The 276056-nt window shown below is 56.0% G+C and overlaps 9 protein-coding genes and 3 long non-coding RNA genes across 15 annotated transcripts; 4 read left to right on the top strand and 8 right to left on the bottom strand.

The window, feature by feature from the left end:
- Window positions 1-12600: 12600 nt before the first annotated feature.
- Window positions 12601-32490, bottom strand: BCL7A (BAF chromatin remodeling complex subunit BCL7A). Of its 2 annotated transcripts, none has more exons than XM_037511236.2 (6): window positions 32336-32490; window positions 27631-27712; window positions 24822-24918; window positions 21206-21373; window positions 15964-16085; window positions 12601-15459 (listed from the first exon to the last, which is right to left on the bottom strand). In XM_037511236.2, exons 1-6 carry the CDS (start codon window positions 32425-32427, stop codon window positions 15388-15390), a joined length of 633 nt encoding a protein of 210 aa, XP_037367133.1. In that variant the 5' UTR covers window positions 32428-32490; the 3' UTR covers window positions 12601-15387. The 2 variants fall into 2 exon arrangements, with proteins under 2 accessions (XP_037367133.1, XP_037367132.1); XM_037511235.2 differs by lacking the exon at window positions 32336-32490 and adding an exon at window positions 28144-31329.
- Window positions 32491-43560: 11070 nt separating this feature from the next.
- Window positions 43561-90270, bottom strand: CFAP251 (cilia and flagella associated protein 251; the record flags this gene model as incomplete). The annotated part of the gene is made up of 21 exons (XM_037509866.2): window positions 43561-43857; window positions 44743-44844; window positions 45317-45545; window positions 57257-57400; window positions 57611-57701; window positions 61965-62128; window positions 62670-62784; window positions 65168-65352; window positions 68800-68973; window positions 69746-69897; window positions 70178-70428; window positions 71136-71330; window positions 73403-73617; window positions 75587-75637; window positions 76603-76680; window positions 79287-79367; window positions 79569-79680; window positions 82905-83014; window positions 84808-84948; window positions 89022-89399; window positions 90160-90270. Coding segments are annotated over 21 exons (3216 nt in total), but the record flags the coding sequence as incomplete, so codon positions are not given.
- A 1782-nt stretch (window positions 90271-92052) lies between these two features.
- Window positions 92053-108380, bottom strand: PSMD9 (proteasome 26S subunit, non-ATPase 9). 2 transcript variants are annotated; one of them, XM_037511233.2, is made up of 6 exons: window positions 108165-108377; window positions 104506-104608; window positions 101058-101269; window positions 98732-98833; window positions 93710-93798; window positions 92056-93409 (listed from the first exon to the last, which is right to left on the bottom strand). In XM_037511233.2, exons 1-6 carry the CDS (start codon window positions 108300-108302, stop codon window positions 93382-93384), a joined length of 672 nt encoding a protein of 223 aa, XP_037367130.1. In that variant the 5' UTR covers window positions 108303-108377; the 3' UTR covers window positions 92056-93381. The 2 variants fall into 2 exon arrangements, with proteins under 2 accessions (XP_037367131.1, XP_037367130.1); XM_037511234.2 differs by lacking the exon at window positions 98732-98833 and having other exon boundaries at window positions 92053-93409; window positions 108165-108380.
- A 13724-nt stretch (window positions 108381-122104) lies between these two features.
- LOC119245023 (uncharacterized) lies at window positions 122105-133295 on the bottom strand. The gene is made up of 3 exons (XR_005125177.2): window positions 133139-133295; window positions 129518-129680; window positions 122105-122397 (listed from the first exon to the last, which is right to left on the bottom strand). It is a non-coding gene; the product is annotated as an uncharacterized LOC119245023 (long non-coding RNA).
- Window positions 124728-133300, top strand: HPD (4-hydroxyphenylpyruvate dioxygenase). Its single transcript, XM_037511232.2, has 14 exons — window positions 124728-124809; window positions 124912-124938; window positions 125399-125461; window positions 125762-125866; window positions 126335-126377; window positions 126573-126655; window positions 127454-127543; window positions 128382-128485; window positions 128805-128882; window positions 129514-129676; window positions 129767-129838; window positions 131153-131275; window positions 132956-133072; window positions 133157-133300. Exons 1-14 carry the CDS (start codon window positions 124807-124809, stop codon window positions 133265-133267), a joined length of 1182 nt encoding a protein of 393 aa, XP_037367129.1. The 5' UTR covers window positions 124728-124806; the 3' UTR covers window positions 133268-133300.
- A 4813-nt stretch (window positions 133301-138113) lies between these two features.
- Window positions 138114-157574, bottom strand: SETD1B (SET domain containing 1B, histone lysine methyltransferase). Its single transcript, XM_037511231.2, is given in 18 exon segments — window positions 138114-139222; window positions 140857-140994; window positions 141107-141226; window positions 141310-141441; window positions 142518-142684; window positions 143281-144540; window positions 145661-146149; window positions 146608-146710; window positions 146791-147116; window positions 147192-147453; window positions 147860-148684; window positions 151779-152311; window positions 152314-153016; window positions 153900-154012; window positions 155954-156224; window positions 156792-156890; window positions 157032-157213; window positions 157562-157574. Coding segments are annotated over 17 exon segments (5883 nt in total). The 5' UTR covers window positions 157200-157213; window positions 157562-157574; the 3' UTR covers window positions 138114-139048.
- Window positions 157575-158623: 1049 nt separating this feature from the next.
- LOC119245020 (uncharacterized) lies at window positions 158624-166147 on the top strand. 2 transcript variants are annotated; one of them, XR_005125176.2, is made up of 4 exons: window positions 158624-159078; window positions 159893-159998; window positions 161814-161910; window positions 164862-166147. It is a non-coding gene; the product is annotated as an uncharacterized LOC119245020 (long non-coding RNA). The 2 variants fall into 2 exon arrangements; XR_008551894.1 differs by lacking the exon at window positions 164862-166147 and having other exon boundaries at window positions 161814-161999.
- LOC119245019 (uncharacterized) lies at window positions 164827-175015 on the bottom strand. Its single transcript, XR_005125175.2, has 4 exons — window positions 174629-175015; window positions 168120-168418; window positions 166054-166208; window positions 164827-165408 (listed from the first exon to the last, which is right to left on the bottom strand). It is a non-coding gene; the product is annotated as an uncharacterized LOC119245019 (long non-coding RNA).
- On the top strand, window positions 167319-177909 carry RHOF (ras homolog family member F, filopodia associated). The gene is made up of 5 exons (XM_037511229.1): window positions 167319-167462; window positions 167693-167780; window positions 175013-175122; window positions 175200-175334; window positions 176236-177909. The coding sequence occupies exons 1-5, from the start codon at window positions 167319-167321 to the stop codon at window positions 176395-176397; spliced, it is 639 nt and encodes a 212-aa protein (XP_037367126.1). The 3' UTR covers window positions 176398-177909.
- Window positions 177910-178548: 639 nt separating this feature from the next.
- Window positions 178549-216983, bottom strand: TMEM120B (transmembrane protein 120B). Its single transcript, XM_037511228.2, has 12 exons — window positions 216905-216983; window positions 200637-200755; window positions 198612-198728; window positions 195433-195492; window positions 194721-194816; window positions 190090-190179; window positions 183580-183645; window positions 182821-182882; window positions 181674-181766; window positions 179771-179835; window positions 179378-179446; window positions 178549-178936 (listed from the first exon to the last, which is right to left on the bottom strand). The coding sequence occupies exons 1-12, from the start codon at window positions 216971-216973 to the stop codon at window positions 178823-178825; spliced, it is 1020 nt and encodes a 339-aa protein (XP_037367125.1). The 5' UTR covers window positions 216974-216983; the 3' UTR covers window positions 178549-178822.
- A 20793-nt stretch (window positions 216984-237776) lies between these two features.
- MORN3 (MORN repeat containing 3) lies at window positions 237777-248581 on the top strand. The gene is made up of 5 exons (XM_037511227.2): window positions 237777-238122; window positions 241940-242097; window positions 243514-243673; window positions 247445-247629; window positions 247873-248581. Exons 1-5 carry the CDS (start codon window positions 237978-237980, stop codon window positions 247948-247950), a joined length of 726 nt encoding a protein of 241 aa, XP_037367124.1. The 5' UTR covers window positions 237777-237977; the 3' UTR covers window positions 247951-248581.
- A 6972-nt stretch (window positions 248582-255553) lies between these two features.
- Window positions 255554-268413, bottom strand: ORAI1 (ORAI calcium release-activated calcium modulator 1). Its single transcript, XM_037511226.2, is given in 3 exon segments — window positions 255554-256552; window positions 268124-268302; window positions 268305-268413. Coding segments are annotated over 3 exon segments (900 nt in total). The 3' UTR covers window positions 255554-255940.
- Window positions 268414-276056: the final 7643 nt, after the last annotated feature.

Genomic DNA, 276056 nt, shown 5'->3' with positions numbered 1-276056 from the left:
CCAGCCCCCATAAACCCTCCCCGGCTTACTACCTGACCAGATGTAGCTATATATCCTAGCCACCTCATTCCCAGAGGTACCACTTACAAACTTTTCAGTTATTATATCTAGCATTTATTGCCAATTATTGCCAATTAAAAAATACTCATATAATGATACATATATAATCTAGAATTACCAGCTTCAGACATCTATTGACATTATGTTAGAAGGATTTTATTTTACGTTCTTACCCATTTCTTCCTTCCCTTTTACAAAAATAATTAAATTATATTTTGTTAAATTCATAGTCAATATTTTTATTTCCACCACAAATATAATGTGTGTTCTTCAGCCAAGTTGGGCACTCCGGTTTATTTTCCTTTATAGTTCACATTTTTTGTTTTCCCCATTTGCTTAGTTTTCTTTGAAACTATGGTTTAAGTCTTTGCACACCATCCAATGGTTTTGTGAAATTTTCACAGGGAGGCCCTCCCTTGTCTTTCTTGATGTACTTCCTTGTTTTACAGGAGCACAGCCGCCTGTAGTCTCTTCAAAAAGATCATGGGAAGCAGGATTTTTGAGATTTTGCACATCTAAAGAAATTTTATCTCTTCTTTAAGAAAAGAGTGTTATAGAGGCCTCCTTGGTGGCACAAGGGGTTAAGACGCAACCTATGAAGCAATCCGCAGCCAGTGCTGCACGAGTTCAATCCCCGGCCAGGGAGCAACCCACATGGCGCAGCAGACCTCACCTGACTCGCCTGCTGCTCCCCTCAGCAGTGTATTTCAGTCAGTCTGCTTGTTCTGTTCCCCACTCTGTCTCTGGTGAATCCTCTCACCCCCACACCTCTGGCCTGTACCCCAGTTCTTGTACGCACAAATAAATAAATCTTAAAAAAAAAAGAAAGAAAGAAAAAAGTGTCACAGGTCAACCCCACAGGAAATAAGGGTGACTCGGGTTATAAATCCCCACCCACATGCTTCTGAACTCAGGACAAGACCCAAAAGCAGACATGCAGCAGAAATTTACTCAAAAAACGAGGAAGGGGAGAAAGAGATAGAAGGGGAGAGAGAGAAGCTATTCAGCCCCTTGTCTGAATGGAGATGAGGGTACAAACCTAAACCAGACAAGCAAGGCACAGGGTACACACAAGTGTTCAGCCTTTCAAGGCCAACATGGCCACTCAGCTCTGCCCCTAGTCCCAGCAGCCCCGATTCAGCAAGTCAAGTTCAGAGCATGCTGGGAATTTTAGTCCTTGGCACCTGAGAACTCATCTGTGTGGAGGTGGGGGCAGAATCCAGAAAGATGTCAGGGTAGAATCCATTCAGGACATCATCCACTGGCTCAAAGTTTTTCATCATGGTTCCTAGAACAAAAGTAATTGTATTCATCTGCACGCTTTGTTGATCATTTAGCTGGGTAGAGAATTTAGTTTAAAAATCACTTTTATCTGAATATGAAAGTAAAGGAGTTTGAGAACCAGCTTCAAAGCAGGGGAAGGTTTCCTCCACATATCCACCAAGTTCAATTCAGTTCAGTTCTGACACTCTTTACCTGGAGATAACATCAGCTTCCACAGGTTAAGGGTTCAGTCCTGTAAGAATGTTCCCCTCATTTTAGATGCCAGTTGAAGCCCAGGGTATCACCTGTACTCCCCATCAGCCGCGACCCGGTAGGACTCCCAAGCTCCTTCCTTCTACTTCAGACATCAGCCACAAGGCCAGGTGACTTCTGACCAATGGACTATGAATCAGAGGTTCCCAAGACCCCCTCCATAGGTGTGATTACTTTGCTAGAGCAGGCCTCAAAACTCAGAGAACAGGGCCTCCCTGGTGGCACAGGGGTTAAAGTCTCAGGGCTATTAAGCTATCGCCAGCCACTGCGGCCTGAGTTCGATCCCCAGCCAGGGAGCTGACTCACATAGCACAGCAGACCTCTCCTGTCTCCCCGCTGCTCCCCTCAGCACTAAAATACTTCAGTGGATCTGCCTGTTCTGCTCCCCACTCTGTCTCTGGTGAATCCCCTCACCCCCCGCACCTCTGGCCTGTATCCCTGTTCTTGCATGCATAAATAAAATTTTAAAAAATCTTAAAAAAAAAAAACCAAACTCAAATATTTTACTCACCAGATCGCTGGTTTATTATGAAAGGGTATAACTCAGGAACAGTAGTCAGGAGATGCCCAAGGCAAGCTGTGGGGGAAGGGCACCGGCTGCCTCCTCATCTCCAGGCGTGCCCCTCTTCCTCAGCCCCTCACCTTTGGCAACCTGGAAGCTCTCTGAACCCTGCTCTTCTGGATTTTTATGAGGCATCATCACATAGGCATGGCTGATTAAATCACTGGCCATTGGCAATGGATTCAACCGCCACACCCTGTCCCCTCCCTGCAGGCCAGGGGGTGAGACTGAAAGGTCTAATTCCCTAATCACTTAGTTGGTTCTCCCGGCAACTAGTGCCCCCCAGCCCCGTAGGTGCTTGCCAGAAGCCACCTCATTAACATAAAAAAAAGTGCCTTGGTGTCTTCCTTCAAGGGTTTCAGGAGCTCCGTGCCAGGAAGAGATGAAGACCAAACACATATTTCTGTATAGGACAAATCGTACGTTATAAATACAAATAAATCAGACAGTGTAAGTCACAATCTCACGGAGACGTGCGGCCACACCAGCTTTAGTTTCTGATGTTGCTTTTGCAATACTCAATGTCACTCTATGGATTCTTTGTCCGGGACCTGTCAGACTCCTCTCTGTCACTGGTGTTTATTTTCTGGGTGTTACGGCTCCATGTAGAGAACACCCCATCCTTGTTTTATGGGTGCAATGTTGTCTTCTGTCTCTCCAGGATTCTTCTCTGAGTTCATCTGGAGTTCTCTCTTGCCCCCTGCGTTGTTTCTCCTCCCCTCTCCCACCCCGCTTTCTCCTTTCCCATTAGTTGTTTTTTTTTTCAAAAATATTTTTTAAAGATGTATTTATTTATACAAAAACTGGGGTACAGGCCAGAGGCGCAGGAAGGTGTGAGGATTCACCAGAGACAGAGCGGGAGCAGAACAGGCAGACGGACTGAAAGCACTGCTGAGGGGCGCAGTGAGCGAGACAGGAAAGGTCCGCTGCGTCATGTGGGTATCTCCCCGGCCCACGGGAATCGAACCCATGCTGCTGCGGACAGCTTCATAGTGCTGTGCTCAATCTGCTGCGCCACCGAGGAGGCCCTCATTACTTGGTTTTGAACGCTGTCTAAGGGAAGATTTCCCCAGGTCTGGATGCCCCTTAGGGTGACTGCTGGATCCAGGTGCAAGGCGGGAGCCTGGTATGAGTCATGAGTCACCTGGCAGATTTTAGCTTGAAGATTCCTAAGTGTCAGAGCCTGGGGAGGGTATCGGCCTGTCTGCGGCACCTCTGGAGCCAGGCCAGGGAAAGGCAGGGGTCTTGTTGCACCTTGTACAGTTCGTGTCCCATTTCTCCACCCTTTTATTATATCTACAATATACTTTTTGTATATTGTGGCTCAGGGCTCAGCAATTGTCTTATTTTATTAACTATGGATTTTCTGCTTCTGCCTCCTGTTTTCTCCTATTTTAGGGATGAATCCAGAAGGGAAAAAAGGGGTGAATATGTCTTTATAGCAGAAAAGCCAATATCAAAACAGTTTTTAAATTTTTTTTTTTAAAGATTTATTTATTTATTTATTTATTTAATTAATTAATTTATTTATTTATATAAGCACTGGGTACAGTCAGAATCGCGGGAGGGTGAGAGAATTCACCAGAGCCAGAGCGGGGAGCAGAGCAGGCAGAAGGACCGAGGTACACTGCTGAGGGGAGCAGAGGGCGGCAGGAGAGGTCTGCTGTGCCATGTGGGACCCTCGCCCGGTGGCCGGGGATTGAACCATTGCTGCAGAGGCTGCGCGCAGCTTCACAGCCCAGCGCTCAACCGCTGCGCCACCAGGGAGGCCCAGTTTTTAAATTTTTTGACATATTTGCTAACATTTTAAAAAGATGACATTTTCTACAACCTTGAGAATGTAAGTATTTTTGAGGGGGTTTGTCCACTGAGGCACTTCATTTGCACAGAAGTATTACATCTCTAGAAAGGAATCCTAGGATTTTCCCTCCTGGGTGTTATCATCTGAGTCTTCATGGTCCAAGACGCCAGCTGAGGTTGTCAGGAACATGATGCCAAACTGTCAGAACGGGGGCAGGTTACCTGGCCATTTTTCTAGATCTTCGAATTGCATGTAAGGTCTGGTCTGATCACCTCACACTTGTTAAACCTGCCTGCGAGGTTCCCAACAATTTCCCCAGCTCTGTGATCATCACTGGTTTCAAATTCACCCATGCAACCAGTTACAAATGGGACAGTGACTTGGGAGCACAGCCTAATTAGAACTTGGCATTTGCCTCTCTTTCGGCATTGTTGGTGCTCATGAGCAGTAGCCAGACATCTGTGCATCTTGTTGCGGCATAAAAGCAGGATGTTCTTGAGGTATCAGGAGACCTGACAATACTGGGCCCTTAATACTTCCCCATGGTAGACACTGGAGCTAAGGTGAGAGTGACTAGCGCCTTTAGACACAGCACGCACTCCCCAGCTTTCCATAGTCCCCACCACTCCCTATTGTTTCAGCACATTTTTCTTTATTCTTAAGCATTTATTTATTCATGCATACAAGAACCTGAGTATAGGCCAGATGTGCGGGAGGGTGAGAGGACTCACCAGAGACAGAGCGGGGAAGAGAACAGGCAGACTGACAGAAATACACTGCTGAGGGGAGCAGTGGGCAAAACAGGGGAGGTCTGGCACACCATGTGGGTATCTCGCCGGCTGGCTGGGATCGAACCCAAGCTGCAGAGGCTGTGGACCGCTTCACAGACCCATATTTTTCTTATTTACATTACCTGCCTGGTTCCTTTGAGTTTTTTTGTTTGTTTGCTTTTAAGATTTATTTATTTATTTATACAAGAACCAGGGTACAGGCAAGATGTGGGGGAGGACGCTCACCAGAGACAGAGCAGGGAACAGAACAGGCAGACTTACTGAAATACACTGCTGAGGGGAGCAGCAGGCAAGACAGGAGAGGTCTGCCATGCCATGTGGGACCCTCGCCAGCTGGCCGGGATCAAGCTGGCACAGTGGAGGCTGCGGACAGCTTCACAGCGCGGCGTTCAACTGCCTGCGTCACCAGGGGAGACCCTGATTCCTTTGAGTCTGAAAGCTTGTCTAAGTCTTATACTTAATCGTGTCCTTCTCAGTGGAGCAAGTCAGGGAATCTCTTCCTACTGAGGATGTGAGAGCAAGAAGATGGCCACAGGAGAGCTGAGGGTGATGGCAGGAAGAAAGCACTGGGGATCAGGTCGAGGAGGAGGAAGTTGAAGAAGGTGAGTTTAGCCCTGGGGCTAAACTTTCACAACTTAGGGCCAATTAATACCTACTTGGTAGGGTTGTCATGAGAACCAAGTTCATATCTGTAAAGTACTTTAAGTTGCTGGCACCTAGCATTATTTTTGTCTTATTGGAATATAATTTACATACAGTAATTGTGTCTTTTTCATGTACAGTTCCATGAGCTTCCACAAACATACATATACTCACTACAGTCAAGGCATGGGATAGTTCAGCAAACACACACACACACACACACACACATCCCTCATTCTTTGCATCCACCCCTGCCCCTCCACCTGTCTATTTCTGCTCCAACTGTTTTTGCCTTTTCCAGAAGGTTCTAATGGGTTCATTTGTTACAGAGCAACCCTGATATAAAACGGGTTGCCTGATTGGGTCCTCACCCACGTGCTTAAAGGGGACTTATTAATGCTAAACTGCAGACACACACAAAAGGTTGATTAAAGGTTTATTTACAAGGGAAGGGGAAAATGGGGAAATGAATAACTCAGTGAGAAAAAGAGGGAGATAAGTTCGTAAATGCGTCCTACCCATTCTGCTGACCTGGAATCCCAATGATCCACCAAACTGGCGAAAAACCAAGTGTGCTGCGTGGCCAAGAGAGCGACCCCTGGCCACATGGCTGGTTAAATACTCAAACAGAGAACATAGTTGCTTAACTCTGCCCTTAGGTCCTCACAACCTCCCTCTGAGGATCATGGGACTTGTAGTTCTTGATGGAGTGGGGGTGGAGTCCACAAAGCCTGTATGGAGTTTGCTCAGGACATCCTTTCCCCCTAACACATTCAGTAAATAGCTTTGAGTTGGCCTCTTTCCATTTAGCATAAGACAGCTGGGGTTCTTCCCTACTGCTGGATCTGTAGTATATTCCTTTTCATTGCTGAGTAGGATTCTATCTTAGGAATGTACCACAGCGCGTACCCATTCAAAATTGAAGGCATTTTCGCTAGTTTCCAGGTTTGGGTGATTATGAACAACCCATCAAGAACCACATAAAGGCTTTCGTACATTTCCTCTTTGCTGGGATTGCCAGCTTGTATGGTAAGTTTATGTTTCTAAGAATCTGTTAAGCTGAGGGTCTCCCTGGTGGCACAAGGGGTTAAGTTTTGGCACTATGACGCTATCCACAGCCACTGCAGCACAAATTCAATCCCTGGTCGGCCAGAGAGCAACCCACATGGCGCAGGAGACCTTTCTGTCTGCCCGCTGCTCCCCTCAGCAGTGTGTTTCAATAGATCTGCCTGTTCTGCTCCCCACTCTGTCTCTGGTGAATCTCACACCCCCCCAACACCTCTGGCTTACACCCCAATAATAAAAAACAAAGGAAATCTGTCAAGTTGTTTCCTAAGTGGCCACACCATTTTGCCTCCCCCGCACTGGGTGTGGCCTGTCTTTTTAGCAGTTCTAGTTGGCAAGCAGTGGCATCTAATCACGACCTCTAATTTGCATTTCCATACTAATGAACTTCAACTTCTGTTATGTTCTTTGGTGACATGTCTATGCAAGTATTTTGCTAGTTTTGGGGGGTGGGGTATTTTCCTTCTTTCTTTTTTAATGTTTAAAAGTACAGGTTTATTATGAAAAGGAGAAAGAAAAAGAGGCACCTGCACAGTCACAGGTGAGCAGGAGTGTTTCTGGGTGTTTTCTTCTTCTTCTTCTTCTTCTTTTTTTTTTTTCGTGGGACCCTTGCCGGCGGCTGGGGAACAAACCAGCACTGCAGAGGCTGCAGAAAGCCTCGCAGCCCAGCGCTCAACCGCTGCGCCACCAGGGAAGGCCCTCTTCTTTTTTTTTTAATAGATATATTTATTTGTGCATATAGGAACTGGGGTACAGGCCAGAGCTGTGGGGGGTGAGAGGATTCATCAGAGACAGAGTGGGAAACAGAATAGGTGGACTGACTGAAATACGCTGCTGAAGGGAATAGCATGGAGACAGGAGAGGTCTGCTGCGCCATGTGGGTAGCTCCCTGGCTAGGGACTGAACTTGTGCTGCAGGAGTTGTGGCCAGCTCCATAGGTTACATCTTAACCCCTTGCACCACCAGGGAGGCCCTGGGTGTTTTCTTCTTATTGAGTTTTGTTTCTTTACATATTCGAGATACAAGTCCTTTATCAGACAGGTGTTTTGCAGTGACTGGCTCCCAGTCTTACATTCCTTTTTTTTCTTGCAGTTTTACTGAGAAATAATCGACCTGCACCACAGTATAAGTTGCATTGATTTACATATCATGTGACCACACCAGGTTCAGTGAACATCCACCTACTTATCTAGATGCAATAAGAAGGGAAAATATTTCTCCTTGTGCTGAGAATTCACTCTCTTAACAGTGTCCTTAGCGGTTTTTTGTTTTGTTTTGTTTTCTTTTTTAAAGATTTATTTATTTTTTTACAAAAGCACCGGGTAGGTCAGAAGCGCAGGGGGGTGAGAGAATTCACCAGAGCCAGAGCGGGGAACAGAACAGGCAGAATGACGAAGTACACTGCTGAGGGGAGCAGTGGGTGCGGCCGGAGAGGTCTGCGTGCCATGTGGGACCCTGGCCGGCCGCCGGGGATCGAACCGGTGCTGTAGAGGCTGCGGGCAGCTTCGCAGCCCAGCGCTCAACCGCTGCGCCACCAGGGAGGCCCAGCAGAAGTTTTTCATTTTGATGAAGTCCAATTTATCAATGTCTCTTTATCCCTAATGCTGTGATGCCAGTTCTAAAAATTCTGCCAAGCCCAAGATTCCTGTTTTCCTTTAGTATTTTTGGCGGTACCTTTTGATCCGTAACCCCTTCTAAGTGAGTTCTGCTATAAGGCGCACACTGTGGGCTGCAGCTCCCACATCTTGCTCCTGGACGCTCCATCTTTCCAGGGTCAGCTGCTGACTATCTGCCATGATCATTGAGGCTGTCAGGACCCAGTTCTGGCGCTGGGATCGATGGGGTCACAGGGGCGTGGCCGGGCCCCACGTATCTCATGTCTCGCCAGGCCCAAGGCACTTCTTTGCTGGCAGAGGAACTGGCTGCAGGTTGCTTTCCCTCCTCTCTCTCTTTTCCTGAAATTTCTCGCATAAAACAAACCATGAAAGGCCAAGGGTGGCTGAGCAGTCTGGCAACATCCCTTTGAAAATAAACAAGCCCAGAAACTGAAAGGCGGCAGCCATCTCTGGGGACTACTTGGGCGCGCTGCTCTGGCCGGTGCATCCGCTGCGCGTGGCTCTCCTGCCCCCGCCCGAAGGCAGGTCAGCTGCAGTGAAGCCAACCAGGATCCTGAGTGCTTCAGATGTCACCTCTGGCCAGGGAGACCCCGAGGCCTCTGCAGGGAGAAGCCCCAGGGTTGGAAGCATCTAATGATGCAGGGAGACAGAAGAGTCCTGTGGCTGGACAGTCTGGGGCCTTTTGCCCAGCTGCCTGCCCCAACCAAGGCAGATGACCCTTCTTTCAAAACTGGGGACATAAGGGGTCTCCCTGGTGGTGCAAGGGGTTAAGTTGCAGTATTATGAAGCTATCCTCAGCCACTGCAGCACAAGTTCAATCCCCAGGCAGGGAGCTGAACCACATGGCCCAGCAGACCTCTCCTGTCTCCCCGCTGCTTCCCTCAGCAGTGTATTTCAGTAGATCTGCCTGTTCTGCTCCCCACTCTGTCTCTGGTGAGTCCTCTCATCCCCACACCTCCGGCCTACAACCCAGCTCTTATATGCATAAATAAGTCTTAAAAAAATTTCAGAAAAGTCTTGCAGGGTTTCTGGCACAGCAGCTAATAATAATAATAGCACTAATTTCAACTACACAGTGTTTCAACAGGAAAGCGTGGTCTGGTGCAAAGTTTGACAAATCTTTTTCTATAAAGGGCAATATTTCAACTTCCCAAGTCACACAGTCTCTGGAGCAACTACTCAACTCCTCCACTGTTTTATTTCTAAAGCAGCCAGGGATGTCTGTCCAGGAATGGTGTGGCTGTTCTAATACTTTATTTACAAAAACAGGCCGCACTGGCTGACCTGATCCCAAGCCTCCATCCCTGAGGCCCCACAGGACCCAGGCCTCTACTTTCCTCTCTGTGCAATGGGGCGCTGATCCCCACCATAAACCACCATTCAGGGCTGCAAACAGGTCAGAGAAGAGGGTAACAGAGGGAGCACCGAGGGAGAAAAGAGCAGGACCAAGAGTCTCATAAGATTCTTTGATACAAAGCAGATTGTTATTTCAGCCAAAGCCTAAAGAGAGAAAGTCACTGACCCCAAGTCATGCGGGGTATCCACGGGTGTCCCAGGACTGCCCCCGGGGGAGACAGCCCACAGCAGAGCACGGGATCCTGGTCCTTGCTTCCCACAGGCTTCCCCCCACAAGCCTGTGGAGGGAGAACAATGCTGAAGAAAAGAGGCTGGAAAAATGAGTCCTTGATGGGCTGTCCCCAGAGACAGGGCCCTGAAGCTCCCTGAGTGGCCTGCCTCACTGAGCAGCCAGGGCCTGCAGTGGGGATACGTCATCAACTCTCTAGTGCCGTGCTCAAGCTCTTCCCTCCGTTGGCTTTCCCCTCCGCCTGCGTCCTGATGGCCTCAATCAGACTGTGGATCACCTGGGGTTCCTGGGTGGAAACCTCCAGTGTCAATCATTCAGGAAGAGGCAGGTCTTCAGAGAGAAAGTAAGTGAGCGGACAAGCCCAAAACAGAGGGTGGGGGTGTGGGGGTAGAGTGAGGGGGGCGATTTTTCCCTTCCCAGCGCTTTGTTTTCTAGGAACTGGACTTCCAGAGTCCAGACATGCTTTAGGATAAAAGCCATCATAGTAAATACAATAGCAGCTAACTACTACCATTTACTATGTGCCAGAATCTTTCCCCACCTCTTCACGTGTATCAATGCATGTCATGCTCACAACAGCCCCAGTAGCACTATCATGCTCTCCGTAATAGTAGGACTCAGAAGAAGTTAAGACACAGCGTTATGAAGCTATCAGCAGCCACCGCAGCACGAGTTCGATCCCTGGCCAGGGAGCTGTCCACAGGGCGCAGCAGACCTCTCCTGCCGCCCGCTGTTCCCCTCAGCAGTGCATTTCGTCAGTCTGCCTGTTCTGCTCCCCACTCTGCCTCTGGTGAAGCCTCTCTCCTCCCACATTTCTGGCCTGTACCCCAGCTCTTCTATGCATCAATAAATAAATCTTAAAAAGAAAAAAAAGGTACTGGCCTGAGGTCACACAGCTCTGAAGTGCCAGAGTGCGGGGATTCTAGAAGAGGCTGCTTCAGAAGCCCAGAGTGGGTCTGGGTTACCGCTCGCGAGACGTCCAAGTCCCTGCAGTGTGGAGGGGACAGCGGCACTCCCGCCAGGGCGCGCCTCCCAGCCAGGGGCCCGGGCTCGGCGTCAGGAGAAACTCCAAGCCCTGGGGTGGCGGGTGGCGGGTCACGAGGCGGAACCGGGCCCGGACCACCAGGACATCTCACGGGCTCCAGGGCTGCGCTCAGGAGGCCCACGCCGGCCCCGTCTCACCTCTCCCGCGAGGGCCGCGGGCTCAGCCAGGCTCCGCCGGCTCCCGCGCAGCAACGCCACGAACCGGCCCACAGAACCTTCCCAACAGTTCCCACGGAAATCCCAGGGCTGACTCTCATTGGGCGCCTTGGGTCACGTGATCATCCCCGACCCAATTGCTGCGGCCCAGGGGCGGGACTTGCCGGTGCTCGGGCCCGGGTCGCGTGCCGCGCCAGCCTGGACTGAGGCGCCCCCCGCTGGACGACCAGGGGAATGCAGCGAGCGGGCGGCCGGCGTCTGTTCCGGGGCCCCGGGGCGCGGGTGGAGGCTTGGCCCGAGGGTCTGTAGGGCCTCGTCGGCCCCTCAAGGGACTCCAGGACCTGAGTTGGCCTGGAACCTGGCTGGACCAGAGTGTTCGATTTCTCCGCCCGCCTCCCCAGCCCCGGCCCCGCCCACCCGCCGGAGGGCCTGTGGCCTCTCCCCACCTGGAGGCACGTGGCCTCTGCCCACTGCCCGGCCCTGCTGGGTCCGCTGTCCTAGTTCCCGGCTGCTTTGCCCCCACCTTCCAACCTTCCGGCCCCTGCCATTCACTGAGAACACGGCCCCCAGATTGGGAAACCCCCGGCCAGTCGGCGTCGACAGGGAAAGCCGGCTCCAGCCACATGCCCGGGGCTCCTCACCGTCCTGGGGGCCTTGCTTACCTCCCCCCACCATCAGAGGGCACCTCTGCCTTAATTCCGAGCTATGTTGGGCCTCCTGGTGGCCGGGCTGACGTCTCAGCCTGGAGGGTCATCGCTGCACAGGGTTCCTGCATACAGAAGGTGCTCAATGAATGCCTGTCAGGCTTACGTTTATAGCTCCGGTCAGCGACGGCCAGGGGCGAAGGGGGATGGGAGATGTGGTGAGCTCCACGAGGACGGAAGCCAAGAGCCACACTGAGCAATGAAGCAGGGTCCAGGGCAGGGGTGGGGGTGGGGGACAAGAGTGTCAGAAATGGGGGGCAGTTTGGAGGGTCTCCAGAAAGGAGTCTGGAGGGGGCCTTCATCCCGAGACCTGGAACAGACACACAGGAGGCCAGGGAGGCCAGGGAAGGAAAGAGCTAGCGCCGTGCCAGCCCAGGCACTTTTGTTTGTTTTTGTTAAGCAAACAAAGCCCCTGTGATGTGTTTTGTTAAACTGAACTTTCCGTATCAGGAGTTTATTTAGCTGGCAGCCGATCTGGGTAGAAGTACTGGAAGCTGTTAAAAAGGAAAGGGACGGAGTGGGGAGAGTCAGGAGAAATCAGGAGAGAACATTTTCTCCAGGGCCTCCAGGCCTGTCAGCAATTGAGACTTGGCCGAGGCTTGTCAACTGATACTCCCCCCAGGGCTGGCTTCAGGTGGGACAGGAGGTGAGAAGGAACGGAAGAAAAGTCAGCTGGGGGGAGTCCGAGCGGAGGGAGAGAAGTACCCGGTTGCTGAGCGGGGAGGCCCTGGAAGGTGCGGGCTTCCGCCGGCCCACAGGTCACTGATGTCAAGATACCACCTTCAGGCTGACTCCGGAGTCCACACCCCCCCGCCATTGTCGCCAAAATCAGGGGGGCCACAAACGGGCGTCTTCAGCCGGGCTACCAGGCATTTAAACTGGGCCGCTGGCTGTGGGACCCGGACAAGGGGCAGCCATGCGGTGACCAGAGCCAGGTGGCCGGCGGAGCTGAAGGGGGTGGCTGGCGGCAGCGCCCCATGAGCCGGAACCATGTCCTCACCAGGAAGTGGGTTCTAATCGTTTTCAGAATGCCACAAAATCCCGGGGTGCACGATTTAATTTTTTTTTTTTATTTTCTGAAATGGAACCATTGTACATTGTACAAACCATATCTACTGATGGAATAAATAAGTGAAAAATCATACTGCTGTACAACACACAAAAAAAAAAAAAAATCGTAAGAGGAAAAAAAACCATTAGGTCAGGGTAAATAAAGGTCTTTATACCTCTAACCAGGTCCTTGGCCATCATGGACATTCCAAACCATGACATCATTTGTGACGGGAGGTCACCACCCTAGATGAATCGGTCACTGCCTTCCGGGGACGGTGTTAAGTGCCAGCACTTTGTGGAATGTGTAGCCGCAGCGTCCCCCACTTCAAGTCGTGTGGGGAGTAAGTTTGCCCTGGGAGCCCTTTAGGCCGCGGGTGGGGCCTGGTGTCCTCGGAAGGCATTCGCTGGGGACCCCCGCGCCTGGCTCGGCCGGCTGAAAGGTCTTAGATTCGTGGTGGGAGGAGGGCGAGGGGCGCGGGCGGGGTGGGGGACAGCGGCTCCGAGGAGCAGACTGCGTCGGGGAAGGAAGCACATCTGGATTTTTGCAGTCAGATTGGTCTGCGTGGAAGGCCCTCCTGGCCAGCGCTGAGTGCAGGGCCGGGGGCCTGTGCCTGGCGTGGCGCTGGCGGGGCCTCTGGTCCCGACCACAGGCCCATTCCTACCTTCAGGCACTTCAGAAAAAAACTAACGACAGCATCGCGGGTGCCGTCTCCATCCTCACCTCAACCGCGTCGACTCCCCTTGCCTGTCCGGGGAGGCCGCCAGGGGCGCCGGGCGCCCCAGGCTGACTTGCGTGTCCGTGGAGGCCTGTGTGTGAGTCTCCTTCAGCTGTCTCGGTGTGACCTCTCGTTTCCCAAGAAGGAAAGGAAATCAGTATCCAAATGCATCTGCTGTCAACATGGAGTTTTGCTGCAAAGAAACGTTTCTCTAACTACGGGGTCTGGAGGTAAAGCCGCCGTGAGATCCGCTGAGAGGAGAGCAGAGCCGCCCGCCCCGGACCCGCCTGCCGAGGGGCAAATTGATAAGCATTATTTTTTTTTAAGACAGAAACCTTTCGGTATCACTAAACTTCAACATTAAGATTTTCAAAGTTTGTTTTTTTTTCCCTTATTTCAGGAGATATTTTTGCATGAGGTATTTGAAATTCAGGAACATTTTGATTCTTCTTGAAGTGCAGGAAATAGATTGGCTCCCTTCAAAAAAATAAGAGCCTCGCTCTCAGAAACTCTTAGAAAATGGAATCTGGCAGACGCTTCCCTGGGTGGTGAGGAGGAAGATCCACACATCGAAGGTGGTACCTGAATATGCACCGATTAGCAAAAAAACAGAAACAAAAACAAAAATAAAACGAAAACCAACAAAACCCCACCCCGCCCCTCCCCCAGCAGCGGGGGAGCTGGAACTCCAGTGCAGTGAAGAAAGCTCGGGAAGAGGTTCGAGGTCTGAGGAGTCGTATCCAAATGAAGAGCGAACCAGGCCTCAGACCAGTCAGGCGTGTCAGAAGGGGCGTCTCCATGTGGCGAGGGGCAGTCCCGGACACGCGGGGTGGAGGCGGGAGGGGTCTGACCACCCCTTTCCGGAGGTCGGAGGAGTGCAAAGCTTTCCAATTCCTCTGAGCCTGGCTTCTGGCCTTCGAGGCCCGGCCACCCAGGCCCGCGTGCCGTGCCAGGACCACGGCGCGTCCTGGGAACGAGACCCCATCAAGGGTCGGCTCTGAGAGTCATGAAGGTTAGGCAGAAGCTGCCTTCCTGGGGGGGGCCTCGGGAGGTGGGGGGCAGAGGGCGGCGGGTCACGGTGGATTTGAAATCCAAGCGAGGTCCTGTGAGGGTTCAGCACCAGCCCTGCCATCCGCTCCCGGCCTCCACAGCCCTTTTATCTCGAGAGGAGACAGGCCGGCAGTCAGCCACAGGAGCCGCTTCTTCTTCGGAGGGGATGGGAGAGAGCGGGGCGGTGGGGGCAGCAGGTGGAAGTTCCAGAACAATCTAAGGGCTCGGCTTCTCAGTTGGGCTACGGTGAGCTTGGAGACACCAGCCTTGGTGACCCGAAAAAGGGAGGGTGTATAGTGGCCAGCCCTTGGGGACAGCACCCCGACATCTGAGATTCCCCAGCCCCATGAGGCTGGTGCTGCCCCCAACCCTGGCTCGGGTGGCCAAGCCCCCTGTTCCTAGGAACAGGTGTCGGGCGGGGTGGTCCTGCTCTTTCACAGCCTCAGGCCGCCCCTCTGTGCCCGCTGGGCCCCCACTGAAGTCCGGGGCCGCTGGGGGCTGGAGGGAGGTGCGCACGGAAGAGGGAAACTGAGGGCACTTGGCAAAGGGAGATGCAACACAACCAGGAAAACATGCCAGAGGTCACCTCAAGGGCACAAGGCACAAAAAAAGAAAGCGGAAGGAATCAGGTGAACAGGGAGAACCCCGACGAACAGCGGGTTCCTGATCGGGGGCTCCCTCCAATAGCTTATATCGTCAAAAGAGAGAAGTGGGGGGATACAGCAGCAACACAAATGTGATCTTGGCTTCAGGGACTGTGCAGGCGCTCCCGCGCGGCCGCCCACCTGCCCCGGGACGGCCGCCGGCTCCGGGGCTGCGCTTCACAGCAGAGTCCTGCAGTGTCTGGGAAGCGACGCCGCTCCAGCTGGTCTTGGGTGCGCACTTGGTAAACTTGAGAGTTAGTAGTTCTGTTCGCGGCCCTGGGGAGCCGCTCGGGTCAGAGTTGTTCTGGAATTAAGCCTGCGGACGCAGCCCCGCCGATGGGCCGGGGGGTCAAGCCTGGCATCTACATCTCCTCGGAGTTTGGCTGCGAAGTCTCCAGTTTCATTTTTTTAGAGGGCGGCCCTCCTTCCAGATCCTTGGGGGGAACAGAGGAAGAAAAGAGAAATGGGGGTCAACATGCCGGGAGACCAGACCAGACACGAGGTTTGTGAGGTTCATGGCCGATCCAGGAAGGAACTGGGGGCGCCATCATGGCAGCTGGAGACCTGAGGCTCAGCGCCTGCTTGGGGTGACCAAGCCACCTGCTCCTGGCCTCTCTGATTCACCCCCAAGTCTGACAAACAGGGATGACCCCAAAGGACTTCCAGCCAGGACAGTGTGGTCAGCAGGAAAATCCCACAGGAATTTGCTCCCAGCATTTAGGGTTCAGGTCCCTCCCCACCTCCACCCGCCCCAGGCCAGGTCCCCACGGCCTCGGCTGCAGCCCCAACGCCCAGCTGGACACAGAAGGACCCTCAGCGGACCCATGGAGGTCCTGACCGTCCACACAGAAGTCCGCAGAACGGGAGACCTCGCTGCGTGCCCTGACAAGCCACAGGCTCCAGGCCCACATGGCGGCCCTGTGAGCCTCAAGGGGTACCTGAGAGATTGCCGGCGTCTCGGCGGGCAGGGCCGCGTCTCCAGACGGCTGCCGTTCTACTTTCTCTGAACTGTTCATCGAGTTTTCCATCGAAGACTGTGAGTTCTGCTCGTCAGAAGCATCTGAGGGAAAAGCAAGAGAGACAGAAGCTGTTTGCAGACACGTGAAATGTGGAGCCAGATGGACTAATTACTAAAAATACCTGGACTGGGTAGCTCTGCAGGCGGCGGGCTGTCAGGGCTGCAAGAGCAGGGGGGCGCATGGGCCCTCGTTTGTCTTTCTGGGATGTGGCTTTAAGCAGCCAGGCTCTGCGCTGGCCCTGGGGCCTCCCGCCTTCCTTCCCTGCACATCTGCTGCCTGCCGGGAGGAAGACGGGGTGCGCTGCCTCGGGCCGCGAGCTCCGGCGCCCTCTGGTGGACACAACATGCTCCAACCACGATGGCTGCCGGCCCCGCCCTCTTGGAGGACGGAGCCTGCATTTTTACCTGGGCCCCAGCAGAGGTGACTGCTTCTTAGTCATGTGGGCACGTTCCTCATCAGGGCAGTGATTGACCATTGCAAGAAACAGGAAAAAAATAAAATTGAAGTCACTGCCCATCTTAGGCCACCCCCACACGCCACCCCTCGAACTGTAGGGGATTTATGACCACCTTCCAGTACGCCTTTGCCCCCCACACACATCGTCCTCTGCTCTCCCTGAACAGGGATCACATAGTCATTTGGAAGAATTTTTCACATCTTTGTAAAAATGGCCCAAATACAGCAGGAGACAAGATGGCCGCCAGCGAGCATTTCCTGAGGAGCCCCGTTCCCTGTGAGCGGTGGGGAGACTCTTCCCACGCTGTCTCCCTGCTCCCCCAACTGTGCCCTGAGCAGGAGGCAGCAGCAGCCCCAGCAGGGCTGAGCCTGTGCCGCTTTGGAGGGAGCGGAGCGGTGCCCCTACCCCAGGCTGACTCAGGCACAGAGCAGAGCAGAGAGCCCACCCAGGGGAGCAACACCCTCCTGCTTGCCCCAAGACCCCAACACCAGGTCCCCCCAATTGTTTTTTATTTATTTATTTATTTTTAAAAAGATTTATTGATTCATGCATACAAGAACCGGGGTACATGCCAGATGTGCAGGAGGATGAGAGGGTTCACCAGAGACAGAGTGGGGAGCAGAACAAGCAGATGTACCGAAATACACTGCTGAGGGGAGCAGCGGGCGAGACAGGAGAGGTCTGCTGCGCCATGTGGGTAGCTCCCTGGCCGGCCATAATCGAATGCGCGCTGCAGAGGCTGTGGGTAGACAGCCTCACAGCGCCGCTCTCAACCACTTGCGCCACCAGGGAGGCCCCAATTCTTTCTTAAAAAGCACATGAAGATATTCAACAATGCCTTACTCCTGTGGTTTCTGAGTTTAAAGTAGAAACTCCAGAGAGGCCTCCCCGGTGGCGCAGCGGTTGAGCGCTGGGTTGCGAGGCTGCCTGCAGCCTCTGCAGCGCCGGTTCAATCCCCGGCTGCCGGGCGAGGGTCCCACATGGCGCGCAGACCTCTCCTGCCGCCCGCTGCTCCCCCCAGCAGTGTACTTTGGTCCTTCTGCCTGCTCTGCTCCCCGCTCTGGCTCTGGTGAATTCTCTCACCCTCCCGCACTTCTGACTGTACCCAGTGCTTGTAGAAATAAATAAATAAATCTTAAAAAAAAAAAAAAAAAAAAAAAAAAACACAGAGAGTGATGGGTAGGTGGGAAGAATCAGCAGTACTCCAGGGCCTGGGGGAGGGAGGAACTGGGGAGCAGGGCAGGGGGCAGCAAGACCCCCACCTCAGCAGACTGACCTTTCACCCCCGAACCAGAGCCCTGGCCTCTTGCACCTGATACCCGCCAGGGTCTGCGTGGGACCGGCCTGCCACCACAGGGAGGGTCCAGGACCACATGCCCACAGCTGGTGTCCTGGAGGACATGGGTTTAGAGGCTGATCTGAGATCTCACACAACTGCCTCCTGTCCCCTGTGGGCTCTGGGGCCCTGCCTCAGCTCCCCCCCGTCCCGCCTGATGTCTGCTGCTCCGATAAGGGACCATGAGGTGAATGGAATGACAGCGTGCCCGAGCCACCCAGGATAAGTGAGGAATTTTCTAGGGCACAGAACTGATCTCCCCATAAGCCTGACATTTCTTTGGTATTTTTAGTTTTACCCTTAAAATCCAGGTTCAGTGTGATTGCTCAAAAAGTGAAAACACCAAATTGCCACATGAGCCAGCAATCTCACCCCTGGCACAGGCCCTGGAGAGCCCCAGTGGGTCCTGGGGCTCGGATCCTGGTTCATTAGCCAGCCGCTGGGGACAGCCTAGGCGCAATGAACAGAAAAGGACAAACACAATGTGCTCTATGCAGACAATGGAATATTACTCAGTCATGAACAGAAGCAGAGTCCTGACACCTGCCACAGCCTCGGAAACATTTCACTGAACGGAAGAAGCAGGATGCCAGGGCCATACAGTGTGAGACTCCACCTACAGCTGGGCCAGGTGCAGAATAGGTAAGTCCCTGGGTGCAGGGAACAGACCGGGGACTTTGGGGAAGCAACAGCACGTGGCTATTTCATGGGTAAAGAGGTTTTGGGGGGTGAGGACGAGGCTATGGAATTAGAGGGGGTAGCAGCTCAATGCTGCAATGTACTAAACACTGCTGAATTGTAGCCTATAAGTGGCTACTCTCGGATCTCCCTGGTGGCCCAGGGGTTAAAGACCGTGCTGTCAAGCTATCTCCAGCCTCTGCAGCACAAGTTTGATCCCCAGTCAGGGAGCTACCCACATGGCGCAGCAAACCGCTCCTGTCTCCCTGCTGCTCCCCTCAGCGGTGCATTTCAGTAGATCTGCCTGTTCTGCTCCCCACTCTGTCTCTGGTGAATCTTCTCACCCCCTCACCTCTGGCCTACATCCCAGCTCTTGTGTGCATAAATAAATAAATCTTCCAAAAGCAAATAAACAAATAAAATGGCTACTCTCATGTGATTGACTCTCATCTCAAATCAAACCCCACATGAACGATGTATTCTATTTCTTAGCACGTGTTGGCTCGTGCCCTCCCTCTCTGCCCAGTTTCTCTGTGCCCCAGAGTGACTGGAGAGGACAGGGAGCCGGGGGCCTGGATGCAGGCTCAGCGGTCACCCAGGAGGCCTGCTGACCCCTGCCCAGCTGGGCAGCTCGGCGGGAAGCAGCCTGGCGGTGCATCGCCTAGCTCCCTGCGCACCACAGCGCTGGAGCTCACCCAGGGGAAATTATTTTCCTGGGGCCTAAATTTAGTGCAGGGAGTCTGGATATTATGTCACCCCTGAACTCACTCGGCAGTAAACAAGTTCAAAGCAAAGTCAGAGGCTGGAGGGTGGCGGGCAGTGCACCCCCAGACGCACAGGGGCCTATGCTGGTCCTGGGCAGTGGGCCGCAGGCCTGCCGGAGCAGTGCAACCAGGGCATGCAGCGGCCGGAAGAGGGCCTGCAGGGCCCTACCCGGGGCAGGAAAAGTTTTGGGGGTGAGGGGTGGGGCAGTTATGGAAACATTAACCCAGGATGGAATTCCTGCTGAGCTGGCCCTTCAGGGTAAAGGAGACAGACCCCCAAACACAGGAGAAACCGGCGTGGCCGGAACGCAAGCAGGCAGGCCTGGGCTCGTCTGGTCCTGCATGGCCCCCACCATGCAAGGGCCGCCACGGCAGCTCCCGGCTCCCGCAGCCCTCCCTGGAGCCGCCGCCTGCCGCCTTGCTCGCTGCCTCACTCACAGGCTGCCTGAGCAGGGAGGCGACTTTCCTGTGTCTTGATTTATAAATCAGGAGACAGGAAGGCACAGGGGGTGACCGTCCCTAGGCCATGCAGCTGGCAAGTGCTGGCCACATATGGCCAGACCACCCCAGCCCTGTCCCACTGTCTTCTGCCTGCAGCGACCCCTTACCAGTAAGGCACCGGAGACTGGGGGCCTCGGGGTGGGGGGCAAGCGGGGATGCCCACATCAGAGCTCTCTACCCAGGCTGAGTGTGCCCCCTTCACCCCAGGGGACCCTGGGCAGTGTCTGCAAACATTTTTGGTGTCGCTGCTGGGGCTGCTCCTGGCAACCAGTAGGGAGAGGGGAGCAGCAGGGAGGTGTCCCAACTTCTCCCCACGCCTGGGATGGCCCCGCAGCACAGAACCACCCAGGCCAGATGCTGCCCACCCGCTGCAGTGGAAACCCCGCACTGTTGCCGACACGGTAAGTGCCCACGGCACACACACACCCCTTGACGCATCTCCCCGCGAGGGCCATGCCTCAGGCTGCACCCCCAGAGCTGGTCACACCATGCCCTGCAGGGCTGGCTATGCAGAGACGTCAGGGCCAGCCAAGGCCAGCATTGCAACAATAACCACAGCAACCCCCAGAATCAAATGACGAGCCAGTAAAGCGAGGGTCCTGATGTGGACCGGTCTCCATGGTGATCAGAAGCAAGAGTGCTCTGAAAAAGGGCGCTGCCACCTGACACCCACGGCTGAGGTCCCCAGCGCCCTTCCCGGGAGGAGGCCTAGGGTGGGGGGCCTGCTCTCAGTCCATGTCCTAGTGCCCAGTTTCCCCCTAGGGTTACCTGCACGCCCCTCCCCCGCCCAGAGTCCAGAGACCTCAAAATGAACAACTATATATGAACACACCTGTCCATGCCATCAATCACTTCTTACCTCCCCCCGCACCCCCACAAAGGCAGCAGTCCCCTCATTGGTCTTCCTGCCTTCACCCGGCTCCCCACTGCCTGTTCTTCGTCACCACAGCCAGACTGACCCTTTGTATCACAGCCCTAAGACTCTTGTGGGCCTCAGCCTAGAAGCCAGGCAGTGAGGTGGCCTTACGAGCCCCCCAATCAAGGGCCTACCTCATTCTGACCTCACCTCACTTTCCCAGCCCCCCCACTGACGCGTCTAGTCACACTGGGCCACTCCTGCCACAGGGCCTTTGCACAGCCGCTCCCGGACCCCACGGCGCTCGCCTCCCAGTTTCCCATGTGGCTTGCCCTCTTGCCTAACTTCAGCCTCATTTGCGTGGTCACCCCAGTGAGGCCTTTCCTGAGCACTCTGTTTAAAATTGTGGACCCTCCCCTCAAGAATCTAGCAAGAGGCCCCACTCTCCTCTCTTACCCCCGTCTCTAAATCCACGATTTCTGAATGGAGCCCGAGGCAGGCCTCCTTAAAGACCTGCTGTGACTGCCTGAGGCTGGAGAGGGCCTTGAGCCCAGCGCGAGGATGCCTACCTTCAGCTCCGGGCAGCTCCTTCCCATCGGCCTGGGCCTCATCTGCCTTGGCCTCACCGCCGTCCCCAGGCACGGTGGAGGGGGGCTCTGGAGCTGGGCTCGAGTTGCTGCTGTTCTCCTGCTTGATGGGGGAGGCGTCAGCGATGGAGCTCTGGTTACTGTTATCATCTGTGTGGGGACGGAAGCACAGCGTGAATCCCGCAGCTGAGGGGGTCTGGCTCACAGCCCGCTTTCCCCGAGGGGACCCTCCAGTGCCCACAGCGGGCCAGGGCTGGACAGCAGGCCCGACCTTGCCGCTGGCTCACTGAGCACAGGCAGCAGCCATGGGTGAGCGTTCACTCCGGGGGCCGCGGAGCCCTCGCTTCAGGCACGGAAATCAGACCCGACGTGGGCCTGGCTCAGGAGCAGAACTGAGGCCCAAAGACGGCTCACCCGAGACATCTCCCACCAAGCTGCACTTGGTAAGAACAGCAGGAGAGCAGTGAGGCCAGAGGGGCACGTGGTGCATCCCACAGGGCTCAGCAGCCCACTCCTCAGCCAGTCAAGACCACCCAAAAAAAGAGCAGGGGGGCTGTGGATTAGGGAGACTTCAGGGATCTGATGACTGCACAGCGTGGGAGCCGGGACACTGATCCCAACACGCCAGCTGGACGAGACGTTTCGGAAGAATCGGGGAACTTGAACACAGTCTGGGGCTTTAAGGATATTAAGAAACGATCAGTTCTGTGAGGAGTGGCCGCGGTGCAGCGGTGCAGAAATGGCATCTGTTAGCGACACCCACTGACTTAGGTACCAACTTAAATCTCGCAACAGGGAGACGCTGACTCAAAGACGTGCCAGCGCACGGTTGAGCGCTGGGTTGCGAAGCTGCCCGCGGCCTCTGCGGCGCCGGTTCGATCCCCGGCTGCTCCCCGGCCACCGGAGGAGGGTCCCACATGGCGCGCAGACCTCTCCTGCCGCCCGCTGCTCCCCTCAGCAGTGTCCTTCGGTCCTTCTGCCTGCTCTGCTCCCCGCTCTGGCTCTGGTGAATTCTCTCACCCTCCCGCGCTTCTGACTGTACCCAGTGCATGTGTAAACAAAACAAACAAACAAACAAATAAATAAATAAATAAAACATGCCTCTATTTAAAAAAAAAAAAAGACGTGCCAGCGCAGGCTGCGTGCAATCGTGCAATTGTCAGAATTCCCTGGATTCTATACTCAAGGGCTGTGCGTTACCGAGTATGTAAATTACAACTCAATAAAAAAAGATTCTGAAGCCGCTGAATAAATGGAAGAGGCCAGTGTGGTCCGGAGCGACAAGGGGCTGGCCGCGCTGTGCCCTCGCGCCCTCTGCCAAGCAACTTTTTGGAGTAAGAACGCAAGCAGCTCAGAGCGCGGAGGCCGGGCCACGGTGTCAGGGGGCTGAGCCCCAGACCCTCCCGTCGCTGGTGACGCGTGACCCCCGGACACAGGCTGACCTGCGAGTAGGTGCTGCTCCCTGCATCCCCGGCGCCCTCCGCCTTCGACCTTCCGGACAAGCCCGAGCTCTGTCCACACCTGGGCCTGGCCCTGGCTGCACACTCAAGTGGAGGTGACACCGAGGAGGTGACACCTCGCACAGCTGGGCGAGGCCCGGAGGGCTGACTGCAGCCCAGAGGTCCCACCCTCTGCTCCTCCGTCACTGACCCAGGCCACGTCCAGTCAAACGTGGGGTCATCTTGGTTCTCAGAGGGGATGTGGACGCTCAGCAAGGGATGCGGCTACTGCTCACTCAGATGTCTGTTTCTGAGAATGAATGGCAGGCCCGCTACTGTTGCAGCCTGAAGGCCTCTCGGAGGGCTTTCCGACATATGACCTGCCGGCACCCGCTCGGGCTTCTCTGCAGCCAGTTCAGCAGCAGCGAAACTCCCTCAGGCTGGAGGCGGTTGTTGGGCAAATGGCCTTCCTTCTCCAGAACAAGCCGGCCCTGGGTCTGGAGGGCCAGACACCCACCACCCCAGCGCTCCCGTGATTCACTACCTCTGTGCCACCGCCTTGTTGTCCAAAAGGCTCAGGGTGGTCACAGGCACAAAGTCTCGGACTTGAGCTGGAGCTGAGGAAAGGGGGGGAACTGCAAGTTCTTATATGGCCGCCAGACAGGGGAGCCAGACAGGAGAGCCAGGTGTGGGCGGGGCCGCCGGGGAGGCCACACCCTCCCCGTAAGGGACAGCTGCTCCGGCTTCAGCCCCCAGGGGTCAGGGCCAGGACTGGCAGATCTGATTTCCTCAGGGGATGGTGGGAATGCAAACAGCAGAAAGTCATTTTTTTTTGAAATTTGGGTTTGAACCTTTGAGGCCAGAAGTCAGGGGCTGGGTTTTCTGGGCAGGGTGGGGAAGACAGCGAGAGGATTATGGGAGTGCCGAGCATCTGCTGCCTTGATCTGGACTGGTTACCTGGGCGTGTGCAGTTGACAAACATTTCACAGTCACACACGTTATCATTCATGCTTTTCCTTCCTCATAAAAAGAAATAAACACCAACAATGTTGAAACAACAGTTGTAGTGTGTGGCCAGCCTGGGTTTGGTCGGTGGGACAAATAAAACAGCCGAGGAGGATAAGGCTGTCAAAACAGAAGGGCAGGTCCCAGAGTGATAAACATGAAGTCAGAAATCCAGCTTGGAGCTTCCCAGCAGCCAAAGCAAAATAAGAAATGGGACACGTGGCTATATTTCCTAGGAGAATATATTTCCCCCTCAAAAAAACACTTCCCTGGGCACACAGGGCTGCCAAATGTCTCCTGGGAGACTTATTCAATGGATGAAGAGGTCTCACTGATGTCTCTGGCTTATTTTCTACTACTTTTTTTTTTTTTTTAAGATTTATTTACTGGGCCTCCCCGGTGGCACAGCAGTGGAGCGCTAGGTTGCGAAGCTGCCCGCGGCCTCTGCGACGCCGGTTTGATCCCCGGCTGCTCCCCGGCCACCAGAGGAGGGTCCCACATGGCGCGCAGACCTCTCCTGCCGCCCGCTGCTCCCCTCAGCAGTGTCTTTGGTCTGTCTACCTGCTCTGCTCCCTGCTCTGGCTCTGGTGGGTTCTCTCACCCTCCCGTGCTCTGTCTGTACCCAGTGCATGTATAAACAAAAACAAACAAATAAATAAAAACATGCCTCTGAAAAAAAAAAGCTAAAAAAAAAAAAAAAGATTTATTTACTAATGCATACAAGAACTGGGGTATAGACCAGAGGTGCAGGGGGTGAGAGGATCCCACCAGGGGAACAGAACAGGCAGAGCTACTGAAATACACTGCTGGGGGGAGCAGCGGGTGAGACAGGAGAGGTCTGCTGCACCATGTGGTAGCTCCCTGGGAGGCCAGGGATCGAAACCGGTGCTGCAGCAGCTGCGGATAGCTTCACAGTGCTGCGTCTTAACCCCTTTTTGCCACTAGGGAGGCCTCTATTTTCTGCTTCTTGGCTCCCCGCAAAGGGAAAGGATGTTTCTTCTCCTCTGCTGAGCCTTCTCCTTGCAGAGGCCTCCAGCGCTGCCCAGCCCTCCTACCCCTTGTCTGGAATGTGAACCAACCTGCTGCGGAAACGCAGGCACAACCCAGCACAACCCAGCAGGCCCCACGGGGCGGCAGGAGGGGGTGGGGCTCACCGTGCATGTCCATCATCCCCGGAGAGGAGCTGTTCTCCGGGGTTGTCACCTCCGAGCCGCACTTCTCATCTTTGCCCTTTTTCTTGTTCTTGTTTTTCTGGAGAAGACAGAGCAGAAGCCAAGTCACCAAACTGCACGCAGATGCCGGGTCCCAGGGGAGTGGTGGTTTATTCTGCCAACTTGCCTTGGGGCCCCAGTCTCTGGGGGTGCCTGTCTTTGAACCTGTGTCACTAGGGGGCTCACCTGCCTTGCAGTCAAAGAGCAAGAGCGGAGGGGAAGCTGGGGGGCTAGAATGAGCGAGCACCAGCAAACACCCTGGTGGCAGGAAGCTGCTGCTTTGGGCAGGTATCTGGGAAGAGGTCGTGGCTACACTGACCAGGTACAACGCGATGCCAGGTGAGGGGGGAAAGGAGCCGCACACCTTCCCACCACCTTCAGGCCCCAGGGCAGTGGCTCCAGGGGTCGGCTGACTCCCAGTCACAGGGGAGAGCAGTTCAGAGGGGAGTCCCAGGGAGGACGCAGGTGAAGGAGGTGCTTTTTGTTTGCGCTTCTGTATTTTCCCGAGGGGATCGGGTCATGCTGGGAACCACCTGTTCTCATCAGCTAAGAGGCTCATTAAATCAGGGCACACTCATTTGCTGTGACACCATGAGACGATGACAGAGAATAGGACAGCTCTTCGTGACTAATGTGGAGTGATCTAGAGAAATCAAAAATATTTCCATATCCCCAAGACACAGAAGGTGCAGAAGATGTGAACAGAATTCTGTTCCTCAGGCGTGCAGGCCCGGGTTCTCCGGAAGGACAGACACGGGGACAGCGCTGGGCTGGGCGAGGGTGCACAGGCACAGGGAGCAGCTTTATAGGAAGATACATAGTCCAAAAAGAAAGAAAAAAAGAAACAAGTGACATTTGAAGAACATGTAAACTGGCAGGGAAAGTAGACTGGTGGTTCTCAGGATCGGGAAATGAGGGTGACTCCGAACAGGGATGGATTTTCTTGGGGGCAGGGGGTTAGAATGTTCTGGAATCACAGGTCTGAACATACCAACACCAAGCTGTACTCTTCAAAGAGGGCATCTTAGCCCACGTGGAGTGTCTTCACTGTTTATAATGGACAGTGAATTTGGTAACATGTTTTACGTACTTAAGAGAATAAAATCTACGAGTTCTGAAAAGAAATCTAGGGTGCCGCCAAGGCTGAGCTGGGTGGAGAGGCTGTCCCTCTATGGTGCAGACACCCAGACGCGGCCGGGAGAGACGGACTCAGCCATGCGGGCAGGGCCCAGGGACCTCCATTTCGAGGCATGCCTTCCAGGGGGTGGGGGTGGGGGGCTCCGCCAGGCTGGGCACCATTGCCCCAGAGCAGGAAGCGGCTCAGAGACCACCGCCCCTCAGCACTGGCGCTTCCTTGCGCATCTGAACAGCTGGGCTGAGTGCCCGCGGGTGGCATATGGCCTTTGCGAGGTTGCAGAGCCAGGAGGTGGGTGCCGCTGCTCCCCTGAGAGGGCATAAAGACACTGCCAGGCAGGGCCATGGCAGGCTGATCTGGGGTGGCCTGTCAGGCTCCCCACCCACTGCCTCCAGCGTGGAGCTGCCCTGTCCTCCCGGAGAGCCCAAGCTTCTCGCTTTCTCCTTGATCACAATCCATTTTGCACTTCCCTGATGTCTGTTTTGTGCTATTCTATAATTATCTTCCCCCAACGAGATTCTAAATTCCTGGAGAGAAGGGACCCGTCTTCGTGAACGCACAGCGCGTATCCAACACCTAATGAAGTGCAAGGCGCAGGCGTAAGCCAGGGGCTGCCTTCCAGGGCCGGCCGTGCTCTGTGCTCCCTCCGGACGGGCCGGTGTCAAATGCCACGACGTCCTGGTCCTGGGCCAGGCCCAGAAGGGCCCCAGCGCCCCATCTAGTGCCCTCCCGCCCTGGGGTGAGCTGCCTGGAGACCCAGATCCACAGAGCAAGTAAAGACGGCAGAGGGAGACTTAATCCATAGTCACGGGCCGCCAAAGCCCCTGCACACGGACCAGTCATAACCGCCCCTCCAAGAGCCGCGGGCGTGAGTGTGAGCACATCTTCCCGGACCAAAGGGCTCTGTGCGTGAATAGGAAGGCAGCCCGGGCAGGAGGACCAGCTCAGGCAAAGGCCTGTGGACGGGACTGTTCTGGATTCTGTGTGGAAATGAGAGGAGCTGACCTGCAGTCTTTGGGGGTAACTGGTCTGGGACCCCGGCTGTGATGGGCCAGCTGCCTGCTCTCCTGCCAGCAGAGATCCCGCATGGCCCCTGGAGCGCCCTCTAGTGGTCACCAGCAGCCCCCGCCAAGAGCAGACAATGTGCTTTGGACTCAGATATTTGCTGTGTGATTCTGGGGACTGGCTTCACCCCTCTGAGCCTATGTCCAAATTTTTGTACAGAGAGGATACAAAGATCTACTCCACAGACTGCGGGAAAAAAGAGGGAATGCCAAGCAGAGGCCAGGTGCTCAGGAGTGGCGGTACGAGGTGGGGGGTCTACCCTCAAACCATGGCCTGGGCCAGGGTGCAGGGGGATGGCTCCTCTGCACCATGGGGAGCAGCCAGAGCTTCCAGCTCCGAAGTGACACCTTGCAGGGGACACTCCCCACCTTTGAGAGCCAAACTTGGGCTGGGCTTGGGGGAGAACACATCCAACAGCCTCTTTGGCCTCTGCTTGGATCCCAGTGCCCAGGCGGCACTGGACAGCTCCTCTTCCAGGCAGAAACGGGCAGTGGCGGGGGGGGGGGGGCATGGATGGACAGCCCTGCCCCAGGACCCGGCCCCCATACTCACATCATCAACCTTGGGCTCCGTCACGGGGACCCACTTGTAGATTCGAAGGGATGTGTCACCCACAGTCACCCACTTCTTCTCCCTGCGAAGGAAGAAGAGGAGCCCGTTACCGGGGCCTCTGGAGCAGGACCCCACTCGGCCCTTGGGGGCATGTCCTGGGAGCAGCTGTGACAGAGCAGCAGCTCAGCATGGGGGCCTGGAGCAGGAGCCCATGTCACACAGGCCAGGGCTGGAACCCCCTGCCAGCCATGTGGCAGCTGGGAATGCTGGCAGAGTCCCTTCACCAGCCCCGGCCTCAGTTTCCCCATCCGTTAGACCAATGGGGTCCTCGATCTCTCCCACAGCCACGAGGACCAGTAAGATTGGTGACACTGGCGCGAGAGGGACAAGCCTCAAGCCAGCCCTCCCCTGGTGGACAGGGCCCTCCCGTGGGGTGGGGCTCACCCTGTGCACTAGGCAATGCCAGAGGTGGGGGGGGGAGCAGGGAGAGACAGTGGGGATGCCCACACCAACCTTCGGGTCGATGCTGCAGGGAGCACCAAGGGTGCGAGGGCACAGGGCAAAGTTGAGGCTGTGGCTGCAACCCAGTGCCCACCCCAGGTGTTGGTACAGAGAGGCTGTGGCTGAGAAACATGGCCTGGACCGTGGCAGCAGTCAGTGACCTCCGCCCCGTTGGCCATCTGCTCTGATGCCCACGTGTGCCTGGGCACCCTCATGAGACCCCAGCCACTAGAGGCAGTTTGTGAATGAGAAGAAGAAAGTCACAGCACTGCGAAGGTGATGGAACAACTGGCTTCCAGGAAGGAGTAATCACCGCCCTCCCCTGCAAGCCACCATGCTCGGGAGCATGGCCACAGCTGCAAACCGAGTCTTTGACCCCCTGCCTGCGGCCAGGCCACTTCCTGCCCTGAAGCTGGAGTGAAAGCCCAAGGTCCTACACCCCAGGGCGCGGAAGAGGAGAGCGCCCCAGGCAGGCAGCAGGGAGCAGTTCTGACTCTCCTAGACACCCCAGGAAAAGGTCAGCTGATTCAGAGGCCCACAATGGGCACCAGGGCCAGACGCACACCTGGTACAGGTGGTCCTGCCATGCTGGTGGGACACCTAAGAGCCACCAGTGCCCCTCACCATAAGGGGTCCTGGGCCCTTAGCACACTCAACGCCAGAGAACCAAACCGAGCACATCTCTGCTCCCCAAACTGTGTGTGCGGGGGTCTGTGCCTTCCCTGGGGGGGGCCAGACCCACTTTCCATGACATACACCGGGGCTCTCATCTTCTCAGTTGTGCACGTGTCGCACCCGGGACAGGCGGGAACTGTCACCTTCCCTGTCGGACTGAAACTGGGGGAGGTCAAGTCCCCCCCAGCCAGTGTGCAAACTTTAGCTGGCATCCTGGATGCCAAATGAGCAGCCAGAAGCCACAAGGTGCTTTAAAAAATCTGAGCCAACTGCTGAACTTGAAGAAAAAGCATCAAGGCGCCACATAAACTCCAGATCCCCAGCTACTACCACAAACACCACCTGGTTACGGGGCCCGCAGGGCTTCCCCCAGAGGGTACTGTGGTACTTGCACCCCCCGGACAGATGGACTGAATGAGGTCCCCGCTAGAGGCTCAGCCCCAAACGCTCGGCCCCAGCCCTGGCTCCTGCACAGGACCCCAGAGTCCCCAGGCCGTCAGTGTTCTCCTGGCCCAGGGCTACACGTGGTGACACAACAGTCCTGGCCCCCCAGAGAGCTCTAAGCCCCCCACCTTGTATTCACTCCCCAAGGCTAGTTCTTGACACCTTCGGAGGCCTGGCCGATGGCCAGCCTCATGTCCACTAGGCCAGGCCCACTCAGGCTTCGTGTCTGATGAAAGCTACAGAGGTGACATTCCCCGGGGACAGCCTCTTAGTCCTCACGCGTCCCCGAGGACCCTGGCCTAGGCCTGCTTCTCCACCCACGACTCTGACCCCCACTCCGGGACACCGGCCCCTGCCTCCCACCTCTGGCCCAGTTTCCCAAAAGCGGGCCCACCATTTTGTTTCTCCTTCAGCCATCTTCTGGCTGCCTCACACCACCCGCCTGCCCCGTCGGGAGACAGAAGGGAGGACAGGACTTGGGCCCCAGCTGCTGGATTTTCCTGGGGCCCAGGGAAGGGCATGACTGGCAGAGGGGGGGTTTTTAGGGGTCACGGGCTGAGAAGAAATACCACCCCAGGCTCACAGGCTGAGTGGCGGTCAGACACCTCTGTTCTCTGCATAAAAGACAGGCTACAGAATGAAGGAAGAATTTCAGGGACGTGTGCAAGTCTTTAAGTGTAAGTATATGCCAAGTATCGCATGGGATATACTTACACTTAAAAGGGTATTTTTAAAAACGCCCTTTATTTATTATTTCGTTGTTGAAAATTCAAATGCACCTGGGTGTCTTCGTAATTTGATTTGCTAAATCTAGCAACCCGGCCACATCCCAGCCAGTGGTTAAAGGCCTGGTCCATGGCCACACAGTTAATAAACAACCCAAAGCCCCGAGGACTTGCTGGAACACCCATCTGGAGAAGCCGTGAAGGTGAGATTTGGCTTTTCAGGGGGCCGGGACGCCTAGGAAACTGGGTGAGGCCTTTTTTTGCTGGGGGGAGAGTGGGGAATCAGCAAAGCCAAGCTTCTGCGGAGTCCGCCTTCAGGTAGGGATGTTTCAGGAGCGGCCCTGTCTGCAGGAATAAGGGGTCTGCCAGGCACCGTCTGATTCGTCCTCCACAACCCCAGGAGGGGCAGCGCACAGGACCCTGGCCCCAAGGGGGAGACGTTACATGATCTGCCCAAGGTCACAGCAAGGGAGTTAACTGGGCGCGCAAGCAGGAGCCCTCGGAGCCTGAGGTCCTCAGAGGACATGACGCGTTTCCCAAAACACAAGGAGGGAGACACATTCTCTGCCCTCACCTGTGGGGCCCGGACCCGCGGTGGCCCCGGCAGGACGGGAGGTCTCCAGGAAGGCTGCTCTGGAGTCAGGCAGGGTGGCCCAGCTCCTAACCTCCAGCTGTCCTCCCTGCAGAGCAGCTGGGAGGGTGCCAAAGCCTCTGGGACCCCAGGGAGCAGGCACCCCACCTCGCCGTGGGGAGCAGAGGGTGGGAGCTGGCCCTTGCCCTGCCTCTCCTCCCAGGCAGGGCCAGGAGGCCTCAGGGCTAGGAGGACCCAGGTCCAGGCCCCAAGGCAGGGGACAGCTCCAGCCCTCCCACTGGGAACCCTGCAGGGCGGGCGGTTTTCCTGCCTGTGGGATGCGGCCTGCAGCCCTTTCTGCCATTTTTAAATGGCTCCAGTTGGGCAGGGGGTGCGCCCCACGCTGGGGTCTCCCACAGCACCCAGAACTTGGGTCTCAACTTTGGAAGGCCTCTCCTCCTCACGGTTCTGAAAATTCTTTGTCCCACTGGAGCCAAACCCAGCGGCGGCCGGGCGCGCCGCCATCTGCACGCAGCCCCTGCCCAGGAGGCCCGCGCACGCGGAGGGGCTGATGTTCCTCCTGCCTTTTTTGTTGGGGTTGACTCAGAAAGGACGGCCGACTTGGGACGGGGCCAGACCGGGGGCTCCCCCCCGGCGGCTTTCACAGACCGAGGCGTTACTCAAGAAATGACACCCCCAAACATACACACACCCCACCCCGCGGCTTGCTTCAGGCTTCGAGTCCCGGGTCAGGGGCGCCCTCTGGGCACCCACCCCCGGGAGGGCGTCGTGGGGGCGCCGCTCCCGCCCTGACCCCCGGGAGGCCGTGGGAAAAAAAATAATAAAGTTGAAATCAGGGCGCGGGGAGTTTTCAACAAGTCCGCCCAGCCGGGCGGGCCGGCGCCTCGGGCCTGGCCCGCGGCCGTCGGGAGGGAGCCGGGGCGGGCGGGGAGCCGCCGCCGTGGCGGTCGCCGCGAGCAGGCCGGGGCCGGGGCCCGAGCCCGGGGGCGCGCAGGGGCGCAGGGGGCGCCCCCTCCCCGGCGCCGAGAACAAAACAACGGCTCCCCCGCCACGCGCGCGGCGGCCCCGGGAGGCAGCGCGGCCGGGACCGGCTTTCCGGCCCCCGCAACGCCGCGGCCGGGCCCGGCGCCTCCTCCCCGCGCGGCCCGTCTCGCCTCCCCGCCGCGAGCCCTCGCTCCAGGCAGCCGCAGCGCTAAATTTGAACGGCTCGCGCTCCGCGCACTCCGCGGCGGCGCCGGCCCGAGGAGGAGCGGCCGCGGGCCGCGCGCGGAGGCCGGAGCAGGCCGGGCCGGGGGCCGCGCGGCGCCGCCGGGGCGCGCGGGGGCGGCGGGCGGCGCCTGCACAATGGAGCCCGCGCGCCCCGCCGCCGCCGGCCTCGCGGCCCCGGGCGCGGGAAGCCGCTTTCATGTGACTTGCACAAAACGAAATGGCTTCTGGGGCCGGCCCGAGCCCCCTCCCGCGCGCCGGCCGCCGCGCCGGGGCCGCCCCGCCGCGCGCCCCCCGCGCCCCGCCGGCCCCGCCGCGCGCCAGGTGGGCGACGGGCGCGAGCGCACCTGGGCAGCGGCCGCGGCCCCCGCCCCGCGCAGGTGACCCGCTCCGCCCGCCCCCGCCCCGCCGCCCGCCGCCCGCGGCCCGCGCGCAGCGCCGCCGGCTCCCGGGCTCCCGGGCTCTCGGGCTCGCGGGCTCCCGGCTCTCCGGCGCGCGGGCGCGGGCGCGGGCGGGGGGCCGGGGCCCGCGGGCCGGCGGGCGCGCCGAAGCCTCCGCTCACCATTTGCGCACTTTCTCGATAGCCGCCATGACCCTCTTGATATCATCTTTGGCCCGGCTCCGGGTCTCGGCTCGAACCGACCTGCCCGACATGGTGCTGCGGAGAGGGAGCTGGGAGCGCCCGCCGGGTCCTGCTCGCGCTCCGCGGCGGCCACACTCGCGCCGCCCGCCCGCCGCCCGCTCACTCACTCGCGCACACACGCGCACACACGCGCACACACACACGCACACACACACACAAAGCCCGGCCGCCGCGCGCCCGGGGCCCAGTGCGCAAGCGCCGGGCGGCAGCTGCTCCGAGCAGGGGGAGCCGCGCGGCCTCCGGGCGCCGCCGCCGGCCTCCCCCGCCCCCGGCTCCCGGGGGGCGCCCGCGCCCCGACTCGCCGGGGAGGCGGCCCGGGGGGACCCCGCTGCGGCGCGCGCGGGGGGGGCGGACACTCACGCGGAGGCCGCAGGTGCCGGGGCCCGCGGGCGGCCGGCCGGGGAGGGGGCGCGGGGCCGCGGGCCGGGAGGCCAGCTCCGCGGGGTCCTCGCCTTCTCAGAGTTGAGGGCGCGGTCCGGGACGCGAGGTGCCGGTGGGGAGAGTCGAGCCGCGGGGATCCCCGCTGCTGGCCCTCTGCCCAGGGGAAGTCCACGCGCCGGGACGCCGCCTCCCGGTCCTTGGTCCCTTTGGGAAACCCGGGTCGGAGGACAGGTGCCTGGGGCGGGGCGGGCGGGGAGAGACGTTCGACCTCGCTTATCAAATAGCTTTCGGCGCAGGAAAAGCTGGCTGATTATCAGCATTTTAACTGGGGCTCTTCCTCTGCCCCTGGAGATAAGGCGCTCGCCATCCATCAGGTGAGGGCTCTCTGTCCCAGAACTGCCTTGGAAACTTAAGCCTTTGCAGTGGAAGTCCCAGACTCAGCCCCCGGGCTGCTGCTGCCCAAATGACCCGCCGGGCACGCGGACCGGCCTGCCTGCAGGGAGGAGTTTTGCGTTGGGTCTTGCCCATCAGGCCCAGGACACAGCTCTGTGGAGGATCCACAACTACAGGGACAACCCAGGTGCCCGGGCAGCTTTGCCTTCAGCTGTGCTGCGCCAGCCTGACCACGGCCAAGCTTGGCCTGATGGGTCAGGCGCTGCAGGGCCACCCTGTTAGGGAGCCCATGGCTTGGAGATGTGTGGGTCATTTACAGGTGGAGAAGTGACCCAGTGCCAGACAGGTTCAATGTCACAGCCATAAGCAAGATCTCCACTCACACTCCTTCTAGAGCCAGCAGTTTCCCTTGAGGTTTTGGTTTTGGGTGAAAGGCTCCAGGAATGAGGAGACTGAACACAGGCCTTTTCCAGGCCTGCTGTCCAAAATGCACATTCCCTATGAACCACACGGAGGCTGGCAGGGAAAGCAGGGAAAGTATATAGCCGGCCATCACACACAGTCGCCCTCTGAGGGTGTCTGGTCAGCAGATACGTGCCTAGGGCCTCAGAACCTCGAATGGGAAGATATCCTATCATAAACCCAGATATCACGGATGCGTGTGTGCATGAGCCATTAAAAAGGCCCCACGCCGATCGAGCCATGACATGGAGGGGTCTGGACAGCAGGGAAGACAGACACCAAAGGCCACAGCGTAGATGAAACACCCATTTCATCCCAATGTTCCATTTACGGGACTATCTAGAAGTGGCAAAGCTGTGGAGCCAGACAGCAGATGGGTGGCGGCCTGGGGCTGGGGAGTCACTGCTAAGGGGTGTGGGGTTTCCTTTCAGGGAGAGACAAAGCTCTGGGCGTAGGTAAGGGTGATGTCTGCGCCACATTGTGGATGGCCTCGAGGCCGCTGTGCACTTTAAAAGTTATAAGGGTCAGTTTTCTGTGATAGGCATTTTGCCACAATAAAAAGAAATCCTAATATTCAGCTTCTCTAGAAATAGCAGATCTGCTCGATACGGGACCCCGTGCCAGCGGGCGGAGAGCCCCAGGTCACCGACCTGTCACCTGTCACTCCGCTTGTTTGTGTGAACAGATGGCCCCGGAATGCCTTTGTGTTTTTGATCTCTGATTAAACTATAAAGCTTTCTACAAATGTTCCTTATAAATCGAGTATGTCACTTTTTATAGTCGCCTGTTCCCGGTGGATATTTTTATACTTGTTTCCTTCTACAGAGCCCTCGGTGTCTGACAATTCTCATATGTGAAGTATCTGAGGGTCCGTTTCTACTACTTCTGGCTCATGGTGTCCTATTTCCTTGTGCTCCACGTGGCTCACATTGACCACGCTGGACGATGTATGGTTACATTTTATTATAGGGAGCATTCGAGGCCCTGGATGAGGTTACTCTCGAGATGATTTACATTCGTGGCTGCCAGGCTCCCAGGGGCTCCGCCAGTCCAGGACGGTGTCTGTCCCAGCTCAGGCCCTGTGCGCCCCTGCACCATCCAGATGATGCCAATATGGAGGACCAGCTGGACGGGGCTGGTTTGCTGATTGCGGCTGGGGGCGGCTCAGAGATGCCGGGATAGTTTGCAATCAGCCACAGCTGGAGAGTTTACACCCCGGAAGTTGGTAAATCGTCTCTACATCATCGGGGGCCCCAAGCCCAGCCTGAGCGGGGTGGGAAACATGTTGGACCCCACGGGGCCCCAAAGCATGGAGGGCAAGGACTCAGCCCCACCTCATACATTCCCTCAACAAGCCATTCACACTGGAGCGCCCAGTGCTGGGCCTGGCAGGAAAGTGGCTTCCTGGCTAGGTTACTTCCCAGGCTTCTCTTTTTCCTTCCATTTCTGCTGATCCTGACTATCTTAGCAGCAGGTGGTGATTTTAGGATGTTTTGAAATACTCTTCAGCGCTTTTAGTAGCTTTCAGCTCAAGACTTCGTCTGAATAACCAGTTACCCCAAATTGTAAGTCAGGCTCTGTCTCAGTGTTGGCGGCTCTCTGGACATGTTACTAGGGTCAAGGAAGCAGGTTATTTAGGCAAGGCTTTGGTCTCCACCTCGCTGTGCTCATCTGTAAAATAGGGAGGCGGTGAGCAACACAGACTCGTTCTGGAATCAAAGAGAATATCTGTCCAGCACTTAGGATCCTGCTTGGCAAGTAACAAGTGCTAGACGGGAAGGACCTGTAGCATCTCTGCGTCATTAGGACCCACCTTGCAGACTGGAGTCAAGCCGCGCTTCCTGTCCAGGCTGCCAAATTCAGCTCATTCTACATCTCCCGTTAAATGCTCCTCCGAAAGCTCATTCACCAGGGAGTGGAGGAGGTTTCCATCTCTGGCCGGGAGATGGGAGATGCGTAATGCGGAGGAAAATAAACCCAGGCCCGGCTCCCGTGTTTCCCAGCAGCTTCGGTCCTCACCTAGCAACTCGCAGCTGCAGCAGCAGCCGCTTGCAGAGACGTTTTGGTTTTGGGGAGCAGGACATAAACGAGACCCAACCAAGGGGGAAGCTTTGGAGATGACACTCCAACCTAGGAGGACACGACAGACCCTTCCTCAGAGACAGGGAGAGACAGAAACCCCTTGCACAGACCAGGGCCCCCTGGAGCAGGAGCCGCAGGCAGTTAGCCATGCCCTGGCCGAGACCCAGCTCTCCTGAGTGGTCTCTGGACTCCGCATCAGCCGTGACACTGACAGGTTGAAAGCGGCCTTGGCAGGAGCATTTACACTATGGAAATTGGCAAGTGACACACAGACCCTGCGCCTCACCATACCCAGAGCTGGCTGGCAGACATTCCCAGCCTACCATTATTGGGGGGAACAAATTATTGTGGGGAAGGTCCCCCCGAGTGTGGGCCTTGATGAGTTTCTTACTGACCGGGGAGAACTCTAAAAGAAATTTTTGTTTGATAAGCCAAAGGATGCCCACTGCCTCTCTGCTTACTTTTTCTTGCTTATAGCCACAACTATAAGCCGCCCACTCAAATACTAATAAATTGGCAAGTTGCATCTCCATCCATGCCGTGCCGGCTGGCCAAAAAGTGGGACGGCTCGAGGCCATCTAAAAATAGGCAGAAGATATGAAGGGCCTGGAAGGACTAGTGTGTTAAAGGTGAGGCGCTGCCGTGCAGCCGTCCTGCCCATAGCGATCAAATGCATTTTGTGTGTCTGCTCGTAGGCCAGCCGGGGCGAGGTTGGGCTCCCTCCGCAGATGCGTTTGGTGATTCTTAGGCCAGGAATCTAGAAAGCTTCCAAGTCTTCTCCCTGAGTCCCACATGGGCAGTCATTTGGGCTGCCCAGCAGCTGAATGCCCTTCCCAGTTCTGGGTGAGGCTTCGGGGGAGGAGGCCACACCCCCTTCCACTACAGAAGCTAGAGCAGCCTCTCTTCACCCAGTTAGGTCCTGGGCATGGGTCCCACCGCAACTAGCTGGAGGATGGTCTATCCTGTGGATTTTTTTTATTTTTATTTAAAGATTTATTTATTTATGTATACAAGAATGGGGGTACGGGTCATGGGTGCGGGGGTGAGAGGATTCAGAGGATTCACCTGAGACAGAGTGGGCAACAGGCAGACTGACTGAAATCCACTGCTGAGGGGAGCAGCGGGGAGTCAGGAGAGGTCTGCTGCGCCCTGTGGGCTGCTCCCTGGCTGGCCAGGGATCAAACTCGGTGCTGCAGAGGCTGCGGATAACTTTACAGCACTGTGCTCAACCCCTTGCGCCACCAGGGAGGCGCAATCCTGTTGATTTTTTAAAATAATAGCTTTATTCAAATGTAATCAACCCACCATAAAATTCACCCTTTTAAAGTGGTTTTTAGTATATTCGCAGGTGTGAAACCATCACCACAGTCTATTTTAGAATATTTTGGTCAACTGAAAAAGTCTCCCCGTTAGTAAACATTCTCCCCCTCCCTCCCTGCAGCCCTTGTCAACCACCGATTTACCTCCTGTCTCGACGGATTTGCCTGTGCTGGGCATGTCACGCAATTGGAATCTTACACCAAATGTCTGAGTCTGACTTCTTTCACTTATCATATTTTCCTTTTTTTAAAGATTTACTTATTTATGCATACAAGAGCTGGGGTACAGGCCAGAGATGCAGGGGGTGAGAGGACTCACCAGAGACAGAGTGGGGAGCAGGACGGGCAGACTGGCCGAGGTACACTGCTGAGGGGAGCAGCGGGGAGGCAGGAGAGGTCTGCTGCGCCATGTGGGTTGCTCCCTGGCTGGCCGGGAATCGAACTCGTGCTGCAGAGGCTGCAGATTGCTTCATACTGCAGTGCTTAACCCCTTGCGCCACCAGGGAGGCCCACACTTATCATAGTTTCAAGGTTCATGGATGTCATGACAATTATTAATACCGCATTCCTTTTTTATGGCGGAATAATATTCTATTATATGATGAGACCATATTTTGTTTATCCATTAACAGACATTGGGTTGTTTCTACTTTTGGGCTCTGCCAGTTACTGACGTACAGGTTTTATATATTTTCATTTCTCTTGGCTGTGCACCTAGGAGGGGACTTACCAGGTCGAGCTCTTCTCCACCAGAGGTGTATGAAGTTTCCAGCTCCTCTGCATCCTCGCCAACTCCTGTTACTGTCTTTTTATTTAGCCATCCCAGCAGAGGTGAAGTGATATCTTATTGTGGGTTCTTTGTGTTCATTAAGGTAATGTCCGCTGTAAATGATTTAGGGGAACAGATTCACACGTCCTCAGCTGTATGTCACCCCACCCACCCCAGAGCACCGCAGGCCGTTCCCCTAGACCATCGGGCCCCTTCCTACGTTGCCCCCAGCTCCATCCTTCCCTTCTAGTTGGCTTGATTCTGCAGTCATATTTCTGGGTTTGTTCTGGCCTAATTCTATCAATTCCTTTGCCTCTCTGTAGTCTACCTGTGAGTGAAATCATCTGGTATTTGTCTTTCTCCATCTACTTATTTTACTTAGCATCGTCCCCGCCAGTTCCATCCATGGCAAGAGTTGATTTATTTTTAGTGCTGAGTAGTATTCCATTGTGTGTATGTACCACATCGCCTTAATTCACTCATATCTCGTTGGGCACTAAGGTTGTTCCCACAACCTGGCTTTTGTAATGGTTCTGGTTTTCAAGGCAGCGGCAGGCAGTGGAGAATGACTTAGAGCAGAAGTGGGCATGAGGAGCCCTACAGGTGGCTCCAGGCCTCCTGCTTGTTTTCAGAGCTTGCTTCTCCAGTCTCTTGACTGAGTCTGTGAGTTACCTGAGAATAATCTCCAAATAAAGTCCCTTTCTATTTAAGCTAGCCAGAACTAATTCCTATTGCTGCAAACCAAAGATCACGGTTGATACCTCCACAAGCTGCCCCATTAGTCTTTATGCTCATACTTCCTGAATCTGCTTCTCTTGCTGCAATCCTTTGCTTCACCCGATAACACTATAAAAATCTCATGGTTGTCCTTTCCCCAGCCACCCCCACCTGCCCCGCACCCAGTGTCATGCCTCTAAGATGCAAATTAGATCCTACTTCTTCACCTTCACTTTATCAATTTTTACCTCCATAATTTTACACACAAGGTCATCTGTAATGTGACCATTACCTTTTCTGGGTTCTTCTCCTGCCACCGCCCTAAGGCACCCCTCAGCTTAGTTCAGAGCTCCTCAAATGTCTCATGCTGTCTCCCACCCTCTCACACGGTGGTCACGCTGTGGGGCTGTCTTTCTTCACGCAGTTTCTCCTCTACTTACCCCCTCCTTCTCCACCACGCTTCTGGATGCCCCATATGGCAAGATGCTGTCATTTTTCCGTGTCTGTCTCCCTCACTACAATGTAACCTTCTTCAGCAGGGAGGCCGTGCTTTGTGCCACATTGTGCCTCAGGCCTAGCCTTGGCACTGAGGTCACCCTCAGTGAGAGGACCCAGGGGCCATTCCGTCATTTACCTTAGAGAAGTGGGAAGGGCGGGTGACAACAGGACCCTGAGGAAGGGGGAGTGGCGGCCGCGGGTTGCCTTCTGGCAATCGGCAAAGGCTCTCCAGAGCAAAGGGCAGTCAACCGTGCTTGCGCACAAAGGGACGAGACCTCTGAGAAAACTGTGGTTACTAATTTTTAAAATGTTGACATCCCTGGAAAACTAAGAAAGCTGCAGAGAGGCCAAGTCAGGAATTCGGGGAGCTGGTGTCCCAGGAGAGAGCACCCCACGTCAGGGCTGGCCCCACACACGACTTAGGCGTGGTCTCTCTGGGGTTTCTGCGTGACGCCTCGCACACACCGGGACTCCGGGGTAGAGGAGCGAGCATGGCCGGATCTTCCGCTCAGGAGACGTGGCTTGCCCTTGCTCCTGCCCCTGCCCCTGCCCCTGCCCTGGCCCCGGGAAAACGTTCCGGTCCAGCAGCGTGGGGGAGCCCTACCACGCTAGGTGGAGGGAGGCCAGAGAGCATTCTAGAAGCCCTCAGACTTCGTCTTGAGCCTACACCTACCTATGGTCTGGCTGCACAAGCTCGGGGCCGCCTGAAGGTGTGTGGCTGTGGAGCTCCCCAGCCCGGAGAACGCGGACCAGGGCAGCCGAGCACACAGCTCAGGGCGCAGACTGTGCTGTCGGAAAAGTTCTCACTTCGAGGTTACTTTGAGCTCCAGGAGCGCTGCAGCCCCTTCGCCCTGCTTCTAGGGTGTGGACACCTTCAACGTATGGAGACTTTGCAAAAACGTTATCAAAACGAAGACATGAGCACTGGCGCAACACTGTTAACTACACCACAGGCTTCCTCTGGGCTTCGCGGCCACTTCCTGTGTCCCTCTTCTGTCCCAGAAGTCGCCGGCCCCGCGATGCCTGCAGCCACCTGGGACCGCTGCTCAGCCTGTCCTTGTGTAGGGGCAGGAATGGACACAGGGCAGGTTTTCTGATCCAGCAGACCTGGTAAAGGAGGCGTCCTGGAGCCCCCAGTGGCTTTTGCAGGTTTTTATTGGGATTTACCGGGTGCATGGCAGGTAGGGATGCGGGGGGGCCGGGAGGCTGGCAGGCCTCCCAGCCCCCAGCAAGTCTTCACTCTGGGCTCTCCGGCCTTCTCTCACGTTCGCTCTGCTTCTCTCTCGGTTCTGCTCCTCCATTCGTTCTGCTTCTCTCGGCTGCTGCTGGCGTCCCTGCGCTGCCACCCTAAAAGCCCAGGCTCAGCCCAGGTGAATCCCATCGACCTGTGCCCACACCCTGCTCCAGGTGCCGCCATCAGGCATGCATTCAGGACAAGGATCCACCATCTATCCTGATGGCGGGAGGGCAGAAAAGCCTGATGCTTTTTACCTCACCCTACACCTTGTCACTACACCGCTGGCTTTTGAAGGGTGTGGGCCGCGAGTTTCGTGCAAATCCACTGTATTTGTCAAGGTCTGTTGGGATGAGCGGCGCCGGCCCGCCCCCCACACCGGCCGAGGAGAGTCACGGGGCGGCTTTCGTGCCATGTGAAACTTATCCTGCAATCAGTGTCCACAAGCTGCGCCTGAGCTGAGCACAGCCGCGGCCATTCTCTGGGCCCTCTGGGCCGGCCGTGCTGTGTGCGGGGGTGTGGGGTGAGGGGGTGCCGGGAGGGCTGGCGTCCGCTTTTATTAAATCCGTTGAGCAGGGCCTCCCAGATGGCGCAGCGGTTGAGCGCTGGGTTGCGAAGCTGCCCGCGGCTGCAGCGCCGGTTCGATCCCCGGCTGCTCCCCGGCCACCGGAGGAGGGTCCCACATGGCGCGCAGACCTCTCCTGCCGCCCGCTGCTCCCCTCAGCAGTGTCCTTCGGTCCTTCTGCCTGCTCTGCTCCCCGCTCTGGCTCTGGTGAATCCTCTCACCCTCCCGCGCTTCTGACTGTACCCAGTGCATGTATAAACAAAACAAACAAACTAAATAAATAAAAAAACATGCCTCTATTAAAAAAAAAAAAAAAAACTAAAAATAAATAAATAAATAAATCCGTTGATCAAAGAGCACTGAAGCGTCTAGCTCATTCCTTCGATCATTCCACAAATATTTATTGAGGGCCACTGTTGGAACCAGCAAGTGTTAGGTGATGCAAAAACTCTGGAATGAGGAGAGGTTCGTTCTGAGGGTCTCCCAAGCCTCAGGCACATTCTGTCCGTCCCGATGGCAGCTGCTGCCCTATTTCCAGCACTCGCTGTGCCAGGACCGCTGCACCTGTGTGGGCTCCTCTTGTGCCTGCAGCCGCCCAGGCGTAGCTCCAGAAGGAAGTGGGTTCCAGGGTCCGTCACACCCCAGGCCCACAGGGAGCCACAATTAGCAGAAGCAGAAAAGGGTCCAGCCAAGTCCAAGGGCTTCCCGAGCAGGCGCTGAGCAAGCAGGACACTGACCTGCACGGGTGCGGTCTGGGATCTGCAGTGGAGAGCGGGGGTCAGCGGGGAGCTCTCGGAAGACCACACGGGTCTACATATTCCTAAATTCTAGAAGCAACAGGCCAGGAGGTCTAGGTTGGTAGCCAGAGCCTCATCTGGAGTTGGGTTCTTTTTTTCCAAGGAAAGGGACAGTGGGCCCTTCGGGGTGTGCGTCCTAAGTCTTCCTGCAGGAACCCAAGCACCCGGCTCCGCGTCCCCTCCCCTTTCTCTGCTGTCACCACTCTGCCCCCCGCTTGGCTGGAGTCTGAGCTCTCTGCTTACTGGCCAGGAAGGCCACCCTCCACCTCCCCGCTGGCACTGGACGGGGTGCCCCCATGTCCTGCCTCTCACTCCAGGTGTGGCCTGTGGCTGGACTGGCCCAGAATGGAGGTAAAAGGCACATATTTGCCACCTTTGTTCAAATTGAGTATCACCCAAACAAAACTCGCTGCACCAAGAGGTCCCCTGGGCGAGAAGGGGCCCTACGGGCTGTGCTTGGGGGGGGGGGAGCCACTGACATGGAGCCTGCAGGCCCTTCTTGGCTGAACATCGGGACCAGGGCCTCACCGCCCCAAACCGACTTCAAGGGAGACGCCAGTGTGCCTCAGCCCGACAGTGCTTCCAGCCCGGCTCCCAGCCCGTCCGAGCGGGTCCACTTGGTCACCGGCCAGCCCTGCCCAAGACAACTGTTCCGATAGACGCAGTGAACAGAGCAAACCGGAGGGTGCCGGATCCCGCGCCAGAAGCCCCGGTGGGCGTCCAGGCTGGATCCACGGCTCAGCTATTTTTTGAAGAGAACAACAGGTCATTTGAGAATTTCCTGTTCCCTAAAATGTCCCCAGGAACTTTTTAACTGGCTTGGTAACATACCTCCTGAGTCTTTAGCCGTTGCAAAATTGATTCATAAAACTTGTTTTCCTTTTTGTGTTTTTAAAAAGAACAAAATGCAAACTAGTTTTGCAAGGCCCTGGAGACGTGACTGAGGACGCTACAGGGGACCCAAGGAACTGCACCTGCAGAGCCCTGGGCGGCGCCCAGTCCAGGGCCTCCATGACCCCCACAGGTCGGGGGCTCGGTGCCTAAATGGGGTTGTGGCTGCTTCTGTAGTTCCCTTACATCGACCTTGGCGCTACTAAAGGAGAAAGTCATCTTGAGGGCATCAGAACTGTGTGCTCTGATGTGAGTTTCTCTGGGCAGGGCTAGTTCTGGGGAGGGGCCGTGTTGGACTGAGCATGCGTGGAGAGGGACCATTGGCCTGAAGGAGGCGACCCCGTACCTGAAGAGACAATCAAAATCAGGCCTTGGCTTCCATCTCTTTACAGCGACGTCAGATGACCACTGAGGGCTTAGTCATGATCCCTGAACTCCGTGAGCCGGGGGACTAGGCCCTGGTTTTGCCTGCGATGTGTTTTGAAGGCCAGTGGAGTGTGAGGTGGAGAATCAACCACGTTGGTTTGCATGGGGGGCTGTGAGGGGTGGGGGGTACGGGGGTGGGGGTTGCTGGGGCAGGATCTCTGGCTTCAGTAGGCGAGCGCTGCCTGGCGGGGTGGGTCGACTGGCTTTTGGTCCAGGTGCAGCCTACACGGGCCCAGCGGGTTTCGCCTTCTCTCCGGCAGCTGCCACCTGGCTGGGCATGGCCAGCGATGCTCTTCCTAACGGTCACACACAAGTGCTTGGGGGTTTTGCTGATAAGAAACCACAATCAGGGACTCTCAGGAGCCCAGAGCACCCAGCACCCCCACCTGACTGCAGGCAAGGGTGACTCGAATGAAGCCACATTTGACGGGGGTCCAGGGGACACCGAGGGGGAGGGAGCAAGGCCCTGACCTGCTGCCGGCTGAGGCCCTCTGTGCCCCTAGGGACCAGGCTGCCCCAGGACTGGGCCTGGTGCCTTAGACTCAGCATGAAGTCAGGCCTGGCTGGCTTGCAGCTGCAAGGCTTTTCTCGCCTCCACCCCTTTTCTATTTCAGAAACAGTGGAATGTCCGACTCTGTGAATTCCACTCCTTAACAGAAATTTGCTTTTAATGCCTCAACGTTCTGAAGATTAGCGTGGGGGAGGGGAAACACAGGAAAAGCAGCGCCTCTTGGGAAAGAAAAGCCCCCGCACACACAGTCCTTTGTGCTTCACACATTCCTGCCGGCTTCGCTGACCGGAGCATCCTCGCCCAGATCTTGCGAAATGGTTAAGCCAAGGATCTCCGTGGTGAATATTTCTGCCGAGATCTCGTCTGGAAGCTCTTTTTCAAGGCAGATTTCTGAACCTAGCCAAACGAGCAAAGGAAACAAATGTCTTCGCCACGAGTTGATGTCTAACTCAGACGCAATTCCCCTAAACACAAGGAAACCACGGCAGAAAAAGTGCGAGGTGCGTCGGGCTGGGTTTGGCTTTGACTCCTTGGAACCTCCGGGTGGAAGCAGGCGCAGGTCCTCCTTCAGGGACTAGAGCCGTTCCCCAAACCTAACCCTTAACTACACGGCTGCACTGGGTCACCCTTTCGAGACATGTAGGAACACAACGCAAGGGCCCGACCACGGGGGACGCGACCTTCTGGGCCCCGACGGACGCCAGGATGGGCGGGCTGGGGCCCGGTGGGGAGAGGACACGGCCCGCCGGACACTGGCGTGCAGAATGCGCCGAGCGTGGGAGCGCTGCCGAGCCCACGCTGGGGCTGGACAGAGAAAGGAGGCGTGGGGAGCCGGGCCAGGTGTCCCGCCTCCAGACCTGGGTGTCCAGCGCCCGCGTTCCCACACGCCAGCCTGGAGCCGCGTTCGGATGGATTCCTCTGGGTTTCCATTCCCAGCCCTAACTTCAGGGCCATTTTCCTGCCTCCCGTGAACCAGCCCAGGCCGGGGACGCCCTCAGGCAGGAGGGAGGGCAGATGATCCTCAGATGTCGAGTCGCCCCCCTCCTCATCCTGGGCTCTCTGGCCAATGCCTCTCCTGGAACAGCTTCCCAGCTGTATCCTCCGCGAGGGCCACATCCACCCACCCCGGAGGAAGGAGCAACGCAGTGGGGAGCAGCCCGACAGCTTGGGGGCGCACGGCTCTTCCACCTTCGCCACCAGCCAGTCTTTTCATAACACGTCCATGTCGTCGTGAGCCCACAGACTTGCTGCGCGGTGCGCGCCCTGGGAGGTGGCCCATACCTTTGAAGGAGGAGGCGGAAGGCTCGGATTTCCACCCCTCGGGGTTCAGGCCAAACAGCGTAGCAAAGCAGTCGGACAGCTCCTCCTCGGTCATGTGCTCACCTGGGTCACAGGGGAGGGGGGTGCTCAGCCGGGCCCCGCGCCACGTGGGGGCTTAGTGGTGCGTGCTGAGGGGTGAAGAGAATGGGTGCACTGTTCCTTTCCTCGAGACCCCAGAGTAGCCTTCGAGCCCCAGGGCACTGGCACCCGACTTCCCTGTGGGTGCCAGGAACGGGGCCCCAACCAGGGAACGGGAGGGGGCTGGGCGGAGAAACCACCGGCAAGCTATACGGCACTTCTGCCCTATGTCACACGTGGGGCGGACCCTGAGCCATGCGTGGGGGGAAGTTGGGATGTGATGTGCACCCCCATCATCCCTCCCTCGGCCCCCGTCGAGCCGGGGCAGGGCGCGGCTTCCTCACGGATCCGGTCCGGCCCAGTTCTGGGACCCAGGGGTCTGTCTCCCCAAACGTAACTCCTGCAGGGGCCATGGCTCGGGATGTTCTAAAACATCTGTATTAACAAACGTGTTCACCTCTGGTTAGAAGCAGTCTCAGGAAGTCCTCTCTTCGAATGACCTTCTTCCCCTTGGAGTTGGTGAAGCCGAGGACGTTGAAGCTTTCCTGGACACCGGACATGGTGTTGCCGAAAGGTGGCCTGTGGTTCACGTAAACCTTGAGGAAATCTGGCAAGTTGATTTTGTCAATTATCTTTCCAGTGTCCACATACTCACTGAATCTGATTTCATTGAACATATCTTCAATCTAGGGAAGAGTTAAAAAATAAAAAAGATGGTAAACAGAGAAGCCACTTGGAATCACAGCTGACCTTGAACAACACAGGCCGAGGGCACCGACCCTGCCCCATCACGTTCCCTAACTTTGACTTCCCCAAAATGTAACTGCTAATAGGTTTCTGTTCACTAGGCGCTTGCTGATTACACAGCGGATGAAATGTACTTTGCATGTTAGAGGTATGATGCGGCGTATGACAATGAAGCAAGCTAGGGCAGGGAAACGTTATTGTGAAATCATAAGGAAGAGAAAATACAGGCTCAGCCTTGTGTTTCTTGATGCTGTGGGTTTATGTCATGTCTGTAAGAAAATCCCACAGAAGTGGGCCTGGACCTCACAGTTCAGATCTGTGCTCCTCAGAGGGGCACCTACAAGCCTGACAATTGCAGTGAATCAGACGAATATTCACAGCTGGGATGGGTTGACTGTGGCCCCAAGAAAAGATTAGTGGAAACCAGCCCTTAGGTGTAGTGCCAACTACTTCCTCACCTGAGAAGTAGATTTTTTTATCTACAAGAAAAAATCCTCGGGAATGTAGAAATCAGTTTATGCAAATAACTCAAGAACAGGACCTATGGCCCCCCGTGCATTTCGTCGCCACGCCCCACAGCTAACTCACCATGCTTCCCTGTCCCCTTTCGTTAGTTTCCATTTCTGCCTGTAATGTTTTATATATATATATATATATATATATATATATATGATGGCATGTTGTGTGCATGCTCTTTATGTGGTATAATTTTTAAAACGAACACCTAAAAAGTCATTGTTCTGGAAAAGATACACAAAATTGACAAATCTTTACCTAACTAATTGTGAAAAAGAGAGAAGGCTTAAATTACTAAAATAGGGAAATAAAACAGAAATAACAATGAATATAAATTGTACGAACAGGGGCCTCCCTGGTGGCGCAAGGGGTTAAGACGAAACCTATGAAGCTGTCCGCAGCCACCGCAGCACAAATTTGATTACCCGGCCGGTCAGGAAGCTGACCCACATGGCGCAGCAGACCTCTCCTGTCTCACCCGCTGCTCCCCTCAGCAGTGTATTTCAGTCAGTCTGCCTGCTCTGCTCCCCACTCTGGCTCTGGTGAATTCTCTCACCCTCCCGCGCTTCTGACTGTACCCAGTGCTTGTATAAATAAATAAATAAATCTTAAAAAAAAATACATATTAAAAAAAAATAGTGCAGCATTGCACGAGGTCCAGCAAATATCCGCACATGAGCCACGTCAGTTGTCACCAAGGGAGAAGCACGAACATCACACCCAGAGATTTCCGTCCCGCCCTCTCCCAGGAGGCCTCCAGCTTAGCGGTGTGACTGTGCACACGTGATCTTAGGTGGGGTTGGGGCTCAAACCCCAGCCCTACCACTGTGCATGTGACCTTGGCTGAGTGACTTAGGGGTCCCTCACCTCAGTTTCCTCATCTTGAAAGTGGGGTGATTTGGTAACACACATGCCCAGACTCTTTTGAAGTTTATCTTGACAACGTGCACAGTGGCTGACGTACAGCCTGGCACACTGAACACACGCAGGAGGTAGGAGTTACTCTTGTAATTACCAGGCCTTGCCGATTATAATATGTGGAATTATAACATCATGTAATTTATCACTACATAAATGACAACATAAATGATCTCTGTGTTTTGTTGTTGTAATACATGCTCTAACTCAATTCAGAAATAGGAGACTTATGCAAAGGTGACTGGAGGACACACAGGTGCGGGGGTCACTCGTTCCCAGAGCCTCCCCAAGATCCCCGGGAGCACACTCAGCACACACCTTCCGGGAGGGACTCACCCCCGACCCTTCCCCACACGACTGACCAAGACTTCTGCTCGGCAAGCAGCTTCGGCGCCACCGCTATTTCTTTCCCAGGCTGCTTTGCAAGTGTTGGGTAAAAAGGCAGATTCTGCTACACGTCTAGGCAACGATCAGGCCTCGAGAGGTGCTTGGGCTGCAAAGGCCCCAGCGTGAAGCTGCCTCGGGAGCAGTGAAAGGCCCTGGCGCGGCCCCGGCAGGCTTCCCCAGGGCGGCTGGCGACAGTCTGCAGGGTGGTGGCTCCTCAACTCACAGGGTGGGGGGCTCGTAATGTTCTGAGCACCGAGTGCCATTCCCAGAGGGCCCGGCTTAATGGACCTGGGGCAGATCTGAGGGGCCCCGGACCACAAAGCCCCCAGGGCCACCTGAACGTGCGGCCGGTGGACAGGCCCCGCTGCCCCAACCTTGTCAGGCACCAAGACGACCAGGAGGGCTGCTCACATCCCTGCACGCTGGTCCCAACCTGAGCTCCCGCGGCGGGGCCATTGTTTGCATCTCCTGCAAGCCCCAGATGGAGGGCACCTCTTCGACTGGACTCGGGGGGGCCACAACTTTGAGACCAGTGCTGTCAGGACCCGAGCGTCATGGAGGTGAGATGTGGGTGATAAAGACTCAGCATGGTGGCGGCTGTGGGGCCCACTCCGGTCCTGGGGGCCCTGTCTGCCTCCCTGCTGGGTTGTGGAGGTGCCTTCACCTCTAGTTCCCGGGATGATGGAGGGGCCCAGTGACCAGCTCATGAATGAGTGAACGAGGCAAATAAGCAGAGCCGGCACCAGGAGCCACGGAAAAATTTCTCACAGGACTCAGAAAGGCCCCTTTATGTGGCACCGCTGACTGCTCTGGTTAACACAGCTCGATTGACCAGAAGCTACTGAGTATCTGGAGCCAGGGCTGGGAGGAGCAGGGAGTCGCCAGCCGGGCTCTCCCCAGGTGGCCCATACTCCGAGGCTCACTCGGAACCCTAAACGTGAGCAGGCTCTGGGGCCGGCAGGCCAGGAGGTGGGGTATCTGTCCCCACCTGACTGAGAAGCTCGTCATCCAGACCTGCGGCCTCACCTGTTAGTGCTGCCTGGGCCCTGAGGGCTGGCTTGCGCTGCAGCCCTTCGTCCAGCATCATTTTCCTTCTGCCTCTGACACCCACCCCACAGGCCTGTTAGCCTTGGGAAGCCGTTGCTGGCCTTAGAATGTTTTATAGTTAAGTTTTATAACCTCCCTGGTAAATGGAGAGGAACAGGATACATTTGCACAGAAGCTCTGGCCTGGGTCAGAGTCTCCTGTGATCATTGCATAGACCTGCAGGCTCCCCAGCCCCCAGCTCCTCCTCCACTGCACAGGGCTCTCCAAAACGTTCTCCATAGATGCAGCCTCGGTTTTTGGTCCAAGCACAGTGCCTGGGGTGGGGCAGGAGGCTCGGGACTAGGCGGCCTCACCTCGGTCGGGGCTGGAGATGCCGCCATTTTGTGCCTCCCAGTGCCCGGGCCTCTGCTTGGAACTGTCTGGAGGCAGCAGCTGCTCTCTCCAGGCCCGGACCCATCACGGCGGGATCCTGCGCCCGACACCACTGTGGGCAAGGCCGGCCCCCTGTGCTGGGCCTCGGGCGGGTTCCTGCTGTCTGTGGTGGGGTGACGCAGACGTGACCTTCACCCAGTCCCCCCTCAGAGTCAAGGTGTCAAACACCTCCTAGGACTTTTCCCCATCTGTGTGAGTGCTTTTAAAGGTTTTAGGCTCCATCACAAGTCCTTCCTTTGTCCCAAACCCACCATCAAGGTCTCACAGTAGTCAAGGGCCCACAGTTCCACAAAACGCTGATGGCGCCCATGGATGCACCCAAGGCGCCCGGCGGATCCTGGGCCAAACCCAGAGCCAGCACAGAAGGACGACAGCCTGCAGCTACCTCGAGCCACCAACCCGCCAGGTATCTGTGTGCAAGACAGACCTGTGAGACACACCTCACAGCTGTGGGACAGTGAGCAGCCCCAGGCCCGTCAGGTGATGGATAGAAAACCAGAACATGTCACATGAGCAAACAGAAGACTATCCCGCTGTAGAGGGGCTGAGGCACAGGCCACAGGCCATGACACGGACGCCTTAGAAAGCGGACGCCTTAGAAACATTCAGCGACAGGAGCTTCTGTCTGGACGATGAAGCTGCCCTGGGCATAGACGGAGGTGGCGGGCGCACAACCCTGCCAATACAGTGAAAACCACGGAATCGGATGCTTTAAAGGGGTGGACTGTGCACCACGTGCTCCATCTCGAGGTGGTTGAAAAAATAAAATGAAAAGGCAGGAATGGGACTGCGGAGCCCCGGCGAGAGCAAGCAGCCCCGCCAGTCCCGTCTGCAGTTCTAAAAATATATTCTTCCTCATGACTACCAGCCACCCTTTCATCACCACAAAATCAGTAAAGGTTAATGCATGCCTGGTGTAGGGAACTCGGAGAATAGAGCCATGAGGGAGAGAATGTAAATGCCCGGTCCCCACCCATCAGCCTGGACCAGCCGCCCGTGTCCCAACTGTTTGGACAAAGAGCCTGAACACGGGTCTGGGGCCAGCCCGCTGGGCAGCCGCGCGACTGTGTGAGGGGCCGCGTCTCCCCAGGCCTCCCTCGCCCCAGCTGCGAGCTGGAGGTGGGAAAAGTATGGCCTTGTCGTGGAAACGACCCAGAGGCCTTAGCTGGAGCCTGGAGAAGAGCAGCCCCTTTGTTGCTGCCAGCGGGGGAGGCCTGGGTCTCGTCACCCGCCTGCCTGCCCAGAGGCGGCCAGCATTTTAGGATTTGTTCGACGAAATGCTCCAAGCACCGTGGAAAACAGAAATTGCTCTTCCTGCTCTTTTTTTGGGGGGTGCGGGGGTCAGCTTCATGGGTGTAGGGGCCCTGGCCCCAGCTCTCCGTCAGCTGGGAAGGCCTCCCCAAGAGCAGGGGCCACTTCTCTTACCTCGGGGATGGAAATACCTCCTGATATTCGTGTTTCGGAGCCAAGCCCGCATCCCGAGGGCCTCCCTTCAAAGCACAAGATTCCAGCCCGCGGGGCCTTGGTCAGCGCAGAGGCTGTGCTGAGGCGGGGGGTTCAGGTTTCTCCTCACCTGGGAGCCGGCGGCCCTTGGCAGAGGCCCCGCCATCCCAGCCGGGACCCTGGTTTAGCCACCGGGATTAGCACTCAAGACTGCGGGAGGATCGGGATTTTCTCTTTCTGGGGTTTGTTCTGAGCACTAAAGCCGCGCGAGTTATGTGCTTGTAGTGCCGAAGAGCTAACCTCTGCAGAGACGGGCGCGCTGCCAGCTGTCCTCCGAGGCCAGCGGAGCGGGGTGGACGCCCTCAGGGAAGGTTTTCATTTACGGCCCCTCCCGCTGGGCGGCTCCGCAGGTTCGGAGTCAGAAGGGAAGGCGGCGTCACACTGCCGAGAGCAGCAGCAGGAGAAGGCTGTGGGCCCTGAGGTGCTGCTCGGGCTGAAAGCCGGCTCGGCAGCTGGTGGGGTGCTAGCGGGACGGGGAAGAAGGTAAATCGCCAAGAGAGGCAGCTATGGGCGACGCTTTCTAGTGATTCTCGAATTTCCAGGGTTGTCTTGTGTGAGTGGGCTGGGCTCGGCTGTGCCGCTGTGATCTCCCTCCCACACACACCGGCGCACGCCGGCGGGAGTTCTCTGTGGGGCCCATGCCTTTGGGGCCCATGCCCAAAGGCTCGTTTGCGCCATCCAAAGAGACACGTGATTAAAAAGGTAAACCCTCTTGGACGATGGCGATGCTCCTGAGAACACCAGTGACCTCAGGACTACGAGTGGCTCCTCTGAGATCAAACGATCAGGTCTCGACTCCATTTCCTCTTGTGCTTGCAGTCAGATATGACCAATGACCACCACTCATTCATTCATGCATTCATTCATTCTCTCGCTCGGTCTACCAGCAGGGCCCTCTCTGTGGGCACTGGCCGGGCACACTCTTCTCTGACCCGGCTGGCCTTGCACTGATAGGACTAAGCGGCTGCGCGACTGCAAATTCACTGCAGAGCCCTGTCACGATGGCTCCGTGCCCTGCGGGCTCACTAGGCACTCAGCCTCAGGTGAGCAGGGATGCACGCGGCACGTGGCCTGCCCCAGCGGGACGCTCCAGTCTGGGAGGGGAGGGTGCATTTACAGCGAGAAGACACATCAGCCTTAGAAACCAAGACACCTGAGTCCAGGCTCTGTCTCTAGCCTTATAAACACAGCAAACCTTTCTCTGGAAAAACAGGCAGGCTCTGGGGGAGGGCGCGACTGCGCGGCGGATCACGTGAGCTGGACTTTCAGTGGTCACCTCAATGCCGTGCACAGAGGGGTTGGATTTAAGCGCCACATGCCCGGAATCTACGTGCTAGAAACCCGCACTGCTTCAATAAAAAAAAGTAAATAAGAAACACACTAAAACTTTCTTAAAATAATGAAAACAGAGACGCAGATCTGCAAGAGCAGCCCACCTCTGGCCTCCTGCCGGCTGTGCCCTGCCTCGGAGCTCCACGCTACAAAAGATGGGAGGGTCAGGAATTCCCTGGGGAGCGTTCTGTTCTTGTAGAATTTGGCTTCGGTTTGCCACACTGCCTAGATTCAAATCCCCAAGGCAGTTAAAATGATGTAAGAAAATAGAAACAATGTACGACCTTGGGGGCTGGTTTGAACCTCTGGGCCCCCCCCTTTCCTGGAAGCCACGACCTCGCTGCACCAGGCGTGCTTCTTCATGCACCTTCTGGGGAGGGCAACAGCTGCATCTTCAGAGGAAATGTTTCATTAACCACCACAAAACCTGCACTTAAAAGTTCCAAAGCCCTGAAAACATTTTTTATTAAAATCACTATAAATCCAACATAAAAACAAGAGATCAAAAAGCTCTCCCTGTGCAGCTTCAGATACAGACTAATTCATTAAGGAACAGCATCTGTGCACTGATGTGGCCACATCTGGATGAGGAAAAACATCTCCAAAGGGCAAACGTATTTTAAAAGTGGATTAAAGAGTCCCAGCGTCTGAGGGACTCGCTGAGTGGGGACAGAAACTCCTGGTTTCTGCAGGAGAGGGAGGGATGAAGACAATGGCTCGTGAAGATCTTACAACAGCCCTTTTTTTCCTTGCTTTTGTTGGTAAGTGACGCTGAGTGTCGCTGATAACATCTGATACCCATCAGTAAGATTTTGACAGGCTCTATTATGTTTTATCACCAAGCAGCCACGTGAGCAAGCCTTCCGCTCCTGACTTCCACCCGAGGCAGGGGAAGACTGGGTGCTGGGCACCCACTTACCTCAGCCCATGGTTGGGGCAGGTGGTGATCGCAAAGGCTGGACACCCAGCTATTTCCCTTTCCAACGAAGCAGGCACATTGGTAAGAGCCAAGGGCGTGAAACCAAGAACCCTGAAGGATTCGACTGCCATCGATTTAGTGACGTCCAGTCATTTGCACGAAGCACCTTTACCAGATGAGTTGAGAAACATCCCCAGGAGGCAAGGATACGGTAAAAGTGATGGTGCCAGATATTTTTCAAACTTTTGCCATGTGCCACCTACTATTCTAATAGATCCTCATTTAGTCCTCACAATAACTCCAGGAGTGGGTACCCCCCTCCCCGTTTTATAGATGAGGAGACCGAGCTGGAGGGCTTCAGAAAGCTGACCGAGTGTCATTGTTGGTGGCAGCAGCAGGCAGGACTCACACCCAGCCCCACCCAGCACTGCCCCGCAGCCCCCTAGTGCTGGGATCTGTCCCCACCCTACAGATGATGAGAGGCTGGCCCCATGACAGCGTCCTGGTGACTTCCATGTGGACATGAGCATGAGGCACTGCAGGCAGCTGAGGCTCATGGCTCTCATGGCTCCACGGAGCATGGCGTCCTCTCCACCCTAGATGACCCAGCACGGGGCCCTCGCCCCAAGCTCCAGACTTGAAGATTCCTCTGATGGGCTGGATCTGGGATGGGGCCCAGGAATCTGACTTTTGAGCACACGCTCCAGGTTTGCCCCGAGGGTGGGGGTGGGGGTGCTGCTTTCGTGTGGGTTACAAAAACTTTCTTGGTAGTTGCTTCCATTTTTTGCCCAGCAGCGTCCCTGCATAAGAGGCAAAGCCCTGCACAGAGTGGGACTGGGCAGCCTTGGGTTATGTGCCAGCTTGGAGCACTTTTACAAAGTGCTCACAGGTTGCAAGCCCTCTGGAGGAGCATGAGAGGGCCCCTGGGGTTTTTAAGGTACTCAGTCAAGCCTTACCATGATTCGGGGGCTCCAATAGCTTATTTTGCCAGATGCTATTTAGAGAATAAGTCACCTTCCAGTCATACTTGGGGTGTGCAAAAACTGGTGATTTGAAAAGGCTGCTGAAGCCAAGAGAAAAGCCTGGGACCAAAATACAAGTAATGTCAAATCAGTACTGTGAACAGCCTATGAGCTAGGCTTGGGGGTTAGGTACACCTGCCAGTAGGCAGGTAAAATAATACATTTTTTTTAAGATTTTATTTATTTATTTATTTATGTCTACAAGGACTGGGGTGTAGGCCAAAGGTGTGGGGGTGGGGGACGAGAGGATTCACCAAAGACAGAGTGGGGAGCAGAACAGGCAGATCTACTGAAATACACTGCTGAGGGGAGCAGTGGGGAGACAGGAGAGGTCTGCTGCGCCAATGGGTAGATCCCTGGTGGGGGATAGAACTCAGGCTGCAGTGGCTGGCGATAGCATCATAGTGCTGAGACTTAACCCCTTGCTCACTAGAGAGGCCACCAAAATTGCTACATTTTTGGGAAGCCGTTTGACAATGGACCTCAAAGTTCATGTTCTCTGACCCGGCAGCTCCAGCTCTAGCACTCTGGCTCAGGAAAACCACCAGGGAAGCATGCCAGAGCCAAACACGCTCACCCCATCTCTCACAGCCAAAGTACTGCGGACAACCTCTGTGGCCATCCCCTGGGACATGGGCTGATTAATGCATAGCCTAAAGAGAGGGAGAAAATTACTGCAACCCGCACATCTGATAAGGCATGAACAGCCAAAATATATGAGGCGCCCATAAACTCAACAAGCCAAGCAACCCCCACCAAATAATCCAATGAAAGGCAGGCAGAAGACCTGAAGATATTTTTCCAAAGAAAACATTTAGGTGACCAACAGGTGCATGAACACATGCTCGACATCCCTTGTCATCAGGGAAATGCAAACAAAACCACAGTGAGATACGCCGCACTCCAGCGAGAAGGGCTGCTGTCAACAAGACAAGAGATAACCGGGGCAGGCGGGTGGTGGAGGGAAAGGAAGCCTGCGCACTGGGGGGGAATGTGAATTGTGGCAGCCAGTGTAGGAAACAGCAAGGAGGGGCCTCCGAAGATTAAAACCACAAGGATCCAGCAATCCCGCGTCTGGGTATGTCCCCGAAGGAAGTGAAATCACTATCTCAAAGGGATGTCTGCACCCCATCATCACTGCAGCGTGACCTACAACAGCCTGGATAGGGAAACATGGACAGATGAGTGGACGGAGAAAACAGTATACACCGTTGTGTGTCGCTGAGGGGCAGGGGCACATTCTGAGAACTTTGTTGCCAGGTGGTGGCTGGTGTGTGACGTCAGAGAGTGAACATACCGTAGAGTGTGCCCGGGCAGGAGAGCTGACTCTGCAGCTGGGGCTGTACAGGGGCCACCATCTACGCTCGGTCCATCACGGACCAAAGTGTTGCTATCTATCCAGTGCATGACATATATACAGTGGAATATTATTCAGCCTTAAAAAAGAAGGAAATCCTGCCGTTTGCAACAACTCATGGACACAGAAAACAGACTGGTGGTTGCCCATGGTAGGGAGTTGGAGGGGGTAGGGGGAGTGGCAGAAACAGACCAAAGGATATAAACTCTCACTTGTTACATGAGTCAATCCCGGGGATATGGGTGCCCCGCGGTGACTATACTTAACAAACCATATGGTGTATTGAAAGTTGCTGAGAGAGACAGTTTTGAAAGTTTTCTCCACAGGCAGAAATTATAACCAGAGAGGTGAAGGAGGAGTCAACTAACCTTACTGTGATCGTCGTTGTTCAGTAAACAGAAAGACACAACAAGCACGTGAGCTTACATACCTCATGCTTACCCGGTGTTTTATGTCAACTACATCTCAATAAAACTGGAGTGGGAGGGCCTCCCTGGTGGCGCAGCGGTTGAGCGCTGGGTTGCGAAGCTGCCCACAGCCTCTGCAGCGCCAGTTCCATCCCCGGCTGCTCCCCGGCCACCGGAGGAGGGTCCCACATGGCGCGCAGACCTCTCCTGCCGCCCGCTGCTGCCCTCAGCAGTGTACTTCGTCAGTCTGCCTGTTTTACTCTCCGCTCTGGCTCTGGTGAATTCTCTCACCCTCCCGCGCTTCTGACTGTACCCAGTGCATGTATAAATAAATAAATAAATCTTAAAAAAAAAAAGTGCCTCTTTAGAAAACAAAACACCGGGAAAACAGACATAAAGGCAAAAATATTAAAAAAAAAAAAAAAAAAACTAGGGGGGGAGTATGTTGTCCAGGAATTTTTACCACGAGGCTCACAAAGCAGTAGCTGCTGGGGATATTGCTAAGCATCCATATCTCTCTCTGCACAGACAGACATATATTTACACACATGGACAGGTATGTTTGGGTGTACATACACACCCAAACATACACACAAACACGTATGTCAGTGTAGATCTGGATGTAAGTGCCTTCACACTGCGCCGTGACTGTTCTGTGTTTAAAAAGCCGTATCTGTTTCTAAAACAACAGAAGGCCCATCAAAGCATGAATGGCCATGACCTCTGAGTAATTCGTTGTTTTCTTTATAGTTCTATTTTCTAAACCCAGAAATGGTATAAAATTAAGATATAAACTTTAAAATCACATTTTCAGGAAATCGCTAATAAAATGGAAAATGATCATGACATAATATTAAGTGAAAATAGGGATCAAAAAATGTATGCAATAGCGTTACCAATTGGTTTTTACAAATTTGTATCTGCACACAAACAATCCAGGAAATGCAATAATGAGTAGACTGGGTGGGGGGTTCGAAGTCATTATTCCCTTCTTTCCACCCATGCATCTTTTCCAGACTTTCTACAAGGAGAATGTGTCAACATTTTCGGTCAGAAACTGACTGAAAGCCCAGTAACTTGCATTTTTTTTAACTTTTTTTAAAATTAATTAATTAATTTATACAAGCACTGGGTACAGTCAGAAGCGCAGGAGGGTGAGAGAATTCACCAGAGCCAGAGCGGGGAGCAGAACAGGCAGACTGACAAAGTACACTGCTGAGGGGAGCAGCCGGCGGCAGGAGAGGTCTGCGCACCATGCGGGACCCTCCTCCAGTGGCTGGGGAGCAGCCGGGGATCGAACGGGCGCTTCAGAGGCTGCGGGCAGCTTCGCAACCCAGCGCTCAACCGCTGCGCCACCGCCACCGGGGAGGCCCAGTAACTTGCATTTTAAAGAAGGTTCTCCAAGGAAGATTTTCCCTGGCCTGCCGCTGTGGGGGGTCCCTGCAGCTGGGGGAGTTTGGTGAGGGCAGGAGGAGGGACTGAGTGCCTCTCCAGATCTGCCAGCCCAGATAAGCGCCACCTCCTCCAGGCAGCCCACCATGCTAAGCAGGTTGATGGCAACCAGCTGGTGCTGAGTTCTGCCTGTGTGTCAGGGCTTCGCAGGCCTGGCCTTCCTGAATTCCCAAGGGCTGGTCCTTAGCATCGAGGGCCAGGGTGTCCAATGCCAAAAGCCACGCTTTACCTACCTCCAGCCCGGCTGAGCAGGATGTCTTGATGCTAAGTCAGCTTCTGTTTTGACCTATAATGATCGTTCCCAGAGGTCGTTTTTTAAAAATAACAAATCCCCTGGCTGTTCATCCCTGCTCCCTACCTTCTCTTCCGAGGGGTAAAAGCCAATGGCCCTCATGACGAAAGGAAGCTCCGACAGGCAAATGTGCTCTGACACCTCCCTGGTCTCCATCGTGTCGATGCCTTGACTACGGAGCTGAGAGTAGTAAAAATAGTCCTCCAGCTCCTGCGTGGAAATCAAGTGGAAACATATCTCGGCTTACCGCCGAAGCACCCGCTGAAACTGCAAGGATATAATCTAGAAAGTATGCGTTGGGGGGGGGGGGAGGAGAAGACAGCCGTGGGGGAGGGGTGGAGCAAGGGGGCTGACCCTGGGCACCTTAGTTCTTAGCGGTGACTAGATGTCACCACCAGTGTTGACTCTGAGGACAGTTACCCGGTAGAATTTTCCTTCCCTGCCACCAGACACCAGACCGTAGAAGGGGGTCAAGTCTTCGCCCCCCAGGGACACGGCTGCCTCCAGGGCACTGGAACAGTAAGAGAGGCAGTGGGGTTAGAAAGACCCAGGCGACTCGCCGCCGGCAGCGACGACGCAGGCCCAGCGGCCGCTGAAGGCGCCAATGGCACAGAGGCAATTAGGGCCGCTGCAAACTTGTTGAGAACCGCCCCCCACCCCCACCAACGAAGCTGAATAGTGTGGAGCCGGCGGGACAGAGCGCCGCCCGTGTGACCGCAGGGCCGTCTGTCTGCACTGGTGAGGGGAGCTGCACTCGCTCCTTGGGGGCGAGGGGCCTGGGCGCCCACACCACACTCTTCCCCAGCAGGGCGGCTTTCCGGTAACTTCAGATCCGAGGTGACCAGAGCCAAAGGACGGGCATGTGCAGGCACGCTGCCAGCCCTCACTGCTTCCACAGAGCCCTGGAGGCCGCTAGGGACCCAAGCCAGTCAGATAAAAATAACCCTCTGCTCCACCACGGGTCAGGTTTTCCAGAAATAGGCCCTTTGAATGTAAGAAAACCTACTTCTGTAGGAGACCAAGTCTGCCTCACACAACATGCTAATACTATGAAGTCACTATAATAATCCCCGAACTGGGTTTCTGCTAACCAGGCCATTTAGCCTCTCTGTGGGGTAATTCAAACACACCCTGGCGTAGGCCAAGCCGACACGCAGGTGGGTATCCAGAATCTGGGGTGCAGGTGCTGGCTCTCCCGCTTGCGAGAGATGGCAGGCGAGGAACTCAGCCTCCCTGGGTCTGGGCCTCAGCCTCCTGGTGTGTAAAGTGGAAAGAGTCCCAGGCCTGCAGCTCGGGGCTGCTGTGAGAACTGGAAAACTGAGAGCACATGCAGGACACGGCACAAGCCCTCCGTGTCTCCCCGTCATGTCTACCGAGGTGTGGGGTGGACTCAGAGAGACCCTAGGTGAACCCCAGCCCCCCCACTTGCCCCAGTCTCCGGATGGGAAGAGGGGGCGCCACATCCTGGCCTCACAGGTGTGTGGTGGGTCCGGCTTCCGGCCAAGCAGAGAGCCCTGGCGCCGGCTGGCAGGGAGGCCCGCGTGAGGGGGCAGGGCGGTCCCCAGGGGGGTGCTGGGGCTGATACCCGCGACACCTCTCTTAGAAGAGCCAGCCTTGTAACCACCTTTGGTCCTCCTTTCTTCCATTTTTCCTTCAACAATTTTATTTCTACATCGCAGCCGAAAAATACACAGAAATGTAACTATCGTAACAGTTAACACTTACTTGTTAAGCCAGCACTGGAATCATTAAGCACTTTTATAGACATTCCCTCTAGTGCTCAAAATACTTTGCCAGGGAGGCACGATCTGTATGACTCCCATTTTACAGAGGAGCGAAATGAGACTGTAGAGCTCTCCAAGCTCAAGCAGCCAGCAAGAGGCAGGGCCGTACCAGAAACTGGTTCTCTATTCTTTTTTTTTTTTTTTTTAGAGATTTATTTATTTATTTATGCAAGAACTGGGGTACAGGCCAGAGGTGCGGGGGGTGAGAGGATTCACCAGAGACAGAGCGGGGAACAGAACAGGCAGATGGACTGAAACACACTGCTGAGGGGAGCAGCGGGCGAGTCAGGAGAGGTCTGCCGCGCCTGTGGGTAGCTCCCTGGCCGGGGATCAAACTCGTGCTGCAGTGGCTGTGGATTGCTTCATAGGTTGCATCTTAACCCCTTGTGCCACCAGGGAGGCCCTGGTTCTTGATTCTAAAAGCCACATCTCCCCTCCATACCAGACTGTTTGACCTCAGTCCTCCTGCTGAGGCCTGCACATCCCACCAGCAGCCGGGGGACAGTCTGTAGGATCGGGGGCACCTATGGTCTTGGCTGCCACATCAGGCCATCCAGGCAGGTGTCCCCCCGAGCCCGTGCCCTTCCTGTGTCCTGTGTCCCTGGCCCAGGCCCAGGCCCTGCAGCTACTGGGGAGTGAGGCCACGCTTAGCACAGATCTCTGGAGCAGGGCCAGGTAAAGGCCAGGGGTGACAAGGAGGAGTCTGTCACCCCAGGAATGCCCGGGGGAGGGGGCTGCAGGAGCTGGGGTTCAAGGGGCCAGGGCTCCAAGTCAGGACTGTATCCCGTCCCTGCTTCCTGTCCACTGTCTGTTGAGCCCAGAGGAGCCAGAGGGACTGGGTCAGGGTTTGTCAGCCAGAGCTGGGCAGAGACCACTCTCTGGTGAGAACAACAGTCAGTGAGTTTTGGGGACCATCGGCGGCCGTGATCCCATGGAGGGAAGAAGCCCCGTTCTACAGAGGAGGGAGCCACGGGCAGAGGCCAGCAGAGCGCAGGCCGGGGCGTGGCTGGAGTGGACCCTGGGCCCACTCCAGGGTGGACCCAGCCCCGGGGCCTTCTCGCCCGCTCCCCTGTTTACCTAAGTCAGGCTTCTAATATTTGCAACAGCAACAAAAAACAAGGTCAGTGGCAGCACGGAGAAGGGAGGCGCGTTCAGGGCAGCTACTCTGTGCCCACAAAAACACACAGAACCCCAGGTTCTGTGAGTGAGCCAAAGCAGAGAAGCAGCGGGCGCCCAGGGCCCTGCCGGGGAGGGCGGGGGAGGGCTGCCCTGCCTTCGGGATGACTCTGAGCTGGGTGGTGACACCCACTTATCAGATGGAGAAACTGATAGTGGGGGCAAGCGGGTGGGAAGGTGGGGTTTGAATCCGGGTCTTTCTGCTCTTATGTGAGCAGAGTGGCAGGACAGGAAAGCAATGGGGTGCCAGACAAGGAGAGGAAACGCGGGGGGAGGCGAGGACACGAGGACACGCTGGAGACTCTGGGGTAAAGGTGAGGGCGGGCTTCCCGGGAAAGCAGCAGCCTGGGGATGCGGTGTTCCGGCGGGGGGTGGGGGGGCACAGATTAAAATAATTGGGCCGTGAGAGGGTTTATCACCCTTATTCCACCCAACAACTCTCCGTCAGTAGCTCTACTAGGAATTTTGTTTGTGTGCTTATTTAGGGTTTTGCATTTCTTTCCATTAGCGAAGTGCCGAACATATTAAGACACCAGAAGCAGCAATGAAGTGCTAATGAGCTTATAATGATCCTTTGTCCCCACAACAGATTAAATTGAAATTCTCGGAAGCCTGGACTCTGGCCAGGCACAGGCGAGCCACTGGAAAGCAGGCACATTTGTCTTTTCCATCTCTCCCGGTCCAGATCCCGAGATAAGAAGAGGACCAGAACGTCAAAGGGAGGACCGGTCTCCCGCCGGGGTGTCCCCGCCCCTCGGCTCCAGGGGACAGGCTAAGTGTCAAGGAATCCAGCAGCTCCTTCCAAGGACATGCTCTGGGACCACTCACCTCCAGATTCCGAACCCCCAGAGGCCCCCCTCTGCTCTCGCCGGTGAAGGCACAGGCGCCCACGCAGGTGACCTGGCTGTCGTGGTTTCCCCGGGTCAGGGGGAGAAGCTTCCACAACTGCCTCAAAGAAACACGAACAGCCGGCAGGCAGAGGGGGCGCCATCACCAGGAGCGACAACAGTGGTGGCCCTTAGTATAGAAGGGCCTGGAGTCCCACATCTCCTCTCCGGCCCTCGGGGGTCCATCTGAGAGGCGGGGGCTGGCCCCGGCCAGGGGTGGAACTGGCTCTGCCTAGGGCAGCTGACGAGATGGGGAAGACAAGAGGGTTTCCAGGCCCCAGCGTCACTAAGAAAAATCCTGAGCTCATAAGCAAAGGACTTTATATGGCGGAAAAGGAAACTGTTAACTTACTGAGTCCTTAGCTCCGGGCTGGGCAATTTACACCCACTAACCTGCCTGGTCCTTACAAGGACCCCGTGAAAGTCCCGAGTCTCACCCCTGTGCCCTCATTTCACAGATGAGGAACGTAAAGGCCAGAGATGCAGGGTTTTAACGGAGGCCCCACAGCCGGCAGACAGGAGGTCGCAGGCTTGAGCCCATGTCTCCTTGACCTCCAAGTCCATGTTCTGTGTGCCGCTCGACCACGGGGTTCCCCGGCTTCACCGCAGTGGGGGAGCTCACCTGGGGGCAGGCGTGGGAGGCGTCGAGAATTGCAGACTGAAAATACGTATTTCAAATAAAACTCTCACTGTTGTTGTGACACGCACTGCGGAGAGCTGGGCTTGCCCCTTTGAGCAGATGGCAGAGTGAGAGGTGGTCTAAGGAGCCAAGGCGGGCCGGCAGGGCCCTGGGACTGAAAAGGAATCTTTATCTGCCCGGGAATGTGCATGGCCTGGCAGGACGCAGCAGGGACCCTGGACGCGTCCCTTGTACCCGCCCGCGGCCGAGCACAGGCCAGCAGCCGCGGCGGGGTGAGCCCCTCCTACCTTAAGTTGATCACCCACTGGACCACCGAGTGGTCCTGGCCGCCTGCGGTGAAAGCGCAGCTGCCGTCGTAGGACAGGGCCATCCCAGACACCCCGCTCGGGTGACAAATAATCGCAGTTGTCTTGTGTGGGTTCCCGTCCACGGGTAGGATCTGGAGTCCGACCTGAAAGGAACATGAAATCGAATATTTAGACTCCGACGATGGGCCCCAGGAGGGTGGCCCACCCCCGCGCCTGGGCTGACCCCAGGACTGTTCGCTGGAAGGGCCTCTGTGTCTGGAACGTTCCCCGTGCGCCAAGGCCGCCTTCCCCGTGGCTGGGGTTGGCGCGGGCAGGGTGGCCCCTGGGGAGAGACACACCGGGTGTCTAGCAGGGACACAGAAGGGAAGTGTTCCTCCATCTGTGGACGGGGGCCCAAGGCTTTCCAGAAAATTCTGCTATCCTAAGATTTCGCGCTTTCCGACAGAAGTTACTCACTACATGTACGACTAAGGGTAACTGACTTGAGCGTCTTTGGAGGGCTGTCCCGTGCGACCACATCGGGAAGGAAAAGCCCGGAGGGGCTGTACAGGAAGGAGCGGCCGGGCAGCGCCTCCGGGAGTCCGCTCGCCCTCGTCAGGACCTGAGCAGAAAAGCTGACAGGTGGGAGCGCTGGCCTGACCGGGAGGCCTCCGCCCTGGCCTCTCCCCGTGGGGCCGCCCCTACCTTGTCTCGGTTGATGAACACCAGGTAGCGTTTCTGCAGCTCGAGGGTGCTTCTCACCGGGAGGACCTGCATCTGCTCCATGGGAGAACCAAAAACTGGCCCAAGAAGTGTCTTTCTGCACAAGAGGAAAAAATAAAAGAAACAACTTTCAAAGCCCACACATTCCAGCTCAGGGCTCAGGACCAGCTGCCCTTCCCCTACCCAAGGGGTTTGAATTCTGAACCTCCTGTGGGGGAACTATCTCCAGCGCGCTCGGCTCACGGCATCTGGGGGCAGCCCCTGCACCAGGTGCCCCGGGAACTGACTGGGAGAGCGAGCGCCCCCAGGCCCCGGCTCTGCCACTCGCGCTGGACAGCCGGCGGAGGGGGATGTGCCCCAACGTGTGTGTGTGCACCCCAACCTGGGGCAAGAAAGATGCTGCAGGGAAAGTGACACATGTTGGCAGGATGTAAGAAAACACCCCAAACCCAATGGTGGGCCAAGAACTAGACGAGTCTTTTGGATTCCAGGCAAAGTACAGGCTGACGTCCCCAGAACGCTCTGGGAACCAGGGTCACGGGCCCGTGCCTGTGGGGTCAGGCTTCTTGGACTCACTCTGCGGTGCTGATGAGGAATCTGATGGGTGGGGGAGGAGGGGAGGGGAGCAGACGTGACCGGAAGGCCAGAGCCGGGTCTCCCAGGAGAGTCGGGGCCTCTGACTGCAGGGCCCTCGCCACTTTGTGTTCTTATTTCACATGAAGCAGAAAGCCCACCCATAGTGCTATGGGGTGGCGCCTTCATCCTCAGTCACCAGGAGTAGGGATATGACTGGAGAATCCCTTTGCATATACTCTAATCTATATGCAATGGCTTCAGGTGAAAACATAAGTTATGTGAATATAATTTTATTTTTTCTTTGAGGTTGGCTGCTGGAGGCCTCCACCTTCAGAGACCCACAACAGCTTTCTTCTTCTTTTTTTTTTATTAAAGATTTATTTATTTTTTATTTATACAAGATTAATTAAAGATTTATTTATTTATTTATACATATTTGCGGGAGGGTGAGAGGATTCACCGGAGACAGAGTGGGGAGCAGAACAGGCAGACTGAAGAAATACACTGCTGAGGGGAGCAGCGGGCGAGACAGGAGAGGTCTGCTAGCCATGTGGGACCCTCGCTGGCCAGCCCGGATCGAACTGGCGCTGCATAGGCTGTGGACCGCTTCACAGCGCGGTGCTCAACCGCCTGTGCCACCAGGGGAGGCCCTGAATATAATTTTATATGAAAATATATTTGCGCTTATTGGGCAATGTACATGATCTCATATTCTGTCTTGGCGATGTTCCACATCCACGCAGATATACATGAAATATCTCCATGCAGGGGGTCAGCTGCTCTCTTTTCTTTCCTAAAATCTGCACTGGCTTTCAGAGTCCGGATGAGCCATCATTTCGCTAATCCCCTATTAACGGGCCCTTGGCTTGTTTCCATTTTTGAAAAATATTTTCAAACCAGCTATCCTTTTACTTAGGCCTGGCATACTGTGTGGGCACATCTGGGGGCTGCATGGTAAGTGCAAGAGAGGGTGACAAAGCACTCTTCCTGCAAGTTGCCCACACATCGCCGTCCAGGGGAAGGTGCCTGTCCCCTCACACGCCTGCCAGTGCCGGGTGACCCATCACCGTTATCTCTGCTCCTCTCTGCGTCTCTGCTCTACTGTGAGCCTCTGCTCAGAGGTTTACAGGCCTTCTCCTGTGAGTTGTCCCTTCATGTTATTTTCAATGCTTTTAATGAGCCCATTTCAAAATCCTTTTGGATTTGTCATGAAGAAACTGTACCTTCCCGGTTAAATTGTGGTTTCAATGCTTTGTTATTCCTATAACTTAAAAATGCTTCATGGGGGCTCCCCTGGTGCAGGAGTTAAAGTCTCAACGCTATGGAGCTGTATCACCAGCTGCTGCTGCCTGAGTTCGATCCCCAGCCAGGGAGATACCCACATGGCGCAGCAGACCTCTCCTGTCTCTCCGCTGCTCCCCTCAGCAGTGGGTTTCAGTAGATCTGCCTGTTCTGCTCCCCACTCAGTCTCTGGTGAATCCTCTCACCCTCCACATCTCTGGCCTGTACCCCAGCTCTTTTATGCATAAATAAATAAAAATAAATCTTAAAAAAAAATAAACAATTGTGCAGAATTTCTCTCCCGTGCCTGTCAGATAACACAACATTTCTCAGTCATTTTTCCTGGTGCCCTTCTGGGAAGAACTGTTTAAAAAAAAAAATCTGCTCTTTTGTTTTTTGTACCTAGTTTACAGTTCCCAAAATTGATCTTCCTCAAGCCCCGAGCCAGTTCTACTGAAGGTTCTGCTTTCCCTGTCCCAGGCGGGGTTGAGGAAGCGCTCATTTCCTGTTCCTCACTGCTCTTTCCAGCCACACCAGCCTGATAGCAAGGTCCTCACAGGCCCTTCAGTTGGACTTGATTCACACGCCCAGCTCCAAGTTCGTGGGAATGTCCGGGTGCTTACCTGCACATTTTGGTGGTAGAGTTGAAAAGTTTCACTTTGTAGCCGCTGTTGCAAATGAGCAGGAAGAGTTCCTTGGTGAGCGGAGGGTACCAGGTCATGCAGGTGGGGTAGTTGCCCTGGTCGGTTCGGTGGATGTCCAGGACTTCCAGGTGGTCTTTGCAGCTCTTGGAAAGGTTATACTCGATCTGCAGGAGAGCCCAGATGGACACGAGTGAGGATGGAGCTGAATGACGTCAGTCAGCAGCTATTCTTGGGACAACACCCAGCCTTCGAAGAAAAGACTTGTCTGGGCCCTAACCCTAATAAACCACCATCACGGAGTTCTCATTATGAGCAAGGCAAGGAGCCCAGGGCTCAAAAATCCTCGCACCATTTAAGGCCATGTGTGCCAGATCGACAGCTAACGGGAGTCAATGGTGGAAAACCAAAAGCTTCTCCTCGAAGATCAGGAATAAGACAACATTGTCCTCTCTCACCACTGTCATTCAACACAGTATTAGAAGTGCTAGCCAGAGCAATTAGGCAAGGCAAGGAAATCAAAGGAATCCAGATTAGAAAAGAAGTAAAATCATTACTATTTGCAGATGACATAATAGACACAGAAAACCCAAAGACTCCACTAAAAAGCTATTTCATTACTGAGAAAAAATTCTAACAGCACAGTATAAGGTTATAGGGATAAACCCAAATGTATTGGGAGAAAAAACTTTTAGTCATTCAGCACAGGAAAGTGGCAGCCTACAAAATCAATATACAAAAAGTCTGTTGCATTTAACATACAAACAATAAAATAGAAGACAAAGAGGGGCCTCCCTGGCGGCCTAAGGGTTGAGTATCAGCCTGTCACCGCTAAGGCCTGAGTTCTATGCCCAACCAGGGACCTGACCCACATATGGCACCGCAGACCTCTCCTGTCTCACCTGCTGCTCCCCTCAGCAGTGGATTTCAGTAAATCTGCCTGTTCTGCTCCCTACTCTGCCTCTGGTGAATCATCTCAACCCCCTGCACCTATGGTCCATACCCCAGTTCTTCTATGCAAAAATTTTTTTTAAAAAGGAGGGGGGGAAGTACCTAGAAATAAACTTAACAACTTTCTGTGGCACAGAAAAACCTGTACAATAAAAACTGTAAGACACTGTTAAAAGAAATAGTAGACACACATGGAAATATATTCCCTGCCTCTGGATTGGAAGAATTAACATTGTTAAAATGGCCACCCTACCCAACACAATATACAAATTTAATTCAATCTCTATCAAAATTCCTACAGCATACTACTGGAAATCAACATTACTGAAATTTGTACGGAATCACAAAAAACCCTGAACAGTCAAAGCAATCCTGAGAAAAAAGAATAAAGGAAATAGTACATGCCCTGATTTCAAACTATACTACAAAGCTACAGTAATCATAACTGTATGGTATTAGAATAAAAAGAGATGGACAAATCAATGGACTAGAACTGAGAGCCCAGAAGTAAACCCACACTTAGTGAAAGTTAACGTACAACAAAGGAGCCAAGAGCATACAAAGGAGAAAGAAAAGTCTCTCTAGCAAATGGTGTTGGGAAAATTGGACAGCCAAAAAGAAAGAAACTAAGCTATCATCTCCCATTGCATACAAAAACTAATTCAAAATGGATTAAAGACTTGGATGTAAGACATGAAACCATAAAATACATTGAAGAAAATATAGGCAATACACTCCATGACACGGATCTCAGGGATGTTTGGGGGGACTGGGGTACCACTGCAAGGGGAGCAAAGGCAAAAAGAGACAGCGAACTCAAAGGCCATTACATGCTGAAAGAAACTATCATCAAACAAAAAGATATCCTCCTGAGTGGGGGAAACTATTTGCACATCATCCAGCTGACAAGGGACTAATAACCAAGGAATAGAAAAAAATTCATACAACTCAACAACAAGAAAACAAAAACCCAATTAAAGATCTGATTGGACATTTCACCAAAGAAGACGCATGGATGACCAGCAGGCACATGAAAAAACCATCACATATTACCAGGGAAATGCAAATCAAAACCGCAGTGAGATACCACCTCCCGCCTCTGAGAACGGCCTACCATGAAAAGACCAGAAACAACAAGTGTTGATGTGGGTGGGAGAAATTGAGCTCTTGTGCACGGCCGGTGGGAACGTAAGTGCCCCCCACCGCCCCCCACCCCCGAGAACAGTAGGAGGCTTCTCAAAACATTAAGAGTGGATCTACCGTACAAGACAGCAATTCCACTCCTAAATGTCTATAGAAGAATATAGAAACACCATACGGAAGGATATATACACGCCTGCCTTTCACCGTAGTACTGTTTACAATAGTCAAGTCATGGAAGCAACTGAAGTGGCGAACTACAGACGAGCGGGTGAAGATGCGGTATTCACACACATGCAGTGGAATACTACCCAGCAATTAACAAAGAGGATGAAATTTTACTATTTGCAATAATATGGATGGAACTGGAGGGGATTATGCTAAGCTAATAAGTCAGAAGGAGAAAGATAAATGCCAGATGATGTCACGCATGGGCGGAGTGTAAGAGAAAGCAAGGGAAATAAAACCAAACAAAACAATTCGTTGGATTCTGACTGCAGAACTGAAGCTTCCAGAGAGGGCGGGAGGGTGGGAGGAAACGTAGAGGGGCCCAGCGGGCTGTGGTGTTGGACTGTTGGTACGTCAGTGGTGGACTTGTACTCCCAAAACATACACAGCTTTGTAAACCACTGTTACTTCAAATAAACAAACACACACCCCATTTAATCTTCATGAGTCACCTGAAAATTGCGTTGCTGCACCTATTTTATAGACGAGGAGACAGATGCTCAGAGAGTTTCACCGGTTTGCTCAAGGTCACACAGCTAAGAAGAGGCTGAGTGGGAATTCCAGTGTGGGGCCAACTGACTCCAGACCCTGAACTCTTGCAGTTATGGTCCTGGCTTCACTTACCCGCTTGCTGGGAACGCTTCAAGGGGAGCACGCACTCATGTCAAAAGCTCAGCACTTGACCGTCATAATTTAGCAGCCTGCTGAGTTTCACCCCCAGGTAGGTTTTGCTGACAGACCAGGGTGGGTGGATGGATGGACGGGTAGATGGGCGGACGGATGGAGCAAGGAAGCGGAGGGGAGGGAGGAGGTTTGGGTGGACAGGGAACCCAGACCGGGCTGTACCACCCCACTGGCCACTGTCTCTCCCTCGCCTGCCCTCACACCCTCGGAAGCAGCCTGGCCCTGACCCCAAACACAAAGACAGGGTCCGTGAGGCCCACCTCTCTAAAGGCGAGGGCGGCCGAGTTTTCTGTGCTGACGGGAACACCTCCCCTTGCTGTTTCTGCCGCCCCCCAGAACCTTCCTCATTCCGGGTGTGAGTCCCTGTGCGGCGTCACAGCCACGTTAAAGCAAAATGCCCATTCAGGGAGATTTATGTGATTTCATTTTTTCCAACACACACATACACACACACTCTCACACACTCACACACACACTCACACACCGTGGGTCCAGTTCCAAGCCAGAGGCCCGGGATTTAACAAGAATGGGACAGATGCGGTCCGGGTGACCAGGCGGGGGTGGGGGTGGGGAGCAGGGGGCAGTGGGGGGGCTGCCGCGGGGCAGCTTACCAACAGTCTGTCCCTCCCCAGGCTCAGCAGCCTGGAGTCGTTGCTGTCCAGGTGAACCCCAAACAGGAGGCTGCGGATGCTTTTGCGATGAGAACAAAGTCTTGCCAGATACTCCCAGACTCTCTGCCCCTTTTTGACCACCACCTTGTAAACGGCCACAGTGAAACTTACATCCTGAATAGGAGCCAAAGAGCAGCAGTTGTTCCTTTTAAAGTTCTGTGACTTAAGACTCATCATGATGCAATTTTGCTTTTAGAATATTTACCCAAAAAGAAATCTCAGTCTACCAAGGCGGTAAAATGCACCCATTTTACAGATGAGAAAATGAAGGTTAGAAGCAGACAGCACTCAAAGGTGCGGGGTCGGGGGAAAGTATTTCTTATTCTCCTGTCCCCGTCTCGCCCCTGCTCTGCTGACGCCCTAAACCCTGCCTCTGCTGACCTTCATCCTCCTCCTGTCTCTTTGTCTTGCTACATAAAATTTAAAAAGTGTGAGGTTTTTTCCTCCATAAAAGCAAGAGGGCTGAGAGCAGAACAGGTGGGAGAGCAGGTGAGACCAGCCTGAGTCTGCGGAGAGACAGGAAGCGGCAGGGAGGACAGAACGAGCCCCCGCGGAGACAGGAGCCGCCAGAGGGACAGCTCAGCCCAGAACTGGCAGGCAGGAGAGGGGAGGCGTCTAAGGACATCATTTGCCTGGAGCCTTTCACCTCCTGGTCCTTCCTCCTTTTAGCACGGCTTTCTTGGCCTTTATCCACATGCCGCACAACCCGCCCAGCTAATTACAATTCAGCGGCTCTTAGTAGGGCCACAGAGTCGCACACCCCTCAGCACAACATCAGAGCATTTTCTTCATCCCCTTTCTCTGCGGAAGGCCCGTGTCCAGAGCAGGCCTCCCCCCAGGGCTGACCAGGTCACTGAGCCTGGACATCCATCCGCGGGACACTTACAGCCGTCGCCATGTACTGGGAGTCATGGGAGAAGCTGATGTGGGTCACGCTGGTTCTGGAATATTTGAAAGGCTCTGGAATGCTGTTTTCTAAGGACATTGCATCGAGAATGGAAACAGTCCCCTCTGTGAAGCCAACCCCGAGAAGGGCGCCTGCAATCACAAGCCAAGAACAAGGCTGGAAAGGACTGCTATCTTTCGAGAAACTTCCACTGTCTGCCCGGCCTTGTTCTAGGTCTGTGGACACGGCCACAACCACGACAAGATGGGAGAAGAAATGGCACTGAGAGCAAGCCCCCCTGGCTGCTGGTGCTGGCCCAGAGGGCACGGCAGGGAAGGGAAACTTCCGGGAGCCTCAGGGACAGCCAAGACCACGGCGCCTGCTGGTCGGCTTCCCTCTTGGCACCAAGATGGGCCCATCAAATGGAAATACCTTCAGGGTTGTAGGTCAGGCTCTGGACGCCAAGCCTCCTCTCAAACACCCTGCTGAAAAGGTACTTTTTCTTTTCATAATCCCACACTTTGATCATGCCACAGAAACTCCCAACGGCGAGGAAGGGTTGATACGGGTGGCAGGAGATGGCACAAATGGCATCCTTGGGCTCGACAAACAGCTTCTCCAGCTTGGACCCATCTGCTGTTAAGTGGTACACGGTCGCATCCGTCGTCCCAATGATCAGGTTCCTGGAGCCGAGGGGAGACCCGGCGGTGTCAGCGTCTGCAGGGAAGGGGGCGAGCCAGCTACTCTGCTGGCAATCGCGCACGAACCGCCTCTGTCTTCTGTCATTTACTGACACTATTAACCCAATGTCTCCGAAAATATACCACCCATACCCCACAGCCTCCATTTGCAAGTGAAAAAGCCCACATTTCTACATGTAAATTGAGTCATTAAGTATGCAGATGGACAGTCAGTTGTACAATTAGCTAATCTGTGCATGCAAATATTCATTTGTGTATGCAAATATGGAGTTTGGTGCACACATACAGATGTGCCTGCAAAGACTGCAAGGGTAATTAAGCAGGCTCACAGATAATTCAGTCTCGAAATGTTATGGCTATTAATTATCGAATGCCTTTAACCACAGTGGCTGGGACAGACTGGGCCAGGGAGAAAGAGCCCCAGCTACCTAGGGAGGATTCTGCTGCAGCAGAGGGGAGAGCTCAGGGCTCAGCTGTCTCCTGCCCCTCCAGATTCTTAACGTGGAAATAATGTTTCATTTAAACCAAATCATTAAATAGCCATTATGAACAGCCAAGGAGTTCCATGCAAAACCAGGTACAGGGCTGGCTAGGGAGCCAGCGCTGCCTGTTCCATGCCCCAGGCGCGGGCTGAAAGAAGACATCAGCCCCTCTCAACCGCGCAGGGGCCAGGTCCACTAACCACTTACCTGATGATGAAACGGTCACCTTTCAAAGTGCAGTCTGGAGGATAGTTGGACTTTTCAGTGGGGGGCTTGGCAGGCCTCTTTGAAAAGGACAGGGTTTTGATGGGGCTCAGCTTGAACTGGCTGTACCAGTTAACGATGGACAGGGTGTGGTCGTAGAACTTAATGGTACCCTTGATGTCGCCCGTGACAATGTAGCTGCAATGGACAATAGCACCCGCTTGTTAGGTAATAGTGAAAGTCCTACCGAAGCCAAGCCTCAGAGGAGATAAGAAATTCGCCCAAGGGGTTGGGTTTGCCAGATTTAGCAAATGAAAATCCACTTAATTTCGAATTTCAGATAAGGAATGAGTAATCGCTTCGTGTAAGTACATCCCAAGTCTTGCATGGGATACACTTATCCCAAGCCACCGTCTCAGGGCCACAGGGCAGGACCATGCAGGGGATCCAGGGCGTGGACACAAGGCCCAGGCTCTCTGCCCTCCTTGACACTGCCCTCCAGGGTCAGCCACCTGCAGTGGCCTTGGGCAGTGATCGACATCCTTGCTGCAGATGACAGCTCAGTCCCGAAAACCCCCGGGCTGGCAGTGGGGGACAAGTCACTCTACAGGAAGGCGGTGCTGTTAGAGGATCATAAAACCCTGCTGGTCATCACAGCCAAAGGCAGAACCACGTGACAAAATGGCTTTTATTTCCAGTCGCCTGATACATCCCAAATTGGCATTAAAAAAAAAAAAAGACCCTGACATAATTCCAATCCTGGGGGAGGTGGTGGATGAATCCTCTCTCTAATTAACCAGCCAGGCAGGCGGGCAGTCCTGGCTAGACCATCTCCCACCGCCCTCTGCTGGACAGAAACGGCAAAGCCGGCCAAATGTTTTCAGAGACCTTGGTCTTGGGCTCCCTGGTCTGGGAGGGTTTTACTTAACCTGAAGAGAGAAGAACCAGGTCCTCACCGGGTCCTAAGCACCAACTAATTAAAACTTGATGTCATCATCAATGCATCAATGGCTACTCTACTGCTGTCTCTTCCACCCCTGAGTGAGGATGACAATTTGCATTTCTTCTGCAAGCACATTCGAGGGCCGCACTGCTCCCTGCACTTCTAGGAGCAGGAAAGCAACCGGCACAGCACAGTCAACCAACGTCTCGTCCTGAGGCAAGTTCTCTGCTGCTTTCCCAAACTTCCCTCACACGCTAGTAAGGACTGCTACTTCCCTAGAACCATGCTGAGAGTGTCATATGGCACAGAGGAAACGTGGGCACCAGGGCTAACAAGAAGCAGGTCTAACGCACCGGTGCTGACTCAGCGGATTCACATCCCAAGGCAGAGTCTGTAGGAAGTCGGGGCCTACATACACTCTTAGTTTCTACAAGGTTCCGGGTGGGTTTGCACCGGCAGCTGTACATGGTCAGATGTCACGTGGCTACATACCGAGAGGTGAGGCGTGTAGTTGCATGCCAAGGAGTAAGAAAGGATCAGTAGCCATGGGCCCCCCCAGGTCCAGTCTGCCTCAGGGTGGCACATGATCTAACATGAACCAAGATTCATACCGGGGACTAAGTTGCATCCCAGGAACTGAGCAAAAAGCTGTTACTAAGACCCCCAGGCTGCTCGTCTCGGGTCACCATGTTTCGGGAGTTTCACAAGCCCTGTTTCACTAAATCCTCATCTACTCACTCCGGGGTGGAGAGCGCTGTTAGGCCCGTTTTACGTGAGGAAAAATGGACTTCCAGAAAGTTAAGTAAGGCCCTCTCCCAGCATCGCTCAAAAGAAGGGGTGCATCTGGAACCTGAGTTTCTTTCTACCCGAGGCTTTGAAGGATCCCCTCTCCACATCCAACAAGAGTTCGTGGACTTGCCAAAGCTTTGCTGGACCTCACCTTTTCACAGCAGGTAAATGTTATTTGCAATCGAGAAAACACCATAGGTCTTCATGCCATTTTCTAAAATTTAGCGTATATACAATTTAGGATGAAAAATAAGTCTCATTAGCACAGAAGGAAAATACCAGTGACTGTTTCACCAACACAAAGGGATTTTTTTAAGTCACACAAGCAAATGATGAAAAACAAACCACACCCGAGCCATTCAGTACAAATCAGAACGTAAACAGAAGCACCCCCACCCCTAGCTCTGAGCTCTTTTCCTCAGAGGCGTCTCCAGCTCGCTAGAAACAGCCTGTGCGCTTACAAAACACCTGTGTGCGCCCAGAGGCGCTACGGCACTTTCATCGTCATCTGCAGCTACACTTTATTCGCGTTAATTACCTATCGACTGTGGTCAGCACGGTGATACCTTCTTTCTGCAAATGGACCAGCTTACACGGTTTGATGCTGGGGGTGCCTGCGGCGGGGGTGGCCGAGGGCGGGGGGCGGTAGATGGCCCAGACAACCAGCTTCCCTTCCATGGTGGCCGAGAGTATTTGTGTTTGATTCAAATGAAAGACCGATTGGCTGAATCTTCCCACGAGCTTGTTGAAGGTCTGTTTCAAAAGACAGGTGATGAGTTGCCATTGGTGATATTTACAAAACAAAAACATTTATCAACATGGCGTCTCATGACATCACACTGAAATACAGTAGGAAAAAAGATCAAGTTTTTTTTAAAAAAAAAAAAGTCACTATAAAACCCTGCCCTGTGGATTGCCTTGGTCCGGGCAGCTCCGAACCCCTGAAGGTTCGCTGAGGGCGCGTGGAGAGAGGCCCTGCGCTGCGTTAGTCAAGTGCTCGGCTTAAAGGAGATGCCATGGGCAGTGGCTGCTCGCACCTGCTCCCCTTCTCCTACTGAGGTTTCAGGGGCTGGCCAAGGAGCTGGTGTCTGTCGTGAGCAAAAGCGTGCTCCGGTCGCCTTTGGAGCATAAATTATTTTCCATCAGTAGAAGTTAAGCGCTGTCCCTCGAAATGCCTGAGGCTCTCATCAAACCTGCGCTATGTGAAGCACAGCGTGAGACCGTCCTTAGACACAGTCTCAGGGATGATGTAGAGAACGCAGCCGGAACAGTGAGTGAAGCCGTCCAGCGGATGTTTGTTGAATGACTAGGTGGGGGTTAAAAGCCCCCTGGCATATGATCCAGGGGATCTGCTGCCTGGTTCACCAGGTAGGCAGAGGAGCTCCCTGGGTCTACCTGCCTCTTCTGAGTTGAAGGCAGAGAGGCCAGCAAAATTGCAGCATCAAGTTGGCACCATTACACTCTCAAACTGCAGCCCATGCTCATCATCTGAGATTCTGAGTTTGTGGATCTGCCCACTCGCAAAATTTACGTGCAGCCCACAGCAGTCCTCAGGACACTCACACCCTCTGGAGACGTGAGCAGGTCGTGCAGAGAGGTAGAAGGCCGACCTGCCTGACTGCCCGTCCCAGCGAGGTCAGAGGGAGCCACCCTCCATGTCAGCCCTGGCATCCTGAACAAGCCACCTGCTCGTGGGCTGTTGAGTGCCATGTCATTTGCCCGTTGGGGGTGCTTTTTGTTGGTGGTTTTGGCATTTACATTGGCTCCCAAATGCGGCACTGAAATGTTGCCTAGTGTTCCTTGGCAGGGAGAGCCATGAGGCGCCCCACAGAGGGGACCCCAAGTATCTGCAGGCCTTGCTCCCACACTGTGGTCTCCAGACCTCAGCACAGCACGTTCTGCAGCAAGCATCCGGGTCACAATCGCGCACGGAGAAGGGGTGGCAGGAACCTCCTCTGCTCTCCAGGAGCAAGGAGCTGGGCCGGCTGCTTCAGCCGCAGCCACGCGTGACAGGACTGACCACATTTATTCCTTAGTACTTTGAATTACGGAAAACAGTCTGTAGACGGAACAATCTTGCCTTGTGTACAGTCCATGGGTCTCATCTTTTTGTTCCTCCCCCTTTGATCAAGTGCTCTTAAAGCATAAACCCCTATAAATCGCACCAACAGGGAAGAAAGCCAGCAGAAAACCCATCCTAGGGCGCTTGGCCTGGGCAGGCGACCCGTGAGTCACTCGCATAAAGGTAATGAGGCAGGAGAGAAAACTGGCTCCACTTCAGACACCATGGGCGAGGCGAGGTGGCCCCCACGGGGCCGTGCACCCACTTTTCTCCTGGCTCCTTACCATCAAAATCCCCAATATCGCTTGTTGTGACCCTGAAAACCAAGCAGCTTAAAAGGGACCCCCTCGTGTTCAAACACTCCCTCACGCCACTCCAGAGTCACGTTCACGCTGTCATTGGCACTCATACGTTCCAACAGTCACCTTCTTGCCTGTTTTTCTCCTGGTGGTCAACTTTCTTTTCCATGATTTGATTTTTAACAGCACGTCCGTTATTTTCAACTGACAGTTCAATGGGGCAAAGGACCTAAGTCAAATTTCTAATTATTTCCCAAGAGCTGAGCATCTTGACCTGTACAGCGACTCCAGGCCCCCAGGCCGCACGCACACAGCTCTTCCCCATGAAGCTGACATGTAACCTCACACCGGCCATACTCACTTTTTCTGTTAAAACTGGGGCGCTGTGGAAAAGTATGCCTTTCTTTTCGTTCTGGTAAGTACAGGAAAACATAATCACAGTTAAAGAAAAGACCTGGTTTGCCAAAAAGCTACATAACAACAAAATAAAAACAAATGCACATGAGGGCGAGGGCTTTGCCACCCCCACTGGTAAGAGAACCTACTGCTCCAGGAGTGTCTAGAACATTTGGAAAGAAAAGCAACCCCTGGGGGCCTCCCTGGTGGCACAAGGGATTAAGTTTCAGCACTATCAGGCTATCGCCAGCCACTGCAGCATGAGTTCGATCTTCAGCCAGGGAGCTACCCACATGGCAAGGCAGACCTCTCCTGTCTCCCCGCTGCTCCCTCAGCAGTGTATTTCATTCATTCTGCCTGTTCTGTTCCCCACTCTGACTCTGGTGTATCCTCTCACCACCCCTCCCCGCATCTCATGCCTACACCCCAGTTCTTGTATGCATAAATAAATACAAATAAATCTTTAAAAAAATAAAAAATTAAAAATGAATGAAACTTAAAATATCTGCCTCTGATTTAATAGGCTAATTTTCAGTGGGACTAAATAAACAGGACACTTAAATAAAAATATTTCAATATGTTGTTATTGCTTCCTAGCGGGTACTTTCATTGTTATATGACTAAAACATCTGTGCTCAGAGAAACAACGCGCACTTGAACCCACGTTAAAAAGAAACAAAATAGGACCTCCCGGGTGGCACAAGGGTTAAGACGCAACTTATAAAGCTGTCCGTGGCCTCTGCAGCACGAGTTTGATTCCCAGCCAGACAGGGAGCTACCCACATAGGGCAGCAGACCTCTCCTGTCTCTCCCGCTGCTCCCCTCAGCAGTGGATTTCAGTCAGTCTGCCTGTTCTGCTCCCCACTCTGTCTCTGGTGGATCCTCTCCCACCCTGCACCCCTGGCCTGTACCCCAGCTCTTGTATGCATAAATTAAATCTTTTAAAAAAATAAAATAAAACAAACAAATAGTTCTACTTACCCACATGTAATATATCGCCTGTGTTTTACTATTGCTCACCAATTCTTTGTTATTTGCTGGATTAAAAGTGAGATAGTTCTGCAATATAAAGTATGGAAAGTATTGTGATAAATTTACTGCTTCTCTCTGGCTGAATAATATTTTTAACTGATAAAAATATCTGAGTGGGAATATAAAATAACAAAGACATGGCATTTGCCAAACAATAGGAACGGAGCTGAAACCCTGAGTGCTGAAATTACTCGCAGCATTCCCCTCCCAGTCTCATCGATTATAACTCCTCGTCTGCGAAACTGGAGCAAGCGCGAGGAGCCCAGCAGTCCCCCATAACCTCTTCTTTGTCCTTTTCAACAAAGGCCGCTGTGTGCGCTGCTCTAAATCTGACAGGGCCGGGGACAGCCTGGCAGGAGCCAGAGCCTGGAAGAGCCTGTGCTCCCCGCCAAGGTGAGCGGCCGGAGCGCCCAGTTCCCGTCCCAAAAAATCAGCCCTGTGGACAGGAGAGAAATGAGAGCAAGTGAAGTGCAGAGACGAAGCGATGACAACGAACGTCGGGGCGTCCGGGGGAGACGCGGCCTGCAGCAGGAGGGGTAGCGTCTCCCCCTCACGCCATGGGCAGTGGGAGCTACCCCCAAGAGCCTGAGGAGGAGGAAGAAGCGCCAGGAGCCTGAGGAGGGGGGGGGGGCGCCAGCCCAGGGCGGATGACAGGGCCTCAGCCTCAAGCTGAGTCCAAACAAGGCAAAGCCACGTGGGGCAGAGTCCAGGAGCGAATTCCAGCTCGAGACCCGCCACCAGTGGCGCTCAAGCGAGGCGACCAGCCGCTTCCAGACAGGCCGAACCAAGAAAAACGAAGAAAACGAAGGGAGACAGTGTGGAGGGAGATGTGTGTCTCCAGAGGAGACAGAAAGAAAAGCGAGGGGTGCATGGCACGAAATTGGGGGCAGCAGCTAACTCTAGGCAGCAAGGGAGGGGCTGGGGCTGGGGCAGGACGGCGAGGGGGGCTGCTGGGGCGCAGATGACGTCCTGTTTCCCGACCCCGCAGTAAGTCCACAGGCGACTCTGTTCCCTTCTTTAAAATGTACTTTCTGCCTGGCTGCCTTATTTAACAATAAAAATATAAACAGATCAACTATCTCTTCCAAAAAAAAAATAAAAAGCCAGCGAGACATGAGGCAGGGAGGCAGGCATGGCTGGCTCCTGCAGAAGTCCCCGCGAAGGGCGGCAGACAGCCAGGGCGAGGGAGTCGCGGGGTCAGAGATTGCTGAAGGCCCTGGGGCCCGTGGCCGCCGCGGGAGCAGCGACTGCTGGAGGGCGGGCAGCCGCGCGCGGCGGGGAGGGGAGGCTGGGCCTCTGCCCGGGCCTCCCGGTGCTGAGCGGAGGTGGTGCAGCCAAAAGCCGGCTGTGGGCCTGGAGTGTGGCAGGACGGCTTCCTTCTCTCAATGAAACCCGAGAGAGGTCATCGGCAGAGAGCCGGAGGAAGGGCCGTGGGAGGTGTGAGGAGAAAGTGAGAAACCATCCTCTCCAGAAATGAAGCAGACAGCCGGGGAGAGCAGAGCCGGTGCTCTCTGGAAGCCTCCGACTGGATTCCAAGTGAAATGAGTCAGTTCAGCGGTGGTTCTCCCTGCATGTCCCCTGCTCGGGCAGGGGGGCAGGGGGCGGAGGTCATCGGAGTGGGGGTGCTCCTGAGCGCCAACCAACGGCCCCGTTTCTGTGAGGATGGAAAGAATGCCCTAGGGCCCAAGCTGTGGAAAAAGGTTGCAGGGCCACGTGACATCCTAAGACATGCTCTGTGGCTGATGAAACGAAGATCCTAAATTTGTAAGTTAATTTTAATCACTTTAAATGTAAGCAGCCGCTGTTTCCTGCAGTGTTGCAGGATACGAAACCAGCACACAAAAATCAGCTCCTGTTCTCTACACTGGCCATGAAAAATCTAGAAAGGAAGCTAGGGGAGAAATTCCACTTCCGAGAGCAGCCTCCAGAATACACTGCAGAATTAATTTACCCCCAGGGCGAAGAGACCTGTACACGGAGAAAATAGGAAGCTCTGCTCAGAGAAATGAACAAAGACAAACTTACATGAACACTGTGAGGGGGACGGCGCCACACGGGCACTCTCTCCAGTCACCCGCCACCAGCATCCCAGAGGGGCTTTTTGGCCACAATTGAAGGCGCCCCACACCCCCCCACGGCTGGAGGCTACTGTGTTGACGCAGCTCTGAGAGCTGCTGTACGGAGCTGTTCTTGGGGAACAGGAGGCGTGTTGGGGGGAGAAGAGAGAGGGTGTGTTCTGATGCGGCCCTGTGCTGGGGCGCTGGCCCCTGTCCAGGTGTGTGCTTTCCACCGTGCCTGGCACATAGTAGGGACTCGATCAATGTGTGACAGATGAAGGTGCGAGGACGAATGAGAGCCGCAGAGTATTCCTCGGCGATGACAATTTAATCGCATCCCTTTCCCAGTGGGTTGGCAGAGATTATGTGAGAGACTGTGAGAAACGCAGCAGAATCTGGCACGTAATAGGTGGTGGGGGGTGCGGAACGAGCTGTTATCATCCAAAGGAACAGGAGACCGTGTAAATGGAAGTGTTTTCAAACCGTTCTATTGCTCCACACAAAACCCTCACTGGGTCACGCAGGCCTGTTGGCCCGGCTTCTCCGGCCGACCATTCAGGCTGAAACTGAACTCACCTGGAGACCATACTCTTCTGGAAGCTCCAGGGTGCATGACGGCGTGTCCACAGCTAAAGTCCACTTCCAGATGCACAGTTTCTGTGAGGGACAGAGCCAGAAGGTGAGGCTGCGCAGGAGCCTGCGTGCCGTGGCCACGCTGTCACCTGGAGGCCCAGCAAAGCCCCGTGAGCTGCGCCACGGCTGGCACCCTGGGCCCATCGTGGGCACTGCGGCCTGAGCGGAGCCGCTCATGGGGACGGACGGATGGCCAACCCGCCCGGGCCACCCCAGGACTCGCACCTGGATCGTAGCGTCCGAGATGGTTGCCAGGTACTTGGCGTCGTACGTGATGGCGATCGCCCTGATGCCATTACCATCGGGGCAGCTGTCGAATATCGTATGCACTGGGATGCTGTGGACACGATGGGCGTGCGTTTGCCGGGCTGCCGACTTCCTGGCCCCACCTCAAACACCCAGCAACCATGGGTAACAAAACGTGGCCCCTTCATACGATGGAGTGTTCGTCAGCCACAAAAAGCGATGAAGGGTGGGCCTCCCCAGTGGCACAGCGATTGAGCGCTGGGTTGCGAAGCTGCCCGTAGCCTCTGCAGCGCCAGTTCGATCCCCGGCCACCGGCGAGGGTCCCACATGGCACGCAGACCTCTCCTGCCACGCCTGCTGCTCCCCTCAGCAACGTACTTTGCTCTTTCTGCCTGTTCTGCTCCCCGCTCTGGTTCTGGTGAATTCTCTCACCCTCCCATGCTTCTGACTGTACCCAGTGCTTGTATAAATAAATAAATAAATCTTAAAAAAAACAAAAAAAAGCGATGAAGGGCTGAAACCTGTTCTGCGAGGGCAGAAGCAGGACAGGAAAGTCCCCATAGCCATGGGTTCCATTTCCAGGAAACATCCAGAGCAGGTAAATCCAGCCATTCAGAAGGCAGATTGGTGTTTTCTGGGCCAGCAAAAGGGCTGGGGAGTGACTGCCAGAGGGGACAGGGTTTCCACTCGGGGTGATAATAATATTCTAGAACTAGATGGAAGTGGTGGTCACACAGCATCGTGAGTGTGCTAGCTGCCGCTGAGTCGTACCCTTTAAAATGGCTGATTTTGCACTGTGTGAATTTTGCCTCGATAAAAACGACCTAGCTCAAGCACACTGCTGTTTGTTGTCCTCCAGGCCCTGAGCTCTCGTCCACTATTCAGTGTGGACTCTGGGCCAGGCCTGGGCCGGGTGTGAAGGATGGAAATAGGGAGACGACAGCAGGACAGGACCCTGGTCATGGGCCACCTCAGCCAGCTACTCAGGCGCATCAGTTAACATTTGAAATGCACTCTGGCCCAACAATCCATGCTGACCACTTTTTCCTAGACAAAGAATAACCTAATGAGGAAACAGATAAAATGCTCCTGCACTCATTGTGGCTCAGCTTTCACCACATAAAACCTGGAAACGACACAAATATTAACATGGGACTTGCTAAAAAGAACAGGATGACATCACCGCCTCATGAAACATACCTCCAGAAAGGATACGGCAGGTCTGGGAAAATCACCCAAATTTTTGTGGGAAAAAAGCGAATTGTGGGCCTCCCCTGGTGGCGCAGCAGTTGAGCGCTGGGCTGCGAAGCTACCCGCAGTCTCTGCAACGCCAGTTTGATCCCCGGCCACCGGCGAGGGTCCCACATGGCGTGCAGACCTCTCCTGCCGCGCCCGCTGCTCCCCTCAGCAGTGTATTTCGTCAGTCTGCCTGTTCTGTTCCCTGCTCTGGCTCTGGTGAATCCTCTCACCCTCCTGCGCTTCTGACTGTACCCAGTGCTTGTATAAATAAATAAATAAATCTTTTTTTAAAAAAAAGCGAATTGTGAAGCAGCTCTGTGCCCCTTCCCCATTGCCATGTTGACCCCCTCCCCCTCCCCAGGATGAGGGTATTAGAAGTGGGACCCCTGTGAGGTGAGAGGATGAGAGGAGGTGGTGAGGGTGGAGGCCCCACGGAGGGACTGGTGCCCTGGGAGTCGGAGCAAGCTGGCTTCCTCTGCTCTTCACCCTTTGAGGGTGTGGCCTCTGACTTCCAACCACAGAAAGTGAGAAATAAGTTTCCGTTGTTTCTGAGCCACCGAGTGTCTGGCACTTTGTTACGGCAGCCAGACTGACGAGGACGCGCACCTGTGGACCTGCCAGCCCGGCCCTTGTTAAACAATACTTGGTCAAGGACTTGGCAGTTCGATTTGATCCACTATAGGCCAATATGTTTCTAAAATAAAAATCTCACAGCAAAGTGAACCGGCTGCACAGGCCCCCACCCCCACCCAGTCACTGCCTCTCACTTCCTGTGTCACCTATGTTGGGGGCCCGGCAGTCAGCGTGGGCTGGGGGCGCCCCCTGAATTAGCACTTCTCTGGCCCACAGAGGCCCTGAGCTCCTTGCCTGATGTGCTGTCAGAAGAGGCCGGCAGAGCCGGACTTGAGGATAAGAGAGGCAATGAGGAGTGAGGCCCCTTCTGTCCGGGGACTCCCTGCCCAGCCTGACTGTAGAGGAGGGCGGTGGGTGGAGTCAGTCAGCAGGCACGGGGGAGCCCCCAGGCTCCCAGCTGCCCTGCGCTGGGCTCGGGGTGTGTGGCTAGAACCGCCTGCCAGGAAGGTGCCCAGGACAGTGAGAGCCGAGGCTTACGATGGCCTTTCCACAAGAAAAACATCCTGGGGCAGGGCACCCTGCAAAATGCCTGGGCAGCCACCCTCAGATCTGTCAAGGGCATCAAAAACAAGAAACTGAAAATCAGCTGCAGCCCAGAGGAGCTCGTAGGGAAACAGCATCTAAATTTTACATGGAAAAACGATGGGAACGTGAAGGAACCGTGGTCTTGGCTCATGTGCCGGCTCACCAGCGCAGCGAAGGACCGCCCCAGGGCCAGCTGGAAATAACAGGGAAACAGGCGGGAATGTGGGAACCCTCTGGGCCAGCTCCACGGTCTTGTTTTGTTCTTATTTCTTATTATTTTTTTTTTTTATAAACCTAAAACCGTTCTTAAAAATAAAAATCTATTAATAATTTTATTAAAAGAGGTTGTGTTGGGCTCTGAGCAGAGGGGAGGGCTTGGAGGAAGGGGGTGGCTGTGGAGAAACAACAGCTTTGGAAAGTGTCCTGTCCTCAGCCACCGCGGGGAAACCAGCAGCAGAAGGGGGAGCATGGGTGGCCTGAAACAGGCCTGGAGAGTGGGGGGCAGGAGGGACACGTGGGGGTGCCCATCAGTCGGCCTAGAAAGAGGCGGCCTGGCCAGAGACGGGAAAGCCTCTCTCTGTGAGAGCGACTCGTCTCCTGACAGCACCGGATTTGGCCTTTGGCTTATCCTTTGAGCATCTGCGAGCGCATGAGTTGGCCTTCCTCAGCCCCATCCACTCTGGCACGCTGACCAACCAAGCTTCTGGTTCAAAGAGCCAAGAATAGTAAGTGGAAAATCCACAAGGTGATGTCACCCCATCGGGCCCTGAGGCGACAGGACAACCTCCCTGGCAGCCTGGCCCCTCCCCCTGCACACTTCTCTGGCTCCAGCCTCCCCAGGCCTGCAGGCTGCACCTTCTGCTGGCAGGCGGCCACTCATGAGCCGGGAGGAGGGAGTTGGGAGACGGCGGGGCCTACCCGGTGTAGGAGTCCCACACGATGACCAGGCATCCAGGCCCCTTGTCCGCCGTGGCTATCCACCGCCGGTCTTCACTGATGCACAGGCAGGAGATCACGTTGGGGTGGCCCTGCAGAAACGGGGCAAAGGTGCTCTGAAACATCTAGGGGGGAGCCGGCCTAGCACCGGCAGGAACAGCAGCCCCCACACCCCAGAGGACGCAGCTCCCTTTCAAGGCTCCGCTGAACGGGAAATTCCCTCCCCTGCCCCCCAGCCTTGCCCGTTGTTGCTCTAGGCCAGCGGTTTCCAGCTTTCTCCCCCTGAGGGCCAAGCCGCTTTCCCCACAGGAAAAGTACTTTCCGGGGGTCTAGGCACGTGCGCGACCCCTGACCCGGGTGGACAACAAATGTCCAGGGCCTCCCCACCCCCAGCCTCACCTCCCTGAAAGTGTCCGCATCAAGCAAGGCTCTGACATAAAGGTCTCCACACAGGTCTCTGCTTTCACTCCTAACCTCCCACAAACTTTTCCTCACAAGAGAGCGGAATCTTCTGGAAACACGAGTGAGACGGGGTAGGACCCCTGCCAGGACAGTGGGCTAGTCCCGGCTCCCTCCTAGCTTGCCCCTGGCTCACTCTGCTCGGACACACCCTCCTTTTGGGCCTGGCACGAGGCCTGCACTCAGGCTCCCACTGTCGAACGCGCTCCCCCAGACGGTGCCTCACCTTCGCCCTTCAGGCCACCCCGTCTAGAGCAAGTCTCCCCTCACTTCGGCCGGTGTCTCAAAGACCAGACTATAAAGTCCACGAGGGGGACTAGATCTGTGTGTTCGGGACCACAGATCTGAAACGCAGTGTTAGGATAAATATTCGCGGCAGGAGGGAAGGAGCGAGCAGTGGAGGCCTTCCCAGCCGGCCCGCCTGCTCCCATGGGGCGGCCCGACACTCCTGCCCCACGCCTGCTCAGGAAAGCTCTTCCCCTGGGCGGTGTGGCTAAGCACCCAGAGGCACTGCTGGCTGGGAAGGGATAGGAGGGGCCTTTCTGGACTTCTAGAAAGCAAACTCCTTCAGTTGCACCGATCTTGGGTCCCTGGCACAGTGCTGAGCGCTGACTGAGCTCTTGGGGGTACTTTGCGGTGTTTTCCGGCGAGCCATCGACTAGGGGGACGTACTGGAGTACGCAGGGGTAGCAAGGAGCCGCTGACCAGGCTAATGGAAAGTGGGACGCCAGGAAAGTATGACTTGGATAAGTTACAGGAAGGAGGTGAGAGGCTGGGGCGACAGGATCGCGGGGAGCCAGTGGTGGGGGCAGGCGAGTAGGTCTTGGAGGAGGTGACGGGGGGGGGGGGGGGGGGGGGGGGTGGAAGTTGGGAACGGCGCTGGGGGGAGGAGGTCCGGGGCAACTTCCAAGGCAGGACACCTGGGTCTAAAGCCCGGGCTCCCCATTTTCTGAGGCAGGCTGGGGCAGGTCAACAAAACTACGCTGAGCCTCACTTCCTTCTGTGTAACGGGGTGATCAACACCCGCGGCGCAGCGCAGTCAGGAGGGCCGCGCCCTCTGCCAGCTGGAAAGGGGCCTAAACGTCGATTCAGTCAGCATCTCCGCTGAACAGCCACCCCGGGGCTTGACCAGCGTTCGGTGGAGACAACGCTGTCTAGACGGGGTACATTTTTACAGAAAATAAAGAAAACCAAACAGCTGCGTTCACTTCCTGTTGCTATTAAATTAATATCCACTGTCATTGGGAAGCCGATTCTGAGTAGCAGAGAGACCAGGGGCAGCCGGTTGTGTTTCTGAAGACAGGATCTGCCCGCCTCAAGGAGAGGGGGGAAAGCCGGCAGGGGCGGGGTGCAGCCTTTGGCATCCAAACAGAGCCCCACCTTCAAGTCAAAGATGCCTCTCGCTGGCGGGAGGGGACCCCAGTACCTGCAGGTGGTGCTGGCTGTTCCTGAGGGCGTTGTAGATGACGGCGGTGTGGCCGCAGGCGTACAGAATCACCCTCTCGGTTTGGTTCCGAATGTAGTAAACAGGCAGGGAGCTGTTCCAGCCGTAGCACCAGGTCATGGTCTGGAAGGCAGAGGGGGGCCGGATGACCCCGCGGTGCCAGAGTTCAGGGCTGGAACGCCAGGGCCCGGAGGAGGGCTTCACACGCGCCGACCCAAGGGAGAAAGCACATCGGGAAAGTCCTGGGAGCCTGCGGACAGATCACGGATGACCCCGAAAGCGTCCGCTCAGAGGCAGAGGCCGGAGTTTGGGCCCGTCTTCATGACCTGTGCATCACAGGCAGACCCAGGACAGGCAGACCCAGAACAGGCAGCTCCAGAGCAACAAAAGCAAGTGAGGGGGGGCCGGACTGGAGGGAGGCAGAATGGAGAGTGACCACTTCATGGGCACAGGAGTATAATCTGCCTCTAAAGGGAAGGGAATCCTGAAGCAACCTGGATGAGCCTTGAGGACATTATGTTAAATGAAAGAATCCAAGGACAAGGACAGACATCGGTGACCCCACTTACATGAGGCCCCCAAAGTAGAGACAGTCATAAAGACAGAGCGCAGGTGGTGGGGTGCAGGGGCTGGGGGGCAGTTCAGTTCAGGGAGAGGATGAGCTCAGGGGGCTGGTGACGCAGTAAGGCGCATGCACTGAACAGTGACTAAACATGGTATCGTGGAAAATTCTGTCATGTGTATTTTTTACCAGGAATTTTTAATAGAGGGTGACTTATGGTGAACCATAGCTCCATTCAAAAGGAAAACCTTCAAGAGTCAATGGAAATAAAGTCCTCTTTTTCCACTCCCCAGAACCTGGGCCTCGCTCAGCCCTGGAGACGTATGGGCGCTTCACATTGTGCAATCCAGTTGCGTTTAGGCACGTAGAAGGGACCAGCTCTAAGCTCTGAAGTAGACTTGAGACTCCAGCTAATAAGAATGTATCAGGGGGCTCCCTGGTGGCGTAGGGGTTAAGTCTCAGCACTGTCACCGCTGCAGCGAGTTCAATCCCCGGCCAGGGAGCTGACCCACAGGGCACGGCAGACCTCTCCTGTCTCCCCGCTGCTCTCCTCAGCAGTGGATTTCAGTGGCTCCGCCTGTTCTGCTCCCCGCTCTGTCTCACGACTGATCAGCCGAGAGTGTAGGGTGTCTAAAGCGACGGCGAAGGGGTTAGTTACTGATGACGGTGAATGGTGTGGGTGTATAGAAACAACAGCTGCTGAGACTCCTTTCTTCTCCTTGAACAACACGTCTGAGGTGAAGTGGCTCGGCCGTGTATTTCTCCCCAGACAGACCGAGCGGGCCACGCGGCAGATTTCCCTCGTACCTTCTCCATTCCCCGTGCTCTCCTCTTTCCGCCTGCTCCTGCCCTGTAATTTATATTTATGTGCAGGCCCTCACGGTGTGGGTGTGAGGGGTAGAATTTCAAAAGCATAATTGTCTCAAGCTGCAACTTCTAGGAACGGAACGATTTCATACTTGGCTGGGTCTTTAAAGTCAGTTTTTCCACGTGAGATTTTTTCTCTTAGAAGCTTGCTCACCCTCGAGAGGCATACATTCATCCTGGAAACTGCTTTTGCCATTTAACAAATTAGTTATAAAGAGCCAGGTCTCCTCAGTGGACTCCTGACTGCAGGGGGCAGTTCCCCAAGGCCCACCTGGGCTGGCGTCCCCCCGGCTCCTGGTCTCCCTCCTCAAGCAGCACCCACAGGGACGGAGACCCAGGGGCGCCCATCACCGCCTTTTGCACCAGCGTCTGCATTCAGGCTGACGACCGTGGAGCGGACCCCCTAATATCGACTTGTTTCCTAAAACCTGGGGATGTGGAGAAGAAGCTTTACTGTCAAAGCCCCGCTCCACCGTCTCCAGTGTCTCTCATCAGCTTCCTTCTCCTGCGTAACCAGCAACCTTGCTTCTTGGCTGGAGGTGGGGCCCCGGTGGTGCCTATTTACTACGGGAGCCGTGACAGCCCTTTGGGAAAAGGCGGGGCCCCCAAGGAAAAGGACGATGCCCGTGGACCCCCAGAGAGCGAGGGGAGCACGGCCAGTGCAGCCCCATCAGCGAGAGGAGGAATTGAGAAGGGACGTAAGGGCCATCCGCGGGCAGACAGCGACTGCGAACAGGAAGTGGACCTGCTTGCACTGATGTAACAAAACCCTCTAAGACATGCTCGGTGGAAACACATTTTGCAGACGGGCAGAGGATATCTCACTGGTGAAACAAATCTATACACATATACTCACATGTGTGTGTTCATGGGGTTACATACATTTGTGGGTGTGAGTGCAGCGCACACAGGGCGTGTGCGTGTACATAGAAGGATCTAGAAAGCTGCACAGCTACACCAAACCAGCTGTGGAGTCGCCTCAAGGAAATGGGATCAGCGGGGCCCTGGGGGACATGAGGAGGGATCTGCCTCTGTCTGAATATTTTACAAAGCAATCCTACGCATGTTAGCAAAACGAGAAAACAATAAAGGCAAGAGGGAGGGGGAAGGAGAGAAGATGACCCAAACCCATCTGCAAAGGGGTCGGTCATGTAGGGAAGTTTGGTCTGGCAGGGAGCCCCAGGCTGGGAGGGTACCCCAAACTCTCCATGGGCTCTAAGACTGAATCAGGCTTTCCTGCAGACAGCAGCAGTAAGCTGGAGCCTTTACCTTGGCTGCTCAAGTTCGGCCAGTTTCCAGAAAGGAGGCTGTAGGGTGTCTGCACTGCCCACTAGGCATTTCCCATCACCATCAGCACCACGTCACCATCATCACCACCATCATCACCACCATCATCACCACCATCTACTTAACACTTATCAAGTTCTCGCTGTGTGTTAGGAACTACATTAAGTACCTTATTCAATTGCTTACAAACCTTCCAGAAGCATCCATCCACAGAGGGAAGAGGTGATGGGGCCTCCCTGGTGGCACAGGGGTTAAAGACAGCGCTACCAAGCTACCAAGCTATTGCCAGCCACTGCACTATGAGTTCGATCCCCAGCCAGGGAGCTTACCCACATGGCGCGGCAGACCTCTCCTGACTCCCCGCCGCTCCCCTCAACCAGTCTGCCTGTTCTGCTCCCCACTCTGTCTCTGGTGGATCCTCTCACCCCTGTACCTCTGGCCTGTACCCCAGTTCTTGTGTGCATAAATAAAGAAAAGGAAAAAGAAAAAAAGGAAATGAATCTTAGGAAACAGTTTTCAGAAAGTAGCAGGAGGAAGAAGGAAAAGCCCCTCCCTTTCCTTCTCTGGGTAAATAATATTTTTCTTCCTCGCAGATGGTGGCCCTGGAACACCATGAGCGGCAGCACGGGCAGATGCCCTGGGCCAGCTGCAGTCACTATTTCCAGACCTTTTGTTTTCTGCTGCAGCTTGGAATGGGTGGTTTTAGGAACCTGCACAGGCACTGATGGAGCCGGTTAAGACAGAAGAAGGCAGGCAAAGTAGAACAGGGAGGGGCTGCTGGCTGGGGGAGGAGTATTGCAATGTGAGAAAGAGAGAGAGGCAGGAGAGCAGAGCCTGGAGCGGAAGGGGAGTGGGGGGAAAGGGAGGGACCCCCGAGCTCCGCCACACCGGGAGAGGATGCAGGTCGCCTTCCAGTCAATTCTGCACACACCTCCTCCAGGAAGCTTTCCCTGACCACTCTCCAAGCTGGAGGAGTCTCCCACTAAAAATAGCATCCTGTGTGACAAACCACGCGGGGAACGGCCTACCCGCGGGGCCGCTGCCAGACTAGATGCAGCCTCACGTCCAGCGGAGCCCAGCACTGCCCAGAAACAGCGCTTGTTGTAAAAGGATCTACAGGCCTCCCTGGCGGTGCAGGGGCTAAGTCTCAGTGCTATCAAGCTATCGGCAGCCACTGCGGCACCAGTTCGATCCCCGGCCAGCCAGGGAGCTGACCCACAGGGCGCAGGGGACCTCTCCCGTCTCCCCGCTGCTCCCCTCCGCAGTGTGTTTCAGTAGATCCGCCTGTTCTGCTCCCCACTGTCTCTGGTGAGTCCTTTCAACCTCCCGGCACCTCTGGCCTGCACCCCAGGTCTTGTATGCATAAATAAATAAAACAAACCTTTAAAAGGCTCTTCCTGGCGGTATTCCTCCCCCTATGCACAAACTCTACTTCACAATACGCAGAGGGGTGGGGGGTCAGGAGGCACGTCGCGCTCACCAGGGGATATACAGAGGTGCTGGCGTCCTTTTGAAACAAAACGTCCTCGGTGGTGGTGGACACCAGCGACTCGGCCAGGAGCGCGGCTGTGGGCGGGAATTCCTTTTCCTTCATCAACTGCGATATCTTTCTTTCTCTTCTTCCTTCTTCCTCAGAGTCTCTCTGCCCCTGTTCCACTTTGTCTTGACTCACTGCCTCGGCTTCAGACCGGCGCTCGCCTGAGGCCTGCCTTTCAGGGGAGGTAAGCTGCTGCTCTTCGGAAATGTTTTGATCCAAATCAAGAGATTGCAACTGTGGGCTCTCATCATCCAGGGGCTCCCCTGTTCCCCAACTCTCTGACGGTAGAGAAGGCCCGGACTCGTGACCCACGTCGGTTTTCTTAAAAAAAAAAAAGAAAGACAAGGAGGTCCTGATGTCAGATCCCACCCCTGCTCCTTTTCATGCCCAGACAGCCAGCCTTGGCGGGGCCTCCTGCGGGAATGACGGGGCGTTTTGAAAGGGAGGTGGAGGTACTCGGGACTTGGAGCCCATGGCTCACAGGGTGTCGGCTTACGCGGCCTAGGGTGACCCACCCCAGCAACATCATTCTCCAAACGGGGGCTGCCCTCAGGAGTCACTGCTGGGGCCAGAGCTGGGCTCCGCTGCAGGGAGAGGACGCGGGCACCTGCGTCGCTGCTCCCACACTGACTCTCCAAGACAAGCACGTGCTGACCCCCCAGCCCGTTAAGGCAGTTCTGCACACACCTCCTCCAGGAAGCTTTCCCTGACCACCCTCCAAGCTGGATTAAGTAGTTCGGGCCTTTTCTAAACAGCAGTCATAGCTCACAAACAACGGGGATGCGTCTGAGAAAGCGGCCTTCCGCGGGCCTGGAGCCGTGTGGACATCGGGGGGGCGTCCTGGCGCAGCCAGAGGGCACAAGCGGGGACCCCGGGAGCACGCGGCCCCGCTCCCCACGCAGTCGGCGGGGAGCACCGCTCCGGCCGCACTCGGCTCGCGCCTAGGGTGTCACGGGCCTGCCCTGCCGCCCGCCCCCAGCGCCCCAGGCCGGTCCTGAGGACGTGCTTGGCTCGGCACCGCCTCGAGGGGCGCCCAGCGAGCGGGGGCGAGGCTGTGAGGGCGCGCGGCCGCGGTACTTACTGAGGACGCTCCGGGCACGCCGGGCCCCGGCTCCGCCGACCAACGTCTCTCCAGACCCGCCCGGGCGCGGGGCTCTCGCCCTCCGCTCCCCCGGCCTGGCCGGTCGCCTGCACGGCCTCTCCCGCAGCGCCCCCCGCCGCCGGCTCACCCCCGCCCTCGCTTCCCTCCCTGGCCCCCTCCTCCTCCCTGCCCGCTCCCTCCTCCTCCCTGGCCCACCCTCCTCCTCCTCCCTGCCCCCTCCCTCCTCCCTCCCTGCCCCCTCCCTCCTCCTCCCTGGCCCAACCCTCCTCCTCCTCCTCCTCCTCCTCCTCCTCCTCCTCCTCCTCCTCCTCGTCTCCCTCCTCCCTGGCCCCCTCCTCCTCCTTCCCTCCGCCTAGTGCTCCCTCCCCCTCCTCCCGCTCCTCCTCCTGCCCCGACGCCGCTGCCCTCTCCCCCGCCCCCTCCTCGCCCCCGGCCCCCCTCCCTCCCCCCGGGCCTCTCTTTCCTCCTCCTCCTCCCGCTCCTCCTCCGCCCCCCGCCGCTCCCCCTCCTCCCGCCGCTCCTCCCGCGAGGGTCCCGGTGCGGAAGCGCCGTCGTCCTCCTCTGGGTCCGGCCGCGCGTTTTCTGTTTCTTTCTTATTCGAGTTATGTTCTTCCTCCGCGTCCGTCCGTCCGTCCGCCATCCCTGCCTCCGGGGGCTTCTCTTCCGCCCCGAGGGTCCTCCCCGCGGGGTGCCCTGGAAGAGGCCGACCGCTGACCGCGGGGTCCCCCCCGCCCCCCCGCCCCCCCGCGGGACCCCGGGCCTGGGCCCTCCCGGGACGGGCGTCCAGCCGGGCGCGCGGGCTGAGCGACCTCCCGGCAGCGAGGGGCGCGGCGCGGGGCAGGGCGTGGGCTTCGTGGGCGCCGCTCCTGGCCCCCACGGCCAGCCCCGTCGCTGCGCGGTCACCCCGTTCCCCGCCCCGGCGTCTGACTTCGCTCGTTCTGCGGAGACGCGGGAAACGCCCCCCGGGCTCAGCCGCTGCGCCGGCAGCTGTCCGCGCTGCCCCGAGGCCCGTCCGCGCCCCCGGCCCCCCCGGCCCCCCCCCCCGGCCCGCAGCCCACGGGGTGTGCGGCCCGAGCCCCCCTGACCGTCTCCAGCCGGGGCCCCGGCGGAGCGTCGCGCTTCTCAGCCGGACTCTGCCCGGGAATCCTAACGGGGCGGGGGGCGAGGGGGGTCCGTGGGGAGCACGCCAGGGGCCGCCTCCTCCCCCAGCTCAGGGGCCCCCCGGGCCGCCCGCAAGGGGTCCCCCTGGGCCCCGACTCACGGCGCGCCCACCCCTGTCCTCCAAGGCCGGGCTGTCCCGCCGCCTGCACCCCTCGGGCACCTCCCGGGCCTCCCGCGGCCGCCGCTTCTCCGCTCGGGCTCCCTAGTTACGGTTGCCACCCAAGCCCGGTCCCCAAGGCAACCCCGAGCGCCGCGGGCGACCCGCCGTAAAGCGGGAGGGAGGTGCGGTCGCGCGGGGACGGCGCGCCCCCTGCCGGCCGGGGGAGGACTCGCCGCCCCTCCCGCCGCAGCGGCCGGGACAGCCCCGGGCCTTCGGGAAGCTTGACTGTGTGAAGCGAGCCTGTGCAAGCGTCTGGTAACATTCTCTGTGCAAAAGAAAGTCCGTCTTTTAACAGCCGACCGCGGCCCCCACACCTCCTGAGGGGCACCGTGTGCCGTGTTAACTCGCTGGGCTTGGGTGTCACGCAGGTTATCATGTAACAGTTTGCTGTTCCCGCAAAACCTTTCTGCACCACCAGTAAGGCTAAACCTGAGGATGGCTCTGCCTGGCAGCGGACTCCCACCGCACAAGGCCATGCTGGGGTACCTGACCAGAGACCTGCAGACACCCAGCCAGCGGCTCTGGGGCAGGAAGCCCCGCGGTGCTATCATTTTAGGAGAATGTGATTGATTCCCCCTACCTGCCCCCCAAATGCCCTGTGCTGGCTGATGAATATGTACACATCTCAGAAAGAAGAGGGGAAGGGAGGAATAAAGCAAACGGTACACGCTGCGTTTATTATCGTCTAAGGCTTATAAAAAAAACAGACCAGAGGACACCGCAACGAGAACACACCATTTAAACAGCAACCACTGGGAAGCTCAACCCGTCTGCAGCCACTGAAGGGATTGCGGCGTGTGCGTGCTGGCGAGGGCACAGTTTGGGGAAATGCGCTCCACAGGAAGGCTTGCCAGGGGGGCATTAGAACCTGGGCTGGAGGCACACCCCCAGACGCACTGCCATCACTGGTCCCCGAAAGCACAGGCAGGCTTGGCAGAAGTGGCACAGATGCGTGACATGGTGAAGGGAGGCAGAGCAAGACACAGGGTCACAAGGAGTTACTGAAGCCCATTTTGCCACGTTAGAGAAAACATAAGGAGGATCAGCACGTCAAGGCGTCGGATCCACACACACCACACCACGCTCCCTTAGGCAGCGTCAAGCCCGTCCGCACGGTCCTGGAGACGTGTCACAAGGCTGGATGGTCAAGTAGCACTGGACGTTGATCTGCGGAGTTTTATTTGGAAGTGAAGGGAGCGCGCTGCCCTCTGGTGGGTGACGGAGGGGGTGCCGCGCCTGGGGAGCCACCCGGAGCTCCAACTTCTTTACTCTCTAAGGGGAGCAGTTGTGGCAGAGGAGCTCCGGGCGGAGGCCCCCCGCTGCTCAGCCTCTTCTGGATGGGTGCTGGGGCGGGCACAGCAGTGGGGTGCGGCATCTCCCCTCGAGGATGGCATCCCTGAGGCGACCTGGTCAAATCTTGACTCCAGCACAACCGCAGGCTTACTTTGCCCAGCTTTCTGTGAGGATGTTCTAACTGCTGAGCTTCGGTTTGAGAGGTTCATAAGTAATTCAGGTGGCGTGATAACATGGTCACATCAGCACTTCAAAACTGTTTATTTGGGGGGGAAAAGTCCTAAAAGAATAAAGTCCCATCAGCACCTGCCTTTTAAACTGAGCCCACGCGCCCACAATCCAGAGGCTTCCCATCTGGGTCCATGGCCTAACTTGCAAAAGATGCTAAACACAAGTGAAGTTTTTAACGATGCCTTAGTCCTGGGAGGTTACAGTGGGAGGCCACGGGGTTCCCACCACCCAGAAGTTCAGGCTTCCAGCCTCTTCCAGATCCTTAAACTTCGGGGAGAGAAGGAAGGGAGGGAATCCCTGATCAACCCAAGTCAGGGGCAAAGGAAGATGCTCCCTGTTCCTGTGCCCAGGGCCAGTCATCTTTGCAAAGGGATGATGTTGCAGCTGCAAGAGAAAAGAAAAAGGAACAGAGTTCAGTTTGGGGGCTCCGGTCAGGATGGACAGAAGGGGATCCCTTTAGGCTTTTCCCTACATCTTTATTCTTTCAAAGCAAATGCCCAGTTAATGAAAGAACCAGCAAGATCAGGGCTCCCTCCACCTCCGTCCCAGTAAGCACATTCCTGCAAGTGTTTACCGAGCATTTCTGCAGGCATTCTGGGGACCCCCTTCAGTTCCAGGACCCCCTGCTTTATGTCCAGCAAACGTTCCCGTGCCGCGGCAGAGAGAACAGAGAAGATACTTTACCCCAGCAGTCCTTTTCCGGCCCAGCGTGTTGGGACGAGTCTAAGCTGATGACTTTCCCCTCTGCGGATCACTGTCACGTTCAGGGGTTTCTGGAAGGAAAAGCAGCTCATTTCGCGCACAGCTCTCTCAGTGCTCAAACAAGGTCAGGCTCTAGTATGGAGCCTCTGTTTTGTGCTGGGCAGACTGGTAAGGGGCTTATTTTAAGCCTGAGCCTGCAACTGGCAGGAGAGCGGGGGCCTGGCACGCTCGGGCCAGCGAGCAGGGCTGCGAACTTTCCTGGGGGGTACTCGTCCTCCCCCCAGTTCAGACTGGACTCCCAGTTCAGTGAAGTGGCAGGTCTGGGCAGCTGGAAACCCACGGGGCCTCCTTGGCGCCGTCTGTCACGTTGAGGTCCACCTGTTTCACCTCCTAGATGCCTCTGAGTGGCCCGCCTCCTTCCCCTCCAGCCCACTCATCGCAGCCACCACTGTCTCTAGACTCAGCCGCCAACTCCCATCAATTCTCTACCTCGCATCTGGAGAAATCGGCCCAGAGTAACGAAGCCACTAACATCTGTTACTCTCCAGTTTGGGGGTGCACGGCTCCCTACTGTCCCTCAAGGAGAAAGAGCAAAATCCTCACCGGGGACTGCAGGCCTGGCCCCCCTCCACTCCCCGCTCCAGCCCGGCTTCTCTGTCCTCCCAGCTCCCGTCAAGGCCTGCTGGAAGGATCCTCTCCCCGCCCGTCTCCCCAACTTCATCAGCATCTAAACACGTATAGATGCTCAGGAACATCTCCTTCACCCCCAAATTAGTCAGGACCCCATTATTTACTTTGCTAGCCTCCTTGTACTTTTCCTTCAGGTGATCTCTCAACACTGACCAGTGTGGCCACGTAGCTGTGACCACAGGACTGGTGCTTGTCTCCCCACCCGTGCCTCCAAGGCAGGCCCTTGATGACCTGCCTTGCTCCCCATTAGCACCGGCACCGGGCTGGCCAGCACGCAGAGTTGGGCAGGGAGGCCCACAGAGGGAGGGGGCAGGGATTCTATTCTTTCTTGATTGTTTTTTGCACTGTTTACGATACACATGCATGATTTTTATTACTGAGACAAATTTCACCATTTAAAAGCACATGATTCAGGGTCTCCCCTGGTGGCGCAGGTGGTTGAGCACCGCGTTGTGAAGCTGTCTGCAGCCTCTGCAGCGCGGGTTCGACACTGCCCAGCCGGTGAGGGTCCCACATGACGTGGCAGACCTCTCCTGTCGCACCCGCTGCTTCCCTCAGCAGTGTATTTCAGTCAGTCTGCCTGTTCTGTTCCCCGCTCTGTCTCTGGTGAATCCTCTCACCCTCCCACACATCTGACCTATATCCTGGTTCTTGTATAAATCAATCAATCTTTAAAAAAATAAAAATAAAAATAAAGCACATGATTCAGTGGGTTTCAATCTCTTCCTCTGAAAACATACATGTTTTGTCCCAAAACACACATTTAGAAAGTTATACAAAGAAACAGAGCTCTGACTGCAACAGCACGATCTCGATGTTTCCAGAAAACTGGAAACTACCTAAATGCCCGACAACAGCATGCTGTTGGTTTTTCAATTCACAGAGCTGTCCCGCACACCTGGAGCCTCACTCGCAAGTTGGGCTCCGGCCCCAGGAGAATCCAGGGCCCTGGGGGGTGAGCTCCCCCCAGGCTCTCTCAGCTTTCATCTGTTTGCATCCTGGAATTCCCCTATGAAATTTCATTTGCAAAAAAAGGTTCTGTTGCTAAAAAAAGGACTGAGTAACTACTCTGGGGAAGGATTTAGAGAGCTACAAAAAGCCAAAGACTATACCTAACCAGGAAAGGTGGGCTGGAAACAGGGGCCACTACCAGTAATCACCCGCACTGGAAACAACCGAAATGCCCCTCACCCCCAGCCTGGGTAAGCAATCGGGGCTTGTCTACCAGCGGAGCACTACTCAGCAACAGGAGGGAGGAGCCAAAGAGACGCCCCCACATGGAAGAACCTCAGATCATGATGCGAGTAAAGAAGCCAGGTTAAGAGACCACACACAGGCCCGTGCAGATGATGTTGTGGAAAAGATGAACTACGCAGCTGGAGCACAGACCAGAGCCCGCCTGTGGGTGAGGAGTTAACCACAAAGGGACACAGCACCATTTCTGGACACTATGGATCATTTGGTGACAGTTCTCGTCTATACTGTACTCTGAAAAAGGTGAATTTTGCTGTAAGTAAATTATACCTTGATAAAAACAAGTCATAGCCCTGTACGCCAGCGCAGACAGACCTTCCCTGGAAGGACGTGCGGCCTGACAGCCTCTGATGGAACGGAAAGGGACTTGAAGAAGACTTTCATTCTGTGTTTTTGGTTTGGTTTTGACCATGTATGTACTACACGTGTTTACAGAACAAGCCAGCAGCAAAGAGGCCAGAGAACTACAAAGTGTACAAGTGTATCAAGTCACACAAGAGATGTGAGTACCCCAGAATATGCTAGAAAGCTGCCCTAGCAGGCAGGGGGATGAAAAACAGATACTTTGGGGGCCTCCCTGGTGGCCTAGGGGTTAAGTCTCAGCGCTATCACGTCTATGGCCTGACTTTGATCTCCGGCCAGGGAGCTGTCCACAGCACAGCAGACCTCTCCTGTCTCCCCGCTGCTCCCCTCGGCAGTGTATTTCAGTAGATCCGCCTGTCCTGCTCCCCACTCTGTCTCTGGTGAATGCTCCCCACCCTACTCCTCTGTCCTACACCTCAGTTCTTCTACACAAAAATAAAATAAAAACCTTACAATAAAGGAAAAATTCTTAAAAAAAAAATGATGACTGAACAGTAAAGGGATAACACAGACACATAAGTAAAAGGGGAAAGAAGTCCACACAGACAAGGAATGGCCACAAAATGAGAAGTTCCGAGACAGGGCACAAGCTGGTAACTGAGCAAGTAGAGAATATAGAAACCTTGTGTGGTGGTTTTAGACTATGTCCCTAAATTCTTTGATATTCCTTCCTTCAAGAGGAAAAGCCTAATCTCCCCCTGAGTGTAGGCTGGACTCAGTGAGTCACTTCTAACGACTCAGTGACAGTCTGTGTCCTCAGAGACTGGGTCAAAGACACTGCTGTAGCTTCCTCTGCCCGCTCTCTTGAACACTGGCTCAGGGGACGGTCACCATATTGTGAGGACACTCAAGCAGCCCCATGCAGAGGCCACATGGCTTAAAGCTGACTCCTCCCGCCCATAGCCATGTGAGAGAAGCATCTCAGGAGCTAGTTTCCCAGCCCCTCTCAAGCCTCCACACTACTAAGACCTCCTGAGGACCCCAAGCCAGGAGCACCCCATTCAGCCTCCCTGGATGCCTGCCCCTCAGAAGCTGTGAACAGCTATTAGTTGTTTCAAGCTGCTTCGTTTGGGGGTGATTTTTCACTCACTGATAGACAAATAATACACCCTTTAGAGAATGATGTTAAAAGGAAGCCAACAAGGAAAACAAATTTTTTGAGGGAACCCTAGAAAGGATAAGAACAGACAAGAAAACAAAATGAAGAATGTAACACGCTGGGCCTTCCTGGTAGTGCAAGGGGTTAAGCACCAGGCTATGAAGCAATCTCCAGCCGGCCAGGGAGAAACCCACATGGCATGGCAGACCTGTCCTGTCACGCCCGCTGCTCCCCTTAGCAGTGTATTTCGTCAGTCTGCCTGTTCTGTTCCCCGCTCTGTCTCTGGTGGATCTTCTCACCCTCCCCGCATCTCTGGCCTGTACCCCAGGTCTTGATTGCATAAATAAATAAATCTTAAAAAAAAAAAAAAAAAGAATGTAACACATTGGAATTTGATATGTAACAGGTGGCAATATAAATAAGTGGGTCAAGCATTTTCTACTCCATAAAAGGTATCAGCACAGTACATTTCCTTTTGGGGGAGAAAATTTAGTGCCTTACCTCACAACATTCACAACATTAAACCCAGATTAGGTATATACTCAAGAGAACTGAAAATACATCCACACAAATACTTGCATGTGAATGTTCGGAGCATTATTATTCAACATTACCAAAAAGTAGAAACCACCCCCATATTCATCAACGAATGAATGGGTAAATTAGACACACCGCGGCGTCTCCACACAACGGGACACTGATCGGGCATAAGAAGGAATGAAATGCCACGCCTGTTCCAATGCTGACGGACCCTGAAAACGTGTCAGGGAAAGAAGGTCGTCACCAAAGGTCACACAGCTTGTGACCCCGTTTATATGAAATGTCCAGAATAAGCAAATCCATTCCAACAGAGCCGTTCTGGTTGGGGGGGAGGGAGAGTGGGGGGACCGCCAGTGGGAACCCCGTCCTAGGCGATGAGGACAGGCTAGAACTGATGGTGGTGAGGGACTCACAGCTCTGCGCACAGGCTGACACTGATCCGTGCACTTCCAATGGTGCCCCCATAAAACTTACACAACTTACACAGATGGATTCAAGAATAACGAAGGAGCAAAAGAACACCACTAGATTTTCTCCAAGCAGACACAAAATGCAAAAGCCACAACGTAAAAGACTGATGAGACTGACAGTCAGAATTTCAAACTTGCAGCAGGCACAGACCCGACGAGGTGCCAGTGTGGAAGTGGGGGCCTGACTGCTGGGGGGGCAGGGCAGCTGGCCAGGCACCTCCTTCTGACAGTTACACGGGACAAGCAGCGTGAACGGCAGGAAGTGAGAGGGCGGAAGGCAAGGCAAGAACTGCTGTGTAAAGAGAAGATTTTGCTCGGGAACCAAAAACTTTAGGAAATAACTTCTTTAGCTTTGAGTCCCATCTTTCTCTTGCAAAGCACAGGTCTCTGTTGAGGTTCCACTACCAAGAAAAGAGCCAGAAGGGCCTCACTGAGGTGTCATTTGTACAAGAGTGGGAGGTGAGGGAGGAAGGTGAGGGCCACTGGGCAGAAAAGCATTCCAGGAGGAGGAACAGCCGATGCGAAAGCAGCTGTCAAAGGTGACAGCAACTCTAGGTCACTGACCAGATGCCGCAGGCCCCAACTCACCCCCTCGCTGTGCTGCACCACACTCCCAATGTTCTGGAGCGACTGGAAGTTCTGGGTGTTCACAGAGCCAAACTCCACAATCTCATCGTCCACCTGCAGGCCCTACAGAGAAGAGAAAACGGAAACCAGGCTAGAGGCTCGAGGTGGTGCTTCTGCTCCTCACCTTCCAGCACCGGTGGGCCAACAGGCCAAGCTCGTCTTGAACAGGGAGAAGATGGCAGTGACTCAGACACCTCACAAGGGGGTGATGGGGGACTGGCCATCCTCCACGTTCTGACTACTGTGAATAATGTTGCTACGAACATCATGCGCAAGTGTTTACATAGACATGGAATTCAAGTTTAATCCCACAGCCACCTTCCAGGAAAGGTGCAAATCTTTGCCCATTTCACCCAAGTGGACAAGCCTCAAAGACCGGGCATAACTAGGCCCAGCACACAGAGCTCCCAGCGGTGGCCCTGGGCCCTGAATCCAGGTCCTGCCAGTTGTCCTTACTGATCACAAGACTGAGTCACATAAAGTCCGTCTTGCTGACCCTGGATGAATGGTGATGTGCTCTAAGGAGGGGGTCCCTCTAATCCTGTCAGCCTTGTGCCTGTCGCTGCTGGTTTGGGGGTTCCAAGGGCAAACTTGCTTAAGTTTTGACCCCAGATTGAAACAGGCACAGACTGACCCGCGCCTGGCCCTGGGTGGAGATTGCAGAGAGCAGCGTCTGACTTCCCCTCACCTGCTTGGAGCTGCTGCCACCTCCAGAGTTGGGACTTTGGGCGGACCTGGACACCTTTACTAGAACCGCACAAGGGGGAGCCCAGGGCCACCGCCGGGGAGCTCTGTGTCATAGGCCAAGTTATGCCCAGTCTTTGAGGCTTCTCCCTTCAGGTGAAGTGAGGAAAGATTCGTGCCTTTCCCAGAAGGTGGTTATGGGATTAAATTTTAATTACACGTCTACGTAAACACTTGCGCGTGATGCTCACAGCAATATCATCCAGAGTCAAAAATGGAAACCAAAGCAGAACGGAGAAACAAAATATAGTTGAGTCACACAACGGACAACCACTCAGTCACAAGAGTGAATGAAATGGAGACGTGGGCGGACCCTGAAAATGTGGAGCAAGTGGAGAAGGCAGCCATGCGGGCCACATGCCCTGGGGTCCTGCTGACACGAAGTCTCCCAAAGAGCGGCATTCACCTGGAGCAGACTGTGGCCCCAGGGTGGAGGGGGCTGGCGGAGCGGGGGTAAAGTCAGTTGGCACAGGGGTTCTTCTCAGGATAAGGGAATGTATTCCGGGTTGGCTGAGGAGATGGACACAGAGCTCTGTGCACACACCAACGGCTACTGAAGCGTAAGTTCTACATAGGTCAGCTTTACAGTACGGATCATATCTCAGTAAACCCGTTTAAAACATGGGCCTCCCCTGGTGGAGCAGTGGCTGAGCGCTGGGCTGCGAAGCTGCCGGCAGCCTCTGCAGCACTGGTTCGATCCCCGGCCGCCAGCGAGGGTCCCACACGGCGCGCAGACCTCTCCTGTCTCGCCCGCTGCTCCCTCAGCAGTGTATTTCGTCAGTCTGCCTGTTCTGTTCCCTACTCTGGCTCTGGTGAATTCTCTCACCCTCCAGCGCTTCTGACCATACCCAGTGCTTGTATAAATAAATAAATAAATCTTTAAAAAAATAAATGTGCCAGGTAACGGGCCTCCCTGGTGGCGCAAGGGGTTAAGCACTGCACTATGAAAAATTTGACAGTCTGCAGCCTCTGCAGCATGAGTTCGATCCCCAGCCCGCCAGGGAGCAACCTACATGGCAAAGCAGACCTCTCCTGTCTCGCCCACTGCTCCCCTCAGCAGTGTACTTCAGTCAGTCTGCCTGTTCTGCTCCCCACTCTGTCTCTGGTGGATCCTCTCACCTCCTGCACCTCTAGCCTGTACCCCAGTTCGTGTATGCATTAATAAATCTTTAAAAAAAATAAAATGAAATAAATAAAAAATAAAACGTGCCAGGTGATGTAGGATTCTTTTGGCAGGATGCCTGAGGCAAACCAAGGTTCAGCCAATGTTGAGCCTGGCACTCAGTAACCAGAAAAAAGCAGCCCCAAGGAACATTCCTCCCCTCTCCTAGGAGATCTATCACCTACCTCATGCCCCCATCACTTTAATGGGCAGCGAAAGCTGACCCCTCTCCAAAGCCCTGGCCCCAGCAGGGGCTTGACCCCTGCAGGCCGCAGTCATGGTAAGTGATTTTAAGCTGCACGCAGTGGGCCTGTCCATTCCCAGGAGCCTCCCACCACTGCCCCTGAACCACAGGGCCCTCTGGGTATGGGATAGGCTTACTGCCTCACTGGCAGGGGAGCCAGGGCTGATGCTGTTGACTTTGGCGAAGGGCTGTGGGGTGCTGAGGCCCTCGCTCTGGCCCAGGTTGCGGCTCATGGCCTCTTTGTGGGCCTCAGCCAGGTCCCGGGCCTGCTTCTCCTTGTCACGAGCGTGCAGCTGGTGCAGGGCCTCCTCCACCTGTTTCATCACGGCCTTGTGATCGTTCTGCAAGCCTGGGAGGAGGAGACCGTGTCAGGAAGACAGCTGAGGACGCATGACTCCCACGTCTACTCACTGACCATTCAACGAACCTTACTACATGGCAGACATTCGGCGAGAGGCTGAAGCCAAATCTGTGAACAAGACAGTTGAGCTACCCTCAAGAAGCTTCCAGTCTTGCAAGGAAAACAGCGATGGACAAGTCATTCCAATGAAGCCTGCTGACCGCCACTAAGGGCCCACCCAGCTGGAAAGCTGACCCAGGAGATCCGGGAAGGCTGCCAGAGGCAGTGCTGTTTCATCTGAGACCCGGAAGGGAGGAATCGTGCAGCTGAATCCACAGCACAAGGGGTGCTGCGCACAGGGGCGAGCAGGTGGCCAGGGAAGCGAGTGAAGGGGCTGGGGGAAGGACCTCACTCTTCTCTTAGTGCCTGTTCAAGAAAAAGCGATGCACAAGTCCATGGAGACCTGCTGGCGGAGGCTCAGCATGATGTCTGATCCGGGACAGGTTAACAGGGAGAAGAGCCGGCGACCAGGAGTTGGGGGGAAATTAAAATGGCCACATCAAAATGTTTTGAACTGTCATGTGGCCAACTAAGTCACCCCTGCAGGTCAGGCCTGCAGAGTGGTTGGATTTTGTTAATGTCTTAACCTGAAAACAAGCCCCCCAACTCTGAATGCTCTGACACCGGGCATTCACACAGTTCCCTCTGAGGAGTTTCATCGACCCAAGCCAGCCTGTGCTGCCAGCCAAGCCGCATCCAGCCTGTATGGGTCACAGACCCGCAAGTTCCCAGAGGGCCTTCGACTAGGGGCGTGCATGGCTACTGGACCTGGCTCTTCTGGTCCTGTCACTTCAGGGCAAAGCTGGACTTCAGGGGCTCCACCCAAACCCCAGATGCAGATAAGAGAAAAGAACCCAGAATAGAGTAAGTGGAGGCACATATCTGGGCAGGAAGACGGAAAATGTGTCGGAGGAGAATAGGCGGTTCACCTCTTGACTCCAAAAGATACCCCACTCCCAAGACAATAAACCCCATGAGGACCCCCCAGAACCCTCAGCAAGCCCTGGCAGGCAGTGAGCAGAGACCTAGAGTGACTGGGTAGTAGAATGAGTGACCTTATTTACAATATTGCAATTCAAAATTTAATTTTTTTTCTTGGATAAAAGATCTCCAAAGTGTATTTCAAAATCGAAACCTGCAGTTGGAACAAACGTACCATCCTCGTGTGAAATGCTAATGCCAGGGGGGACTGAGCAGAGAGAATGTGGGACCTCTCTATCATTTTCCCAATTTTTCTGTAAATCAAGTTGTTTTTAAAAAGTCTTTTTAAAAATGAAATAAACTTGTACTTTTTCAGAAGCCCAGTAAGACGGAATAACTCAGCCAGATTCTGAAGTTCAATGAAGTCATTCAGACAGTGTGATGTTAGCACCCAAAGGGGTAATCAGCGGGACAGGGCAAACAGCCAGAAAGAGACTTAAGCATGTCTGAACATTCACGGCATTATACTGCTGGCATTTCAAACGAATGGGGAAAGAACAGACTATTTAACAAATGGTATTGGAACATCTGGCTAACCATTTGTGGGGGAAAAAGTCAGTGTCCCTCCCCACTGTAGGCTGGCAGCCCCCAAAGCTCCCCCAGAAGCCCCCACCATGGAAACAAGGGAATATATCCCCAGGGAGTTGAAGGGTTAGCCAAAAGCCCCAAATTTCCCTCCAGTCTGATTGTCTAAGCAGGGTTTTCCCCGACGCTGTATCTTCCACTCTGTTTTATTACAAAAATGGCATGCTTCTCGCCCCCAAATCCTCCGGAAAAATGATGCTCTAAGAAGAATTCTAGGATCATATTGTGGCTTTGGGGATCTCTGGTTTTTTAACCTGTGCCCCCATCCCCAGGGTGCTTCGGCCCCCACCAAGTGCGGTCTTGTATCAGAACACGGATGGAGGTGGAGTCGAGATTCAAGAGGGCAAAAGAGAAGTCATGATGGGAGTGAGCAATGTGGGCGACAAACGCCCCTCGGGCGCGACTTTCTCACGAAGACCGCGGGTGCCCCCTGCACCAAGGACGCGCACATCTTAATCCCAGGGTCAGTGAACGTGTCACTTCAAATGGCAAGAGGGGCTTGACAGAGGCGCTGAAGCCACGGACGGGGCCGGGAGCCTGCATTATCCAGGCGGTGGGCCCACGTGAGCGCCGGGGTCTTCATCAGAGAAAGGCGGAGGCAGGAGAGTGCGAGAAAGAGATGTGATGACAGCAGCAGAGGCTGGAGGGCACGGACCCCTGATGCTGGAGACGGAGGAAGGGCCGCCAGCCCAGGAAGGTGGGCGCTTCTAGAAACTGGACAAGACAAAGAAACGGGCTCTTCCCTACAGTTTCCAAAAGGGACACGGCAGCCCTGCTGACACTTTGATCTCAGCCCCATGGAATCCACTTGGATGTCTCACCCCAGAACTCTAAGGTAAGAACTCTGCATCGTTTTAAGCCACTCAGTCTCTGGCAACTGTTACAGCAAAAACAGAAAACTAACACCTCACCCAACCTCTCTCGCCACTCGTTCCATGATGGTGAAGACAGACACATAAGGAGGAAATTTTATCTGTGACGGTGACACGCCCATCATGGCCCAACCGGAGACCACTGCCCACGTCCCGCAGGCAGGGGGGCCGAGAGAGGCAAGGAGAAACTGACGGGAGGGTAGGGTTTGCAGGGTGGATCCCCAAAAGGAGGGGTGCTAAGCTGCGCAGGATCTTCTACCCTTCCTACCTTCCTTGTCCCCTTCCTGCCCCCCTGGCACAAGACAGGTGACTGAAGAGGGAAGGCTGCCCGTGGAGGGCAGAGCCTGGGTTTCTGGCGGCCGGCCTCACTCTGCCCACCTCCACGTGCCTTTCCTGAGACTCGACCCTTTTATAGTCGCGTGACCATAGTCAGGTCACTCTCGTTAACAACCAAACAGATTTCCTAACACGTAACTGACCTCATTAGGACCATCAGCAGTATCTGACTTGGGTTTCTGGTGCAATAAAGTGACGTAAAGTTACAAAACAAAACGCAAAATGAAGCCCTGCACACAGAACCCCAGATTCTAAGTCATTCCCTGAGTTCTCAGCCCCGTGATGGAGACAAGGAGACGGGCCCATTAAGGCAGGAGAGAGGGAGGAGGTGATATGGAATAGAGCTGATCTCATCCATGGGCCTTTTACACCCCTGCGGCGAGGTGGGGGCGCCCCTCGAGGGCCACTCACAGACAATGTTGTGCCGGGCGGTGCGGACTTGGTACAGGTCCACGTCTGAGCGGGGGTAGCCCTCGCAGTCCACCAGCGGCTCGCTCATCCCAACACCTTTTTGCTGTGGGAAGGAGATGTGGTTAAAAAAAATTCACAGGAATGAAGTCCTCAAAACCTTTCCCAGACCCCTCTCGTCTGCAGCCACAACCAAGGCGACAGCAACCACAGCTGCATGGACTGACGGCTTAGGGCACGCCAGGCCCATCTCTCAACGACCCTCTGAGGTGGCATGTTCTTTCATTTATTTTTTTTAAGATTTATTTTATTTATGCATGTATCAAGAACTGGGGTACAGACCAGAGGTGCACGGGGGTGAGAGGATTCACCAGAGACAGAGTGGGGAGCAGCGGGGAGACAGGAGAGGTCTGCTGCGCCATGTGGATCAGCTCCCTGGCCGGGGATCGAACTCATGCTACAGTGGCTGCAGACAGCTTCATAGTGCTGAGACTTAACCCCTTACGCCACCAGGGAGGCCCAGTATATTCTTTTAATGAATGTTTAATGACATAGGAAGGCGGGAGACCATTCTCCTTTTTTGAAGTTCGAACAGTGCAGATAAAACTCAGCACTCTTTGAACATCATTCCCAAGGCCAGTCTCTTCCTCCGCTCCTCCCAGCCCTCCTTCCCGACACCTGGCTGGCGACCTTGAAGCTGGAGGGGAGTGAAAGCCCCAAAGAGCACCCAGCTGGGGCAGGACTGTGGTTCTTCTGGAAATAAAGAGATCTAAGAGGACTTTCAAAGAGGCTTTTCATCTCTGGAAGGATACAGCAGTATCACCAGGTGTCTCTGGGGCAGGGAACTGGATGGGAGGGAGACTTCTCATTTGATATCCTTTTGTAGACTTTGAATTTTGATAATGGGCATGTGCCCCCTACTTAAAACAATACACTGTTCAACATCCTCAAGTCTTTTCCTACACAAGTCAGAGCATGGACACAAGCAGTGAAATGCCCTATGATGCAGGGATGGTGCCATCATTATATATTTTTGTAAAGATGTATTTATTTATGCATACAAGAGCTGGGGTGCAGGCCAGAGATGCAGGGGGTGAGAGGATTCACCAGAGACAGAGCAGGACCAGAACAGACAGATCCACTGAAATACACTGCTGAGGGGGGCAGTGGGGAGACAGGAGAGGTCTGCTGCGCCATGTGGGTAGCTCCCTGGCCAGGGATCAAATTCAGGCTACAGTGGCTGAGGATAGCTTCATAGTGCTTGTGCCACCAGGGAGGCCAGTCATTGTATTTTGTTTTGACTCTCAATTCTGCGCCTAACAGTATGGGTACCCTTGGCTAAGACACTCACTTCTCTAAGCCTCACTTCCTCAATTATAAAATGAGAATACTGGCACTCAGCTCCCTCCTCACTTGTGAGAAGTGACGAGCTGGCCTGTGCAGAATGCCCAGTGCAGTCCAGACACATTCAGACTGAGGTGGACAGTGCCCCCTGGAGCTCTGGCCCCCAGAGCCGGTAAACGTGGCCTTGTTAGGAAAAAAGATCTTTGCAAAAGTAGTTAAGAATCTCAAGATGAGTTCATCCTGGACTTAGGTGAGCTCTTAAATCCAAGAACAGGTGTCCTTATGAGAGAAAGGAGGGCAGTCTAGCGCACAGAGAGGAGGCCAGGAAGGCAGAGACTGGAGTTACACAGCTACAAGCCCACCAGGGCCAGCAGCCTCCAGAAATTAGGAGAGAAGCATGGAACAGATTCTTCCTCAGCATGTCTAGAAGGAACCTGGTCAACACCTTGATTTTGGCCTGCTGGCCTCCAGAACTGTGCGACAATACATTTCTGTTGTTTTTAAGTCACCCAGTTTGTTAAGGTGGCCCGGGGAGAGTAATCTACATGGAAAATAATAAATGATGGTGATTATTTAGCAAAGAGACAAGCTGCCCACTGTCCTGCCCACGGGTACCAGGAAAACGGGTTCTTTTTACTTCTCTCATGTTCTCTCCACAAGCCTCTGGGTCACACATACTGTTTCCTTTTGGAAAGAAAAAGGAGACTCCTACACTCCCTTGACACAAGACTCACTGTAAATACAGCTTTCACGTACCAGGGGTCAACCCCCCGTACCTGCCTGTGGCCATTCCACAATGGCTGAGGTGACTGACCTTCCTGAGACTACATAAGACACTGCTTTCCAAGTAGGGCCCCACACCAGGCATCAGATGACTCTGACCCCAGAGTACTTTCCCCTCTCCACTTATCTCCATGCACAAGGAAAAAGCCTCCTCTTGACATTAGTCTTTATAAGCCTCCCCTCCCACCCCCACCACGTGCCATCTCTGGGTCCCTCCATTTTGTTTTAACAATTTTGAGATAAGACCTCCCTGGTGGCGCAAGGGGTTAAGACACAGCACTATGAAGCTATCCCCAGCCAGGGAGCTACCCACATGGCGCAGCAGACCTCTCCTGTCTCGCCCATTGCTCCCCTCAGCAGTGTATTTCAGTAGATCTGCCTGTTCTGCTCCTCACTCTCTCTGATGAATCCTGTCACCTCCCCTGCATCTCTGGCCTGCACCCCAGTAAAAAAGTGGGCCACCTTAAGAAAAATATCAAGAATGCATCAGTACAGGAAGTATATGGATACAGCATCGGGTTTATGGTAGAAGAGTAGCTAAAATTCGAGAAATTGCTGGCAGAGCCCTTGATTCCAGATTCACAGGTTCCAACAGGCCTAAGATGAGAATTCTATGTCGTGACTTTGAGCAAGTAATTTCTCCTTTCTCGGCTTGGGGGAAACATACCAGCTTCACAGGTATTGTGCAGATTTCATGATAAAACACACCCATAAACCAGCAACCTTTAAGCAGAGTCAGCACCCAGTAAAAATGGTAACCTGACCTCCATACCACACTTCATCTTACACCCATCACCTGAAAGGCCTCCATCCACCCTATAGAGGATGTAGTTAATGCACCCTTCCTCTGATTTGTGGTTTTACACTACGTGGCATGAGAAAAACTGTATCAGTTCTGGCGTCAGATAGTCCTGGGAACTAGTCTTACCACTGTCACTTCCTAGTCGCCTGACTCTAGGCAAGGGTTTGCCACACTCTGGACCTCACTTTCCTCCTCGTACAGTAAGGATAATGAGTTTTACGTGTCACTCAAAGCTTGGTCTTTAGACCAGAAGCTCTGGTCAGACTGAATTTTTACAAGATCCCCAGCCGATTCGCACATACAAAGTTTAAGAAGCTCGGGCTGGAAGGTGGTTAGCAAAGCACAGGACATCGGGGAAGGCAGTGATTATCCCCTTGCCTCTGCAAACTCATCAGCTCTGGGACTGGAGGCAAGTTGGAATTCAGCCACGTGTCTTTCCTGGCCCCCACAGGGGCGGGAGGGTAACAGAATCACCCCAAGGGTGGCTGCGAGCGTGAAAAGCGCTGAGCAATGTCAGCCCCACAAACAGGCCCGGCTCGGCGCGGGACCACAGGAGAGTCCCGGGGACTCGCGGCGCCGGCCTCGCCGCCTGCTGCCCACAAGGCCGCGGCGCCCGGGCCTCCCGCGGGGGTGCGGGGAGCCCGCCCGGCCTCCCAGGCCTTCCGGGTCGGGGGCGCGGGTCCGGAGGCCCGGGCACGCCCCCAACCCGCCCGGAGCCCCGCGCCCCACTCACGCTCTCCAGCACGTCGTAATTGGCCTTGATCTGCGCCTCGATCTCCTCCTTGCGCCGGATCAGCTCCTGGACGTCGCTGACTGTCACCGCGCCCGCCTCCGCCGCGCCCCCGCTCCCCCCGGCTTCCTTGTCCGACATCGCGGTCCAGGCGGGCGATCCAGGCCGCAGAGCTTCCCGGCTGCGGACGCCCGAGAAGACTGTGGCTACGGCTCCTCTCGCGGGCCAAAACACCGTGGCCGTCCGCGAGCGCCAGTCGGGGCGGGGGCGGAGCTTTTGTCTGGTGGGTGTGGTTTGGGGCGGGGTCAGGGAGCCACGCCCCTCCGGAGCAAGCGGTTGGGCCTGGCTCGCCAGGAGCAGTGTGGGGCTCTTACCACTGCCGTATTCTTAGTGCGGTTTTGATAGTCATCTGTCAAAGAGCTGTCATTTTGCCAATAAATTCCTCCTGTGTGCTTTACACTGCTCTTAGGGCCTGAGGGGTAAAAGGATCCAGGACGCCCCTCCCTGGTGGCCTGGAGGTTAAGGCTCAGCACTGTCACCACAACAGCCTGAGTTCCATCCCCAGCCAGGGAGCTACCCACATGGCGCAGCAGACCTCTCCTGACTCGCCTGCTGCACCCCTCAGCAGTGTATCTCAGTAGATCTGCCTGTTCTGCTCCCCACTCTGGTGAATCCTCTCCCCCCCACACACACACCTCTGGCCTACACCCCAGATCTTCAGTGCAAAGAAAAATGAAAAGCAGCTCAGTGACCACCACAAATTAAATCCTCTATAAATGCTGGTAAAGAGCATAGTGATAATAACAATACTAATAAATTGCTAGTATTATTAATGTATTAACAACCTCATGAATCCAGGACTACTAGTATTGAGAAAACATCTCAATAACCAACCTTCCTAACTAGCAAATTAAGCAGCCAAATGTCAACCCAGTTAACCATGACACCTAGCACATAACAAGGGCTTCCTAATATTTACGCTGAAAAGAACACCTTCACCTATGTAGTTTTCAAACATGTTTTCCCTGAATCTAATCATGAAAAACAAACACAAATCTAACTTGAGGGACATTCTTCAAAACAACTATTAATAGCTGAACTTTTCAAAAAGCCGCTGTTGTGAAATAAACACAACACACACACACACACACACACACACACACACACAAGCTAGGCCATCTCCTAGATTAAAGAAAACTAATGAGATAACAAGTGCAGTGTGAGATCCTTGTCTGGATTCTGGTGAAGCTGTGTGCCCTGTTATTGTGATCACAGCTGCTGCTTTTCACCCCAGTAACCCTTGAATGACATGGGGTTCTTGTCCCATGATGCCACAGAAGAGAATTTGTAGACAAACCCTCAGATAAATAAGCACAGAGGAGCAAATCACTATTTAGAAAATAAAGAGAAAGTTGATTTAGAGGAAAAGTGAAAGACTCCAGGCAGCGACGCAAGGAGGGGCAAAGACACTGCATGGGCCTGTGTCTAGGGGATATTTAAACCTTTTTCCTCTTTTCTACAATCTCGTCACCCTCTCTGTGACTGGCTCTCTCTCAGGGGCCGTACATGCCTGGGCAGCTGTGTCCAGCTTTACAGCTCTTATCTTAGTCTTTCTTTCACGACCCCCGTCCAAGGTCTCTTAAAAATTATTGTCCTTATTAGCCTTAAAATTTACCGTCCTCATTAGCCCTCCTGGATTTCTCTGCCCTTATCGCAGAAGCCTCTTTAACTCTCCCAAAGTCCCAGCCTGCACTGTCCCTGAAGCTGCCTACTTACCCCTAACTTGCACTGGGACTCAGCCCCCCCCCTTTACAGATGGAACCCCTAACTGCTGTCAGGACAAAGGGTGTTGGTCTGATCAGTAACTACTTCCCGCTGAAAATGGGCATCGTGGACCTCCCTGGTGCGCAGGGGTTAAAGTCTCAGTGCTAGCAAGCTATTGCCAGCCACTTCGGCATGAGTCCGATCCCCAGCTGGCCAGGGAACAACCCACATGGCGCAGCAGACCTCTCCTGTCTTACCTGCTGCTCCCCTCAACAGTGGATTTCAGTAGATCCACCTGTTCTGCTCCCCACTCTGTCTCTGGTGAATCCTCTCACCCCCTACACCTCTGGCGTGTACCCCAGTTCTTGTATGCATAAATAAATCTTAAAAAAAAAAAAGGAAAGTCCTCCTTTTTCAACCTGGTTCTTCTTGGCCAGAGGCAGCTGAAGTCCAGTTTGTTCTCCCATCTGGCCTGTGGATTTGGCTGGCCCCCTCTAGTGCCCTGTGCGATGCTACAGAGGGCACGGCCCTGGCAACAGCTTCTTTAGACACCTCAGCTGAGGTGTCCTGGCTGTTGACAGTGGAAGGCAGCAGGCGCCTCATCAATCAAGAGGTTGGGGTCCTGAACACCCTGGGGGTGCATGGGCCTCTGGTGAGTTTGAGGAGGCCAGTGCTAGCAATGGCAGCCGCCATGCGCTGGGCCCTTCTCTTATCTTTCTCCCTTTCTTTTAGCCTGACTGGTCTTCTCGGTGTCACTGGCAGCCTTGAAGGCCGTGCCCAAAAGTGTGGGGAAAGGGATCCGAGGTCCGTGTCCTGTCTCTGGAGCTGACACCTGATGTCAGGGCAAGACTGGCTAATGACGCAGACTACTAGAATAGATTATCTTTCTGCAGACTTAGGGTCCAGCTTAGTGTACTATTTTTATAGCCTCAGCAAATTTAGTTTGCAATAATGTAGGATTTTAATAAAATACTTAATTACCCAGGGCTCCCCAGTGGTGCAGCAGGTTGAGCGTAGTGCTGTGAAGCTATCCGCAGCCTCTGCAGCCCAGGTTCGATTCCTGGCCGGCCAGGGAGCTACCCACATGGCGCAGCAGACCTCTCCTGTCTTGCCCGCTGCTCCCCTCAGCAGTGTACTTCAGTCAGTCTGCCTGTTCTGTTCCCCACTCTGTCTCTGGTGAGTCCTCTCACTCTCCCGCGCATCTGGCCTGTACCCCAGCACTTGTATAAATAAAAAATAAATCTTTTAAAAAAATACTTAATTACCCAGAGTGACAAAGATTTTTAAAGAGCAGATCTATTGGGGCCTCCCCGGTGGCGCAGCGGTTGAGCGCTGGGTTGCGAAGCTGCCGGCGGCCTCTGCGGCGCCGTTCGCTCCCCGGCGGCTCCCCGGCGGCTCCCCGGCGGCTCCCCGGCGGCTCCCCGGCGGCTCCCCGGCGGCTCCCCGGCGGCTCCCCGGCGGCTCCCCGGCCACCGGAGGAGAATCCCACATGGCGCGCAGACCTCTCCTGCTGCCCGCTGCTCCCCTCAGCAGTGTGCTTCGGTCCTTCTGCCTGCTCTGCTCCCCGCTTTCTGACTGTACCCAGTGCATGTATAAAAACAAAACAAACAAACAAACAAATAAATAAATAAAAACATGCTTCTATTAAAAAAAAAAAAAAAAGAGCAGATCTATTGACAGAGCTCAGCAGTGCTGCCACAATAAGATTCTTCGCAGTTAACCTAAGGGTGAGAGTACCAAGATTTTTGGGCTGGTTCCCTTTTTCCTTAGTAAAACAACTATAAATGACATACTTGGGATAACTGGAGATATAAGGGATCCTGTTAATGTTAATCTCCTGATGTGGATACCGGTACTGTGTTAATGTAAAACAGTAACCTAGAAGTACTTAGGACTAACAGAGCTAACTTGCTTTCAAAGGGTTCTGAGAAAAGTACTAATAGATAAATATATTTTTTGACACAAGAATGATAAGGTAAATATGACAAAGTATAAATAAATAGTGACTCTGGGTGAAACAGAAATACTACCATTTTGCTACTTTTCTGTAAATTCGAAATTATTTCAAAAAAGTTAAGAAAAGAATATACAGAAAAAAGGAGAACCAATTACACTAGATTTAGTATATTATCTCTTTTTAAATAAACTATCTTTTCTAATATTGACCCCAAAAAAGAGACCGATGTCAGACAAGATAACTAAATGCAATGCACAATCCTTAATTGGAGATATGTGTGGGTGGGTGTGTATAATGTATATGGATTATTTTTAAAAAGTAGCCACTTTAAAAAACATTGGGAAAATTGGTGAAATACATACCTGGACTTCATTTTAGATTATATTAGATCAATGTTAATTTTTTTCCATAAAATAATGGTAGTGTGGTTTTATAGGAGAGTCTTTTTTTTAAAGGTTTATTTATTCACACAAAAACTGAGGTACAAGCCAGAGGTGTGGGGGTGGGAGGCGGTGAGATGATTCACCAGAGACAGAGTCCAGAGCAGAACAGGAGGATCCACTGAAGCACACTGCTGAGGGGAGCAGCGGGTGAGACAGGAGAGGTCTGCTGTGCCATGTGGGTTGCTCCCTGGCCGGGGATCGAACTTGTGCTGCAGGGGCTGCAGACGCTTCATAGCGCTGAGACTTGACCCCTTGTGACACCAGGGAGGAACCTATATGAGAATCTCTTTATGAATGTTGACTTACACAGATGTGGCATGACTTCAGAGATAAAGAAGCTACACAGACACACACACACACACACATGCACACATGCACACACACACACACAAGGAGAGAAAGGCAAAATGTAACAATTACTAAATCTGGGTGAAGGTCGTATGTATGTATATTCATGGAAACGATTTTGCAACTCTTTCCCGGTTCAAAATTTTTCCAAATAAAAAGGGTGGGAAGAAGATTCCTACCTACATCATCTGAAATCAGCGCTGCTGTTCAAGCCACAGCGTGGTGTGCCTGGGTCAGTGTGATCATCGTTGTAATACACCCAGTCCTGTTTCTTCTCCAGCCCGCACAGCTCTCACATTCATCTGTCGGGGCCACCTCTAGCTCATCCCACTGCCCCAATCCTTTCCAGCTTGCACCAGCCCTGAACTGGTCTCAGCTAGGTCGCCCCATTCCCCACACTGCAGTCGAGAACCACCTACAAAAGAGCCATGTCACTCTGCCTCTTGAGTATCCACAGTTTCCGGGTGCCCTTCTCTTGCTTTGAGACCCTTCTGGTTCTTCCTCACCTGCTGACCCCAGCCAATGCACCCACCCCTTCTTTTCTAGTAATTTGTTCTGCTCAGTCTCTCTTAGCACTAGGCCCTAGCCCCTTCTCTAGAACCTGTCTGGGGTCAAGCTGATTCCAGTTTCTCTTTCCAGACCCAGCTCAAACATTACCTCCCTGACCTGCCCCCAAAGCTGGACAGTTTTCTGAACTTTCTACCTTTGTATTGTAAATGCATGTTTACTTGTCTGTTCCAAAGGCTGAAGAGTCTTAAAAGGATGTGGACTAAGTCTTGTTTATCTTCAAAAGTTTGACTGAGTGAGCATTTAAAAGAGAATTCTAAGGGGATGGGCTGAGGAACAATCTGCTCCACCCAGTTCCGTTCCTGTTGTTCTGGGCGATCTCAGCGGGGTGGTCATAGACAGTCCGCAGAGCCTTTGTTTCAGAAAGCCACCCAGATCCAAGAGAATTTAAATTATTTGCCTCAGGCTGCCCTGGTGGTGCAAGGGGTTAAAATGCAACCTATGAAGCAATCCATATTCTCTGCAGCAGGAGTTCGATCTGGCCAGCCTGGGAGCAACCCACATGGCGCAGCAGACCTCTCCTGTCTCCCCGCTGCTCCCCTCAGCAGTGTATTTCAGTCAGTCCACCTGTTCTGTTCCCTGCTCTGTCTCTGGTGAATCCTCTCACCCCTTGCATCTCTGGCCTGTACCCCAGCTCTTGTATGCATAAATAAATCTTTAAAAAACAAACAAAAAAAATTATTTGCCTCCTCCGAACATTCATATCTTACTCATCATCATTGCAGAATCAAAAGGGGCTAAAAGATATGGAATTTGGGAAACAACCAGAGAGGCGGATTTACCAAGGAAGATCTGGTAGGTCCTACCACATTTCCTATATTGCCCCTCAGCCCTGACCTGGCCTAGTCCTTAAAGATCGTGAAATTGGGGCCTCCCCAGTGGCACAACAGGTTGAGCGCCATGCTGTGAAGCTGTCCGCAACCTCTGCAGCATGGGTTCAATTCCCAGCCGGCCAGGGAGATTCCCACATGCCACAGCAGACCTCTCCTGCCTCGCCTGCTGCTCCCCTCAGCAGTGCCTTCAGTCTGTCTGCCTGTTCTGCTCCCCACTCTGTCTCTGGCGAATCCTCTCACTCCCCCGCCCCCATGTCTCTGGCCTGTACCCCAGCTCTTGTATAAATAGACCTTAAAAAAAAGATCATTGGCCTCCCTGGTGGCCCAGCGGTTAAGCGCTGGGTTGTGAAGCTGCCCGCAGCCTCTGCAGCCCTCGTTCAATCTCCAGCTGCTCCCCGGCCACCAGAGGAGGGTCCCACATGGCGCGCAGACCTCTCCTGCCGCCTGCTGCTCCCCTCAGCAGTGTACTTCGGTCCTTCTGCCTGCTCTGCTCCCCGCTCTGGCTCTGGTGAATTCTCTCACCCTCCCACACTTCTGACTGTACCCAGTGCTTGTATGCTTGTATAAATAAAATAAATAAATAAATAAATCTTAAAAAAGAAAACTATCATGTTTTAAAAAAAAGATCATGAAATTGTACATTCAGGTGAGCTAGATCATAATAGATGCTGGTTTAATGGTAAAATTTTGGCAACAACACAAATGTTTGGTTCTAGGGGTTGGTTAAAGTAATTACAATACAGTGTTTGAGTGAAACTCACACACACAGGATAAACCAGGATCTATTACCATGAAAGGTGTTTACAAAGTGTATATAAAGGATATGTTACCAAAAAGCTCCTATCTACATATGCTTAAATGTCTTTAGAAGGGTGGATTGCCTAAGTCACTCGTGCAGGTTTCTATGGATAAAGAATTATAGGTGTGGCGTCTCCCCAGTGGCGCAGCGGTTGAGCTCTGGGTTGCGAAGCTGCCCGCAGCTTCTGCAGCGCCGGTTCAATCCCCGGCTGCTCCCGGCCACAGGAGGAGGGTCCCACATGGCGCGCAGACCTCTCCTGCTGCCTGCTGCTCCCCTCAGCAGTGTGCTTCGGTCCTTCTGCCTGCTCTGCTCCCCGCTCTGGCTCTGGTGAATTCTCTCACCCTCCTGCGCTTCTGACTGTACCCAGTGCATGTCTAAATAAATAAATAAATCTTTAAAAAAAGAAAAAAAAAAGAATTATAGGTGTATTTCTTGTTCCCTTTTTCTTACCTGCAGTTATGTGTATTTTCTTTTTTTGCTAAATCAATTTCTTTTTTTTTTTAAAGATTTATTTATTTATGCATACAAGAGCTGCAATGCAGGCCAGAGATGCGGGGGTGAGAGGATTCACCAAAGCAGAACACACAGATTGAATGAAATACACTACTGAGGGGAGCAGCAGGTGAGACAGGAGAGGTCTGCTGCGCCATGTGGGTTGCTCCCTGGCCGGGGATCAAACTTGTGCTGCAGTGGCTGCAGTCAGCTTCAAAGGTTGCGTCTTAGCCCCTTGTGTCACCAGGGAGGCCCCTAAATCAATTTCTTTTCTCACCAAATTTCTTTTCTCCCTAAATCAATTTATTTCATCCTGCTACACAGAAGAAAATGAAACAAATTTGAGATGACTTAACAGGATGTTGACACTTGAGAACATAAATCACTCTTGGCAAAGTAAGTTCAGGATATTCAAATCTTGGACCAGTTCTGCAAGATGTAGTTACTTAGAAACCTTAGGTTACTTATTCAATTACAGGGTAATATTTGTTTTTGTTTTAAAGATTGATTGATTAATTTAGACACAGAAGGACTGGGGTGCAGGTCGGAGTTGCAAGGGGTGAGAGGATTCACCAGAGACAGTGTGGGGAGCAGAACAGACAGATTTACTGAAACACACTGCTGAGGGGAGCAGCGGGGGGACAGGAGGGGTCTGCTGCGCCATGTGGGTAGCTCCCTGGCCGGGGATCAAACTCAGGCTGCAGTGGTGGTAGAGCTGAGACTTAACTCCGAGGCCACCGGGGAGACTACTACTTCTGGATCTTATACAGTGTTGCAAATCAATGTAACCTTCATAAAAATATAAAATAATAAACATCCTATTTCCCAATATCAACAAAGCACTAAACCAGAAAGAAAAAAAAATTTTTTTTAAAGATTTATTTATTTATTTAGACAAGCACTGGGTACAGTCAGAAGCGCAGGAGGGTGAGAGAATTCACCAGAGCCAGAGCGGGGAGCAGAGCAGGCAGAAGGACCGAAGGACACTGCTGAGGGGAGCAGCGGGCGGCAGGAGAGGTCTGCGCGCCATGTGGGACCCTCCTCCGGTGGCCGGGGAGCAGCCGGGGATCGAACCGGCGCTGCAGAGACTGCGGGCAGCCTCGCAACCCAGCGCTCAACCGCTGCGCCACCGGGGAGGCCCCAGAAAGAAAATTTTAGAACAATATATTTTTTTAATTGAGGTGAGCGTCACCTAACAGAAACTTAACCATTTTTTGAAGTGAACAATTCAGGGACATTTTAGTACGTTCACAATGTTATGCAACCACCTCCTCCATCTGGTTCCAAAACGTTGTCATCACCCCCTCCCCCCAGGAACACTGTGCCCAGAGCACTCACTCCCCTGTCCTGGCTCCCCCAGCCCCTGACCTCCACCATCCAGATGAGACTCTCTGCAGGTACCTATTCTGGGATGTCATATAAGTGGAATTAAAAACAATGTGATTTCCAAATCAATAGGTTTCAAAAAAACAAATTCAAGTTCCCAGCTTCTCTTCCACGAGGGAAGGCCACATCCCCACAGGCAAGACCACAGAGCTGAATAATCATTCCTTGGTCCCCAACATAAGAGCACAGAGGCCTACAACCCCACCCAGCCTTTCTCTCTTCTGGGTGACGCCCCCCAACACACACACTCACACACACACACACACACACACACACACACACACACACACACACCCGTCTCCCATTAAGAACACTGAAATGCGAGGCATTGCTCACGGAGGCCTTCCTACCCCTGTAGGTGACGAGGCTCCGACAGTAGTTCCCCCACCCCACTCCCCATATTCAGAGGCGGGAAAAGGAGCTTCCGAGAGGTTAAGCAACTGTTTGAAGGTCACTCAGCAAATCAGAGACCAAAGCTAACTCCCTGTTGCCCTCACGAAGGAGGAAAGTCAACGCTGCCCACTGAAGTGGGGGAGATGCTCACCAATGTGGGGACTTTGGCTGGTAAGGCCACAGGTCCGGCCCCAAAGGGATCAAAGGATCATCTTGGGCAACTTCACCTTCAACTTATGCAAGTGATGGAGCTGCTGACGCCACAGCAGGTTGGCTGAAGAGGAAAGAGAAAACCTCTTTGATGTGCTGGACCTTGACGCCCCAGCAGCTGCTCAACCTCCACGTTTCTGCTCCCCACCCCCACCTCTATCCTGGGGACCTCCCACCCCAGACCTGAGGCAACCAGAGCTAGAAAACAACTATTACCTGGCCCGGGAGAGCCCACCGTGGTTTCCTCAGCAAGTCTGTGAAACATATTTTGGTGTCTTTTCTTAAAGCACCAATATCACTTAACATTAAATCATATTAAAATTAAATTTGAAAGATGCAAATAATTAAATAATACAAACTTCCAACTAAATAAGTTGCATGGAAAACAAAGGGAATAAATGTTCAAATCTTAATACTTACTAACCATTTTGCTACATTTTATTTTTTTAAAGATTTATTTATTTATGCATACAAGAGCTAGGGTACAGGCCCAGAGGTGTAGGGGGTGAGAGGATTCACCAGAGACAGAGCGGGGAACAGAACAGGTAGATTGACTGAAGTACACTGCTGAGGGGAGCAGCGGGCGAGTCAGGAGAGGTCTGCCGTGCCATGTGGGTTGTTCCCTGGCCAGCTGGGGATCGAACTCATGCTGCAGAGGCTGCAGACAGCTTCACAGGTTGCATCTTAACTGGTTGTGCCACCAGGGAGGCCCCCATTTTGCTACATTTTAGAGTCACCAAGGTGCTTGTGTCTGTGAGATGGGTTTCTCTACACCCCCTCCCCAGCTCCAAGTTCAGAAGCTTCTTAGAAGCTTGAAGTTGGGTGCCCTCCCTGGTGGCGCAAGGGATTAAGGATCGCATTAAAGAAGCACTGCTTCACGCTTCACGGCATGAAGCATTCTGCAGCCTCTGCAGCATGAGTTCGATACTGGCCAGCCAGAGAGCAACCACATGGCGCAGCAGACCTCTCCTGTCTCCTGTCTCGCCTGCTGCTCCCCTCAGTCAGTCTGCCTGCTCTGTTCCCCACTCTGTCTCTGGTAAGTCCTCTCCTCCCCAGCGCCCACCCCACCCCCCATCTCTGGCCTGTACTCCAGCTCTTGTATGCGTAAATAAATCTTTTTTTAAAAAAAGAGCTTGAAGTTGGTCACAGGGAGTATGTACACCACAGAATTCAGCCAATGCTACAAGCCAAGGCTTAATTCATTGGTTTTTGGGTGGTTTTTCTTTTTGGTTGTTTAGGGGAGGAGTGAACAAACTTCTGCCCTTGGTCCAAATCTGGACGACCCTCTGTTTTTTCATCATGTCTTTTTTATAAATAAAGTTTTATTGGCACATGGCCATGGCCCTTCATTTACACACTGCCTCTGGCAGCTTTCACACTGCAACAGCGGAGTTGAATAGTTAGTCAAGATATATGACACCCCCCAGCCCATGCCCTGAAATATTTACAACCTCACATTTTATAGGAAATGCTTGTTCTACACTTTTAAAAGTGTTAAATGTGAAAGTTAAAAATAAACAAACAAAAATTAAAATAAAGTAATAACGTGTGGACCTTAGGCTTCCCATATATGTCCCCTTAATGGATGCCAGACTCCTTAAAACCTTAAGAGAAGGAATTGGTTTTATGTTTGAACTATAACAAACAGTGATATAAAGTGGTCTAGATCTAAGACCTAGGCCAGAATTTTCTAACCACAGTGGACAAGTTATTTGGGGAGTCTTCAGGCCCTTCCTAGGTCTCAGTTTTCTTATTCGTAAAATGGGAGAGGACAGAGCTTGCGAATAGCACACTAAGGGGCAGAGAGAGTCACTGAGGGGGGTGTGGGATGCTGGCCCCAGGTGCAGGTAGCGAGGGTATTGTCATGGGGTGAATTCTCCAGAAGCAGAGCTTCTAGAGACAGAACTTGGGGTGAATGGTGTTGTTAGGGATGCACCTGGGTGAAAGGGAGGGGCGGAGTGAGACTGGGAAGAGCAGCAGCCAGTGGTGAAGACCTAGCAAGGCTGCTGGAAACACCAGCTCTCAGGGCTGCCCTTTCCACCTGTGCCAAGACCAGCACCAAACAGGGGCTGCCAGGGAAGACATGGCCCAGGAGACGTGTCTGCGGCTGTGGCTGATCTTAAGGAGCCTCTCTCTCTGCCTCTGAGCAGAAGGGCCATCCTGGGAGTGGCGGGCAGCCTACCTCCCTGCCCACCCGAGGCGCCCTGGCTAGGAAGAATTTAAAGATAATCACTAAAAAATGCTAAAAGTCTGCTGAATTTGTAGTTTTGTGCCAGCGGATCTCAACAATTGTATTGCCCCATCCAAGGCAAGCCCCAAAAAGCCAATTTTAATGCCAGGTCCTGGACAGATGACTCCTATGACCCCCCTCATCAGAGCCTGCTCTTGAACAGGTGCGCATAAACAGGGCTGGGGTGTGGACACTGTCCTCCTGGGCTGGTCAAGGTGTCTGGTTGTTGATGACAGAAGCCCAGTTCAGACTTTCTCAGGCAAAAGAAGGAACATTTCGGCTCATGCGGAAGCATGCCCAGGGCCAGCTGTTAGGACCCCTGGCTCTGTCTTTCTCCTCCCCTTCCCTGCTTTCTCTGGGCTGACTTCACACTCAGGCAGGGTGGCCTTCCACGGAGTCAGACGTGGCCACCACAGCACCACTGGATGAGCGTGGCCACACGGGCTCAGGCAGAGCCTCCTTGTCAAGTCCAAGTCCCAGGGTGACCCCAGATTGACCAGCTGGCCAGTCCTTGTTCACACGCCCCCCAAGTCACAGAGAAGGGGAAGGTTCCTTTGGTTGCCCAAAGGAAAAGTAAGAGGCTGCGGTTAGACGGAGTGAGCCTGGAGCAGCAAAAGCAGATGCCCAGGCCACTCCCCAGCGCATCCAGAGCCAAGCCCGAGGCCACATCAGGCCCAGCACATGCTGCCTGCACCGTCTAGAAGGTGGAGACACGGGAAGGAACTGGGAGGGCCCAGGGTCACACAGGCCCGGAGCACAGGGCCACCGCCACCGTATCCCCTGCCATCAGCTCTCTTGACCCTCAGGCGGCCCAGGTGCCTGATGATACAGCTGCCTGCACCAGGCATTTGGACCATGCACCCCAAGAGATAAAGACCAGCCCCGCCCAGCTGGGCCTGGCCTGCTTCACCAGCCCTGATAACAGCGGGGCACCTTGGCCAGCCCTCAGCCCCTGCGGTCCCCAACTGCTAACTCAACCCTTGGACTTGTGCCGCTGAAGCTTCATTCTGTCTGTCTGAGGGGGCTGCAGCTGTAGATTCTATGAGGCCAAGTGCTGAGCTGTTTGGCTACTTTTAGGTTCATTTTTTTGTTTAAGATTTATTTATACATACAAAAGCTAGAGTACAGGCCAGAGGTGTGGGGGGTGAGAGGATTCACCAGAGTCAGAGCGGGGAGCAGAACAGGCAGACTGGCTGAAATACACTGCTGAGGGGAGCAGCGGGTGAGAAAGGAGAGGTCTGCTGCACCATGTGGGTTGCTCCCTGGCCAGCTGGGGATCGAACTCATGCTGCAGAGGCTGCGGACAGTTTCATAGGTTGTGTCTTAACCAAAGCCTTTTGGTTTATTTACCAATTTAGTGAAGAACGACCATAGGCCACTGGGCCCCTCCAGTCCAAGCTACAGCAGCCATGACCACTGGGGTTCCCGCCGGACTCCCTTCCCTGGCTGACCATCAGCAGGGAAGCCTTTCTTTTTTCTTTAAAAGATTTATTTATTTATACAAGAACTGGGGTGCAGGCCAGAAGTGTGGGGGTGTGAGAACTCACCAGAGACAGAGTGGGGAGCAGAACAGGTAGACTGACAGAAATACACTGCTGAGGAGAGCAGTGGGCAAGTCAGGAGGGGTCTGCTGTGCCATGTGGGTCAGCTCCCTGGCTGGGGATCGAACTCATGCTGCAGACGCTGAGGATAGTTCACGGGTTGTGTCTTAACCCCTTGCACCACCAGGGAAGCCCGACAATATCATTTTAAAAAGGGCGAAGGATGTGACTATTTTTTCCAAATAAGCTATGAAAATAGACAACAGGCACATAAAGATCCACATTATCAGCCATTAAGGAAATGCAGATCAAAACCACAATAAGGGGCCTCCCTGGTGGCACAAGGGGTTAAGACGAAGCACTATGAAGCTACCGCAGCCACTGCAGCACAAGTTCAATCCCCAGCCAGAGAGCTGACCCACATGGCGTAGCAGACCTCTCCTGTCTCTCCGCTGCTCCCCTCAGCAATATATTTCAGTCAACTCTCCTGTTCTGCTCCCCACTCTGTCTCTGGTGAATCCTCTCATCCCCACACCTCTGGCCTGTACCCCAGTTCTTGTATGCATAACTAAATAAATCTTTTAAGAAAAAAACCCCATCACATCATACACCTCAATGATAGACCATTTTCATTTGTTTGCTCTTCAATAGAGTTTGGGGGTTGGGGGACTCAGCAGCTCCCCACTCCTACCCCCTACAGCTAGGATGAGATGAAACAGGGCCAAACAAGCCCAAGAGACACACCAGGCTCTTGTCTATTGGTCTCAGAGCCCGAGTTTAACCTCCTAAAAAAAAAAAAAAACCCACAGGTCTCTAAAGGTCAGACGTGATTTCACAAGAGTTCATGAGCGACTCAAAACTGCTTGATCAAACCTCAAAAGTTGGTCTCCATCTAGAGTGCCTGTCTCTTTCATGTCGTCGCCTTTTTTTTTTCCCAAAAGAATCCAAAAGGCAAAAATCACAGTAAGAAGGATCTGCTAGAGACTTGCTGTATTTTTAATACTCGGAGGGTTCAAAGTGCAAGCTGCCCACATGGCAAAATTCAAGACAGTGTTTTCTGGAGCTTCGACCTAATTGTGAGGCTTCACATTTCTCCTCCACTTGGAGAAGAGGAGTTGATCCTCAAACAACTCGGGGCTTGGAGCGTTGACCTCCCACACAGCACAGTTGAAAATCCACGCGTAACATCTGACTGCCAGAGACCTCAACGACCAGTGGCCTGCGGCCGACCCGGTCACGGACACGGCCCGCGTGTGTATTGTGGTCTGTGTGCCTGCAGCAAGCGAGAGCAAAGACCTGTTCAGAAAGTTCTAAAGGAATCATCATCCTTGGTGTCTTCATGTTGAGTAGGCCGAGGAGAAGGAAGAGAGAAAGGAGTTGAACAAAGTCTGCCCTCACCTTTGGGAATGTTGGGCCTTTCTCCTCCCACCGTGAGAGATCAAAACCCAAAGGCAGCACCCCCTGGGCGCGCCCCTCCCCATTTAGCACAGGCCAAAAGGCTAAGCATTCCCGGGGCTCTGGAAGGGCCACGGGGCACCAGGACTGGTTCTCGAGCTCCCCCTCGCCCGCTCTGCTGCAGTGGGAGGGCCCTGAAGGGTGTGTCCAGACTGCACCAGAGACCCAGAGTGTTTCTGGAAGCAAAGTCCAGGGGGCTGGGACAAAGCCACCAGCCCTGCCCAGCTGAACGGACACCTGCCTTCGCCCGACACTGCCAATGACAGGCTTCCTTGATTCAGTAAATATTGACTTCGTGCGAGGACACAGAGCCAGGCTCGGGAGCGGGGGTTTGAGTCGCCACCACAAGCAAGGGGACAAGATGTTCCTCCCGCTGTGGGGCATATGGGCGGGCGACCCTGGGCCTTTCTCTCACGTGGAAACTTCTGGTCTGTGAGCCCCACACTTGGCTTCCTTGGCTCCCATGTTCTCAGTTGGAAACTGGGACCCAGGGGGCTGAGGGTGGGCTAAGATCCCCTCCCCTGCCTCCAATTTGCCCAGAAAATGGAGAAAAGAGGGGAGAAGGTGTCTGCACTGGGCGGACGAGATCCGCGTTCAGAAGAAAAGGGGCCGCGTTTGGGGTCCCTGTTTCCATCAGCCCTGCCGCCCGTCTCGGCCTCAGTGTCCTGTCAGTCTGGTGGGCACACCCGTGTCCCACTGATGTGGATAGCAGATAGCAGCAGCGATTCAAAGTGTGGGCTCTGGGGTCAGAATACCCCGGTTCCGGTTCCAGTTCCACTCTGCAGGCGGCCTGGCCTGAGCCTGCCCCGGGTGGCTGACTAGCGCTGACCTGCGGCCGTGCACAGCTGAACCTCAGACCTGGGAGCTCTGAGCGGTCTTCCTGGAAGAGGTGGAAACCTGTGTAGCTTAGGGTTGAGTAGCTGGCAGGGTTTGGCGAGGAAGGGGGTAGGGGCCCCTCCCTGGTACAAAACCCTCTGCTCCTCGGCAGGACGGATAAGACAAGGGCAGCAGGAAGGGAAGAGTGGCCCCGGGCCCCTCCTGGCTCAGTTTTTCTCATCTGAAAAATGGGATTGTTGGACCCCAGAGGCCAGTCCTCGCCAGACCGACTGTTTTTCTGTACTTGAAAAAAAGGGCTGATACAAGGCATTTTGGGAGCCAAACGCAAGCGGGGAGGGGGGAGCGCAGCCAGGGGCTACTGCCAGCAGCAGCAGAAAGGGTTTCGGGCGCCGAGAGTCAAGTCAGGTCCCTGGAGAGGGGGCCGGATGACTCAGCAAGGGAGTTTTGGGGACTGGGGTGGAGCAAGAGGCCGGGGCTGCTCTGGGGCCCTGGGCCAGCTGTCACCCATCTCCCAGGGAAAGGAAAGTCTGAGGACGCAGGTGTGGGGGTGCTGGGGAGAGCCCCAGGCCCTCCTCCTCCTCCCAGAGGTGTCAGCTCCACCTTTCTACCATGCTGGGGATGCTGAGAACCTGGGGTGGGGCAAGGCCCCACCCTTCTCCCCAGTGCTGAGGCAGTGCCAAGCACCCTGCTGCCCCAAACCCAAAACCACCTAATAGGTCATAACTAACACCAACCCAGAGCCGACTGTGTGCCAGGCTTGGTGCCACAGCCTTAGCTCTGTCTCGTTTTCCTCCCACTGCACTATTATTGATCCCGTTGTACAGATGGGGAGACTGAGGCTCAGAGGGTTCAGTGACTGTCCCCCCAGTCCTATGTAGCAGAGCCAGGACTCAAACCCTCCAGCCAACGCTCTAATCACTAGGGTGGACAGCCCCTTGACCAAGTACAGCCACACCCTAGCTCTGCAAACAGGCCCAGCAGGCCTATCCCAAATGCCCCCGCAGACTCTCCCTCAGTGAGCACTCCAGAGCCGCTGCTGCTCTCCGCCTGGCTTGGCTTCTCAGCTTTGGATTCTGGAAGGCGAGAAGACAGTGCAAATCCAGGCTCCTGGATGGGTGCCCTTGGCTTCTGCCCCCACCCCGCCCCCACGGGCTAGCAACTTTGGGCAAGTCACTCCCCCAGGTCTGACAGCATGGCCCTGTCCAATGAGGCTGCGGCTGGATCAGAGGCTCCTGGACCTAGGACCTGCCAGGGTCGGGATCAGCCCCCACCTCCAGGAAGACCAGGAGGTCAGGGGCGGGCCTGGCTCCGAGTTATATATTTCTGTCCAGCGCTTGGCGCCGGCCTCTTGTCCTAGTCTTTCCAGCGGAAAGTCTGACCAGGATCAGTCATGGTAAGTGGCACCCAGCAGCCATGGCAGCACCCCCCAGGGTGACTTCCAGGATCATCTGGTGTCTGAGCTCCCAAGTCTTAGTGTCCTTTTCTTTCTCCTCAGACGACTTACAGCGACAAAGGAGCGAAGGTAAGCCGGAGGGGACGGCCGGGCCTGGGTCTCCCGGGACACTGGCACGAGGGCACGGGACAGGAGTGCCGACGGCACTGTGGGCATGCCATCCACTCAAGTGGCCACCCCTGGCCACTCCAGGCTGACCCAGACTCAACCTCGGCCTCCCAAGGAAAACGGCTCCCTCTTCTCATGTTCCTGCTGACCTCTTAGCCCTGTCTCGGTTAAATCGAACACAAATCCGTATTCTGCGGCTGAAGGCTGTTTCCCTCTGTGCCGCCCCGGGGGGCGGGGGGGCCACCCCGGCGGGTCTTCCCAATACCCTAGACCAGGTAGTTCGATTTCTATCTGAAACCTCTTCTGCCGCTGGGCCAAGCGGCCCCAGGGTTAGGCTTTCTCAGAAACGCTGCGGGTGGTTGGATCTCTCTCCACCCTGGCCTCCGCGGCTGGGTCTCAGCCTTGCCCCCTCCCTCCGCAGCCCGAGAGAGGCCGATTCCTGCACTTCCACTCTGTGACTTTCTGGGTCGGCAATGCCAAGCAGGTAGCAGCCGAGAAGAGGTGTCGCGGGAGAGGGCAGAGGGCCGGACCCCCGCCCGGTGCGTGGTCGGCCCTGGAGGGGAGGGTCAGGGCCTCGCTGGGACTGTCCGGGCAGGACAGATACTCTTTGGATCCGATTACACAACCAGGGCACGGAGCCTGGCAGAAAACCCACCGGGGTCAGCCCAGGCCAGGGAGGAGCCCTTCTCCCCGGGAGGACCTCTGCGCCTGGGGTGGCACGGGTGGGGGGCTTCCTGCCCGGGGGCCCTCGGCCTGCACAGACCCTCTCGCCTCCCGGATTCAGGCCGCGTCGTTCTACTGCAGCAAGATGGGCTTTGAGCCCCTGGCCTACCGGGGCCTGGAGACAGGATCCCGGGAGGTGGTCAGCCACGTGGTCAAGCAAGGGAAGGTGAGTCCCGGCTTAGGGCCCTCTCGCCCCAGACCCATCTCTCCCTGCTGGGCTCTGAGTTCCCTGAGGCTTTGGCACCTTGGGGTGAAGCAGGCCAGGAGGCCCCGTCTGCCTCTGTGGGTGGGCAGGGGAGCCTACCGGCCCCTCCACCAGACACACTTGTCAGCACGGGTCGGGGACCTGCTTCATCTCCACTCCTCGGCCTGGCCCAGCACTGGGCCTCACAGATGTTGGGGCCTGGCTCAGGGCCAACACCCCAGGTCCTAGCCAGCCTCTCAGGAGGGGGGATCTAGACGGGAGAGCTCCTCATCCTCAGGACCACGGAGGAAGCTACAGCAGAGAAGGGGCTGGAACCCAGAGTGAGCATCCCTCCTGGCTGGGGGGGTGATCAAGTCCTTTTGGGGGGCAGGGAAGAGCACCCAGGGCTCATCCCCCAGGAGCCTGCACCTCTCTTCTCCTTGCCCCCAGATTGTGTTTGTGCTCTCCTCCGCCCTCAACCCCTGGAACAAAGGTGAGGGGCCGGGGGGGGGTGGGGTGAGGGCCAGGGGGGCTCCCAGTGTCAGGTGGTGGAGACAAGGTATTGCGGGGGGGGGGGGCGCCGGGCTCTGGGAAGGGGCCTCAGTCTGTAAGGAGATGGGGGTGGGGGGCTGAGCGTACGGTGAGGGGGCCATGACCCCAGTGCCACCCCCACCCCTGCTGGCCGCAGAGATGGGCGACCACCTGGTGAAACACGGGGACGGGGTGAAGGACATCGCCTTCGAGGTGGAGGACTGTGACTACATCGTGCAGGTGAGCACGGCTCCGGGGGCCAGCAGCCAGGGCGGGGGGCGCCGCGCGGGAGGGATGGGGGGGCAGGCGTGGCGCTTCCGGCGACACCCCACCCCTCCCTGACAGTGTGACCTCTCCTGGGCCTCAAGCTTCCCACCTGGGCCCTAAAGAGAACCAGAGCGACCTCAGCACTCAGAGTGGGGTCGTAGCCCCTCCAAACCGTAACCGCGCGGGGGTCTCAGAGCGCAGATCCCGGCGCTGACTTGCCAGCTGTGCGCCCCTGGGCCGAGCGGCCACCTCTGTGCCTTGACTCCCTCACCTGTCACACGGAGGCCCGAGTGGCGCCCGCAGCACCGTGCTGCTGGGAGCGTGAGAGGTTGGGGCCTGGAACGGAGCCAGACGCGCGCCGTGCCCGCAGGAGCACGTGCTGAATACCCGCACCAACGGACGGCACCTGGCATGGGTTTTACACATAGTAGGCGCTCAATAAATGCCCAGCGTGGCATTTTCTCATCCAACCGTACTCTTTACAGGTGGGGAAACGGAGGCCAGGAGAGGGGGAAGGGTCACAGTGAGGCAGCAGAGGCAGGCAGACCCCCAACCCCCCCGGCTCGTCCCCCCCAGCCCCAACCCTGGGTCCGGGGCTGTGTCCCCGTCTGCCAGACGGGGCTGCCCGGGCTCCTGCCTAAGGCTGGGGAAGCGGGAGGAGGCTAAGGCAGGACAGGCAGAGGGGAGCCCACTGGGGCAGCAGGCAAGGACCCTGGCCACAGAGGCCCGGGGGGGACCCGGCCCTAAAGGCTCCCCCCACGTCCTCTGCAGAAAGCCCGGGAACGAGGGGCCAAAATCGTGCGGGAGCCGTGGGTGGAGGAAGACAAGTTCGGGAAGGTGAAGTTCGCTGTGCTGCAGACGGTGAGTTAATGGTGGCACCCCCACCCTCCTGGCTCTGGCAGCTCCGTGAAGCCCTCCCGCCCCAGCATGACCTCTCCCTCGAGTCTGAGCGCCAGGCTTAGCCACCAGGCACAAGCTGAGGAGAGCTCCTGGTCAGCCTTGGGGCCCCCCACCTCCCCGGTGCTGACGCTGTGGCTGGAAGCTCCAGGCAGAGGCTCTCAAGAAAGCAGATGGGGCGGGGCCTGGGGGCGCCTCCAGGCAGCAGCCTTGTGACTTTGGCCAATCACTTCGCCTCCCTGAGCTCCAGCTGAAATGAGCAAGGACGGGCGGTGGACCCCATGAGTAGCCTGCGACACCCCACTCAACCTTTCTGTGCCCCAGTCCCTTCAGTCACGACCCCTGCTGAGGTGACTGCCAGGATGGAATGAGCTCTTGGGGTACAGAGCTGGCGGGTCTGTTTAGCCACGTCTGTTTAGCGCCTGCACGATCGCCACTCAGAGATCTCAAGATTAAGCACTGACAGATGCAGCTCACAGGTCGTCCAGACAGCGGGGGTGCCTTCAACAGAGGGTGACCCAGTGCCCTCACCTGCTCTCCTTCAGCCCACACATTCTGATAAGCACCCACTACACGGGGGCTTGGCCCTGGAGCTGGGGGTACCCCACCTTCACAGAGCTTCTGCCCCAAGAAATCCCCAAATGCCAGACTGCAATTCCCTTCAGGAAGGAAAGCTACTTGCCCCAGGTCACACCCGGATTGAGGGTTAGACCTGGGGTGGAACCCGGGGTTGGGATGGTGCCTTGAGAGATGGTGGAGGCTTGGGGAGCTCAAAGATCCACCCACCTGTCTCGATGCACAGTATGGGGACACCACGCACACCCTGGTGGAGAAGATGAACTATACAGGCCGCTTCTTGCCCGGCTTCGAGGCCCCAACATTCATGGACCCCCTGCTGTCCAAGCTGTGAGTGCCCCCCAGGCAGGGGCGGGTGGACTGCCCTGTCCTCACGCACAGGGTCTTTCTTTATGGGGAGCCACTGGCCGGCCCCTAAGGGTTCCCAGGGTGCCTTGAAGAGGCAGCACAGAGGCTAAGAGCACAGGCTCTGGACCAGACCCCCTGGATTCAAATAAATCCCAGCCCTGACACTTGGCAAGTTACTCCATTTCTGTGCCTCAGTTTCCTGTAAAATCAGGCTAGTGATAGCGCGTGAGGGACACAGATCAAGCGCCCGTAGTAAGTGCGATGTGAGATGAACTGCCCCAAGCAGCCGCCTCTCCCCCAGGCCCAGCTGCACCCTCGAGATCATTGATCACATCGTGGGAAACCAGCCCGACCAGGAGATGCTGTCCGCGTCGGACTGGTGAGTGCCTGGCCCACCCTCCTGCAGCAGGGCAGCCTGAAGCGTCAGTTCCTTCTCCCCGTCACCGTGGACACAGGTCCCAAAGTGGCCCACAGGTCCTCCCTCAGTGAACCTTGGGGAGATGGCCCAGGCGGGTGACATGGCCCAGGAGGCTGGGAGGAAGGCTGTCGCCACCCAAGCAGCACCCTTGTGCAAATCAGAAGCAAGGGTTCTTCTGAGAACACCCACACTAAAGGGATCTTGTTATGACACTCATCTCCTGACCTCCCTGGTGGCCTAGGGGTTAAGTCCCAGCACTATGGAGCTATCGGCAGCTGCTGCAACTTGAGTTCAATTCCTGGGCCAGGGAGCTGACCCACATGGCGCAGCAGACCTCTCCTGTCTCGCCCGCTGCTCCCCTTAGCAGTGGGTTTCAGTCAGTCCACCTGTTCTGCTCCCCACTCTGTCTCTGGTGAATCCTCTCCTCAGCTTCCACTGAGGAGAGCTGTCCTGCTGAAGGGACACATCTGCAATGTGAATGGCGTTTCTTCTTTGGAGTTTGCGCAGGGAACAAATTCAGGAAGGTGGAAACAGGGGTGGGAGCCAGCCCAGCTGCCTCCCAGAGCAGACGTGTCCCTGGGGCCACCCACAGGTACCTGAAGAACCTGCAGTTCCACCGCTTCTGGTCCGTGGATGACACGCAGGTGCACACAGAATACAGCTCTCTGCGCTCCATCGTAGTGGCCAATTATGAGGAATCCATCAAGATGCCCATCAACGAGCCAGCACCAGGCAAGAAGAAGTCCCAGATCCAGGTGCCTGGATGGGGAAGAAGGCAGGGAAGGGGGCAGGGCATGTGGGTGGAGGGAGCAGATGACAGCGGTTTCCCTGACTCCCTCCTGCAGGAATACGTGGACTATAACGGGGGCGCTGGGGTCCAGCACATCGCTCTGAAGACCCAAGACATCATCAAAGCGGTTGGAAGTCCATTCCCCACCCGAATTTGCCTCCCAGTCAGCTCCAGAGTGCAAAATAGGGGTGGGGTGGGGGCAGCAGTTATCCCCGGCTCCCTTCCTGGTTCCTGCCACTCCCGGGCAGGCAGATGCCCAGCTGGGGGCGGCAGGTGCCCAGCCAGGGAGCCCGGCCCCTCTGCACAGCACTGTTGGCCTTAGAAGCACGGGTTCCCTAGTAACAGGAAGCCTGCATTGTGGTCACGTCTGCAAGTGACTTGCTGTGTCTCTGGGGGATTCAACCCCTTTTCTGGGCTTTAGTTTCCTCACCTTGAAAATGAGGGTCTAAGGCTGTGAGGTCTACTAGGTGCTTTAGGCCAATTTAAATGTCCTGAGACATGGACCCAGCCCTTGGGATGGCTGGTGCCACCCATTCTTTCTCGTTGACACGAGCCCGGACCATCCCATTCAATGTTGGCCCACCAGAGCGGCCACTGCATGACCTTGGCAATGTCATCCAGTCATCCAGTCATCCGCTCGGCACTCAGTAGCTGTTTACCCAGCATCTGCTATGTGCTCAGCACTGCTTTAGGCACCTAGGAGCCATCAATCAACAAGAGGATAGTTTCAGCCCTTTTAAGAAAAATAAGTCAAATATACATTAGATGGCAGGGAACGCTCTGGAGGACAATCAAGCAGGGCCTTAAATAGGGCAGTCACCGGAGGCCTCCTTGAGAAGGGGACATTCGAAAATGCAGAGCTGGAGGGAGAAAGAAGTGGTAGAAATGCAGGGAAAAGCACCCCAGGCATAAGGAACAGCCCTGGCAGAGACGGCTGACAGAACAGCCAGGGGATCTGCGCTGCTGGAAGAGAAGGAGCAGGGGAGAGGGGGCAGCAGAGGAGGTCCGGCAACGTGGGGGCCGTGAGGACTTTGAACTCAAGATGAGTCATCACCAGGAGCAAAGGGGAGGGTGACACGATTAGACTGGAATTTTAACAAAACCATTCTGGCTACTAAGTGTCCAATACATACCTCATTGCCCAGTACTTCAGCTTCCCCAGCTAAACAGTGGGTCTCATGACCCTGCAGATGCCCCAAAGATTACTGTTCAGACGCATAAGGTGCTACAGAAGCGACACTGTGAGCCTTCCCTAAATGTTAGTGGTTGCTGTTCTAATGGGGCCACATGGCCCTGAGAAAACGGGATGAGGTCACACCATCCCCTGGCAGTTGGGGGGATCCAGGATAGGGACCTGCCCGCTCCTGGTCCAGCACATCTGCCTGGTTCGGGGTGCTGAGCATGGGGAGAGGAGGCTCACATCCACCCTGCTCCGAGACAGATTCGCCACTTGAGAGAGAGAGGCATGGAGTTCCTGGCTGTTCCTTCCGCGTACTACAGACAGCTCCGGGAGAATCTCAAGACGGCCAAGATCCGGGTGAAGGAGAGCATTGATGTTCTGGAGGTGAGTTCTATCTAGGGCAGGCTCCTCCGTCAGCTGGGGAACCAGCCCGAGTGCCATCTTGCCTCATAAATTGTCTAAGCCTCTACCCGGAGTTGGGCACAGAGACACAGAGGAAAAACCAGGCCAGACCCCTGGTGTCCCGGGACATGCATCTGGACAGATGACAAATAAATATGCAATACAAACAGTATCAGAGACCGGGAGATCCTGCCATGCCCAAGGTTAAGACAGGCTGAGACAAAGGCCTGGGGCTACTTCCCAGGTCATGTAAGTGGACCTTTTTGAGGAGGTGACACTTCAGTGAAATCTAGATGATAAGAGGGAGGTGACTGTGCGAAGGGTCAGGGAAAGAGGGGACCGAGCAGAGAGAACAGCAAGTGCAAAGGTCCGGAGGCAGGAGCAGGTACCAAGTGTCCGAGGAGCAACCCAGGTCACAGAGGCAGGCAGGGGCCAATTCCTTTTGTGGGCTATTTAGGCATTTGATTTTGATCTTCTGTTGCCTACAATCATTGGAGGCATCTTTATCTTTCATTTTGTTGATATGTAAGTGACAAAACATCAGTCACTCGCTTGAAAGACACAGGTCAGTGGTTCTCAGTTATTCGCAACATTGTGCAGTCACCACTGAAGTGGACTTTCGGTGAAGACATAAAGGAAGAGCATTTTGTTTAAATGTCATGGTACTTGAGACAAATGCATATTCTCGGTTGCCATGGCGCTGAATTCCTGGGATCCACGAGTCAGAGCCTGTTCAAAATGTTTTTCCTTTATACTGAATCATGGCATTTTGTTTACTTATTCTTTCCCACCACCCACGTCTCGGCCCTTTCTCCTTACTCTCTCCCTGTTGGCCTCAGAAGCCTCGCTGCAATTATCAGTACTTTAGAACATTTTTATCACTCTAAAAAGAAAAGTGACAGCACCTAGCCCTCACCCCCCAATTCCTCTATTCACACGCACTCCCACGGCCCCCCGCACCCAGCCCTAAGCAACCACCCATCTCGACAGATTTCCCCCACTCAGGACATGTCCCATAAATGGAATCACAGAGGGCCACTGGCTTCTTTCACCCAGCACCATGTTTCCCAGTTGCACCCATGTTGCCACAGGTGTCAGCCCTTTGCTCCTTTTCATGGCTGAATAATATTCCACCGTGTGGCTAAATTGTTTTTGTTGTTTCCACTTTTGGGCTACTGTGAATAGTGCTGCTGTGAACATTCATGCACAAGTTTTATGTGGGCCTGTTTTTAATCCTCTGGAGTGTATTTCTAGGAGTAGAACTGTTGAATCACGTAGTAACCTTCCGAGGGGATGCCAGACTGTTTTCCCAAGTGGTTGTACCATTTTACATTCCCACCAGCAACACAGGAGGGTTCCGATTTCCACTGGAGGGTTTTCAACGGGGACGTGTCCTGCTCTGCCTTTCAAAAGTCCCGCTGAAGTCCAGGGGCAGGTTAAACTGTAAGGAGGCGAGAGTGGCAGCTGGGCCACCTGGGGTGTCCGACCAGCCTTGGTGGCAGCACACCTCTGTGACAGAGGGGGAGTAAAGGGACCATTTGGGGGGGTTGTCTGGAGGTGTCTGAAGCTGCTGGAGATTTTTTTCCCCTTGGCTTCGAGGGTAAAGGAGGCCCGACGGGCTCTCCAAGCCTCCCCCAGCCCGACGCGCTTGCTCTGGCCTAGGAGCTGAAAATCCTGGTGGACTACGACGAGAAGGGCTACCTCCTGCAGATCTTCACCAAGCCCATGCAGGACCGGCCCACGCTCTTCCTGGAGGTCATCCAGCGCCACAACCACCAGGTACCGCCGGGCCGGGGGGTGGGGGGTGGGGGGTGGGGGCTGGGGGGGGCGGGGCCCGCCGCTCACCGCCGCTCTCCCGCTCAGGGTTTTGGCGCCGGGAACTTCAACTCCCTCTTCAAGGCTTTCGAGGAGGAGCAGGACCTGCGGGGCAACCTCACCGACGTGGAAACCAACGGGCTGGTGCGCGGCATGTAGGCGGGTCGCGGCGGCGCCCTCGCAGCCCCGCCCCCGCCGCCGGGTGGCCACGCCCCCAGCCGTGGCCCTAGCCCCGCCCCGCCCTCCTGGCCCCGCCAGCCAATCGGCTACCGTACCTCTAAGGCTCCGCCCACGGAGTGACCACGCCCACTGCGTGACCACGCCCCGGCCGCCGCCCCTGCTCCCCGCCCCGCAAATAAAGCCGCGCGGGTCCGACGCGGTGTCCGCGTGTTCGTGCGGGCGGCGGCTGCGCCCCGGCCGCCGGGGGTGCCGCGCGGCTGCGCCCTGAGGCGCCGAGTCGAGCCACGTGGGTCGGGGGCAAATCTGCAACTGGCGGGTGCACAGGATCTGAAGGCGAGGCAGGCGGCGCCTTCTCGCAGGGCGGGAAACGCGGTGAAGAAACGGAAGCAGACAGGGGGCGGCGGGCGGGCGAAGCGGGAGGGGCCCCCACTTCCGAAGAGGGAGGGGCCCTCTGGGAAGGTGACCTTTGGGAGCCAGCCACAGGGAATCGGGGAAGAGAACATCCCCAGGAGAGGGAACAGCGGGAGGGAAGACCCTCATGGGGACCGGGCCGCAGCATCCTGCACGACGCCTTATGGTCTGTCGGGATGGCCTGTCCCCAGCTTGACTGCCCAGAGCCCGAACCTCTGGGCGCGGAGGGGGGACACTGTTAGTGGAGGGGCTTTGGGGCAGTGTCCTTGCTCAGCGACCCCAGGACACAGGTCCTGGCCCAAGGCAGAGCAGGTAGGTGGGGTGCGAGCACCTCAACTTCTACCCCCAGCCAGGTAATCAATATCCTCCAACCCCTCCCCTGCAGCTCCACTGCCCCAGCCTTGCTCCCAGCGAGGACTCCTTTTGGAAAGGGTCTAGTTCATACTCAAGTGTGAGTGACCCTTTGCAAAAGAATGACACAGTTGAGGGACAAGCTGCTGACCCTAAAACTCTTGGAAGGCCATTTTTCTGGAAACCCAGAGAAGGGGCAGAGTGGCAAATTGAGTCTTTTTCCTTTTGCTTCTGATGTATGACACCTTTCCTGAGGGATGACTCAACTCTGAACCAGGAGCACGTGTATCTCAGTGGCAGGGAAAAATCTGAGTGGGTATCATGGGAGAATTGTAGAATTTTTTTTTTTTCAGGTTAAAAAACGGGCTTCTTGGGAACATGAACTTCAGAAACGAAAAGAACAGTAGTGAGCAGCCAGAGCAGCAATGGCAGGCTGCAGACCTGAGCTGATTAAAAATACTCTCCCCTGTTTTCCAATGTTCTATGCAAAGCAGGGAAATTCTGTGACCCAGGAGCTTACAGCTGGGGGGCTCACAGACCAAATCTGGCTCACAGATGTATTTAATGTCGACTGCCTGGTTTTAAACAAACTTGAGTCAACGTTTTAGAAAGCTGGGATCCTTTACATACAAGTTCAAGGATTCTGGTTTTTCTTGGAATTACCAAGCAATTTGGGGCTGGCTTTCCGATGCAGAGCAATCAGTGGATGCCAATTGGTGAGTGTCCCTTTAGAGGGGCCCTGGACAGAGCAGACCTCCATGAGCTGAGCACAGGTTGGGGAGCTGGACTGCTGGGGCTCACCCCCCAGCTCAGCCAATGCTCGCTGTGAAGTCTGGGCAAGCTACTCGAACTCTCGGAGCCTTCGTTTCTCACCTCTTAAATGGGAGTGATAACAAAAGCCACCTCCTAGCTCTGCTGTGAGTTTAGTATCAAAGTTGTTCAGTATGGTGGCTGGCTGTGCTTGCTCTTGTTTTTGGAGAGAAACCTGGATGGAGAAGGAATTCTCTGGAATTCTTGATCAAGTCTACCTGGCACTTCCCCATCCCAACTACCGTGTTCTGCTCTGTTCATGCCCATCTCTGGTATTGGGCTCCCTGTTTGCACAGCCAGTGACCAATGGACTAATCCCTTCGGGACTGAGGGTAAGTGAGCGGCGTGAAGAGGGAGAGAGAACCGTCAGACTTGGGAGACAGGAACAGAAGCCTAGTACTTCTGGGTTTGGAGCTCAGGCCATTGACAGAGGTGGAAAACACAGCAGGTTTAGTTTCAAGAGCAAGGAAATTCACAGGGTGTGTTTCCTTTGTGTGCCTGGGACCAGACCCTGCAAGTTGCCTCCCTTGCACCACCAGGGAGCTGGGGGTCCATTTCCCTCATTCTCACCTTCCTCTTCCCTAACTCAGACCTCCCAGCAGGTCCCAAAGGCCTCAGGGCCTTTGCCCTCCCTGTCCCTTCTGGCTGGAATACCTTCCCCCCAGGTCACCGCAGGGTGGACGCCCCATCTCCTGAGCTTTGTTCAGGTGTAGGCTACATGGACTTCCCTGATCACCCCATTTTAAATTACACCCCCCCCCCAACTGGTACCCCCATCTCATGGCTGTCCTCCCTACTACTCCATAGCATTTATTCTCCTGGTTTGTCTGGCTTACCCACGAGAACACAATCACCATGAAGCCGGGAGTGTTTTCTCCTGTGCCCAGCGCCTAGAGGACTACCTGCCATTAACTAGGTGATCCATAAATGTTGGTTAAACGACTGGCAGTTGCCTCCACCATCTCTTTCCTGACCCAGCCTCACCCTTTTCTGTTGCCATGGTGTCCACCTGTCTGGATGGACAATTCCAAACACCATCCCACCGTGAGTGGACAGCTGCCCTGCTTTATTTCTTCGCTCACAAATGAAGCTGCAAAGAACATTCTTGCCCAGCCGGGTGGGCGGCCGGGGCTGTCAGATGCAATTCCTAACGATGGCTGAAGAGTTGGTGACACTAAATCCTGGTATTAAGATGTGATTTTTCCTCCTGGAGGTTGCGGCAATTCACCCTGCACTAACAGGACACGAGCACCCGCCACCCCACACTGGCCCACATGGGGTATTTGGCAACTTCCTTTCTGCTAAGAAGCTGGGGACGGCACCTCTTGAGTCAGGCTAAGGGTTTGAGCCCACCCTTCTCAAGGACGCGGTCTCAAACTCTCCATGGTGAGGCGCAGCTGAAGCCTACCTGGGCACAGAACCTCTGGAATACCACACACTGGGTCCATTTCATTCTTCTCAACTGTGACTGTCTTATCAGCCCCTCCCCGCTCAGACGCAGACCAGAGGGACGTAACCTAGAGTGTTAAAACATTTTTGAGACACCATCTTTCCACATTCTAGTGACAGCAACAGGGTATCTGGTGTTTCCTCAACTGCGAAGTAGTGGTGCTAGCTAGCTAAGGTTTTAAGGAAAGTTCTAGAAGGAAAACTTAAAAGCTATGGAAGATCAAATCTGAATATAAGTGGGCCTAGTTCACAAAATTCACCTACAGGCAGCGAGCTGAGGATCTGTAGGCCTGACGGATGACCAGCCCCCAGCCCAGCCGTCCACCCTCTGAGAACAGCGTGTTCCCGCAACAGAAAGAAAGGAGGAGGAGGAGAGGAGAGCAAGAGAGACGGCGTATCTGTAAGAAAAGTCAGTATATTTATGGTTTGCTTTATAAAAGTTACTATAATACAATGGTACATAGTATTGAATTCACAAAAATATGAACAAATATTTACAGCAAGACACACCCACAACGGAAACACTTCTCTTCCAAACAAGTTACATACAGAGGACAGAGTCTAGATGCACGAACAGCCCTAAAACGTATGGATTCTCTTCTCTGCAGGAGGGAGGCAGGTAGGCAAGGACCAAACAGAAAGAAAGAAAAAAAAAAGGCAGAAAGTCAGAAACCCCCAACTCTTCAAAAGCAAAGATTTGTTCAATGAAAAGGAAGGCATCGAAAGGAAAGTGAGCGAACACACTTCTGGGTACTGCAAACCATTCTGGGGGTGGGCGGGGAGCCTTGGGGACAGGGAGGCCCAGCCCCTGGCCCTCCGGGAGGGCCGGCTGGGCGAGGGAAGGCCAGGGTGAGGGGAGGCCTGAGTCAGGGTCTGTGCCCTGGCTCCTCACATTCTCCCTTCACTACTTTTTGGGGCGGAAGGACAGAATGAAGGCAGCCCCTTGGGGGCTGCGTAAGTAACTTAAAGCAGCCGTCTCTACACGCTACACATTTCCTCATGTGAAAAATAAATATTTCCTCGGTCGCGCAAAATTAGGCAGAAAACTGCAAACGGAAGAGAAGGTCACCGCTGTGCCCAGGTCCCCCCTGTGTCTTAATGCCACCAACTTCATGGACTTTGAAACCAGGAGGGCACAGTCTCAGAGAGGGCGCGGGGCAAAGAAAAAGAAACAACAAAACCACCAACGACAAAAAAAAGAGAGAAAAATAACAATTCTTTGTACAGAATTTACATGATAACAAGCTTGACACAAGCTGAATTCCAGAGGCCCGAGGCCCTGTGTCCGCGGGCTGGGGGCCCACCGGGAGCGCTCCCACCTCGGTGAGGATGACTCCTGGTCACAACAGTCACGTTCCATAAATTATGTACACGCCTGCGCTGCTTTCTAGGGCGCGGGGACTTGCGTGTGTGCGTGTGTGGTTTTTTGGAAGTACAAAGAAATGAGCAAAAAAGTCTTCCCACATGTTTCTACAAGAAACAATGTCCCCGAGAAAAGTCCTTTATGGCAGCCTATATACAGAAGTTGGTTCTGAACTTCAAAAACCTATTTTCCCCCTTTGTTTGGATTTTATACATGCGAAAGAAAACAAAATCCAAGGAACTAAACCCTGAAGAGGATGGGGGCGGGGGCGGGTGTCAAAAAGGTTAAAGGGAAAAAAAACTCTCAGACTTACATCTGAGCTTTAAAATCTTTTCCAAGATTTTCCTTTCTCTGGGAGAAATAATCTTCTCACTCCAAAAATAAATATGCTCATGACTCTTGGGGTGGGGGCTGCTGGCGGCGGGGGGGGGGGGGGGCGGGCTGGGGTGAGCGGGTGAAGCTTATAAACAAAGTAATAAATGCCACACGAATCCACTCAGACACCCGTAAGGTGGGACGCCCCCACACTCCTGCCTGCCTGGGGGCATGATGCCTGCCTGGGGGCATGATGCAGGCAGGAGAGCAAGTGGGACCCTCCTGGTGGCCCTGGCGCGCACTGGGGGCTCCGGGAGGCTCCCTCGTTGCTGGCATTCGAATGAGAAAGTAAACACTGAACCCAAGATTTTTGGGGTGGCGAGGTGTGCGGTGAGAGCCCAGAGGAGAATTTCCTGCCCGGGACCAGCCTGGCTCCACCAGCGTGTGCTGGGGAGGTGGCGCCCCCAACTGCTGGGGAGAAAACAGACTGGGGAGATGGGAAGGGTGGGGTCTGCTGAGTGGGGTGGGCTGGCGAGAGGGGGGCCTCGCCTAGTGTTCTGAGGTGGAGCCATGGTCTCCTCCTCTCGGCAGCACCAGGCGGCACCCTGGCCTGGGGGGGCCCCGGCCTGGGCCCCACACCGGCGCACCGAGGCCCCTGTGGCCTCTGCCAGGGGTCCCCGCTCTCTGATTCTGCCTTCACATTTCAACGGTTAAAATGTCTTTTCTTATGATGAGGAAGAAAATACAGAAGACAGACGACATAGCAGCATTCACGGTGAGGCTGAAGATGAAAACTGGAAAGAGAAAAGACACTCAGACGGAGACGGGAGAGAGAAAGGCAGAGGGGGAGACAGAGGCTGATGGCCACGTCCAACAGTCCTGCAAGGAGCCGTTAAAAAACAAGCGAGAGAGACCTGGACTGCGACAGAAGCCCTTTCCCACTGAGGGGCCGGAGCTGCGGATGGGACAGGGTAGTGTTGGGGGCGCCGGGCCCGACATGGCCGCTGGGCAGAGGGACAGCACCTGAAATGGGGGTGGGAGGTGAGACCAGGCCCCAGGGCCTAGTTGAGGGTCCCCCGACAGTTCTCGGAGCCGCAGAGACAGGGGATCTTGACGTCCTCGATGGGGAACTTGTAGTCGTAGGTGATCTCCTCGTTGACGTTGATGTGCTGCTTCGAGTAGATGACGATCTTCTTCTGCGACTCCACCGTGATGACCTTGGCGTAGCAGTTGGGCTGCGGGGGTTGGGAGGAGACGGTGAGACCACCACCCACCCAGGTGCCCACCCCGGCCCTCTACCCAAGGTCCCCCAGACCCAGCAAGCTCCCTGTTCAGTGAGGCCTGCTGGGCCCCGCCGGGGTGACAGGCCCGGGCCTGGTGCCATGAAGCACGATGACGGTGGTGACAGCGAGAAACCACTTCCCGGGCTTCAGTTTCCATTTAGACCACAAGTAACTCCCATGTTTCTGCTTGTAGCCCAAACCCCACTCTGGGCTCTAAAGACGGGATCAGCAAACTCTGGCCCCAGCTGCCAGTTTTTGCAAATAAAGTTTTACTGGCTCGGAGCCACAGCCACTCATTTCCATACGGTCTGGCCGCCTTGTCACAGCGGAGACCAAGGCGCTGTGGAGACCGTCCTGATCACAAAGTCAAAAATAATTGCTACCTGGCCTTGTATAGAAAGGGTGGGGGGGGGGCCGCTCCAGACACACAGACCCAACTACCTGCTGGATCTACCTTCGGCAGCCCCAGGAGACTTCTCTGACTCAGCTCACGGCCTGCTCCTGCTGGAGGCTCCCATGCACCCAGGCGACAGCAGCAGCCTCTCCCGCAACCCCCCCCAGCCACACCCAGTCAGCTCTGCCTCCAGAGAACCTCCCGGTCTACCCGCTGCTCTCCACCGCCACCTCCAGATGGCAGCGGCTCGCTGACCCCTGATGAAAACCGCTCCTGGCTCAGCACCCAGGGAAATCCCTCCGAACGGACAGCAGACCCTGTCGCCCACGACTGCCTTGCCCTTTAGAGAAACTTCTCATGCCCGCAAGGTTGAGTGGGCTGGCCACCCAAACCAGCCACCCTCCCGCTCTCCTGGCCCCCTGGCCTGCCCCCTCAGCCATCCCCCCTCGTAAGGCCCTGCCGCGTATTCTCCCTCCCTGCCCCAGGACCTCCCTGCTTTACCTGGGAGCCAGTACCTGCTGACAGCTACTGAGTCAGCGCACCCAGAAACCCACCAGGCCTCCCCAACAACCTACGAGGAGAGACAGTCATCGCTCCTGCTTCACAGCTGAGGAAACCGAGGCACAGGGACATTAAGCAACCAGCCAATAGGCAGCAATGCCAAGACTAGACCCCAGAGCTGGGAGAACTTGCTCCAGAAGTCGCCTGCCTCTTGTTGGAAGCAGCAGCCTGTGCTTGTCTGCAGTCCAGAACCATCCCTTTAATCAACACCGCCCCCTCCCACACACACACATACACCTGTGCTGTCCACCCCAGTCCTCAGCAGCTGCATTAACTTAATTAAATTCAAATTAAAAACTCAGTGCTTCAGTCACACTGGCCACCACCACAGGGGGCACCCCTTCAGGAACGGGGCTGCCCCTGAACGCAGGCTCCTGAGGCCAGCGCGGCCAGTGAGGCCAGGGGCAGACCCGGCCCCACGGGGCTCTCCCGTGACCTGGGAGGGCCCTTCTGGAGTGGCGGAGCCCACCGGGCACGGCAGCCATCTCTGCCCAGTTGGCGGACAGGAACACTGCGGCTGGGCAGAGAGACGCTCCCGAAAAGGCCTCATGTTCCCTACCTTCTTCTCTCCGCCCTCCCCGGCACCCCCGGCCCCACCCTGTACCCCGCAGGGCCTGGCGCCCGCACTCACGTTGCAGCTGTGGTTGATGAAGCGTGCGAAGTTGCCGCACTTGGTGGCGTCGATGATGGTGTCGTGATCCACCCGGAACATGTAGCTGCTGCCGATGCCCTCGTCCTCGTACCGCTTCTCCCGCATGTCGGCGATCACCTGGCCAGGAGGAGCCTCAGCCCTGGCCATGGGGCCCTCTACCCCCTCCCCACCCCGGCAGCCCCCCGTGACGCCCCCATTTCTCCCTCCCCCCCACCCCCCGCAGGCCTACCTGGCGGATGTTCTGGCCCACGTACTCGATGACCATCTCGTCGGCGGCGATCGGCTCCATGGCGAACAGGCCCCAGTCGTGGATGTGGCTTTTGCAGAATTTGAGCTTCTTCTTCCGAAACTAGGGGGGGGGGGCGGGGCAGGAGGGTGAACCCCGAGGCGGGGCCCTGCGGCCACCCCGGCTCCCGGGCCACCGGGCCTCACCTTGAGCTGGTTGAACTTGAGCAGGTCGCTGTCACAGCTGCCCGTGAAGGAGGACAGGAGGCGCCGCTGCTCGGAGCGCCGCTCGGAGCCGGCCCGCGTGGAGGCGTGCGGCTGCGCGGGGATGCTCATGCCCTGTGGGGCGGTCAGGGGGCACCTGCTGGGGGGCCCGCCCGCCGCCCGGCCCACCCCGCCCTCACGTCCCTAATCCCTAATCATCATCTCCCTCCCACCGGGTCCCGCGTCAGCGCCCACACCTGCCCCCTTGGCTTCGTGTCCCCCCATGGCGACGACCACTGCGGAGGCACCTGCACAGCGTTTGCTGCCACTGCCCCAGGACCCTTCCTGCTCGCCTTGGTCACTACCACACACCCAGCCCCTTAGGCTAGGTAAGGATGATGATGATACTAACAATCAATTATTTCCCACGCCTTCAATTTCCATCGGTACTGCAGCTGCTGCCCAAATTTCTATTTCTAGCCTAGGCCCCGCTATTAAACGCTAGAGAAATGGGCAGCAAATTCTGGCCTAAACATCTTTTTTTTCCAATCAGGTTTTACTGGTACCTGGCCACGCCCACTCGTTTGCATCCGGTTTGCAAAGTTCTCCCTTTGCCCTCCCAGCAGCTCCTCGGGCCTCAGGGCCTCACACCTGCTCACACCTGCGTCTCCCTGAGTGTGGCCCAGGGGACTTAGTGAGTCCCTTTCCTGTCTTCTTTTTGTCAAAAGTATTTTTCTCTTTCTCTGAGTTACCCACCTGGTTCATTTCTTTATTTCATTCAGATCTGGTTCAAACGTCACCATCTTTCACTCTCTCCAACTATCAACCCCTAACCTCTCCCGTTTTCTCCACAGTATTTTCTTCACCTGAAATTGTCACTGGCTTATTTCCTACCCCCCACTAAATGTAAGTTCTGCGCTGAAAATAATTTTGTTTTCTTCACTGTGATAGTCCCAGAACAGCGCCTGGACCGCAGCAGGCACTCAGTAGCTACTTGCGGAGTGAAAAAGGACTGGCACTTCTGAAAATGCAATTCGACTCTGATGAAAACCACTGCCGCCTTCCCCTCTTTCACCTGAGCGTCCAGGTAGCTCCTTCCACATGCTAGCCCCCCACTCCACACCACCTGTCACCCACCCCCCTCCCGTAGGGCCCCTGGCCATGGCCTGGTCTGGGAGCCTGTGGTGTGTTCAGGGGTCCCATGGCAGTACCTGGGTGTCTGCGGGGGGCTCATCGGTGCTGGCACGGCTGCTGTTGAGGTATCTGAGCTTGTCCTTCTTGTCGATGGTGTAGAAGCCCTCGCTGCGGGCACAGCCCGTCACGTGCTCTCGGATGCCATCGTCCCGTTTCTTTTTCTTGGCTGAAGAGAGGCTGGTGGGTGGGTGTGGGTCAAGGGCCACATGGACACCGTTGTCCCACCCCCATGCACCAGAGCTGGCCAGCGCCACTGAGGAACAGGGCTGCCCGGGGTACCTAGCCATATGCCCCTGGGTATATTTCTTAGCCACATCCTGCCCGTTTCTCCTTCTGTGAACATTTAGGTTGGGTAGTAGAGCTCCTGACAGTGCCACCACCAGGCCCCGAGGAGCAACAGCCCCAGCTCCAGGGCTATGCTCACAAGCGCCACTCGGGCAGCACCAGAACCCGGCTCAGGGCCAGAGGTGCCAGGGCGCAAGACCCAGCTCTGCGGCTTGGGGGCAGGTGTTAGTTGAACCTCTTGGAGCCTGTTTCTTCAGATGTAAAATGGGAAAAGTCCCAGGCCCCACCTGCCTGGGGTGCTGGGCAAGGGCCTGGGGGCAGGAAGCACCAGCCCCTTCTCGGGCAAACCACGCTGTTTCCTTGGCCCTGAGACCCGCTGACCCGGGGGCACTGCCGGGCCCACCTCAGGTGCCGCCTGTGGAGACGGTAACTAGCACCACTGCCTTGGTGGGCGGCGTGGGGAATGGGGGGCGCCCACCCCAACTGGCAGGATATAGGGGTGGTACACCCAGAGGGTGTCGTTGAGCCAGTCCATGCCGTTGTCCTGCTGCAGCAGCCGCTCGTAGGTGACACACAGGAAGTGTATGTCTTCCTCGTCGATGCCGCCATTCCAGATGTCATACAGGATGGTCATCTCCTCGAACTCTGACCGGGGCCGGAAGAGGGGCTGCGGGGGTGAGAGCTCAGGCGAGGCCGAGCCTATCAGGTCCTCATGACGCTTCTTGGGGGGCCGGCGCCAGGGCCCCCGCCCCTTGGCTATGTCCATTAACTCCCCGGTGAGCTCATCGCGCCCGCGGGGGCCCGGAGGGATGGCCTCAGAGGGCCACTGGTTCTCCAGCTCCTTAAAGGGCAGCTTGGTAGGCTCAACAGGGGGTGGGGGTGGGGGCGGGGGTGGCTGGGGGGGTAGAGGCGGTGGGGGGGCCGGGATCCCCGCGTTCCGGAAGTCCAGGGTCACAGCCCGAGGATCATGGGTACTGGAGAAGACAGGGGTCTGTGGCTGGCCTGGCAAGAGCAAGAGCTCCCTGCCCAGGGCAGCCGCCCCCGGAGGCCGGACAAGAGGACCATCCAGGGAGAGCACAGCCGGCGGGGATCGCCGGGGCCGGCCCGGCTTCCTCTTGATGGGGGGCGGGCAGGGGGCCAGCGGGGCAGGCAGCAGGGGTGGCAACTGGGTGGGGGGCCGAGTCTGGGCCCTCAGGACAGGTACAGGCAATGCCAGGGGCAGGGGCAGGGGCAAAGGCAGTGGGAGGGGCAGGCCCGTGTCCAGGAGTACCGGGGAAGCCAGGGGACCAGCCCGCTCATCACGCCGGCCAGCTGGGAGGGGGCAAACGGGCAGGAGCAGGGGTGCCCCGGGCTCGGGGAAGGTGGGTGTAAAGCTGAAGTCCCGGCCAGGTGTCCTGGGGAGGCCCCCACTGCTCAAACTGGGGGACTGGGATGGGTAGGAAAAGGGGCTGCCGGGCACCTGTGGGGAGCTCAGTGACAGGCCACTGCTGCCCCCTGACAGTGGGGGGTCCCCACTCGGTGTGGCCGGCACCGTCTCCGTGCTCTGCGACTTGGCCAGGCTGCCACAGAGGCCTGGAGTGCGTGGGGGCTGGTCCTCAGGGGGAGGCTCCAGGGGGGTGGGTGGGTGTGGGGGGTCAGGGGTCTTGGGCTCCGGTGGTGGGCTAGGCGGCCTGGGCGGTCGAGGGGGCGGCAAGGGTGGCTGCAGTGGTAAGGAGAGCATCGGAGGAGGCCTGGCCTCGGCCTCCACGTCTTTCTCTGCGGAGAGATGGGCAGAAGGCGCAGTGTTAGAACTTGACTCAATCATCTCTCAATGCCCCGTCCACATCGCCTTACTACGCGCTCAGGGCCTGGCCAACTCAGTCCCGAGGCCACAGGGTTTCTACTGAGTACAGGGACTGTCCAACTAACCCACTTGAGGAAGACTTAGCGCCCAGCCCAACGTCAAGCACACAGTAAGTGCTTAATAGACGGTGGTGGCGTCAATCAAAGGTGCAGGAAATAGTCGCTGGCCTTTAACACCGTATCTTTAGAACAGTGTTCTGGGAACAGGAACTGGCCCGTGAATCAGAAATACAGGACCAAGGGAAATTCAATGACTCTTCTCCGCTGGCCAGTCACGGCCCTGGGAGCGTCTCCCAGCAGGCGCCACCGCTGTCCCACGGCACGTTCACTATCTGAAGACGCCGTCCCCCTCGCCCTGCCTAGAACAGAGGTTCCAGATGACTCGCTGCTGCCAGGTCAGCGCCTTCACAGCCCGGAGGACTGACAGAGGATTGAAGGGAGCTCGAATCAATGTTCAAAAACCTGTGGTTTAGTCCCAAATAACAGAGTTAAACACCACAAGTTCCTTTCCTAGAGGATTTGCTGGAGGTCCCAAGGAACCACACGTGGCTACATGAGTTTAGACCACAAATTTGGCTCCAAGTGCCCGTGGCCTGGTGGCCACCGAGCCTGGTGGCTATGGGACCGAGTGGACACCCCATCCACAGTGAGGCCCTGGGTGGCACCACAGCATACATGCCCCTCTCACCGAGCCCAACACCCAGAGGTCTCCCTCCACCCATCACTAACGTGACAGTGCACACCCACCCCCTTTGGGGGGAGCATCTCATGGGACACCTGGAAAGGCTGGCACCAAGGCAGGGAAATAGCAGCGGCTCCCTCACAGGTGCCAGGCTCTGTGCCGGCACGTTATATACCGCCTCACACATCCTCCCTGACAGCCTCTTGAAAGGGGCACCATGCACCGACCCGACTATGCAGCTGGGGAAACCGAGGCTTGGGAAGTGAGGTGATTGACCCACAGCCCCGGCCCATCCAGCAGGTAAGGACCCACCACCTCCTCCCTCTGCCCTCCCGGGGCCATGCGCAGCACCTGGAACGTGCTCCGGTGACGGCGGTGGCCGGGCCTCCACCTCCTTAGTGGGGGGCTCTGGAGACATCAACCTGGCCCCCTCCTGGTTCAGGCCCAGCTCCTCAGGGGGCTCCTTGCAGCCTGCCACCTCCTTGACATCCACGGGCAGCAAGAGGGGCTCCTCCAGCATGGGGCAGACCTGCTCCTCCGGGGCCTCATCCTCAACGTCCACCTCCTCTTCCATGCCCACAGACTCCGTCACAGGTACGTCGCCCGCAGCCATGGTGGCTACGTCCTCCTCGAGGTCGTCCTCCGGGGCAGCGGGAGCCATGTTCTCGTCCGCCGCCGCCGCGTCCTCCTCCTGCTCCTCCTCCTCCCCGGCCCCCAGCTCCTCTTCATCCTCTGAGGATGACGACGAAGACTCGGAGCTTGACTCGAACCCAGAAGACTCGGAACTCTGGCTGGAGGACCCAGGTCTGGCCTTGGAGGTGGCGATGCTCACCGTCTCCTCTGGAAGGGGGACACAGGCGGAGCCCCCTCATCACCTACCCGGGCCAGCCAGGCGCACAGCCCAAGGTCTCTGCAGGGGCGCCAGGCTGGCGGGGCCTAGGCGTGTGGGGGTGTGTGCTAACCAGTCACCGGGTCTTTGCACTGAAGCGAAACCCGCAACATTAAACCAACCATTTGAAAGGAAACACGTTGGTGGGATTTCACACATTCCTAACACATACGACCACCGCTTCCAGCAAGTTCCTAAACACTTTCACCACCCCCAGGCCCAGCCCCTCCAGCCCTCGCCATCGCCCCGCCCGCCCCACCCTGAGCAGGCACCGCTGCTGGCCTCGGACGCGCCATTGCCCTGCGGGCCTGCGGGGCCTGCCCTGAGCCCGGCGCGACCACCGCCCAGGAGACCAGCGGGTCTGCTTGGGCCCTGCCCGACGCGAGGGCCCCGGGGCGCAGCCCCTCACCTCCGTCGGAGTCCCCGCCTTCCTTCTCGCTCGCCTCCGACAGGGCGGTGTCCTCGTCCTCGTCCTCAGACTCGTCCTGGTCGTCGCTGTCGTCCTCGTCGTCCTGGGGGAGCGCAGGGCGGGGGTGGTGAGCGACGGACCCCACTCCCGGCCCAGCACCTCGGGGTCCCGCCCCAAAGGCACCTTATCTGATGCGGACGAGGTGGAGGACGAGGAGACCTGGCTCCGGGGACCTTCCTCCTCCGCCTCGGCCTCCGCCTCGTCCTCGGAGCTCTCCCGCTCCTCCTTGTCAGAGGCGGAGGAGGAGGGCGAGGTCGTGGAGGACCCCGAGGATGAGGACGCAGACGAGGACGAGGACACCGACAGCGACTCCTTCTCGTCCTCCTCCCCGCCGCTGTCCAGCTCCAGGGGCCGCGCCGGCCGCCGCCGCACGCCCACGCCCTTGGGGTCCCGCTTGGCCAGCTCGCAGGGGGCGTCGGCCATGTCCCGGTCCCGCTCGCGCTCGGACTCTGCGAGGAGAGACGGTGTCAGGGCCGAGCCGCGGCGCCGGGAGGAGGGCACCCGGCACCCGGGAGCACGCAAACCTTCGTCTTCCTCATCCACGGAGGTCGAGGGCCGCAGGCGCTTCTGGTCACCGGCCGAGGCCGTGTCCGGCGGCTCCTTCCTCTTGACCTTGAAGGAGGGCAGGCGGATGGCCCCTCGCAGCCCGATGCCCAGGCCCAGGCCCTCGTAGCCCAGGCCCTCGCCCTTGCCCCACGACTCCAGCAGGCACGAGGCGATGCGGTCCTTGGGCTTCGGCCTGTCTTCATCCTTGTGCTCCCCCGACTTCACTGGGGTCAGCGAGGCCTGGGGGCGAGAGGAAGGGGCGGTCACTCGGATTGGCACGAGAGGCCGGGGGTGAGCAGCCTGCCTCCCCCTCAACCTGGCAGCTGCAGGCTAACTGGCCGCTTCCTCGCCGTGAACCTGGCCCTCTCGGCCCACCGCGCAGGTCACCCCCAATGCGCCACTCTGTCTCACCAACCCCCAACTGTCTCACCTGCAAAATGGGGTGCAACAGCCCCCTGCCTCAGAACGGGGGCTCTCGCGCTTTGGAGGTGGGCGCCTGAGGGCTGTGCTGCGGGCAGACGCCCGGGTCACCGAACACAGGTTTCACAAACTAATGTCCCCACTACTCTATCTTGGGGTGCAGGGGGCGGCCCTCGCAGTCATGTGCCTCAGGGAGGGGGCGCCGCTGGGGCCCCACCCGGCGCACCTTGGCCAGCCGCTCCTTCTTGTCCCACCACTCGTCGAAGGCGCGGAAGGCCACCACCTCCACCATCTTGCGGTTCAGGTCGCGCTTCATGATGGCCTTGAGCTCCTTGAGGACCACCAGCAGGACGCCGTCCACCGTGGCCTTGTGCGGGTCCTCTTGGCGCGGCACATAGCCTGGTGGTGGCACCGACGGGTCAAACTTGGGCAGCGGGGGCCAGGGCTGCCCACGGCCGGGGCCGGCGTTGCCCAGGGAGAAAGGGCCCCGGTATGGGGGCAGGTTGACAAACTGCAGTCCTGCTGAGGCGGCGGCCGCGGCCGCGGCCATGAATGGAGGGTAGGGGCAGGCGCCCTGGCCGGTCATCAGCCGGCTCAGCATCTGCGTTTGCATCTGGAAGGACATGGGCATGCCGCCCCACTGGCCACCCAGCACGTGGCTCATGTCCACCTGCATCACAGGAAACAGCCCGGGCGGGAAGGGGGGCAGCGGTGGCAGGATGGGCGGGGGCGGGACGCCGGGCGGCCCTGGCAGGGGGGGTGGGGGCACAGCCACAGCCGGGTGGGCTGGGGGCGGTGGGGGAGGTGGTGGGGGCAGAGGTGGGGGCATGGGGAAGCCGGGCTGGGGTGGGGGTGGGGGCGGGGGTGGGGGCAGTGGTGGGAAGCCGGGGGGTGGGGGCAGTGGCAGGGTCGGGGCCAGCACGGAGGGGGCTGCCACAGCCGCGGCCCCTGAGGTCACCACCATGGGCTTGGGGCAGTCGGCGCTGGTGATGGGGGCGGAGGGCATCTCATCGTCTGAGATCTCCATGTCCTCGCCGGAGGACGGCTGGCCCTGCAGGGAGAGAGGGGAGGGGCGGGCTGGGTCCGGGCAGCCGCAGCCCTGCCAGACCAGGTGGCCTCTGCAACTCCGACACCGGTCCTTCCCCAGGTCCCCCTCCCCAGCCAGGCGGCCTCAGACGAGTCACCACTCAGCTCTCCAAAGTTCAGGTGCCCCAGGTGCCCGACGGGCAACGCAGGGCCCACCTCAGGGGCTATCACCAGGACTCGCTCAACAAACGTTCGCTCTGCAGCTGCTGTGTGCCAGACACCGTTCCTGTGCGGGGGACACAGTGGCCACAGGCGAACGGGGCTGACCTTCCAGAGAGAAGAGACCAAGGAAACAGGGATGAAGAAATGACCTAAGTAAACAGCAGTGAAGAAAAAGGGGGTGGAGTGAGGAGAAGTAGATTCTGTTTCAATTTGAGAGATTCTGTTTCAATTTGTAGTCAGAGGACACGCCAGCAGTTAACTCCCCTGCAGCGGCGCCTGGGTAAGCACTTCAGTGTCTGCCCCGGCCCAGGAAGTCCCGGAGCCGCCCGCGGACAGTCTGCGCCTCAGTCCGCACTGATGAGGCAACAGCACAGAAAGCTCGGGTGACTCGCCCGAGGTCACACAGCCAGCGAGAGACGGAGCCGGGGCTGCCGCGCGGGGTCAGCCAGCCACGCACGGCGGCTGACAGGGTCTGGTGGAGGCGGCACTGGGCAGGGGTCGGCAGAACTCAGGGTCCCTCCACAGGAGGCGAGTCCTCCGTTGCCCGCTAGCACTCTTCTCACCCGGACGCCAGCCAGCACGCGGCTGGGCACACCAAGCCTCGCCTCCCATCTGTGCCGTAACCTCGCAGGGTGGGTCTACTCTCATCCTGCGGGGGTGGGGGGGGATGGGGGGGGGGCCTGGCACTCCAGCCCAGGTGCCTGCTTGGTCAGGGGCTCTGGTCAGAATGCAGAGACGCGGTCCCAATTGAAGAGGGGCGAGGGGTCAAAGACGACCCCGGTTCTAAAATCTGACAGGCACCCCATGACACAGACCTTGGGGAGTTGGACACACAGGCCTAGAAGTGGAGGAGCATTGGGGTCTGGATGGAGGAGGTGAAGTGAGAAGGCCAGGAAAGGGGTGGGGCAAGGAGGGCCAGGCCACCCCACCCCAGGCTCAGGTATCAAAGCAAGAGGGGACATAGAGGCCCAGGCCCTGCCCAGGGAACAAGGCAGAGCAAGGCACGAGGAGACAGTGCCTTTGCAGGCTAGGAGGGGCTGGGCCGGCAGCCTGGGGCGGTCACAGGTCAAACTTACTGTGGCATCAGGAGGTCTGGATTTCGCCAGGCTCCCACTGTGCACACATACACGCTTTCCCACAGGGTTCCCGGGGGCTGGGGGGCTGGGCCTGACAAGGGGACTGAGCCGCACCCCAGAGATCAGCCCTGGACAAGGCCCAGCATGGCCACGGCAGGACCGGCACACAGAGGGTTAACTGAGCAAAGCCACCAGCCAATCGCCAGGCTCCAGCCCTGGGCCAGGCCCCTCCCACCGCCCCTCCAGCTGGGAGCCCGAAGGTCCAGGGCCACCAGCCCAAATCCATTCGCGCTGCCTTGCCGGGGGTTCCCCAGAGACACCCTCACTTAGGCCCAGACAGCCCCGGGCAGGTGTTCTCACCACCCCATTTCACAGACAAGGAAACCGAGACTCAAGAGAGAAAGAGCCTTCCCCAAGTCGCACAGCCAGTGAGCGACAGAGCCGGCACCCAAGGTTCAAGGGCTGGAGCCTGCACTTTTAACAGCCAGTCTCTGGAAATCCCCCACTCCACCAGGCCCCCCAACCCCCACCTGCAGAGCTCTCCCACAAGGCCAGCCTGGACGGGGGCTGCCGGGACCTCACCCCTTCCAGAGTCAGCGCCCAGAAGTCGCGGTGCTGCCCTCTCGACCTCCAGCAGGGGGCTCCCGAGGGCCAGCCTGGAAGTTCTCAGCACTGCCCCCCACCCCCGGGGCACACAGCTCGCTGGGCCTCCGTCTTGCCTTCCCACAGTGACAGGGCAGGACAGTCCACTCCCTCAAGACCATGCTGAGCTGGATTCTGAACCAGTCTGTCAGCAGGGCAAACAACCCCCAACCTAAGGCAGCTGAGAGGAAGGAGAGGGAGGATGGCAGTGCTGGCAGCACCCCACCTCTGCACATCTGTCAACCCCCGGTCTGGACTCCTTGGCTCTGGAAACCACTTCCCCAGAACTGCCTGGAGGCCCCGCGGAGCCCCAACCACCTGTGGTCCCCTCTCAGGCAGCCAAGTTCCTCTCCGTTCCTCCCTGAGGCAGCCAAACCAGCCTACTCAAAGGGCCTGGGGCAGGGGGGGTGGTTCCTCCTCCCCACCGCCTCCAGGGCACCGGGCTGTGTCTGAGCCGGAGCCCTTGGCGGTTCACTCATGCCCGCCCGCGGGACCACAGGTTCCAACCCAAGTCTCCAGGAGGGCCAGGACTGGAGGGTGGAGGGCAGAGTCAAGATGACCTAATCCACCCCCAAGGGGACAGGGCATCACCCCCGCCTGACCCTGAGGCCAGAGGTTTCAACAGTGAGACCCCATGAGGCCCTATGGGGGTGGGGGAGGGGTCAACTCTGCCCGGTCCCGGTGGTACCCCTCCCCAGGACGGACCTTCCACTCAGGCACTGGGTGAGCTGGGAGCAGAGGCAGGTGCTCTCCCTGCCCACTGTGGTTTCCCATCTCCTCAGAGGGCACCAGGCTCCAGGAGACTAAGCTCCAGAGCTTCCCTGGTCTAGCCCAGCAGAGTGCTCCCGCCAAAACCTCTCCCCAAATCCTCGGGAGTGTCAGACCAGCTTTCATCATCCCCAAGCAACCTGACAGAGAGGGGGGTCCAGGAGCATCGCATAACGAGGAGAGTGACAGGATCGGGCCATGTTTCCCTTCTCCTCAAGGCTGCTGGGGGCTCGGAGCCAAGCCAGCTGCCGTCCCAGCTCCGGGCGCTTACTGTTTGCTCGGCTACTTTGGCTGCCCTAACCCTGGTGCTCCGCTGTAGCTCGTGCTGCTAAGAGGCTGTTTCAAAGGGGAGAAGAGGACCAGAGAGACAACCCACACGGGACAGGAATGGACAGACAGGGTGGTTGGTACCTCATCCATCTTCTCTGAGGTTGGGGTCCTGTCTCCAGCCAGGTCCAAGGCCACCTCAGCTGTCTGACCCAAAAGACTGGCAGGGTCCGGGGGGCCTGGCTTGGGAGGGGGCCGGGATCCCAGGCCCAGGTCAAGCTCATCGTCCTCATCAGAGTCGGGCAGCGGCGTGGGGCTGATGTCCTCCAGGCCGGTGCTGGAGGGGCGCGAGGAGGGCGGTGTGGGGCCTCGAAACCCTGGCTGGGAGTTCGTGCCGAAGGGGGCGAGGGGCGAGAGCTGGGAGGAGGAGGAGGAGATGGGGCTGCCCTCCATCTGCAGCTCCGTGTCCGAGTCCTGCTCGCGGAGGAAGGGCAGCTTGGTGCGCTGCTCCTTCAGCAGCATCTCGATGCGCGAGTCCAGGCTGTCGTGGGGCTTCTCCGGCCCTGCGGGCGATGACTCCAGTGTCGGGGTGCCGGGGCTGTCACAGGGTTCGGGGCTCCAGCCAAAGGTGGGCCGGCCCCCCAGCTCCATGCTGTTAGCGTCAGGGGGCGGCGGGCGGGGGGCGTGCCTGGCTTCTCCTTGGCCAGGGGTTCGGCGGGCGGCAGGGGCGGGGGCACGGGTGCCCTCCGGAACTCCCCACCGTCACGGGCCCCAAAGGTGGACGTGGCGCCGGGCTCTTCGGGGGGCGGGGGGAAGGGGGGCGCGGGGGCCTGGTACGGGGAGAACGCCGACTTGAACGTCACTCCGGGAGCAGGGGCGGCCTGGGCGGGCGGCGGAGTGTGGGCAAACGTGGCTGGCTCTTGCGGCTGCGCCTTGAAAGGTGGGCCGCCGCTGCCCGCGCTGCTGCCCACCGCCCCGAACGGGAGGTCCGCGGCGCCCCGGAAGGCAGCGGCGGCCCCCACCACCGCGGCGACCGCGGCAGAGTTGTGGACATAATGATGCTCGTGGCGGCGGTTGTAGGCGTCCGTGAACTTGCTCTCGTGGCGCCGGGCCTTGAAAGTTGTTGTGGGATCCTGGCCAAAGAGGTAGGAGGGTGTGGGCTGACGGCTGGAGTAGCTGGAGTCCTGCGAGAAGGGGGTGCCCAGGCGCGGCGTGAGCGGTGTGCCCTGTCCGTAGGAGTTGGGGGTGTCCAGGCGGCAGCTGGAGTAAGCAGTGTCCTGGGAAAAGGGTGTCCCGCCACTATTAGGGGTGACAGAGGATGAGCCAGAGCCACAGCCTGCAGACAGGCCGCCATCCTTGAAGCGCTTCAGGGCATCTGACAGCTAGAGAGAGAGAGCAAGAGCGAGATTAAGATCACTGCAGGTCAAACACGCATGGAATGGCGCAGTTTTCCCTTCTCACTCTGGCTGCTGGGGTCCTCGGAGCCAAACTGGTTGCTCCAGACCTACAGCGCGCCCACGGAAGGGGTGGGGGCGTCTAAAGGAGCGGACGGTCTGCCCGTCCTCTTCTCCTGGGACAGCCAGTTACCCTCACGGAAACATGAAGGCTCTTCCTAATCCCTGCGGCAGAGAAGGGCAGACCCTGACATCTTGGTCTGCGCTGGGCTTTCCTTCCTGCCTCCGGTTCTCAGAAACCAAAGACCTTCCAGGCGGAGGGGGCCGGGGAGAACTACGATCCCAGGAGCAAGGGACAAGCCAACAGGTCCTTCCCGCATCTCCCGGTGTTTTAGGGTTTAAACAGAGTGGCAAGGCCGAAGTGCCTCGTGGACATGCCAGCAGCCCTGCGAGGGAGCAGAGATTCTTGATTCTGGAAAAGTTGCTCCTGAGGGCGCTGGGCAGACGCTGGGGGAGGAGCTGGGTTGCGCATCTTGCTGCGTGAGGGGACTCCAGGTGGGTGCGGGGAGGAACCTCTGCTTTCCGGGAACAGGGTGGAGGGCACCGCACGCAGCCACGGGCCAGCGTCGATGTGGAAGCAGGACTGGCCGGGCTCTGGGTCTGCAGGAATGGCAGCCTGCGCGGGGGAGGGCCGCAGCCTTGCTCAAGGAGCGCTTGGCCAGAGGGGACCTTTGGAAGCCGTGAGAACCCGTGATGGGAGTGCGCAGGCTCCCTTCCCGCCTAGGCCTGGTGTCCATGGATGGGGTCGAAGTGAGCGTGGAGAGGGCACACGGGGGAAATGGTAATGGGGGGCTGACATCAATACACCCACCTGCAGGGTCTCATTCACGATAGGAGAGACAGCATCCAGCTCCCCCACTGGCAGGGTCTGGGGTGTGTACCGGCCCGTGACCAACAGCTCGTAGAACCTCATGCGGGTTTCCCCTGTGGAAGGACGAGGGGGCAGTGCTCAGCCAGGCTCTAGGTCGGGGCAGCCCCCACAGGATTCCAAGCTGCTCACCTGGGGTGTCAGGCCTGGCGAAGCTGGGAGCCCCTGACCCAGTCCCCAGCATTCCTAGGAGTCCTGCCCCTTCAGCAAAGCTGCTGAACTGTTGTGACTTTTCTGATCCCGAGTCAGAATTTAATGCCCATTGGGGCTGGGACTCCCCCGAATTCAGAATGCCCCCCTCCAACGCAAAGCCCTTTCCTGTCACCTGGGTCACGGTGCCCTTGGACAGGTCTACCCAGCCAGTGAGCAGCAACGAGAAGAAACCCGGGGACGTGGTGGCGCCTATGAACTCTCCGTGGCCAGGTGACCAGCAGAGTTTGTAAAACACACTCTAGAAACCCACATGCTCCTCCTCCAACCAGGCTCACCAACCCTGCCTGGGGCCCAGGCCCACTGAGCCCTGTGGGTAACCCTCCACCACCCCAGAGTGGCCTTTATAGAGCAGGGGCCCCCAGAAGATCCATATTTATAGAGCCCTCCACGCAGCTGCTCACATATGCAAAGGAGCCGCATTCCTTGAGCTACACTTTACTGCTCTTTCTTGAAATACAAACTTGGTTGGCAGCCTCTGTGGGCTTTTTTTTTTTTTTTTTTCCTTTTTGCAGAAATGAAATTTTGGTAAGATCTGGCTGCTGCTTAGAAGGGGCATGTGGTAGGAGAGGGGGTTCCACATTCAATCCTCAGGAGGAAATCAGACTGCCATCCCCCTAGGGGGTATGGAGATTTAAAGGGGCTCATATTCCACCCCCCTCTCCAAGACTGAGAAATCAGAGAAGTGGGGGCAGTAGATTGGACTGATGCCTGACACAGAAGCAGGTTCAGGCTGGTAAGAGTCTGTGGGATAAGTGTGCCCCCAGGACCAGTGTCCCTTCATCACCCTCTGCAAGGTCTCAGAGACTCAGGCCGTTTGTGCTCATTTTTTAAGGCAAAAGAGAAAAAGGTAGGGTGAGACTCTGGGTGCCCCTAAACCCTGTGGTCCCAAAGCCCCTGGAAACTATCCTCCTAAGCCCTGGGTCTCTCTCACAGGAGAGCCCACGGGACTCTGGAACTGACCGCGTCTGCCAGTGACAGTGCTGGCGGGTTCTTAGACTCAGCACCACGGGTGGGAACTTTCCTAGAGAGGCCACAGACAAACTTTGGGGGTGCCCTAGAGTCCCACAAGCACCTCCGGTCGGCCTCCAGGAGGAACCTCCCGGGCCGGGGAGGGTGGGAGGTGTGTCCCGTCCGGGCCCTCCCGGCAGCAGGCTCAGGCCGCCGAGCAGGCCCGGCAGGGGCGGTGCTGCTGCCTCTTTAAGAGAGGAGGGCGCCTCGGAGCGGCCTCCAGCACCCAGGGCCCGCCAGCCACTCTCTCAGGACCGTATCAATGAAACCACACTCGGGCACCAGATTGGTTCCCACTCCCGGGGGGAAGGGGAGGTAAAGGGGGGAGCAGCACCCTGCATGCTTGTAGAACTCTCCTTTCAGCTGAAGGACCACCTCTCACACACTGAAAGGCATCTAGCGACTTCCTCTGTCACCCACAAATAAACAAACCGGGCCTCCTCCCGAACTTAGCCGGCAACGCCGGGGACTGTCTACACCCGGGACACCCGGGCTCGGAGAGGGGCCCGAGGGGGCTTCAGTGGTGGGGAGGCCTCCGGGTGGCCCCTAGGGGTGCAGTGGCCAAGGACTGGCACACTTGGTAAATTATAGCTTGTCTCCTAGCAACAGACAACACATTTAGTTCCACGTGACTCTACCCTCTGGAGGGGGCAAGGAAAAAAATTGTAAGGGGGCACTGGAGGAAGAGCCGGGGATCCCCAGCACGGCAAAAGGCAGGAAAAGGGCCACGCTGACAGGTCCGGCCCGGGCTCCCCCGCCGAGGGGGCCCCACTCACCTTTGGTGTCCAGCTCCACGTGGATGATGTTGCCCATGACCGAAGTGCTGTGCAGGTGCTGCACCGCCTCCTTGGCGCCCCTGACCGTGGCAAAGACCACCTTGGCGATGCCCAGGTGCTTCTTGGTCTTGGGGTTGTACAGGATCTCCACCTCCTCCACCTCGCCATACTTCTTGCACATGTCCCTCAGGAAGTTTTCGCGGATGTTGTCGTTGAGCTTGGCGAACGTCACCTGCTTCGGCGGCACCGGGCCCACGTAGAACTCATCGATCTGGCCGGGCCGAGGGGGGCGGGGAGCGGGAGGGCGCTGAAGCCGGGGGGAAACGCGGCCTCCCGCGCCCGCCCCTGACAACAATGAAGGGTGAAAAATAAAAAAATAAAAAATTGGGGGAAAAAATGCACGCGGGCGGGCCCGGGAAGCGGAGGATTAAATCGTTTGGAACGTGGAAGTCCTCGGGGCTCGAAAGCAAAGGGGAAAAGAAACAGTTTCTCTTTCCCCGCCCCCGTGCTGGCCGCCGCTCCCCGCCGCCGGCCGGCCGCCGCGACCCCCGGGGCCGCGGGGTCCCCCGGCCGGGCCTGGGGCCGAGGGGGCGCGTCCCGCCGAGCCCCGCTGCAGGGCGCGGGGCGCGCAGGACGCGGGGTCGGCGCCCGCCGGGGGCGCAGCGTCCGGGGTCACTGCCTGGCCGCGGGGTCCCCCCGCCGCCGCCTCCCGTCCCCGCCACAACTTCCCCGGCCCGGGCGGCGGGAAGGCGGGTCGGGCCGGGCCGGGCCGGGCCGGGCCTGGCGTTATTTTCGAACTCGGGAGCGGGGACCCCGCGGGGCGGGGGGAGGGGCCCACCTTGAATTTGGGCACCGACAGCTCCAGCTCCTTGTTCTTGGTCCAGATCCCGACGACCCGGGGGTCCTCCACGATGTCCACCGGCCGGTTGCTGGACATCTGCGGGGGCGGGCGGGTCGGGGCGGGTCGGGGCGGGTCGGGCGGCCGCTCCCCCGGCCCCGCGGCCCCGCGCCGGCGCCCGTGACAGTTGGGGCGGCGGGGGCCCCCCGGCCGCCCGCACCCCCGGCCGCGGCCACTCACCGCCAGGCTGAAGTGCTGCCCATCGTAGCGGTACAGCTTGTGGTGCCCCTTCTTGAGCGCCGGGTCGATCATCAACTTGTAACTTCTCCAGTGGTGGTTCCTCCTCTCGCCCGCGGGCCCGGGCTGCGGCGGGGGCTGCTGGAGCGCGGGGGGGTGGCTGTTCTCCATGCCGTTACCCCGACCTGCAAGCGGCGAGGGGCGTCGGGCCGGGCGCGGCCGCACACGCGGGGCCCCCCGCCCCCCGCCCGGCGCGCCCCGAGCCGCGCTGTGCGGCCGGCGCCCCGGATCGGCCCCGGCGGGAGCGCGGCCCGCCCGCCGCCCGCCCGCCCGGCCCGCTGTCGGCGGCGGCGGCGGGGCCCGGGCCGGGGCGGCGGGGCCGGAGGACGCGGCTCCGGCCCTCGGCGCCCGCCCGGCGCCCGCCCGCGGCTGCTCGGCCCGCGCGGGGCTCGCGGCAGGCCCGGCGCCGCCCGCCCGCCGCCCGCCCGCCCGCCCGGGCTCCCGCCGCCGGCGCGGCCTCCCCGGCCGCTTACATCCCCGCCGGGCGCCGGCCTCCCCGCGCCGCCAGCCAGTACATGGTGCGCCCCGCGGGGGCCGGGGCCGGGGCCGGGGCGGCCGGGCCGCGGGCCGGGAGGGGGGGGCGCCGCCGCCGCGGCTGCCGGGCCCGGAGCTGCCGCCGCCGCCGCTGCTGCTGCCGCCGCTGCTGCCGCTGCTGGCCGGGAGGCGGCGGGCGGCGGAGGCTCGGGCTCGGCGCCCCGCGGCCGCGCATCCCACAATACCCCGCCTCGGCCGCTCACCCTCCGCCTCTTCCTCCGCCTCCCGCGCTCCCCCGGCGCGCTCCGCGGCAGCTGCGCCGCCGGCGCCGGCCGAGCCCCGCCGGCCCCTCCCGGGGGAGCCTCCTAATTTATTTATTCTGCGGGGACCTGGGTGGGGGGCGGCGGCGGGCGCCCCGCTCCACCTCCCGCGGCCGGGCGCCCCGCGAGCGCGGCCGCGCGCCTCGGCCTCCGAAACTGTTTCCAAACTGCCGGGAGGCGCTGGGCGCGGGCCGGGCCGGGCCGGGCCGGGGCCGGGGCCGGGGCCGGGGGGCGGCGTGCGGGTGTGACTGTGCGGGGACGCGGGAGCCGGCGGGCGGGGGGCGAGGCGGCTCCGGGCAAGTTGCACTCGAGGTATCCGCGCCCCGGCTTCCTCTTTCGCCCGCGCCGCCCGCCCGGGGGGGCGCCGAGGGGGACCCGGCCCGGCCCGGCCCGGCTCGGCATGACCCCGCCGGGGACGCGGCCCCGGCCGGGTGGGAGACGCGCCCCTCTGTTTTTATTTTTGGCGAGGAGCGCCCGGTAATTGTCTGGAACACATGCTCCCCGCGGCCCCCCCGCCGGCGGAGGAGCGAGTCCCCCTCTTTTGCATTTCCCTTTCCTTCCCCTTTCTTTATTAAAGGGCCGGGAGCCCGGCGGCCAATCAGCGCGCGGCTTCCATTTTGTGAGTTCAACTCCGAGGCTCCCGGGCGTCGCGAGGACGCGTCTGCGGCCCCCTCCGCCGCTCCTGCCGGGCGGCCGCGGCGAGAGAGCCGCCTCGCCGGGGCTCCGCGGCGGTGTGTTTCATATTGGGGCTCTTTTCGGGGTTTGTAATTTGGCCGTGGGGAGGTAATTGGCTGGAGCAGGGCGGCAGCGCGCGGCAGCCAATCAGCGGGCGGCTTCTATAGGGCCTGAGTTATTAGACGCTGATCTCAAAACATCCTTCATCAGACACCAAGGAGAGGCCACCAGATGAGGGGAGCCATTTTTCTGCAATGGAATTAAATGGCCAAGTGGGTTTTTCCTTTGTTGCAAATGGGGAACGTTTTTCCTTTGACTCCACCATCCAGTTCAGGACGCCTCAGTGTGTTTAACACTTGTCAACAGGCTAAAGGACTCAAAATTGGAAGAATGAAGAAGACTTTTTTTAAAAAGATCTGGATTTTTCCTTATGACTTGGAATCCATCTTTGTCTTGTATAACTAGGTCATAGCACACCATTCATGTCAGCAGTTAACAATTTTGAATTCCAAAAAACCTAAGTAAATGACATATTTAATTTTTTCCTCTTTTTTTTTTTTCTTGGGTGGGTGGGGGGAGCTTGGAGCTGTCTTAATCTGTATTCTCTTGACTGAACAATAAATTTTTAAATATATATCGTTTCCTCTATTAAACACTTAAACCTGGCCATCTTATTAACTCCTTCTGTTCTCTTTTTTAACAAGGTAATGTTTTAAATGTATAGCTTTAGGACTAGCGAGATGGCAGCAACAAATGTTGTAAGCAGTTGTTACTCTTTTTTTTTTTTTTTTAAACCTTTTACATTGTAAGTACCCAATCCATTCTGTCCTTAGCAATGCACTTTTCATGTTAATGTTGCTGAGATGTCCTTAATTTCTGAACCTTCATCTGCATGTATGTCTTTGTCTCTTTTGTCTAGTAGAAGCCAGTTAAAATGCTTTTAGGCGATTTTGCTTTTAGAAAGCTAAGGTGTTTAGCTTTAAGCTTTTGAAAATGTTTACAGCAGTAAATGCTGCTCAGCTTTCCTCCCAGTAACATGTCCACTTTCTTTGAAAATCGATCTATTTGAAGAAAAACAGCTCTGTTTTTCTCGTCTTGGTTAAGGGGGTGGGTGAGAGAAAGGAAGACCTTTTCTTTGTGTAAAGAGACTAAAGCCGTCACAGGAAACTAGATTAAAACGGGAAAACAAGTCCTAGCTGGCTCGAGCCAAACACCGACGTTAACTCGGGGTATTTTCTATGGCGGTTGGGATGGCCGGTCCGTCTTTTGCCTTTGTTTGATTTGACTGTGTATTTTCGCCTTTTGTCTCTTAATGACGATCACTGCTAAATCCAGAGCAGTAAACAGTCCTCAACGAAGCCGCCTTTTGCCAACCCAACCCTGGAAAGTTTGCAGAAGTGGAAGGAGCAGAAAATGCCATGAGAGTGTAACTTACAAAAAGGTAACAACAACAAAGACACCACCATTCCCCCAAATGCCCCCAACTAAACAATCCCCCTCAAACGACGTTTTTTACAATAACACCTCCAAAACCTCCGCCCAGCTTGATCTTCCAGACTCCATGGCACCGGGCTGAGCGGGTAAGTAAAAAAAAAAAAAAGAAGAAAGAAAGGAAAAAAATGTGCCTTTTGTCCCTTCGAGGAAATCTTTTCAAGCAGGCCAAGGGCTGCGATGTTTGGTTGCTGAGGGGAGAAGGTTTCTGGAGCTTTATGTTTGGCAGCCGGATCGGGAAGGAAGGGGGGGTGGGGACGAGGAGGGCTCTTCAGACCCCTTTGCCCCTTCTGCCCCGGAGGCGAGCACAGGGGTCCCCCCGCGACTTCGGGCACCCACGGAGTCGCCTGCGCTCGTCTCCCTCGCTGGTCCCAGGTCTGAGCCTTGGTGGGGAAGAGGCAATCGAAGTGCTTTGCCGATGGGGGGCTCAAAAGACGAGGAAACCTCTCCATCCGACCTAGAACCTCTTTCCCTTTGTGTTGTGGGGGATCCCGCGCCCCGAAGCCGGTTTTTCGGGGCTCCGGGGGGGCGCCTGCGCTTCCCAAGCAAGAAGGACAAAAGGCCGGCGTCCATGTTGGCACCATGACGCAGCATCTCTCCCGCCTGCAGCCGAGCGCAGCTTGTGCTCCCGGCCGCGCTCGCTCCTCCCTCCCACACTCGAGTTTTATTTTCAGGCTCAGAGCAGAGCCGCGGCCGGGCCGGGCGGGCCGGGCCGGGCCGGGCCGGGCCGGGGCTGGCGGGCGGCCGGGCGAGCTGGGCTGCGGGCGGCAAATGGCGGCCGCGCTCCTCTTCCTTCCTTCCTCCCTCCTTCCCCGCTGGCCCGCCGCAGCCGGTGATCCCTCGGCCGGGCCCGGGGGTGCCGGGGAGCCCGCGGGGCGCGGCGCTCCGGGCCGGGGGGTGGTTGCCGAGGCCGTTTCGGGACTCCGGACCCCGGGGGCTTCGCGCGCCTCTGCGCCGAGCGAGGCGGCCAGACCGGCGCCATTTCGCGCGCCGCCCGCGGCTCGGGCGGTGGCGGCCGCCGCGCGCCAGGCGGGAGGAGGGAAGGAAGGAGGGAGGGAGGCGGCGGGCCGGGGGGAGGGGAGGCCGGGCGCGCCGCCTTCCAGGCCGCCGCCTGCGTGGCCGTCCCGGGCCGGGGGAGGCCTCGACGACGGGCGCGGGCTCCGCGGCTGCCTCGGACCCCGCGCCCGCTCGGGGGCCCACGCGGGCACGAGGAGGCCGGGCGGAGCCTCGAAGCCGCCCCCGACCCGCGCCCCCGGAGGCCGGAGCACCCTCCCCGCGGCCGGGCCCCGACCCCAGGCCTCCCGGTGCCCACCGGCCTCGGCGCCCAGGCGTCAGCCCCAACCGCCATTTGCCAGCGGGGAGAGGGAGTGGAGAGCGCTGGGCCCGCGCGGAGGCCACCGACGCCCCGATTTGGCCGCCCCGGCCACATGCCTGTGACCCGGCCCTCAAGAGGCTGAGGCGGGGGCTGGGGCTGGGAAAGCCGGGCGGGCCTTCCCCGGGATCCCCCCTGGGGGCTGGCTCCGGGGCTTGCCCTCGGTTCCCCGGCCCTTCCTGGGGGAGGGAGCGGCGGGGCGGGCCCTTGGAAATGCAGATGAGCCGCCGCGGCGCCCCGGCCTGAACCCCCGCGACCCGCCCCTCCCCCTCCCCGTCCCGGGGCGGGGGGTGCGGGGGGCAGCGTTGGAAAGACTCCCGCCCCTTCTGTCAGGGCGCCCCTGTCCTGCCAGTGGCCGTCAAAACCCTAACAAGCTGTCCGGCTCTCCCCCAGGCTCGGCTGGAAAGGGGGCAGCGGGCCTGGCGCCCCAGAGCGAACAGCCCTTGTTCGGACGGAAGAGCCGGCCTAGCGTGACAGTCCTCCCGCCAAGGTAGGTGTGAGCGCCCGTTCCCAGGCTCGGAGAGCGATTTGGGGGGGCTCTGGCCCGGAGCCCGGGGAGGGCGGGCTCCCCAAACCCGCCGAGCGGGTCCTGCCGCCCCTCCCCCGCGCAGCCGCGTGGGGCTGTGACATGGCGGCCTGCGGGGGCCGTCCCTCCCCGCCCGTCCGCTTCTGGGGTCAGGCGCCTGGGCGTGCAGCTCTCGGCCGCGCTCGCCAGTGCCTCCCAGCTGCGCGCTCCGCGGCCGGGGGAGGGCCCTGGCCGCCTCCCGCGCGCCCGCTGCCAGGAAGCCCGCCCGGGCCTCCCTTCCGGGCCCGCGGGGGCGCGCGGGTGACTGTCCGCGCCGCGCCGCGCCCAGGCCGGCTCCCCCGGGGCGGGAGGGCCGGGATCGGCGTCAGCCTCCACGAGAGGGGGGTTTCTTTTAGACGCCTCACCCCCCTTCCTGGGAATTCCCACGATCCCTGCCACCCACCCCCGGGGGGGGCCCAGTCAGGGCCCGGCGCGCGCTGACCCGCGGGCTCCTCAGCGGCGCTCCTCCTGGAGCCGAGTCACCGGGCGGCTCGTGGGGACTCAGGCCGGCCCTGTTCTGGATTTTCTGCTTCCCTGGGTGGGACCCGAGGGGGTGCACGTGTGACGAGCTCCCGGAGGACGCGGGCTCCGGGCCCCTGGGGCGCTGCGGCCCGGGCTCGGCTTCTGGGGAGGGGCGGCTCCCCCGTCCCCTGCGCGGGCCGCGCTGCTCCTTTGTCCTCGGGAAGCGCCGCGGCCCTTGGTCTCTGACCCTGTGCGCTGCCGCGTGGGGACTTTGATGAGCCATTTTGGGCCCAGGTGCCACCGACGGCGCGGCCCCCGCGGTTCGGCCTCCGTGTGGGGCGAGCCCGCCCTCTTTCGCCCCCCCCCGCTCTGCGTGTGGGCTGCTGGGGTGGCGGGGGCGCCCATAGGGCACGCCCAGGGGTTCTGTTGGGGGCACCTCGGCTCTAGGTCGGGCAGCTGAGGGCTGGGCTCGCCGGTGACCTTGGGCGACGGGCTCTGGCGGATGATAAGGAGGATGCGTGCCCGAGAGGGCGGTGGGAGGATTAAGTGTGATCAGGGGGCCGGCCTCGCGTGCCAGCCTCGCGCTCGTTGGCCCGCGGGACGCCGGCGGCGGGAGTGGGGGCTGGGCCGGGTGCGGGGCTCCTCCCCCACAGCCCACCTCCTAAGCACGTGGCAAAGCCTCCGGGCAAAGGGGAGCCTGGCTCGCAGATGGCCGGCCGCCAGCGGTGTGGCCGGAGCGCGAGGGTGGCTTCCGCGGCGGGGAGGGTCTCGAGTTGGGGCCACCTCTCCCCCTGCCCCAGAGTCGAAGTGACTCACCCAAGGTCACCGCAAGCAGCCAGCACCGGGGTCCAGGTGTCGACTTCCAGCCTGTGTCCTGCACCCCCCCTCACCCCAGCTGTCTGGGTTATTTTGGGCTCCCTCCCAGTGCCAGCTGTCTGCTGGCATCCCTGACCAGGAGCGCTCAGAGCTACCAGCTCGGTGCTCTCGGCTCCTCCTGGCCACCGGCCTTGGCCAGGGTAGGGCCTCCAGTCCCGGATAGGCTGAGTTTGGCCCCTTTCTCTGCTGGTGGGGTTTGCCCTCACCACACCTCTGCCAGACTCCCCCCTACCGCGCCTGAGGGTGGGGGAGAGGCAGGTGGCCGATGTCTTCCATCCACATTTGCCCGGAACCCGAGCTTTAATTCGGCTCAGCCAGGGATGAGCCCGCTCCAACTCCACTCTACTCCGGGGACGCTTCTACCGCCTCAGGGGTTCCTGGGTCCCTTTGAGTGGAGCCCTGGGGCTTTCCAGGCTGGGGTCTTCACCCGCTTTGGGCATGGGAGGGTTAAATAATTGATTTCAGCCATCTCCTCCCAGCTGCGGCCTGAAGTGCTACAGCCAGTTCCTCCAGCCAATTAGGGCGCAATTAGGTGCTAAGCTGTGGTCTGGGTGTGATTCTTGGACGGGAGAGGTGTCTGGATGACCTGGAAGGATCTGGAAGGATGGTACCCCTCCCTGCCTCCTTTGCTCTTTCACGGCTTTGGACTTTTCTTTGTTTCCCCTCCCCCCACCACCTCCCGGGCAGGGTGGAGGCTGGAGCCTCCAGTCCTGGGGTTGTTCCTCTGGGCCCGCCCAGCGGTCACCCAGGGAGCGGGGCGGGGCTGCTCCCGGCGGTGGTGAGGCCTGCCCGGAGAGAGCCACGCCAGCGGAAGGGCGGCTGGACCTGCTTACTACTGGGTGCCAGGGTCCCCGCCTCTTCCGGCCCAGCCACCCCGGGCCTCAGCGTGGAGTATGACCTTTTGGACCCTCGGGGTAGAGACTGTGGAGAGGGCCCCGCCATCTCAGAGGCTGGCAGGGTCCTGGCTGTCTCCACTGGCCGGCCCCGCCCCTCAGGAGCCCTGGGCTCTGGGCAGCCAGCCGATAACCTCCCAAGCTCCCAAGCTGTCCGAGTCAGACAGTGCAAGGAGAGCTTTTTATGCTCTAGCAGTGAGGCCCCCCCTCACCACCACTCCCCCCCCCACACACAAATGTTGAGGCCTGGGGGTGGGAGCAGCAGCCTTGACACCCCAGGCCTTGGCCTCCTCTGGTCTCTGGGATCTCAGAATAACTTAGTCTCCAGAGGCTCAGTCTCTTCTGCCTCACAGGGTAGGTGAGGGCTCAGGTGTATGATGACCCCTTGGGAAGTTCTGGGGAGCCACGGGAAGGTAGAAGCTGTGAGCATCGTCACTCACGTCCCCCTCCCGACCTGTGCCCCGAGAAGACTCCTGCTTCTCTTCAGGCTCAGCGGACCTGACCATGGCCCAGGCCTCCTTGTGAGCACAAATGAGTTCACCCCACAAATACCACCTGGCCAGCTCCCTTAGGGTGGTGTGTCCCAGCAGCTCAGCAGCGAGAAGCAGCTTAAAGAATCTTTCTTGTCCTCTCAAATCTCTCCAGGAATTCCTGGATACACAAAGGAGAATGACGCGGGTCCCGAACGCCTGGCAGGTAAGAGCAGACTCCCCGGGCGCGTGGCGTGCGCTCCTCCTCTGGCCTGCCCGGCCCAGCTGCTTCTGAGGAAGCCCTGAGCAGCTGGCCTGGCTCCTGGGTATTTTTAGCTGCAAGTCCAGCCCGATGCACCACCACTGGAGTCAGATCCAAATGAAACATACTCGGGGCTGGGTGGGGCTGGGGCCCTGCCAGCCTCCCAGCCAGGCGGGGGTGGTGGGTGGGTGGCTGGTCTCAGGCCGAGTCAGCTGTTGTGCCTGGAAGCAGGCAGGGCCAGGAAGATGCCTTTCCTCTTGCTCCTCTCCTCAGTTTTGTGTAAGTCATTTGTTCTGTCCTAATTTGAAATCATAGCCCCATATCTCAGGTGGGTACAGCGGACACTGACGTCTGAGGATTTTCAGGAGGCTCACCTGGTTAACCTAGATTCAGGTGACAGTTTGCTCAAGTGGGGTGAGCCTCCTGTGTGAAATCTTTGCAGTCCCTCCTTGATGTAGCCCTAGGGGAGAAGCCCAGGCTGGCTGAAAATGTGAGTGGGCCTCCCGGCAAAGACCTCTTCCACCCTCCCTCGTCCTCTCCCTGAGTGATGGTCAGGAGCCATCGCTGGCCTGGCCTCCTGCTGTGTTCCCAAGGAACCTCACTCCCACAGGGCTCTCAACCTGGTTCCCGCCTCTTGCCAATCTCAGGTCACCACCCAGGCTCATCCCTGCCCCACCAGCCAATCACAGTTCTCCCTGGTCACCAAAGAGAGCTCCAGGTCTGGCAGAGGCTGGGAGCCTTAGCCTATTCAGGAGCCTTCTGTCACCCTCCCTGACCCTGGCAGGCTGGCCTTCTATGATGGGACCCTTTTACTATGACAACAATGCCTGGCTTCCCTTCACTCCCTAGCCACGGCAGAACCTGATGGGGTATTTACCCACCATGCATTTGCCCAGGGCAGGCCCTTCCTGCTTCCACTGACCTGCCATGCAGCGCTCAGCCTTCCCTGAGCCCCTCACCCGCTCTGGCCCCTGAATTGTGAGCATCTCCCAAACCCCTTTAGACTGCTTCCTCGCCGGCAGGGACACAATTGCTTTTCAATAAACTGGTGTTGAAAAGGAACTGATGAGTTGCTGTAAATTTCTTTAGGGGGTTCTTGACCCACCTGATGTCCCTGGAGGGCTGCACCACAGGTTAGGGCTTCCAGCTCGGACCCGGGCCTGGAGCGCGGCCTTGACGCCTCCTCCCGGCTGGGCGCTGCGCGGCGGTCGCGGCTGCCCCCTGGTGGTCAGGGCCGGCCGTGCACCCGCATTTGTGGACCTGCGGGCGGGGGGGGCGGTTACCTCAAGTTTACCGGAGCGCTTTGCTGAGAACTTGACAATTGGGAACCACTGAGCAAGGGTGGAGCGGGTCGGGACGGTCCTGAGCCCTGTGGCCCCTCTCCGAGCAGGTGGGCAGAGCCCCCGCCCCGCTGGCCGCCCCTGCGCTTACTGTGCCAGGCCCGGCTGGGCACTCCCGCCTGGCGCGGGCCCCCCGGCGGCGCGGGGTGGTCCCTGCCAGCTCCTCGCGGCTCCTGCCGCAGCGCGCGCTCCGTAAGGGGCTAGTTTGCGTCGGGGGAGCAGGGGGGGTCGCCCGGGGTGGGAGGGGCCGTGGCTGGAGACGGGCCGGGCGATCTCCGCTGTGCCCCGCTCCCCGGCCCTTCCCCACGGCGCGCGGCTGGACTCGCCCCTCGGGCCTGCTGGACAGACTCGCCCCGCGGCCAGGGCCGGCCCTCGGGAAGGGTGTCCCCGGCCGGCTCACCGGCGCCCCAAGCCCTTCGTGCCGGGCGAGCTCCCGGCAGAGGGCGCCAGACGCCCACCTTGCGGCCCTGGGGAGCCGGGAGATCGCGGGGCGCCAGCCCCCGCCCCGCCCCCGCGCCGGAGCCTGGGGGGCGAAGCCGGGCGGGCAGGCGCCCCCGCGCCCGCGTCCTCCCTGGCGTCGCCAGGTCTCCGCGGAGGACCTGGGCCGGGCGGCAGCGCTGGGCCCGCGACGTCAGTGCCCCGGTGCCGGGGCGGTCGCCGCTCCGGGGAGCCCGCCGGGGGTGCGCGGTCCGCCCAGCGGAGTCCCTGCGGGGCGGGGCCTGCGACCAGGGTCCGCGGCGGGCGGGCGGGGACCATCGCGGCTGGGGGGGCGCCCCGCGCGGGGTTCGGGCGGGGCTGCGCGTGCAGCTGAGCGCCCCGTCTCTCCCGCCTCACCTGCGCCGGGAGCGGGAGGTGGACGCCCCGCCCCGGCCTCCAGCCCGGGAGCGGCCGCGGCGGGGAGCGGGCCGGGCGGCTGCCTGGCGGCGGCGGCGCGCGGGGCGGGTCCTCCTGGCGCCGCCCCCGGCCCGCCCCGCCCCGCGGTCCCGGCGCGGCGCCCGCTCCCGCGCGGCCGCCAGTGCGCGCTCCGGCCATGGACGCCGCCGGGGTTCCGCGCCCCTCCGCCGCGCCGGGCCGGAGCCAGCCCAGGCCGGAGCTGAAGATCGTGATCGTGGGGGACGGCGGCTGCGGCAAGACCTCGCTGCTCATGGTCTACAGCCAGGGCTCCTTCCCCGAGGTGCGCCGGCGGCGGCGGGCGGGGCTGGGGTCGCGGAGCCGGGACCACCCCGCGCCGGCGTCCAGGCCCGCGGCCCCGCGTCCTGCGCGGGGAGGGTCCCCGCGCCCCCGCGGGAATTCAGAGGCCAGGAGGGTGCGGGGTGGGGCGGGGGCTGAGCTGAGAGGGGCCGGGTGGTGTGTGTCCAGCCGCACCCGCCACACCCCTCTAGAACCAGCCCCACCCGCCCGCAGCGCTACGCCCCGACGGTGTTCGAGAAGTTCACGGCCCACGTGATGGTGGGCAGCAAGGAGGTGACCCTGAACCTCTACGACACGGCAGGTGAGTGCGCTCGGTGCCGAGGGTCCCCCGTCCGCGCGGGGCTCCCCCCTCCCGGGCATTCTTTGCCGCCAGCCTCTGCCAGGCACTGACACCCCATCATTCCCGGAGGCCTCAGGGTGCTGGCCGGGGTCCAACTGACCACCTGCCTGGGCGGCCCTGGAGGCCTCAGTTGCCTCATGTGTAAAGAAAAAAAGGGAGGAGGGGCTTGGAGGTGAGCTCCTGGGCCACCCCCCCCCCCCACAGCTGACGCCCGGAAGCTCCCCATTTGGTCCCTAGCCTGCGCTTCTAGAGAACCGTGGGCTTCTCTGCCACCTCTCTTGGTTACGCATTTCGCATTACCTGCGTGGCCTCTTAAGCTGCTGTGGGCTGCAACTGGAGTCCTCTGGGGTGAGGGTTCTGTGGGCTGCAGCGCAGAGTCCTTCAGATCAGAGCTGTGAATCCCCAGTTCTGTGGCCAGGGGAGTATGGACCCCAGGGGCACCCTTGCAAGGCCCCAGGGATCTGGGCAAGTGTTTGAGCCCACACTTAGGGGATTCTAGGAGCTCCAGTGCGTGGTCAGAGTTCCGAGCTGTGGCTGCGACACCGGGCTCTGTGGCTACAGTCCTCTGCCTTCCTGGCTCCCGTGGGAGAAACTCGGACCTGGGGAAGGAACAGACCTTGAGGGATGTGTGTCCAGTCAGATGGTCTCCGCCACCCGCCACTCCCAGTGCAGGTGGATTTACGCTGCCCATCCAGCCCCAGAGCCCCTCTTGGGGTAGGCGGGAGTGTACAGCCAGTGGGAAGATTTGAGTCACACTGGATTTGGGGAAAGGCCCTGCTCTGGAGAGCTTCCATCCTGCCCTGGTACCCCTCTGGGGAGCAAATCAACGTTGGGGAGCCAAGGTCAGGATCCCAGCTAAGGGCCTCGCCCTGCCTCTGTGACTCAGTCAAGTGACCTGCGTGGAACCGTAATCAGGCGCCCCTTCCCCTGCCAGCCAAGCCCTGACTGTGTGGGGGGATGTCTTAGCGAGCCTTGGATGGACCCCAAACCTGGACACCCTCAGCCCCCCAGTCTGCAGGTGGCATCTCGTGTCCCACCCTGAGAGGATGAGAAAAGGCCCTGCCCCAGCCCCACCCGCCTCCCTTCTAGCTTCCGCAGGCTTTGCTGTGTGGGTGTCTCCCCTCAGTGGCCTCTAGGGCACCCCCAGTCTTTTTTTTTTTTTAAGATTGATTTATTTATACAAGAACCAGGGTAAAGGCCAGAGGCGCGGGAGGATGAGAGGATTCGCCAGAGGCAGAGCAGGGAGCAGAACAGGCAGACTGATGAAATACACTGCCGAGGGGAGCAGCGGGCGAGACAGGAGAGAGGTCTGCTGCGCCATGTGGGATTCTCGCCGGCCGGCCGGGATTGAACCCACACTGCAGAGGCTACGGGCAGCTTCACAGCGCGGAGTTCAACCCTTGTGCCACCGGGGAGGCCCCCCACTCTTTTTGGATGAGGGTCCTGCCAGGCTGCCCCCCATCACCATGATGCCTCCGGCAGGTGGACTGGGAAGTCCAAAGGCTTCTGAGGAATCCCCAGGGGCGTGGCGCGGAGCAGTGAAGGTCTCATGTCTTGGACACTTTTGGTTTCACGTTTCCCGTCCAGGGGCCAGGCAGGGACAGGGGCATTAACCCCACTGTGGGTGGGGTGTCCCTGGGGCAAGAGTCGGAGGGGCGTTTCCACTCTCTCTTGGGGCCTCTCCCATCTGATCCCGGGTCACTGCTCAGGGCAGCTCAGACCTGCGCCCCGCCCAGGGAAAGATGCCATGAGGATGCAGAGGCGTCAGGGACACCGCGGCATGGAGGCTCCTTCCACCTGCCGCGAGGAGCTGCCCAGGAGGGGCGGCGCCGAGGAGCCCGAGGCCTCGGGATCTGGCCACCGCTCCATCCGCTCACCCCCGCTTTGGAGTCCGGCGGAGCCCCGCGGCTGGCTCCCCGGGGGGCCTCGGTTGCCCCACCCGCAGTCAGGGCGAGCGCGGCCCTAGGATTAGAAGAGGCGCACGGGTCCTGGGAGTCCGAGCCGGGTGCCCGCGGGAAGGAGCCTCGTGTTCCCTGCGCAGGAAGAAACATGGCTGTTCCCCCGGGAGTCCCCGGGAAACCCCCTGGCCCCCAAGCAGGAGGGGCAGACAGCCGGCCCTCTCCGTTCCCGTCTCTCCCCCCGGGAGGAATGACGGCACAGCCGGCCGGCCGGGTGGGGTAAAGGTCGGATCCGACTCCACCTGCGGGGCGAAGGCCTCAGGAGAACGTGGCAGAGAAAGCCGCGGACTGGGGTGGTGAGTCACGGAGGGACCGGCTTGGAGATGAGTCTAGTAAAGCTCATATCTAGAAGGTTCTAGACTCTGATGAGCTAGATAGACCCCGTGGGGGAGGGTGGGGGGCCGGCATCTTTCTAGCCAACCCGTGGTAACCCAGGCTGTGGCATGGGGGAGCCCCTGGGAGCTGAATTTCTCCACGCCCAGCCCCTGCGCCCAGGGACCCACAGGGGAGGCCGTCTGAGGCCGTCTGGCCGTCTGTCCGTGGCCGTCTGAGGCCGTCTGGCGTTCTGGCGGTCTCCGTCTGGCCGTCTGTCTGGCCGTCTGTCTGGCCGTCTGGCCCCTCTCCATCCCCCCGGAAGCAGCTACACACCAGGGGAGGGTGTGGACACAGGGGCTGGGGGAGGCTGGATGTGAGGTGAAGGGGGGTGTGACTGCACTGCCGCCCTCAGGGCAGGAAGCTGCGGTGAAGTCTGAAGATTCCTGGAGGGGGGCACTGCGGGGTGTTAAGACACCAACTAACTAGAAACTCCTCTCTAGGCCTTAGGGTGGGGCCCAGGAGCGGGCGGTAGGGATGGAGGGAGGTGCCCAGGAGGTGGAAAGCGGTGACCCCTTCCCAGCCAGATGTAGTAACAACAGGACAAGGAACCAGGGACGAGAAGGCGGGGGCGGCTGGCAGCCCTGGAGCTTGGGCCGAAGCTGCAGGGCAGTGGGAAGTCTCAGTTTGGGGTCGGGCTCCCGGTCCCCGGGGAGGAAACACAGGTGGGCGGGCCCAGTGGCGGAGAAGTGGGTTCCTCTTCTGGCAGCTTCCCCTTGTCACGCCTTTACCCCGCCATGGCCAGCACCCCAGCCAGACCTGGTGCCCACCTGCCCTGTGTGTGATTTGGGGACCTCTGAACCCACGGTACCCTCTGTCCTAACCTGGGCCTTGGAGACCCGCGCCCCCGAAGGAGGTCTGCCCAAGCAAAGCTCCTTCCTACAAAGGAAACACCCTCTGGTGAGCCTCACTTCCGCCCCAGCCCACAGCACCATCAACTCAGGAAGACGGGGGGCTGGGGTGCGGGGGGGGGGGGGCAGAATTTTCTTCACTAGAGGAGAATGCAATCTTTCGCACGTAACCCTAAGGCTTTTTTTTTTAATCTCTCAGTCCATCTGCAGAGGCCAGAGTTGGACCCTGGATGCCTTGGCATCACTGGGGGTAAAGGGGAGTTTGACAGTTGATAGTCTTGTGTCTGGGAGCCCCCCCTAAATTGTGTGGGCTTGCATTCCCAGGGTTAGAGGCCCCCTTGCCACGCCTGTTTTCTGGAAGCTTCTACTTCAACAGTAGCCTTAGCAGCAGTCCCTCGCCTCTGGCCGGCATTCCCCAGCAGACTTCCTGTGTGAGGGTTATCACCCCCTTTTCCAGATAGGGAAACTGAGGCCCGGGGAGGGAGGGCACCAAGGTCACGGGACATGTGTCTGAGGGCAGCCTGGCTCTCCTGACCCAGAGGGGAGTGGGCGTCCAGTGCACTAACCCTTCCCAAGGAGACGTGAGGTCAACAAGCATCACCCACCAGCTGGGGCCCCACCCACATGGAATCCTGGAGAAAGCTGGGCCAGGCACAGTCAAGCCAGGAAGGCAACCTGGAGGAGGTGCTGGAGGGGTCTGGGCTGCTGCCCATCTCACCCAGTGTCCCTCTGTTGAAATGCCTGTGTTGGCAAGGGCTGGGGCTTGTAGTTCCCTCTGGGGTGAATGGAGAGGTAGCTACCCCAACTGTCCTGCTGATGGTTCTCTCTCATTTACAAAGCATCCCCTTAGCTATGGGACCTTGGGCGAGTAGCCTTCGCTTCGCTTCGCTTCGTGTCAGCGTCTGCAGAACAGGGATAACAACAGCCGGCTGGGTGGGTTGGAATAGCACTGATGCGCAAGTGCTGGTAAACGGAGCCTGGCAGCCGGCCAGGGAGCAAGCACTTGCCACGAACCCTTGGCATTAACCACTTTTGTGATCCTCGTCGAGACCCATCTGTTTCCCACATATCCATTTCACAGTTGAGAAAACTGAGGTCCAGAGTTTCAATTCCCCCTGGGAAGGCTTCCAGGGAGAACTGGCACTTCTGTAGTGGCCTGGCAGGCAGCTGACCTTGGGGCTGGGGACGGACCTGGCACCCAGCTCACGAGCAGCCAGCCTGCGACCTTGAGGAAGGTCCCACTCGCCATGTGATCCTTGAACAGGAAGACCTACGCCCCCCACCTCCATCGCCTCCCTGAATGACAAGGCCTGGGCGTGAGTTGCCTGCAAACACCGGGGGCGTGGAAGGCTCGGGGGCAGAGACAACCCTCTCTTCTGCTCACTCGTTCCCTGGTTCAGTCTCCAAACCTTTCTGGGACGTGTTGTGCTCAGGGCACATGGCGTGGGACAGTGTCGACAGGAGAGAGCCACCCAGAGAAGGGGACACGTGGCAGACACCCGAGGAAAGGCATGAGCGGTGCCTCTAGCCAGGGAAGAGCCTTCTAGAGGAGGGAACAGCCGGGGTGGAGGCCCCGAGGGGTGGATCCTGGCCCTGTGTCTTCTGGGGCTCTCTGCCGCCCTGTCAGCTCCCAAAAGCAGTGCAGATCCGTGCCGTTAAACCCACAGCTCAGCGCACCTCAGCTGTGCTTGGGAGCGGACGCTTGGGCCCTCGCCGTCAATGGGACGCCGTCACGAAGCAGTGACTGCCTCAGCCCAGCAGGGATGTCAGTCACAGAAGCCACAAGGGGCCAGTTTCGAGACAGACTGGTGGGGATGGATGCCGAGAGGTAAGGAAGGCCTCTCTGAGGGGGGTTTGTGTAAACCCATGAGGACACGCAGGCAAGAGAGAAGACCCAGGGACACGGTAGGCCCGTTTTATGGCTACTTGTTCTCTCCCGCCAGCTTCTGCAAGAGAGTGAGGACAGATGTCCTGCGGGCTTGAGCCACAAATGACATCCGAGGGGCCCAGAGCCTAGTCTTGCACAGTTGAGAGCAGCCTGGAGCACTGCTGAGTGCTCGGGGGAGCTATGCTGGGGGGGTGGTCACTGATGCACTTGGCCTCTGAAAACTCAGGTTCTTTATAGGTAAATGGGACTGTATGTTGCTCCCGCGAGCATGTCAGTGTGGCTGTAAGCAGTTCTTCAGAATGGGCAGGCATGGGGGCCTCCCTGGTGGCCTAGGGGTTAAGTCTCAGCACTGTTACCCCTACTGCCTGAGTTCGATTCCCAGCCAGGAAGCTACCCACAGAGCACAGCAGACCTCTCCTATCTCCCCGCTGCTCCCCTCAGCAGTGTATTTCAGTAGATCTACCTGTTCTTTTAAGATTTATTTATTTATTTATACAAGCACTGGGTACAGTCAGAAGCGCGGGAGGGTGAGAGAATTCACCAGAGCCAGAGCGGGGAGCAGAGCAGGCAGAAGGACCGAAGTACACTGCTGAGGGGAGCAGCGGGCGGCAGGAGAGGTCTGCGCCATGTGGGACCCTCGCCGGTGGCCGGGGAGCAGCCGGGGATCGAACCGGCACTGCAGGGGCTGCGGGCAGCTTCGCAACCCAGCGCTCAACCGCTGCGCCACCGGGGAGGCCCGAGAACCTGAATTTTAAATAGCCTTGTGGGTCCAGCAGCTTCCCTGCTGGACAGCACTGGTCTAAAAGGACCTAAGGGTCAGGAGAGGGGACAGTTGGGGCGGTGTGGGAAGGCGAGGAGAGGGGAATGGCATGCTGGGCCAGTTTCCCGGGTCTTGCAAGGATTTCTCAGCTTTGTGCAAAGCAAGGTGGGTCTGTCCCCTGAACCAGCCACCCCTCATCTCTTCTTCAGTGTTGGAGGGGGTATCTCTGCTTGAACACGAGTATGACAGGCCTCTAGCCCCAGCCGTCGTACTCACTGGGGTCACCACTGGGGTCTCAGGCGTGAGGGGGAGCAGGGGAGGGCCGGCATCATGTGGTGGGGGGTGCGCAGTGTTGAGGACCCTTGTCCCAAGAGGCAGGGAGGAACTGGAGAGCAGGCTGGTGCCGCCAGGCACCCGCGGCGGGAGAGGGTGGGGCCTCCCCCCTGTTCGTGGTTGGTGGAAGTCACCTTGTCTTTCCGCAGAAGTGGCTGACGGGTCACTCAGGAGGCCCAAAGGCACCCAGTTCTCATTCTGGGAGGAGTTTTTCAAAAACCCCAGCCGGGCCTGCTCTGGAGGAGAAAGACCGGCACTAATTGGCAAAATCAGATCGTGGCCTGCGGATGGGGTGAGGGCCGTGCCAGGGAGGTTCCTGGGCCAGACAGCCGGGCAAGCCGCCCCCGTCCTCGGGAAGCCGCACAGCCCAGCACCTCCCCCGGAGCTGAAAGGGTTTACGCCAGACAGCTGGGGCGAGCGGGGAACACCGGGCGAGTCTGAAAAGGGGAGTTCTCTGCACCCCGCAGCTGTCTTCCTCTAAGTTTGAAAAGGTCAATATTAAAGACAAGCCGCACAGCCACTCTTGCTCCAGCCCAGCCTTGGGTCCCGATTCAGCTGGTGCTGGGGAAGAGCTAGGCCACGAGCAGCCCCTCCCCACCCCAGCCCCCCAGCATTTGTCAGAACTAAGAAAGTTGGAGGCCACCTACCTTGGGGACCCCACAGCTAACAGCAGGCTAGGCAGGCCCCACTGGCCTGCAGCTCCTGGGAGGGGAGGGACTTGAACCCCAGGTCCACTTCAGCGCCTGCGCCTTCAGCCCCAGCACGAGCACGTGAGGCACCCGGGGCTGAAGTCATCACCAGGTAATTGCTCGCAGCTGCCCCAGCACCCGCCCTGTAAGCAGGCCCAGCTCTAAGCTCTGTGTGGCTTCGCCGGGCCCCCCAGCTCTGGCTCCCTCCTGAGGAGGAAATGGAGGCCAGAGGCCTGGAGTTGCTGCCCAGGGGACTCCCACCCCTCATCCATCTGAGCCCCGATGAGGGACTCATGTGGATAAGGGATGTCTCCCTGACCCCCACCTGCTCTCCGGTTTCAGGGCAGGAAGATTATGACCGGCTGCGGCCCCTGTCCTACCAGAACACCCACCTGGTAATCATCTGCTATGACGTCATGAACCCCACCAGCTATGACAACGTCCTCATCAAGGTGAGCCTTCTGTCTGCCTGCCTTGGGGTGGGTCGGGGTGTCTGCCCAGCCTTGACGCTCACTCCCCCACTCCACAGTGGTTCCCTGAGGTCACGCACTTCTGCAGAGGGACCCCCATGGTGCTCATCGGCTGTAAGACTGATCTGAGGAAGGACAAGGAGCAGCTGCGGAAGCTCCGGGCGGCCAAGCTGGAGCCCATCTCCTCCATACAGGTGGGCCCATCACAGCCCGGGCCCTGGCACCGCCTCGGGCTTTGGCCCCAGCATCAGGTCCCTTAGTAGCTTTGGGCAGCTGAAGCAAGTCGGCTTCTAAGCATGTTTTTCAACACTAAGGACAGCCATTCTCTGGCGTGCCCACAGGACTTACCTCCTGAATCCCAACTCGCACTATAGGGCCTACCGGTATCCTCCATTTTACCCAGTGAGGCTGAGACCCAGAGAGGCTAAGCAGCTTGCACAGGGCCACACAGCTCACCTGAAATGGAGCCGGGGTCTCGCCCCAGGTGCCCTGGCCCCAGCCTGGGCCCTTCGCCACCCCACCCACCTACCGCAGGCGGCCGGAGCGCGGGCTCTCCTGCGGAAGCAGCTTTCCCGCCCCCGGAGTCAGGGCAAATCCAGACTGCAGCTTTCTGGGCGAGGCATGGGAGAATAAAAGGAACGCAGAGAAGATAAATAAAGTTTAATAAAAGGAAATCAGCGTAAGTTAAGGTAAATGTGTTTTAGGAATGGGTCTATGCCAGCAGCAAGCCCATTTGCCTACACTGTGCTTTTGAGAAGAGGAAGAGGCATGTAGGGAGCCCTTTCGGTCACAGGCCTTCACCTGTGCCCACAGGCCGGCACACGCAGCCTGTCCAGTTCTGGGCATGGCACCCATCTCTGCTGGGGGCCGGGAAGGCGAGCGGGTGGGTGCGGGTCAGGAAGGACACCCCCCTCACCCCCGAAGCTGCGGCCTGTGGCAGCACGTGGCACGTGCTTGTGCTCCCGTTGGCCGGGGCTGGTCCCGGGATGGAGAAGAGGGCTCTGCTCCCCAAGCCAGCACCACATCCAGGAGGGTGTCAGGAGGCGCCCCAAGCTCCAGGTTCATCACCTAATGCCGGCCCCTCCCCCCATCCAGGGCCAGAGCACCTGCGAGCAGATCCGAGCTGCCTGCTACCTGGAATGTTCTGCCAAGTTCCGGGAGAACGTGGAGGACGTCTTCCAAAAGGCCGCCAAGGTTGCCCTCACCGCTCTGAAGAAAGCGCAGAGGCACAAACAACGGCAGTGCCTGCTGCTCTGACTCCCGCGGGCGGGGCACCGGCCTCACTCGGGACTGACAGGGGGCCCCGGCTGCTCCCCAGGATGCAGCCTCACCCCCAACTCAGGAAGTTGAGTGTCTCTATGGCCTGGTGTCTGGGGCCTGTAGCTACTCAGAACATTCTGGAATTCTTCCCAGCTGGGGCTCTGACAATGAACTGACCTCCAAGCTCACTCGGAGCTGGGGCCCATGTGGTAGGGGCTGAGGTGCTGGACACATCCCCTCTGCCCTGGAGCCAGGCTCTCTTCACAGCCTCCCCCTTCACACCCAGTAGGTCCACAACACCGTGGATGCAGGGAAGCCCTCCGTCTCCTCCGTGGGTCGCCTTGGAAGGGCAGTGCTCCTGCCACTGCACCCCAGAGATAGGCACAGCCGCATCCTCCGTCCCTGCTTCCTTCCCCCAGGAACTCGGGGCTGGGGACTATCAGGAGAGCACAGGCGCCAGCCTGGACATGGGGACCGGCACCAGCCCCACACCCTCCTCCGCTGCCCGAGGACTCGCGGGGTCCTCAGCGTGGCCGTCTACGTGCAGCCACGCGACCCTGCCGGAGGGCTCACCGGCAACTCCACTGACGGCATCTCGCGGAGAAGTGCCCGCTGCCACAGCCAGCTTGGGGGTCAGACTGCACGTGCCCTTTCCCATCTGCACACCGAGCCCGTGTGCCTCAGTCCCCGCTTGTGCTGTCCCGTGGAGGGAGTGCTGGAGCAAGACCACCCTCGCCCAGCTACAGGCCCCCCAAGCCTCCCGGAGGCCTGGGTCCGGCACTTGTTAATAAGCCAACGGCCAGGGGCTCCGAAGGCCCCCGCGGCTGAGGCTGCTGGTCCCGCGCGCGGAAGCCTCGCCTAAGCCGAGTGGTTTCAGGTGGCTCCGGCCTCCGCCCCCCGCCGCCCCCGGCCCAGTGCTGGGACCCCAAAGATGCACTTCTCAAGTTCTAGGGACACACTTTTAAGTCCACCTGCCCCACCCACGTTAGGTCCGCGGCTGCCCGTTTCGGTAAATAAAATGTCCACGGGACACAGGCTCGCCCACTCGCCTGCTCGCGGCTGCGTCTCCCTGCAGCCGCCGGCGGAGCAGCGGAGACCAGCGGGCCGCAAACGTCCAATGTTTCCATCCTTTACAGGAAAGTTCCCCAACTCGGTGTCGGGCGAACCCAGGCGCCGGAGGGCTGGGGGGGATGCTCGGGGAAGGCAGGTGTAAAGGCGCCGGCGGGGAACGTGGGCAGCAGCCCAGGGCCGCCCGCAGGCTGAGCTCGTGATTCAGGCCTGGGTTTCCATGCGGAGACTTAAGTGGACTGGGGAGGCCTCGTTTTTCCAATGCAGTTAAAAGATTTTAATCCCCTTCAAGGGTCAAAGCACGAGGGGGACGCCAGCTGGGAGCTTCAAAGCGGATGTGCGGGAACGTGGGCCAGGAGCGGAGTCCAGGTGGGGAGGGCAGCGCCTCCCCGCAAGCTGCGGGCTCCTCACCTCCCGCAGGCGACCAGGAGCACCTGCCGGCTGGAGTGGCCCTCCTGGAAGGGCGCCTGTCCAGGCTCGCCCCCACATTCCAGAGCCTCCGCGGCGCGGGCAGGGGGAGGGGTGCCGCGGCCGCAGCCTGCGCTGGGGCTCCAGGTCCCGCCCCTGCGGCCTCACTGCAAGAATGCGGGAGGGGAGCTGAGGGGTGGGCGGCAGGAAGGTCGAGCCCAGTCTGCGTCCACGCCCGGCCGAGCAGAGGCAGGGCTCCCTCTGGCGGCAGCCCCCGGAAAACCCGGCCCCGGGCCGGCCCCGCTGAGCGGTCCCGGCAGCCTGGGCCTCACCAGGGTCCGCTTTCCCCAGGAAGCACAAAGAGCACAAGGCACAGACAGACAGTGGTTCTCTGAGAACTCACACCCCCGCGGAGGGCGTGGGCCCGGGGCCTGACTGCAGAAGCAGGAGAGGGGAGAGGCTCCACAGGACGCGGAAGGCCTCTGCCCCGCCTGGGACTCAGTAAGTAGCAGGTCAGGTTAGCTCGACCCCAGCGAGGCACATCCGAACCCCAACCTGAAGGGTTCAAATGACAGGAGTGGGACAGAAGGGCTCCCTGAGGCTGTAGGCCCCTCCCCAGGAAGACGGACCCAGTCTGGGCTGTGCCAAGAGCAGCGGGGCGGGGGGGGGGGGGGGCACAGGTGGTCAGGCAGCAGGCAGGCCGGGTATTAAATATGTCATAAATAGGGCGGCTGGGGCTAATACTTCGAGGACAGGCTGGGGTCACATTCCTTTTGTCGGCGCTAGACCAGGGCAAGGCCCTGCTCCCAGCGCGGTGCTGGCCCCTGAGGTGGCTGCTGCAGGCGACCACTGGCACTGTGGGGCAGACGTCAGCAGCCAGGGCACCAACTGGAACCCCCCTGCAGTCTCAAAGTCCAGGGCTCCAGGGGCGCACGAGCCCCAGGGCTCATGGCTTCTTGGCCTTGCTTCTGTTCTTCTGCAGCTTGGCGTGCACGACTTTAAGTGTGGTCAGGAAGTTGCCAAGGAAGAGGACGAGGAAGGTGAGCGCCAGCACGAACACCTGTGGGCGACCAGAGAGGGGCCGGGGCGGGGCGGAGGAGTCAGGCTGTGCTCACTCCCACCCGCTGCCCCAGCTGGAGGCCCAGCTCCCTGGGACCTCAGACCCCCAGCCCCCCACCCCAGCCCCAGCCCCCACACTCTGCAGGGTTTGGCAGTGAGCAGGAGAGATCTGGGCCAACCAGTCGAAGGTGTGAGCCCCCAGGGCAGGGTCCTGAGGGGCTCTTCTCTCAGCTCCCCACAGTATTCAATGGGGTGAACCTCCCTGGCATTCTTGCGCCACTGAGGGCTTCCCTGGACTCCCAAGTTCTCTCCCACCACCTAGGCTGAGAGTTCTGGGCAGCAGGCCCCACGAAGGGTCAAGGTGCGAGGGAAAGGATTCTCCCTCAGCCAGCCTGGTCTTCCCCAGGACCCCCACACACACCCCTACCCCCATCCCCCATACCTGCCATTCTCGGCATTCCTCGTGGCTGGAGAGCTCAAACAACGTGACGGCGTTATAGAGCTGCCAGAACTGCAGACAGAGGAGAGGCAGGCGCTGCTCACCCGCCCGACTCCCTGAGACCCACCTGGGGCAGCACAGGGAGAAGCACCGCCCCCCGCCCCCAAATGCCCTGACACACGGACCCCCCCAAAGCCACCCTAGGCCGCAGCAGGTCGGGGGGCCTGGGTGGGAGATACTGGTGTAAAGGGCCCGTTCTGGCTCCCACCTCTGGCGCCCCTGGGCCAGAGGGCCAACCTAGCTTGGGCATGGCTGGTGAAGAGGGGGAGGCCTTAAAACCCTCGTTCCTAGGCATCAGCCCAGAGCAAGAGTATACACGAACTCCAGGGCACTCACGTGGCCACAGAACAGGAAAGGGAGGAGGAAGGTGAGGCCTCGCCACATCCAGGACTGGAACCCTTCTGTGGAGAGCAGGGAGCAGAGGGGCTGGGTGACAGGGGCTCCTGCTGCCCCCCAGGCCCCACCAAAGTACCTACTGCTCAGCCGTGCCACTCACCCCAAGACTGGCCAGCCACAGACATGAGGGGTGGGGGACAGCTGGGGATGCTGTGGAGATCACCCAGAGACGGTGCGGGCCCCATTACCAGGTCTGGCTGCCCTCAAGTCCCGGAACTACCTGGGCCTGACAGCGCTCAGGGCCACTGCAGGCCAGGCTTGTCATCATTTCTTTAACTCGCGACTTACAGTGGGCTCTGGCGTCTATCACGCCGGACCGGAGGCGGGCTGGTCTGCTGAGTGGCTTGATGGAAACCACCACCTCCCAAGAGAGCAGGGTTTTATTTAAAAAGCTCTCCCCTGAAAGTTTAGAGATTTTAGATGTGGACCATCCCATTTAAAGGTCAGATGGGGGGCCTCCCCGGTGGCGCAGCGGTTGAGCTCTGGGTTGCGAAGCTGCCCGCAGCCTCTGCGGCGCCGGTTCGATCCTCGGCTGCTCCCCGGCCACCGGAGGAGGGTCCCACATGGCGCGCAGACCTCTCCTGCCGCCCGCTGCTCCCCTCAGCAGTGTACTTCGGTCCTTCTGCCTGTTCTGCTCCCCGCTCTGGCTCTGGTGAATTCTCTCACCCTCCCGCGTTTCTGACTGTACCCAGTGCTTGTATAACTAAATAAATCTTTAAATAAATAAATAAATAAATAAATAAAGGTGAGATGGGGGGCCTCCCCTGGTGGCGCAACGGTTGAGCGCTAGGCTGAGAAGCTGCCCACAGCCTCTGTAGTGCTGGTTCGATCCCCGGTCCCCGGCAAGGGCCCCACATGGCACACAGACCTCCCCTGCTGTGCCCGCTGCTCCCCTCAGCAGTGTATTTTGTCAGTCTGCCTGTTCTGTTCCCCGCTCTGTCTCTGGTGAATCCTCTCACCCTCCCACGCTTCTGACTGTAACCAGTGCTTGTATAAATAAATAAATAAATCTTAAAAAAAAAAATAAAGGTCAGATGGTCCAAACTTTTCTGATTTTTCCTGTTAGAAAAGCATCTGCAGGGCCTCCCGTGGTGGCGCAGCAGTTAAGTGCTGGGTTGCGAGGCTGCCCACACCCTCTGCAGCGCCAGTTCGATCCCAGGCCACTGGCGAGGGTCCCACCAAAAAAAAAAAAAAAAAGAAAGAAAAAGAAAAGCATCTACAGGGCCTCCCCTGGTGACGCAGCAGTTGAGCGCTGGGCTACAAAGCTGCCCACAGCCTCTGCAGCCCTGGTTCGATCCCCGGCCCCTGGCGAGGGTCCCACATGGAACACAGACCTCTCCTGCCATGTCCGCTGCTCCCCTCAGCAGTGTATTTCGTTGGTCTGCCTGTTCTGTTCCCCACTCTGGCTCTGAATTCTCTCACCCTCCCACGCGTCTGACTGTACCCAGTGCTTGTATAAATAAATAAATAAATCTTTTAAAAAAAAAAAGAAAAGAAAAGCATCTGCACACAGACGCTTGTGTGCAGACACCACACACCAACCGCACACACCCCACCAACTCGAGGCTGACGTCTGCGCATCATAAAAGACAAAAAGTAGACAAGAGGGAGTAGCAAGAAGCCAGCCCCGGGGGCCGGGCCCACACCCGCCTCCCCCTTGTTGCTGAAACAGAATCCACGATGAATTACAAGCAGCAGCTTGGGTGGAGACCAGTGCCCTGGCTTTGGCGTGTGGTCACTCTTGTGGCAGTCTTAGGGCACAGTGGGGAGTGAAGGGAATGGTCTGGGGGAGCAGGGGGAGGCTGGCTTGACCTTCCACCCCACCACAGATCCCACTACTCACCCACTGTGAGGTCCAGGTGATTCCTCTCGCCCAGGGCCCGCAGCCGGTACAGGCAGCCCCTCTGGTAGTAGTACTGCAGAAACTGCACACAGCCTGCAGGCGGAGCACAGCAGCTCAGAGCCCGGAGGACTGGGCAGCGCTGGGGCCGGTGCCCACACTGCCCAGAGGGGGGCAGTCTGAGTGCAGCCTTTCCCACCTCGGCCCAGCATACCACCCCCCCCACCCCCCCACGCCCTCACCCAGGATACAAGAAAAAAGTTCATATTATTCCAGCTAAGCCCCAACTAGACTAGAAACTTCTGAGCTTTCCTAAGCATGCAGTAGGCACTCAGTAGATGCTTGGTGGAGTGGCAGCACCACGCTGGGAGCTGTGTGCGATGCCAAGACAAGCAAAAGCCAGTTCCACCAATAGCATCCTTCGTCGTTACTAAAAACAAGGAGGTAGGATCCAGTGTGCTGATGTAGAAAATTGTTTAAAGTGACAAGTTATTAAAGCAGAAAAATAACAGGTTTGTAAGAGGAGTGATGTGCCAGGGAACCCCATACTTGTAGGTTATCCCGACTGCTCCAAATATGTATAAATGCATTTAAGAAACATCTGAAAGGACTTCCCTGTTAGCAGCGGCCAGCCTAAGGGTAGGATTACACGTCACTTTCATGCTCAGCTTTATGATCTGTTTTGTGAGCAGGGTTCTAGGTAAAAATTAAGTCGTGCTTTTTAATAGGTTATGTGTACACAGCACAAAATTCAACGGGAACAGACCTAGACACTTCATGAAAAGTCAAGCTCTCTCCCTGTGCCTAACAGCTCCAAGCCCCCCATGACCCTTGGGACCGCACATAAAACCAGAGCTGATCTTAACTAAGAAAGAGCCAAGTCCCGTTGTGAAGACAACCAAGTGTCCCCCACACTGCTGGGTCCTGGCTCTCACCTGGAGTGAGCAGCACTGGGGCTCCGGGGCAGGGGCTGGGTCAGCCTCCTGGGACTGCGGGTAGGGGGAGGAGGGAGTCGATGAGGTGTCTGGACCTCCTCCCCCAGTCTCGCCTCCCTCCCACACAAGACACCCCCAGGGGCAGCAGTGGCATCCGCCAGTCAAGGCAGAGGATGCTGTGTCCCTTCCCCCGAATCTCAGCAAGAGACACTCACTCTGAAAAATCGAAAACGCTAGAAACTGACTGCGGAACTTCTGATAGATGAGTCCATTCGGCCTGCGGAGAAGGTGGGGAAAGCAGAGAGGAAGCCTGTGAAGTCAGACCTTCCTCTGGTCCTTCTCTGCCCCCACCAAGAGAAACCCAGGGCCCCACTTCTTTAATTTAAGATTTATTTATTTATGCATACATGAGCCAGAGCAATGGGGGCTGAGAGGATTCACCAGAGACAGAGCGGGGAGCAGAACAGGCAGATCTACTGAAATCCACTGCTGAGGGGAGCAGCGGGCGAGACAGGAGGGGTCTGCTGCGCCTTGTGGGTCAGCTCCCTGGCCGGGGATGGAACTCATGCTGTGGTGGCTGCGAACAGCTCCATAGGTTGCGTCTTAACTCTTTGAGCCACCAGGGAGGCAGGGCCCCACTTTCTGTCCTGCTTTGTCACCAGGGTCCTTGGCGTGGGACCAGGTTATTTCCATCTTCGCTTTATGTCAGAACAGGGGGTCCCTGGGAGTTGTTCTGAAGCCATTTTTCTCAGTTTCCCCTCCCTGGCTCAGTCACCTCCGTCCCTTTGATGCCCTGTGCTGGTTCCACCCAGCTTGTCCCCGTCAGCTCTGCCCCAGTCTGCAGGTAGAAGGAAGTTTCCAGAAACATCCCCCCGACCTGTCCCCAAGTCAGCCCAGGTAGAGTCCTCAGAGGCCCCCATCAGGGTCCCCTCCCTACTGCCTGCTCCCCGCCTCAGCAGACAGGAGACACTCACCAGGTCAGCATCACTCCAGATAGGAACGTGGACACGTAGTGGTGAGACACCCACCAGCCTTTAATTCTCGGAGAGAACAGAGAAGGACAAGGCGCTCAGGCGGGACCAACACAGGCATCTCCTCGCCTCCCGGCCTGGCGTGCGGGGCTGCTCCGCGCCCGGAAACAGCTTCTTGGAATAAGAAATGGACCCGAGCCGTGACCGTGCCCTTCGCCCCATCCCATAGAAGCACAGGGTCACGCACAGACCGCTCACGGGTCGGCGCGGAGACCCGGGTGGCCCTGCTTCCCAGAGCGCACCCCTGAGCTCCAGGCCTCTTCCTGGACCCTCCCAAGCCTGCAGCTACCTCAGGGCCTGTGAAGAACTGAATTGTGCCCCCCCCCCATAGTGAAGCCCTAACCCCAGACCTTACACTGTGAATGTATTTGGAGATGGGGCCTGTCAGGGGGTGGTAAGGGTCAGAGTCACATAATTACTTGAGGTCCTAGGGTGGGGCCCTGGTCCCTGAGGGCTGGTGTCCTTCTGTGGGGACCAAACCAGGAGTGTGCATGCGCCGGGAGGGGACACAGGCAGCGTGTGCGGGTTGAGGAGGGGCCTCAGGAGAACCCAGCCCGCGGGCACCTGGAGCTCAGGCTCCAGACAGCGAGACAACGCGTTTCTGCTGTTGAAGCCCAGTCTGTCAGGGCTGGTTCAGTCTGCCCAAGCAGAGCAACAGCCTTCACACTTGCTGCCCCCTCTGCCCCAAGACCTTGGCCTGCCTGGCTCCTGGTCCAAATCCAAGTTTCCTTCAGACCAGCCATCACCTCTCCTAAGAGGCCTTCCCTGACCACCTTATTTGAAGCAGCTGGACAGGCCCTTGTGGTCCCCACTGCCCTGTTCCCTTTTCTCCGTGTCCGCACCACAACCTGGAATTACTACTTTCCACCCCCTTGTTTCCTGAGTACAAGTGTCTTCCCCACTCAGCCTGGCGACTGCAGAAGAGCAGGGAGCGTGTCGGTCTGGCTCACCAGAGTGTCTGTGACCTCTGCTCAGAGCAGACACCACGCGCCCTGCGCCCCAGACACTCAGACTCGAGCCTGCACGGCGGCCTCGCCCCTCCGCCCGCAGCAGGGAAGGAGCCTGGTGTCAGCACCCCCTGCTCAGTGTCAGGGCTGCCTGGAGCTCAGGTGTCTGGACAATGTGGCAGCGACTCGCTCTGCCAGGAGTGCCAGAGGCCGGGCTCCTTCCTCCTGAGGACGGGGCGCCGGGTGTGCGGCGAGGCATTTACATGGGAGAGGCAGTGCACCTTTGTCCTCTCAGGAGAGGACAGGGCAGTGGGGGGCCGGTCCAGGGCACTGGGCTCTCGAGGGGGATCCCTGAGCAGCGGCGGGCTGGGGAGGGGCAGCTGTGTCAGGCTGGCTTGGTGATGAAGACTGTCCTCTGTCCCCAGCCTTCTGGTCTGGCCTCCAGGCCAGGATCCACAGATCTGACACTGGCTGGTGTTACAGGCTCTGCCACCGTGCCCCTGGCTGTCCCTCAGCAGTCACCGTCACCTCCACGCTGCCAGGACAAGCTTGGGGGAGACCTGAGGAGATGACACTGTTTCTTCACCCAGAACTAGGCTGTGGGGTCAAACATGTTTGCATCATCTGCCAAGTCACCCTCCAGGGGATGATGCAGGCCAAGGCAACACCCCTCAGCCAGGGAGGACTCCAGAAGCCTCAGCTGCGCCACGTGCCATCCTGCTGGGTAAGAACGGGGGTGTCGCCGAGGCCTGCATCGCCCTGTCCTGCCAGGTGGGTCTGAGCTTCTAAGTCTTGACAGGAGCACAGACCTCATGGGGGGCGGGGGTGCCCTCATCCCCTCTCTTTACAGTCCCCCAACAGTTCTAGACACACGTGAGCTGCCTGGGCAATGGCTTGTGAGCGCCTCAGGGGTCATGGTGGGGGCAAGGTTATATGTGGCTCTTTATTCCTGGCTCTAATGCGCCAGATACACAGGGGGCTCTGATACCGGCTGAAATGAGGGGCTGTCTGGGACACCACCAGCAGGGGTGACGTGAACTCCATGCAGGCGCCACGTGAGCACGCGGACAGGTAAGATGCCCATTGTTCTTGCTCCCAGGGCCTCTCCTGGTGTCCTTGTCCTGCCCATCGCGGTCTGTGAGGACCGCCCCCCACCCAGCTCTAATTTTCTAACAGAAAAGGCAGTTGTCTTATTTCCAGACTTTCAGCTTGAGAAACAAACAAGAAATCTCCTGGGACCACCCCAAATCCTCATCCGGGCAAGCCCCACACTCCTGCCCCACCCCTCACAGCTCCCAAGGAACGCCCCTCTGGAGTGGCCGGGGCCCCACAGGCCTCGGTGAGTGGCAGCTCTGTGGCTCCTGGCGCCTCGCCAGGCCCAGCTGGCAGACACCCGGGAGGCCAGAAGCCGCTCCCCCAGCTGCGTCCTCTGCTCAATGCTCCACCTGCACCTGCACATCCCGGGGCCAGCTCTGCAAGCGCTGTTGACAGCACAGCCTTGTCGTGACATAATCCGGACGCCAGGCAGGTCACCCATTTGAAGTGTCCGAGCCAGTGCTTCCCAGCTCTTCATGGAGCCGGTGACTGTGGCCACATCAGTTTGAGGACGTGTTTTGCACCCGGAAAGGAACCCACACACGGTAGCACTGGGCACTCTGGGCCGCTCCAGCCACAGAGGTGAGCCCGTGGGGCTTGCGAGGAACAGAAGGCAGATGCCCCAGGAAGCGCACAGGCATGGCCAGGATGGGAGCAGCATGTCCTGGCATCTGGGGACCATGCCTGGGGAGTCCGTGCCCTCCTCCGGGACACCTTAACCTCTCTGCCTGTGCCCCAGCTACGATTCCACCGGGTCACCTGAGAGGCAGGAATGACTCCTGCGCAGAGGCCCCTGCTTTGCCTGCCAGTCTTCCCCCTGCGAGTCCCCAGAAAGATCCCCGACCGGTGAAAGCCAGAGGCCTGGGGCCGGCTCACCGGAAGAGCCAGCAAGCTCTCCATCACTGTGCATCCCTGCCGGGGCTCCTGGAGGGGTGTCGCTCTTTGGCCTGCCTGTCCATCAACCTCCCTCCCCAATTCTGGTTCCAGCACTAAGATTCTGAGAACTACCTCAACCCCAGTCTGGGTGGTTGGGGTGCAGGTGAGTAATACAGGTGGGCGTGTGACCCAGTCAGCCCAACAGGTCTGGCCCCCACCCCCGTCACAGTTACAGGCTCAGGGCTGAGCATGACTTGGGCCTGGCCAATCAGGGTCTGTCTCGAGACCGGGCTGTGGAGGAAAGGAGCTCTCTGCCCTGGGATTGGTCCAGGAGGTAGCCGGGCAGCTGCTGGCAGCCAGCACAGGAGGGGTCAGGATGAGGGTTGAGCTCTTTTCACCTTGAACTATTTATACCCCTTCATAAATCGCACCCTCCACAAATGTCCTGTTTACTCCAATGAGTGGTTTTCCCTCATTTGCAAACTGTGCCAGGGAAGCAGATCTGCTTTACTGCACTAGCAACCGAGCTACATCTCACGTGGGAATCGTGGGGCACCCGCTTCCCGATCCGCCCCTAATTCAGGTCTCAGGAGCAACCAGGACCAGGAAAGAGAGGCTCAGCTGGCCTAAACAGGGCCCAGGCCTCCAAGAAGCCTGGGGGCTATGCTCTCGTCTCAAGACGGCTGTCTGGCCCCAGGACCGTCCTCCTTGCAGAGCTTGGGTCTGAGCCATTTCTACACACAGTGGGGTGTTTACTGGCTCCCAACCCCAGCTCCTGAGCTGGGCTGGGGTGCACTGGGGTGCTTCCGAGATGATGAGGAAGGTAGAGTTCATCCAATCCAGACTCCGCCCCTCCCTCCCCCCAGTGCTCTCTCCGCTGCGAGGCAGGGTGACCCAGGGTGAGGGGACAACCAGGAAGCATCTCCCTCACTGGCCCAGGAGAGATGAGCTCTGACAGCTGTGAGGGTTCAGGGCTAAATAGCCAAAAGGTGTTGGGGCGGAAGCACCAGATTCGCCCACCTGCCAGAGCCACTGCAGAAGACGAGGCACTGGCACAGACTCCCCCACCCCATCTGACCCTCCTGCCCCAGGCAAAGTGGGGAGACAAGCCTGGAGGAAGGGCGCCATTAGAACCTGAGATTCCTGAACCACTCTTGCCACAAATGGGTCTTTTAAAAACAAGTGCCCCCAAGAGGGAGCTCATAGTGTGTGGAGCCCCCTAGTTCGGGCGTCTAGTCCCTGGGAGATGCTCAAGGACAGGTGGGGGGGGGGGCGGGAGATGACAGAGCGGGGCAGAGGGGACCCACGTGTAAAGCTCTGCAGTGCAAGCTGGGGGCAGCCCTTCCTGCCATCAGTCCATCCGTCACAGCATGAGCTCCAGGGAGACCCCAGAAAAGCCCCCGCTCAAGTATGAGGCAAGGGAGGCCTGGCTTTGAAGTTCCACTTTGTCCCTGAGTCCCCCTCTTCCTGGTGTGCGCCATGCTTGCAGGGACCTCACTCACTCCCCTCTCTTCTCCCTGGGAGCATCTGAGGAATGCCCTCCTCTCCCCGGGCAGTTTGCCATACTAGGAAAAGAGCTGACCACTGAAATTCTTACGGAAGTATTAGTGACTGCCACGAACAGAGTGTGCCCTGCAGGGGACCAGCCCCTCAGAAGGGGGAACCTGCCGGACGGACAGCAAGCCCAATCAGGTACCAGAAAGCCCTCCTGGGGGCCTGGCTCCCCTCCAACCACACCCAAAAGCAGAGGGATATTATTCACTAAAATTAAGGAAAACGATGACAGCTGCTTATTTGGTAAGATTTCTACTCCAGTGCGCCCCAGAGCACAGGGTGTGTCACCCAAGCTGTGGATGCCACCTGAGCACGACACGGGACGATACGGAATCTCATGGTGAAAGGTCTCTTTCCACTCTCCTGATGAAGTCAAGGAGAGCGCGGCGTGGACGTGTGCTCATCCCCTGCCACATAGGTGCGGGGAGACCAGCCGCGGGCTCCCGGCCTCCAGGAAGCGAGAATAATGGACTTCAGTAAATGACACAATGAAAAACAAAAAGATATTTTTACACGACTTCCTCTTTCCTGCAATTGATGCTCGTTTTCCATGTAAGGTGGTGAAATACAATTTCCTTTTAAATAACTACCTAAGGTTTTTTTAAAGGTGTGGGCGACAGTGGCTACACGGGAAATGGAGCGGTTGGGCCAGGATGAGGCAGTTTGAGAAACACTGATTTTTCCCAACAGGCTACTAGCTACGGGGCTATGTCCCTGCGAATCGCTGGCCCCTGGTCCCTACCACTTGGCCCTACACTCAGGGCCAGCCCTGCGGGCAGGGATCCGCCAGAAGACACCACTAGGCAGAGAAGTGAGAAGGTGGCAAATTATTTGGAGACTTGGCAGGCAGCCCCCAATCTTTAAAATGCAGCTTGTGGTCGGTCCATGCTAACCCCTTGGAGGGTTCGGGAGGTGGCTACTTTTTGTTTCAGGAAAGAACAGGGACAAGGTGCATAGAGGTTCACCCCAACCAGAACTGGCCCTTTGGGAAACAGGTCCCCCAGGTGGCAAGTCATGAATGCCAACTGGGTCCCGAGACTCTTAGCTTAGGGACAGGCAGGGCAGAGGGTGAAAGTAGTGGGGCTCCCTAGACATGGGGGATCAAGGGGACCCCCTAATCATGCCTAGATTAACCCAGCAACACTGGAACACAATTCCCTGGGGGACTCTGACAGCCCAAAGAGGGCACACAACACGCCCACGGGCCTGTGGCTGCTCAGCGACAGCGCAGGGAGCAGGACCCAGGAATCTGGGCTCCCAGCTGGGTCCCTCCTCCAGCACAGCTGTGACAGGCAGGCCTGGACAGGACCCTGGCCACCCTCCTCACCATCTCCCTGCAGGGGACCAGCCCCTCGTCATAAGAAGCTACGTCTCCTTCTGGGAGAAAAACCCCTCCTGCCACGCAGCTTCTGGCGATAGCTGTCTGTGGTGGGCGCGCAGCACGCACAGCGCACGCCTGGCCAGCAGCGCATTCTCCGCCAGTGACTGGATCAGAGATGGGCATGTGATCCAACAAGCACCACCGGGCGCAGGGAGATTCTCAGAGGAGAGGAGAGTGCCTGATAGTGCTGGGGAGGCTAGAAATCAAGATGCAAGCCTGGCATGTTGGGCGCCCTGCCTGGCGCCTGAGAACAAGGACACGCGTAGGAAGGCAGAGGTGAGAGAGGGGGAGAAACGAGGTCCTGGCAACACCGCCTGAGCGCCTGGGCGAAGCCTTACCTGAAGTCATCCCCAATGGATTATTCCATGATACGGGAAGGGAAGCTTCCTGTTGTGTTCAGCCCCTTCTTTGTCATCCAAAGGCTGCTCCACAGACCATCAAGTACCCACACAGGGAAGGGACTCGACTTTCCTCCCTCAGGCCCCGCCCCAAGGAGAAGGGAATGCAGGCTGAGGGTGACGCCCTGACACAGGCCTCCCCTTCATGACAGACTTCCCTCTGGCTCCCCGGACACCCCCCACAAAGCCAGCCCCCCATTACCTGGAGCCATTGCTGATGAGAATGCTCTCCCGGATTGTCAGGGTGCAGTAGTACCACACCAGCAGGAAGTTAAAGACCTCATCGGTCACCCTGCGGGGAGGGAACAGGCGTGAGGGCCGTGGCGGAGGTCTTCCCGTCCCCATCAGAGACACAGACCAGCATGAGGACCCCCCGACAGCAGGCACGCCTCCGGATGCCCCACATCCCAGAGGAAGGTAGAGGGAGCTCCCCCAGATGCCCGATCCCTCTCCTCACCTTTCCACCTGACTCCTACCTGCCCAACTGAGGTTTCCCTTCCTTTCCTGACCACTGAGCCCCAGAGGCCCTTCCTCCCTTTAACTCCTTGCTGGCGGAGTGACATTCTGGTGGGGTGGCAGCAGGGAGACTTGAAGCAGGAAAGCTAATATTCTTTTTCAACTCTCACAGGGCCAGGATGTACAGCCCCTCTGTCCCCTTAAACCAGCTGTAAACGGTGCTGCACAAAGGAAGTGCCTGAGTCCCTTTGAGATGAGCTGGAGGCCTCCCTGCCTCCTCCATGGTGACCACCGTCCAGGGCTGGGCAGAGCTCGTGGAGCTGGGCGGCCGGGGCAGCCAGGCTGGATCAGAGGGACACGTGTGACCTGTCAGAGAGCGGCGGGCTCAGCTCTGTGTGAAATGGGGAGCCTGATGCCTCCTGAGCCTTTCTGGGGAAAGACTGCTAGAAGAGAGCCTGCAACAGACAGTGGGTGTGTGTGGGGGTGTGTGTGTGTGTGTGTGTGCGCACACATACACCTGCAGCCAACTGCTGTGACTCGAACACCAGGTGCGCACAGCACCTGCGGCCAGGGAGACTGGACGGGTTCCCTGCTGCACTTCTGGAAGCGTGACGGACCCCAAAGTGTGACAAAGGACCCCAAAGTGTGACAGCGCCAGAAGCTTGGCGCTGAGGACATCAGGGGCCTTCTCAACTGGAACAGGCAACTCCCTGCAGGGACGGTTTCCTGGCACAGAAGGTCACCGCAAAGCCCACCGGCGCCCTCTCCGGACAGGAGACAGGCCCAGAGTGAGTCACAGTGACCACTGGCCCCTTCTATCTATATCTTTTCAGTGGAGAGAGGAGAAAAGATCAAGCTCTGTGGCCGCGCCCTTTGGGACACCTGTCAGATGGCTCGAGGTCGCCATCTGACCTGCACCCGTATGGGCTCCCCAGGGCTGCTGTGACAAGAGGCTCACATCGCAAGGCTCGCAGCAACCGCCCTCACTCTCCTGCGGTTCTGGGGGCTGGACCGTGCTCCCCATGGCAGCTGCAGTAGAGAATCCACTTCCTGGCCTTTCCCAGCTCCCAGAGGCCGCCTACATCCCATCACCTGGCCCCACAAGCCTCCGGACCTCTGCCTGTCATCACGACCTTCGACCCTGATCCCCCTCCTCCCTCCAGCGAGGACTCTTGTGAAGACACTGGCCTACAACGGATAGTCCAGGGTGACCCCCTGCAAGGCCTCCTGCCGCACACAGCCGCGTGCTCGCAGGGTCTGGGCATCAGAACGCTGTGCCGGACTTGCTGCCGGGCGTGTGAGGGCGCCGACACCCCACCCCTTCGCCCCTCAGTGGAGAACTGAGGTGTGTGTTCTGCTCTGCCCCCCAGCTCTCCAGCGGCAGGCCCTCCAGGCACCCATGGGACACCCTCCTTTCTCACTTCCTGCCGGTGCTGCCAGGGGGCAGCTCCCAATAAACTCCTGGTGCTCAGATGCTTGTCTTGGCAGGTGTCTTCTGGGGGAACCCAAACTAACACAGCCCCACTTCCCGTTTTACAGGAGAGGAAACCGGCTGGCGAGGGGAAGAGTTGTCCAAGTTCACGCAGCCAGTGAATGCCGGCATGAGACCCAGACCCAAGTCCCTCCAGCCCAGGCTCCACTCCAGCCACCTCTTCCCTGCCTGCTTCAGAGCCGGACCCCAACAGAGGACGATGCTAACTCGGCCCGGGCGCGTGGCACACAGGGGGCAGACGGAGGCTTCACCCTCTCCAGCTGCCCCCCCCCCCGCCAACCTCCCAAAGACCAGGCAGTACTGGGAGGGGCAGGTATCCTCTGGCTCACGGGGAAGGTGAGAAACAGAAAGAGAGAGGCCAAGGGCCCTACTGAAGGTCACACGAGCCCTGCGCAGCGGGGCTGGGCCCAGAGGCTAGCCACATCTAGCCAGGACACATGCCAAGCGGGCAAGAGGAAGCAAAGCGGAGCCTGCCCGAGACACTAAACCATGAGGGGCTTCTTTCTGCGCCTGCGCAGCGTCAGCACAACCTGTCAGTGGTAACGACAACTGTGAACACTGACACTTGCGTGCCGGGCACCATTCCAGACACCACGGACAGACGGCGTGCCAGAGCCACCTGCGAACTGCCTCCCGTGGTCGCATTCTGCGAAGACACTGAGGCAGGGCGAGGGTGGGTCATCTGCCTGAAGGGTAACAGCAGGATGGGGGCAGGGACAAGTGGGCTGCTCCCCACCTGTCCTATTTTTAGCCCATAGCAGGTAAACTGCAGCGTGCCCCCCACTACCCGCCCCGTGCCTATTCATAACCATCCAGGACCTCAGAATATGACCTTAATTGGAAACAGGTCTTTGTGAGTCATTATTAGTCATTATTAAGATGAAGCCATCCTTAAGATGAAGCCAACCCGCCCTGGTGGTGCAAGGGTTGAGTCTCAGCACTATGAAGCTATCGGCAGCCACTGCAGCACGAGTTCGATCCCTGGCCAGGGAACTACCCACATGGCGCAGCAGACCCCTCCTTTCCTCCTACTGCTCCCCTCAGCAGTGTATTTTAGTGGATCTACCTGTTCTGCTCCCCACTCTGTCTCTGGTGAGTCCTCTCACTCCCTGCCCCTTTACCTCTGGCCTACACCCCAGCTCTTATATATATAAATAAGTAAAATATATCTTTAAAAAAAAAGATGAAGGCATCCTGTGTCGGGGTTCCTAAATGCAGTGCCTGGAGTCTTCAGAGGCCACAGAGACACGGGCACACAGAGAACAGATGTGCTCACATGAAACAGTTTTAAGTCAAGGCCCACTGGCCACACCAGAAGCTGCAAGAGGCAAGTGCACCCCGCCCATACCTTGATTTCTGCCTTCTGGCTCCAGAACTGATTTCTGTGACTTAAGGTCCCAGTTTGTGGTGCCTTGTCACAACAGCCCCAAGAAACGAACCCAGAAAGGGCTGTGCGGAAACAATACACCCAGGCCCCGGGGAAGCAGGAACATGAGGACACCCCTCTTTCTTTTTGTAACTGACATGTAAGTCGCAGCCCATAATATCTATCCCTATAAAGTGGACAGTTCAGGGGCTCTCAGTATATCTGCCAAGTTGTGTGTCAATTACCACTATCTAATTCTGGAAACTTGTCATCAATCCAAAGATACCCCACCACAGGGCTGTGCTCTGAGAGCCCTGGAGCTTGCCACAAGGGAACCTGGTTGCACATCAAGATCTCTGACCCCTCTCGAGGGGCCTCTGGGCAGGCACTGCTGACAGTGCTGCCTTTGCCCTCCAGGGCAGCAGGCCAGGCTTGAGTGAGCAGGCAGGCACAGGCCCTGGGCCTAAAAGACCCTTTGTTTGGACACTCAAGTGCCCAGACCAGGAACTGAACTCCCAGCCAAGTGCCTGCCAGGAAATAAACTCTTGACACGTGGCCCACGCTGTACTTGGCTGCCTCCCCTGGGGCAGAAAACTCGGGGCCAGAGGGAGAAATGGAAGTCATGGGCCGGGCAGCTGCAGCCCCGGCCTCATGCTAATCCTGCTGCAGCAGGAGCGCCTAGGGCAGCGCTGGGAGTAGGGGTGCCGGCTGCACCTCCACTGCACCTCCACATTCAGCAACAGCACCCACGCGCTCAACCATCATGGGCCCCCGCAGCAAGGCAGGCACTGGTGTCACTCTCTTTTTACAGATGTCCAGATGAGGTTCCAGAAGAAACCTGCCCACAAAACAGCCAGCCAGTCTGGACGCATCCAGCCCAGTCAGCCGATGATCCACCTTTCTTTTTTTCCACCCTTCTCTTCTTTCCTGCTTTCTCTCTTCTTTGTAACAGAGATATAATTCATGTCCCATAAAACTCACCCCTTCAGAGTATACAAGTCACTGGTTTTTAGTATGTTCACCGAGGTGTGCATTCATCACCACTACCTAATTCTGGAACATTCTTATCACTCCAAAGAAAGTCCGTACCCATTAGCAGCCGCTCCCCCTCGCCCCTCCCCACTAGTCTTGGACAACCACTGAGGAGTCTGTCTCTGGATTTGCCTGTTCTGGACATGTCACACAAATGCCTTCACAAAATCACGCAGCACCATGCTTTCAAGGTTCATCCATGGAGTAGCAAGTTGCAGGATTTTGTTCATTTTTGTGACTGAATAATATTCTACTGTGTGCAAATCTACATTAGGCTCTTTCTTGAGGACCGTACGGTTTCTCCAGCAGCATCGGGTAGACACTTGTTGGACAGGTGGAGGGTCACTGCTATTTTCCATGAGAAATGGCCCCTCTCTCCCTACACCTATCACACTAAACACGACAGATGCAAGAGAGACTCTGGACCCTTCTCTCAGGAACCCCTGCTCACCCCCATGCCCACCACCACCACCACAGTCCCAGCTACCTGTAGTGAAGGACGAACCGACAGGCCACAGCACCCAGGAGCAGGATGATGGTCAGGTAGAGCTTGAACTTCTCATACTCGTCCTTGTAGGCAAATCTGTAATAACATGCCCCAGGAAGGGTTGCGTAGCTGCTCCTCAAGCCAGACAGCCATATCCTGTCCTGGCTGGGACCCTCAGCCCACAGATCCCTGACCTATGTCCCCCTCACGCCACACCAGGACCCGCCTTTCCGACCGAGGAGAGATCTGGAGTGGCTGGTGACGATCAACCCAGGAAAGAGGGCCAAAGAGTCAAGCTTCCTATGTCCTGGGACTCCTGGTTTCAGCTTTCATGCCGGAGTGGGGACGGCCAGGGAACAGAGACAGCATTTCCCCCAGCCTGATACACCACGGTTCCATTCCCCTCCAAATGGATAGACTTTGGTGGTCAGGAATGCCTATTTCTCAGGAGAAAAGAATGTGACAAGGTGTGGAGTGGAGGCCATTTGTCTCAGGAAAATGGCTGTGCCATCCCCCCAACATATTGAGGCCGTCAATGGAAGGAAACCTGCCTCAGGTATTCTACCTCCAGAGCAAGAGGGTGGCAGAGGCCAAGAGCCAGAACCCCAACTATTATTTGATTTATGCAAAACTTTTAGCCTGAGTCCCTTTCTCCTGATTGGACAGAGCAAAGTGCTGGACTTAGTCAGCCAGGTGGGGCTGGGATACTTACTTGGCCTGATTGCTGAGAAGTGTCACGTTCACATTGCCAAGGACCAGATTTAAGTAGAGCCTAGAAAGAAAGAGAGTGAGGCCATGTTCCTTAACAGTAACCCCAGAGGCGGGCCCCAACCCAAAATACTCAGACTTAATAATCATGCACTGAGTCTGAGATGCTAAGCAGGATCCTCAGAGAGGGTGAATAATACTAACAAGAGAACATGACAATGACAGCACATGGCAGTCAAGAGTCATCACCTCCCCATCCCCCCTCCCCATTTACTGGCTTCAAGATCTTATTTCCAGGCTCCCTTGCAGCTAGATGTAAGTATGTGAAGGCATGTGCACAACCTCCAGGTCAATTTAAAAGAGCTCTTTTTAAAATTAAGGCTTTTTTACATATTTACACTTTCCTGTAACCAACACTCAAATCAAAGAATAAAACCCTTCGAGCCCCAGGAGGCCACTCATCTCCTTTCTGACTCAAGGGAACTGCCTATTCTGGACACTTGATATAGAAAGACTTGTGCGAGAGGTGACTTTTCATGTCTGGCTCCTTTGCTGTGAATGCTCCTCTACGTGCCCTTTGCAGGATAAAAGGCTTATTCCGTTGGGGATATTGCAGGCATGGCTTTTCTGGGTCGCAGGGAATGCCTATGCTTGACTTCCCTATGAAATGGCAAATATATATATATATATTTTAAAGATTTATTTTTATTTATTTATACAAGCTCTGGGTACAGTCAGAAGCGCAGGAGGGTGAGAGAATTCACCAGAGCCAGAGCGGGGAGCAGAGCAGGCAGAAGGACCGAAGTACACTGCTGAGGGGAGCAGCGGGCGGCAGGAGAGGTCTGCGCACCATGTGGGACCCTCCTCCGGTGGCCGGGGAGCAGCCGGGGATCAAACCGGTGCTGCAGAGGCTGCGGGCAGCTTCGCAACCCAGCGCTCAACCGCTGTGTCACCAGGGAGGTCCAGGCAAATATTTTTTTGTCAAAAGGTCTTGCTTGCCCTGCACTGCCTTCCTGAGAATGTGATGGTGTGAACCAGCACTGACTATCACAAGTGAGGATAACTCCCCCAAAGACTTGTGAAACAGTAAGCTAGAAGCTCCCTGCGGCCCTCGATGACCTCATGAGGCCACCATTCTCCACTTACCCCCAGACTGTTATATCTGTAAGACACAGAAGCCTTTTTCTTGTTTGAGCCACTGTGGCGCTTGTTACAATAGCCTGTACTCTAGCACGCCGATAATCAGATGAAGGGTTATGAGATCTCCAGGTTAATTCCACAAGAAAAGGGTTTAGAAAGGTTTCACTGAGGCAGTAATTTGAGCTGGGCTTTGAAGGATAAATAGGAGTTTGAGGAAAACAAAGAACCTAAGAACCTACTTTTTGGCTATGAGTAGGTTCTAGGACTCCACGCTGGTGTAACTGAGGGAGCAGTGTGAAAAGAACATGTTTTTCTCCAGTAGCATACAGTCCTAACTGCCGCGGACCAGCACAGCAGTAGACGATGAGGCCACCTCAGGGTTGAGAGAAGCGTGCACTTCTGAAAAAGGCAGTAGTTTCCTTCCCTTCACCAAACCATTTCTCCCACTAGGTGCTAGGGGGAGGCATGTGGCCCAGGCTCAGCCAACCAAGGTAGTGCTTCCTCCTGATTGTTTTTTTCAAAACGTCACAACTTCATTGTGACACAATGAAGACCTATGAGAATCAACCCTGGGACTTTTCCCAGAACTACTAAGGACCTGGATTTCTCCACTTGAATTTCTAAGCAGATGCAAACCCAGAGCTGTTGGGTCATCTCACAGTGAAAGCCCACCGAAGGATAAAGCTCACACATAGAACAGTAAAAAGAAAGCTGCCTGAGAGACACATCATAACATAATCGTGGGAGCAACAGCACCTAGCCATACCTATAGCTAGCCTGGACTTTTCAGTTAAAGGAACTAACTAGTCCCTTACTTTTTCATAAGCAACTCTGAGTTAGGTGTTCTGTCCTTTGCAATCCAAAGACTCCTGGTTAGCGTAAGATGCACAGAGGACCAGGGAGAGTGGAACTGGGCACGTGGACTTGAGCCACACTGTAAAAAAGGGTCATGTTATTTCATTCCATAGAAAAGTCATCACCACCCAAACAGCAGAGAAGGAGAAGCCAGAGGAACGGCTGAAAATGTAACAGGGCGAGCGCGTCTCCTGGAAGAAGACTCTGCCTCTGCACCGGGTCAAACCAGGGAGGAGGCCGGAGAGAGGTGCCTAGCAGCCCACGTCAGCTCCCGAGATATGCTTTCAGGATCTCTCTGGAACCGGCTGGCAGCAACATCACTTGGGGGAAGAGGAGGGAAGTCTCTGAAGGGGGAGACTAAAAAAACTCAGGCCTTGGCGTCAGAATGTCTAGTGTCCTCATGCTGCCTTGACCAAACCCCCACTGGGCTGCGCACCAGATACTCCCTAATATCTCTGTGCCTTGCAGAATGGGCAGGACCTTGATCTGACTCACTGGGTTGCGGGTAAGAGGAGTGGCATTAAGAAAGCTCCCTGCGGCCTCCCCGGTGGCGCAGCGGTTGAGCGCTGGGTTGCGAAGCTGCCCGTGGCCTCTGCGGCGCCAGTTCGATCCCCGGCTGCTCCCCGGCCCCCGGAGGAGGGTCCCACATGGCGCGCAGACCTCTCCTGCCGCCCGCTGCTCCCCTCAGCAGTGTACTTCGGTCCTTCTGCCTGCTCTGCTCCCTGCTCTGGCTCTGGTGAATTCTCTCACCCTCCTGCACTTCTGACTGTACCCAGTGCTTGTATAAACAAAACAAACAAACAAACAAACAAACAAATAAATAAATAAAACATGCCTCTATAAAAAAAAAAAAAAAAAAAGAAAGCTCCCTGCACGACACTGGCCAGACAGTCGGTGCTCAATGCGTGTTGGTTCTCTAGGAAAAGAACACCTCTCCTTTGACCCCAGGGGGCACCAGACAGGTGGCTGATGCTGGGAACCTGATCTTGCATCTGGTTCCTTGCAAATGCCCTCCCAGGAATGTCACTACACACAGTGGGGGCTGCAGCTCAGGGAGGAACAGGAAAGAAGACCCCTTTCCTTTCTGGCCCTACCTTCCGCCTTTCCCCTCAACCTCAAGCCCCCTTGGGGAGGTGGAAGTTACAGAGACCAGGTGCCCCAGCGATGGGACATGCTCACAGCTCCTACCCGTTCTTCTTGGGCAGGTAGGCCTCCATGTCGAAGAAGATGTTCTGCCTCTCCTTGATGTTGGTGCCCATCTGCTGGATGAGCTCCGCCTCCTCCCGACGGGCATGGCACTTACACCTGTCGGGGTGTGGGCACAGGAGAAGCAGGGCTATGACTCAGGCTGGAGGAAGAATCTGGAAGCATTGCCCTGCCTTATTTCCATCTCAATGCTTCTGAAAACATCAGTTCTCCTTTGTTCTCTTTGGGTTTGATGCTGGCTCCAGGCTAGCCTGGCGACCTTGGGCAAGTCCTTTAACCTCTCTGCCTTATTTTCCATACCCCAAAAATAGCTAGTGCATGCCCTAGTGCATGCCCTACCACATAGATAGGGCTGAGTAAGTGCCATGTAAAGCGTTTAGAACATGGCACGCAGGACCAGCTCAACGGCTAGTGACGGCTAATGAAATAACATTCTTCCCCTGTTCTAAAGGGATCACTGGAAGTCTAATAAGAAGGTGCTCTGGTTTTTTTAATACTCTTTCATTTTATTTATTTTTGCATAGAACTGGGGTATAGGCCAGAGGGGTGGGGGATGAGAGGATTCACCAGAGACAGAGTGGGGAACAGAACAGGCAGATCTACTGAAATCACTGCTGAGGGGAGCAGCAGGGAGACAGGAATAGTCAGCTGCGCTGTGTGGGTCAGCCCCCTAGCCAGGGATCAGACTCAGGCCACAAAAGTAATAGCGCTGAGACTTAACCCCTAGGCCACCAGGGAGGTCCCTAAGAAGGCGCTTTGAAAGTACAAGCTGTCCACCAGCCAAGGCCTGACTGCTACCGTTTGGTGATATTTACCTCTCAATACTAGACAAATATGTCCGTAGAAACGCTCTTGGGGTGTCGGGGTCTTTATGAGTCAACCTTCTAACCCCAGGTTGGGGGGACACAGGTAATGTCTGGGAACATTTTGGTTAACACAACAAGGGTAGTGGGTGCTACTGGCATCCATCGAGAGGGTAGAGGCTAGAAATGCCACTCAACACCCTATTGTGCACAGCACAGCCCCTGCTGCCAAAAATCATCGATGGGGCCAAAGGTGAAAATCCCTAGGGTTTGTTTGCAGGGTACGCGAGTCCTGCCGCCAGTAAGATGTGACTCCCCGCGAGTCGTCATACTGACGCAGCCGTTCTCATCCCAGGACCAAAGGGCCTCCATTTCCAAGACGGTCAGCCATGGCTGTAATCAGTAACCTTCCCAAAACCGCCCAGAGCGACAGGAAGAATTGAATCAGCGTCACGAACTGCAGAACGGAGGCCCAGCTAAGTGACCCAGAGTCTCAGCTTCCCTGGCTGCCTAGGGGGCCACACCACCCACTGGGCCCCTCCACCCATGACGAGGAGAGCAGTTCCCAAAGCCAGGACTGGGAAGTGGACGGGTGTCCTGGCCTCAGGACCTGAGCTGGGCACTGAAGGGCACTCCCGCAGGGCTGCCTGACCTCTAGCCCCTGCGCCAGAGACCATGCGGCAGGGGTCAGGGCACTTGCTGTCTACCTCTTACCACTTTCCTCTGGGGAGCGCCCTCTCACCCCCTGCCCAAGCCCACAATACAGTTCAAGTAGAGCTGTCCCATTCCCAGCTTCATAAACTGAGCACAGAGCCCCATCTTGCTGAGACAGAGTCCAATTCTAGCCAATGAGGATCAGACCCAGAACTTGGGCTGAAAAGACTCAGAAAGGCCTTGTTCTGCAGGGGAGGCCAAGCCAGCAGGAAACGAGGCAGGAGAACAGAAGTCTGGCACTGCAGGCAGCCGTGTTGTGACCTTGACGGGGTCAGTCACCCTGAGCTTGAAGCCAATCTAGAGGAAGCCAGAATTTAGGAGGAGGGTAAGATTCCTAAAAATACCCTTTGACCCCTAGATCCAGCAATGCCTGAAGCTGTTCCTGGTTTTTTCCACTAAAATTTCCACTCTCTGCTCAAGTCACTTAGGAGTTGGGTTTCTGACCCGTAAGGTCAGGTGCTGGGGTGCCCCTGCGCTGCAGCCCCCCTACCTCTGCAGTGTGCGCTTCAGCTCCTTTAGCCGGCTCTTCTGCTTGTGGATGGAGCTGCTGCACAGAGTCTGCAGCGCGGTCAGCTCCTCCAGCTTCTGCTTGTAGATCCGGTGTGTTTCCTGAGGGAGGAAGAGCCCAGGCAGGGTGGAGGGGAGGACGTGAATGGGTCGTTTTTCACAGTCTGCTTGTGTCAGGGAATGTGACTTCGAGGTCACAGTTTGACAGCTGAGACTATACGAGTAACTGTCAGGGATGTGGTGGGGAACTGGGAGCTGGAATGGGGAAGGTAGCCCCGCTCTGTGTAAGAAGGAACGGATGGTATTTTCCCATCCAGCCTTCCCAGCGGTAAGGAAAACATGGCTCTGCAGGACCCCTCCTGTCAATTCTTAGTCCCTGGCTCGAGCAGGCCTCCTGCATCAAGAGTGGTCACGTGGCCCAGGCCTGGCCAATCTGTAGCTCCAGTCCCCTGGCAACTGACTGGTTGTGGACACATGGCTCCAACTGGGCCAATGAGAGTCAGTCCTGGGACTGCGGCTGGAGGTGTTGTGTAGAGCTGCCCTCTCTCTCCTGGATCTATTCATGAGGTAGAAGGTACACCTGGTGGGACCTGCCTATCTAAGAATGAAGCCAAACAGGACAACCGAACGGGACAGAACTCTCAGGGCATCATTTCAGCCCTCGGATCTAACCAAGCCCGAATGCAACGCTATCCTGTACTCTTGGCTGAATGAATTAATAATTCTTCTCACTTAAGCCAGCTGGGTTGAGTTTCTGATGCTGGCAATGAAGAGAATATGTGCTAAGTCAGTAAGAAAAGGACACTCCTCTGCTCTTAAAGCCCAGCCTCCTTGTCCAGGCACAGCCACTGTGATGAATTCTGACTCATTCCTGGAAATAACTCTCCAGGCCACACGGTCAGGGAGCGCACAAGAGACTTCGTCCCAATGCCAGGAGGATGGGTCAATGCTGCCACATTGCCCCCCAAATGGCACCACACGCAGGGAAACAACCCCTTCTCTGAGGAGTGTGATAGCCAAAGACAAGTAACAATGTGGAGAAACCAATATGGAGGGCGGGAACCATGAAATTAAACCCAAAAATCCAATGAACTTATTTAAAGCGCTTCCTTGGATGACGAAAAAATGTATTTAGCGGAGAGAGAGGAAAAGAGGCTGGTCAAGCAGCGGGAGTCTAAATTCTCATGGCTGGCACGCGGGCGCCTAGAGATAAGGGTAAGTCCGAGAGAAGGCGGAGCGAGGGCAGGAAGTGAGCAGGCAGCAGCCGGGGCAACGCTCAGGAGCGGGTGCGCAGGACTCCGCGGGCGCCCAGGAGAGAAGGCCTGGTCCGCGGGATCCACATCGGCTCCTTCTCGCTCCCGCGTGCCCAAGGAAGAAAACTGGGCCTCCTTTTATTTAACTTTTTTATCTTTCAAAGATTTCAAGCTTGCAGAAGAACTGTGAGAACCAAGAACTCCCCTATCCCCTCTCCCACCGCCAGCAGCATGCCCCCTGGCGCCGTGTGACTGCGTGTGACTGCGTGACTCCGGGTCTGGTGTGTTCTTGTTCCACATGGGGCGCTGGCAAGCTCCAGCCCGAGGTCAGGCCCGGCCATCTGATTCTGTGCAGGCGCTTAGCTGGAAACGGTCTTCCTGGGGTTGGAAACAATCAGGAGTACTTCATGACACGTGAAAAGCGTCTGAAATTGGAACTTCAGGACCCAGAAACAAACTTCCCCGGCCGTGACCAGGCCCATCCCGCCACACAGTGCTGCAGCGCTCCGGCGCCAGGACCTCGGGGACTAGTTGTGACGGGCCCATGTGGTCCGCAAAGCCGAAAATGCTCACTGCTTTGGCCTTTTTGCCAAAATAGTCCGCCTCCCCCTCTTCTAAACCATTTGGGAGTCAGTCGTAGACAACGCGCTTCTCTCTCTACCCCACGCTCCATGGGGGCCGCCTGAGCGCAAGGCAGTCGCTGCCACAACACACGCCGCCATCAGATGCAGAAAATGTTCCCTGCCACCCGCCAGGGGAACCTCAGAGGCCATCCAAGTTCAGGTTTGTAAACTGTCGCTTTAGGGCACCCCCAGGCCCAGGACCCCGCCTGCCTCCTGCCCTGTACTTCTGCTCGGGTTCTGTAGTGGCCGTCAGTCTCCTGTCGCTCCTCGGCCTTCGTCTTCCACATCGACATTTTAGAGCTTCCCTCATTCAGGGAAGGTTTGCTGTTCCTCCACGACAGATTCCTGTCAGGTGTTCGGGGCTGAAATGCTACTAACGTGAAGCTGTGTCCTCAGGGTCTCCCGCAGGAGGGCCTCGGTGTCCGTGATGGTGACTCCCGCTTGGGGGAGGCGGGGGCCATGCCCCCACGGCACAGCCCCAGCTTTCCATCTGTCATCACTAAGTAACCTGGGGGGGGGGCTGTTTTCATGCTTTTGGGGCCTTCAGTGACTAAAGGGTACCTTCCTTTCAGTGCTGGTGATAATGGAGGCCTCCAGGGGGCCCGGGAGGAGGGGTGGAGAGAGAGCTGGACCACATGCCTTTGCCTTCGGGAAGGTGGGGTGAGGCTCCTGGCAGATAAAGGACCAGCCCGCCCTGGCCCCCCTGGTGCTTATCAGCCAGATAAGACTGCAAAATCAGCAGCCAGATGCTCACCAAGCTCTCTTAAATTACTATTTAATAGCACAAGTAAAATGTGAAGACATTATCCTTGTTAAAAATTAAAACACCACAGCTACAGCTGGAGTTGGCTTTGAGTGAGCGCCTAGCCCAGCTTCTCCTCTTCCCCAGAAGTAACCCTGTTGCCAGCTTCTCCTAGACCTTTTCCCAGGTATTCTTCCAGGCTATAGTTGTCTAGCTGTGTATTTCTACATTCTACATGAATCTACCTCTACATGCACACCCAAATACAGACACACATATGTGGAAACATAACCGCTGCAGAAACTAGCTGTCCCTGATACTTAAATTCTGCCTCCACTGCTTCTTCTAGGAACAGGACACCAGAGACAATGGCTGGCACATGGTGGCTTGGCCACAGGCTCCCCGTCCCGCCTCCCTTGCAGCTAAGTGCGTTGCCCTAACCTAGATTAACCAATGGGATCCAAGTGGAAGGAGGTAGGTTCTGAACCACATTTTTATAGGAAGCTGATTGCCTTGCCCTCCACTCTCCCTTTCCCTGGCTGGGGTAGGGCAACAATGGAGCCAGTGACCTTGAAGCTCCGGATGCAAATGGCAGTGTTCACAGCCCCACCCTGAGCCAAACAAGCCTGGACCCCTGGTGACCTCATGTGACCAGGCTTCTCAGCTGTGATGGTTTTAAAAACAAGATCTCCCATACTTTACTGCTCAAAACAGAGAGGCAAGGCAGGGTCTCTGTTTCCACCCCTTAAATCCAGAAAAACTCGTGCCTGGCCTGACAACGACACACGCCAGGGGTGACTCAATACAATTTCTGAGAAAGACTCAAGGAAGACCAGGTGGCTTCCGCCTCATTCGCTGGAACAACCACTGTGAGTGACCACGCGGAACCTGCCACACAGAGAAGACACGTGCAGGCACCCGGTCCACAGTCCTGGCTTAGACAAACCTGCTTGTCTTTCTAGCTCAGGCCCCTGACCTGGGAGCAAAGACATCTCCAGAAGATCCAGGCCCGGCCACGCCAGTTACTCCAAGCCATTCAAGTCCTCCAAGCTAAGGCCTCCAACAGCAGAGCGCAGCAGGCCATCCGCACTAAGCCTTCCTCGGTTCCCAACCCCCACCCACAGAATCCAGGAACAAAAGGCATTTGTGACTGTTTCATGCAACATCAGGTAACTGGAACATCACACATCTTAGACCACACCTCAGAGGATAAAAAACACTCCCTCACTTAAGCCTTCCTATTTGGGGAACTCTTTATTATAACAGCACAGCTTACACTCTCAAGCACACACCACTGATTTCTTAGACATACATTAACTAGGCCAGAACGTACACAGGACTCCACAACTTCCTTTGCTCACGCAAGCTGTCTTGAAGACCTACCCCATGAGGCTGCCCGGGGCACGCCGTGCATCTCAGCGCTGCGCAGCTTTTCCGGCTGTCCTGTCTGATTCCACCACTCCCCTATTGCTGGGTACCCAGCTAGTTTCCAGTCTTGACCACATGCAGCAACACTACATTGAGGAATCGCTTGCTGTTGCTGCCTTCCTGGCCATACACACAAGGCTCTCTCTGGGGAAGAGTCTCTCCAGGGAAGAGAAGTAGAGTTGCTGGGTCAGAGGGTACACACTTGTTTGCAGCTTTAACAGATTTTGGCAAACTGCCCTGCAGAGTGGTTTTACCAATTTCCACTCACTCCCACCAACTGTATATGACAGCTGCCCACAGCTCCCCAACATGCAGCACTAATGTGGAGCTTCTCACATGCCCTTTCTAATGCTGCACGAGTGGTATCTTCGGCGCAACCCTAAAGCACCCTGGCAGGGTTGGGAAGCCCAGGGGTCTCTGGAGCCTCCCATCCTCCGCTCTCGGCCAGAGTCACTTCCCAGGGAAGTGCCAGCCACGGGGAAGACAATGTGGGTGAGGAGTTGGAAACCAGGCCCTTACTGTGACCCGCACTCTACACCCCTCACCCACACACATGGCACTGGTCAATCCAACCTCATGCCAGGTCTACAAGCAGTAGGAGCACTTATCAATTCATTCCTTGGATCCTTAGCTTTTATCTAGACAGCTGTCTCACTGTCCCCCCACCTCACAGTAAGAAATATGTAACATAAAATTTATCATTTTAATCATTAAATTGCTTTAAAGTTTTCTAATTGCAGTAAAATACACATAATTCCATTTGAACTATAGGAATTTAGCCCCATTAAATATACTTGAGGGCCTCCCTGGTGGCGTGGGGGCTAAGTCTCAGAGCTATCACTACTGCGGCCAGAGTTCGATCCCAGCCAGGGAGCTACCCACAGGGCGCAGCAGACCTCTCCTGTCTCCCCACTGCTCCTCTCAGCAGTGCATTTCAGTAGATCTGTCTGTTCTGCTCCCCACTCTGTCTCTGGTGAATCCTCTCACCCCCTGCACCTCTGGCCTACACCCATTCTTCTATGCAAAAATATAAAAAATTACAAGAAATAAATACATAGGTCTCTAGGAGACCTATTACCTAGAGAGCTTTCTCATCGTCCCCAGTGGAAATGTGAACCCAGCAAACACTAGTCCTGCTCCCTCTCGCCCGGTCCCTGCAACCAACGTTCTACTAGGCTGAGAGAATCTGACTGTTCCAGGTACCTCAAATAAGTAGAATCTTACAGTATTGTCCTCTTGTGACTGGCTCGTCTGTCACCTAGTATAATGTCTTCAGGGTCCATCCATGTTGTAATGGATCAGAACTTCTCTGCAGGCAGCCCGCATGCACACACACCACAGTTTCCTTCTTCATTCATCTCAGTGACACCTGGACGGCTTCCCTCTCTGGCTGTTGTGAATAACACTGCTATGACTTGGGTGTGCAAAGTGTTCCAGTTCCTGTTTTCAATGCTTTTGGATAAAGACCCAGGACCACTGGGTAATTCTCAGTCTAATTTCTTGAGGAACCACCCTACCACTTTTCACAGTGCTGTACAATTTTACAGCAGCTCTCGATGCACCATAATTAGGATGTTCTGGCAGATGCCCGGGGGGGGGGGGTGGTAGGCACAGTTCCTTCTTGATTCAGACTTCCCTGGCCACCCTCTGCTCCTGAGGGTGTCTCCAGCAGTCCCTCAGTTGGCTCCATGCTTCAAGATACCTTTTCCGGGAGCACATGGGCCACAGTGAGGCAAAGCAACCCTCCTTCCATACACTCTGCTTTGGCCCTGTGGCCTCGAATGGAACTAATCACCAGATGGAAGCCTTCTGTTGTTTTTGCCAAGCAGACTGCTAGTCCCCTCTGGTTAATGTCCCTGTAGTTTCTTTGGAGACCCATCCCTCCCCCACACTCCATCTATGCAATCTGGCCAGGAGCAGGGTTGGGGGTGTTTAACCCTGCCCCTGGCTTCAGGCACAGCATATGATCCTGGCCTGGCCAATCAGAACATCCACTTCCTGACCCACCTGGTTGATTTAGGACAGGCATTCAGAACTAATGGAACTCAGTTGTAGGGTTTTTATCAGAACTACTGAAAAAAAATTCTCCACATTGGTTTTGAGGGTAGTAGGATGTGAACCCTGCTGTCTTGCCTGAGAATGAATCCAACTGAGAGGAAAACAGGACAGAGAAGTAGAAGTCTGAGCTCTAAGGATTTCACTTGAGTTCCTGGATTAATCTATACCTGAAGGTAGCCACCACTGACTTATTAACTATAAGCAAGTACTTTCTACTTGTTCTGTTTGGCTTTGCTCATTGGGGCTGCGTGATTTCACTTCAGAGGCAAGGGTCAGAATCTGGAGTGACAGGCAAAGCACAGAGCTTTCCTTCTGGGCCAGATTAAGAAAGGGAGCCACAAATCTTAGGTCCTTCATGACAGAGCTCTTGCGCAGGACCCTGCCACTTTAAAGGTGCCAAAACCAAGGACCTTGTTGAAGGAATCCTTTAGCCAGACATCACCTAAGCAGGCATCCACAATACAGCTCTCTAACCACACTGGGCATTTTTCTACCAAACTAAGAGCTAAGCCATTTTTTTTTTTTTTATTTTAAAGATTTATTTATTTATGTATATAATAACTGGGGTACAGGCCAGAGGTGTGGAGGGTGAGGGATTCACCAGAGACAGAGTGGGGAACAGAACAGGCAGACAGACTGAAATACACTGCTGAGGGGAGCAGCGGGGAGACAGGAGAGGTCTGCTGTGCCATGTGGATTGCTCCCTGGCTGACCGGGGATCGAACTCATGCTGCAGAGGCTGTGGATAGCTTCATAGGTTGTGTCTTAACCCCCTGAGCCACTAGGGAGGCCCAGCCATTATTTTTTAGTAACTTTATTGATTGTATCATGTATAGCCCATAAAATTTGCCCATTTTAAGCATTCAATCCAGTGACTTTTATACACTTAATCCCCATATCCAGTTTTAGAACATTCCATCCCTCAATAAGATCCCTAGTGTCAGGGCCTCTTGACACTAGGTGGCACAAAGGGTTAAGCACCGCACTATGAAGCAATCCACAGCCTCTGCAACACGAGTTTGATCCCCAGCTGGCCAGGGAGCAACCCACCTGGCGCAGCAGACCTCTCCTGTCTCTCCCTACTGCTCCCCTCAGCAGTGTATTTCAGTCAGTCTGCCTGTTCTGCTCCCTACTCTGTCTCTGGTGATTCCTCTCACCCTCCCCAGGTGACTGTACCCAGGTTCTTGTATGCATAAATATTTTAAAAAATAAATAAATTTAGAATTAAAAAAAAAAATCCCTAGTGTTTATCTAAACCCTGGCTCTTTCTCCCCGCCCCCCGTCCCTGGCAACCACTAATCAACGTATATCCTGGGTATTCCAGCCAAATGGAATGTATGAACAACATGTGGTTTTTATGTCTGGCTTCTTTCATTTAGCATCGCATTTCTGAGGTTTATCTATGTTGCAGCGTGTATTAGTATTTTTTTATTGCTACTCAGCAATAAAAATTTGGTATAGACAGACTTATTTATCTGCTCACCAGTCACCTGGATAGTGGGTTATCTCCACTTTCTGTAACTGTGAATAATGGTGCCGTGACCATCCACACACACGCTTCTGCGTGGCATCTGCTTTCACTTCTCTTGGGGTAGATACCTAGGGAGGGGTTTGCTGGGTCGTCTCATAAATTTATGCTTAACTTTGAAGGCAAAAGCCAAGCTGCCAGACCACTCATTTTATTTCTAAATTGGCAGCGGGGGACTGGAACATGGGAGACACCAAAACCGGGAGCTGGCTCTGACACGGGTGGGGAGCACCAGCTTAGTAGACCTGATTGACTCCCACATCAAGTCACTGCCGCTAAAAATAACCTAGCGTGCTGGGGGCACCAAAGCAGACAGGCAGCTGGGGAAGAAAGGCCTCCTTTCTGCAGCACCAAGCAAGCCCCAACCCCCCAACTGCCTAGTTCAAGACCAATCAAAGGCAAACAACACACTTGGGGGAGTATCTAAAGATGGAGCTCTGGGGGGGAAAGAGGATAATTATAAGACAAACATTGCAGTAAATTAGAATCAAATTCCAACTCTACGAATGTCGTCAAAGTCTCCAAGAGAGACAACACTGCGAAGCGCCCTTCTACAGCGGGTGATAGCAGCGTGGCCTGAGCCCGGAAGTGCCCGACCATGGGCCCGCTCAGGCACCCTTCTTCAGGGGCCTCTGGCCTGCTGGGTTCCTTTTTGGCGTCCTGTCCATTTGATTATGGAATATTTCAGACATATAAAAAAAGACAAAGTCATTATGAATAGAAAAGAAAATGAATAGAGAATGAAAATAACACCCATGTTCTCACCCTCACTTGAGGACACAGTGCAGAGGTGAAAGCCCTGGGGTGTTCTAAGTGGTCTCCCCATCCTCTGCCCCCAAAGAGAGGAACCCCTGGGCTAGTTATTTCCATTCCCCCCCCCACCCATGCCCAACCTGGGTCAGTTCAGTCTTTCTCTGCACCCTGGAGGCTGCACATCCCTGCATGTCCTGGGCTCCCTTGCTCTGCCTCAAGGAGAGAGTTTGGGGTACTGTTCCCCCTGCCTCTTCTTTGCCTTCAACCCTACAGTTCCTGTCCTGCAGCTTCCCTTTCCCAGTGACAAGCTTTGGCCTGGTGGCTGTCCCCCGGCCCCCGCCCTTTAGGATAAGGACTGGTTCCAGCTCCACCAGCCTCACCCTTGAACCAGGAACACCCCTGTAAAAAGCCCCTTCTCTGAACTCCCCCATGAGACCCTTCTTGCCAGAGCCCTGCCCAAGCTCCATGACCGCTGAAGTTGGCCCAAGTCCCCCATTACAAGTTTTTATATTTGGATTACCAAGATATGTATCAGTAAACAATACACAGTATTGCTCTGAGTGTTTTCATTTATTATTAAACATGTCACATTGTACAGCCCCTCTGCAACTTTCACTCAGTGCTGTGTTTCTTCTTAAAAGATTTACCAGTGTTGCTACATGTAGCTCTGGTTCACTCATTCTGCACTTCACACCCCACTCCTAAGATGTTTGGTGGAATTATCCATTCTGATAGACATTCAGACATTTAGGTTTCTGGCTTTTAATTGTTATATATGTAAGTGTTATGAGAACTATTATGCATATCTCCCATTAAATTTTTAACTATGTAGGTATGGATTATTTATAAAAATGTCAAATGGATCAAAATAAGAGCGAACACTAACAGCTCTGTGAACTGGGATGCCCAGAGCTTCTACACATTTTAGCGTCACCCTTTTATTTATTTATTTTTTAAAGATTTATTTATTTATGCATACAAGGGGTACAGGCCAGAGGCCTGGGGGTGTGGGAGGAACCACCAGAGACAGAGTGGGGAACAGAACAGGAAGACTGACTGAAATACACTGCTGAGGGGAGCAGCAGGCGAGTAGCAGAGGTCTGCTGCGCCATGTGGGTTGCTCCCTGGCTGGGGATCAAACTCGTACTGCACTGGCTGCAGATTGCTTCATAGGCTGCGTCTTAACCCCTTGTGCCACCAGGAAGGCCCCTGACTACCACCCTTTTATACCACGCAGAGAAGATACAAACAAGCAAGTTTCCACTGGAGGATAACGAGGTCTGCTTCTCCTGTCCTCTGGGGCCCCAGGCTCTGCCCCAATGGGAAGATGAGGTTAATGGCTCTAGGTCCCCATCACTGCTGTGAAACATCTGGAGATGCTTTCTTAGCACCATTTGGCTGACTAGTAAGATCCAGAATTGGGGAGTCAGAACTCCTGAGTGAAGAGTTGTTGCAAGAGGGCCTCCCCAGTGGCGCAGCGGTTGAGCGCTGGGTTGCGAAGCTGCCCCTGGCCTCTGCGGCGCCGGTTTGATCCCCGGCTGCTCCCCGGCCACCGGAGGAGGGTCCCACATGGCGCGCAGACCTCTCCTGCCGCCAGCTGCTCCCCTCAGCAGTGTACTTCGGTCCTTCTGCCTGCTCTGCTCCCCGCTCTGGCGCTGGTGAATTCTCTCACCCTCCCGCGCTTCTGACTGTACCCAGTGCATGTATAAACAAAACAAACAAACAAACAAACAAACAAATAAATAAATAAAACATGCCTCTATAAAAAAAAAAAAAGAGTTGTTGCAAGAATTGCCAGCAATGGAATCTCACTGCACAGTCAGTCAGGGCTGTGGCCTAGGAGCACTGAGAGTTGGTAGGCCACCCAGTGAATTGCAACATAGCTCAGGCCACCAGCAAAACACAGTGCCTTACAGTTGTGTCTCTGTTTTTGCTGCTAAGTTTTGAAAAGATTACATTTACATAGTTTTCCTTCTAAGGAATCAACTTCAAATAAGATTTCTGGATGCTGGGTATTCTTAAGTAGAACTCATTGCCTTGGAAATGCTAAAGGTGGCATAGTGATGTCACCTAAACTGACCAGTTCTGTACTGGGAAAGAATCTGAGTCATGTGCCAGAATCGATTAGTTATGTCTGACACAGGAGAAGCCAGAGGGGGTATCAGCATGCATGTCAGGCATTTGTGAGGCAAGATAACAAACATTAATGGTTAGGTGATCACACTCTATAGTCAGACCATCTCAGACATCATAGCTATAGCTAGACTCTGCCATTTACTAGATGAGCTACGTGATCTCTTCATTCCACAGTTTCCTCAGCTATGAAAGAGCGAGGCGATGAGGTGTAGGTAATACACCATGTACTGGTTCTCTTTTTTAGGCAGCTTTACTGACTATAATTTACATATTAATCCACCAATTTTCCAGCATAAAATTCAAAGAACTTCAGCATAATCAGCTGTGTGACCACTAATACAATCAGGGACATAAAACAAAGGGTCCCAGGGCCTCCCTGGTGGCGCAGCGGTTGAGCGCTGGGTTGCGAAGCCTCTGCGGCCTCTGCGGCGCCGGTTCGATCCCCGGCTGCTCCCCAGCCACCACAGGAGGGTCCCACATGGCGCGCAGACCTCTCCTGCCGCCCGCTGCTCCCCTCAGCAGTGTACTTCGGTCCTTCTGTCTGCTCTGCTCCCCGCTCTGGCTCTGGTGGATTCTCTCACCCTCCTGCGCTTCTGACTGTACCCAGTGCATGTATAAACAAACAAACAAATAAATAAATAAATAGAAATTCATGCCTCTAAAAAAAAAAAAAAAAAAAAACACACAAAGGGTCCCAGACTTAGTTGGTTCACCATGCCTCTAGGGTCTCCGGGAACCTTCCATTGAGTACTCAGGTCAAATACTTGAAAGTTTTCATGTACTAACAATTTAGTAGCCTTTGCAAAAAATAAAGCTATAGAGAAATTGACAAAAAATATTTTAGTTCATTCTGAAATAATCACAATTATTTACTAATGGGATGTATGTGCCTCTTTGCCTCTGTCCACATTATTAAACCTTGGGTTCAGATTGGATACTAACCTCCTCATTTCTTGTTCCATATTGATTTTCACATAGTGCTTGCTTTTAATCACAGAGACCACTGAATACCCAGATTCGAGAAGACATATTACCAAAAGAAAATGTGACCTATCACGCAAACCACAAACCACCCAGGTTGGCAGTTTTAAGCAATAGCAACAGAAATCACTGTGCATCCCTCAAAAATTTAAATGATCCCATGGTGTCCTTGTGAGCTTGCTGCAACTTGTTGGGGTGCCCTGACAATCTGTGAATCACATTCCATTTATCATCCCCAAAAGATAGCTAGCATCCCCCCTCCCCTTTTTTTATATACCGGAATTTTAGTTTTCCTTTATGGGACCACTCCCCCCTACTCTTATTACCTATGGTGTAAGTGACACTGGTCTCAGTCCTGGGCTCCAGGGGTAGACATGCAATTGAGGTCCACCCAATCAGTGCCCCAGAGACTGGGTAAGGAATGGATAATCACATGACCCAAGTCAGGCCATTGAGAGTCAGCCATGGGGCTGTGCTGGAATTACTGGGGAAAGGATTCTTTGTGTTGTGACTGGAGCAGATATCAACCAGCCTGCGGCTGCCAGTGTTCCTCTCTACCACAATATGGGTGAGACGGCCTGAGAATGAAGCTGACACAGAGGATTCAGAGACACCCACAGTCATCACTGGAGCCCCTGAATCTAGCCTTGCCTGAAACCTTTTGCCACTGGACTTCCCAATATGAGTCAAAAAGCCCCAATTTTGACTTAAAACCAGTGAGCCTGGGTTTCTGTTCCTTGCAATTAAGGATCCTGACATTCTGGGAAAACACCGTACAGATGAAATGAGACCCTGCAAGTTCAAAGGTTTTCTTCTAGAGCTAAGGGTCCTGGAACACTTTTGGAGTCTACTGTGTTAGAAACCCCAAAAGTATCTGATGTATGCAGGCCTAGGTCCAAGCCCTGGCTCCATGGCTTTCAAGATACTCAACAACCCTGGGCCTCAGTCTTCTCATCTATAAAGCTGGGTTGTTGTTTACATTAAACAGGTTTCTCCAGGTACCTGACAGTGAGCTGTTAGTGCTATTATTCCCATCCATCTTTATTTTGTAGACAACGAAATCAAGCTCAGAGAGGTGGCTTGCTAAAGGTTAGTTACTCATGGAGGGTGGATGGTGTTTAGTCCAGGAGTCCTGAATGCCTGGCCAGTGTTCCTCCCACACAGCCTGCTTCAAAAGAGGCCCACAGGCAACGTGAGGGGGGAGAAACACCAATAAAAAGAATCCGGGGCACATACCTACTTGGGTCATGATTAGAGCACAGGTGCTGGTGTTCAACTGCTGGAGTTCGAATCCTGGCTCCAGCACTCACAAGCCACATGGTTTGGGGCAAATTATGTGAAATGAGTATAGCAGGATCTGTATCACGGGGTTTTTCTGTTTTTTTTTAAAAAGATTTATTTATTTATTATACAAGCACTGGGTACAGTCAGAAGCGCGGGAGGGTGAAAGAATTCACCAGAGCCAGAGCGGGGAGCAGAGCAGGCAGGAGGACCGAAGTACACTGCTGAGGGGAGCGGCGGGCGGCAGGAGAGGTCTGCGCGCCATGTGGGACCCTCCTCCGGTGGCCGGGGAGCTGCCGGGGATCGAACCGGCGCTGCAGAGGCCGCGGGCAGCCTCGCAACCCAGCGCTCACCGCTGCGCCACCAGGGAGGCCCGGTATCACAGGGTTTTAATGAAATAACACAATTACCTTCCTGCTTCCAATCTGCTGCCCTATGAAAATTATATACGCAGCAGCTAAAGGGATATAAAATAATGTACAATGACTAACCAGGCCCCAGTAGCTCTGTGAGGTCAAATTTAGGGAGAAGCCACTTTCAAGCCACCTCCTTCCTGGATAGGGAGGCACAGGGTCAAGTTTCCAATGATGCAAAACAGGAAACACTCATTAAATCACCTGCCACCATATCTGTGAGTGACCTTCTGTGGTCAGAGCACAGGCCATGGGGCCAAGCTTGCGCTGGTCTCAGATTGATGTTCAATTCACTGGCGTGGCTGGAACCCATGCCAAAACAAAACCCTCATTGCAACTCGGCCTGGCCTTAGAGCTCAGCAGAGCAGAGTCCCTGCAGAGGCAGATCACAGTCAAAAGAGACCCTTTCCTCTAGAAAGTCCCAGGGATTATAGCTTTTGGAGGCATGGGGAGGAAGTTCAAAGATCTTTCACATCCTCTAGCACCTGAGAATTAGGTTTCCTCTTTCCTCCTTTCCTTTGAAAAAGAGGAGAGGTAAAACACAGAGACATTACACATCACTTCCAAAAGATGGAATCAGAGACACGAACATGAAACGCACACATGCCAGATTCTAGGGACAATTTAACTAATTAAGACAGACCAGGATTTTCTGATGGGAAAAAAATGGTTCTTCCTGCTGTGAACACTTCTACTTGCAAACTGCAGCCCTTTCTACCTGTTGTTACCCCTTTGTTCCCCAACAAATGTCTCAACTGCCCAACATATACACGCTGACAGCGTACACCCTGCTTAGATGCACAACCCTAGACTCTCCGTTCAGACACTGAGAACTCGCACCTTTAATAAAGGTGGAGGAGAAGTCAGAAAGGGGTCTCCAACACAAGATAGACAGCTGAACTAACATCTGGAAAACTTAGCTCTAAATGGTGTGTGACCCCAATTCCATCAGCGTGTCCAATTTTCACTTTCCTTGGCTATGATCGAGTGTTTGGGCTCCAGCCTATGACCTTGATCCCTTCCTATCAGGGAGATTCTGTGGCTTTCCATCCAACACTGCCCCTGACCGGGCAGCTGCCCATCAAAACCTGAGTTCAGCAGGTTCCCCGGAGTAGGACCATTCCAGCGTCCCACTACCAAAGAAGAGAGCAGGGGACATCATGTCCCTTCTACCACCCTTGATGTGCACTAGGGGACAATATCAAGGACTAAATCCCAATTCCTCGGTCCCTTACACACCTAGTCTTAGAGATACCAAATAAGAACACAACAACAAATCAAACATCTCCTTTGCAACCCCCGCCTGCCAAGACTTGCTAGCTAATTGCTGTTAATTGCATTAATTGCACAGCTCTGAAGTGTCAGACTCCTCCTCCTCCTCCTAGGCTGACACAGGGCAAGGAGAGAGCCACACAGCTAACCTCTTCTCTTCTCTGGCTCTGGACCCTAATACAGCCTCCCTGTTTCACTGGACATGACCCAAGAGCCCAGTAGGTCAAAGTGTTAAGACGTAAGCTGAGTCTTCTCCATGGGAGTAGATCCAGAAGGGTCCACCGGGAACGGGGTGGGACCCAATTCCTAGACTTGTAGAAGCAGGAACCAAAGCACACATACACCTGCTGGGCAAATCAAAATAGGGGATACCGGGCCTCCCCTGGTGGCGCAGCTGTTGAACGCAGGGCTGCGAAGCTGCCCGCAGCCTCTGCAGTGCCAGTTCGATCCCCGGCCACCGGCGAGGGTCCCACATGACGCGCAGACCTCTCCTGCTGCTCCCCTCAGCAGTGTACCTCGGTCCTTCTGCCTGCTCTGCTCCCCGCTCTGGCTCTGGTGAATTCTCTCACCCTCCTGCGCTTCTGACTGTACCCAGTGCTTGTATAAATAAATAAATCTTTAAAAAAAAAAATAGGGGATACCCTTCTGCCTCTGGGTGCCTTCCCCTCTGCTTATCCTAAAACAACACCCCCTTCGTGCTCCTGTCCCTCTCTATTCCCTCTCCACTTGCAGGGACCTACTCCCTGTGTCTAGCAAGACCCACTGCAAGCACATTTGGCAATCTCCTCTCCCCTCTTCCAACACTGTTAAGAGGCCACCCACGGCAGACAGGAACTCCCTGGGTGAGGGACCTGTCATTGCTCCAAATGAGGACGGGGTGGGGTGAGGAACGGGATTTCAGATAGAGTCTAACTCGGGAGAAAACACACACAACCCCAGGCTCGGAGAGAAATCAGCCCCAAACAGTCCAGAAGTGCCTCTTGGCCAAGCCAAGGTTTCCCAAGTCACCAGAGTAGGCAGCTGAGAGTCCTGCGAAACTCCACTCCCGCCAGCAGCCCCCAGCGGCAATGCCAGCCTGCCAAAGGGGCCTCTCATCAAGCCGCCCGCACCCCACCCTAGAGGGCTCTGGGCCAGAAGGGTGAGGGCCGGGAGCATCCTCTATCTCCGAGGGAGGCCACCCAGCTGTCAGAACCGACAGACGCCATCCACAACGCCAAACTCAGCCTGAGGCAGCGCCAAAGAGGTGGGCACAGACGCCACGGCCCCAGGGACCGGGAGAACCGGGGTCCCTAACCCCGAAGCAAAGCCTAGGGGCCCCCGGTGAACGTTCCCAAGCACGCCCCCCAGCGCCGAGCTGCAGCGGAGAGGCTGCCCCTGCAGAGCTGAGGGGGGCTGCGCCGCCAAAAGCCAAAGGGCGGGGGTGGGACAGGGGCGACCCCTGCGCGCGCGGGGCCGCGCGGCTCCGAGCCCAGCGCCCCTCGGACCCTCAGGCCCCGGCACACGGGCCCGCCTGGAACTTCCCCTCGGCGCCTCCAGCCCAACTTTCTGCAGCGAAAGAGGCGCGCGGGGCGCGAGGGCGGGGAGCGGGCTTCCACCGGGCGCCCCAAGCGGACGGAGAGCCCGGCCCGGGAGACGGCGGGGGCCGGCCCCGCGGCCCGCCAGCCCCGGGCCTAGCCCGGGGCCCCTCCCGGGCCCGGCTGGCCGGCCCGCCGCGCGGGAGCAGGAAGGGAGCCGGCACCGAGCCGCGGGAGCGGAGCCGCGGGGCCAGGTGGCCCGGCCCTACCTGCAGCTCCTGAAACTCCCCCTCCAGCTCGTGCCACTCGCGCTCGCAGCGCTCCAGCGGGCCGGCCATGGCGCGCGCGGCGGCGGGTCCGAGCGCCCGCGGCCGCCCCCAGCACCCACGCCCGGCCGCGCGCCGCGCGCCGGCACCAGCTGTTCCTGCGCCGCCCGAGCCACGCGCGCGGTGACGTCAGGCCCGCCCGCCCCCTCGCCGGGCCCCCGCGCGTGCGCACTCGCCCCGCGCCGCCCCCGCGCCGCCCCCCGCGCCCTGCGGGGCCGCCGGCCGGGCCCGGCCGCGGCCCCTCGGGACGTGCCGCTCGCCCTCCCCTCGGGGCGGGGCGCGGCCGCGGGCGCCCGAGCGCGTTCGGCTTCGATTGTGCTCATCTGGGGTGTCGGGCCCGGAGGGGGAGGAGCGGGGTGAAAGCGCGGCCCGCGGACCCGGGCCGGAGCCGGAGGGGGCGCCAGCCTCGCCCCGCGGGGTCGCCGGGCGGCCGGGGCCGGCGCGAGGGCTCCGGCGGCCCCGCGGTCCCTGCGGCTCCTGCCGGCCTGCAGCCTCCCGCCCGCCTCCCGCCCGCCTCCCGCGTCTGCCGCCGCGAGGCTCAGCGGACCCAAACTCCCGCCCTCCCCCGCCCGCCCGGCCGCGAGGCCCGCCCTGCTCGCTCCCCAGGCCCAGCTGCTGCCCTGCCGCCTGGAGCAAGTCCCCCGCTGCCGGGCTTCCTCCTGCCCTTGCGTGGAATATTCCTCCCTCTCAATCTGCATAAATAATTAAATCTTTAGATAGATAGATAAAATAAATGCGCATACGATTGCCTGTTTCTCATCATTCGAGCCTCAGTGCAGCTGACGCCCGTGTGTCCTAGGGCCGCTATAACCCCAGTCTGGGGCTGGGAGGGCTGGCGCCTGAACAGCAAACGGGTTCCGGATCTGGGCGTCAGCAAGAGCAGGTTCTTCTGAGGCTGCGGAGAATCCTCCCATGCTGCTTTGTAGCTTCTGGATGTGGCGGTCAGTGCTTGGTGTCCTTGGCTTGCAGGCACCCCTCCATCTCTGCTCTGCTGTCTTTGCCTTCCCTGTGCTTCCATTGCGTCTTCTCCTCTTCTTAGGAGATCAGTCTTGTTGGATTATGGGCTCATGTTGTGAAGCTATCTGCAGCCAGCCACTGTGGTATGAATTCGATCCCTGGCCAGAGAGCTGACCCACATGGCGCCCGCACCTCTGGCCTGTACCCCAGTTCTTGTATGCATAAATAAATAACTCTACAAAAAAAATAAACAAACAAGACCATCTACTGCAGAGGTATTCAACCTTGGGGGTTCATAGAACGCTTCAAGAAAGCTGAAGCAGGGGGCCTCCCTGGTGGCACAAGGGGTTAAGACGCAACCTGTGAAGCTATCCATAGCCTATGCAGCACAAGTTCGATCCCCAGCCAGGGAGCTACCCACATGGTGCAGCAGACCTGTTCAGTTCCCCGCTCTGGCTCTGGTGAATTCTCTCACCCTCCCACACTTCTGACTGTACCCAATGCTTGTATAAATAAATAAATAAATCTTTAAAAATATATAAAAATAAAAAAGAAAGGTCCTCCCCTAGTGGCGCAGGCGGTTGAGCGCCGCACTGTGAAGCTGTCCGCAGCCTCTGCAGCACGGGTTCAATCCCGGCCGCCGGCGAGGTCCCACATGGCACAGCAGACCTCTCCTGTCTCCTCGCTGCTCCCCTCAGCAATGTATTTCAGTCAGCCTGCCTGTTCTGTTGCCTGCTCTGTCTCTGGTGAATCTTCTCACCCTCCGGTACATCTGGCCTATACCCCAGTTCTTGTATAAATAAATAAATAAATCTTTAAAAAAAGAAAAAAAAAAAAGCTGAAGGAGGAATAGGTACATAATCACTCAGAGAAACATTTTCAATTTTTTTTTTTTTTTTGCCAAAACCAATGTTTTTGTATTTTTAAATTTTTTTGTCACTTGTTTACATAACTTTATAATTTGGGGAATACAACTTCACATCTCCACACGTGCTCCTGCTTCTGCAGACCTCTGCAGACTCACCCCATACCCACCAAAACTCCAGTGCCTTCATCCTGTCCCCAGATCTCCCCCACTCCGACCCCTCCCCCCATCCCCTCTGGTAACCAGTATATTTTCCACAGCAAGAATTATCCTTGCTGTGCTGTGTCAGTTTATTTTCTAAATTCCACACTTGGGGCCTCTCAGGTGGCACGGGGGCTAAGTCTCAGCACTATCACCACTGTGGCCTGGGTTGATCCCGGGCCAGAACGCTGACCCACATGGCACAGCAGACCTCACCTGTCTTCACCCGCTGGGGTGTAGGCCAGAGGTACTGGGGGGGGGTGAGAGGATCCACTTGAGACAGAGCAGGGAGCAGAACAGGTGGACTGACTGAAATACACTGCTGAGGGGAGCAGCAGGTGAATCAGGAGAGGTCTGCTGAGTCATGTGGATTGCTCCCTGGCCAGCTGGGGATTGAACTCATGCTGCAGAGGCTGCAGATTGCTTCATAGTGCAGTGCTTAACCCCTTGCACCACCAGGGAGGTCCCTTGAATCGTGCTTTTAACATTACATGCAGTTGAAACAGCACTCAGTCTAGCGGGAACTTCTCGGTCTGTAGGTGGGAGCTGGTGCTCTTCTGGGGCCCCCTGAGCACATCTGCTCTCACCACTAATGGTTTCAGAGATTTTCTCCTGGCTTAGGAGGCCCATGTATGGTGTGTTGACCAGAGCTGACCTCTCAGGACACTCTGCAGACCTCTTTGAGCTGCCAGCAGCCGTCTCCTCTCTAGAAGGCTAATCATTGTGCACCCCCCGCCCCAATCTCATCTCTGTCTTCTCGGCTCAGGAGGGCCATCCCACTTCCACCTGGCTTCCCTCCTACCTCATAAACTAGAAACTCAAGCCAGCAAAGCTGGGCTAACCCTGCTGGTCTGCAGGTTCTTAGGGATCCCCGTCCTCCATTAACTGATGTCCAGTTTTTGTCCATTTTTTTAAAGATATGTTTATTTATTTATACAAGCACTGGGTACAGTCAGAAGCACGGAAGGGTGAGAGAATTCACCAGAGCCAGAGCAGGCAGCAAAACAGGCAGACTGATGAAGCACACTGCTGAGGGAAGCAGCGGGTGTGGCAGGAAAGGTCTGTGCACCATGTGGGACCCTTGCCAGTAGCCAGGGATTGAACCGGCACTTCAGAGGCTGCGGGCAGCTTCACAGCCCACCGCTCAACCGCTGCGCCACTGGGTAGGCCCCAGTTTTTGTCCATTTTTTGGTCGTTTCGGGTGAGAAGGTAAATCTGGTCCATGTCACTGCATCTTGCCCAGAGCACAAGTCAGCACAAGGCATTTGAGATTCAGGTGATGGGACCTCCCTGGTGGGGCAGGGTTAAAGTCTGAGTACTATCAAGGTATCGCCAGCCACTGCCATTGGGAGCTGAGTTCTATCCCCATCCAGGGAGCTAACATGGCACAGCAGACCTCTCCTGTCTCCCTGCTACTCCCCTCAGCAGTGTATTTCAGTAAGTCTGCCTGTTTTGTTCCCTGCTCTGTCTCTGGTGAATCCTCTCATCCTCCTACATCTCTGGCCTGTACCCCAGTTCTTGTATGCATAAAGAAATAAATTTTTAAAAAACCTGTTCAACCATCCCAAACATAGTAAAAGTTGCAAGTACAGCACAAATAACTGTCCTTACAGACCCACTGCTGACCTGATGCTCTGAACCCCCTGAGTACTTAATTGATGGGGCATTTTCTACCATCAAAAACATCCTCCTGGGCCTCCCTGGTGGCCTACAGGTTAAGTCTCAGTACTATCACCTCTATGGTGAGTTCGATCCCTGGCCAGGGAGCTGGCCCACATGGCACAGCAGACCTCTCCTGTCTCCCTGCTGCTCCCCTCAGTATGTATTTAAGTGGATCTGCCTGTTCTGCTCCCCACTCTGTCTCTGGTGAATCCTCTCACACATACACCCCCTCCCCAGTACCTCTGGCCTGCACCCCAGCTCTTCTAGCAAAAATCCATCAATAAATAAGAACAGCCTCCTACTCAGCCAAAGCACATTCATCACTCCCACTCTCTAGTGCCCTCTACTGCTCAGAGCCCGTGTCAGCTTCTGGACTGAGCCCATCGTGGCTCCTTAGCTGCAGTCACTGTCAAATGTCTCCCTTCAAATGCATCTATTCCTTGTCTTCCTTGTCTTGACATTTCTCTAGAGGGCACGGTGATTATTTTGTAGAATTTTCCTCAAGCCTTACCCACTACATCCCCAGATTAGATGGACCTTCGTCATCTTTGTGACGACCGCCGCTGAAGTGAGGCTGTGTGCCCACCGCGGTCCTCAAACGGGACGGACACTCAATTTATCCCCCTGCTGGTGAAGTTCATTCGCTTGATTAAGGTTGTGATTTCCCGGCTTCTCCCCAGTTTGGTTACTCTTATGGCCTGTGTGCTTTCTAAGTATTTTTTTGAAACATCCTAGATTTGTAAATATCCTGGTCTCCCTCCAACACGCCAGGCATTTATATCAGCATCAACGCCAGCTTTTTTCTATTTCAGTGAGTTCTACGGAGTTTTTGTAACTACTTTTTTGCTGCGCACTTGGCCACTGAGATCCACTTCAAGCTGACTTCTGTGTCCTTGGGACAGGTCCCCATCACTTCCCCATTTCCTTACTTTTCCCTCCTTCCATCTCTTGTGCCCCCTTGTCCCTTCCCCTCCCTGCCTCTTTACCTCAGAGTCCTCAGGATGTTTGTTGATGTCCCCTAGTTTTGGAAAGTGTTTTCCATCATCAAACTGTCTCTTACATGAATATCAGATGTTTGCTTTTATCATTCTGACTTGCTTTGCATTTCATCCTTTCTTGTGACCATGTAATGTTCCATGGCTTGTTTGTACTTTTGGATCCATTTATCCATTGAAGGAGACTGAGGCTGCCTCCATGTCCTGGCTAGTGTAAATAATGCTGCTGTAAACACTACCAAACATTGGGGTGGGAGGGTGATGGTAGTTTCATATTCTGTGGATAGAGGCCCAAAAATGGGATTGGCAGATTGTATGGTATTTCTATTTTTAATTTTTAAATTATTTATAGGTTTATTTTTATTTACTTATGCATACAAGAACTGGGGTGCAGGCCAGAGGTGTGGGGGCTGAGAGGATCCACCAGAGACAGAGTGGGGAACAGAACAGGCAGACTGACTGAAATACACTGCTGAGGGGAGCAGCGGGGAGACAGGAGAGGTTTGCTCCGCCATGTGGGTAGCTCCCTGACCTGGGATCGAACTCATGTGCAGTGGCTCACAATAGTTTGATAGCGCTGAGACTTTAACCCCTGTGCCACCAGAGAGGCCCCAAAATATATTTATATTTATTTTTATTTTTATTTTTTTAAAAGGAAATTCTATTCTTTTTTTTTTTTAAGATTTATTTATTTATTTATACAAGCACTGGGTACAGTCAGAGGCGTGGGAGGGTGAGAGAATTCACCAGAGCCAGAGCAGGGAGCAGAGCAGGCAGAAGGACCGAAGTACACTGCTGAGGGGAGCAGCGGGCGGCAGGAGAGGTCTGCGCGCCATGCGGGACCCTCCTCCGGTGGCCGGGAGCAGCCGGGGATCGAACCGGCGCCGCAGAGGCCGCGGGCAGCTTCGCAACCCAGAGCTCAACCGCTGCGCCACCGGGGAGGCCCCTGTATTTTTTTTTTTTAATGAAAATTCCCCAACCTCTAATGGCTATTATCAACCAGGTAAAGGGGACAGGAGTGCTTGATAAAGTTTTCACAAACGAACACTTCCTAGTTCTTTTCAAAAGTCAAGAAGAATAATCAAGGAATGTATTATTACAGACACCTTTGCTATCCTCACTTGTTGAGGATACAAAAAGCCCTCTGTCCTGGGTTCCAGCCAGCCCTACTGTTCTGAAGGCCCTCTGTCAAACAACAAGGACAAAACACCAAATTGTTTCTCTGGTTGTCTCTTCATTGCTTTTTTCCAAATAAGGTCTGACAGTTTCCCCAATGAAGCCACATTGCCCGTTGTTCTTGTTTTTTCTGAACGGTGGCAGTTATTGAAGGAAAGGTGTGGGTATCACAAAATTCACAACAATGCTTCCTTCCGGTGACCAAGTAAAGTGTTGCCCACGGTTTAAGTATAGTTTCTTGATTTACGTTTTAGGCTGCAAGAGTAAAACTTATTTCATTGCGCCACCTGCTGGCTGTCTTTTAGAATTTATTTCTTCCAACAAAAGGCAAAAAAGGTTTGTTCAAGGAAGATTTATATATTAAGTACTCTTTATTTTTCCGGCCTGAAAAACTACCACATAGAGAGCTTGGGTGGTAGAAATATTTCACCATTCTTACCTCTGTTAAAAATTAATTAATTAATTAAAAGAATGTGCCATAAAAATATTTCAACATTCTTTAGCACAACAAAACATTTTCAACAATGAGAACATACCACCTTTTTATTGTGACATATAACATGGACAGAAAAATGCATACATTTACAAGTATCCAGGGCCTCCCTGGTGACGCAAGGGGTTAAGTCTCAGCACTAAGAAGCTATCTGCAGCCACTGGAGCACCCCTTAGATCCCCCCCCCCCACATGGCACAGCAGACTTCCTGTCTCACCCATTGCTCCCCTCAGCAGTGTATTTCAGTCAATTCACTTGTTCTGCTCTGCACTCTGTCTCTGGTGAATCTTCTCACCCACCCCCACACCTCTGGCCTACACCCCAGCTCTCAGTGCATAAATAAATAAATCTTTTTTAAAAAATTACATGAATAGGGCCTCCCTGGTGGCACAGGGGTTAAAGTCGCAGCGCTATCAAGCTATAGCCAGCCACTGTGGCATGAGTTGGATCCCGGCCAGGAAGATTCCCACATGATGCAGCAGACCTCTCCTGTCTCCCAGCTGTTCCCCTCAGCAGTGTATTTTCGGTCGTCTGCCTGTTCTGTTCCCCGCTCTGTCTCTGGGAAGTCGTTTCACCGCCCCACCTCTGGCCTGCACCCCAGCTCTTGTGTGCATAAATAAATATATCTTTTTAAAAAAAATTTCCAAATGGTGACATCAGAACATTAAGCCAAAGGCGCCTGTGACTCCCTGTGGCACAGGGTGTCCTAACTGGTGTATTTTGAGCGCATTTTAAGGGTTTCCCGATTCACTGTTTTCTCGTGTCCCTTACTCTGCCCCGACGCAGCTCACTCTCTCCACAGCAGGTTCACTTTTGGCTGAGAGCCCTTCTAAGGTCTCTTCTCAAGAAGACGGTTTAGGGAAATGGTGGCTGCCCAGCGGGCAAGGCTTTGCTCCCCAGTTCCATTGAATGTCTGAGTAACTGTAACAGGGGGCCCCAGGAAGGGGGGAGGTTCCAGGTTCCCTGCCCCACCCAAAGGAGCGGGGAGCTGGGCAGGGAGAGAAGCTGCAGAGGAGACTGAGGAAGGGAGGAAGCAGGATGGAGCCAGGAGCCCTGGAGGAGGCATGCGGAGCCAAGGGACACGTGAAGAAACTGCACTTCCTTGTGGTCGTGGACTGGGTGACACAGACGCAGGTGAGAGGCCTGTGGGGAGGTGACAGTGGCGATTTTTGTCTTGGTTTTGATTTTACTCTTTCCCTCCCAGGCTTGTCTGGTTGTTTCTGATCCTTTTCTGTGGGTCCCCACTGGAGGGTGCTTTAGACCCATGGCAGGCTACGGGGCCTTGTTCTGGGCCAGTCCTGCTTGGGTGGACCCATGAGGAGCTGGGTAACTTTGGGTGCTTGATTTAGAAACTCTATTCTTTGTCTTTTCTATATTACTAATTGTATTAAAGTTCCTTTCCATTAGTCTTGTATGTTTTGCGTTGATGTGGTAGATGGCAGTACCTATTTAGAGCAGGCAGGTTTGCGGGGTCTGGGCTGCCCCGCTCCCCGCCCTGGAACACAACCACCTCAGGATACCCAAAAATCACCTTTCCCCTTGGTTGGTTGAATCTTTGATTGTGATTCATCATACCCCTCTCCACACTACCCCATGTTCTTTGATGACATTCTTCAGTTTTAGCCAAGACAATCTGTAGTGACTTGACACCATCATTCCTACATACAAGGCCTCGCCTGGGTAGTCAGTCCCCTACCCGAACCCTCTGGTTCTGCTCCACTGTGTGGAACCTTCAAAGGCAGGGGCTGAATTATATTCATCTTTTCCAATATTGGAAATTCCAATACCCCACAGAGGATACATATAACATGCTTTCCACAAATGTCTGTGATAACTTTGATGAATTGACACAAGGGACCTGCCAAAAGGTTTATAACTTTTATGATTAAAAAAAAAAAAAAATCACACTTTTTTTCACTGCTCTTGTTTTGCAGACTTATTCATGGCTCTTCTTTAATGTCTCTTCCGAAGGTTTCCCTGACTGGACACAGATGTAAGTGGTAGAGAAACTGCCCTCTCTATGTATGTACTTTTTAAATAATATTTGTTTTCGGGTCTCCTTGGTGATACATGGGGTTAAGCACCACACTATGAAGCTATCCGCAGCCAATGCAGCAGGAGTTCAATCCCTGGCCTGCAGGGGAGCAACCCACATGACGGGCAGACCTCTCCTGTCTCACCCGCAGCTCCCCTCAGCAGTGTATTTCAGTCAGTCTGCCTGTTCTGCTCCCCACTCTGTCTCTGGTGAATCTGTTATAGGACAGGGAGAGGGGCAGCCCAAACCCCGCAAACCTGCCTATTCTAAATGGGTTCTGCCATCCGCCGCATCAACACAAAACATATGACACTTTAATGGGAAGGATCTTTAATAAAAACTAGGAAACAATACAGGTGAGGCAAAGAGTCTAGTTTCTAAATGAAGCACCCAAAGTCACCCATCCCCTCGTGGGTAAAACTCCATCCATATGGGGTCGGCCCAGAGCAAGGCCCCAAAGCCTGCCACAAGTCTAAAACATCTTCCAGTGGGGACCCACAGAAAAGGGTCACAAACAACCGGACAAGCCCGGAAGGAAAAGAGCAAAATCAACATCCAGATAAAAGCTGCCATGGTCACCTCCCCACGGGTCTCACCCACATCTGTGTCACCCAGTCCACGACCAAAAGACAAGCGCAGTTTCTTCACATGTCTCTACGCTCCATGCGCCTCCTCCAGGTCTCCTGGCTCCATCCTGCTCCTTCCTCAGTCTCCTCTGCAGCCTCTCCTCTTCCTGCTCAGCTCCACCCTCCCTTGGGTGGGGCAGGGAACCTCCCCCTTTCCTGGTGACCACCCTGTTACAAATCCTCTCACCCCCCCCACACACACACACCCCTGCACCTCTGGCCTGTATCCAGCTCTTGTATGCATAAATAAATGAATCTTAAAAAATATAGATTTGCTTTCAACCTGAACACATAAACGGCATCCAAATGTACTTCACTGAATCTCTAAGTCTTCCAGAAGTGTAGTCACTCGTGGGGGAAGAGACTAGTAAAAAAATCTACCTTCTGGGCCTCCCCGGTGGCGCAGCGGTTGAGCGCTGGGTTGCGAGGCTGCCCGCGGCCTCTGCAGCGCCGGTTCGATCCCCGGCTGCTCCCCAGCCACCAGAGGAGGGTCCCACATGGCGCGCAGACCTCTCCTGCCGCCCGCTGCTCCCCTCAGCAGTGTACTTCGGTCCTTCTGCCTGCTCTGCTTCCCGCTCTAGCTCTGGTGAATTCTCTCACCCTCCCGCGCTTCTGACTGTACCCAGTGCTTGTATAAACAAGCAAACAAATAAACAAACAAATAAATAAATAAATTTAAAAAAAAAAATCTACCTTCTCCCTAAAAACTTCAACTCACGTAAACAAAAACCTTGTAAAAACCTTTCCTAAACTGAAAAGTTCTCTGTTCAAGTTCTGGTCTCCATATTCTAGGCTCAGCGATACCGCAGCGGGGCACTTGGACGAGCCCCCAAGTTCAGCCCCCCATTAGGCGACAAGTGCCTCGGCCGCGCTCCCCCCCCACACCCCCCCTCGCTGCCCTCCTGGGCACATCTCCCGTCCACTTCCGGTGGGAGCGTCCAGAGCGCAGGCGCAAGCCCAGGAGCCGCGCATCCTACTCCCGGTAGTGCCGATGTATGCGCATGTGCAAAGAGGGCGGGCTCGCCAACTGCGCGGGAGAACCCGGGTTCTCTAAACTCACGCGACAACCTCCACCTACCCAGATAGGGGGGCAGGGTGGAGAGTCCCGGCAGGCTTAGGCAGCGCACGCACGCGCACTGGGTGCAGGAACGTGGCGCTGGTCCGTGGGCCAGCCTGCACGCATGCTCATTTAAATGAGGGGAGACGTTTACGTCAGCTTGAAAGCCCGCCCCTTTTCGCTCTTCACCCGCCCCTGACTTTTAAAGGGCCAGCGCCGTTTTTCGCAGAATTGCGAAATTGAGAATTTTAAGTTGAGAACCTGCGGGCGGCAGGCCCGGCTTACCTGGTCTGCAGGTGAATTTTCCAGTTCCTCCCGTGTGTAGTGATTTCGTTGATACGTATATTTTTGCGTTCAAGTCTTCCCTCGCCCAGATAGAACCATTGTCCTTGGAGGCAATTCTCTGAAAAGGGAGGCCTTAGGCGTCCTGCCCGCGAGACGGTCACGAGCTCTGCAGCCTGGAAGGATGCAAAAGGAGGAGAACACATAGATTGCTGTGGGAACTATGTGCTATTAGATGTGTAAAGGGGGCCTCCCTGGTGGCGCAAGGGGTTAAGCACCGCACTATGAAGCAATCTGCAGCCTCTGCAGCACAAGTTCGATCCCCGGCCAGGGAGATACCCACATGGCGCAGCAGACCCCTCCTGTCTCACCTGTTGCTCCCCACTCTGTCTCTGGTGAATTCTCTCAACCCCCCCCCATCCCACCCCCGCATCTCTGGCCTGTGCCCCATCTCTTGTATGCATAAATAAATAAATCTTTAAAAATAATAATATAAATAAATAAATGTGTAAAGGACCAAGTGTGCTGTCTCACACCTGCTAGCAAATAAACAAATAAATAGTAGTCATTACGTGGGATTATTCAGTCAGAAAATAGTTTCACAGCTCGGGTAACATAGTTCCAGATGGTTCTTCAGGAGGATTTACCTGGTGCCAGGATGGCTAGCAGTGTGTAGCGGTGCCTCTGTCCCCACATACTGCCAAATCACAGCTCATCCGTCTTACATTTTTCCTAGTCTAGACGGTATGTAATGCTATGGCGGAGTTATTTTAACTTTCCTTTCTTTAATTGCTAGTGAGGTTGAGCATTTTTTCTTGGCATGATTTATTAGCTGTATTGCCTTACCTAACAACTGTTTTCAAACACTGTAATTTCCTTCCACTGGCTTATCCTTGCAGACATTGTTAGGTTCTGACACAGCATTTTGCAGACCAAGTTAAAAAAGAAAAAAAGGGGTGATGAGGGAAAGAGAGAAGTAAAAGCGAACTTTCCTAGAGGTCAGAGCTCATCCCCAAAGCAGTGCTGTCCGGTAGACTATTCTATGATAAAGACAAGCTCCTTAGCTGCGCTGTTCCATGTGGTAGCCGGTTGCCACGTTTGCCTCCTGAATACTTGGAATGTAGCCAGTGCGACTGAGGAACAATTAAATTTTTATTTAACCTACATTTAAATGTAAGTAGCCACGTCTTTCATGACATAACCCTAGAAATTAGAAGAAGGGACCTACAGAGTCACTCGTAAGTGACCTCATATATATATGTATATATGTGTATATATGTATATATGTGTGGATATATATGTGGAGATATATATATATATATATATATATATATGAAGGGACTCAAATTTAGACTCTTTTTTATTCCTTTGTTTTTTCAAATTTAGACTTTTGGCTTCTCTCCCAAGAGACAGTCACAAAGACTGTTTTGACAAGGGTGTGTTTAATTTGCAAAAATGTTTCAGGCTGTGCACTGATGATCTTCCCACTTTTCTGTAAGTATTTTACACTTTAATAAGTTTTTGAACATTTGCCACACTTGCCTTTTTAGGCATTTCTCTGATTTTGAATTTAGCAGAAGTTTTTAAAAAGTACAAGTGACCCGTGTCTCGCTCGAGACACCTGAGGGCCCCTAGAGGGCGCTCATCGAGCACCGACTTTTTTTTTTTTTAAATAGAGGCATGTTTCATTTATTTATTTATTTGTTTGTTCGTTCGCACATGCACTGGCACAGTCAGAAGCGCGAATTCACCAGAGCCAGAGTGGGAGCAGAGCAGGCAGAAGGACCGAAGTACACTGCTGAGGGAGCAGCGGGCGGCAGGAGAGGTCTGCACGCCATGTGAGTGGCCGGGAGCAGCCTCGAACCGGCGCCGCAGAGGCTGCGGGCAGCTTCGCACCCAGCGCTCAACCGCTGCGCCACCGGGGAGGCCCGAGCACCGACTTTTAAAGCCTCTTTATGGAGACATTATTCACACCAGACAACTCACCAGCTGACAGGTACAACTCAGAGGCTGTTAGCATATTCACATTTCTAGAATATTTCCATCACCCTCAGAAGAAACCCCTTACCCTTTAACCATCGCTCTTCTGTTTCCCTGTCTGACTCCTCTCCCCAAGCAACGTGGGACGTGCTGTGTCTCTGGAGATGTGACTGTTTGGACATTTCATATGAATGGAATCACAAAGTATGTGATCTCTTGTGATGGGGCTTCTTTTACAAAGCATGTTTCTAGGCTTCATCCGAACTGTAGCAAGTGTCACTGTTTCATTCCTTTTCATGACTGACTCGTATTCCATTGGATGAGACCACGTTTTGTTTCTGCATTTGTCTTTTTTAAAAGATTTTTTTTTTAAAGCATACAAGAGCTGGGGTACAGGCCAGAGGTGTGGGGGGTGAGAGGATTCACCAGAGACAGAGTGGGGAAGAGAACAGGCAGACTCACTGAAACACACTGCTGAGAGGAGCAGCGGGAGAGCCAGGAGAGGTCTGCTGCGTCATGTGGGTCAGCTACCTGGCTGGGGATCGAACTCGTGCTTGCAGTGACTGCAGATGGCTTCATAGGTTGTGTCCTAAACTCTTGCGCCACCAGGGAGGCCCCTGCGTTTGTCTTTTGATGGACATTTGGGTTGTCTCCACCTTTTGTCCATTATGTGAATCACTGATTTTTGCTGGTGGCTCCTTCCTGCCACTTCTGGGAAGGTGGTGAACCAGGTTACTCAGTTCCATTAGCCCCAGGTTTTTTTTTTTTCCCAAAGATTTATTTTTTTATTTATTTATTTTTTTAATAGAGGCATGTTTTATTTATTTATTTGTTTGTTTGTTTTGTTTATACATGCACTGGGTACAGTCAGAAGTGCGGGAGGGTGAGAGAATTCACCAGAGCCAGAGTGGGGAGCAGAGCAGGCAGAAGGATGGAAGTACACTGCTGAGGGGAGCAGCGGGCGGCAGGAGAGGTCTGCGCGCCATGTGGGACCCTCCTCTGGTGGCTGGGGAGCAGCCGGGGATTGAACTGGCGCCGCAGAGGCCGCGGGCAGCTTCGCAACCCAGCGCTCAACTGCTGCGCCACCGGGGAGGCCCCCAAAGATTTATTTTTATGTATTTATGCATACAGGAACTGGGGTGTGGGCCAGAGGTGAGTGGGGAGGGTGAGAGGATTCACCAGAGACAGAGTGGGTAAGTATGGGTAAGCCATGTGGGTCAGCTCCTTGGCCGGGGATCAAACTGATACTGCAGTGGCTGGCGATAGCTTGGTAGCACTGAGACTTTATCCCCTGCCGCATCAGGGAAGCCCTAAGCCCCAGTTTTGACAAAAAATCTGGGGCTCCCTTCCCAGGGCAGAGCTTCCAGGCCTCAATCATAGCTCTGTGTCCAAGAAAATATAGAGGCCCATATGTCCCCAAGGGAATGTTTATGTGGGGTGTGGAGGAGTCACTCACCCCAGACTACACAGAGGAACCCCTTACACCCCACACTGTCAACAGGGTCCTTCAGAAGAGGCCAAATTCTAGGTATTCACACATGGCAAGAAACTATCAGAGGGTATCTAGGATCGGAGCCCTCAAGCTTGGTGCTCCTGGCGGTTCAGTACTGGGGAGCAGCCAGTCCACAGCACCTATGCAGGAGTGTGTAGATAAAGCTACCAGATCCTGGCCCCAGAGGGAGCATAATCTCATCCATCTGTGACCTGTGCTTCCAGCTGGCCTGTGGAGGCAGATAGGCCTTAACCTCCGATTTTTCTCTAGAGACAGCCCTAGATTCCCCTGAGTAAGGGTCTGATGAGGTACTGTGAGAGGGTCCTTGTAAAGGTGAGACTGCAGCTGGGGCCCAGTCTAATCCTGGCCAAGGGAGAGAGAAGATTCTAGACCATGAGGCACCACTCAGCAGGGCAGCTCTGGACCAAAGCACAAGCCACGGGGTGGCATGTACCAGCATAAATCCTGGCTGGGACGGCCGGCCAGGTACCTGAGGAGGAGAAAATGTCCCAAGGAAAACCAGTGTCAGCAGCATGACTGGCTGGGAACTCTCCAGACCCTAATGGAGTTGAGCAGGAATTTGGGATTAGAATTCAGAAAGTCAGTATTTGTGAATGACAGGAACTAAGGTGACAGAAGGGGCAGCCATTTCCCACAATGAGCGTGAGAAAGCTAACTGGAAGAATGAGGAAGATGGAGATAGAGAGAGGACGGCTTAGCTATGTACAACTTTCCAACATGCTTCTGTCCTTAATGAATTTCCTTTATTGGATAGTATGAGATGTCTCCACTTGCAACCAAAAGAAGCCTGGCGGGCCTTCCTGGTGGTGCAGGCGGTTGAACGCTGCACTGTGAAGCTGTCTGCAGCCTCTGCAGCGTGGGTTCGATCCCAGCCAGCCGGTGAGAATCCCACATGGCGCGGCAGACCTCTTCTGTCTCGCCCGCTGCTCCCCTCAGCAGTGTATTTCATCTGTCTGCCTGTTCTGTTCCCCACTCTGTCTCTGGTGAATCCTCTCACCCTCCCGTGCATCTGGCCTGTACCCTGGTTCTTGTATAAATAAATAAATCTTGAAAAAAAAAAAAAAAAGAAGAAGAAGCTTGGCTAAAACAACCTGTGGGGCCTCCTGGTGGCCTAGGTGTTAAGTCCCAGCACTATCTCCATTAAGGCCTGAGTTAGACCTCCGGCCAGGGAGCTGACCTACATGGTGCAGCAGACTTCTCCCCTCTCCTTGCTGCTCCCCTCAGCAGTGTATTTCAGTAGATCTGCCTGCTCTGCTCCCCACTGTCTCTGGGGAATCCTGTTGCCCCCGTACCTCTGGTCTACACCCCAGTTCTTGTATGCATAAATAAATAAATCTTAAAAAATAATTAATTAAATGATGTGACAAGTGTGAGTATCAGAGCAAAATTCCCACCCCAATGGGAATGAGGAGCATAGCCATGAAGGGGAGCCCACTGGTGATCAAGGAAGAGTCCCTCAAAACAAGATTTCTTTCTTTGAGATTGGTCACGAACTCAAAAATGGAGCAAAAAGGGCTGAAGTGGGGGGAAAAACAGACACTTTTCTATTCTGCAGATAGAATTTGATATACTCTTTTTGGAAGACAAATTGGTCATAGGCATCAAGAACTCAAAAATGCTCTTATCCGGGCCTCCCTGGTAGCGAGCCCAAGGGGTTAAGATGCAACCTGTGAGGCTGTCCACAGCCACTGCAGCACAAGTTCAATCCCCAACCAGGGAGCTGCCCACATGGCACAGCAGACCTCTCCTGTCTCCCCGCTGCTCCCCTCAGCAGTGGATTTCAGTCAGTCTGCCTGTTCTGTTCCCCACTCTGTCTCCCGTGAGTCCTCTCACCCCCCACACGTCTGGCCTGTACCCCAGTTCTTGTGTGCATAAATGGATAAATCTTAAAAAAAAAAATGCTCTTAGCCTTTGGCCCACACCACCTCCAGGAATCTGACCTCTGTCCAGAGGTAGCAAGCAGCAGTGTGCACATATGTCTGCAGAAGGGCATCCATCAAAGCACTGCTCCTAATGGGGACTATCGGCAGCAACTCTGACACCCATCGGCAAGAGAGCTGGGCATTCTCGAACATGTTTCAACCCAGGAGAGATCTGCTGTTGTCTGGTCCGGTGAAGTTCTTCCTTATGGTTTCAAATTGATCTTGGTCTTGTAAAAAAAAAAAAAAGTATGTGTAATATTTATGATTTGTTAAGGAAGTACTCCCAGGAGTAACTGGTTCATAGGCTGGGGAAGAAGCCAAGTGAATGCAGCCTGAGCCCGCAGGGAACTCTGGAGCAAAATTAGTCTTCAACAAATACTGCATGAAGCCACTTACAGGAGGTCCCCACAATGGGCAAAGTCATGGAGAATTAGAGTGGAGGTTGCCAGGGGCGGGGGAGGGGGAAATGGGCAGTTACTGTTTAATGGGTACAGAAGTTCAGTCTGGGATGATGACAAAGTTCTGGAAAGGGGCAGTGGTGATGGTTGCACAATACTGTGGACGTGTTTAATGGCACTGAACTATATATGTGTAAGATCATTAAAATGGTGACTTTTATGTTGTCGTCAAATAAACAAAAATTCACACTCACATACACAAAAAAATTACACCAGGTTTGTTGAGGGCCTTCACATTCCTGTATCAAACAGCACCTCTGGGCCACCCTTGATAATGGAAGGATGTCAATTTCCAGGCCTCTCCAGTTCTCTGTGAAGAGGCCCAAGGAGCTCAGAGACTGTGCTCGGAACTCACCCAGGCGAAGAGCACACGGTATGGTCCGCGGGGTGGGGAAGACCCAGGGTGGGCACCCACAGTGTCTGCCCCCCATCCTCTCAGGTCACCTGCACCGGCTGGTCAGCAAGTTACATATTAGGGGAATCGCCAGTCACCTGACCACACTCCTCCGTCACTCAGGATTTGAAGAAGATAAGCCCACGCTAGGGAGCAACATGGGGGATTTAACAGAGGGAGTTAGTTACAAAGGTGTTGGATGAACCGAAAGGGCAGGGCAGGTAAAGAAGACAGAGGGGCAGCAGTGGCTTTCAGTAGATCTGCCTGTTCTGTTCCCCACTCTGTCTCTGGTGAATCCTCTCACCCCCCTGCACCTCTGGCCCGTACCCCAGCTCTTGTGTGCATAAATAAAGTTAAAAAAAAAAAAAGAAGATGACAGAGGGGATATGAGTGAGCGGAAAAGTCACGAAGGTACCTGGGATTAGGGACAGGATGGTGGGAACACAGCGAAGGGGCCAGACCTGTGAGGCATAAGGTGCACCCAGATGTCAGGTGACCTAGGCAGAGAGAGAAGGGAACTGACCAGGAGTCCGAGGCAGCGGCTGCCCCACAGCAGAGCAGGGAAAGAGTGAAGAGCAGGTCTGCACAAAACACCACTCTTCTCTGCGCCAAAAACTACCAGCTGCAGTTGTCTGTGTGCCAGGACTGGACCAGATGTCGTTGTTCAGCCTGGACTAGCACACAGTGTGGGGCAAGATGGAGCTGCCTCCACCCAGAGGAGAAAGTGTCCACTCAGGAAGGCTCCTGGAGCCCCTTGCGTCCCTGGTGCAAAGCAGGAAAAGCTGCCCTCCAGGCAGACACAGCCCTGGGCACATGGCGGCAAGCAGCCAGGTGAGCTTCACTCTCCTGGGCAGGGTGGAACTCTTCCCACCTGGGCCTGGGGCCTGCACCCTGTCTCACAGAGCCCCCCACCAGAGGGACAAAGGCTCCTGGGCCCCATTTGACAAATATTTACTGAGCAACTACTAGGTGCCAGGCATTTCTTCTAGGCCCTAGGGAGGCAACAGTGATGAAACCTAAAAATTTCTGCCTTCAAATATGCCAACATGTCAGTTACACTCAGAGGCGGGCAGCGGTTCACTGTGCTCGTCTGTATTTCTGAATTCATTCACTTAAAAGTTAGAAGAAAATAATCTTTGCCTTCAAAAGAGACTAAAAATAGGGTGTGTGTGTGTGTGTGTGTGTAGTGTGCTAAGTGCTAAAAAAACACGAAACAGGAATGAGGATGGGAAGACAGAAAAAGCCCATTGGAAAGTATATGTGGAGATTCCAATTTTACAAGCAGGTTTCCCCACTACTGGAAAGTAGAAGGTTCCTATTTGGCAGGTTATTTTTTGGCTCCAGGAACTGCTTACACTATTAATTTACAGGGAAAAAATTGAGCATTCCCAGATCAAAATAAACCATTAAATCATACTGAATAGGAACCTGTAGTGCTGTTCAGAAACTCCTCAGGGCTCGTGCTGTCTGGGAACCGCTCTGAGGGAGTCCAGAGGTCCATCGGCTTTATTTGCCGAGACGTGTGGCCGAGGGCACAGAAGACCTACAGGCCCAGCACCCTCCCAGCAGGAAAGCCAGTGGGAGGCCCGCAGTGGGAGCACCCCGCCCCCTGGGTGCAGGGGCTGAGAAGGCCCAAGTGCACCAGGAAGCGCCGTGGCAGGAGATGAGGCGGGCTTCGAAGGCCACTGCAGGGACTGCGGCTTTTACACCGAGTGACAAGGGTGCCCCTGTGCAAACAGGATCTGGGGGCCGCCTGGCTAGGTAAAATGCGCGCATCTCCCAGGGTGCAGGCGCTCTGTGGATTCCCTGTTGCTCAGAAGAGTCTAGTGGACCCATCAGAGACTGAGACCCGCGTGGGCTTAGTTTTCCCTTCCGATTTTGCCACTTTGTCTTTCCAACTTGGCAAAAAAGCCTTTAACCCGTTCCTGCCGGTGTGCGGGCTTGTATTGGCGCAGACGGGGAGGGTAGGGCGCGAACCTCCCGGGACACTCCTTGGCCCACGCTCCGCGGATAGCAGGTCTCTCCGGCTCGCCCACCAGTCTCTGGCCACCTTGCGGGTGCCCCTGGGGCAATCACCCCCACAGGCCGAAGGACACCCTTCCCCACGCGCCGCCCCGCAAGGCACAGGCTCCGCAGGAAGGGGCGGGCACTGCCTGGCGCCCCGCGTTGCCATAGCGACCAGCGTCCAGGACGCCAGAGCGCGCTGTTCCTCCCGCCGCGTGGGGAGACCCCGGCCTCCTGCCCGCCCCCCACCACCGACTCTGAATCCAGGTACTGCCCTGCAGGTGAGCAGGTGAGCGCAGGTGGGAGGACGCAGGTGGGGTGGGCCCGGGGCTCGGGAGGGACCCCTAGTTGTCTGGGCCGTGCCCCCTCCACCTTTCCTCCAGGTAATCATTGTTATCCCGTGGCAAAATCCCCGGGCCCTGGGCGTGTGGCTTTGCAACGTTGTCTTCTCCTGTCCTAGCTCTGTCTTAAGACCGCAGCCTCCTCTTAGGAGAACCGATGCTGCCGAAGTTTGGGGCAAGCGTGATGTTATGTTGCATGGATGATGTATTAAGCAGCCAGTGACCCCGGGAGCAAGTTGGTAGAGGAGCAGTTCTCTTCCAGTTCCCAGGAAGCCGAGGGAAAGCATCAGGGTACGAGGGCCAGCAGCCTGGCTCAGCAGCTGCTACGTCAACTGTAAGCCCTACAGCGTCTCACCTAGACAAGTCGGCTTTGTAGTCGTTTTATTTTTTTTTTAAGATTTATTTTTTAAGACTTATTTATTTATGCATACAAGAGCTGGGGTACAGGCCAGAGGTGCAGGGGGGTAGAGCATTCACCAGAGACTGAGTGGGCAACAGAACAGGCAGATCTACTGAAATACACTGCTGAGGGGAGCAGCGGGCGAGACAAGATAGGTCTGCTGTGCCATGTGGGTTGCTCCCTGGCCGGGGTGCTGCAGTGGCTGCTGATAGCGTCATAGGTTGCAACTTAAGTCCTTAGGCCACCAGGGAGGCCCAAGATGTATTTATTTATACAAGAACTGGGGTACAGGCCAGAGGCACGGGAGGGTGAGATAATTCACCAGAGACAGAGCAGGAAGCAGAACAGGCAGACAGACAGAGAACACTGCTGAGGGGAGCAGCGGGCGCAACAGAAAAGGAATCTCCCTGGCCCACCAGGAATCGAACCTGTACTGGGCAGGCTGTGGGCAGCTTCAACTGAGCTCAACCCACTGCGCCACCGGGGAGGCCCCTATTTTTATTATTTTTTTAAAGACTTATTTATGCATACAGAACTGAGGTACAGGCCAGAGCTGCGGGGAGGGAGGCTAGGTGAGAGGATTCACCAGAGACAGAGTGGGGAACAGAACAGGCGGATTGACGGAAATACACTGCTGAGGGGCGCAGCGGGGAGACAGGAGAGGTATGTTGCGCCACGTGGGTTAGGTCCCTGGCCGGGATAAAACTGGTGCTGCAGTGGCTGCGGACAGCTTCATTGTGTTGACACGTAACCCCTGCGCCATCAGTGAATTCATTTAAAGATGAATCACAGTACAGTGGTTCTTGGAAACGTTGAGAAAAAGAAAAACCTTAAATTTAGGATGTGGAACCGCTGCACCCTCCCAGGTTTTGCCCTTGCTGTTTCCTGATCCTACACGTCACCAGCAAACTCAGTAGCAGCGAGTGGCTAGCCAGCCTGGCGGGACTCCAGGGGCCCTGATGCAGCCAGGAGCCAGCTCCTCCATGGGTGGGGACCTGCTCATAAAGGACTAAGAATTTGAAAATGGTGACAGCAGAGCAGCAAACCCAGTAGGGCCCTTCTAAGGCAGCAAGAGTTCGATCCCCGGCCTGGGAGCTGAACTACATGGCGCAGCAGACCTCTCCTGTCTCTGCGCTGCTCCCCTCAGGGGTGTATTTCAGTTGATCCCCCTGTTCTGCTCCCCACTCTGTCTCTGGTGAATCCTCTCATCCCTGCACCTCTGGCCTATACCCCAGTTTTTTTTTTACCCAAAAGTAAGAAAAATTTTTTAAAAATAAAAATTAAAAAATGAAGTCAGCATTCCCGCTGCTTGTCACGCTGGGTTTTAAGTGTGTGGCCCTCGCCCCCCACCCCAGGGTCACTTTCTCCTGATGCCATCACAAACCTCCCTGCTGTCTCCCAGGGTTTCCAAGCAATTGTGCCATCAGAGCCTGTCTGCTGAGACCTCTGGAAAAGCCAGGGAGGGAAGCCGAGGGCCAGTCCAGCACAAAGGATATCACCAGGGCTGCTCACCCTCCTGGGGACTGAGAACACATGACTCACCCCACCTGAGCTCAGACAGGGGTTCCGGGGGATGCCCCGGGATCTAGGCATTACGTGCCCACTGAGCCCAATGCCCCTGCGCCCCCGCCTGTGGCTCCGCAGGAGCAGCCAGCATGCCTCTCTCCAAGCACCCGCAGAAGGCGCAGCCCTGGTGGAAGGAGTGGGACCGCAAGGCCCAGAAGAGCGGACTGAGGCACCAGGTGTACGCCACCAACGGCGACTGCTACGTGGGCGAGTGGAAGGACAACCTGAAGCACGGTGAGGGGCCCTCGGCGCGGGCTGCTGGGGTCCGGACCGAGGAAGCGGTGCATTGCACAGAGCTCGCTGGGGACAAAGCCGTGTCCCCAAGGGGGGCCAGCCAGGGACCCCCTACACTGGGCTCTGGAACAAAACTCAGCCCGGACGCCAGCTGAGACAGGTCTCAGGCCAGAGTGGTCCTGAGAGACCCGACGCGGCCCAGCTCTGGGCGCCCAAGCTCAGCCCCTGCCTGTCCTCGCCACGGCCGGCTGAGGACGCGGCAGCCCCAGAACCAACTTGTCATTGGGATTCTGGTCTTCAGAGGACCCTGATATCCCGAAGGCTGATGTGGGCAGGGAGGGAATGTGGGGGGGAGGCCCCCTACCCCAGAAGTCGCTGGGCTCAGATTTAACTGGGCTGAGCTCTGGTCTAACCAGCAGCGGGTCAGGGGAATCTTTGTGCTACCAACTAAACCCAGAAAAACATTTTTTTTTATTCCAAAAACCCTGTGGTGTGGCTTCCGGAGCTTGCAGTTCCAGAGTCTGTGCTTTTTTTTTTTAAAAGAAACCTATTTTTTTTTTTTTTTTTTTTTTTTTTTATAAGCATGCTTTATTTATTGTTTGTTTGTTTGTTTATACATGCACTGGTACAGTCAGAAGCACGGGAGGGTGAGAGAATTCACCAGAGCCAGAGCGGGGAGCAGAGCAGGCAGAAGGACGAAGTACACTGCTGAGGGGAGCAGCGGGCGGCAGGAGAGGCCTGCACACCATGTGGGACCCTCCTCCAGTGGCCGGGAGCAGCCAGGGATCGAACCGGCACCGCAGAGGCCGCGGGCAGCTTCGCAACCCAGCGCTCAACCGCTGCGCCACCGGGGAGGCCAGAAACCTATTTTTTTTTTAAAGATTTATTTATTTATTTGTGCATACAGGAACTGGGGTACAGGCCAGAGGTGCAGGGGGTGAGGGGACTGACCAGAGACAGAGTGGGGAGCAGAACAAGCTGATCTACTGAAATACATTGCTGAGGGGAGCAGCAGGCAAGACAGGAGAGGTCTGCTGCGCCATGGGGGTCAGCTCCCTGGCTGGGGATCGAACTCATGCTGCAGTATCTGGCGGTAACTTCAAAGCACTGAGACTTAACCGCTTGCACCCCCAGGGAGGCCTCCCACACCCTTCACCTTCTAATAATAGGCCCCTCCGACCTGTGCCACATCTGGACCAATAAGAGAAATTCTGAGATATTTCTCTTTTTTTCTTTGTTAAGATTTATTTATGCATACTAGAGCTGGGGTACAGGCCAGAGGTGGGGGGATGAGAGGAGTCACCAGAGACAGAGTGGGGAGCAGGACGGGCAGACTGGCCGAGGTACACTGCTGAGGGGAGCAGCAGAAGAGACAGGAGAGGTCTGCCGCGCCACATGGGTATCTCCCTGCCCGGGGATCGAGCTCATGCTGCAGAGGCTGCGGACAGCTTCATAGGAAGGCCCTTTCCTCCCCGAGCCCCTGCATCGCGGCAGCCACGTGAGTACACGGGAAGGCACAGTCGCGGCCCACCCGGGACAACTCCCGCCTTCACTCCCGCCCGCGGCCCTCCGGCTCGGCTCCGGCGTCGCCCCTCGGCGGGCGCCCGGGTCCCGGGTCAGACGAGCGCCGGCTCTGGCCAGGCGCCCACCCAGCTCCTCGCGCGCCCACCCGAAGCCGCGGGCGCGTGGCTTGTGAGGCAGCTCGGGCGGCCGCCGGCGAGCGCTGAGGTCGAATGTCGCGGGAGCTGGCCTCGCCCCCCACCCGCGACCTCGCGGCGCTGCTCCGCGCTCCTCCCGCGCGGGCGCCCGCAGGCGGCTCTCGCGGCCCCGCCCCGCAGCCCCTCCGGCCGCTCCCGCCGCGGAACCGGGCTTGAGTCTCATTGGGCGCTGCCGGTCACATGCCCGTCAGTGAACCAATCACAGGGCCAGGGCGAGTGGGCTGCACCGATTGGCTGGGCTGGCCAGGGGGCGGGGCCCCAGCGGGAGGGCTGGCTCTCCTCGCGCTCCGGAGTGACAGGTGGAAACAGCTTCAAGTCCACGGCGGTGTCGCTGGGCCCTCCCTGAAGGGCAAAAGCCTTGCTATCCTCTAACCTATTTGCAGGCACTGTTCTAAGTGTTTACATATAAAATTGAATTTAGTGGGGCCTCCCAGGGGGCGCAGCGGGTTGAGTGCAGCGCTGTGAAGCTGTCCGCAGACTCTGCAGCGCGGGTTCGATTCCCGGCCGGCCAGCGACAGTCCCACATGGCGCAGCAGACCTCTCCTGTCCCTCCCCCAGCTCCCCTCAGCAGTGTTTTCAGTCCTTCTGCCTGTTCTTCTCCCTGCTCTGTCTCTGGTGAATCCTCTCACCCTCCTGCACCTCTGGCCTGTACCCCAGCTCTTGTATAAAATTAATAAATCTTTAAAAAAATGAATTTAGTGATCACACAATCTCACAAGATAATCCCCATTTTATAGATGAAGAAATTGAGCTCCAGAGTTAAGTTACTTGTCTGAGATGTTACTTGTCAGATTTTTTGCCCCTGAGCTACAGAGAATCAAGATATGAAATGGCCCAAAGGAATACTCCACAAATATTTCATTCATCCCTTTGCTTAACAAATGTCTCTGTTGGATAAATATTGGTCACCAACAACAGGACAAGCACTGTTCTTTAGTGCTGGCAATAGTTCAACAGACAAAACAGACTTAAGCCAATACCCTCAATGCAGTGCACATTCTCCTGGAAGAGACAGCCAGTAGGTGATAAATGATAAGGAAGTGAATTATCTGTTCTGTTAGATGAGTCATATAAATAAGAGGGTGGGAGAGGCTTGCAGTTTTGTGGGTTTTTTTTAAGATTTATTTATTTATACATACAAGAACTGGGGTACAGGCCAGAGTTGTGGGAGGTGAGAGGATTCACCGGAGACAGAGTGGGGAGCAGAACAGGTGGACTGACTGAAATACACTGCTGAGGGGAGCAGCAGACAAGACAGCAGAGGTCTGCTCTGCCATGTGGGTCAGCCCTGGTCGGGGATTGAACTCATGTTGCAGTGGCTGGCCTAGCTTGATAGCCTGTGTCTTTAACCCCCGTGCCATCAGGGAGGTCCCAGTCTTGCAGTTTTATATGGGCTGGTCAGGGTAGCCTCACTGAGAAAATGGGATTTGAGCAAAGACATGCAGGAGGTAGGGGGTGAATGAATATCTGTGAAAGACTGTTCCAGGCCAAGGGACAAACAGTTGAAACAGGGCCTTTGCATAGTGATCTAGGTTATTCATGACATATTAATAAGAAATGAGGGGCCTCCCCTGGTGGTGCAGCGGTTGAGCGCTGGGCTGTGAAGCTGCCCACAGCCTCTGCAGCGCCAGTTTGATCCCCGGCCGCCGGCGAGGGTCCCACATGGCACGACAGACCTCTCCTGCTGCCTGCTACTCCCCTCAGCAGTGTATTTCGTCAAGTCTGCCTGTTCTGTTCCCCACTCTGGCTCTGGTGAATTCTCTCATCCTCCCGCGCTTCTGACTGTACCCAGTGCTTGTATAAATAAATAAATAAATCTTTAAAAAAAAAAAAAAGAAAAGAGGCTGAAACACTGAAAAGGTTTCTACTCAGGGTTTGCTGTATCACTCCAGCTTCAGGGCAGAGGGCTTGAGAATTGCTGTTTGTAGGGCTAGAACTCTCTTCGGGCTCTCTTCGGGGTCTAGAGGCGAAGCATACATCCACTGTCCTTGCCCTTCAGAATCACTAAATCTAAGGGTCCCTGAGGCTTAGGCAGACATGGTGCCTGCCACCACCACCCCCAGCCCCACATCTGAAGTGTTGGCCCATCTATGTTCCAGGAAAAGGAACACAAATCTGGAAGAAGAAAGGAGTCATCTATGAGGGAGACTGGAAGTTTGGGAAACGAGATGGCTATGGCACCCTCAGCGTTCCAGACCCGGAGACAGGAAAGTACGTGAGAGTGTACTCAGGCTGGTGGAAAGGCGATAAGAAATCGGTGAGTGATGAGTAAGCCAGGCTGAAAGCAGGCCTCCCATGCTTTCATGTGTGGGGTGCAAAAGTCAGGCCTGGGAGAAAGGGGAGGAGGTCTGGGAGGGGAGTAGTTACAGGGTTGCTGTGTGGGTGGGAGAAGGAAGGGGTGGGGAATCTAAAGCCTTCTCAGAACAAAAGCCAGGAAACAGGAAGCCAGAGGAGAGGGCGCAGGGAGGCGCCCAAGGAGCCCCGTGGCTACCAGAAGCCAGCCAGGCAGTGTGGGGCAGTCTCCTCCCTCCTCATCCCCGCTCATTTCCTGGCCTTCTTTTCCCTGGCTCTCCCTTTTCTGAGAACCTTTCTGTTGGACCTGGGTGAGGGGGAGTAGGAAAAAAGGGAGCAAGAAAGCACAGGTCATCTTGCCCTTCCTTGGCCACAAGACCAGAAAGGAAGGCCCCGAGGGATCGGAGGAAGCCAGAGGCACGTCCTTAACCCATAAATGCCCAAGCTGGGGTCACGTTCCTTCAGGTTTCTCTAACAAACTTGAATGAAGTCTCGCCATCGGCCATGGAGACATAATAAGGTAGTACTGCCACTCAACAACACCATCATTCTCATCCTCATTTTACTGATGAGAAACAAGCTCAGAGTGATGAAGTGCCTTGGGTGGGTTGTACCCCTAACATGTAAGAGTCCAGGGTTTTATGATTTCTGCCCTCAAATTGTTTACTAGCTAGTGGGTGGGGGGAGATAGATCCCAGAATAAACAACACATATGATAGAGTGTTAGGTTAGAGGTTTTCAAGAGGAAGGTCATTGAGAATTCAAGGCAGGCTTCCTGTAGGAGGCGATACCAAAATATCCAAGGAGTTACCCAGTGGGGAAAAAGAAGGGGACTTAGCAAAGGAAACAGAAGTCGCAAAGGGAAGGAGATGACAAATAGCAAGGGGGGGGGTGAGAAGAGGGGTAGGGGGGGCCTTGAAGGCTAGGTGGGGGATCTGGATGGGGGTGGGTAGACTTGGGCAGCTTAACCCAACCTCCCAGGTATGACCTTCGGGGGTGCGGGGAGAGTTGGATGATTCTCTATGGTGCTAAATGTGATGTTTCTACCATTTTTCTACCCTATAGTTTTGATAGGATTCTCACAGATATCTGCAGTTTTTAATGGGGTCAAATCAGAGTTGGGGAGACGCAGCAATCAAGATGGCGATTTAGCTTGTGTGGAGAACGCAAGGCGGGAATGGGAGGGGGAAGGGGCCTGCGAGGAGACGCGAGGGGCTGCCCGAAGGCGGGCGCGGGGGGCTGGAGGGCGGGACCCGGAGCGCTCAGCCGCAGCCCGCGGCGGGAGGAGGACGGAGCCCAGGGGTGCGGGCGGGTGGGGGGAGCAGGGGGCGCTGCCTTCGTGCTGGCGGCGCCACGAACAGAGTCACCTTTGTGTTTCCAGGGTTATGGGGTCCAGTTTTTTGGGGCGAAGGAGTATTACGAGGGTGAGTGGTGCGGCAACCAGCGCAGTGGATGGGGCCGCATGTACTACAGCAACGGGGACATCTTCGAAGGCCAGTGGCTGAACGACAAGCCAGACGGGGCGGGCATGTTGCGTCAGAGTGAGTCCCCGCCCCGCCCCGCCCCGCCCCGCCCACAAGGCCTGCTGACCCCGCCCACCAACCCCAGCCCCGCCCCTGGCCACACCCACATCCCTCCCAGCCCCGCCCCGCAAGGGACCACACCCCGGGCCCCCTGTGTGGCTTAAGGTGACTGAGAGGCCCAGGTCCCTGGCCTTGAAGAGCTTATGCTCTACAATGGAAGCCTAACAATAAACATGCACAACTGGGGCGATTTCTTATCGTCGTAATAATCACGGCCTGCAATTTGACAACACTGAGCTCACTAACACCTCCCAACAATCTAAGGTTGGCACCGCTACCAGCCCCATTTTACAGATGAACTGAGGCACAGAGAGGTTAAGTTGCTGGCTCGAGTCACACAGCCTGATAATTGTGGGGTCAAAAAAAGTACTAAGGAATTCACCTTGAAAACAGGAAGGTGTGGTCCTAATGAGTTTATTAAATAATCTGAATTTTAAAATAAAACTTGCAGCTTATGAGAAAATTAGGTCTTCGATAAACCAGTTGGGTGCTTAAAATAAACTATCTTTGCATCATAAAACAAATACAAAAATGAGATACAAATGTTGACTGTTAGTAGTTATTTTCACAGGTTAAGACCTTAGAGTTATACATATTACAGATGAATGGACTAAGCAACTAAGTAAGAACTAAGAATTGGCCTATGATTTTAAATATACAATTTGTTCCTATAAATCTTGTCAATAAAAGTAATAAAGAAAAAAAACAGGAAGGTGTGTGAGAAAATGACAAAGGAGTTAGGGGCAGGGGATATTTGGATTTGTCAGGGAATGCCTCCCGAAAGAGGCGTCATTCTCCATCTGAAAGACCTGGATTTTCACTGAGCTGGGGAAGAGGCTTCCCAGGCCCAGGGAAGAGTAAGAGGTGTCCACACTAGTGTCAGGCTTTAACCCCCTCTCTACATAGCGATCAGAGTGAACTTTATACAAGCGAATGTTGCCGCTGCCCTGCTTTCAACCTTTGTACAGCTCCCTGTTGCCCTTACCGAATTCAGAGCCCTTACTGGGGTCCATGAGGCCCAGCATGATGGGGATCCCCTCCAGCCTTGCTCCCACCTCTCTTGAATGCCTCTTTAACACCTCTCCCCTGAACTCACTTGGTTCAGTCAGTATATACTAACATTCTCTCAGTTACACCCTCAATTTCTGCCTCAGGGCCCTTGAACTGCTGGTCTCTCTTCCTGGAATAAAAATCTCTGCACTATCTGCTTCTCAGAGGCCTTCCCTGTCCATTCCACCTAAAGCACTTTTCCCCATTATTCTCAGCACCGGCTTCCTTTCCTTCTTAACACTTAATGCCAGGCGGGGCCTCCCTGGTGGTACAAGGGGTTAAGCACAGCACTATGAAGCTGTTCATAGCCTCTGCAGCACAAGTTTGATCCCCAGCCTGTCAGGGAGATACCCACATGGCGCAGCAGACCTCTCCTGTCTCGCCCACTGCAGTGTTTTCAATCTGCCTGTTCTTCTCCCCACTCTATCTCTGGTGAATCTTTTCACCATCCTGCACCTCTGGCCTGGACACCGGTTCTTGTATGCATAAATAAATAAATCTTTATAAAAAAACACTTAAACAGGTGGATCATCTTGGGTGAGATACTTTGCCTCTCTGTGCCTCACGTTCCTCGTCTGTAAACCAGGAACAACAGACACCTGCCCACTTCATCAGGCAGTACTGAGGATTAGAAAAGGGAGTCAGTCTGTGTAAGTGCTCAGAGCAGGGCCTGGCACATAGTACGCTCTCTATAAAGCTGGTATCATTTTTTTAAAAGATTTGTTTATATAAGAACTGGGGTATAGGCCAGAGATGCGGGAGGGTGAGATAATTCACCAGAGACAGAGAGGGGAGCAGAACAGGCAGATGGACCAAAGACACTGCTGAGGGGAACAGTGGGCGAGACAGGAGAGGTCTGCCGCGCCATGTGGGTATCTCCCTGGCCAGCTGGGAATTGAACTCGCATTGCAGAGGCTGCGGACAGCTTCACAGTACTGTGTTCAACTGGCTGCGCCACCGGGGAGGCCCAAAGCTGATATCATTATCCCACCGGATTGGGAGTGGCAGCAGGACCAGGTCTGTGTCTGTTTTGTTCCCCACTGTTTCCCCACTCCCTGGTACATAGTAGGTGTTCTGGGTGAGGGCATGCACCAGAGCCCAGTCTCCTGCAAACTAAAGATTCCAACTTTTCACCAGGCACTACAGTGCCCCACAGTAGGAGGACTGGAGATGCATCTTTTTTTCAGATTTTTTTTGTTTATTTATGCATACGAGAGCTGGGGTGCAGGCCAGAAGTGCAGGGTGGGGTATGTGAGAGGACTCACCAGAGACAGAGTGGGGAGCAGAACAGGTGGATCCACTGAAACAAAGTGCTGAGAGGTGCAGCAGGCAAAACAGGAGAGGTCTGCGGTGCCATGTAGGTCAACTCCTTGGCTGGAGATCGGACTCATGCTGCATTGCTGTTGATAGTGTCATAGTACTGAGACTTAGCCCCTTGTGCCACCAGAGAGGTGCCCTGGAGATGCATCTTTTCTTATGGTCTGGACTATGGAGCCACCCTGCCTGAGTTCAAATCCTGGCTCAAACCCTTATTGTGAGCTCAGCATTTTGCCTCAACTTTGGCCTCAGTTTTCTCATCTGTAATATAAGGATAAAGATGAAACTTAACTAAGGTTATTGTGAAGATCAAACAAGATTTGTATTTGTAAAGTGCTTAGCGGATGCCTGACACTGTAATAATAATGACATTACTACAACAGCTCATACTTGGATATAGCAGGGATCAGCAAACTCTGGCCCCTGGGCCAAATCCAACCCAACATGTTTTTGTAAATAAGTTTTATTAGCACAGAGACTTGTTTATCATTTACATACTGTCCTTGGCTGCTTTCTTGCTCCAAAGGCAGCACTGAGTAGCCATGGCAGACATCCCATGACCCACAAAAACAAACATACTTATTCCGTGTCCATTTACAGAAAAAGCTTCCTGGCCTCCGATCTCAGGTTTATTTAGTGCTCTTCTAAATCTTTCCCCTGTCTCCACTTTTTTAATCTTCACAGTTCTACAAGGTGAGTACAACTGTTATTCCCGTTTTACAAATGAGAAAGTGAGCCAAAATGGTGACGTGACCTGCTCAAGTTCACACGGCTCGGAAGTGTCAGAGCCGAGCTGTGTTACCTTTATTATTACTTTTATAACACCACCTTCTTCAGATGAAAAATAGACTTGATTGGTGATGAAAGTGTGGGCTCCTGGTGTGAACTGGTTTCAAATCCCGCCTCTCCACCTCCTGACTGTGAACTTCAGTGAGTCCATCCGATCCCCTGAGCTTTTCCAGCGCCAGCTGGACAGTAGAGGCTCTCACCCTTTGTAGCGAGCACGGTTCCTGTGAGGAGTCAGTGAGCTAGAACCAGTCAGATAAGTGCTGGAAACACTGCCCATTGTTTTATTAGCTACATCTTTTGCAGGAAGAATAAGATGCTGAGAGTTGCTTGTCGAAGTTCAGGGAAGCAGCGGAGGCGTGAGCTTGGTCTGAGTCTGGACGTCCCTGGCCACCCAGTTGTCCTAGACCCTTTTCCACCCAGCCGGCCCAGCTCACTGTAGCCAAGCTGGTTTTCTTCTGGCTTCTGAGTGACATGGTGCAGGTGCAGGTGCAGGCGGCAGCATGGTGGAGGAGCCAGCCTGGTTGTTTGCTGGTTCACGGTGCCCCAAACCCACACCTCCCTGTCTCCCTCCAGAGAATGGGAACCGCTACGAGGGCTCCTGGGAGAGAGGCATGAAGAACGGGTCGGGGCGTTTCTTCCATCTGGACCATGGTCAGCTCTTTGAAGGCTTCTGGGTGGACGATGTGGCCAAGTGTGGCACCATGATTGACTTTGGCCGTGATGAGGCCCCTGAGCCCACCCAGTTCCCTATTCCTCAGGTGAGCAGCCCTCACCAGGGCTCGGTAGCCACACCCAGAGACGGAGAGAAAACAGCACCCCCCCACCCCCAGCCACACCCAGCCTGTTCGGGCCCAGCCCAGCCAGAGAACAGACAAGGTTTTGTTTTCAGTCAGGTGATCCCCAGAGTCAGGCAGCACTGCATGAGGCTTGCAGCACCCCCTAATGCTGGCAGCCTGGGTCTTCCATGCTCCCCAGCCCAACACCTGGCTGCTTCCCTACAGGTCAAACTGCTGGACCCTGACGGTGTGCTGGAAGAAGCCATGGCCATGTTTAAGAAGACAGAGAAAGAAAGAGATTGATGCCAGGTGAGGGGCGGGCACACGGCCACCCTCTGACTTGGTCAAGGCAGCTCCTAGCCCTGGAGTCCTTTGGCCAAGGGCAGTAGCAGAGGGGGAGTCTTGCCTCCTGGAGCACGCAGCTGGTCCACTTGGCTCTCGTCCTTTCAAAACTCGCTTCCCAGTTTGTTCCAGAGCTGCCCAATCTGCCCATGTGCACCTGGGCTTATGGGTGGAACACCGGCTCAGAGCCAGGGGCACGTTCTTTCCTGGATGCCCTTGACAGCTGTCCAGCCCCAACCCCTCCTGAGTGTGGGTATATGTGGGCTTCCAGGAGAGTATCGGTATAGCACCGCCCCTAGCCCTAGCAGAGAGAGCCCCAAAGCATCAGGAGTCATGGGACTCACCCAACCGCTCAGACCAGTGTGGCTCCCGCGAGAGCAGCTGGTGGTGGCAGCGACTCCGGGCACACCCTCAGTGCCCTCCGAGGGCACATCACCCTCCAGTACTGGCCCATTTGCCAATATGGTTTCAGTGGCTTTCCCCACCATGGCCTTGGGGACCTCGTTACCGCCATCATTCTAGGACTCCACTCCAAGTGTGTGAGAATAAAGGAGAACCCGGTGGCATTCGCCTGGGCCTGTGGGGCCAGATCCGGGGGAGGGGGTGGGGGATCCGGAGGGATTTCAAGCAGAGAAGATGGAAGGAATGCCCATGGACTGGGTGAACTGACCTTGGAGAGAAAGGGGTATGCCAGAGGGGGCGCCTCGTCTACACACCGGCCACCTGGACTGGGTGTCAAAACCTGACCTGGCTACTCAACCCAACCCAGGTTCTCAACCCCTGAATCCTGAGGGAGCTTTAAAAACCAAGAACACCTGGGACCCACACCCAGATCCTCATCTGGGCGAAGTGAGGCCTGCGCCTTCAGAAAGATCCCAGGGTGATTCTAGTGTGCAATGGGGGAAGAGGGAAGAACCCCTGACTGAGCAGATGACCTCAGTTTCCCCATCTGTAAGATGAATTTGGGAGCTCTCATGGAGGCAGGGGTTGCGGATTTGCGATCAGATGTAATGGCGGACACCATGTGTTGAGGTTAAATTGTGAGCCGGACTGGGGAAGGGCCTTGGCTCTATCTGATGTAGACAACATTCCTGCGAGGTAGAAGTACCTCGCAGGTAGAAGTACCTCTTTGATAATGGTAGACGCTGGAGCTCTGCTGTCAGACTGCTGGGTGTGAATCCTGGGGGCGATTTGGTAGCTGTCTGTTCTCGGGGATGTCACTCGACCTCTCTGTTCCCTGGTTTTCCTCACCTGTAACATGGGACAGCAACGGTACTTCCACCAGGGGTACTGTGCAGGCAAAAGAAAGCGTGGGTCCACCCTTTCTAGCTCGGGGGCATTAGGCAACTCCTGGAGACTTTTCTGGTTGTCACAACTGGCTAAGGAGGGCGGAGGCTACTATCGTGCAGTGGGTCAAGACTGGGGAGACCCAACATCTGCGACAATTCACCCCAAGTCAGCAGTGTTGAGGGCAGGTGCCCCTGAAATAGTGACACCTGCAAGGTCCCAGCAAAGGTCTGGCACAAGGGATTCCACAAGCGCTCACTGTTGCTGTTGCGGTTCCCCCCACCCCGCTAAACCCTTAGCCAGATGGCCTGACCCCAAGATGTGATCCTGTCGTACCAATGACGCCAGAAGTCTAGCCTGCCTGCGCTGTGACGCAAGCATGCACAGCAGGGCCCCGGGCTGACAGCGCCCCCCCCCCCCCCACCTTGCAAGCTGTCCTGCTGTAACTAATGCCAGTTTAGAGCAGGAAATTGGGGTTCAGCTCAGCGAGGCTCACAAGTCACCAGGCGCTTGTACCTCTACGTAGGCCTATCTGCCCTTAAGGCCCGGAAGCAGCTGTTTAGGGGACAATTTTCCTGCAAAAGCTGCGGGTGTGTGCTTGTTTATGTTCAACATTTCTCAAGGTGGGAACACAATAAACTGGCAACAGTGCTTGTCTCTGGGGATAAGGAGGACCTGGGATGGGGGAGGGGCAACTAAGTACCGTTTCTGTTGTATTTGGAACTGTGTGAATATATTATGTATTCAAAATATAAATAAAACTGAAATTCAAGAGATTGTATTGTTAACTTGTGTTCCCTTAGTTGCCTGGGTTTGCATGTACCTGGAGTGCTTGTTTAAAAAAAGATTCCAGGGCCTCCCCTGGTGGCGCAGCGGTTGAGCGCTGGGTTCCAAAGCTGCCCGCAGCCTCTGCAGCGCCGGCTCAATCCCCGGCTGCTCCCCGGCCACCGGAGGAGGGTCCCACATGGCGCGTAGACCTCTCCTGCCGCCTGCTGCTCCCCTCAGCAGTGTACTTCAGTCCTTCTGCCTGCTCTGCTCCCCGCTCTGGCTCTGGTGAATTCTCTCACCCTCCCGCGCTTCTGACTGTACCCAGTCCTTTGCATAAATAAATAAATAAATAAATCTTAAAAAAAATAAAAAAAGATTCCAGGGGGCCTCCCTGGTGGTGCAGGTGGTTGAACGCCCCACTGTGAAGCTGTCCCCAGCCTCTGCAACGCGGGTTCAATCCCGGCTGGCCGGCGAGGGTCCCACATGGCAAAGCAGACCTCTCCTGCCTCGCCCACTGCTCCCCTCAGCAGTGTATTTTATCAGTCTGCCTGTTCTGTTCCCTACTCTGTCTCTGGTGAATCCTCTCACCCTCCTGCGCTTCTGGCCTGTACACCGGTTCTTGTATAAAAACAAAAAAAAAATCTTTAAAAAAAAAAAAAAAAGGATTCTAGGGCCTCCCTGATGGCGCGACCCACACAGCGCAGCAGACCTCTCCTGTCTCCCCGCTGCTCCTCTCAGCAGCTTATTTCAGTCAATCAGCCTGTTCTGTTTCCCACTGTCTGTGGTGAATCCTCTCACCTCCCACACCTCTGGCCTGTACCCCAGTTCCTGTATTCGTAAATAAATAAATCTTTTTTTAAAAAAAGAAAAAAAAAAAAAGATTCCAGAGATAAAGTCAACTTGAACTAGAATCCCGGGTTGGGAAATCGGCATTTAACAAGCCAATCTGGTGACTCTTGAGTTCAGGTAAGAAAGCCTCACGTAGGGCCTCCCTGGTGGCGCAGCAGTTGAGTGCTGGGTTGTGAAGCTGCCCGCAGCCTCTGCAGCGCTGGTTCGATCCCCGGCCACCGGGTGAGGGTCCCACATGGCGCGCAGACCTCTCCTGCCGCCCGCTGCTCCCCTCAGCAGTGTGTTTCGTCAGTCTGTCTGTTCTGCTCCCTGCTCTGGCTCTGGTGAATTCTCTCACCCTCCCACACTTCTGACTGTACCCAGTGCTTGTATAAATAAATCTTAAAAAAAAAAAAAAAAAAAGAATTGCAATTGACTGTAAAACACCAAATATGTTTAAATTTATCCATTCTTACCAATACTTAAAGAAAATAAATGATCACTTTAAAAAAAAAAAAAAAAAAGAAAGCCTCACGTAGCCTCCCTGGTGGCACAGGGTAAAATCTCAGCACTATTAAGCTATTGCCAGGCACCGCACGCGAGTTCGATCCCCGTCAGGGAGCTGAACCACGTGGCTAGGCAGACCTCTCCTGTCTCCCCACTGCTCCCCTCAGCAATGTATTTCAGTAGATACACCAGTTCAGCTCCCCTTTGTCTCTAGTGAATCTTCTCACCCCCCTGTGCCTCTGGTCTACACCCCAGTTCTTGTATGCATAATTTTTTTTTTTAAAGATTTATTTATTTATACAAGCACTGGGTACAGTCAGAAGCGCGGGAGGGTGAGAGAATTCACCAGAGCCAGAGCAGGGAGCAGAGCAGGCAGAAGGACCGAAGGACACTGCTGAGGGGAGCAGCGGGCGGCAGGAGAGGTCTGCGTGCCATGTGGGACCCTCGCCCGGCGGCCGGGGATCGAACTGGTTCTGCAGGGGCTGCGGGCAGCTTCGCAACCCAGGGCTCAACCACTGCACCACCGGGGAGGCCCCATATGCATAAATCTTAAAAAAAGGAAAAAGCAAGGTTCATAAGTCACAGCCCAGGAATTACTCCAGCTGGATCCCAGGTCTCTGAGAGCAAGGAGGTGGGTATCTTAGAGAAAAGCATGGGTCATGTTCAACTCTCTGGGCTGTACTGAAGGGCTTGGCGGTGGTGGTCGTGGGGAAACCTTACCCAGTTCTATTCTGTCCCAGAGGGTCACTCAGACACAGGGAATGGGTGGGTCCTGGGGTCTGTGAAACAGGATGGAGGCAAGAATGTGCAACAAGGAAAAGGTGCTGCTGTTGGCTTTAGCCAAGTCTGTTCAGGATAAGGTCTTAGGGTCACAATTTCTCCAGCAATGTTCACTTGAGCCAGAGCGCTGTATAAAACCACTTTCTAAAATGAGTTTCTGGGACAGAATTGGCAGAATTGGCAGCCAGCCTGCAAGTAACAGATGAAGTTGGTTGGTGTAATACAAGAGGGAGTGGTGGGGCCTGTGGCAAATATATATCCCCAGGGAGCGAGCAGGTGGGGCAACTCATGTTCACTGTTGTTCTGCTAGAAGATGGACCCAGTACTATTGCTGCTGGATCTTCCGATTACTTAACCAAAGTGAGAATCAGCGCCCACGTAAGTTTTGGTGAGTGCCCAGGCTCTAATCCAGACTTTCTAGGTTCAAATTCTGGCCAATTACTTAACCCATGGGCATGCCTGTTGCCATCTACAAAACAGAGATAAATATTCCTGCCAAAATGCACAACCACCTGATTGTAATAATGAAAAAATATCAGAGAAGGGCCTCCCCGGTGGCGCAGCGGTTGAGCACGGGGTTGCGAAGCTGCCCACAGCCTCGGCAGCGCCGGTTCGATCCCCGGCTGCTCCCCGGCCACCGGAGGAGGGTCCCACATGGCGCGCAGACCTCTCCTGCCGCCCGCTGCTCCCCTCAGCAGTGTACTTCGGTCCTTCTGCTTGCTCTGCTCCCTGCTCTGGCTCTGGTGAATTCTCTCACCCTCCCGCGCTTCTGACTGTACCCAGTGTTTGTATAAATAAAAATAAATAAATCTTAAAAAAAAAAAAAAGGGGCCTCCCCAGTGGCGCAGCGGTTGAGCGCTGGGTTGCGAAGCTGCCCGCAGCCTCTGCGGCGCCGGTTCGATCCCGGCTGCTCCCCGGCCACCGGAGGAGGGTCCCACATGGCGCACAGACCTCTTCTGCCGCCCGCTGCTCCCCTCAGCAGTGTCCTTCGGTCCTTCTGCCTGCTCTGCTCCCTGCTCTGGCTCTGGTGAATTCTCTCACCCTCCCGCGCTTCTGACTGTACCCAGTGCTTGTATAAATAAAAAAATAAAAAAATAAGTAAGTAAATACATAAACAAACAAATAAAAAAAATCTTTAAAAAAAATAAAAATAAAAATAAAAAAATATATATCAGAGAAACTGGGCCTTCCCTGGTAGCGCAGGTGGCTGTGCGCAGCGCTCTGAGGCTGTCTGCAGCCTCTGCAGTGCCTGTTCAATCCTGGCTGGCTGGCGAGGGTCCCACACGGCACAGCAGACCTCTCCTGTCTCGCCCGCTGCTCCCCTCAGCAGTGTATTTCGTCAGTCTGCCTGTCCTGTTCCTCGCTCTGTCTCTGGTGAATCCTCTCACCCTCCTGTGCATCTGGCCTGTACCCCGGTTCCTGTATAAATAAATAAATAAATCTTTAAAAAATATATCAGAGAAACCAAACTTAGGGGGTATTCTACAAAACCACAGACCTGGACTCTTCAATAATGTCAATGTTACAAAAGACAAAGTCATTCTAATGAGAGGCAACTGAAGAGACCAAACAATGCAATGTGTGATCCTGGGTGGGAAAAAAATCTGCTGGAAAGCATGTGTTCGGGACACGGGGAAAGTGATCACGAACTCTGTAATTAGAGAGGAGTATTGCATCAGATTTCCTGATGAATTGTAGTTATGGAGGGGAACGTGGATCGTTTGAGGAGAAACTGCTTAGGTATGAAGGATGAGATCTGCAATGAGCGCTGTAGGGTAAGGTAAAAGTATCAGGCTTTTCTGCCCTCCTGCCATTAGGATAGATGAGGGAACCCCGTGGTCCTGAATGCATGCCTGATGGCAGACATCTAGAGTAGGGTGTGGGCATAGGTAGATGGGATTCACCTGGGCTGAGACTGGTCTTTTGAAGGGCGGCATCACGGGGACGCCAGCAGAAGCAGAGAAGCAGAAGCAGAACCATGACAGAATGCCGGAGAGCCCAGAGTGAAGACTTGCTGGGGCCTGGGAGGCCTGCCAGCCTCCCGGCCCCCCAGCACCCCTACCTGCTGTGTGCCTGGTAAATCCCAATAAAAGCCTGCAAAAGCCACTGAGGGCTCCAGGACTCTTTCCTCCTTTACCCCGTCTGCTGGAACAGACAACCTGCACTGTGCCCAATCCTGCCTCTGCAAGCGCTTATGGCTCGGGGTGGTGGTGGGGGGGTTGTTGATGTTTTAAGGATCTCACTATTCAGTTTCAGAGTGTGCCCATCTGCCTACCTACTGAGTTCCGACAAGGTGATCCCGCCATCTTGTTTGAGCTCTCACACCATAACTGAGGGCCATTTAGGGCCATGTTTTTCACATTTTTGTGCTGATGTTGGTAATTTCCCTGTTTGAAAGGGTCCCCAGGGGTTGCGTGAGGCAGTGTTGCGCGCCCCAGGACTGATGGGAGGGGTGTTAGAGAAAGCGTTAGGTAAACTATGCTCAGACCTGAGTGACAGGGTCATGAGTTCAATGCTGACGAGTGAACCACATACATTAAGTAAGCTGTCTTTAAACAGAAACACATAAACTAAGCATCCATGTTAACAGGTTGATGAGAACCCCGAGACTGCAGGCTCCTGGGGCCCTGGCTCCCTATCTCAGTCCCGGGGTTCCATTACTGCCAGCATGGTGTCCATGTGACTTGACAGGACAAAACTACTGCAAGTCACAAGAACGGGCGGTCTACTTCAGTTACTGTTCATGCAACTTTTTTTTTTTAAAGATTTATTTATTTACACAAGCACTGGGTATAGTCAGAAGCATGGGAGGGTGAGAGGATTCACCAGAGCCAGAGCAGGGAACAGAACAGACAGTCCGACAAAATACACTGCTCAGGGGAGCAGCGGGCGGCAGGAGAGGTCTGTGCGCCATGTGGGACCCTTGCGGTGGCCGGGGATCGAACCGGCGCTGCAGAGGCTGCGGGCAGCATTGCAGCCCAGCACTCAACCGCTGCGCCACTGGGGGGAGGCCTGCAACTTTCCTTTTTTAAGATTTATTTATCCATGCATACAAGAGCTGGGGTACAGGCCAGAGGTGTGTGAGGGTGACAGAATCCACCAGAGACAGAGTGGGGAACAGAACAGGCAGACTGACTGAAATACACTGCTGAGGGGAGCAGCGGGGAGACAGGAGAGGTCTCCTGCATCATGTAGGCTGCTCCCTGGCCGGCTGGGAATCAAACTCGCGCTGCAGAGGCTGCGGACTGCCCCACAGCACTGTGCTCAACCCCTTGCGCCACCAGGGAGGTCCTTCATGCAACTTTTTTGTAGGTTTGAAATTTCTCAAAATGAGAACAGACACCAGGAGAAATAATACTAGGAAGCCCCGACTCCACAAACATACACAAGAGGGGGTGTCCCTTATGAGTGTATTTGTGCACGCACACACTCGATGCTGAATGGGGGCGAGGGGTCAAGACAGACAGGACAGGAAGCACCCGGTGGCACTGGCACGGGGAGAAGGGACAATGGAGTCTCTGTCCCCACTCTGGCTCCCACCGGCAGCCCCCAAACAGGAGGCTTGCCTGGGGCGGAAGAACAGGAAGTGCTTACTCTCCTAGAGGAAAGTTTCAAAGTGCAGTTAATTTCTCTTTTAAAAAAAAAAGCCGCTTCCCTCCACTCACTGCCCCCTGACGGAAGCCCAGCCCCTGCACAGGCTGTCTTCGAGGCCGGGGCAGGACCAGGTCATGGGGAAGGGCGGTTAAGGCCAAAGCTCTGGAAGGCCCAGGTCGGGGTGGGCTTAGGCATAGTGGCTGCCGGGCGTCAGGGGGTGGTCCCCTCTGTGGTCCAGCTGGTCCTGCAAGCGGGCGAACTCGGCCAGCTCGTTGAGCTCCTGGAACTGTCGGTCCGTCTTATGGCTGACCAGTGAGCGGTAGAAGTGGACAGCAAAAACGATGAAGACCAGGCCAAAGGGGACCATGATGGTGGTGGAGGCGATGGCAGCTGCCTGGCCCGGGGTGATGCCTCCGGTGCCACTGCTGCTGACATTGGCGACTGCACCGCCGGCTACAGGCTTGCTGGTGGGCCGCGGCTGACCTGGCTGCTTCTTGAGGGGCAAGAACTTGACCCAGCAGAGCAGCACAACTTCGGCTAGGAAGAGCAATGTGCCGATGACGGTGGAGAAGGCCCAGGCCAGCTCGATGTGGCGGTGCATGCGCTCATGGGGTGACTCCTTGACCGAGTTGAGGTTGTGTACATTGCTGACTGCCTCGATGTTGGGCAGGATGCAGGTGCTGATCATGAGCGCGAACAGGTGCACAGCCACCAGCACCGTGGTGCAGGCGCTGAAGGCGATGAGCAGACCCGGCGGGTAGTCGTGGTCAGCATCCAGCTGCACCTCCACCATGGCCACCTGGGGGGGGAGGGGAGAGGCAGGCTGAGTGCCAGGATGGTCCCCGCCTGTTGAGCTGCACTCCACTCCCGACTCTCCACCCAACAAGGGTTTAAACCCCAGACCGGTCACCTGGGGCCTCCCTGGTGGCACAAGGGGTTAAGCGCAGCACTGTGATGCTGTCCACAGCCACTGCAGCACGAGTTCGACCCCCAGCCAGGAAGCTGACCCACATGGTGCAGACCTCTCTTGTCTCGCCTGCTGCTCCCCTCAGCAGTGCATTTCAGTCAGTCTGTTTATTTTGTTCCCCACTGTCTTGGTGAATCCTCTCACCCCCTGCAACTCTGGCCTGTACCCCAGTTCCTGTGTGCATAAATAAATATGTCTTTTAAAAAAAAAAAGGACCCCAGGCCAGTCACCTGGCCTCTCTGAATCCATTTCTCCCTGTTTATCGGATCTCATTAGACCCACCCAATGTAAGTAGAGAGCACTCGTGAAGAGAACAGACTTGGAGCTCAAGGCCACCTGGACTGAACCCCAGTTTTGCTGCTCGCTAGCTGTGTGTCCTTGGGAAAGTCACTGAACCTGAGTCCAACTTTCTTATTTGTAAAACAGGGATAGTATATTAGTTCACAGGGTTATTTCATTAAACAAGGCTTCCCAGTACATGATAAACACCTCCCAAATAGTAATCAGTGCTGCCACCCAGCCAGGGATTAAAAACCAACCACAAGTCATTAAAATGTAGGTCGTAAATCATAACATTTTATGACAACCTCGAGTAATGCCAATCACTTCCCTGTTGGTCTCACACTCCCACACCCAGGATTTCTCCTTCATGCCCTGCTTTGGGGACCGGGGCAGCGTGGAAAGATGAAGCTCAGGCCTGTTCTGAGAACGCAGCACACCGATCCACACGGAACTGAGAGTCTTCCCAGAAGAGACGGACTCCAGCCAGTGTTCTGGGCTGGACAGTGCAGAAGCCCTGAGGCCCCTGGGCTCACACACTACCAGCTCCCCACTTCCTGGAGACCTGTGGATCCAGGGTCACCAGGGGCACGTTCTGGGCCTACCACCCGCCACTTCTCACTTGGATCTTGCAAATCACCCCCATGTGAAGGAGCCAGCTCACCAGATCTGGGCTGGGAGCAGCAAGCAGAGGGCAGAGTGCCAAGGGTAATAGTATCATTAAGGACAGTGACCTTTTTTAAAGCGTTCCCTATGTACGTGCCAGCCTGGGTGGGGGGGTCTGATACTGAAACATACCCCTCGGCAAGGAACTTCTGAATTCGCCCCTGACCTTTCCTTATTTCTGGGAGACTGGGCTTGGCTCCTTCCTTCCCACAGCTTTCCTGCTGGCCTATAATGCCAGGCCCTGTTCACTTTCATGTCATGTTCCTGTGCCCCTTCGGTGGCCTAGAAAAGCAGTGTGGGGCAGTGGTTTGGGCCATGCGCGCTACCTGGCTTTGAGCCCGGATTTCTGGCTTTGAGGCTGGATGCCTCTGCCCTTTATTAGGCTGTGAGGCTCTGACAAGTTTCTTCAACTTCCTGGGTCTCCTTGTCCTTGTCAGTAAAACGGGAATAATAATACCTGGGCTCAGAGCAGTTGTGAGGGTTGCAATAACCCCTGTAAAACTTGGCGCCTGGCATGACGAAACACAAAGTAAGAGTGAGCTTTATTATCATTACTGTCCAGCTCAAAAACCTTACCCCAAATCCATGGTCTCTACAGGAAATCCTCTGGTGTTTCTGCCCTCCTGCTGGAGGGGTGCACTTGGGCTGAGACAACTAGGGCCTGGGTTCTGGCTTCCTCAGTGGAGACCCCTCCCTACTTCCTCACTTGGGGGACTCCTGGTGGCCTAGCACTATCACCACTACAGCCTGAGTTCAAGCCCTGGCCAGGAAGCTGACCTATATGGCAGAAGAGACCTTTCCTGTCTTGCCCGCTGCTCCCCTCAGTCAATCCACCTATTCTGCTCCCCACTCTGGCTCTAGTGAATCCTTTTACCTCCCCACACTTCTGGCCTGCACCCCAGTTCTTCTATGCAAAAAAAGCAAGCCCTCCTGGGCGCCGTATCTGTGAAAGGTGTAGATATGGCAAGATTAAGATCAAAGGGTGGGGCCTCCCTGGTGGTGCAAGGGGTTGGGCGTTAAGCATCAGCACTATGAAGCAATCCACAGCTACTACAGCACGATTCAATCCCCAACCAGGGAGGTGACCCACATGGTGCAGCAGACCTCTCCTGACTCGCCCACTGCTCCCTTCAGCAGTGCATTTAGTCAATCCACCTGTTCTGCTCCCCACTCTGTCTCTGGTGAATCCTCTTACCCCCCTGACATCTGGCCTACACCCCAGCTTTTGTATGCATAAATAAATAAATCTTAAAAAAAAAAAGATTAAGGTCAAAGGGTAGAGCTGATTTGAGGTTCAACTCCTTTGAAAATCTGGTGAGGGCCTCCCTGGTGATGCAATAGGTTAAGACTCAACCTATGAAGCTATCCAAAGCCATGGCAGCACAAGTTCGATCCCTGGCCAGGGAGCTACCCACACAGCACAGCAGACCTTTCCTGACTCGCCCGCTGCTACCCTCAGCAGTGTATTTCAGTCAGTCTGCCTGTTCTGTTCCCCACTCTCTCTCTGGTGAATCCTCTCACGCCCTGCACCTCCAGCCTGTACCCCAGTTCTTGTATGCATAAATAAATAAATCTTGGGAAAAAAAAAATCTGGTGAGAACAATGGACGCTGTCCTTAAAACACCCAGGTACATATACCCCGAGGACTTTTCAGACAGTTTCAACAGAGCCGCAGACTTTTGCCTAAGAATTAATTCCCAAACTGATGACCATAAACTTTACAGGACTTCAGACTCTTTCAAGTTCATATAAATCTGCGGCCGTGCAATTAGGATTTCGACTCTTTTAAAGATCACTGGTAGTCAAAGGTCAGTCCTAGAATTCTCAAAAAGCTTGGGTGGGGGACGCAGGGCACCAGGAGGGCCACCGGCATGGCAATGGAGAAGACCCTGGTCTCTGCCCCAGGCCTGCCCACGCTGGAAAAGAGGGGCCTTTCCAGCGGGCCAAGCAGCCTGCCAAGCCGAAAATATTTCCTATCTGGCAACTTTTTACAGAAAAAGTTGGTGCCTCCTGCCACCTCCCCACCCCCAGCACTTCCTCTTCCTGTTTTGGCTGCTGCCCCGGAACCTGAAACCAGAGAAGAGACAAACAGGAGAGGCCGCTGCTGCGCTGCCCTCTGCACACAAGCTATTTTTTCACTCACCGGAAATGTCTGCCCGTCAGGTGTATCAGGCCCTGAACTGGGTGCTGGGGCGCACATGGGGGTGGGCGTGTGCAGGTAACACCCCACTGTTCCCTTACCTGGTTGCTCTTCTCTGTGCAGTGAGAAGGGCGCTCTTCCCATAAAGCTGCTGGTGACCTTGGACAACTCTTTCAACCTCTCTGTGCCAGTTCCCACATGGACGCAACAGAGGCCTCCCTTTCAGGGTTATTAGGACTCAAGGCGACAAATAAAAAAGCCCTTAGCAGAAGACCTGGCATAATATAAGCTGGCAACACCAATATGCTTTTATAAATGAGGACATCAGAGAGCTGAGGTCAGCATCCCAAGGGTTACACACTGCTGTAGAGCAGGGGATCTGAACTCATGTCCACTCGGCTCTAAAGCCTGCGTGCAGGGCCTCCCTGACGGTGCAAGGGGTTAAGCATCAGTACTATGAAGCTATCCGCAGCCACTGCAGCACCAGTTTGATCCTCGGCCAGGGAGCTACCCACATGGCGCAGCAGACCTCTCCTGTCTCCCGGCTGCTCCCCTCAGCAGTGTATTTCAGTCAATCTGCCTATTCTGCTCCCCACTCTGTCTCTGGTGAATCCTCTCACCCCCTGCACCTCTGGCCTGTGCCCCAATTCTTGTATGCATAAAAAAAAAAAAAAAAAAAAAAAAAAACCCAACATACAGCCTGTGTGCAAAGGGGGTAACAAGAGTGCTCCCCTCACATGGCCGCTGCTAGAGACTGTCACCCCTGAAATCAGTGCACTGAGGCCCTAAACCCCCAAGGTAAGGGTGTCATCAGGTGGGGCCTTCGGGGGGCAGTGAGGTCATGATGGAAGAGACCCCTCCCACCGCGTGAGGCCTGGGAAGCTGGTCCACCAGATGTGGCGTCTGCTGGCGTCTAAGTCTCAGACTTCCAGCCTCCATTAGTGTGAGAAATAAATGCTGTTTATAAGTTGGCCCACTGTGGTATTCTGTTACAGCCGCCCAAAGGGACAAAGATTGTGGTGGAGGCGATTAAATGAGGTGTTGACCGTGAGCAGTTAACCGAGGGCCGGTCTGCAGGAGGCGCTCCAAAAACCTTAATTACAAAGACAAACTTGGGCTTGAAGTGCAAGAGAAATTGCCTCCAGGCCCTGAGTGCAGGCGGGAGAGCTGTGGGGAATGGGGAGGGGTGAGCCCCCACTCTGGGGAGTCCCAGTCCAAGCCCTACACATGTAGAATATGCCCCCCAAATCCCACCTGGCCAGATGGCCACCTCGGCAGGAGAGACCACCCTGTCACCCCCAGAGGTACCAGGGCTAGAAAACACAGGTCTTGGAGGAACTTGGCCCGGAGACCCCAGAACCGGCCAGCTCGCCTGTGATCTTGGGCTAGGGAGAAGCCGGGCCACTCAACCTGGGCCAGGGGCCTCTGAGGAAGAGGAAGGGGCCTGCGGCCCAGCCCCGGAAGAAACTCCATCACCTCACTGGACCCTACGAATTCCTGGAACTTCCCGCACAGGCTGGCTGCTCACTTCCACACCCGGTCCGGGTCCGGCCACGGGCAGTGTAAAGGAATGATTCAGAGACAGGAAAGGGACAGCTGGCACGAATTGCCGCCCTGATGAAACTGTTCACAGGACTAAGAGCCACTGCTTTTCCAGAAAGCCTCCCACTCGGGAAATCTCCCCCCGGGTATGGAGTGAAGTCAGGGGGGCCTCATGGAATCTGGCAGGCGACTCCCCGGGCCCCAGCTGAGTCTCAGAAACCAGATCAGATCAGATTGCAAGCAGCCTCACAAGGTAAATATAGCCGGAACTCCAGGGCCGGTAACCCAAAATAAACAGCTCCCAGTCGGCTGCAGGCCTCTCGGAACCTGGCCACGGGGGTCCTAAGGGAAGAGGAAGGGCTGGACACCCCCTCACAGGGGACAAAGGGAGGCCATTTTCAAGCCTAAGTCCAGGAGAGGCTCATGTGATCCTAGGAAGGGGAGGAACCGGCCAGCCTGGGGTTTGCCCACCACACCCGAAAGCCAGCCTCTCCCCGCTCCTGCTGGGCTCCATGGAGCCCCCGGCCACCTGCGCCTGGAGGTCCTGGCCCTGCTGGGGCAGCCCGACCCCAGGACCCATGGCTGGGAGAATCAACTTGCCTTCCCCCAGCCTGGAACACGAGGCCCACCGGGCTGCAGTCATGCAGGGCTGCCCCGGGCTGCCTGAGCCTGCCGGCCCCACCTCAAATGTAAACCATCTAATAAGAGAGGGCCAGTGCAATGGTTTACAAACTCTTGACTACTACAGCCCAGTTCTAGGGATGTTTCTATAAATAGATACACACGTATAACAGAAACAAGTTTCCCCAAACAATGCTTATCCTTAAAGCCTGCTAATGCAGCCTATTCTTACCACACGCCTGCATGCTGCTTCTTTTTCACTCCATTATTGAAAAAAAGGGGGGGCCTCCCTGGTGGTGCAAGGGGTTAAGTCACAGCACTATGAAGCTATAGGCAGCCACTGCAGCACGAGTTTGATTCCCCCGCCAGGGAACTAACCAACATGGAGCCCCAGACCTCTCCTGCCTCACCTGCTGCTCCCCTCAGCAGTGTATTTCAGTAGATCTGCCTGTTCTGCTCCCCACCCTGTCTCTGGTGAATCCTCTCACCCCCGCACCTCTGGCCTAGACCTCAGCTCTTAAATGAATAAATAAATAAAATAAATCTGAAAAAAAAAAAAAAAATGCTGTCTGCCACTGACTAAAGTTATGGCCTTGCAGAAGGGGGGGTGGGGGAGCAGAGAACAGGCTAGGCTTTCCCCCCACCTGGCCAATTTCACTTCTTCAGGTGTTACCTTCCAAGCCATGGCTGTTTCATGTCCTCCCCTCTCAGGTGAGGACAGTGGCAGGAAAAACATAAAAACATTTACTGAAAACTAACTTTGTGCCTGGAGCATTTGGGGTTCTGGCACAGGGAACGCAGGAAATAAGACAGCAAAAACTCTGAAAGGCAGCAACAGTTCAGGCCCAGTGGCCTTCTCATCCATCACGCACCTGACATGCTCTGAGTAAGCCTGTGTTTCTCCAGCCTCCAGTGCCGGCCTGGCCCTCGAGGGGCTTCAGTAAAGATCGCTGAGAGAACCTTAAGTTATTTTGGCCCAGTCTCTTAAAGGGTCCCATGGACCATCCCAGGTGATCCATCAGGAACCGGGTTATACTAGCATTTCTAATGCATCCACGCATAATATTGATTTAGCTCATCCCTTCAACTTTCCCATTTTGTATTTTTAGGCACGTTTATAATCTACATAATATTTTCAGAGAACACACTTCGAGTGTGCAAAGACAAAGGCTGGCACTAATGATTTTTTGAGGGGTACCGGCTCAAAAACGTGGAGACCATTGCTCAGTCGAGGGGTCGGTAAACTGGCCCACAGACTGTAGTTTTTGTAAATAAAGTTTTATGGCACAGTCGTGCCCATTCATCGCCTGTTGACCTGTGGCTGCTTCTGAGGTAACATGGCAGAACTGAGCACTACAGTCACTCAGATTGTGTGGCTTGTAAAATCAAAGATATTTACTACCTAGCCCTGCACAGAAAAACCAGGTTGATTCCTGGGGGAGACCAAGGCCCCCCCCAAGCTGGCTGTCAAACCACGGTCCCACAGGGTTCCCTCCAAAGGACAGCGCCCAAGATCTTATCCATTTGGGACATCCTTGCTGGGAGGTGCGTCACAGGCCTGCCAAAAGTCCCATTGGAGAAAGCTGCAGGGTTTTGTTGAAAACTTTCTCAGTTTTATTTCGCCCAGGAACTCCCCCCCTCCGCACTGAGTGCCATAGTGCCAGGCTGGGAAATGCTACTTAGCCTTCTCCTTCCCATGGCCTGGCCCAGCAACCAGCAAAACTCAACATTGCTCAGGGCTGAAAATTCCAGAAATATGTCACAGGCACTTGTGAAGTTCTGAGCTAGCTTCTGAGTGAGGCAGGAGCACCCGTCCTGGGGGCATTCACACACCCAGGGTGCAGAACTACACCCTGGAACTTGTCAGAGGCCCAGTTATCAAGCAGCCTAAGGGTGGGGGCTGAGAGGATGTTTGAGTCATGCAGACAAGGCTTGAATTCACCAGCCAGGTGACCTCTGTTTTCCTACCTGCAGCACACACCTGAAGGGCTGTTTTAAGGATTAAATGAAAAAGAAGAGGGGTCCAGGATCACACTTAGGGGTCAGTATAGAGTAACTTCATTATTCTAAAATTCCTCAGGCAGTTCCTCTGCTCCAAAATCTTCGCTGGCTCCTACTGACAATGCAGAGTTCAAAGTTCCCGACAGCCAGTCAAGGCCTCCACCTGCTTGCCTGGCTTCATCTTTCTCTGCAACACCCTAGCACCCTCCATTCAGGCCACACAAGCACCTCTGCCTTCATCCCACACCCTTTTCATTTCTCACCTTTCTGACTTCGTCGTGATGCGGCCTCCCCTCAGAGTGCTCTGCCCTGGCCCTAACTCCACCAGCCTCCAGGCTTAGCAGGAAGCACATCTTCAGTGGTGAGCCTGGGCAGAGCAGTCCTAGCACCCTGGGAACAGAGGGGGCGTGTTTCCTGCACCCAGGGCGCGGTGCAGTCTGTGAGCTTTGCAAATACAAACCCAGTGAATGCTCACGCCAAAACCTATGAGGTTGGAACTATTATCCCCCATTTCACGGATGAGGACACTGAGGTCCAGCACCACCAAGCGCTTTCCCAAACTCAGTTGTAAGTGGTAAAGCTGGGACTGAACCCCAGTTGTCTGGCTCCAGAGTCCCTGTTCTGACTTTGCTGTATCTGAGTGGTTTCCCACCACCTCCTGTTTCTGCTCCCCTGGCCCCAGAGCCCCACCAAGGAGACAGGGCCCAGGTACCCCCGGGGCAAGTCACATGCCTGCGCTGAGCCCCTCACCAGGCTGTGTGGAGATCACACGAGACGGTACACAGGGAACCCGCGGCCCACTGGGCTGAGCACCAGAGCTCAGTCAACAAGAGCAGCGACCCCCATCAGGGTGCAGTCCCAAGTATGGAGACGCCTCACGTCCATGCCCCCCGAGTTCCGAACAGGTCATCAAGGCTCAGCGACGTCTTATGATTTGAGCCCTTCCCTCCAACTCCTTTCCACAGAAATTCCAAGCAACTCCTGAACCTGCTCTGGCACCTGGAAACAAAAGGGTGCTGGCGGGCAGAGAACCCGAGGAGGCTGATAATCCAAAAGTAATTGATCCCAGGTCGTGGAAGGCATTTTGTTTACGGTGGCAGGCTGACCTTCCCAATTATCTTCTGCTTAGGCTAACGTTACAGCCTGCCCTCCCTGGCAAGCAGGCTGCCACGTGCCCGCGCCATGGTCCTGCAGAGAACAGGGCCAGGCCGAGGTGGGCTGCCATTCCCTGAGAGGTAAACTGAGGCATGCATGGCTGGAATCATAGCCCACGAAGGTCCCCTGGGTTCATGGAGCACCTGTAGGATGCTGGCCTGGGAGTGCCTCCAGGAACCCTGGTTTTGTGTCTTTCCTGAGAGCCTGGCTGGTAAGGCTGGCTGAGGTCGGCTGTTTCTAGAAATGCTGTCAGGACCGGGAGTCTTGTCTGCAGACTACAGAGGGTCCAGCGAAGGCATACCACTTCAGATTCCAAAAATTCCTCAACCCCACAGGCCAAGTGGCCTCGTGACGACTCCTCACCGAGCCCGCAAGGAAGCAGGTCCTGTGCCCCAATGTGCACACGAGAAAGTAGGCGCCAGAAAGCAAAGGGCTCACTGATGTGCCAGGGCCCCCCCATCAGGGCCCTGAGTCAGGTCTTTCTACCACAAGGTGGGGGGAGTCTCTCCACTCCCTCCAGGCTCCTGGGAGATGCTCTCTCAATGCCACCTGCTGAGCAGGTGAGCCAGGCATCCCAGACAAGCAGACAACTGTCCACCCTGGAGCTCAGGTGGCCTGTCCGCTCCTCAGTTTCCAGGTCCTTAGGAAGGAAGCCCTCGGGGGGGGGGGGGGGTAGGAAGTTGGTTGTGCTGAGTCACAGGCCAAGGACAGTAATCCAGGAAACTGTTTCCATAGTGCAGGACTGTGAGGCACCCCTTTCTCTGGAGACTCACTGATGTGGCTGGGTGTCTGCAGTGGGGGTGGGGGGCAGGCAGAACTGCCCTGCTACACAACCCGCCCCCCTCCTCTTCCCACAGCTTTCCAGACTCAGCAAACAGAGACCCACTTGCAACCACTTCCTGGGGGATGGAGCTCTCATGGGGTCTAGCCCTTCTCTGCCAACAGAGGACCGGGGATTCCATCAGTGGAGCCAGGAAAACTTCTCCACACCAGTTGGAGAAAATATAGGTCCCAAAGGAAGGGGGTGCCTGGCTCCTGCCTCCTCTGCACTGTGCGTAGCAAGAGGGCAATGGAGCTGGATGTCTGGTTAGATGATAGTGCTGCCCCGTGTCGTCACCTGAGTTTATGATGCCAAGAAAAAGGGGAACAGACATCCCACCACCCCAAGCCCAGAGAGTTGCTGAGAAGAGCTGATCATTTCTGGTGTCACGCCCTTCCTCAAAACTGTCAAATTTTGTTTTGCTTCAAAGACACGCTTCTGCTCCATTTCTCACCCCCCGGAGGCCTGCTGACCCTGTCTGGCCCTTTCTGGAGGCCACAGAGCACCAGTGGTGCGAGTGCCCGGATGAATTCCGGATGCCAGCAGACCCGTGCGGATCCCACTCAGCAGCTGCTGTGCGGCCTGCGGGGAGCTCCTGGACAAGATCTCCTTAAAGGGTGGACGCAGACTTGGTGTGGAGGTCAGGGCTTGGCATTTAGACATTTAGTGGGTGCTTGGCAGCTGCCGGTCATTCTTAGGGGTCCTTCAAGCAAAGGCAGACTGATGTCTTAGGATTTGGGAGTGACAGAAACATAATTCCATCAACCTAAATTACACACTAGAAGCCACCCACACACACAGATTTAATTTTTCAAATCAGAGAGATGTGTGAGTAGCAACCTTCATTTACTGGTTGAGAAACCAAGGCCCACAGAGGGATCTGCCCGAGGTCACTGGGGCAGCAGGAAGCAGAGCTGGGAGAGCTACTCCGGACACCCCACGGCCTGCCTTCCCACGGAGGCCCTTGTGTGTTCTGGGTCCGCTCGGGGCTCCTACAAAATTCAGGTTCTGGGGGTCTTCCCAGTGGCGTAAGGGGTTAAGTCTCAGCTGAGTGTGATCACCACTAAGGCCGGAGTTGGCTCTATCCCCTAAATGGCGGCATAGCAGACCTCTCCTGTCTCACCCGCTGCTCCCCTCAGCAGTGTATTTCCTGCTCCCCACTCTGTCTCTAGTGAATCTTCTCAACCCCCCACACCTCTGGCCTACACCCCAGTTCTTCTACAAATAAATAAATCTAACAAAAAATTCAGGCTCCACAGCATCGGCTCACTTGTTTGGAGAACACGGGGACACTCAGACAAGACTCACACCCTTCCTAGGAAAAGGGGAGGGTACAGCCCCTCCCTCCCTGCCTAGGCCAAGGCCTTAGCTCATCCAAGGGGAAGGGCAGGCTGATCTGGGCTACAGACCTGGGGGGGGCGGGGGACGACACCATTCACACAAGCTGAAGTCAGCCAAAGTAATAATAATGAATTATTATGAGGGCCCTGCCTGAGACTCCAAGATTCCAGGCCGGAAGGCATGAAGGCCACTGTGGGTCCCAGCTGCAGCCTTCCGCCACCCACCCCTCAGAGGCCCTGTCCTCCAGCCCTGGGGATGCGGGAGAGGAGCCTTTGACTACCCCCTAAATCAAGAAAGAGCCCATTCAAGAGGAACTTGGCCCACCCTCCTCCCCCACACCCAGTGACTCAGTGGCAAGTTTCTGCAGAAGAAACTGAGGGTGGGGAGACGTTGTCAAACCCCCAGGCAGAGGCTCTCCTAAAATGCGGTGGGAGGCAGATGTCAGGAAATCCCCTCTGCCAGGTGACAAAAGGCCAGGCCTGGCCTCCAGGGGGGGCACGAAAGAATCAGCAAGTGGTCCGCGCCTCTCCCCACTCCTGACACCTGTTCTCTAGATCGGGCCCTTGGCGTTCCCCGCCCCCGCATATCAGATCCCGGGGAGCAGTCCTCTTAAAGGCGGGCTTCGAGGCGCCTACCGTGTTCCCCTCCCCTCGCTGCAGCAAACCTGTCCATCTGCAGGCGTTTGGACCCCGCCCCCAGCCCTGGACATTTGCAAGGCTTGTCACCCTCTCCACCCCGACCCCGCCAGGGTCCCCGACAGCCTGCCCAGCCCTTCCCCGGACCCCCGCCCGCCCGGCCCGCCCGGGGCAGAGGGGGCAGGAGGGCGGCCCGAGCTCACCATGGCGAAGCCGGACAGCAGCGCCGAGGTCCGGCTCGAGGCTTTGAGCTTGGCGCGGCTCAGGTAGAGCTTGCGCCAGGACAGCGCCTGCATCGAGTGCTCGTTCAGGCTCATGGCCGCGGAGTAGCTCTGGCCGACCCAGTCCGGGTAGGCGACGGCGGGCGGCGGCGACCCCGGGGCTCCCCGTCCGCGCTGCGGCGGCTCCGGCGGCTGCCGCTGGCGGTGCTGCCGCCGCTCGGGGGAAGCTCGGGGCTGCTGCTGCTCGGGGGCGGGGCGGGCTCCGGATGCATGGAGCTCGCGCCCGGCGCGGGCCGGCCGGGGCGCCCGCGAGCCGGGCCCCGCGCCCCGCCGCAGCCCCGCCTCCGCCCGAGGCCGCCGCCGCCTGCGCCCCGCGGGCCGGGCCGGACCCCGGCGGCCGCGAGGACGGGGAAGTGCGCGAGCGGCCGCTGCCCCAACTCGCAGGCCCGCGGCGCCGCAGCAACAGCCCGGGCGGCAGCGGGCGAGCCTGCGCGCGGCCAGCGCCCCGACACCGGCCCGGACCCCGGCGCGCGGCGATTGGCCGCCGCCCCGAGCCGCCGGCAGCGCCCCGCCCCCCGCCCCGCCCCGCCCCGCCCCGAGGGGGCGTGACCGAGCGCGTCATGTGACTTGCTCCGCCGCCGGCCCCGCCCACAGCCCCTGGCGCCGCGCGGCCCGGCCCGCGCCCCTTTCTGGAAGCGCCGGGCCCGGGCCGCGCGCCGCCGGCGCCGCCCACCGCAGCTGCCGCGATGGCCCGTCTCCCGGGGCCGCGCTCCCGGGCCGGGCCGCCTGAGGTCACCGCGGCAGCCTCCAGGGCCGCCCGCCTCCTGGAGCGGGAGGCTCGGGGCCCCGGGGAGAAGCCCGGTCACGTGCGGCCCGGGGGCTGCGCCCGCTCGCCCCGCGCCGTGGAGCCCGGCGCGTGGGGGCCGCGGCGGCCGGGCTGGGAGGGGGAAGCGGGGGCCGCGCGGGCGCGGGGTCACGTCGGAACGCTCGGGGCGGCCCCGGGGGGCGCGGGGGCCTCATCGCCGTCCGCCCGGGAGCTGGCGCGCCCCGCGGGCGCCCCGACGTCTGTCTGAGCGGAGGCTCGGCCCCTCCGCCAGGGCCGGGCTGCGGGGCCCGGGGGCGCCGCCTGCGCCGAGGCTGCCGCGGGGAACGGGCGACGCGCCCGCCCCGACTGGGTCCCCGGGCCGCGGCGGGCCCGACGGAGACCTGGCTGGGCGCGAGGGGCGGCGGCCCGTGCGCGGCCCCCGCGGCTGCGGGAGCTCCGGGAGGCCGGCGGGGGGCGGGGGGCGGGCGCGGCCCGGGAGCCCCTCCTGCCGCGCCCGCAGCTCCGTCCTCCGCGTCAGATGCCGCGGGCCGGGCCGGGCCGGGGCGCTGGGGCTGCCCAGGGCGCGGGGTCGGCCGGGCCGGCGGGAGGGTCCGACTCCCCGGCCACCAGGGGGCGCCCGGCCGCTCGCCACTCGGGCGACCCGGGGGAAGGCCCGGCCCCGCCGGCGCTGGGCTCCCCGGGGGCCTCGGGGCGGTGTTACGAGGACAGCTGGACTCTGAGTCTCGCCCCGCCAGGTTTCCCTGGTGGCCCCTGAACTCGCCCCTCCCGCCACTCGCCATCCGAGTCTCCGCCCGAATATCCCCTCGGAGGGGCCTTCCCGCCTCCGGGGCCTCCCGTCCCCGCGGCAGGCGCCACCACCGCGCCCCGAGTCGTGTCCCTTCGCGCTCCTTGACGGCGCCCCTGAAATCACCCAGTTTATTTACGTCTTGCCCTGCCGCCCACCCCACCCCACCCCACCCCGGCGCCCCGAGAACACGGTTCGCTTCTGCCTCAGTCGCGACTCTCACCCGGGCCGCTCGCCGGGAAAGACAACAGAAAGCCCCGAACCCAAGAAATGCGCAGCTCGGAGCTGGGTGCACACAACTTTCGGGAAGTGCCGGGGCCTGAGGAGACCCGCAGGGCTGGAAGGGAAGAGGCTGGAGCTGGGGGGGAGATTTGCGGACTGAAAAGGAGCAAAAGGATCTGGGGCTGAACTCAGCAGGGGCTTTGGGGTGGGGAAGGGGTTTGCTTTCACCTGCTCCTGCATCACGCCCCTCCACCATCTTTCTAATTCTATTTAAATCGCTGTGGGGGGCCTCCCTGGTGGCCCAAGTGGTTAAGTACCGACCTATGAAGCTGTCAGCAGCCTCTGCAGCACGAGTTGGAGCCCCTGCGGGTCAGGGAGCTACCCACATGGCGCAGCAGACCTCTCCTGCCTCTCCGCTGCTCCCCTCAGCAGCGGATTTCAGTGGATCTGCCTGTTCTGTTCCCCACTTTGTCTCTGGTGAATCCTCTCAACACCCACACCTCTGGCCTGTACCCCAGTTCTTGTATGCATAAATAAATAAATATTTTTAAAAAGTTAATCACTATGGACTTGGGATCTCACATTGTGCACAGAGTAAACAAAAAAACCCCCCCCCCAAAAAAAAAAAAAGACAAACAATTACTGTCTGGGCGATCCCAGCTTCTCATCCCAAGGGGTCTAGAACCCCAAAGGGCCAGTGATTAGTAGCTTCTCCCCCACCTGGTTAGCGTCAGCTGGCACCCTGGGGTGCACAAATTCCCCCCCAAAAAAAAACCCTTATATTTAATCGATGGAGGAACTGAGGCCCCAGAAAAAAGCCCACCAAACAAGCCAGTGGTGAGTACCAAGACTGCACCACGGGCAGCGCCCGTAGGCCCCGTGCGCGGCTCCCCCTCGTGGCGGGAGGTGCGCGCTCAGCCTTTCAGGGTTTATATAGGAAAAAGTCAAGCGGAATTTTTTTTGTTTTAAAGATCTATCTTTATTTATTTATGTATACAAGAACTGGGGGGTAGGCCAGAGGTGTGGGGGGTGAGAGGATTCACCAGAAACAGGGGAGCAGAAGAGGCGGATCCACTGAAACACACTGCTGAGGGGAGCTGTCCTGACTGCTGATACCTTGATAGGGCTGTGTCTTTAACCCCTGCGTCCCCAGGGAGGCCCCCTCCCATCGTTCTGACCCCTGATTTCAGACTTTGGCCTCCAGAACTGTGAGACAACACCCTCTGCTGTTCTTAGTTACCCAGCTTGTGCAGGACTTTGTTGCAGCGGGCCTGGGGAACAAAACCAGTACCCTGGAGTGAGGCAGGAACTTCAATCAGCCGGGAAAGTTGGGTTCTCCTAGGTTTATCAGGGGCTGCAAAGCACGTTCAGGATGTCAACAGAGGTTAGAGAAGGACACAGGCTTTGCACCTAGAAACACCTGGATTTGAATGCCAGCTTTGAAATTTATAACTGCGCCACTTGGGGAAAGCAACTCAACCTCTCTGAGTCCCACTTGTCGAATGAGGAAGGTGGAGGGACTTGGCAGAGAGGGACTGGCGGTTTGTTGGCTGCTCAATACATGCTGGTCACTGTTTCCCTTCTTTGGGACATGCCGTGCCCGTGGAAGGGGGTTGTCTCATCCCAAATTAGGGCCTCCCTGGTGGCGCAGGGGGTTGAGCACAGCTCTGTGAGGCTGTCCATGGCCTTTAAGGCGTGAGTTCTATCCCCAGTTGGCTGGGGAGCAACCCACATGGCGCAGCAGATCTGCCTCGCCCGCTGCTTCCCCCAGCAGTGTATTTCGGTACATCTGCCTGTACTGCTCCCCACTCTCTCTGCTGAATCTCGTCACCCTCCGCGACTCTGGCCTGTACCCCACGTCTTAAAAAACAAAAACAGGGCCTCCCTGGTGGCGCAGCAGTTGAGCGCTGAGTTGTGAAGCTGCCCACAGCCTCTGCAGCGCCGGTTCGATCCCCGGCTGCTCCCCGGCCACCAGAGGAGGGTCCCACATGGCGCGCAGACCTCTCCTGCCGCCCGCTGCTCCCCTCAGCAGTGTATGTCGGTCCTTCTGCCTGTTCTGCTCCCCGCTCTGGCTCTGGTGAGTTCTCTCACCCTCCTGCACTTCTGACTGTACCCAGTCCCTGCATAAATAAATAAATAAATCTTTAAAAAAAAAAAAAAAAAAAAAGATTGCTCATCTTTTAAAAAAACAAAAAACAAATCAATGAGCCAGCTAATCCGTGGTCACAAAAGGCAGGATATCAGTGAGAAGCCACAAACCAGCAACAGAGACCAGAATAGGGGCGTTTGTGCAGAAAATTGCCTCATGGGTAAGGACTGTGGAGGGAGGCAGACAGGGAAGAGGGTGATGGTTCTGGTGCTGGAGGGACAGAGGTAGTTTGTTTCTGGCACCCAGGAGGGATTGGAATGACCAGAGAGAAATGGAATCGGCCCCCCCAACTCCCCTACCTCTCCACCCCCTGCCGGCCTTGGGCCTGTCTTCTGTGGGGTGGAGACAAGGAAACTCAGGGACCACCTGAGCTTAGTGGGGGGGGGGGTGGCCGAAACAGGGCTTCTCCCATCCTCCCGCCCACCACTGCCTGCCCTTGCTCCATCTGTGCGGGAAGCCAGTTGATTGGCAGCCTCCAAGGTTATCCTCCCAGGGGGTACAGAGCAAAGCCAAGGTAGGACTTGGAATAAATTTGGGGGCAAAGAAGCTCAGATCCTACACTAGTGGATTGAAGGTTGCATTTAATTTCTCGGAACATCAGCCCCCCCATCTGGAAAATGGGGGCATGTTGGTATCTATTCACAGAAGAGCTGAGTGCATAAAACACTGTAGCCCTATAAACAGTCCCCCCAGTGTCTGGCCCGCAGTAGGGGGTAGCCTGGAAATAGAAAGGCACCAGTGAGTGAGCCCTTCTGGGCTCAAAGCATGAAGTGGGGGAGGACAGAGGCGTGGGAATAAACTCCAGGTAGAGGAGCAGGGCGGGAGCTGCTGTTATTTTTATCCCGGGGATGTGTCCATCTGTCCTCTCTCTCCATGCTAAGCTGATGACCGTCAGTCTCCTTTTAGAAAGTCTGAGTCAGGACTGACCACACCAGGCTCAGGGTCTTGGGGAATTGGTCTCCACGCTCCTTCAAAATGATCTCAAACCCACTCGATTTTCAGCTGGTGTCTCTGTTGCCAAACTTTCCTGGCCTCCCCCAGCCCTCAGACCAGCCCTTTCCAGGATCTCTCTTAGTATAATTAAAAAGAAAAACAGAACAGCTGATGTTGCCAAATGTGTATTTAAAGCGACACCCTGGGTTCAGGGAGTAAAAAATTTAAGGTTTAGATTTAAAACATTTAAGGTTTAGATTAAAAGTCTCTCTGCTCAGCTGTCTCCTGGCCCTGGGATTTCTCCTCAGCCTCACCACCTTTAATCCCCAGCCCTGGCTTGGAAAAGGTCTTTTAGACCGAAGGCATTTATTTCCCAGAGAACTGTTCCAGCTTAATCACATCGAACACCCAGCATTCCAGGGACAGCCTGTTAAATGCAATGTGCTGGGAGCTCCTGGGGAAGGTGGGAGAGAACTTCAGGACTCATTATCCCCAAGGAGCCCCTGAGTCCTCGCTTCCCATGGCTGGGCCCGTCCCCACTGCGTGCGCTTCATTGGGAAAGCCAGTTGACTGTATGTAACGCTTAACATTTTCTTAAAACCTGAGCTCTTCTCTCTAGCACCTTCTTTTCCGTCTCCTGCAGGCCACCATCCTCGCCTGCCTGGAAACCAGCAGTCCTTTGCTTTTAGCCTTGGTCCTCCTATACTTTTTTTTTTTTAAAGATTTATTTATTTATTTATGCAGGGACTGGGTACAGTCAGAAGCGCGGGAGGGTGAAAGAATTCACCAGAGCCAGAGCGGGGAGCAGAACAGGCAGAAGGACTGAAGTACACTGCTGAGGGGAGCAGCAGGCACGGCAGGGGAGGTCTGCGCGCCATGTGGGACCCTCGCTGGTGGCCAGGGATTGCACTGGAGCTGCAGAGGCTGTGGACAGCTTCGCAGCCCAGCGCTCAACCCCTGCACCACTGGGGAGGCCCCCTCCTATGCTATTTTGAGACAGTGACCAGAAAGAGCTTTGTAGAACATTCACCTGGTTGTGTGAGTTTCCCAACACTGCTGAAACCAATTACCTCAAATATACTGGCTTAAAACAATGCACATCTATTCTCTCTCAGTTTTAGAAGGAGATAGTCAATGTGCACCATGAGGGGCTAAGAGTAAGGTGAAGGCAGGGCTGGAATCTTTTTTTTTTTTTTAAAGATTTATTTATACAAGAACCAGGGAATAGGCCAGATGTGCGGGAGGGTGAGAGGATTCACTAGAGACAGAGCGGGGAACAGAACACACTGCTGAGGAGAGCAGCAGGTGAGACACGAGAGGTCTGCCACAACATGTGGGACTCTCGCCGGCCGGCCGGGATCGAACCTATGCTGCAGAGGCTGCGGACAGCTTCACAGCTGTGGCGATCAACCACCTGTGCCACCAGGGAGGCCCAGGGCTAGAATCTTCTGGAGGCTCTGCAGGAAACCTGTTGCCATGCCTTTTACCTAATGGCTGTCTGCATTCCTTGGCTTGTGGCCCTGTCCTCCATCTTCAAAACACATCATTTTGAATCTGCTTTGGTGTCACATCTCCACTCTTTGTCTACTTCTTAGGACCTTTGTGATGACATGGGACCCACCTGGGTAATCCAGAATAATCTCCCCATCTCAGCATCCTTGATGTGATCATATCTGCAAAGCCCGTCAGCCATAGATGTTAACTTCGATATTGTGATTTACAAGAAATCAATATTTGTTTATTCCGATGGCCAAAGTATATTTCTCATATATATCTGGTCTTCCTACACAGTTCCTGGCTCACAGCTCCCTTGGAATCCCTAAGTGTTGAGAGTGCTAAAGCTGTCTCTTCTTAATTGGGTGACTTTGGAGGAAGCAGCTAAGGATGGGGACTGGTTGCCAGGAGAACCAACTACATGATTAGAGGGTTGGAACTTGCAGTTCTACTCTCAGACTTGTAGGGAGAAGAGAGGCTAGAAGCTGAGTTCAATGGCCAATGGCCAATGACTTAACCAGTCACATCTATGTCATGGCACCTCCATGAAAACCCAAAAGGACATGCTTTGGAGAGCTTGTGGGCTGGAGAACACATGCTGTTTGGGGGGAATGGAGTACCTGGAGAGGACATGGGAGCGCGGCACCTTTCCCCCATACCTTGCCCAGTGCCTCTTGTTCATCCCATTGTTCCTGAGATATACCCTTGGTAATAACCCGGTGATCCGATGATTTTTTTAAAAAAGATTTATTTTGTGCATACAAGAACTGGGGTACAGGCCAGAGGTGTAGGGGGTGAGAGGATTCACCAGAGACAGAATGGGGAACAGAACAGGCAGACTGACTGAAATACACTGCTGAGGGGAGCGGTGGGCGAGTCAGGAGAGGTCTGCTGCGCCATGTGGGTTGCTCCCTGGCTGGCCAGGGATCAAATTCCTGCTGCAGAGGCTGCAGATTGCTTCATAGTGTGGTGCTCAACCCCTTGCACCACCAGGGAGGCCCCCAATGATTTTATTTATTTATTTTTAAATTTTTTTTTTAAATGTCTGCCATATGTCTTTTTTTTTTTAGATTATTTATTTATTTGTTTGTTTGTTTATTTGTTTATACATACAAGCACTGGGTACAGTCAGAAGCGCGGGAGGGTGAGAGAATTCACCAGAGGCAGAGGAGGGAGCAGAGCAGGCAGAAGGACCGAAGTACACTGCTGAGGGGAGCAGTGGGCGGCAGGAGAGGTCTGTGCGCCATGTGGGACCCTCCTCCGGTGGCCGGGGAGCAGCCGGGGATCGAACCGGCGCTGCAGAGGCTGCGGGCAGCTTCGCAACCCAGCGCTCAACCGCTGCGCCACTGGGGAGGCCCTGATTTTATTTTTAAATCCAAAAGGGCAGATTTATACAAAAAGGGAGAGGAGAGTGAAGGACACTTGCACAGACACAAGCAGGCAGAAGGAGCTGCCCCTGAAAGGGACTGGTTTGTTAAAAGAGAGGCCTGCAGAGTCCCAGGCTGGC

Source organism: Talpa occidentalis, unplaced genomic scaffold (genome assembly GCF_014898055.3).
Source record: "Talpa occidentalis isolate TD23 unplaced genomic scaffold, MPIMG_talOcc4v2.1 talOcc4.14, whole genome shotgun sequence".
NCBI lineage: Eukaryota > Metazoa > Chordata > Mammalia > Eulipotyphla > Talpidae > Talpa > Talpa occidentalis.
Note: the sequence above shows the minus strand (reverse complement) of the source record. Positions and strands in the feature narration are given on the sequence as shown.

What these genes read in the sequence shown, in the direction of transcription:
- HPD (XM_037511232.2), top strand. An exon ending in ACAGCGACAAAGGAGCGAAG is followed by an intron (nt 124,939 to 125,398) that starts GTAAGCCGGAGG and finishes CTCCCTCCGCAG; the next exon opens with CCCGAGAGAGGCCGATTCCT. An exon ending in AGAGCATTGATGTTCTGGAG is followed by an intron (nt 131,276 to 132,955) that starts GTGAGTTCTATC and finishes GCTCTGGCCTAG; the next exon opens with GAGCTGAAAATCCTGGTGGA.
- RHOF (XM_037511229.1), top strand. Translation starts at nt 167,319, where the DNA reads ATGGACGCCGCCGGGGTTCCGCGCCCCTCCGCCGCGCCGGGCCGGAGC. An exon ending in GAACCTCTACGACACGGCAG is followed by an intron (nt 167,781 to 175,012) that starts GTGAGTGCGCTC and finishes CTCCGGTTTCAG; the next exon opens with GGCAGGAAGATTATGACCGG. An exon ending in ATGACAACGTCCTCATCAAG is followed by an intron (nt 175,123 to 175,199) that starts GTGAGCCTTCTG and finishes CCCACTCCACAG; the next exon opens with TGGTTCCCTGAGGTCACGCA.
- PSMD9 (XM_037511233.2), bottom strand. Translation starts at nt 108,302, where the DNA reads ATGTCGGACAAGGAAGCCGGGGGGAGCGGGGGCGCGGCGGAGGCGGGC. An exon ending in ATTACGACGTGCTGGAGAGC is followed by an intron (nt 104,609 to 108,164) that starts GTGAGTGGGGCG and finishes TCCTTCCCACAG; the next exon opens with CAAAAAGGTGTTGGGATGAG. An exon ending in GCCGGAAAAGGACTGCTGGG is followed by an intron (nt 93,410 to 93,709) that starts GTAAAGTATCTT and finishes TTTCTCTTGCAG; the next exon opens with CTGCAACATCATCCCTTTGC.
- TMEM120B (XM_037511228.2), bottom strand. Translation starts at nt 216,973, where the DNA reads ATGGCCGGCCCGCTGGAGCGCTGCGAGCGCGAGTGGCACGAGCTGGAG. An exon ending in TACCTGCCCAAGAAGAACGG is followed by an intron (nt 195,493 to 198,611) that starts GTAGGAGCTGTG and finishes CTTTCTTTCTAG; the next exon opens with GCTCTACTTAAATCTGGTCC. An exon ending in AGGAATGCCGAGAATGGCAG is followed by an intron (nt 178,937 to 179,377) that starts GTATGGGGGATG and finishes GGTCGCCCACAG; the next exon opens with GTGTTCGTGCTGGCGCTCAC.
- MORN3 (XM_037511227.2), top strand. Translation starts at nt 237,978, where the DNA reads ATGCCTCTCTCCAAGCACCCGCAGAAGGCGCAGCCCTGGTGGAAGGAG. An exon ending in GAAGGACAACCTGAAGCACG is followed by an intron (nt 238,123 to 241,939) that starts GTGAGGGGCCCT and finishes TCTATGTTCCAG; the next exon opens with GAAAAGGAACACAAATCTGG. An exon ending in GGAAAGGCGATAAGAAATCG is followed by an intron (nt 242,098 to 243,513) that starts GTGAGTGATGAG and finishes TTGTGTTTCCAG; the next exon opens with GGTTATGGGGTCCAGTTTTT.
- BCL7A (XM_037511235.2), bottom strand. Translation starts at nt 28,346, where the DNA reads ATGAGGGTGCCCAGGCACACGTGGGCATCAGAGCAGATGGCCAACGGG. An exon ending in CCTGCAGCATCGACCCGAAG is followed by an intron (nt 27,713 to 28,143) that starts GTTGGTGTGGGC and finishes CTTCCTTCGCAG; the next exon opens with GGAGAAGAAGTGGGTGACTG. An exon ending in GGGGATGATGGACATGCACG is followed by an intron (nt 21,374 to 24,821) that starts GTGAGCCCCACC and finishes GTCCCCACACAG; the next exon opens with ATGATAACAGTAACCAGAGC.